Source organism: Delphinus delphis, chromosome 10, assembly GCF_949987515.2.
Source record: "Delphinus delphis chromosome 10, mDelDel1.2, whole genome shotgun sequence".
Lineage (NCBI taxonomy): Eukaryota > Metazoa > Chordata > Mammalia > Artiodactyla > Delphinidae > Delphinus > Delphinus delphis.
This window is the reverse complement of record NC_082692.2, coordinates 70,365,455-70,632,930: the sequence shown is the minus strand read 5'-3', so window position 1 is coordinate 70,632,930 and position 267,476 is coordinate 70,365,455. Positions and strand designations below refer to the sequence as shown.

The 267,476-nt window shown below is 43.2% G+C and overlaps 1 protein-coding gene and 3 long non-coding RNA genes across 4 annotated transcripts; 1 reads left to right on the top strand and 3 right to left on the bottom strand.

Annotated features, from left to right (window-relative positions):
* The first annotated feature begins 26,101 nt into the window (after nt 1-26,101).
* On the top strand, nt 26,102-45,442 carry WNT5A (Wnt family member 5A). The gene is made up of 4 exons (XM_060022703.1): nt 26,102-26,238; nt 27,494-27,744; nt 32,135-32,427; nt 40,587-45,442. Exons 1-4 carry the CDS (start codon nt 26,159-26,161, stop codon nt 41,043-41,045), a joined length of 1,083 nt encoding a protein of 360 aa, XP_059878686.1. The 5' UTR covers nt 26,102-26,158; the 3' UTR covers nt 41,046-45,442.
* On the bottom strand, nt 30,015-32,210 carry LOC138414200 (uncharacterized). Its single transcript, XR_011246646.1, has 3 exons — nt 32,119-32,210; nt 30,821-30,892; nt 30,015-30,086 (listed from the first exon to the last, which is right to left on the bottom strand). It is a non-coding gene; the product is annotated as an uncharacterized lncRNA (long non-coding RNA).
* LOC132432393 (uncharacterized) lies at nt 40,129-87,488 on the bottom strand. The gene is made up of 4 exons (XR_009520890.1): nt 87,390-87,488; nt 86,225-86,391; nt 84,723-84,840; nt 40,129-40,280 (listed from the first exon to the last, which is right to left on the bottom strand). It is a non-coding gene; the product is annotated as an uncharacterized lncRNA (long non-coding RNA).
* Nucleotides 87,489-90,237: 2,749 nt separating this feature from the next.
* On the bottom strand, nt 90,238-188,494 carry LOC132432394 (uncharacterized). Its single transcript, XR_009520891.1, has 3 exons — nt 188,422-188,494; nt 101,753-101,863; nt 90,238-90,390 (listed from the first exon to the last, which is right to left on the bottom strand). It is a non-coding gene; the product is annotated as an uncharacterized lncRNA (long non-coding RNA).
* Between the last annotated feature and the right edge of the window lie 78,982 nt (nt 188,495-267,476).

Sequence of the window (267,476 nt, the reverse complement as noted above, 5' to 3'; positions counted from 1 at the left end):
TCCTGCTGCTTCTCTCCACTTGGTGGCAAAGATGACTCCCAACAGCTTTGAGTATTCTTGGATTTTAGAAGAGAGACACCCCTCTCTTCCAGCATCCATAACAGCCCTCTAGAGGGACTCTTACTGGTCCTTTTTGGATCATACATCCAGCCTTACTGGATATGGGAGATGTAGTTTCCAAAGGGAAAAAAAAAAAGGGCTGTAGTCTAGAAGAAAGACACTGAAAGCTGAGGAGGCTATAACAATAGCCCTGCCATCCCTTGGATACATGCACAAAATCATCCAGAAAAATACACAGACAGGATTGTCCGTGCAAGGGCTCACCAGCCTTTGCAGCTCACCTGTGGATCGCAGTGGAGAATCAGCTCCTGGTTTCGCTAAAAGTTTGAATCATATTCGAGGAAACAAATTATCAATTCTTACCATTATTGCAGTTAAACAGTAATTGATTTATATTGCTAGAAGGTATATGTCATGTAACCTGATATCTTCATTTTACAGATGAGGAAACTGAGGCCCAGCCGGAAGCAACTGATCCAGGCGTAGACGGTAAGTTCACTGCAATCCAAGGCTGTCCCTAGAACTTCCGAAACAGGAATATGTGTCCCTGAAGGCTCTCTGGGGAGGAGAGGATGAGACAGACTCTCTTCCTCCCAGTTGGCCCTTGATGACACAGGGAAAATATCATTTCATTTCTATACTTTATGGACTCAAAGCCACTGGGTGTGAAATTCTCTCACAGTCAGACACATTTGGGGGCAACCTGCAAAGTCATTTGCCCTTTTCATGATGTACCTTTTTATGGAAAAAGAACTTTTGTTGGACAAGAATTTCTTACCTCATAGAACTTCCTGAAGCAGCCAGCTTGCGTTCAAGCCTGGTTATATGAGCCCAGCTGACCAGATGGAGCCTCTGCTCCTATGTGCACAGAAGCAGTCCTTCTGGAAGGAAGAGCACCAGCTCACAAACTGCCGCCCTCAGCTGCAGGTCCACCCATACCTTTAGTTCCGCTGAAGCATATAGACAAGCCTAACGTCTGACCTTGAAAGTCCACCCTGACTGCTTCTTGTGTCTGTGAACTGCTGTTACAAAAGATTGGAGAGACATTCTAATTCTTGGCGTCACTAATTCATAAGAATAATCACACTAATAATAAGTAAACACAGATAAAAGTAATTGAACATTATGGAGTGTTTGCTAGGAGCCAGACCATGGCCCCAGGGACCCATGGGCACCACTCCTTTATTCCTGACAGCAGTCGCATGAGGTAGGTACTGCCGTGATCCACATTTCACAGCGAGGGGAATGGAGGCCCGCAGAGGTGACCAGAAACGGTGCACATTTATCGAGCACACGTACTTGGGGGAGCGTTGTGCTAAATGCTGTACTTACATGAATTCACCCGTCCTGACAGGAATCCCATGAGGTAGGTACTGTCCTCGTGTAGTATGGTATTATTATCATCCTCACTTTACAGACAAGGAGAAAGAGGCCAGAGAGCTTACACACCCCACCCAGCGTCGCCCAGATGGTACGTGGTGGAGCCAGGCTTCGCACCCAGTGCTCAGCAAGCCCTCTGCTTCAGGCCCCGGGTCAGGTGGGTGGAGCATATGGGGCTGAAATTCAGATCCTGCCGGTACCCACCCAGCAGTGCTTCCATATCGCAAGTTCGGTCTCCACCACGACTATCCAGCTCACAGAGGCTTGGAGGAATTGTTTGCTTCATCAGCGCCACTGCTGGCCCATGTGATGGGAGAATGGCAGTGTGGCCCAAAGGAAGTCCAGCCACGTGTGAAAGGAGAGCTGAGACAACGCTTAGCCTGTTGCATTTTAACCTGCTAGCCATGGGCCTCTCTGGTTTCTTCTAAGCTCTCATTGTCCGGGCATCGGCATCTGATTTTCTAGGCATCTTTGGGTTTGCAAGGTGGAGCATCTGGTGACAGGAGACTGGACAGGTGTCCTCAGGTGGGAGAGGACCCTGAGCTCCAGGCTAAGGGGTGTAGACCTAATCCTGTTGGCCTTTGGTTCTCAACTCCAGTTATTTGCATACTGCTTGCCAGATTCTTACTATGTCTTAAGACAATATGTAGTCGAGTTAAGTACCTTATAAAATTAAATAGGCTTACTGTTTTATTTAAATGAATATACTTTAAGAAAAAAAATGCCACCATCATAGATGAGTAAGTGGGATAATTTTCCATACGTAGCCATCGCCAAATATAAGAACAAAAAATAATGAAAATAAGAACGATAAAAGTAAGTATTGAAAACAAAGTTCTGAGTCTGAAGCTTTCTCTTTCTTTGCTGAAGAGGGAAACTGGCAAAGGTTAGAAATGTGTTTGTGGGGCTGAACAGAGAGTTTTTCTTTGTTACTGAATCAGAATGATTGAAAATGGTCAGTGAAGGAATGTTTAACTCTGTGGCTTGGGGATATTTCAGACTGTGCCTGTGGACCCCCTGTAATCATTTCAAGGGTCCACTTTGATCTCTGAATTTTAGGAAACCCTCCTGCAGCAACAAAAATCCAGAGATAGATTTTTAAATAAACTTCATTTTTAATAGGCTTTATTTTTAGAACATTCTTAGATTTACAGAAAAACTGAGCAGATAGTACGGAGAGTTCCCATATAACCTTCCTTCCCACACAGATACAGTTTCCTCTGTTATTAAGATCTTACATTCACATGGTATATTGTCACTAATGGAACAAACATGAATACGTTGTTATTAATAGCCTATGTTCATTTAGATTTCTTTAGTTTTAAGGTAATGTCCTTTCTCTGTTCCAGGAGCTCATCCAGAATCCACATTACGTCTGGTTGTCATGTCCCTGTCGGCTCCACTTGACTGTGAGTTTCTCACACTGTCTTTGTTTTTGATGATCTTGACAGTTATGAGGAGTACGGATCGGGTATATTGTAGGTTGCCCCTCCGCTAGGATGTGTCTGATCTTTTTCTCATGGTCAGACTGGGAATATGGGTTATGGGCAGAAGACCACAGAGGTAGAGTGCCACTTTCATCACATCATATCAAGGGTGCATACTATCGATACGGTTGTTGGCTGTTCGATGTTAACCTTGATTGATCACCTGGCTGAGGTAGTGTTTGTCAGGTTGCTCCACCGTACTTACTTATTCCTCCCACTTTATGATAGATTTTTAAAGTGTAGAGATAAATGATCAGATCTCTGTCTCAGAACATTCTGCCGGAAGTATAGAGGACACCACACTGGCTAGAGAAGTTCCCAAAGTCTTTTGGATCAAAACTGTCTAAATCAACAGTTCATTGATTCGGTCCGTTGTTTGGACCAGTCAGTTTTCTCTTCTATTTGAAAATACCTTTGCCACCTCTAGCCTTGCCTCCCCCTGTTGGATTACTTCAGCATCTGTGGCAGAAGTGATCATTGTGGGCAGAACAGACCCTTTCCCAAGTGCAGGGCAAAGCCAGCATTTCTATGGGTTAAAAACAGATGTTGTCTGTGCCAACACTGTGACTTCACTTAGACAGGACTCAGGAGAGAAACTTTGCATAAATTCAAGACAAAATCTCCATGTCTGCATAACTGCAACTCACTGGATAAGGACATTATGGCTGTTTGAATTTGAGAGGTGAAATACGAGTATTTATTTACGTAAGCATAACTGTTAGAAGTTTTTTCTTTCGCAAGTATCCCCCTCCCCCAGCAAAGAAGAAAAGAACAAAAACATAACACAAGACAATTTGAGCAAAAACAAATACAGACATACACATACATATATATGGCTTCATGCAGTGAACAGTTCAGAGGTAGTGGGTTTCAGGAGTGGCTTGTCCCAGGGGCTCAAATGACTTCTCACTGTCCTTTTCTCAGTTTTGATTCCTTCGTGGTAATCCATTCTTGAACAGTCGCCAGGTTTCAGGTGAGACCCTAGACCCCTAGGGGAGGAGTCATGTGCTGTTCCCCACTAGGGATGGAGCCCACCTCACTCTTGTGGATCGAGAAAGGGGAAAGAATGGACTCTCAAATAAGAAAGGGAAATGGGTGCTGAGAAGGGAAGCATCAAAGGCACACAGCAGTATGACGTACTCACAGCAAAACATCATTGGAGACGGGTTTATTTTACCTGTGAATAGAACCTTGACCCAGAAAGGAGGAACAGGATGTACGTTCAGGTGGAAACATTAGATTGGCGATGAAGACATAGATGAAATCTCTGTTTTATAACTAGTTTGCCACACTTGCTCTATGGTAGCATGCAGTCACATAATTGCATGTACCCTCCGTTTCTGAATCTAACCAACGGGAATAATATGTCTCTTAACTACCTGGCGTGGTATGTGAGAAGATAAAATGAGACAATAAATGAGAAAATGTTTAGAAAAACTATTTTAACAACCGAACTCTCTCCATAATTCTAACAAAGTCCTAGAGTGACTTGTTTCAATTTTTAGAACCTGTTTGCAGAGAAGGAAGTCTTCCTCGTTAGAGGCTCAGCTATAATGTATTCAGGCAAATATATCAAGCAATAGACTTTAGGGTAAAAGCTGTTGAGAAGGAGTTACTGCCATTTGCCACGACATGGATGAATCTCACATAGCATTAGGTGAAAGCACATGGACACAAGAGAACCAACTGTGCGAGTCCATTTATGTAAACCTCAGAAACAGACCGATTTCCTCTATGGGGTTAGAATTCAGGATAATGGCTCGCCTTCAGAGGGTTTGTAACCGGTAAGGGCACAAGAAAAGGTCACTGGGATGCTGGTGATATTCTGATTCTTGGCCTGGAAGTCGGTTACATGGTTATGTTCAGTTTATGAAAATGCATCAGGTGACATACGTATAATCTGTGCACGTTTCCGTCTGTGTATCTCATTGAAAAAGTATCCTAAAACGATGTAATGTCATTAAGCATGAATCCAGTTTCAGATGACGAAGGCTGGAAAACTAGGGCCTGTGGAATGAATTCAGATTTCGGATACTTCTTGTCTGGCCAGTACCGTGTCTTAGGGTTTTTTCCCCCAGGGCAGTAGTGATAGGCTTGGAGTTTGGGAACTTGGGGAGATGTTAGATGTACTTGCCACTTCTCGATTGTCCTCATTTCTCTCTGTAAAGCTACACCTGGCCCACTTCACCCCAGAGTGTTACCAGCCTGACCGCCTGAAGGTATTTGAGTTTGCAAGTTCGGGAAAGGTTAAAATCCTGACTCCATCACAGCCCCAAAAGTGACCCTGGGCTGGTTACTTAGCCTCTCTGTGCCTGTCTTCTAATCCTAAAATTTTTATAATACATTCCCAGAAGGGTTTTTTTTTTTTTTAAATAAGGATCAAATAGGCACTTAACACAATGCCAGCCACGTGACAGATTCTCAAAAAATGGAAACGATAACTATTAGTAGTAGTAACATTGCCATAAATACTAGAATGTTTAATGAAATAAAATCGATGGTCTCTTGTGGACCTCCAGCCGTTGTCTCACAAGAATCGCTGCTGAGCCAGTCCTTGCTCAGATCCCATTTGCCATGTCAGTGTTTTCATCAACCACGTTTAATAACCAGTTACCAGATGTGGATATTGGAGGCCGTAAATTTCCCTGGTGACGGTTGCCAATGGCAGGTAGCTGTGTAATTACCACTTGTATTTCCACAAAACACGTGAACTCAAGTCAACATCGAGCGTTGTAGACAGTAAGACACCAGGGTTTTAAAATGCAGGGAAGAGCTGCCCAACCTGTATGATAAGAAACGGGTGCCTGGTTAGAAAACAGAGAAAGGACTGATACCAGTGTGGCAAAACACCACTGGAAGCCTTTGCACTGGCAGGACCGTTTCCTTTTTCCTTCCCAAGTGCTGCATACATCTGGAAGAAGAATTCAGCGTTTAGGATGAGCCATGGGTTGGTTAGGAATCAGTACCTTCACCTCTGGCCACAATCCACGACCTTGGTTTTCAGTGTCCCTTTGGTAATGGCGTTGCCTTTCTCAGTTTAACATGGTCGCTTGGAAATGATGCCAAGCTGTTCAGCATCCTTCAAACAAGGTAGCTTAATGGGTTCCATGGAAATATCCCATGACAGCAACATACTAGGACTTTTAGAGAGATTGACACCGTGACTCCAATCGGAAATGCTCAAGATACTCCTTTGCAAGGTGTCAGACTTAGACCCCAAACTGTAGTTGAAGATTCTTTGGTTTCTGAGCGTCATGTTTTCAGCTTATGAGAAAGGAAGTTAAAATGGGTCGCAGGGAAAAAAATGTCTTGCCTTTGGATTCCCGCAAAGTGTTTGATTTTTTTAAGAAAGAAGAAACCGGCTAAGCTTTATTGCTACTATTATTTCTTCCCGTGCAGTGTCCGTGCATGAGCAGGCTAGCATTCCTGCAGTGGGCTTAGGTTGAATTTGTGTTTCTAGAAGGAGCTGTCCACATCAGCACAGGACCAAGGCGGGTGAGCAGAAGTCGAGCAGGTTGAGCAGTGATAGGGGACAGAATTGGAATTTCTTAAGATGACCAGTCCCAAGTCTCCTGAACTTCCAGAAATTATAAAGTCATGGGAGAAGAATTTCTCCAAGAGTCTTCTTTGGCTGGCCAAAGAAACTGAAATTCAACAAATTGAAAAGTGATCACAGTGAATTCTTAAAGAACGAGTTCAGAGCATGGCATGGGGCCATTTTTAGAAGTGTAGATGCCCTTCTACCAAGCTAATGAAATGGCCCTATTTTCCTTCTGACAACAACGGTTTCATTGATATATCATGTTGCCCCAAACCAGTCGAAATTGATAACAGAGTAGTTGATTTTAAACTACCTAAGACTCAAGTAGGCAGAAAGAAATAAAAATTTGCTCCAGGTATTTGGAGGGGCAGGGCCTTTTGCAAAATTGGACAAGAGACATCACTAGTAGCACTTTCTTCAGGAGACCAATTTTCTGTGCATGTGTCCTTGCAGTTGTTCCGAAAAGCATGGATTCCTCCTGGTGCACCTGGAAGTCTTGTCTTTTCCTAACCTATGACTCTGGTTCATACAGTGTCACCTACTGTCAAAAGTATCCAGCCGAAAAGAGTAAAAGGCATTTGACTGAAGGACGATAATACAGGCAAATTGGATTCCAGATTTTGTACACCTCCGAGATAGTTTATGTTCATCTTTTTTCAGTCTCAACATAAGAGTAACTTGCAAGATGCCCCCTAAACCTTTTTCTGTGCTACAGCTTATCTCTGAAGAAAACAAAACACGAGCGGGACGGCTTTGTGGAACAATCCTCCCTTTATCCTCCAGAAACGGCACTGGTAGGTATGATTAAATGTAACCGAGCTAGGTAAAATGGATACCACATTTGGAGCAAGGAACCGTATTTTCCTTCAGCCAATATTTTGGAAAAATCTGATGTCAGTTTGGACATTGGTATTAAACCAATCCATACAAATTCAGGCAAATACAGCTGCAGAAGTCTCCTGTAAAAGCCAGTCATTTTGTGCTGAGGGCATCTAACTGGATATTAGCACATGGTGGTAACTAGCCAATCAGTTTGTGCGTTTGATTGGAATTTCAGAAGATAATTGTTTCATTTCCAGGTCTGTCTCTAGCTCACCATTTGACCTTCAACTAATTGCTTAATCTCTCTTAGCTTCAGGTTTTCTATCTTGAAAGTGAGAAGAATAATAACAACCAACTACCTATCTCATCCGGGTATTGAGTGGATTAATGGGGTCATGTTTGTAAGGTCCTGGAAAATTCTCAAGAGAGAGAGTTCTGCCACTTTTCCGTTTCTGCCTGGTAATATTTTAGAGCCATAAATGGGAAGGCTTGCATTTAATGGGGTCGTTATTACAGACGGATGTCCTCCGCTTCCTTATAACTAGAGAATGGACACCTTTTGAAAGCAGAACTTTTCATTATTATGAAATCTCTGATTCTGTTTGGTTGGTGCAACAATCAGGAACTCCTGTGATAAACCAAGCTTTCTCCTCTAGCTAAACAGTCCGTGGAGCTCTGAGGAAAGCACCATAGTTTCATGACCACAAGGAATTACCCAGACTATTTCTGCTTCAGTAATACTTAGATTGACTTTTGGGGTCAAACAGACAGGTTGAGTCCCGTCTCTGCCACTTCCTGGCTGGGTGACCCTAAGCAAATCTCTCCACCTCCCTGTGCTTTAAGGCTGTTGGGAGCATGACCTTTAAGGAAAATGCTTAACACAATGTCCAGCACATGGTAGGCTCCCAGGAACCATTACCTATGTTAATAGTGTGTGTGACCATAACTGCATGTATTCTTCAATGCCACGAAGAATTATAATGAGCATTAGTCCTCGATTAAGCAGAACCTAACTCATCAGAGCTTGTGTTTAACCAGAACCTGGCTCATCACGGCTGTCCAGTAACACCACCCTCGTTTGGTGAGCACTTTAGATTTAGGAAAATGGCAAATGAAAAGGAAACAACTCGGTGTCAGGGATGTATGCAAATTCCTATAGTATATTTTTTTGTCAGTGCTGATCTAGCCCCATCTCCTGACTTTCCGGAGACGATAACTGCAGAGTAGCTCTGAACAGCTGACATTCACTGAGAAGGAACTACATGCCAAGCATTGTGCTAGACACTGTGAGTACATTTGCTCACTTAATTGTCACAACAGCCCAGGGAGGTAGGTACTGTTAGTAACTGTCTTACAGGGGGGAAACCGAGGTTTAGTGAGGCTAAGTTATCCGTCCCTATGGTTATTAAATAGAGGCACCAGGTTTCAATCCTTACTCTGACTCCAGGGCCCTGCTCTAACCCAGAGCCATCCAACAGAAAATAATGCAAGCCATGTATGCAATTTTAAATCTGCTAGCAGCTATATTTTTAAAAAAGTTAAAAAGAAGCAGGAGAAATTAATTTCAATGATATATTTTCTCTAATGCAGTATATCCAAAATATTATCATTGCAACATAGTCGGTTTAGACGCTCTTAATATCTTATAATCTTTTTCTTTTTTCGTGCTGAGGCTTTGACATTCCGTTTATATTTTGCACTTACAGCCCATCTGAATTTGGACGAGCCACATTTCCAAGTGCTCAGCAGCTGCATGTGGTCCGTGACCACTGTACTGGGCGTGTGTAGCTCTCACCCCTGTACCGTCATGCCTGAGTCACTGAAGTCTGTGTCATCCAGGTTTACCAGACTGTATTTCCCGAGGAAGAAACTCAGTAAAATTTCCATTTTTAACAAAGGTAACAAAAAGGTATAGCAGGAGTTTAACATGTTAATTCTTACATTCCCAGTTTGCTAAACCATTCATTTATCCTCAAAGAATAGCTCTTTCCTAGAACATCCTGCTAGCTGAGCTTTTACTTGGTCATATTTAATATGTATATTTATACAAGTTGGTATAAATGAAAAACCATTAAATGAATGACTGAATGAATATATTCACTACCATGGAAAAGGAGGATCTCTTAGGCAGGGAAGATACGTAGGTACCATATGGGCAAGAACCTTATCCAATTTTTGCCCATCTCTGTAGCCCTGCAAAGTGCCAGGCATGAAGGAGACTTGCAAGAAGTCTTTTTTGGGGAGCAAATTGATGAATCCACATGGAGAAATCAGTTACTTCAAACTTGATTCCTAATGGGCATAGGGAATCTAAGTCCCTTCTTTCTCTCCCCTGAGTATCTGGATTTTAAGGCTTAAAGTAATGAATTTAATCTATTTAAACCGTTTATGTTTCCAAATGAAATGGCATCAGAGAGACCACAGAAATCAAGAGTCTACTTGTTTTGCTGTTTGTTTTGTTTTGGTCGCACCGCGTGGCTTGTGGGATCTTAGTTCCCCCGACCAGGGGCTGAACCCTGGCCCTCGGCGGTGAAAGTGTGGAGTCCTAACCACTGGACCACCGGGGAATTCCCGAGGGTCTACTTTTAAAAGACAATTGTTGACTTCCTCACTGATAGTTCCAAATACGTCAAAGGCGGATGTCCTGTAGATGTTACCGTAGGTCGCAGGCTGCACCGTCCGTCTCTCAGCCTCAGAGTATTTTGTCTCTGAGAAAAAACCCTCACATACTCTTTTCCTGGCCTGGACCTCACCGCTTATCCTCCAAGTGCTCCCGAGGTCCTCGGCCGACTCACGTATGGACTCTTCTCCCACGCCACACCATTCATACATTAGTGCTCAGCCCCCATGGCTTCTTCCTGCTCTGACAAGATAGTCTGTCTCAAGAGAACCTGAGGATGGTCTCAGATCAAATCTCCTTTAGTTTCGAGGGGGCTGGTCCAAACCCCAGCAGGGAACAGGTATCTGCCATTTAACCCTAAACCTGAATTTGCCTTTTTAACTTAAATATTAATTTCCCTAAGACAACCCAACACTGTTGTATTGTCAGAACTCTTTGAACTGCAAGTGCTAAAGCCCAGTTCAAACTGATTTCACAAAAGAAAGGTAAAGAGGTTAAGGTGGCCCTCAGGCACGGCTGGATCCAAGGGCTTCGACAAGCCCCATTGTTGTTCTCCATTTCTGGGTTCTGCTTACTTCTGTATTGCCTTTATTTTCAACACTTCCTTATGTCATGGGATGCTTCCCAACCCCTTACCCAGAAACACATTTATAGCCAACCAGGGCTCTTGATCTGCAAGATTCATCTTTAGCCTGGCTATGTGCCCTGGGGCAAGTTGCTTCACTACTCCAAACTTACGTTCCCCTTCTGTAACATCAGGATAATAACAGCCTTCAGGTCAGGCTCCATATTATGTCCATAAAATGCTTAGCACAGACCTGAGTGAGTGTTTTAAGACAGAAGTGGGGGGAAATTCTATTTTCTATGGGGTAGGTAGTCACGATTGTAGGAAAGAGACTGTTTACAAGTTCTCCCAACCTCCAACCAGTGTCATTCGACAGAGGACAGTGTGCATCTGTTCTCTGAGCCTCCTGTAAGACTTCAGTGCTTGGGAGACCTGGCAATGACATGGGTGTAGAGGGTTTGTCTTCTGATGGTGACCCATGGAGTCAGAGTAAACCCCTGTCTCTTGCTGGACCCCCTTGGGACTTGTAGCGTGGCCAGCCAGCACGAGGAGGGATCCCCAACGTTGAACTTGGTCCTTAAGAGGTCACAGACCCAGAGCCCTCACCCAAGCAGCAGTAACAACCAGGATATGTTTAGAAACACATTCGGGGGGCTTCCCCCTCAGCCACACGTTTGAGATTTTATTCTAGAGCCTGTTCGGGTCTAGTGCCTAGTATAAGTGCTCAGTAATTACCTGTTGACTAAAATGAACAAACCAACATGATAACATGACCTGGCACATACAATACTAATGTGATGAATGTATGAATGAATGAATGCGTCGTAAAGCTTGTTAAATGAATAGTTGATGATCTACAGTAGATGAGCCATAAATGTTGGCTGAATGAATGAATGAATGAATGGCCTGTCAGTCATGTCCACGGCTACTGCTTTCCATATGTGTTAAGCTGATCTTTGATTTATTTTCTGTAGCTATAATTCAGTCCCAGCAAACTGACACTCTAAATTTATGACTTGTTTTTATTTCCTGTTGTTGAATTTTGAAATAGATGATGCCGTCACATGGATTGAATTCCGTTTTCAAATAGAAAGAGGTATTTTCAAACATCCTTGAACTGAGCATGCAGAATGAGGGAGGCATGGTGCTTACGTACTCACTAATCTCTGTTATGACACGTCTGCATGACTGAGAGTATCATGCTCCTGGGTTGAGGAAAGGAGGGTTGTCCACAAATGACACATGAGTGGAGCCATCGTGTTCCTGTATATACTCGGTAGATATATGTACGGGCTGGAATAGGTAAGTTTAATCCTTTGCCATTATTCATTTCACTTTCCTGAATTCTGTGCTATTTCCAAGGAGTAACTGCTTTTCTTCTGGGTTAAGTAGAAATCTTTGCTTAAGTCAAAACCACTTACTTTAAATACATTCAGAGACATCAGGATCTTTTGCCCTAGGAGTGTTTCTCATGTTTTTCAAAGTCAATGAATTGTCACTTGACCTTAATGGACACTTATAGATCACTGAATTAAGGATTAAACTAAGTGGAGAAAAGAAGCTTTTATCCAAAATTCTCTGATTTATTGAGACAGATTTGGGAAGTCATAACAGTGTCACTTAATTGAGCATTGATGATTATAGTGCCAATGTATACAAAATGAAAAGGACTTGGGGTTTAATTCTGCTATTTGGAATTATTTGTGGTCCCTTTTAAGGAGGTCGAGAATATTTGCACAGAAGAGAAAAATCTGGTGAGAGTTACTCCAGTTAAAATTCAGTAAGATGTGCAATTGCTATTGTAAGTCAGAACGTTCCTGAAAAGTTAAAAAAAAAAAATTCCTCAGCTTCCTAGATACTTTGTGCACAGGTTGGTATCAGGAATTCCAAATAAAGGACTAAATGGTGAAATGTTGTCCCTTTCATTTAGGTACGTTACTATTATGTATCTCTCTTGCTGAAAAATTTTCTCCATCATTGGCTTGAAGTTAAAAATTGTGTCACATAGCTGAAAATAACAAAAAGAGATGTTCATATTCTTAGGTAGTCTTGAGATGCCAGGATGCACTTTTCTTCTTCAGGCAAAATCCATTTTTAACACTCATCCTGCAGGTAGGCTTTCCAGGTGGTCATGAAAGGAAACTTGTTCATTGCTTCGTATCTGGAAAGGATAGATTTGATCTACGTTGGAATCTTCTTAGAGCCGAATCTGCACATTATCCAGCCCCTTTCTAATGAGATTGTGTTCTTCTGCCAACCAGTTTCACTGCATGCCTAAGTCGGAAATTTTTGAAACCTATTACACTTTTCTAGATTTTTCTTCCAGAGAAAGGAACTTAGCTGAAGAATTTGAAAACCTCCTCTTACATACCCAGAAGTTTGGCCGGGTAATGGGTTGTTTGGGAACAAAAGTAATTACCGAGTGTAGCCAAATCAGATCTGCAAATCCTAATACACAGATATAGGCACGTGACGTTGAAATGTGTGACCAGTAAATAAATAAGACAAAATAAAATTCCAACATTTTCTCCTGTCTCTCAGGAGAGTCTAATAAATGGACTTGGGTTCCCCTGCAAATAGTTAACCTATGTTCTCCTATACCCAGCATCTAGAGGCCCAGTGGCCCACATACAATATGGAATGGGCAACAAGACTGACCATGCCAGCTGCCTTTTAAAAGTAAATGCCAGTTAAGACAAAAATCGCCTTTCCGAAGAAATAGTACGGCAAAAGGGGGAGTAATGGAACGCCATCTTCCTTCAGAAGAAAACAATTTCTCTTATCAGACTCCTTCCACTTAAGGTAAGCCTTGTGTGGGAGAGACCAGGGGGGAAAATGGGGGCACATTTGGGGAACCAGGGAAACATTAAAAAATAGTTTTGCCTTTATTTGTAGGTAAAGTATCTATAAAGTATACTGGTGAAGCTCCTGATATTACAGTCAGAGTACCAAGGTTCAAACCCTTGCTATGGGCATGACCATTCATTCATTCATTCATTCTGAGCGTTTCCTCTGGGCCGGACACTGGAGGTTACACCTCTGAACACGATAGATGAGACCCCTGCCCTCCTGGAGCTTACATTCTAGTGAGGGGAAACAGAAAACAAAGAAATAGGCGTGCCGATGAAATGAGCTCATTTTAGACCAGGATGGAAGAAGAAAATCATGCAGAGAACCACCGGCAGGGGGAGCTGGAGGTCCCTTAGGTTAGGATGTATACACTGAGGTGGTGGCCTGAATGAAGTGAGGGTGCCCAGGCGGGAGGAATAGCTTTCCAGGCACCGGGAACAGCAGGCGCGAAGGATGCATTACGATGTGGCTGTCAGGCAGGTCAACTTGTTTAGACTTTATCTGGTACGGTAGGGAGTCCGTGCAAGACTTCGAGCAGGGGAGTGATATGATCTGAGCTGCACTGGGGAGGGCGAGCCCTCATGTCCCCATCTCTCGTGTCAGGGATAACACAGGAGGAGCAGCAGGCCAAGGCCTTCTCAGAGAACCGGGAATTCGGAGGACATTGTCCAGACAAGGTCAGCATTCCAGGTGAGTTGCTGAGCATGGATGCTTTGACTGCTGACGGTGCTGGTGGAATGCGGGCAGGGAAGTCCTGGCTTCACGGCACGCCAGTGAATGAAATAAGGACAAATCTTTGACAGATCCATCAGACTGAACTGGACTTGAATCAGACTTTCCTGGTGTGGCTTATTCTGGTGGTTTTTGTGTTCGGGGCTTAGTGGAGTGAATCAGAAGCTTTCAGGAAAAGACTCTTTCCACTAAGGTAAGCCTCATGTGGGAGAGGCCAAGGGGAAAAGTGTGGGCACATTTGGGGAATCGGGGAGATACCTTTAAAAAAGTGGTTTTCTCTTTATTTATAGGTAAAGTATGGTGGTTAAGCCTCTGTTATTTAGATGCAGATTACCAGGGTTCAAACTGTTGGGTTTGAATACTAGAACAGCTTGGGTTTATAGAAATTGTGACCTCTTTGAACCCTTTTTTTCTCCATATCGCGCAGATAATAACAGGATCTACCCCATGAAGTAGTAAGGATGAAACAAAGCCATGAATTTAAAGAGTTCAGACAGGAGCTGGTATCTGGCACATAATAAGAGCTCAATAAATGTTACCAGCAATCATTACTATTATTCATTACTCATTATTATCTCGACACTTATCAGCCTCCTCCTTATTGAATTCTACCGTGCAGACCCGGCGGATCATGTATAATTGCCTACCATATTTCTCTCCTCTTCCCACACATCCACCCCTACCCTCCTCAGGCAACTCATTTGTCTCAGGATTTTCCCCGGAGACCCAGGGACAGATATTCCTCATGTTGAAATCAGTGCAGCAGTCTTCTCCACGGGCAGAGGCTGGACCGAAGCCTTCTGTACATTGTCTCAATTGTTGGAGCCTCCCTGATGTGTTCCATCTTACAGGTGAGGAGATGGAGCTCAGAAGGGAAAGTGACCCCTGTAGGTTACTTGGTCAGCAAGAGGCAGAGTGGAGATTCAGACTTAGGTCTGTTTGACCTCGATGTCCCTTAAAACTCAAAAAAACAAAGCATCCATTCAGAACCCCCACCCCCCCACCCCACAAAAAAAGCACCATTGACTATAAAAATAAAGAGGGCTCTAAGTTAGGAGAGCACCGTGATTAGGCCAGTGCTAGGAGAGCCTGAGGTTCTCAAAGAGACTCCTTGAGTCTGCCCAGTGTCCAAAATTGTCCTCCAACCTCAAAGGAGCCTCTGTCCCTTCCTCCCTGCAAGGCCGGTGGCCAGTGGCAACACAATGTGGTGGTATTACTTTGACTGTGGCCATGCGGTGGTGAGGAAGCCCTGACCCCCTTCCGGCCTCTTTGTCCTGTTTAGTGCTCCATCTGTGGGCCCCTCGCCGGCAGCCCGGCTGGTCTTGACTCTGAGGTGGAGAAGTAAACATCTTGGAAATCTTTATTAGTTTATTTCAGAAGATGGAGCCTGTTTGTCCCTGGGGCCCGTCCCTCTTTTATGGCCTCCAGCCCTTCTTGACAAATTCTAGTGACCGGAGAGAAAACCGCTTTCTACAGCGGATCATTAAAACACCACCATAAACCTAGGGCCATAAAATATTATTTGCTGGGCATAAAAGGGGGGTAGATTTTCCCAGAATGACAACCCAGGCCCTGCTTTCTCCCACTGGGAAAGGCGGCACAGGGATGCGATCGTTCATAAATTCCTTATCTTGCACTCTGTTTTGTGAAATAACCCTGTTGGGAGAGCAGCCAAAAATATTGATTTATTTGTTCCACAGACTCAAAAGCATTTTTAATGAGTGGAGTATGGCGATGCCTTGCCAGTGTGTCTGCAGATGACTCAATCTGTGTGCACACACCCAAATGCACACGCGGTTTGCAAAGGGAAACCATGGAGTTCCACAAATTGGAGGTAGGTTAAACGAGAATATTTGAAGGTGGAGGTGAAGAGGCATCCATTTGCCTCCTTCCAACTGTCTGCTCCTCTCACAGCCAAATTAACCAGCACCCATGGTGGGACTGGTTCTTACAACGGAGCCCGACTTTCCAGAGCAGAACCTGGTTGAAGGTTCTCAGTGGATTTCACAGTTGGTCTCCCTTGACATTTTCCCCTGGAAAGAATTCCTTCATCCATTCATGCATTCATTTGGTCGTTCAACAAATACTGTTGAGCACCTACCAAGTGCCAGGCACTGTTCTGAGCACTGGAGTTGCAGCCATGAAAAACACTGTCACAGAGGTTATTGCATCCTCGTGGGGTATAATCTCAGCACACCCAATATTAATTTCATCAGATGAAATTCACAACCCTTTATCTGAACTGCTTGGGGATAGACTGGTTTGTTGGAAATTTTGGAATTTTTTTTGAAAGATAGAATGGGGCATATGATTATTTCGGTGAGGTCTGGGGAAGTACCCGGTAACCCAACATCGTTCATATTTCGTCTGTGAAGAGTACGAACATTCACTCCAACTCGGATAAATTAAGACTATAAATGATCTTGTCATGGGAGGTACAGCTTTGCCACCAAAGGAGCTTAAAAACCTGTTTTCAGAGCTGCTTTTTGTAGAGTAGCAGGTATTCAGTGCCCAGTGCGTGCCTGACCCCTGCTAAGTTCTCCAGAAGCATCACTGTTCATTCTCACTGCACCCCTGATTTTCAAGGTCATCTGTTTCGTTTTCACTGCTCTCCTACCAGGTAGGTCATCATGTTTCTGTTTTTCTTTGTTGTGTGGCGAGGTCATTATATTTCTCTGGGTTTTGTTTGTTTGTATTGTAACAAAATCAATATTTGTGTTGTCATATGTGTGTGTTTAAGAGGATTCTGAGAGGCTAAATGACTTATCTAAGGTTTCACAGCTGGAAAGAGGCAGATTTGGGACTGGAACTCCAGACTGCAGAGTTTACACTCAACCATAACCTAGCACCAGTTCCCACTAGAGGAAAGACAGCAAAACAGGATATGAAACTCTTGGGGCTAACAAAGGCTAACTAACAAAGGCAATTAGAGAGAAGCCGGCAATTATTCTGATAATTCAGAATATAACTTTTTTTTTTTTTTTAAAGGTTTGTGGTTAGGTAGCTAGTGTTTCTGGAGCAAATTCTCAGAATAGGATCTTGTAAGCATTCTACCTCCAGCACTCAGGTGCCCCCCACGTGGGGGGCTTCAGCTCAGCACCCTTTGGGAACTCTATTCTTAGTCACTTTACTTCCTGACACTTATCAGAGCCTCCGTGGGTGAACTGGGTCCGAAGCCATGCTGCGGAGCATTGCTGGGGTGCCAGCCCAGGAGGAGGGTGTGTTCCCCACAGCCCGGAGAATCCAGGCTGCCAGCCGCTGGGCCAAAGAGCTGGAGGGAGGGAACTGCGGAGAGACACTGACTGCCCAGGGGCAGTTTGCCAGGAGGGGACCCTTCTTTGTTTAGACCCTCCTTCCCATGGGCAGATCTAAGGCTAGATTAGAAATTGGAAAATAGCCACTATGTGGTCAAGGCCTAGAGAATGTGAAGGGAGAGGGGATTCAGGTGAATGGGAGCTGTCCCAAGGGCATCTATGATAAAGTTGGGTTCCCCCTTCTTAAGTCTGCATGCGTCCCTGGTGAAAGAAATCGTCCCCGGAGGAAGCCAGGGCTTCTCTTGTAGTTTGTGGGAAGCCCACACTGCCATTCTGGTGTGCCCAGCAAAGGCCAGGACCCTGGAGGGGTACAGGCAGCTGGGACAAGTAAGGGTCAGGAAGGGACTTGCAGAGGGTGGGGCAGCATCGCCCTGGGGTGGTCAGCCAGAGATTGGAGTGGGGGATGGAAAGAACGAAACAGCCACTGCCCCAAGTACCCAGGCCAAGGGTTTTGTGCTTTAAGGTCAAGGGCATGCCAGATGTATGGCAGAAATTGAATCCAGTGTGTGCGGGTGTGTGTGTGTGTGTGCGTGTGTGTGTGTGTGTGTGTGTGTGTGTGTGTGTGTGTGTCTTCCACCTTGGGTTGAGGATGGGGAGGGCTGAGAACAAGAACTGCACTCCAATGTGAACCACTGTTTGTGGGTGGCGCCCCTGGCGTGCGGGAGGTAGGGGTCACACGTCCACCAACCCCGCCCAATCGGGGTCGCCCAAACCACAGGTGTCTGGAAGTGCCTGCACGTTGCGGTGCCCTGCAGAACCTGGTTTTGCCGAACTTCGCAGCCTTTTCACCTGAGGGGACCAGCCAAGATGCAACCCGGCAGGATCACGGGTCGCTTCTGGATGCGTTGGGTCGCAGCCAGATGCTCACTCGCGCACCCCAGCACCCAGATCTCCTACACTGGGGGCGGGGCAGGATGTGTGCGCCTGTCCTCGTCTCCAGCCCCCGGGCTTAGGGACCCTCCCCCAAGGTTAAGAATGGGAAGGAGGTCCTGCTAGAGATCCCGTGTCATGGCGACAGCCTCCTGTGCAGCCCCAGTGCGAGCGGCCTTGGACAGGTGAGCCAAGGGGTCCAGGCTGAAGTTGGGGTTCAGCTTCCATTGGGTAGGCGGTTTTGGAAGGAGAGCAGAGGGCCGGGCGGCGGTCAGGCAGCGGCTGCGGAGTGGACCTCTCTCTCTCTCAGCAGACGCCTGGGGGATGGGGAGCCAAAAGCAGGGGGATCGAGCAGGGAGTGTATCCCGTCCCCCTGCACCCCAGCTCGTGGTACGGCTTTAAAATCCTGCAGAGTTTGTCATAGGTCGGCCTCAGCACGCATGCGCAAAGACAAAGTTGAGTTTTTTCTGTCTCCCCTCCCCTCCCCTCCCCCCCTTTCCAGCAGCCTTTGGTTCTAAAACTTAAAAAAAAAATTTTTTTTTTTTCTCTGAGAACACCAGGGGAAAGAGGAGTCCGGAGAGAGTGAGGGAGAGAGGGAGGCCGGGGGGTGGGTGGGGGGTACGTGGTCCCTGCGGTCGGTCAGTCTGTCTGTGGGGCGCAGGATAGCGTGGAAGGCTGCTGCAAGCTCCGAGGCGCCGCCTCCGCCGCCCGGAGTCCGGTTCCGTGCGGCCGCTGCCGAGCGAGCTCCTCCCGCCGCCGCCGTGCCCCGACCGCCCGCCGCCCGCCTGCTCACTCTCCCGCCCCTTCGTCCCGGCGCCAAACGAGGAGGTGGGGAGCCACGCCGGCCATGGACAGCCGGAGCTGAACAGCCGCCGCGGAGTCCCTCGCCCTCGCCCCTCTCTAGCCCCACGGCCGCGGTGCCCGCGCGCCTCTTCGCCCTGGAAAGGCGGGGAAAAGAGGGGGATTAACCAGAAGAGGGAAAGAAGGGGGTTGGGAGGGGGGAGCCAGTGTCTCCCCTGGGGCAGTCGCGCATCGTCCCCGAACCCACTGGAGGCAGAACTTTCGGGGACAACTTTTACCCAGTTTGCTCCCCCTTTTTACCAAACCCTAAAATGAAAGGACAAAAGTTGGCGCTGACTCTTGCAGCTCGGATGGCGACTTCTGCATTTTCAGCGGCATCTCCCGGAGAAAAACCCATGCGCGCCTGATTGTTCTGTGGCCCCCAAGCTGCAGTGCGTGTGGGTGTGTGTGTGTTTGGGTGTGTGTCTGTGTGTGTACACAGACATCCACACACTCACTCGCGGCCGCAGGATCAGCGCCTGGAAGCAGACGTTTCGGCCACAGACTTGGAGAGGAGGAGCTGGAGATCAGGAGGCGTGAGCCGCCAGGAGTCTGCAGAATCCGTGGTGTGAATGAACTGGGGGCACCTGGGCGCACGGATCGCCTCCCCCACCCCCCCGCCCCGGGCCAGAGTTGAGTTGTGGGGCATTTTTTTCACCCGCTTGTGAAGATTTTTTTTTTATTTGTTGTGAAGTATTTTGCACAATCACGCCCACATTTGGGGTTGGAAAGCCCTAATTACCGCCGTCGCTGATGGACGTTGGAGAGGGAGCGCCTCGCCGCGAAACAGTCGCCTGCGCGCCCTCGCCGGACCCGCGGCTCCCTTGTTGCGCGCTGGCCGGGCCCTGTTCCTGCTGCCGGCAGGCGGACTTCGGCGCCCCTCGGTTCACGGACGCATCCCAGCGCTGCTCCGGCTCAGGCACCCAGACTCGATGCCAGTGACCGCTTGGGCTCCAATCCCCTGAGCCTGCCCGACGCGCCCTGGAGGAGCACGCAGCTCTGCGCCGGATCGTCCCTCCAGGCTTAACCCGGCCGCTCCGCTCAGATTCTTCGGCTGCCCTCGGTCTTGCGGCGACTTCCTCCCCGCGCCCCCTCCCCCTCGCAATGAAGGTAGGTGTTCTGTGCTCCGCCGACGCTCGCCACTTTTTTTTCTTTTGGAAGTTAACTAAATATCCCGCCCCCCCTCCACCTATTCCTATCCCTCCCCCGCCAGTTCTCCTAATGCCTGGAGAGGCTTAGAACTCCCGCGTAGCTGGCAGGGACCCCTACCCTTTCCCTGCCGCGCTACCCCCCCACCCCCGCCCCGCGCACTGCCTCGGCCTCCCAGGAGACCTGGTCCCACCAAACGTTCTGCAAACTTTTTAGACTTTGGAGAAAAAGTGGGGAAGAGACGAGACAGAAACACAGCGGTTCACGGATGAGTTTCCTTTTGCCCTGAGAAACGCGAGTGTAATTTACTCTGTATATCTCAGTAACAGCATAATGATTCAATTCAACAAATATTTACCAAGCGCGGGCACAGAGAAGGTGTGCAGCCAGGGCTCAGAAAGGGGAAGGGGACTCCTTGGTTGAGAGACCGTGAAGCTGGACTAGGGGCCGACTGTGCCGAGCAGCGCACCTCTCGCCCTCTGCAGCCAGAGGCCAGGTTGCAAGCTCAACGCAGCCGGGGACCCAAGCGCTGCAGGCCCTGTGCCTTTAAGAGTGCCTGGCAGGGGGCCAGCGTGCACCCTGGCTCGGGGAACGGGGTCGCGTTATTAGCATTATTAGTTGCCACTGGGTGAGCTCCGCAGTTTGCAGCAGTGATGGGGGCGGGGAGGGCTGGCAGTGGTGGCTCTAATCCTGTCCGCTGGGAGAGCGCGCCCCGGCCCCCTGCGCGGAATCTGCCTTGTCCTTTAGAAACATTTGGGCCTCCGCGTTGGGAGAGCGGGCGGGGGGCAGTTTGTGAACTCTTGTTTGTTTTAATTGTCAGTTGTATGTTAAAGCCGAGTCACACACTCCGAGGGTCACCGAGAGTTCACTTTTACAGAAAGTTAACATTTCTTCCTGCGGTATAACTTGCTATTTTCCGAACAACTTTTCCTCTCTGTCCTCCAAGCTTCGATCCTTATTTTCATTTTTCTTGATCTCTCCCCTTTTCAGTTTTTCTAGAAAATAAGCTTGGAATTGTAATTAAGATGTTTCCTAAAGCAAACAAGCCCCCCCCCCACCAAAAAAAAACCCCGTTTTTAAAACCCCCAAACTTGGGAGACCCTGTGGCCTTGTTTTACTTTCCAATCGCAGCCTGGCATCAGGGTCCCTTCTCCTCCCTCGTCTTTCTTTAAATGGACAGCTTACTGTTTGGAAGTCACTTGGAGCCAGCGGTGGGATCGCACCTCTTCAACCCCTGCCCTCCCGCCAACGTTCAAGGCTGCTCCAGCCAGATGCGGAGATTTTGTTTCTAGACAATCTCTGCCAGGGGAGTTCCGAGGGGCCAAAGCTGAAAGAAAGCGCGCAGGCGATGGGAGGCAGTGGAAATTGTGTGTCCGAGTGTGTGGATCTGTGCCCTGCGTGTTTTGGGGCGGAGTAGAAGGTCAGTTGTTCTCGGGTCTTGGATATACTAGCCTTACTTAGCCAGGCCCGTCTCCACAAAGGAAGACCCTGCCCAGGAGGCCCAGCCAGAGTCCCTTGCTTTTCCCTCCGCTCAGCGGAGCTCCCCGGTGCACAAGGGGTTAGTACGGTGCGCCAGACCTCAGCTAGTCCTGAAGTCTTTTTCTTCCTCGCTGTGCGGTACCGGCTGCCCCCTGTTGGCTGCCTTGAGGTAGGACGTCTTGGAGTCTCGGTTCCTTGGGCCGGCGGGCAGCTGCTCGCCTCTTCCTCCCACCTCTGGCTCTGCAAGCACATCCCTTCAGATCACCAGGTCCCACTCTCCCAGGAGGGGCCCTCGGAGGCCCCCAGAGGCCAAGCTGCACTGGGCGGCTGCGTTAATAAGGAAGGGGCCAAGGGTGCGACGCAGCAAATGGGGCTCGGGCAAGTGGAAGAAGGATTGGTACCGCTTCTCCAGGGCATAGCAAGGAACAGGAGCGTCACCCTAGGAAGTCTCTGGTCTGGCCTTGGCGCTCTCACCAGTTTTCCCTGTGGTCCAGGACAAGTGGTGCTTTCTCTCCCTCTCGGTCTGTTTCTTGTCTATTAAAAAGTGGAGTTGAAACTGCCTCTGAAGAGTGGGGGTTGAAGTGTTCTTTAATTTTCTTTCTCCTTCTGCCGACAAACAGCTCTTCTGGACAGAGTTGAGAGCCTGTGGCTAGAGAGAGCTAGACATCTTGTGTGGGAAGGTGGAAGTGGCATCTGTGTGTGTGTGAGAGAGAGAGAGACAGAGAGACAGAGAGAGAGTTGTCTTGCAGTCTGGAGAGCCTTGTCTGGGGATGGATGAGGTGAGGCAAGGAACAGAACTAGACTTGGCCACCGTTCTTCCCTTGGATATGCCCTGTTACCGGACCTGGTGTCAGTTCTGAGACAGGGCAATCAGAGGCTGCACACCTTCCTTGCACTGATTTGGGCTCAAGGAGCTCCCTCCTCCACCTCCTCTCTCCTCCGCTCCACACAGCCCCCGCCCCCCCCCCCCAGCACGCAGCGCTGTGGACACTTCCCGAGGCACCCTTGGCGGAGCGCTGGCTCCTTGTCTGCTCCCCCAAAGCGGACCTCCTTTCAGCCCATCATCCCCTCCTGCTTCTCACAGCGGCGTTCCCCTGGGCAGGACGCCCCAATTTTGTGGCTGCCACTGATTTTTCTTCTGCAATTTTCGCCGTCTCTTTCCTTGCTTTCAGGAGAGATCGCAGGTGGGGGGGAAAACAAAATTTATCTCCCACAAAGAGCTGGGATTCTTGGGGTTTCCTGTGCTTTTCGCCAGCGCGAGCCCAGGTCAATCTAATTTCTTCCTCCCAGTTTCTCCATCATTTCCGCTCCCAGAGACTGGGGGTGGGGGCTGAGGGTGGAGGTGGCAGGGGATACCCAGATCAAGTGAGGTAGCGCCGTCGGCCGAGGGTCCAGAATCTTCGCCCTCCCTCCGGGGAATTTCGTTTTAGTGGCCTCCGGCCTCGGACTTGGGTGCCGCGCGAGTTTGCGCGTGCGTTCCGAAGCTTTCTGCTGCCCCAAACGTCCTCTGAACTAGTGTGACGGATTTCTCTCTCTCTCTCTCTCTCTCTCTCTCTCTCTCTCTCTCTCTCTCTCTCTCTCAAGAAGGGTTATGGATCTGTTCTGAGGCTGGAAACAAGGGCGTGCGAACGAACGCCCTACCCCCACCTCACCCCTCCCCTGTGCTTGAACCTCTCAAATGCCCGCAACCCTCCTACTTGTCGCACACTAGGAACAGATTCCAAGGATCCTTACAAAGTCGGTTTCCTTGGGCCCTGAAATTGTTCAAAAACTTTTAGTCCGTTCTTTGGTAAACTCAGCTTCTCCCCAGAACTTTTGTTTTACCCTCGGTGTTAACAGTCTCCGGAGAGGTCTTATTCGTACTCTTTTCGGATCAGATCTCTTGGCAAACAGGCAGGGACGTTCACCCTACTGTGAACTGTGTTTGCTGTGGGTTCCTTGTCTTTCAAACTTGTGGGGCCTTTTCTGGGTTGCGCGGGGATTGGAGCGGGAAGAGGACCAAGGTGTTTCCGGCCAAGCACACGGGGTTAAGTGGAGACGCGACTCGCGGGGCTCTCCTGCCGGATCCCCTTTGGGACACCTCCGGCCTACCCCCAGCCTGGCGCTTAGAGACCCGAGTCGCACAAACCAAATGGCCCGCTCCCAGGTGGCCCCCATTCTGTGAACGAGTGGACTCGCCCCGGGGTCGTCGGGCCGAGAGTGGGTTCGGTTTGTGTGGCTTCGCCTCTAACAAAGAGATCCGCAGTAATCCGCCGAATCTGTTACCAATTTCTCCACTGCCCGCTCCCCGCCCCACGCGCCCCGCCCGTCGGGAAGCTCGGAAAGTGCGCGCGGCCCGCAGCGATCTCTGCCGCCTCCTTGGAAGCACGTCGGAGCGTGTGTGTCTGTGGACGAGTGAGTGTGTGAATGTGCGTGAGTGTGTGTATGAATGTGTGCGCGCGCGGTCCTGGCCGCCGCTGGGGAGAGGAGACTTCGCAGCCTGGGCCGCGCGCGAAGGCAGCCCTCGCAACCAACCCCCTCCCCTGGAGGAAACTTGACACTTGGGGCGGGGGTGGGGAGGAAGACGGAGCCTTCTCTCTGCTGGGCTGGGGAAACCCCAGGTTTCTATTCTCCGGGATGCTCCCCGGGCTTTGCGGCGTTTTAGGGACGAGTGGGACACAGGCGCGGAGCCCTGGGTAGCGGGCACTGGGACCACATAAGCATTTCCTCTCGAGGAGCCCCAAGGAGTCTGGGCCAAAAGGGCGGCTGGCAGGGAAAAGCTGTGGCGCGCTCCCGAGCCCCTTCGCGTTTCCACGGCTGCCTAGGTTCCCTCGATCTCTTTTCCGGCGCAGGTTCCAGGCCAGGCCGTTCTGCCGCTTGGAGGAGGCTCACCTTCCCTTTTCCGAGGAAGGGGCTCCCTCGGGGGTTGCGGGTGGCGCAGCGCGGCCGGGTTACCCTTATCAGAGATGTAAAAGGGGATTTTGGAAACCCGCTCCTCCCACCCGCACCCTCCACCGCCTCGCTCCGCCGCCGCCTACAGGTGGAGAAGTCACCAGTGGGGAGGACGGCAGCGGAAGCTTCCAGGGCCGCCCCCTGCCTCCGAAATTCTTCACGACGCGAACCTTCGCCGCCAAGGGCCCTGGCGCCCTGGAATGCAGGGACTCAGCTGAGGCGCGGGAGCATCTCTGGCCCCGCCGGCGGGGGCTCACTCGCACCGGCTCTGGCCTCGCCTTGGACCCTCACCTTTCGGGACTGACCCAACCAAGTCCGAATTGGGCTGGAGGGTGGGGTAGCGCTGTTCCAGGACCAGGCTCACGGTGTCGCGATAGAGAGATGGTCAACTCCAGACCCGGACCAAAGGAAACTGGAGTCCCTCTTGGCTTCCTTTCCCCTTTCTCCGTGGCAGCTGCCAGGAGTGGAGATCGGAGGGGGGCGGTAGGGGGAGTGAGAAAATCAGAATTTGGGGGAGGGTTGCGGGGAGGGCCGAGGGATCCCGTCTCTCGGGACAGCGGGACCCAGACCTCCTTCTTTCCTCTGGGGTATATCCCTTCTCTGGGGTACACTGAGTCCAAGGAGGAGGCCGAAGGCAGGGGAGAGGGCATTGTTTTCCGCTTTCCTTGGTTGGGAGAGCAGCTCGCTCTCCCCCTTATCCCCTGTGCCCCCCCCCATCTCCTTCTCCCCCCTCCAGTCTGGCTGAAGAGCGTTCTAAGGAAACCCGGGCTGCCCTTCCCCCTCTGGAAGTGGCTGGCCCCAAAGCGGGCCGTAAACTGATTATGAAACAGACGATGTTAATTCGGAGCCGCATTTCCCAGCTGGGCACTCGCGCGCGCGCTGCTCCCGGGGGCCTCGCCCCCCACCCCTTGCCCTCCCCCCCCCCCCCGCGTGCTGCCCCCACCCCCCACCCCGGCCACTCCGCCTCCTCCGCAGCCGCCGGCGGCGCGATCCTCTCGCCTTTGCGCTCCTCTCGCCCATGGAATTAATTCCGGCTCCACTTGTTGCTCTGCCCAGGTCGGGGAGCGGACGAGGGTGGCAGCGGGTTCCTGAGTGAATTCCCGAGGAGGGACTCAGCGCAGCGCGAACTAGAGGGGAGCGAGGGGGTGCGGGACGTGAGCAAGCAGGAAGGAGGCAGCGCCTGGCACCGGGGTTTTGACTCAACAGCATTGAGACATGTTTGTAATCGCTGGCGTGCCCCGCGCGCAGGATCCCAGCGAAATCAGATTTCCTGGTGAGGTTGCGTGGGTGGATTAATTTGGAAAAAGAAACTGCCTATATCTTGCCATCAAAAAACTCACGGAGGAGAAGCACAGTCAATCAGCAGTAAACTTAAGAGACCCCGGATGCTTCCGTTGTTTAAACTTGTATGCTTGAAAATTATCTGAGAGGCAATAAACATCTGCTCCTTTCTTCCCTCTCCAGAAGTCGATTGGAATATTAAGCCCAGGAGTTGCTTTGGGGACGGCTGGAAGGGCAATGTCTTCCAAGTTCTTCCTAATGGCTTTGGCCATATTTATCTCCTTCGCCCAGGTCGTAATAGAAGGCAATTCTTGGTGGTAAGTTTTTCTATGTGCATACTCTTTTATTTAAAGATTCGTTTGTATAATGCTGCAGTATTTAAAGCTGAGTCGTGAGTTTGGGTGCATTTATCTAATGCATATATATACATATATATCTCTTATACAGGTATATATATACATATATATGTATCTTTAAATCAAAACATTTTTTAATTTGCTAATGCTTTGAAGCTCATCTTTAGCTCCATAGGGAATCAGAACCTATAAATTCAGACCTTTTTCTATGAGGTCCTTGTTCAGAGGTATGCTTGTAGGACATCATGTAATAAAGGGGAACCGAAATTCACTTCTCTAATAATTGTAAGCCTATCTATAAAATTTACTTTTTGCCACCTCGAGGCAGTAAAAGTGAGTTCCAGCGTTTATCTTCTGTCACTTGAGGTTATTAACCTTCAGGGTCTGAGGTAGGCAGAGTTGTAGGAAGACAGCTAACCTCCAAGTGGGTATTTGGGGCTTGAAATTTGATCAAAAGGAGGTCAACTTGAAGTAGTCGAATGTCCCTAAACGAGGGTTTCTTGCCGGCAGGGGCCTTGAAGATAGACTGCAGTATATCCAGGGGATTATTTTTGACGGCGTTCTGGATATTTTTTCGCTGTAAATGAACAGCATTTTTCTGACTGTCAAACACGACTTCTGTTCACTGGATACCCTGTCTTGGGTCTTTCACAATCACATAAGGAGCCCTTTTAAAATGTCCGGAACGGGCTGAATTTTTCTTCGGTAGGACAAGTATTCTTCAGTACACTTGTCCTACTGTTCTTCCAGCAGTCAAAAGGAACTGCTATCTATCTCCTACCCGTGTCTAATTGTGTCTACTTTCGGCATTCATACATTTTTCAAGGCAGATCGGTCCAGTTTGTGGGGCAAAGTGAGTCATTTTCTTTAATGTCAGAGGCCCGTACCCCAAACTGCCACTTCCCCCTTCTCTGGTGTGGATTTCAGAATTCTGTGAAATTCTGCTTCAGGTATATGGCGGCGAGGGGCAAGGAAGGGAGTGAAAACTCTAAGGGAGGAGCCAGATGGCGGGATGGGGACTACACAATACCTCTGTTTTCTGAGTGGAGTTTAAACAGAGGAGTTTTATGAAGCCCTTCTCATACTTTGTCATGAGGACAAGCAGGAGAGAAAAAGCATCTGTGTGCTTAAAACTATGTATTGCTGACATGTTTTCAGGGGGCCCACCTTGAGAGTTCACGTAAATCTTGAATGCACATCTCCCCCCCTTTTTTAGGTCGCTAGGTATGAATAACCCTGTTCAGATGTCAGAAGTATATATCATAGGAGCACAGCCTCTGTGCAGCCAACTGGCAGGACTTTCTCAAGGACAGAAGAAACTATGCCACTTGTATCAGGACCACATGCAGTACATCGGAGAGGGCGCAAAGACAGGCATCAAAGAATGCCAGTATCAGTTCCGACACCGGAGGTGGAACTGCAGCACCGTGGATAACACCTCAGTCTTCGGCAGGGTCATGCAGATAGGTAGGAAACCATTTAATGTATTTTTAAATATGTAGAAACTTTTCTCCTAGGAGAAGTCTTTAGTGTTACTTACAAGCTTGATATGGAGGGAGTCTTCCAGCAGGCTGGTGGCTTGGGAATTTTGTCATTATGGCTGTGTGCTATGCCTGTCCCCACATCTAATTATAAGTTTTGGACTTCTTGACCCAAATCAGGAGATGGGGGAGGGCATCAAAGACACCTTCATTTTTCTGCACACTTAATTTTTCTAAAAAGCATTTTGTTTAAAATAGTAGTAGCAGAACACTTATTTTGGTCTCTCGAAAGATGAGGAGGAAAGCTGAGTCACTTTAAAGTGGCCCAAGCATCAGACTAAAAACTGTCATCTTTCAGAATGCTGGATGTGTTGGAAGTAAACAAGGTTTCAATTTTCCTAATATAGATATTTCCTAAGGCTATCAAGATGATAGATAGATATATGTTAAAGGCTTTATTTTTAGTCCCAGAAAGAAGTTTAATCAGATGTGATCCAATTTACATTTGCGATGTTGGCCATTGATATAAAGGCACGTGCTTCAGATCTCAGCCTAGAAACTTTAAAAAGTTTTAACGTACGGCTCACGGTCCAATGCTTTATTTTTAAATGTGTTGTTGAACTTGCTATTCCATTCAGGGAGGAGGTGGTGGCGTTAAAACTGGGCTAAAGGCAAAGAATTTGGCACATCAGTTTGCCTCTGGTTTGGTTGAATAGCATAGGCTACAGTCTGACAGATGTGGTCCTGTCTGTGTTTTCTAGTGAATATTTTCGGTCTCTTTTTACTTTTATGCAAACAAGCCTGTGTAATTAATATGACTGCAGTGACTCCTAAAATAAGAAGCAATTTATCAAAGCAATTAACTATTTATACTGACTGAAGATAAAAAGTTGGCTTAATGTCCGTCATGGACGGATAAAACGCTTTTTTAAAAACCCTGAAAAGTGCATTCATTGAGAACAAAAGAGAGTTGTCAGTGGATGTTTGAGCCAAGCGGCTTCATAAACTAAAATAATACAGGACTGGAAGCTGTTCCTCTAATTGAATGGGAAAATGGTCTGCAGCCTCAGCCTGCAGAGTTTCATAGGGCTTTGTCCTTCCTGTTAATGATTAAAATGTGCTAATGTATGTACTGGGCTCTGACTCTAGGAGTTAAGCTTCAGGAACACCGGAGTTTTCCCCGATTATGGGCTGCCTTATGTAGTTAACTGGCAGTGTAGTGAAGATTGAATTCTGCTGCATTTTGATATTGTGAGTGACCCAAGAACTTTTTTTTTGGCTGTATCAGAATGGTGACCTGTCAGCTTTCCCCCGTCACCTTTGCCTTATATGTTCCCCCTATCTATCTGCCTTCCTCTCACACTAAACTATGGGAGTGGCTTTTCACATGTATATGAGTTAGTGAAAATCATACACCTCCGATGGCAACAAGGAAGGAAGACAGCAGTTGCAACTGTTTTTCTGGGTAGTCACTGGAGCACAGCTTTAAGATCCTCTTCCTGCGTAGTCTGTTTTGGGCCAACATGTTCAGAATAAGCTATCATTTGCTAAGTGGATTTGAGTTCTGCTGAAGATTTATTTAAAATGTGGTCCAAGATTCAAAGAGCCTGCTTCCTCAGGGAGCAAGCAGAACCCTTGGTACAAAGGCCTGTATTTAATTGTCCCCTGGAAGTCGACTCTCTGGTCCTCAGCTGTGTGGCACTGTCTAGGTTGAATCGAACTGGGCGGGAGTGGAACCTTGTGGCGGCCTCAGAGGAGGGAGCCCTCCTAGATCCTATTAGCAAGTCACGGAGGCCCTGGGAGCACCCTGCCCAAGGATCCTCAGGTGTCCAAGGTCTCAGAGCAGAAAGCTACTGCTGGGTGGCTTTCGGGTGAACGCAGACAGAGCCTTTAAAAAAAAAAGAGAGAGATGGAGAGAAGAACAATCAGAATAGATTTTTATGGAAGAGAAACATGGACCCCACACCAATAGTGGAAAAGTTACTTAGCTTTCACTTTTCTATGTAGCGGTATGTTGGAAGAGAATGAGCTAAGGGAAAATTTAAAACACCTTTGATGCTAGGTGTGTGGGTGCCCCACTCCAGAGCACTTAGTACAGCAGGGACGTGGAGGCCAGTTCCTGTCCCTGAGAATCTGACCCTGTGATGGGGCCAGTGTCTGACTCAGGCTGCCACCCCCAACCCCTTACCTCCTTTCTCAAGGCCAGTCCAGGCGCTGTACACCGTCGCCTCATAAAGGGCCCACTCTTCATTGTGGAAGCTTTCTCGTTTTTTCATCACGCTAGCCTTTCCTTCCAGCTTTTGTCTCTGTCTCATCTTTGTCTCCATGCTGTGAAAAGATGTATAAGAAAGGCGCCATTTTTAAGGAGGGTGAGAATAGGAGTAGATGCAGATTTCACAGGGAGGGAGCTGTAACTGGACCAGCAGCGTTCCATCCAGGATGACGGTATCCACAGGCTTTAGCCAAAGAGCACTTTCCAAGCTGACGGTTCCCTGCAATGACCAGTTGGCTTAGAGATTTCTACCAGGTTTGTGTTCTGGGGCCAAAAAAGGATACGTTCAAGATAGACTTATGAAAATAGCAGCATTATTGTGTTTTACGTAAAAGCCCTTTTGTGCTCTATATATACAGGAGTGGTTTATTTTCTCTGTCTCCAGAGGATTCTTTTTCTCTCTCTTCCTCAGACTACCTCTTTATTCTACAAGTCTCCCGTCCAGGGACACAGCATTTTCTATATTATCAGCGTTAATCCTCAAATCACTCCCTAGAATCTGTCTGCTCTCCTCATTTCTCTCCACTCCCTTGCTGTTCTCTGCCTTGCCAATTCAGGCTAGGTAGCTGTAACACCCCCCCACGCCTCACCCCCCCCCCCCCCAACAGGAACTTCCTGGATCCTCCTGTCAACCACCGGTACAGTCCTCAAGTTATTCATTTTTTAAAATGTGGGAGGGAAGCTCTGGTAAATCAGAACCATCACTATTCCTGGAAGGGAGATCACAAACGGCTGTGGATTGAAGTGTGGAGCAGAAGTCCAAGAAAAGGGCAGCCTGGGGGACACTTGCCTGGGCAGAGCCGTCTTCCTGCAGGATGGTTGGGGCTGAGTCCTGTTGTCAGCTGTTCTTGTGCTCTCCCCCCTTGTCCACCCCCCCCAAAAGAAAAAGATTGTTAGCAAGCTCTTTAAGTATAGGAGCAACCGTTTCCGGTAAAGAGCTTCTAGTGCCAGAAGGGGCCCTTTTTTTCCCTAGGCATCTAGTTCAATACCCTTAATTTTATAGTTGAGGAAACTAAGGACCCCCTCATCTTGCCCCCCCTTCCACCCCTCCACCCCAGGTCCAGCTTCAGCTGGCCGGGTGTTAACCCTCTCTCTCTCATAGGACAATACTTTAAGTGACTTCTTGTTACATGTGGAAATGTCTCCACATGCAAGTGGAGATGGAGGTAGTCTATGGTTACCTCTTGTTTTGTCCTTACACATAGGGCTCCTATAGAACCGTTTGACAGGGAGACACTCTTTACACGTTTTAGGGAAGGAGAGAACTTCTTTCCTCTAGGCCTGTATATTCTTTACAAGTTTGGGGAAGAAGAACCTTTTTATTTTTGTTCCTCCTTTTTGCTGTTATCCTAACACTTGGAGTCAGAGGCTGCTGGGGAGCTGCAGAAGTGACACTAAGGAACCGTGGGCTGTTTTAAAAGTAGACACTCACCTACGTGAGTGAGAAGTGTCAGCCCGGTCAGCTTGGGGTTTGAGAAGAGGCGAGTTTCATTTAAAACTCTCTAGGGACCGGTTTAGAAACGTCCTCTGGGAAAGTCAGGAGCCTTGTTCTGAGACAGGCTAGATGCTGTGGATGGAGGATGGGCAAGACGGGTTTCAACCACCGAGGCCGCAGGGAGTGGGGAGGGGCTGCTGCAGGGGCTCTAAGCCTTGCAGCTCCCAGGCTCCTGCCCTGTAGGTAACTCAGAATGAAAATAATACCAAACATTAAAATAAGTGTAAGGAAGTCTACCCCAAGTCTACGTTTCCCTCAGTGACTTCTTTCATGGGCATTTTGGAAAATAAGTTTGGAATATTTTCATAAGAGGTGTAGAGAAAACTCAGGCCAGCACTGCTTAGAATCCTGCCTTGGGCTCTTAAGTGTCAGAGCAGAGGTACCAGGGATGCTACTCCTTTGTCATGTGTCGCTTCTACGTGTGTGGGGGGAATGTCTCCCGCCTTCCCCCGGGAGGGAGGGGGCGGAGGCTCAGGGCCTCCTTGTTCCCCAGCCAGGAGCGGGGGCTCGGCGGTGTGCCAGCCGGTCCCCCGCCACCCGCCCTCTGCGGCACTGCCCCGGCCGGGGCTGCGGAGCGCGGGGCGCCCACTCACCCGTCCTCGCCCGCAGGCAGCCGCGAGACGGCCTTCACGTACGCCGTGAGCGCCGCGGGGGTGGTCAACGCCATGAGCCGCGCCTGCCGCGAGGGCGAGCTGTCCACCTGTGGCTGCAGCCGCGCCGCGCGCCCCAAGGACCTGCCGCGGGACTGGCTGTGGGGCGGCTGCGGCGACAACATCGACTACGGCTACCGCTTCGCCAAGGAGTTCGTGGACGCGCGCGAGCGGGAGCGCATCCACGCCAAGGGCTCCTATGAGAGCGCGCGCATCCTCATGAACCTGCACAACAACGAGGCCGGCCGCAGGGTGAGCATCCTCGCCGCCCCGTCCCTCCTGGGGGCGGGCGGTGCTGTGCTCCACTCTCCGTTTCTCTCTCTGTCTCTGCGTCTGGGTCTCCCTCTCTTCCCGTCTCTGCCTCCCGTCCTAGCTTTGCCGGTCTCTCCCCGCCTCTCACTGCTGCTCTCTTTCCACTCTCCCCCCACCCCCTCCCCAAGCAGCTACACACAGGCCTCCCTGGAGAGGGGTGGACACCCCAGAAAGGCCTCCTGGAGGGGAAGCATCCTGCCTTGGCCCCCTCCAGCCAAGGTGCTCCCGACCTGGCCTGAGAAAGAGCTTTCTTTGCCTTTGTAGTTGGTCCACAGTACGGCTGGCCAGGCCAGCTCACCAGTAAAAACGTTCCTGACGTTCGCTGCCCTCCGCCCGGGATCAAGTTTGTGGCTGGGCTTCAATGGAGGACAGGGGAGTTACTTATGCCAGTAGGTGCCCAGCTCATAAGGCCCTCACCCAAGCTTCCAGGGTTACTTACCTTCCCCGCTGCTTTCTTCGTGCCCCTCCTCGTGTCATTAGATAGCAGGCATGATGGATTCAGGGTTTTTCAGATACACAAGTTCTACCAAAACGAGGAGCATTTTTATCAGACTTGAGTTTTATATAGGTCTGACCAACAGGCCCATCGAGGTGCTCTGGAGAGGGGAGAGCCGCTCAGAGGTGTGCAGAGAGATGCTCTGGAGACGTGAGAGAGTGACTCAGAAGTGTGCAGAGAGATGCTCTGGAGAGGAACAGCCACTCAGAAGTGTGCAGAGATGCTCTGGAGAGGGGTGAGCCACTCAGAAGTGTGCACAGAGGGCTTCCCTGGAGGCGCAGTTGTTGAGAGTCCGCCTGCTGATGCAGGGGATGTGGGTTCGTGCCCCGGTCCGGGAAGATCCCACATGCCACGGAGCGGCTGGGCCTGTGAGCCATGGCCACTGAGCCTGCGCGTCTGGAGCCTGTGCTCCGCAACGGGAGAGGCCACAACAGTGAGAGGCCCGCGTAGCGCAAAAAAAGGAAAAAAAAAAAGGGTGTAGAGAGATGCTCTGGAGAGGGGAGAGCCACTCAGAAGTGTGAAGAGAGGGCTTTGGAGAAGGGAGAGAGCTGCTCAGAGGTGTGCAGCGAGATGTTCTGGAGAGGGGAGAGCCACTCCGAGGTGTGCATAGAGATCCTCTGGAGAGGGGAGAGCCACTAACACGTGTGCAGACATATGCTCTGGAGAGGGGAGAGCCACTGAGTAGTGTGCAAAGACGTGATCTGCAGAGGGGACAGACACTCAGAAGTGTGCAGAGAGATGCTCTGGAGAGGGGAGACAGCCAGTCAGAGGTGCGCAGAGAGATGCTGTGGAGAGAGCCAGTCAGAAGTGCGCAGAGAGATGCTCTGGAGAGGGGAGACCCGTGAAGAAGTGTGCAGAGAGGTACTCTGGGAAGGGAGAGAGCCACTGAGTAGTGTGCAAAGACGTGCTCTGGAGAGAGGACAGCCACTCAGAAGTGTGCAGAGAGATGGTCTGGAGAGGGGAGAGAGCCACTCAGAAGTGTGCAGAGAGTTGCTCTTGAGAAGGGAGAGCCACTCAAAGTGTGCAGAGAGGTGCTCTGGAGAGGGAAGAGGCACTCAGAAGTGTGCGGAGAGAAGCTCAGGAGAGGGGAGAGCCACTCAGAGGTATGCAGAGAGATGCTGTGCAAAGGGGAGATAGCCTCTCCGAGGTGTGCAGAGAGATCCTCTGGAGAGGGGAGAGACAGTCAGAAGTGTGCAGAGATGTGCTCTGGAGAGGGGAGAGAGCCACTCCAAAGTGTGCACAGAGGTTCTCTGGAGAGTGGAGAAACCCACTGAGTAGTGTGCAAAGACGTGCTGTGGAGAGAGGACAGCCACTCAGAAGTGTGCAGAGTGATGCTCTGGAGAGGGGAGAGCCACTCACGAGTGTGCAGAGAGATGTTCTGGAGAGGGGAGAGGTACTCAGAAGTGTGCAGAGAGATGCTCTGGAGAGAGGATAGAGCCACTCAGAAGTGTGCAGAGAGGTTCTCTGAAGAGGGGAGAGAGCCACTGAGTAGTGTTCAAAGATGTGCTCTGGAGAGGGTAGAGCAGTTCAGAAGTGTGCAGGGAGATGCGCTGGAGAGGGGAGCGCCACTCACAAGTGTGCAGATAAATGCTCTGGAGAGGGTAGAGCCACTCACAAGTGTGCAAAGACATGCTGGGGAGAGAGGACAGCCACTCAGAAGTGTGCAGAGAGATGCTCTGGAGAGGGGAGAGAGCCACTCCAAAGTGTGCACAGAGGTTCTCTGGAGAGTGGAGACACCCACTGAGTAGTGTGCAAAGACGTGCTATGAAGAGAGGACAGCCACTCAGAAGTGTGCAGGGGCATGCTCTGGAGAGGGGAGAGGTACACAGAAGTGTGCACAGTGATGCTGTTGAGAGGGGAGAGGTACTCAGAAGTGTGCAGAGTGATTCTCTGGAGAGGGGAGAGGCACTAAGAAGTGTGCAGAGAGGTGCTCTGGAGAGGGGAGAGAGCCACTCTAGTGTGCACAGTTCTCTGGAGAGGGGAGAGAGCCACTGAGTAGTGTTCAAAGACGTGCTCTGGAGAGGGGAGAGCTATTCAGAAGTGTGCAGAGAGATGCGCTGGAGAGGGGAGAGAGCCACTCAGAAGTGTGCAGAGAGAGGCTCTGGAGAGGGGAGATAGCCTCTCCGAGGTCTGCAGGGAGATCCTCTGGAGAGGGGAGAGCCACGAACACGTGTACAGAGAGATGCTCTGGAGAGGGGAGAGCCACTCAGAAGTGTCCGGAGAGATGCTCTGGAGAGGGGAGAGAGCCACTCCAAAGTGTGCGCAGAGGTTCTCTGGAGAGTGGAGAGACCCACTGAGTAGTGTGCAAAGACGTGCTATGGAGAGAGGACAACCACTCAGAAGTGTGCAGAGTGATGCTCTGGAGAGGGGAGAGAGCCACTCAGAAGTGTGCAGAGTGATGCTCTGGAGAGGGGAGAGAGCCCCTCAGAATTGTCCGCAGAGATGCTCTGGAAAGGGGAGAGAGCCACTCAAAAGTGAGGAGAGAGGTGCTCTGGAGAGGGAGAGAGCCCCTCAGAAGTGTCTGGAGAGATGATCTGGAAAGGGGAGAGAGCCACTCAGAAGTGTGGAGAGAGGTGCTCTGGAGAGGGAGAGAGCCCCTCAGAAGTGTCCGGAGAGATGATCTGGAAAGGGGAGAGAGCCACTCAGAAGTGTGCAGAGAGATGCGCTGGAGAGGGGAGAGCCACTCGGAAGTGTGTAGAGAGATGCTGTGCAGAGGGGAGAGGCACTAGGAAGTGTGCAGAGAGACTCTCTGGAGAAGGGAGAGAGCTACTCAGAAGTGTGCGGACAGGTGCTCTGGAGAGGGGAGAGGTACTCAGAAGTGTGCAGAGAGTTGCCCTTGAGAGAGGAGAGCCACTCAGAGGTGTGCAGAGAGACTTTCTGGAGAGGCGAGAGAGCCACTGAGTAGTGTGCAAAGACGAGCTCTGGAGAAGGGACAGCCACTCAGAAGTGTGCAGAGAGATGCTCTGGAAGGAGGAGAGGGCCACTGAGAAGTGTGCAGAGAGGTGGTCTGGAGGGGTGACAGAGCCACTGAGCAGTGTGCAAAGTCCTGCTCTGGAGAGGTGACAGCCACTCAGAAGTGTGCACAGAGATGCTCTGGAGACGGGCGAGCCACTTGACCTGTGCAGAGCGATGATCTGGAGAGGGGAGAGCCACTCAGAGGTGTGCAGAGAGATGCTCTGGAGAGGGGAGAGAGCCACTCAGAAGTGAACAGAGACATGCTGTTGAGAGGGGAGTGCCCCTCAGAAGTGTGCAGAGAGATGCTCTGGAGAGGGGTGAGCCACTCAGAATTGTGCAGAGCGGGCTTACCTGGTGGCACAGTGGTTGAGAGTCTGCCTGCTGATGTAGGGGACACGGGTTCGTGCCCCGGTCTGGGAAGATTCCACATGCCGCGGAGCGACTGGGCCCGTGAGCCATGGCCGCTGAGCCTGCGCGTCCTGAGTCTGTGCTCCACAACGGTAGAGGCCGCAATAGTGAGAGGCCCGCGTACCACAAAAAAACAAAACAACAAAAAACAAAATGAAAACAACTGCAAAAAAAATGAAGTGTGGACAGAGATGCTCTGGAGAGGGGAGAGAGCCACTCAGAGGTGCAGAGAGATGCTCTGGAGAGGGGAGAGAGCCACTCAGAAGTGTGCAGAGAGGTGCTCGGGCTAGGGAGGAGAGCCATTGAGGAATGTGCAAAGATGTGCTCTGGAGAGGGGACAGAAACTCAGAAGTTGCAGAGAGATGCTCTGGAGAGGGGAGAGAGGCACTCAGATGTGTGCAGATAGGTGCTCTGGAGAGGGGTGAGCCACTCAGAAGTGTGCAGAGAGGGCTTCCCTGGTGGCGCAGTGGTTGAGAGTCCGCCTGCCGATGCAGGGGACACGGGTTTGTGCCCCGGTCCGGGAAGATCCCACATGCCGCGGAGCGGCTGGGCCCATGAGCCATGGCCGCTGAGCCTGCGCGTCCAGAGCCTGTGCTCCGCAACGGGAGAGGCCGCAACAGGGAGAGGCCCGCGTACCGCAAAAAACTAAAACAAAACAAAAAAACAAAACAAAAACAACACCAAAAAAATGAAGTGTGGACAGAGATGCTCTGGAGAGGGGAGAGCGCCACTCAGAAGTGTGCAGAGATGGCTCACCTGGTGGCGCAGTGGTGGAGAGTCTGCCTTCCGATGCAGGGGACACGGGTTCGTGCCCAGGTCCTGGAAGATCCCACATGCCGCGGAGCGGCTGGGCCCATGAGCCATGGCCGCTGAGCCTTTGCATCCAGAGCCCATGCTCCGCAACGGGAGAGGGTACAACAGTGAGAGGCCCGCGTAGCACAAAAAAAGAAAAAAAAATAAGTGTGCAGAGAGATGCTCTGGAGAGGGCAGTACCACTCAGAATTGTGCAGAGAGATGCTCTGGAAAGGTGAGAGAGCCACTGAGAAATTTGCAGAGAGGTGCTCTGGAGAGGGGAGAGAGCCACTGGGTAGTGTGCAAAGACGTGCTCTGGAGAGGGGACAGCCACTCAGAAGTGTGCAGAGAGATGCTCTGGGGAGGGGAGAGAGCCACTCAGAGGTGTGCAGAGAGATGCTCTGGGGAGGGGAGAGAGCCACTCAGCAGTGTGCAGAGAGGAAATCCTTGCCAGGTAGCCCCAGTCTCCCGGTTTCATTCTTTCCTTCCCCTGATGCGGATGTGAAAGGCTCGCCCACAATCGTTAAAAAAGACCCTTTTTTCCTGTGGTTAAACACATGGCACTTTATGGCTGCTTTATAATGAAGGGGTGAAAACTTTTCCTAACTTTGGCAGCACTGAAAACCAGAGCCATTATTTTTTCACAGAACCCAAGGTAAATGCCAGGAACTTTCTGGTCAGAGATTTCAGTCTTCTGTATTTTGGGGTGAGGAAAAGGGACGATAATCACAGAGTGAAGCTAGAGGCCTGGAAGGAGACTTTGGGCCCCTCATCCACACCCCCTCATTTAAAAACTGGGAAACTGAGGCTGGAGAACCACTTCAAGCCCGTGGGGAGAATTAGTGGATTGACCTGTAAGCCCAGGCGCTTTTTTTTTTTTAATGAAACTAATGCGTCACAGCTCGAGGGTAAAGGGCCATAGTTTTGGGGATTAAAGAAATCTAGGTTAAAATCCCTTTCTGTCTGTTCGTTTCTGAGCCTCCGTTTCCCCATTTGCACATCTGTTAAATGGGCGTTAGCTATCACCTGGGGTTGCTGTAGGACTCACTGGCATCACATAGTAGATTGTACCTTATTACCAATACTTCACCATTTCTGACATCCAATTTCATAAGGTTCAATTGAAGGGCTGAGGTAAGTGCTTGATAAATGATAGCTTAGTTACAGGAAGCAAAGGACTTCGGGAAGCCAAAGATTATCTAGATCATTCCAGCTAACCCATTTCTTCTCAAGTTTGATCTTAACTATTTGGGGGGGGGGGAGCGGTTCTCAGGGAAAGACTAAACTCTGGAGAATTTCACCTGTGGTGCCTTGAGGGGCCAGGTAGTTGCTCCAGGTGAGTGCGGCCCCTCCTTTCCGAGGCCGCCCGTTGCCGTGGTGCTGGCAGTGTGCGTGGACTCACGCCCCACGGCAGCCGACCCGCGCCATGGAGTGGGCATGCCAGTCCCGCTCTCTCTGGGGCCCTAGGACTTTGGTCTTGCCCTCATCAGGGACACATCACCTTACGCTGCATGCCGGGTGCCCAGCTTCTCAGACCAGAAACGCTTCCAGGACAGGTATGGCTGACCCTTCTGTGCCCCACTTTGCCCCTGTTTGGTGCTTTCATCCATCTTTGTGGATTTCTTCGACTTCCCTCATGGAGAGATCCTTAGGGGCTTACAGCAACCAAGAAGAGAAGGTCAAGGGATTTCCAGGTGGAGAGAGGGGATTTTGGAGAGTGGGAAAAGCCCCTTCAATAGAATTTCATTTAACATTTGGATTTTTAACTAGGGGGAGTGTTTTTGGAAATTTTATAATTGGAGCAATGAACTGTGCTTGGATTCTGGTGGGTGAGATTACTGGGAAGACAGTTTTTCTGCGGGGTAGTGGGGGTGGGAGGAGGAAAGTTAGACACTGTACCAGGAAATCATATTAGAATCTCCTTGGGACATTAGCTTTTGATTTTCCTCAAAGGGGAGCGAAGGTTACATAGAAGGGTTTGCAAAACCCTTCTGCAGACTAGCGGGACTGAAACACTTCATATCAAGGGAGTACACTTCAGCTCCCCTTGTAAGAAAGCCCCTTATGCATCCCTGGAGGGAGAAGGTAGCTGTTCTGGGCAGAAGCAGCCTTCTAACTCACTCTGGCCCTCCAGGTTCCTGACAGGCGCTGTGCAGCGTACCAGCGGCACGCCGGCTCTGGAGGGTCACTGGCACAGGAACTGTGGGCAGTCGGCACTATAAATAGGCAGCCGCCACCTCCCAGACTGCTGGGCACACAGCACCGTGAGGCCAGACCCATAGGTGCTGCCACTGCGAGGCCAGGGTGACTGGGCAAGGGCCCAGGACCAGCGTCCAGACGGTCACCCTGCAGACCAGGTTTACTGATTGCATCCTGCCTGCTAAGTACTTTCATGCATCTCCTGATCTTATCCTTGCAACCGTGCTGTGAGGTTGCAACCATCACAGTGCCCTTCCCAAATTGAAAACGGAGGCTCAGAATGGTGAAGCCTGTTGCCTAAATTCAGGGACAGATTAGGACAGAACCCAGGTCCGCCTGGGCCCAAGATGGATGCTTTTTGCCTAGGCAGGGGCAGATAGGGAGTAGGGAGTGTGCGAGAAGCAGGAGTGAGGGTACCTGAGATCCACGCCCGGTTCTCCCACATTCTAGCTGTGCGACCTGTGCGGGCCACTTACCCTCTGTCTGCGTCACTGCCATCATCTAATCCAGGCCACGTTACAACCTCGCTGGGGGCATTAAGTGAGATGAAGAGTGTGAAGGCTCTTACGATAGTGCCTGCCACACAGCAGTAGTGATAGTAAGAGTGAGGAAAGATTTGAACCCTGATCCTACCTGGGCTGGACACCTGCCCAGCCCTGCCACTTACCACCTGGGTGCCCAGGGCCAAGTCATGAGCATGAGCTTGGAGCCCACCTGCCTGGGTTCAAATCCTGCCCCCCCACCCCCGCCCCCGCTCCTTCCCAGTGGTTGGGTCAGTAACTCACCTTGCTGGGTCTCGCTTCCCTTCTCTGTGAGATGCAGATGATAGAGCTCTTCCCTCGTGGGCTGGTGGTGAGGATGAATCCAGGTGACGCAGGTGAGGAACTGATAGCAGCTCTGGGCTGAGTGTTCAAGATGTATGAGTTGCTGCCAATGTTCTTCCCTGCAAAAAAAAAAAAAAAAAAGAGACAAATGGAACCAATTTTTTTCCCCGCTCCCATTCAAACACTGTGGTTGTTTATTATGATGATGTGTAATAATGAGGGGCTAAGAGGCTATTTATTTTGCAGACTTTTTAAAGAAGGCAACACAAGGCTCCTGGTCATGGAGGACGAGGGGGAAGTAGCCCAGGCCCAGGTTGAGCTGGTGACCAGGGCTCCACCCAGCCGGGGAGCTCGGTCACCCGACCCCCGCCCGAGTCTGGGCTCCCGGGTGAGTTCGCCCACTGACTGTCCCCTTCTCCCCACAGACGGTGTACAACCTGGCGGACGTGGCCTGCAAGTGCCACGGGGTGTCAGGCTCGTGCAGCCTCAAGACGTGCTGGCTGCAGTTGGCCGACTTCCGCAAGGTGGGCGACGCCCTGAAGGAGAAGTACGACAGCGCAGCGGCCATGCGGCTCAACAGCCGGGGCAAGCTGGTGCAGGTCAACAGCCGCTTCAACTCGCCCACCACGCAGGACCTGGTCTACATCGACCCCAGCCCCGACTACTGCGTGCGCAACGAGAGCACCGGCTCGCTGGGCACACAGGGCCGCCTGTGCAACAAGACGTCCGAGGGCATGGACGGCTGCGAGCTCATGTGCTGCGGCCGTGGCTACGACCAGTTTAAGACGGTGCAGACCGAGCGCTGCCACTGCAAGTTCCACTGGTGCTGCTACGTCAAGTGCAAGAAGTGCACGGAGATCGTGGACCAGTTCGTGTGCAAGTAGTGGGCACCCCGCCGCCCGCCTGTCACCCAGCCCCACTCCCAGGACCCACTTATTTATAGAAAGTACAGTGATTCTGTTGTTGTTGTTGTCTTTAATACTGTTTATTTTTTGTCCCCAAGAATTGCAACCGGAACCATTTTTTTCTTTCTGTTCCCATCTGAGAACTCTGTGGTTTATTATTAATATTATAATTATTATTTGGCAAAAAGGGGGGGTGGGAACCAAGAAAATATTTATTTTGTGGATCATTGAAAAGTAAGACAAGACTTCTTTTGCTGGTATATAGGATGAGGGGGGAATAATGCACACCTTAAGTTAGATGTGTGCACATCTGGAAGGTCAAGGAAACACTGTTTTCTTTGTCTCAACTATGGGGTCATATGGGACAGGTAGCGTCCAGCTGCAAGAGGGTGGTACAGATCTATGCGTGGCTTAGCTCCTGTGACTAAAAGGAATTCGGTGCTCTGGTGAAAGTTGAAAGGTCTTGAGAAAAAAACAAAACAATGAGACCCACACACCCCCCCGCCCCTTTCCCAGGGGCTGCCAGCCTGAAACATTTCCAAAATGGTATTTAAAGTCCAAGAGCAAAAATCTCATATCCCTTAAAGAAAAAAGGTTTATCACGTGTCGCACTGTTCTCAAACATTCCATCTACAGATGGTCCATTCTACTAGCTACTGAAACTTGGGGAGCAGGGAGGGAAGCCCCAGAAATTAAAAAAAAAAGAGAAAACTTAAAAACTCCTTATATTAAGTAAGTCAGTGATTTGACGCTGTTGTGGGAATTAGGTTATCCACTTGGAAAAGGATCCCCGAGCGATTCTGGGTACTAGACTTTTTGTTTGGAGAAGGGCAAGGGAGGTTGACTTGACTGTAAAGGAAAATATACTGTAATTTTCTTAGGGATACTTGGTTAATAAATGATAACAATGAAACTAATAAATGAATTCCATTCACAGATCCTCAGCCCGAGCTACAAGGTAATTGCCTGCAGTTCAGCACTGCACCAGAGCAGAAAACCTATTTGAGGGGGAAACGTGACATCCGCCCTCCCTACTTGACCCCGCGCCCTGTCCGATTCCTCCATGCCTTGCTGCGCTGTGACGCCGGCCACGTTTCCAAACGGCAGCTCCACTGCGTCCCCTCTGATAGTAGGACAGGAAATGAAACAGAGGAGCTCCGCTTGGGAGACAGTTTGCTACTTAGGGATTTTGGTTTTCCCCTATAACTTTTACTTTGAGGAGCAGTAGTTTTCTATGTTTTAATGACATTACTTGGCGAATGGACTTCACAGAGGTGTGGCAGCGTTTCCCTGTTATGATCCTGTGTTTAGACTCTCCACTCACGCTTTCCTATTACCCTGCAGGTGTACCCCAGAACTGTTCCTAGAGGACTTGAACAGTTGCATTTATAAGGGGGGAAATGTGGTTTAATGGTGCCTGATATCTCAGTCTCTTGTACATAACATACATATATATATATATATATATATACATATATATATATAAATATAGATATAATTATATCTCAGTGCAGCCAGTGATTTAGATCTACAGTTTACTCGGGTCTAGAGCCTTGTCGTCCTCCATTGCAATCCAATTGGGATTTTTGCAGACGGTTTCTGAGTTGAGCTGGGGCTGTGGCCTCCACGCCATCACGCCCTGAGCATCGCGGAGCAGCCTTGTTTCTGAGGAATCCGGAAGGTCTCATACTCATGTGCATTGTTGGTTTGAAGATTTCTTTTATCTTCCCCGCCCCATCCTCCTTTTCTGTACCCTTTCTGGAGAGGGCATTACTTATTCATCACAGACGTGGGAATGAAGAGATAATTCAACACTCAGAAGCATTGTCGGCATTTCCCTTTCCTTCATGCGTTTTGCAGAGTGGAAACTGGTGCCCATTAGACCTGATAGTACCTATTTGAGTCCCTGAGGAAAATCCAGCTCACAACATATATGGCTAGTTTAAAAAGTTTTTTAAACCAGGACACCTCTTTGCAAAGAGTACCGTCAAATGTGTTCTTATCTCAGACTTCTGTTGCTTTAAAAGTTGGGAAAGATACACATCTCCTGCAGCCCTCGTGGGAACGGGTGGCCCTCAGATCACCTCAGCCACCTGCGGCTCTTGTTGCACAAGGATGTTCACTCCCCTGCAGTTGCAGTGAATTGCAAGCAAAAGATCTTGAAAGTAAGAAGCACTAATTAGCTTAAAATGTCACTTTTTTGGTTTTTATTATACAAAAACCATGAAGTAAGTTCTTTTTATTTGCTAAACCAGATTTTGTTCCTTTTTAGTGATTCCTGTTTATGAAGAGAGTTGAGTTTAACAATCCTAGTTTTTAAAGGAAACTATTTAATGTAAAATATTCTACTTGTCATTCAGATATTATGTATATCTTCTATGGCCTTTATTCTATACTTTTCATGTACATATTTCTGTCTCGTGCGATTTGTATATTTCACTGGTTCAGAAAACAAACAAACATCGAAAGGCTTATGCCAAATGGAAGATAGAATATAAAATAAAACGTTACTTGGATATTGGTAAGTGGTTTCAATTGTCCTTCAGATACTTCATGTGGAGAGTTTTTGAGAAAACATGAGGGATAGTTTAGGGGTGACTACATGTCAGAATAACAGAAGAGTGGAGAATTTTACCAAAACCAAACTATTTGGGAGCTTCAAAAGATTTCTATATGTAACGGAACAAAAGGGGAATTCTCTTTTCCTATATATGTTCCTCAGAAAAAGAAATCAAGCAGATGGCTTAAAGCTGGTTATAGGATTGCTCACATTCTTCGAGCATTAGGCATGTAACTTAATTGTTTTAGAGCTTGTTGGTGTTGTAACATCTCAGAGCTAAGAACTGAAAAGGCACATGCTTTTATCCATGACCAGAAGTTTAGTCCAAAAAAAAGTGTATTTGTGTTCACCACTGCAGCTAGCGCGCTGCTCTAGTTCGAAGTTACTGTGTGGATGGAGTGTCTCTTTGCCCCTTGGAAAGCAGGTTTATGAAAAGCAAGCCTCAGTCTGCAGAGAACGAAGGAAACTGAAGGTTCGTTGTGTTAAGTGCAATTAATACAAGCCCTGTGCTTCTTGAAAACGCGCAGCGAAGCCTGGCCCGCGACGCACAGATTGACACGTTAGCCCTTTGCTTTTTTTCTTTCCGGATAACCTTGTAACATATTGAAACCTTTTAAGGATGCCAAGAATGCATTATTCCACAAAAAAACAGTAGACCAACATATAGAGTGTTTAAAATAGCATTTCTGGGCAAATTCAAACGCTTGTGGTTCTAGGACTCACATCTGTTTCAGTTTTTCCTCAGTTGTATATTGACCAGTGTTCTTTATTGCAAAAACATATACGCGATTTAGGAGCGTCAGCATATTTTTTTTCCTTCTCATCCTGGAGTGCATTCAAGAGCTTCCCAATACAGGAAAATTAACAAAAAATTTATATACAGGCAGCGACAAACAGAGCTATGTTCAAAATAGTAATTATGGACTTAAGTACCAGGAAGACTGTTTGAAGCTTTAGTCCAGTGTATCTGTTCAGTTTTTCAAGCTGCTGACCTCCCGAGACCGGCACTGTGTTTCAGTAGCCCATGCAAACCCTTTGCTTGTACGATTTGCCAATACAATTTTCAATTTGTTTTTGCAAGACCTTGTTCAAGCCACCAGAAGTATCAAAGATGACACTGTAGCAGGATAAGTACTCCAAATAAGAGAGTCACTGGCTGACTCACAGAGATCGTTAGCAGAAACAGTCCCCAAAGACTGAGTGACCCGTAATTTAAATAGAGACAACTAGAAAAGGTACTGATAACTTGAAGGGTATATATGATGCAAATACGCACCAAGACATAGGTCTAAGATACTGCATTATCACTGTAAAGTGTACTTCTAAAATATTTATTTTTTTAAGAAAGTATTTGTTAGTCTCCCCTCTCTGTGGAATGGTGAAAGCCAGATGCCATACTTTGAAAGTAAGATGATGAAACGCATTCTTAATACAGGAAACATTCAGCAACGTAGGAATTAAAACTTAGTAAAGGAATCTTCTAATTTACCTGTTCGCACAGACCTTACATTTAACTCTGATGACTGGATAATATTTTATGTTAGTAAAACATCATCTTGTTAGCCAACTTTTAAAAATGGATGTGGAATGATTAAAGGTCGGTACGATTTTTTTTTAAAAACCAAAAATGTATCAATTTTAATCTAGAAGATTTAATTAACATTCTGTCTCAGTATTTCAAAAGCAAAAAAGGAATAAGGAAAATTGCATGCAAAAGACCAATTTTACAAGCAGTGTACCATTTGCTGGGCTAGAAATAAAGATTATTTATTTTTGTTCATATCTTGTACTACTTTTCTATTAAAGTCATTTTATAAAATCAGTGCGGTCACGTGTGTGTTTGGCAGAGATGGTGTCCGTGGCAGTTGAAATTTGATGTGGGCCTAGAGTGTGATTATGGCTTAGCGAATCCAGGAAAAAATGCCCATTTCAGGCATGTAGATGATACTATGGTCAAATCTCAAGGATCTATTGTGTATTTTAATGCTTATCTTTTTTTGCCTGTAGCTGTTTTTCTCCCCATTTCTTATTCGTTCTGCTGCTAATATATGAGAGTTGTGTTGGGAGATTATTATTCAGCGCAGGCATTTAGCACAGCGACATGGGATTGTGAAGAAATACCAGGGCAAGAGAAGAAAGAGTGATTCGAGGAGAGAAAAAAAAAATGTCCTAGGTAAACAGCCTGAATCACCTGGAATATTCTCTGCTGGTTCCCTTTTGGAAATTGCCACGGTTGCCAGCCAGGTGTTTAGATCAGGTTTCTCCACCTCAGCACTTTTGGCTTCTCAGGCTGGATAATTCTTTATTGTGGGGGGCTGTCCTGTGCAATGTTTAGCAGCATCACTAGCCTCTACCCACTAGATGCCAGTAGCTCCCCCATTTGTGACAAGCAAAAGTGTCTCTAGACACTGCACAGTGTACCCCAGGGTGCAGAATCAACCCCAGGTGAGACGCACAGCTCTAGATGGAGGAACTGAGGTTCTGAGCACTTGGGGAACGCAGGCTGACCACGGTGGTGGACTGGTGCTTGCCTGGGGTGACGAATGAACCTGCGAGGTCCCTTGCAAGCTTCCCCACGTAGAGTGTGGAGCTGCAGCATCCTTCACAGGGCAGCCTGGCTCAGTGATGAAGAATACAGGCTCTGGAGCCAGACCGCCTGTGTTCAAATACTGGTATCGCCCTTAGCTCTGTCACCTTGGGAAAGCTGTATAACCTCTCTGAGCACCCAGTTAAAGTGGGAGAGAGTATTACACTGTAGGTTCTCGTAAACATGAGTTACCGTGTTTGGACTGTTTAGCGCGCAGGTTCGAGTACATAGGAAGAGCTCACTATAGGCTAGCTAAGAAGGATGAAGTAAGTCTGAAGACTAAACCCAGGAAGGTGGGCCAGTGTTCTTTAAAATACCCCCCAGCGGCTAGCTCAGTGCTAGGAAGGCCCCCTTAGTGTTTGGGGGAGGCCCTCTGTGTATATAACATTTCCAGATGTGTTTTGTTTGACTGGCAAGCGTTAAAAAGATACTCAAATTAATTGGCAGCACTTAAAAAGATGAGTATTTTCACATTCAAATTGGGATTTCTTGCTTCAAAACAGGAAGAACTGGCCACCTGAGTACATGGCGTCACAGGTCCCCTGTAGCGACACTCAGCTGGATCCCAGCAGCCACTGCGCCTTCCAGACAAGGCCGGCTGTGTCCAGTTAGCCAGCCATTTATGCCACCTAACTGACCCCTGCAGACTCACGCACTTGCCATGGTTGTCACAAGTGTCTTCCCTCTAACTCAGAGTTTCTCAACCTCACCCTGACTGACATTTTGGGCCAAATAATTGTGAGGGGCTATTGTGTGCATCAGACCCTCAGAGGGGCTTACCACGTGCCTCTTGCCTCAGAGACCCTGACCAGAGCCGCTCACACCGGTGGTGACCCCTTGATGCCGATGCCGCCAACACCGTACTAGACTCAGCGCCTCAAGACTCACAGGCTTCATCGCCTTCACTCTCCCTGACAAGCTTATCAGACACGGACGTGAGCATCATGCCCATTTTACAGATGAGGATGCCGAGGCTGGGAGAATTAAGTCACTCACTTTATCAGTTGTCCATTGCTGAATAACACACCACACTCACACCAAAAATCAGTGGCTGAAAACGATCACCATTGTATTTGCTTGGGATCCTGTGGGTAGACGATATGGGCTGGGTTAACTGTGAGGGGCGGCGGACGGATGAGGGGCTGGCTGATCCCACACAGCCTCTCTCTCTCGCACACTTCAATAGCTGGTTCTGGCTGCTGGCGGGGCCTTTCTCTCCATGTGGTCTCTTATCTTTAAGGATAAGGGGTGCCCTGGGCTCTTTCACACTGTGATACCACATCCCACGAAGGTGAGACTGGAAGCCTCAAAGGCCTCTTGAGGCCTGAAATCCAGTTACACTGGAGTTGGCCCTCCACATCCACAGATACAGAATGCTGACATCGGGAATCGAGCGTCCTCGCATTTTGGTATCTGAGGGGGGGTCCTGGAACCAATTCCCATGGACGTGGAGGGATGACTATATATCACTTCCACTGCATGCACTGGCCAAAGCAAGCCCATGGACAGCCCAGATTCAAAGAGATAGAGAAATAGGCACCACCTCTCAATGAGAGGAGTGGCAAAGTCCCATTGCAAAGGAGATCACATTGCAAAGGAGATCTGTACAGACTGGGAGAAGTTGCTGCAGCATCTTCAGATGGTCCCTCCCGTGGGCCAAGATTCCACAGTGTTTGAGTGGCTCTACCTCGCCTCTCTCCTCTGACAGCAGCTGCAATAGGATTCCCTTCTCTCACCCCCAGAAACCCACCTTAAGCATGGGGCAGAGGGTAGGACAAAGAATTTGGAGTCAAGAAAACCTGGTTCCAAGCTTTGCTCTCATTAGCTGTGTGTCCTTCAGCCAGTTACTTAACCCCTCTGAGCTTCATTCAATATTCTCACGTGGCACATGAGGATATGATAACGTTATAGGGTGTTGGTGAGGACTGCTAATCATGGAAGTGAAGAGCATGGCACCGAGTAGGACCTCAAGCAGTGGCAGGGATGATGGTGGTGGTGGCAGCAGTCACCCGCTGGCATGGGGAGAAAACAGCCACATTCCCATCACCAGCTTTTGATGACTCATGAGCCTCCCTGATTCAGCAACTTGCAGGGCGCTCCCTTCAAGGCACTGGGAGGGGACTCCTGAAGGTTCCTGGTCAGGCTCAGGCTGGGGAAGCAGAGGGTGGGGAATCAGAGGATGGGCTCAGCCTCAGCTCAGACATGCCAAGTCCTCCCCCATCCCTGGGAAACTCCGAGGAATGTTTTCCCATGTCTCAGGAGAGACCTGTGACACGAGCAGGGTGGGGACCCACCTCTTCTTTACAGAGCAAGATTTTGAGGCTGAGAAGAGCAGCCCTGAACCCTAGGCACACCCTGCACCGTACCCCACTTCGCTTCCTGCGGGTATCAAGCTGTGCCCCCGTGCGTAAGCCAGTGAGCTTCCTTTGGGCCTCAGGTTCCTGTCTATCAAGTGGAAATAATAAGACCTGTGCAACTGCTCCCATTTACTGCACACATGTCCTGGGTGGTTTTTGTTTTTTTTTTAATGTATTTTTCATTATTTTGTTTGATCTCATGGCATCCAACAAAAAGAAGCGTTACTCTTTTCATTTTCCAGAAGAAACAGAAGCCCCAGAAGACTAAGTGTCTTTTCCGAAACTACAGAGCTGGTAAGAAGCAAAGCCAGGTCCCTCTGATTATAGAGCCCTCATTTTATCCACAAGATGACACTACCTCAGGGTTACTGGAAAGAGAAAAATGGAAGGCTAGAAACACTAGAAACCTAACATTTCATTCCTGACCCAGAGTCACTTGTCCTAGTTTTCGAGCTGAGACCACCTTGGAGTCCCTGGTGAAAGTTCACACACTCTTGCAAGGTTTCCCTCTGCACATGAACCAGGCCTGAGAGACCTAGACTCTGGCTTTATGACCAGCCCAACAGCACTTTCACCATCTGGATAGTGGCCCAACTCTGGCCACCACTTTGCTGTGTGACTTTGGGCAAATCCCTTCCCCTCGGTGGGCCTTATTTCCTGACATGTGCACAATGGTTTGGATGGGGTCACATGACTGAGTTTGGTTTCCTGTTCAGCAGTATCGCGTCCCAGGAAATTGCTGGCATGTGGAGGTGGAGAACAGGCCTCAAACCCTAATACTTGGGAATAAAAGAATGCAAATGAAAACCGGCCTCCGCTGCTTCCGGATACATACAGGGAGAGCATCTCGTTTGCACGTCCTCCTCTACCACGTCCTGGCTCTATGCCCCACCCAGCATGAGGTGGCAACACAGGAAAACTGTGAGTGTCAGAATCAGAAACACCTGCACCATCTTGGGCAAATCTGACCTTTCTGAGCTCTCATTTCCTGGTCTGTGAAAGGGGCAAACCCTATCCACGGTGCAGGGCTGCTGTGAGGATTACCTGGAAAAGGGTTCCCGCAGTGATAGGCACATGGTGACCACTCATTAACCAGAAGCTCTTATGTTATTATCCTAATCTGTAAGCCCGCCTGTCTGCCGGGACCCCTCCCACCCTGGAGAGAGAAGCCTGATCAACTATGTAGCAGCAGATAATCCACGAGTTAACTCCAACGCACTCCTCGGCACGTTGTCCCCTGAGTGTGCTTCCTGGGAGAAGAGACTAAAAGCGGTCAATTCTTCGCAGCCCTCCCAGCCTCCGGCCGTCTTTCTGGAGGGATTTCTGGCATCCTCGAGGTGGATTTCCCTTCCTAGGGCCTCTTCAGACTTTCACGATTCCGGCTGTGCCTGAAGGCTGTCTGCTTTTATTCTCTCCCTCCACCTTCCCCAGACGCTGCTGGGCGCCAGGGCTTCTGCAAGGTGCGGAAAAGAGCGAGACCCTCTCATGCCTCGAGCCGCTCCAAGTTGACCTCGAGGTCGACGGCGAGGTGCAAGTCCAGGCTGAACCAGGAAGGAGACTGCACGGTGATTCCCAGGGAGCCTCCACGCGCCGGCAGGAAAACCACACTCGAGCACGTTCTCAGCGAGCAGTTTAAACCACTTGAATTCGGGTCTCGCAAACCAAGAAACCAGTTCTAAGTGTTTTCACCTCTCCCACTGCTTCCTCCTAAATTTCATTAGGGCTGACAATTTGTATATCCACTTACAGTGTAATGTGATTTAAATGGCTGACCATAACTGTTAGTGATGGAGTTTTCCCGGGGCACAGGGCCCCTCCGCAGCTGGGCGGTAGTTTTAAAGGCCAGGATGCCTCTTGTTAGACGCAGTGTTCATCCTAGGAGGCGGGAGGGACTGCCTCTTGGCCCCCTTCCCTCTTCACCCCACAATCACTTTTGTTCTTGGAGGCCGAGCTATCTTGGAGTTTTCGGCATGCAATGAAACACACTCGACCACAGGCCCCGTGTTGAGCCAGGACGGCTGGAGGAGAAGCCAAGCCCGTTGCCCTGACCGGCTACAGGGTTAGGAGGAATTGACAGTGTGTGTCCTGCTTTGTGGCTTTTCTTTTCGTTTTGGCTTTGTAACTAAAACAGAGCTGATGCCTCAGACATGAGCTGTTCAGTTTTATTTTATCCCTTCTCAGGATTTCACACACATTGTGTATGTGTGTCTGTGCTTGTATATTTGTGTGTGGGGGGGGGGTGGGGGAGACCAGTTATCATATCATGGATTGAATTTGGGTTTGAATCCTTGCCCTGTCTCACTTGGGGACCTCAGGCATCTCCTTTTGCCCCTATGAGTATCGATTTCCTCACCTGGATCATGAAGCTGGTGTTCCTGCCTTGCATAATTAATCAGGTGAAGTATCTAGAACGGCACTGTCCAATACAGGAGCCATTAACCACATTTGGCGATTTAAATTTAATTAAAATAAAATAAAATATCCAGTTCCTCAGTTGCACTGGCTACATCTCACATGCTTAACAACCACACATCCAAAGTGACGCGTAGTTACAGCACTTTCCAGCACTGAGGAAAGTTCTACTGGAAGCACTGGCCTGGAGCTGTGCCTGTACCCCCTAGATGCTCAAGCTGTACCTGCAGGAAGCATTGTGGCCTCCACCACCTTTAAACCACACCAACACCTGCGGTCAACAGGGTGCTGACTTAAATCAGAAAAACACCTTACAGAGATCAGCTTCCCCCAGAATCGAGAACTTGAAACTCACAAATCAGCTGTCTTGTTCTGAGGACCCTGTTTCTCGTATGCATCATGTCCAAATGCGGGAAAATACTCCACAGAGAGGCAGATGCAACACAAGATCAGCAAAGACTGCAAAGTGCAAAATGGAGGCTGTAACACGGCAGGTGCCCAGAGTGCCAATGGTTCTGGACCGTATTAAGTTAAGGTTCTTTTGACCACAATCCCAGAATCCAACTTCAGCTGGAGGAAACAACAGCTCCTTGGAAGATGTTGCCATGTCTCCTGGAAGCCAAGGAAGTCTCGAGCCATAGGGGTGGCTCCGGGGACCTCAGATCAGAAATGCGTGAATTTGCCCTCTGCTGTGCTCTCCAAATTTGACAGAGCTCCCGAATCGGCTAGGATATTCATAAAATACAGATGCTAGGGCCCTCCCTTGGACGTGCAGATTCATCACGCTTGGAGGGAGTCCTGGGAATCTGTTTTTTCTAGGCTCCTTGGATGAGACTAAAACCTATGTTCCAGATCTGCACTCCCAGCTCTCCTGTGTTTCTAGAAACCCTGCTGCCAGGTTGAATGCCATAATCCAGAGCGAGGATCTGATTCGCCCATTCATCTGCCATTGTTCAATCAGCACAGCTGGGGGTGAGGAGGAAGGGCAGCAGAGTTTCTGGGCTCAAGTCCGATTCCTGGGGTCTAAATTCCTGGAACTACCATATAACCCAGCAGTCCCACTTCTGGGTCTTTGTCCAAAAGAATTGGAATCAGGATCTCAGAGAGACATGTGCACTCCCGTATTCAGTGCAGCATTCTTCACAATAGCCAAGATCTGAAAATAGCCTAAATGTCTATCGACAGATGAATGGATAAAGAAAATGTGGTATATACGTACAAGGAAATATTATTCAGCTTCGATTAAAAAAAGGAAATCCTGGGCTTCCCTGGTGGCGCAGTGGTTGAGAGTCCACCTGCCGATGCAGGGGACACGGGTTCGTGCCCTGGTCCAGGAAGATCCCACATGCCGCAGAACGGCTAGGCCCATAAGCCATGGCCGCTGAGCCAGCATATCCGGAGCCTGTGCTCCGCAACGAGAGAGGCCACGACAGTGAGAGGCCCACATAACGCAAAAAAAAAAAAAAAAAAAAAAAAAAAAAAGGAAATCCTGCCATACACAACAACGTAGATGAAACTGGAGGACAGACGTTATGCTAAGTGAAATAAACCAGTCACAGAAGGACAAGATACCACATGATTCCACTTACAGGAGGCATCCACAATCGTCCAACTCCTAGACACAGAGACTAGAATGGTGGTTGCCAGGGGATGATGGGGGGAGGGCGAAATAGGGAGCTGCTGTTCAAACGGGTATAAAGTTTCAGTCACGCAAGAAGAATAAATTCTAGAGACCTGCTGTACAGCATTGTGCCTGCGGTTAACAATACTGTATTGTACACTTAAAAATTTGTTAACAGGTAGATCTCATGTTAAGTTCTCTTACCACAATTTAAAGAAAAAAAGGAGGGAGTTCTGATGAGGTGTTCAGAGAGCACAGACACAGCTCCTACGGGGCCAATGCCGTTTCAGGGCTTTATTTTGTGACGTCTAGGGGTAGTGAGGCATTTTGTCATGCAGTCACAGGTAACCAATTCAAAGAGCTCTATTTTCTTTTGGGGGGAAACAATTTGAAAGCCATTTCTCTTACTATTAAATGTGCTGTTGATTTTGCAACTTTTCAGTGAAAAACTTAGTCCTGAGAACACGTGATTTGAAGGGGTGCTTCACACACCTGACTTGGTGATATCCAAGGGTCTTCATCTCCTTTTTGCCCTCAGACTAAATGCTCTATTTCATAATGGAAATGAATGGGTAAAACTATTCCTGTGTGTGTGTGTTTGTGTGTATGGGAAAAATGTCTGAATAGCAGTGCATCAAAGTGTTCACAGCGGTGAAGTCAGTTTTCAGTTTTATTAATCTTTATATTCTAATATTTCTATGATGAAAATGATTTTTTTGCAATCATTAAAGGTCATTTTTAAATATAAAAATGGACACATGAAATAATGGTTGACATGCGTGTGACTACCCCTGTGAACAGTGTGGAAAACGATCTCTGAGGGCTAACTTCACGCTTGAAGCTAAGCAAAGTTTTGGCTTCCAAGGGTGGAGAACGGCTCAGGAGTCGTAATCGGCGTCACACCGCTCCCTCCACAGGAGGCGATGGGAGAAGGACCCGCTAGGCTAGGTCCTGAGAGTCAGGCTAAGGACTCTGAAGGGGTTTTTCCTTTGTACCCGGGACAGTGCTCAGTGCTGATAATTATGCAAAAGTACAGGAGGAAAAAATGAAGAAAGAATTTAAGTCAGACTCACATGGTGAAGCTTGGAGAGGAGGGAGAATCAGAGGATGTTTACTTGACACAGAGCATTTGGGTTCTTTTAGGTTTCTGACCTGGGGCTGGAAGAGCACGGGACCAAGGACGTGTGGGTGAGCAGTTGTCGCTTTCAGTGGAGGTGACTGAGGCATTGTGCCAAACGGCAGCAGAAGTCAGTCCACTCGGCCGGCAGTCAAGGGAAGTGAAGCCGTGGTGAGCTCGGGGAGGTCCTTCCGTTTGAGGCTGGTGGTAAAGGCGGACGGCATCCCCCCTGGGCTGATGCGTCCTCAGCCGAGGGGTGAGCTTCCCCCTTGGTTTCAACAGAGCTGCTCCCTTTCCATGGACATGTTTTCACAATGACTTGAAGATGCAAATGAGTTGACGGCATCTTCTTCACTTGCTATGTTGCTGGCAAATAAAAACTTTTATTATTATATACTATCCCTATTAATACCAGATGTTTTGCACCTCAAATTCTATTGGGTTTGGTATCAGTGCGGCTACCGTCATCTCCGTTTGGTTGGTACTTGTCTCTTTTAATCCTTTTGTTCAACTGCTCTGTATCTTTAGGTTCTGAGTGTCTCTTTTAAACATCTGGAGTTGGATTTTCTTTACTCTGACGATCTTCACTCTTTGCCTTTTAACCGAAAAGTTAGTTCATTATTTTGATTGTATATATTTTGAGCTTTCTGTTTGTCCTACTTTTTCTTTCTTTTGTTTATCTTCCTTTCTTGCTCTTTGGGGTGATTTGTATTTCCTTTTTCTCATTCCATTTTCTTTTTGTTTCGGAAGCTATATTTCCTATTTTTTTTAAATATGGATACCCTCTATGCTTAAATATTTATATTGAATAAAGTCTAATATTAATCAGTACCTTGATCATCTTCTCAAGCAATGTGAGGTTCCTAGATCATTTCAATTCCAGTTTTTCTTCTCCTAATGTATATGCTCTTATTTGACCAGTGTCCTGGTTACTTAATGCCCTAAAGTAGATACTGCAGTTATTATTTTAAACAGTCAATGTTCATTTAGATTTTCCAACGTATATGCCAAGATCTTGTCTCTTAGACCACCTGTGATCTGTATTGACTTTCCTTAGCGCCAGAAGTGCAGCCTTTAGAAGTTCTTTTAGTGAGTTGATGGGAATTGTCTTAGTTTTTTTTTTATTGAAAATATTTTTATTTAACCATCAATCTTAAATGGACGTTTTCCTGGGTATGAAATGACAATTATTCATCCATCCCTTTGACTCACAAAATATTATGATAACAAAGCTGTGTGCTAGACACCCAGGAATCAGGTACGAGCCAGTGCAAACTCTGTCTCTATTCTTACGGGACTAACCAGATAGTTGGAAAAGCAGACAATCAAACCATTACACAAATAAATATGAAATTGCAATTGGTAACTGATATGAAGGGCTCATGGTGCTCTGAGAGTTTATACTAGGGAGCTTGACCCAATCGGGGGGACCAGGGAAAGTTTCCCTCAAAGAAAGAGAAATTGAGCTGGGAATTACACTGAAGCTTGGTGAATAAGTAGGAGGTACCTTGGGCAAAGGCAGGGCTGGGAAGAGTGGTGTCAGGGGAGAGTAATCCAGGCACAAGAAACAGCAAATGCAAAGGCCCTGTGGTGGACTGGCACCTTTGAGAAGCTGAAAAATGGCCAGTGAGACTGGATGACTAAGAATGGTGGGGACAGTGGCCAACTGGGCTGGGAAGTTCAGCTGGAGATCATGAAGAGCTTGCAAACTGTGTTGACGATGTTGGGCTGTCTACTAAAATGATATCTTTCTATTTATAATTCATAGTAGAGAAGTAGAAGGAAGGAAAGAAGAAAGGCAGCCAGCCAGACATGCCTGATTCCCAAGGATAAGATAAGACCCAGTCTAAAGCACAAGGCACTTGCTATCAAAGTCTTCCTGCTAACAGTTTGTAGCTAGACATATGTCTAAACTCCCTGTCTGGTTTTTTTTTTGCGGTACGCGAGCCTCTCACTGTTGTGGCCTCTCCCGTTGCAGAGCACAGGCTCCGGACGCACAGGCTCAGCGGCCATGGCTCACGGGCCCAGCCGCTCCGCGGCATGTGGGATCTTCCCAGACCGGGGCACGAACCCGTGTCCCCTGCATCGGCAGGCGGACTCTCAACCACCATGCCACCAGGGAAGCCCTGGGGTATTCTTGAGAGAGATATAGCTTGCTAAAGCTCATTTCATCAAAAGGAGAAGGTAGATATAGCTTGCTAAAGCTCATTTTATGAAAAGGAGAAAGGTAGATAATCAACAAATTCTTCTTGACTAATTTTTCAAAATAGTTGGTAAAAAGCATAAGTCAGTGTCAGCAATCTCCCCATTCTCTACACAGGTCCCTGCTCCGTCCCTTCCCAAATACACAGTGGAAAAAGACAGTCTCTTCAGCCAGTGTTGTTGGGAAAACTGGACAGCCCCATGAAATCAATGAAATTAGAACACTCCTTCACACCATACACAAAAATAAACTCAAAATGGCTTAAAGACTTAAATATAAGACATGACACCATGAAATTCTTAGAAGAGAACATAGGCAAAACATTCTCTGACATAAATCACAGCACTGTTTTCTTAGGTCAGTCTCCCAAGGCAATAAGAAAAAAAAGCAAAAATAAACAAATGGAGCCCAATCAAACTTACAAGCTTTGGCACAGCAAAGGAAACCATAAACAAAACAAAGACAACCTGTGGATGGACTGGGAGAAAATATTTGCAAATGATGCAACTGACAAGGGCTTAATTGCCAAAATATACAAACAGCTCATGCAGCTCAATAACAAAAAAAACAAACAACCCAATCAAGAATGGGCAGAAGACCTACATAGACATTTCTCCAAAGAAGATATACTGATGGCCAATAAGCACATGAAAAGATGCTCAATATCACTAATTACGAAAGAAATGCAAATCACAACTACAATGAGGTATCAGCTCACACTGCTCAGAATGGCCATCATCAAAAAGCCTATAAATAACAAATGCTGAGGTGGGGCCAGGGTCTGGGCTGACCCCATAGCTTCCTTGGCAGGTCCAGGTGTGTGACGACAGCTGGTCCTGGTGTCTGACTTCAGTAGGTCTGCACTGGAGGCTTTGTGAGCACAGTGCCTCAGGGACATCTGGGCTGACTGCCTGCATTCCCATGAGGCGGGGCCAAGGGCAGCGCCAGCAACAGTGTACTCTGTGAGTGTTCACGAAGGGTGACAGGTGATACTGCAGAGTGCACTGCCTGGTGGACAGCTCCTGCCAAGGAATACTCGGTGGCTCCTCTCCCAGCAGAAGCACTGCAGTCCCACCTACCTCACACTACAGATCAGAAGGAGATCCGGGGACCTCTACTCCAACAACTGGGGAGCAAACCCTGCCCCAGACAGTGTTGTGACAACCACAGAGCAAAGAAGACACCCCACTCAACATCTAGTGCAGCTTGGGTCACAACAGCAATCACACCACCTATCAAGGTGATAATGGCCAGAACACACTGAGGAAAGATGTGGTAGCTGTCCAGACTCAAGAAAGCCCTCACACCAAAAATATTAGACTCACGCAGCCTCCACATACAAATAGCCTTTCAGGACCACAGTAGATTACTGTTTCTCCTAACTTAATAGAGTCAGAGAAATGAAACAGAGGAACCACTCCCAACTAAAAGAACAAGAGAATTCCCCTGAAAGAAGGAACAATGAAACAGACCTCTCCAGTCTGCCAGATCCCTGGTTCAAAGGAGGTAATAAAAATACTGAAGGAATTAAGAAAGGTTATTGATAGAAATACAGATCACTGTAACAAGGAACTAGAAACTATAAAGAGGAGCCAATTAAAATTAGAAAATTCATTTTCTGAGATGAAAGCCAAGCTACAGGCAATAAATAGCAAAGTAAATAATGCAGAAGAATAAATAAGTGATCTGGAGGATAGAACAATGGAGATCACTCAGTGAAAACAGCAGACAGAAAGACAAATGAAAAAAAAATGAAAGCAATATATGAGACCTATGGGATAATACAAAACGAGCCAATCTATACATAATAGGGATCTGAGAAGGAGAAGAAAGGGAAAAGGGGATTGAAAGTGTATTTGAAGAAAGTATGGCTTTCTTTAAGGGATGAGAGACAAGATGGTGAAGTAGAAGAACTGTGAGCTCACCTGTTCTCATAAGCACACCAAAATCACAACTAATAGCTGAACAACCATCAATAAAAAAGACTGGAACCTACTAAAAACAGTATTCTACATCCAAAGACATAAAGGAGGGGCATGCACATAATGTAATCAAATCCCATACCCCCTGGGTGGATGACCCACAAACTGGAGAATAATTATATCACAGAAGTTCTCCCACAGGAGTGAGAGTTCTGAGCTCCACATCAGGCTCCCCAGCCTGGCAGTCCAGCATTGGGAGGAGGAGCCCCCAGAGCATTTGGCTTTGAAAACCAACGAGGCTTGATTGTAGGAGCTCCACAGGACTGGGGAAAACAGAGACTCCACTCTTGGAGGGCACACACAAGGTCTCATGAGCACCAGGAACCAGAGCAAAAGCAGTGACTTCATAGGAGTCTGGGCCAGACTTACCTGCTATTCTTGGAGGGTCCCCTGGGGAGTCGGGGAAGGGGGGGAGACTGTGCTCACCCTGGGGACATAGACACTGGTGGCAGAGATATCAGGGACTATTCATCTGAGTAAATTTTCACTGGAGATTGATATCTTACTTAGGTCATTAGCACCGAGACCTGGCCCCCACTGACTGTAGGCCCCAGTGCTGGGACGCCTAAGCCCAACAAAATACAGGGTAGGAACACAGCCACACCCATCAATAGACAGGCTGCTTAAAGACTTGCTGAGCCCAGAGCCGCCTCTAGACATGCCCCTTGACACGGCCCTGCCCAACAGAAGGCCAAGACCCAGCTCCACCCACCAGTGGGCAGGCATGAGCCCCTCCCAGCAAGAAGCCTGCACAAGCCTCTAGACCAGCCTCACCCACCAGGGTGCAGACACCAGAGGCAAAAATCTACAGTCCTTCAGCCTGTGAAACTGAGTCCACAAACCCCAGCCAGAACCTACCGTGGGGCTCATCACTGGCCCTTGGATGGCGAGAGGGGAATGTACTGCTGGGATACATAGGACATCCCCTACAGAGGGCCACTTCTCCAAGATCAAGAAACATACCACATACATGAAAATACAACTGGACGTTTACACAAAATGAGATGGCAGAAGAATATGTTCCAGAGGAAGGATTAAGATAAAACCCCAGAAGAACAACTAAGTGAGATGGCGATAAGCAATCTATCTGGGAAAGGCAATCTACACAAGAAAGAGTTCAGAGGAATGATCATAAAGACAATCCAAGAACTCTGGAAAAGAATGGATGCACAAAGCGAGAAGTTACAAGAAGTTTTTAACAAAGAGTTAGAAAATATCAAGAACAACCAATCAGAGTTGAAGAATACAATAAATTAAATGAAAAATACACTAGAAGGAATCAATAGCAGAATAAATGAGGTATAAGAATGGATCAGTGATCTGGAAGACATAGTAGTGGAAATCACTGCCGTGGAACAGAATAAAGAAAAAAGAATGAAGGGGCAGTGAGCTTCCACTGTCACCTGTCCAGTCACTGTGAGTGGTTTCGAGCCATCACTGCCCATCCAGACTCCAAGAGAGGTTGTGAGCCACCTCTGCTCCCATCACATGCTCCAGGGGTGCACCTGAGCTGCCGCTGCTGCTGAGAACCCCAGGATTGGGTATCAGCCACCTTATCTGCACACCCCCACTCAAGGGGATAATGACCAGCACATGCTGAGGAAAGAGGCTATAGGCATCTATACTAAAAACAACCATCACACCAAATATCAATATACTAAACCCAGCCAACCTACACAGTGACACCCTCCCACATGTAAAGAGCCCTAAAAAACCACAGTACGTAATTGTTTCTCCTAAACTCAGAGAGCAAGGGAAATGTAAGTAAAATAAAGACGCAGAGGAACCCACTCCCAGGTAAAAGACCAAGAGAATTCCCCTGAAAGAACAAACAAGGAAACAAATCTCTTTAGTTTAATAGATGCCCATTTCAAAAATGAGATAATGAAAGACCAAAAAAAAAAAAGTGAAAGCAAGATAAAAGACCTATGGGGTAATAAAATGTGGGTCAATCTATGCATAATGGGGATTCCAGAAGGGGAAGAAAGAGAAAAGGGGATCAAAAATGTATCTGAAGAAATCACGGCTGAAAACTTCCCAAACCTAAAGAAGGAAACAGATATCCAGTTTCAGGAAGCACTGAGGGTCCCAAACATGATAAACCCAGACAGACCTACACCAAGATATATTATAATAAAAAAGGCAAAAGTTAAAGAGAGGATTCTAAAGGCAGCAAGTGAAAAAACAAAGAGCTAATTACAAGGGAACCCCTATAAGGCTATCAGCTGATTTCTCTACAGAAAACTTACAAGCCAGGAGGGAGTGGCAAGATATATTCAAAGTCCTGAAAGAGAAAAACCTGCAACCTAGGATACTCTACCCAGCAAGATTATCATTTAGAATAGGAGAAAAAATTTCTCAGACAAGCAAAAACTAAAGGAATACTACTACACCTATCCTAAAGGAAGTATTGAAAGGTCTTCTCTAAATAGAAAAGTATTAAGAATCTATAGGAAAGAGAAAATCACAATTGGAAAGACAATCACTTAAATAAACCAGTACATGGATTTTTTAAGAAAGTAAAAAAATTCTGTGAATGTGATGATAACCACCATGAACAGAAAAAGGATGAACAGGAAGATGTAAAAGAGGACATCAAAATCATAAAATGTGGTGGGGGAGAGAAAGGAAACAGATTTTTTTATCTCGAATGTGTTAGAGCCTGTATAACTATCAGTCTAAGGCAAGTAGATATAGGAAGGGGGTAACATACTTGAAAAACAGGGTAACCACAAATCAAAAATATACAACAGATTCACAAAAAACAAAAAGAAGAGAACATAAGTATAATACAAAAGAAAATCATCAAACCACACACACACACAAAGGAAAGAAAAGAAAAAGGAACAAAGAAGAAATATAAAATCAATGGGAAAACAAAGTTTAAAATGGCAATAAACTCATATATATCAATAATTACCTTAAATGTCAATGGACTAAATGCTCCAATCAAAAGACACAGTGTGGCAGATTGGATTTAAAAAACAAACAAACAAAAAAACAAGTGCCTATGATATGCTACCTACAAAAGACCCACTTTAGGGCAAAGGACACACATAGACTGTAAGTGAGGGGATGGAAAAAGATATTTCAGGCAGACAGAAATGACAAGTAAGCAGGGGTCACAGTACCCATATCAGACGAAATAGACTTTAAAACAAAGGCGATAAAGAAGGACACTCTATAATGATAAAAGGATCAATACAAGAAGAGAATTTTACACTTTTCAACAAATATGCACCTAATATATGAGCACCCAAATACATAAAACAAATACTAACAGACATAAAAGGAGAAATTGACAGAAATACAATAATAGTAGGAAATTTTATCACCCCACTCACATCAATGAACAGATCTTCTAAAGAGAAAATCAATAAAGCAACAGAGATCCTAAATGATACTATAGAACAGTTAGACTTAATTGATATTTTCAGGACATTATATCCCAAAAACCCCAGAATACACATTCTTTCCAAGTGCACATGGAACAGTCTCTAGGATTGACCACATACTAGGGCACAAAACAAGCAACAAATTTTAGAGCATAGAAATTATCTCAAGCCTCTTTTCTGACCACAATGGCATGAAACTAGAAATTAACCACAGAAAAAGAAATGAGGAAAAAAAAGATTACATGGAGATTAAACAACAACAACCAATGGGTCAATGTGGAAAAGAAGAGGAAAATAAAGATATCTTCAGACAAATGACAATGAAAACACAACCATACAAAATCTATGGGAGGCACCAAAATCAGTTGTTAGAGAGAAATTCATAGCAATACAGGCCTTACTCAAAAAACAAGGAAAATCTCAAATAAACAACGAAACCTACCACTTAAAAGAATTAGCAAAAGAAGAACAAACAAAACCTAAAGTCAGCAGAAGGAAGGAAATAAAGATCAGAGAGGAAATACATAAAATAGAGATTAAAAGCACAATAGAGGGGCTTCCCTGGTGGTGCAGTGGTTGAGAGTCCGCCTGCCGATGCAGGGGACACGGGTTCGTGCCCCGGTCTGGAAAGATCCCACATGCCGCAGAGCGGCTGGGCCCGTGAGCCTTGGCCACTAAGCCTGTGCGTCCGGAGTCTGTGCTCCACAATGGGAGAGGCCACAACAGTGAGAGGCACGCATACAGCAAAAAAAAAAAAAAAAAAAAAAAAAAAAAGATAAAAAGAAAAACACAACAGAAAAAGTCAATAAAACCAAGAGCTTGTTATATGAAAGGATAAACAAGATTGCCAAACATCTGGTCAGGCTCATCAAAAAGAAAAGAGAGAACCCACATAGACAAAATAAGAAATGAAAAAGGAGACATAATAGCTGATATCACAGAAATACAAAAAACATAAGGGAATACTATGAACAATTATATGCCAACAAATTCGACAACTTAGAAAAAATGGACAAGTTTCTAGAAACATACAGCCCACCAAAACTGAATCAAGAAAAAACAGATAATTTGAACAGACTGATCACTAGAAGTGAAATAGAATTTGTAATTAAAAAACTCCCTGCAAACAAAAGTCCTGGACCAGATGGCTTCACAGGTTAATTCTACCAAACACACAAAGAACTTATACCAATCCATCTTAAACTCTTCCAAAATATTGAAGAGGAAGGAACGCTCCCAAAGACATTCTATGAAGCCACCATCACCCTGATACCAAAACCAGACAAAGACACCATGAAAAAAGAAAATTAAAGGCCAATATCTTTGATGAACATAGATATAAAAAATTCTCAACAAAATATTAGCAAACTGAATCCAACAATGCATAGAAAAGATCATACACCATGACCAAGTGGGATTCATCCAAAGTTCACAGTGATGGTTTAGCATACACAAATCAATCAATGTGATACACCACATAAACAACAGACAAGACAAAAACCACATGTTTATCTCAATAGACGCAGAAAAAGCATTTGACAAAATTCAACATCTATTCATGATAAAAGATCTTACCAAAGTGGGTATAGAGGGAACATATCACAATATAATAAAAGCTATTTATGACAAACCCACACCTGAATAATACCAAATGGTGAAAAGCTAAAAGACTCCCTGCTAAAATCTGGAAGAAGACAAGGATGCCCACTGTCACCTCTTCTAATCAACATAGTATTGGAAGTCCTAGCCACAGCAATCAGATGAGAAAAAGAAATAAAGTGTATCTAAGTAGGAAAAGAAGAGGTAAAACTGTCATTATATGCAGATGGTATGATACTATATATAGAAAACCCTAAAGACTCCATACAAAAACTACTAGAACTGATAAACAAATTCAGCAAGGTAGCAGGATACAAGATTCACATACAGAAATCGGTTGCATTTTTTGCACTGATAGTGAAATATCAGAAAAGGAATGTAAAAAAATTACCTTTTAAATCGCACCCTAAAAGATTACATAATTAGGAATAAACCTGACCAAGGAGATGAAAGACTTATACACTGAGAACGATAAAACATTAATAAAGAAAACTGAAGATGACTCAAAGAAACGGAAAGATACCCTGTGCTCTTCTGTTTTGTTTGTTTATTTGTTTGTTTGGCTGCATCACACAGCTTGTGGGATCTTAGTTCCCTGACCAGGGATCAAACCAGAGGCCCAGCAGTGGGATCACCAACTCTTAACCACTGAATGGCCAGGGAATCCCCATGCTCTTCAGTTGGAAGAATTAATATTATTAAAATGGCCATAATACCCAAAACAATCTACAGATTTAATATAATCCCTATTAAATTACCCATGACATTTTTCACAAAACTAGAACAAATAATGCTAAAATTAATATGGAAACATGAAAGACCCAGAATTGCCAAAGCAATCCTGAAGAAAAAGAACAAAGCAGGAGGCATAACCCTAACAGACTTCAGATAATATTACAAAGTTATAGTAATTGAAACAGCATGGTATTGGCACAAAAACAAACATATGAGTCAGTGGAACAGAATAGAAAGCCCTGAAATAAACCCACACACTTACAGTCAATGCATCTTCGACAAAGGAGGCAAAGATATACAACGGGAAAAAGAAAGTGGCTGCTAATGGTGTTGGGAAAACTGGACAGCCGCATATAAACCAATGAAGTTAGAACACAACCTCTCACCACACACAAAAATAAACTCAAAATGGCTTAAAGACTTAAACATAAGATATGACAGCATAAAACTCCTAGAAGTGACCATAGGCAAAAGTCTGACATAAATTGTACCAATGTTTTCTTAGGTCAGTCTCCCAAGGCAAAAGATACAAAAACAAACAAATGGGACCTAATCAAACTTACAATCTTTTCGACAGCAAACAAAACCATAAACAACATGAAAAGACAACCTTCGGAATGGGAGAAAATATTTTCAAATGATGAGACTGACAAGGGCTTAATTTCCAAAATATATAAGCAGCTCATACAACTCAAAAAAACAAAAACAGGGCTTCCCTGGTGGCGCAGTGGTTGAGAGTCCGCCTGCCGATGCAGGGGACATGGGTTCGTGCCCCGGTCCGGGAAGATCACACATGCCGCGGAGCGGCTGGGCCCGTGAGCCATGGCCACTGAGCCTGCGCGTCCGGAGCCTGTGCTCCGCAACAGGAGAGGCAACAATAGTGAGAGGCCCGCGTACCGCAAAAAAAAAAAAAAAAAACAACCCAATCAAAAAATGGGCAGAAGGCCTAAACAGACATTCCTCCAAATAAGAGATACAGATGGCCAATATGCACATAAATAGATGCTCAGCAGAGCTATTGAATGTAAGTGAAAACGACAATGACATGAGTTCACACCAGTCAGAATGGCCACCATTAAAAAGTTTACAGGGGCTTCCCTGGTGGCGCAGTGGTTGGGAGTCTGCCTGCTAATGCAGGGGACACGGGTTCGAGCCCTGGTCTGGGAGGATCCCACATGCCGCGGAGCAACTAGGCCCGTGAGCCACAACTACTGAGCCTGCGCGTCTGGAGCCTGTGCTCCGCAGCAAGAGAGGCCGCGATAAGTGAGAGGCCCGCGCACCGCGATGAAGAGTAGCCCCCGCTTGCCACAACTAGAGAAAGCCCTCGCACAGAAATGAAGACCCAGCACAGCCAAAATAAATAAATTTAAAAAAAAAAAAAAAAGTTTACAAATAACAAATGCTGGAGAAGGTGTGCAAAAAAAGGAACCCTCCCACACTGTTGGTGGGAATGTAAGTTGGTGCAGCCACTGTGGAAAACCATACAGAGGTTCCTCTGAAAACTAAAATTAGAATTACCATATGTCCAGCAATCCCATTCCTGGGCATATATCCAGACAAAACTATACTGCAAAAAGATACATGCACCTCTATGTCCATAGAAGCACTGCTTACTTAAAAAGGCCAAGACATGGAATGACTTAAACGTCCATCGACAGGTGAATGGATAAAGATGTGATAAATATACACAATGGAATACTACTCAGCCATAAAGAACAATGACATAATGCCATTTGCAGCAACATGGATGCAACTACAGAGTTGTACAAAGTGAAGTAAGGCAGTAAGAGAATGACAAACACCATATGATATCACTTATATGTGGACTCTAAACTATGGCACAAATAAACCTATCAGTGAAACAAACAGAATCACGGACATAGAACAGACTGTTGGAGGCCAAAGTGAATGGGCTGGGAGAGGAATGGAGTGGGAGGTTGGAGTTAGGAGATGTAAGCTTTTATACATGGAATAGATAAACAACAAGTTCCTACTATACAGCACAGACAACTATACTCAGTATCCTACAATAAACCATAATAGAAAAGAATATATAAAAAGGATTATTATATATATGGATAGGTGAATCAGTTGGCACTACAGAACAAATTAACACAACATTGTAAATCAATGATATTTCAATAAAAATATTGATAAAAAAAGAAGATGAAAAGAAAAGGGGACAGTTTAAGAGACCTCAGGGATGAGAAGCAAGAACTACAATCCTGTAGCCTATGAAATGAAAACCACATTCACAGAAAGATACACAAAATGAAAAGTCAGAGGACTATGTACCAGATGAAGGCACAAGATAAAACACCAGAAGAACAACTAAATAAAGTGGAATAGGCAACCTTCCAGAAAAAGAATTCAGAATAATGATAGTGAAGATGATGCAGGACCTAAGAAAAAGAATGGAGGCAAAGACTGAGAAGATGCAACAAACATTTAACAAAGATCTAGAATAATTAAAGAACAAACAAACAGAGATGAACAATACAATAACTGAAATGAAAAATATACTAGAAGGAATCAATAGCAGAATAACTGAGGGAGAAGAACGGATAAGTGACCTGGAAGACAAAATGGTGGAAATCACTGCTGAACAGAATAAGGAAAAAAAATGAAGAGAAATGAAGACAGCCTAAGAAACATCTGGGACAACATTAAATGCACCAACATTCGCATTACAGGGGTCCCAGAAGGAGAAGAGAGAGAGAAAGGACCCGAGAAAATATTTGAAGAGATTATAGCCAAAAATTTCCCTAACATGGGAAAGGAAATAGCTTCCCAATCCACGAAGTGCAGAGAGTCTCAGGCACGATATACACGGCAAGACACATAGTAATCAAATGGACAAAAATTAAAGACAAAGCAAAATTATTAAAAGCAACAAGGAAAGAACGACAAATAACATACAGGGGAACTCCCATAAGGATAACAGCTGATTTCTCAGCAGAAAATCTACAAGTCAGAAGGGAGTGGCATGATATATTTAAAGTGACTAAAGGGAAGAAGCTACAACCAAGATTACTCTACCTGGCAAGGAACACATTCAGATACTACGGAGAAATTAGAAAGGAAAAAGGAGAAGTTACAACGGACACTGCAGAAATACAAAGCATCCTAAGAGACTACTACAAGCAAAAACTAAGAGAATTCAGCACCACCAAACCAGCTCTACAACAAATGCTAAAAGAACGTCTCTAAGTGGGAAACACAATAGAAGAAAAGGACCTACAAAAACAAACCCAAAACAATTAAGAAAATGGTAATAGGAACATACATACTGATAATTACCTTAAATGTGAATGGACTAAATGCTCCAACCAAAAGACACAGGCTCACTGAATGGATACAAAAACAAGACCCATATGTATGCTGTCTACAAGAGACCCACTTCAGACCTAGAGACACATACAGACTGAAAGTGAGGGGATGGAAAAAGATATTCCATGCAAATTGAAATCAAAAGAAAGCTGGCATAGCAATATTCATATCAGATAAAATAGACTTTAAAATAAAGAATGTTACAAGAGACAAGGAAGGACACTATGTAATGATCAAGGGATCAATCCAAGAAGAAGATATAACAATTATAAATATATATGCACCCAACACAGGAGCACCTCAGTATATAAGGCAACTGCTAACAATTCTAAAAGAGGAAATCGACAGTAACACAATAATAGTGGGGGACTTTAACACATCACTTGCACCAACGGACAGATCATCCAAACAGAAAATTAATAAGGAAACACAAGCTTTAAATGACACAATAGACCAGAGAGATTTAATTGATATTTATAGGACATTTCATCCAAAAACAGCATATTACACTTTTTTCTCAAGTGTGCATGGAACATTCTCCAGGATAGATCACATCTTGGGTCACAAATCAAGCCTCAGCAAATTTAAGAAAACTGAAATTATATCAAGCATCTTTTCTGACCACAATGCTATGAGATTAGAAATGAATTACAAGGAAAAAAACAAAAAAACACAAACACATGGAGACTAAACAATACTTTACTAAATAACCAAGAGATCACTGAAGAAATCAAAGAGGAAATCAAAGAATACCTAGAAACAAATGACAATGAAAACACAACGATTCAAAACCTATGGGATGCAGCAAAAGCACTTCTAAGAGGAAAGCTTATAGCAATACAATCCTACCTCAAGAAACAAGAAAAATCTCAAATAAGCAATCTAACCTTACACCTAAAGGAACTAGAGAAAAATGAACAAACAAAACCCAAAGTTAGCAGAAGGAAAGAAATCGTAAAGATCAGAGCAGAAATAAATGAAACACAAGCAAGAGAAACAATAGCAAAGATCAATAAAACTAAAAGCTGGTTCTTTCAGAAGATAAACAAGATTGATTACCCTTTAGCCAGACTCATGAAGAAAAAGCGGGAGAGGACTCAAATCAATAAAATTAGAAAGGAAAAAGGAGAAGTTACAACGGACACTGCAGAAATACAAAGCATCCTAAGAGACTACTACAAGCAACTCTATGCCAATAAAATGGACAACCTGGAAGAAACTGACAAATTCTTAGAAAGGTATAACCTTCCAAAACTGAACCAGGAAGAAATAGAAAATATAAACAGACCAATCACAAGCACTGAAATTGAAACTGTGATTAAACATCTTCCAACAAACCAAAGTCCAAGACCAAATGGCTTCACAGGTGAATTCTCTCAAACATTTAGAGAAGAGCTAACACCCATCCTTCTCAAACTCTTCCAAAAATTTGCAGAGGAAGGAATACTCCCACACTCATTCTATGACGCCAACATCACCCTGGTACCAAAACCAGACGAAGATGTCACAAAAAAAGAAAACTACAGGCCAATATCACTGATGAACACTGATGCAAAAATCCTCAACAAAATACTAGCAAACACAATCCAAGAACAGCTTAAAAGGATAATACACCATGATAAAGTGGGATTTATCCCAGGGTTGCAAGGATTCTTCAACATATGCAAATCAATCACTGTGATACACCGTTATTAACAAATTGAAGAATAAAAACCATATGATCATCTCAATAGATGCAGAAAAAGCTTTTGACAAAAATCAACACCCATTTATGATAAAAACTCTCCAGAAAGTGGGCATAGAGGGAACCTACATCGACATAATAAAGGCCATATACGACAAACCCACAGCAAACATCATTCTCAGTGGTGAAAAACTGAAAGCATTTCCTCTAAGATCAGGAACAAGACAAGGATGTCCACCCTTGCCACTATTATTCAACATAGTTTTGGAAATCCTAGCCACGGAAATCAGAGAAGAAAAAGAAATAAAAGGAATGCAAATTGGAAAAGAAGAAGTAAAACTGTCACTGTTTGCAGATGACATGATACTATACATTGAGAATCCTAAAGATGCCACCAGAAAACTACTAAAGGTAATCAATGAATGTGGTAAATCTGCAGGATACAAAACTAATGTACAGAAAACTCTTGCATTCCTATACACTAACAACGAAAGACCAGTAAGAGAATTTGAGGAAACAATCCCACTCACCACTGAAACAAAAAGAATAAAATACCTAGGAATAAACCTACCTAAGGAGGTAAATGACATGTGCTCAGAAAACTATAAGACATTGATGAAAGAAAACAAAGATGACACAAACAGATGGAGAGATATACCATGTTCTTGAATTGGAAGACTCAATATTTTGAAAATGACTATATTACCCAAAACAATCTACAGATTCAATGCAATCCCTATCAAATTACCAATGGCTATTTTTTTTTTTTTAACAGAACTAGAACAAAAAGTCTTAAAATTTGCGTGGAGGCACAAAAGTCCCCAAAGAGCCAAAGCAATCTTGAGGGAATAAACGGAGCTGGAGGAATCAGACTCCTTGACTTAAGACTATACTACAAAGCTACAGTAATCAAGACAATATAGTACTGGCACAAAAGCAAAAATATAGATCAATGGAACAGGATAGAAAGCCCAGAGATAAGCCCATGCACCTATGGTCAACTAATCTACGACAAAGGACTCAAGGATATACAATGGAGGAAAGACAGCCTCTTCAACAAGTGATGCTGGGGATGCTGGGAAAGCTGGACACCTAAATGTAAAAGAATGCAATTAGAACACTCCATAACACCATACACAAAAATAAACTCAAAATGGATTTAAAGACCTAAATGTAAGACCAGACACTATAAAACTCTTAGAGGAAAACATAGGAAGAACACTCTTTGACATAAATCACAGCAAGATCTTTCTTGGTCCACCTCCTAGAGTAATGGGAATAAAGACAACATAAACAAATGGGACCTAATGAATCTCAAAAGGTTTTACACAGCAAAGCAAACTACAAACAAGACAAAAAGACAGCCCTCAGAATGGGAGAAAATATTTGCAAATGAATCAACAGACAAAAGATTGATCTCCAAAATATATAAACAGCTCACACAGCTCAATATTAAAAAAACAAACAACCCAATCGAAAAATGGGCAGAAGAGCTAAACAGGCATTTCTCCAAAGAAGACATACAGATGACCAAGAGGCACATGAAAAGTTGTTCAACATCACTAATTATTAGAGAAATGCAAATCAAAACTACAATGAGGTACCACCTCACACCAGTTAGAATGTAGATTGTCAGATGATACCCAAACAAGAAATGCTGGAGAGGGTGTGGTGAAAAGGGAACCCTCCTGCACTGTTGGTGGAATGTAAATTGATACAGCCACTATGGAGAACAGTATGGAGGTTCCTTAAAAAACTAAAAACAGAATTACCATATGACCCAGCAATCCCACTACTGGTCATATACCCAGAGAAAACCATAATTCAAAAAGACACATGCACCCCAATATGCACCACAGCACTATTTACAATAGCCAGGTCACGGAAACAACCTAAATGCCCATCGACAGACAAATGAATAAAGAAGATGTGGAACATACATACAATGGAATATTACTCAGCCATAAAAAGGAACGAAATTGGGTCATTTGTAGACACGTGGATGCATCTAGAGAGTGTCATACAGAGTGAAGGAAGTCAGAAGGAGAAAAACAAATATCGTATATTAACGCATATATGTGGAATATAGAAAAATGTTACAGATGAACCAATTTGCAAGGCAGAAACAGAGATACAGATGTAGAGACCAAACGTATGGACACCAAGGGGGGACAGCGGGGGAGTGGGGGTGGGATGAACTGGGAGATTCGGATTGACATATATACACTAATTAGTATAAAATAGATAACTAATGACCTGCTGTATAAAAAAAATAAAATAAATTTCAAAAAAAAAAGAGACCCCTGGGATAACATCAAACATACTAAGATTCACATTATAGGGGGTCCCAAAATGATAAGAGAGAGAGAAAGGGCCCGTGAAAATATTTGAAGAGAGATTAGCTGAAAACTTCCTTAATGTGTGAAAGGAAAAAGTAGTCCAAGTCCAGGAAATGCAGAGTCCCATACAGGATTAACCCAAGGAGGAACATGGCGAGACACATAGTAATGAAGTTGAAAAAAATAAAAATAAAATAAAAAGACTATATTAGAAGCAATGAGGGAAAAGCAACAAATAACATAAAAGGGAACACCCATAATGCTATCAGCTGATTTTTCAGCAGAAACTCTGCAGGCCAGAAGTGAGTGGCATGATATATTTAAAATGATGAAAGGGAAAAACCTACAACCAAGAATACTGTGCAGCAAGGCTCTCATTCAGATTTGACAGAGAAATCAAAAGCTTTACAGACAAGTGACAGCTAAAAGAATTCAGCAAGACCAAACCATATTTACAACAAATGTTAAAGGCATTTCTCTAGGTGGGGAAAAAAAGGCCACTACTGGTAGCAAGGAAATTACAAAATGGGAAGGCTCATTGGTAAAGGCAAAGATACAGTAAAGGTAGGAAATCATCCACACGCAATCCAGTAGGGAGGTTAAAAGACAAAAGTAACAAGATCATCTATATAAAAAATAAGACGTTAAGGGACACACAAAACAATTAGATGTAAAATATGATATCGAAAACAGTGATTGTGAGAGAAGGCGAGTACGAATGCACAGTATTTAAAATGTATTTGAAAATTAAGAGATCAGCCACTTAAGACAATCACGTATATAGAGAGAATACTATATCAAATCCTCATGGTAACCTCAAACCAAAAATTTTTAATAGATGTACAGACACACGTGAAAAAAGGAATCCAAACACAGCGCTGAAGGACATCTTCAAATCACAAGATAACAAAAGAGGAAAGGGGAAAAAAAACCCTACAAAAAGAAATCCAAAACAATTAACAAAATGGCAATAAGAACATACATATTGATAATTACCTTAAATGTAAACAGATTAATTGCTCCAACCAAAAGACAAAGACTGGCTAGATGGATACAAAAACAGGAAGCGTATATACACTTTCTAAAACAGACCCACTTCAGATAGAGAGACATATACAGACTGAAAGTGACAGGTTGGAAAAAGGTATTCCACACAAATGGAAATCAAAAGAAAGCTAGAGTAGCAATACTTATATCAGAAAACATAGACTTTAAAATAAAGACTGTTACAAGAGACAAAGAAGGACACTACATAATAATCAAGGGATCAATCCAAGATATAAGAATTGTAAATATATGTACCCAACACAGAAGCAACTCAATATAGAAGGCAAATGTTAACAGATATAAAAGAAGAAATTGACAGTAACACAATATTGGGGGATTATAACAACCAACTTATATCAACAGACAGATCGCCAAGACAGAAAATCAATGAGGAAACACAGGTCTTAGATGACACATTAGACCAGATGGACTTAGATAATATTTATAGAGCATTCTGTCTGAAAGCAGCAGAATGCACATTCTTTTCAAGTGCAACATTCTCCAAGATAGATCACGTGCTAGGCCACAAAGAAAGCCTTAGCAAATTTAAGAAAACTGAAATCACATCAAGCACCATTTCCAACCACAACACTATGAGATTAGAAATCAACAACCAGAAAAAAACTGTAGGGGAGATTGGTTCAAGATGGTAGAGTAGAAGGACATGCTCTCACTCCCTCTTTCGACAACACTGGAATCACAACTAACTGCTGAACATTCATCGACAGGAAGACACTGGAACTCACCGAAAAAGATACCCCACATGCAAAGACAAGGAGAAGTTGCAATGAGATGGTAGGAGGGGAGCTATCGCAATAACATGAAACCCAATAACTGCTGGTTGGGTGACTCACAAACTAGAGAATACTTATACCACAGAAGTCCACCCACTGGAGTGAAGGTTCGGAGCCACACGTCAGGCTTCCCAGACTGGGGGTCTGGAAAGGGGAGGAGAAATTCCTAGAGAATCAGACTTTGAAGGCTAGCACGATTTGATTGCAGGACTTCGGCAGGACTGAGTTAAACAGACTCCACTCTTGGAGGGCATACACAAAGTAGTGTGTGCCTCAGGACCCAGGGGAAGGAGCAGTGACCCCATAGGAGACTGAACCAGACCTACCTGCTAGTGTTGGAGGATCTCCTGCAGAGGCAGGGGTAAGATGTGGCTCACCACAGGGACAAGGACACTGGCAGCAGAAGTTCTGGGAAGTACTCTTTGGCGTGAGCCCTCCCAGAGTCTGCCATTAGCTCCACAAAAGAGCCCAGGTAGCCTCCAGTGTTGGGTCGCCTCAGGCCAAACAACCAACAGGGAGGGACCCCAGCCCCACCCATCAGCAGACAAGTGGATTAAAGTTTTACTGAGCTCTGCCCACCAGAGCAACATCCAACTCTACCCACCACCAGTCCCTCCCATCAGGAAACTTGCACAAGCCTCTTAGATAGCCTCATCCACCAGAGGGCAGACAGCAGAAGCAAGAAGAACTACAATCCTGCAGCCTGTGGAACAAAAACCACATTCACAGAAAGACAGACAAGATGAAAAGGCAGAGGGCTATGTACCAGATGAAGGAACAAGATAAAACCCCAGAAAAACAACTAAATGAAATGGAGATAGGCAATTTTCCGGAAAAAGAATTCAGAATGATGATAGTGAAGATGATCCAGGACCTCAGAAAAAGAATGGAGGCAAAGGTTGAGAAGAGGCAAGAAATGTTTAAAAAAGACCTAGAAGAATTAAAGAACAAACAAACAGAGATGAACAATACAAGAACTGAAATAAAAACTACACTAGAAGGAATCAATAGCAGAATAACTGAGGCAGAAGAACGGATAAGTGACCTGGAAACAGAATGGTGGAATTCACTGCTGTGGAACAGAATAAAGAAAAAAGAATGAAAAGAAATGAAGACGGCCTAAGAGACCTCGGGGACAACATTAAATGCAACAACATTCGCATTATAGGGGTCCCAGAAGGAGAAGAGAGAGAGAAAGGACCCGAGAAAATATTTGAAGAGATTATAGTCAAAAACTTCCCTAACATGGGAAAGGAAATAGCCACCCAAGTCCAGGAAGTGCAGCGAGTCCCATACAGGATAAACCCAAGGAGAAACATTCCGAGACACATGGTAAACAAACTGGCAAAAATTAAAGACAAAGAAAAATTATTGAAACCAGCAAGGGAAAAACGACAAATAACATACAAGAGAACTTCCATAAGGTTAACAGCTAATTTCTTGGCAGAAACTCTACAAGCCAGAAGGGAGTGGCATGTTATACTTAAAGTGATGAAAGGGAAGAACCTACAACCAAGATTACTCTACCCAGGAAGGCTCTCATTCAGATTCAACGGAGAAATCAAAAGCTTTACAGACAAGCAAAAATTAAGAGAATTCAGCACCACCAAACCAGCTCTACAACAAATGCTAAAGGAACTTCTCTAAGTGGGAAACACAAGAAAAGGATCTACAAAAACCCAAAACAATTAAGAAAATGGTAATTGGAACATATATATCAATAATTACCTTAAAAATCAATGGATTAAATGCTCCAACCAAAAGACGCAGGCTTGCTGAATGGATACAAAAACAAGACCCATATATATGCTGTCTAAAAGAGACCCATTTCAGACCTAGGGACACATACAGACTGAAAGTGAGGGGATGGAAAAAGATATTCCATGCAAATGGAAATCAATAGAAAGCTGGAGTAGCAATACTCATATCAGACAAAATAGACTGTAAAATAAAGAATGTTACAAGAGACAAGAAAGGACACTATGTAATGATCAATCCAAGAAGAAGATATAACAATTACAAATACATATGCACCCAACATAGGAGCACCTCAATACATAAGGCAACTTCTAACAGCTCTAAAAGAGGAAATCGACAGTAACACAATAGTGGGGGACTTTAACACCTCACTTACACCAATGGACAGATCATCCAAACAAAAAATTAATAAGGAAACATAAGCATTAAATGACACAATAGACCAGAGAGATTTAATTGATATTTATAGGACATTCCATCCAAAAACAGCAGATTACACTTTCTTCTCAAGTGTGCATGGAACATTCTCCAGGATAGATCACATCTTGGGTCACAAATCAAGCCTCAGTAAATTTAAGAAAATTGAAATCATATCATGCATCTTTTCTGACCACAATGCTATGAGATTAGAAATGAATTACAGGGAAAAAACATAAAAAACACAAACGCATGGAGGCTAAACAATACGTTACTAAATAACCAAGATATCACTGAAGAAATCAAAGAGGAAATCAAAAAATACCTAGAGACAAATGACAATGAATACACGACAATGCAAAACCTATGGGATGCAGCAAAAGCAGCCCTAAGAGGGAAGTTTATAGCTATACGAGCCTACCTCAAGAAACAAGAAAAATCTCAAATAAACAAATTAACGTTACACCTAAAGGAACTAGAGAAAGAAGAACAAACAAAACCCAAAGTTAGCAGAAGGAAAGAAGTCATAAAGATCAGAGCAGAAATAAATGAAACACAAAGAAGAGAAACAACAGCACAGATCAATAAAACTAAAAGCTGGTTCTTTGAGAAGATAAACAAATTGATAAACCATTAGCCATACTCATCAAGAAAAAGAGGGAGAGGACTCAATCAACAAAATTAGAAATGAAAAAGGAGAAGTTACAACAGACACCGCAGAAATACAAAGCATCCTAAGAGACTACTACAAGCAACTCTATGCCAATAAAATGGACAACCAGGAAGAAATTGAACATATGAACAGACCAATCACAAGTAATGAAATTGAAACTGGGATTAAACATCTTCCAACAAACCAAAGTCCAGGACCAGATGGCTTTACAGGTGAATTCTATCAAACATTTAGAGAGGAGCTAACACCAATCCTTCTTAAACTCTTCCAAAAAATTGCAGAGGAAGGAAAACTCCCAACCTCATTCTATGAGGCCACCATCACCCTGATACCAAAACCAGACAAAGATAGTACAAAAAAAGAAAATTACAGACCCTTTTCACTGATAAATATAGATGCAAAAATCCTCAACAAAATACTAGCAAACACAATCCAACAACACATTAAAAGGATCATACAACACGATCAAGTGGGATTTATCCCAGAGATGCAAGGATTCTTCAATATATGCAAATCAGTCACTGTGATACACCATATTAACAAATTGAAGAATAAAAATCACATGATCATCTCAATAGATGCAAAAAAAGCTTTTGAAAATTCGACACCCATTTATGATAAAAACTCTCCAGAAAGTGGGCATAGAGGGAACCTACATCGACATAATAAAGGCCATATACGACAAACCCACAGCAAACATCATTCTCAATGGTGAAAAACTGAAAGCATTTCCTCTAAGATCAGGAATAAGACAAGGATGTCCACTCTCGCCACTACTATTCAACATAGTTTTGGAAATCCTAGCCACGGAAATCAGAGAAGAAAAAGAAATAAAAGGAATACAAATTGGAAAAGAAGAAGTAAAACTGTCACTGTTTGCAGATGACATGATACTACACACAGAGAATCCTAAATATCTCACCAGAAAGCTACTAGAGCTAATCAGTGAATTCGGTAAAGTTGCAGGATACAAAATTAATGTACAGAAATCTCTTGCATTCCTATACACTAATGATGAAAAATCTGAAAGAGAAATTAAGGAAACACTCCCATTTACCACTGCAACAAAAAGAATAAAATACCCAGGAATAAACTACCTAGGGAGACAAAAGACCTATACGCAGAAAAGTATAAGACACTGATGAAAGAAATTACAGATGATACCAACAGATGGAGAGATATACCATGTTCTTGGATTGAGAGAATCAATATTGTGAAAATGACTATAATACCCAAAGCAATCTATAGATTCATTGCAATCCCCATCAAATTACCAATGGCATTTTTTACAGAACTCGAACAAAAAGTCTTAAAATTTGTATGGACACACAAAAGATCCCGAATAGCCAAAGCAGTCTTGAGGGAAAAAAACGGAGCTGGAGGAATCAGACTCCCTGACTTCACACTATACTACAGAACTACAGTAGTAAGACAATATGCTACTGGCACAAAAACAGAAATAGAGATCAATGGAACAGGATAGAAAGCCCAGAGATAAACCCATGCACCTATGGTCAACTAATTATGACAAAAGAGGCAAGGATATACAATGGAGAAAAGACAGTCTCTTCAATAAGTGGTGCTGGGAAAACTGGACAGCTACATGTAAAAGAATGAAATCAGAACACGCCCTAACATCATACACAAAAATAAACTCCAAATGGATTAGAGACCTAAATGTAAGACCGGACACTATAAAACTCTTAGAGGAAAACATAGGAAGAACACTCTTTGACATAAATCACAGCAAGATCTTTTTTGACCCACCTCCTAGAGTAATGGAAATAAAAACAAAAATACACAAGTGGGACCTAATCAAACTTAAAAGCTTTTGCACAGAAAAGGAAACCATAAATGAGATGAAAAGACAACCCTCAGAATGGGAGAAAGTATTTGCAAATGAATCATCAGACAAAGCATTAATCTCCGAAATATATAAACAGCTCATGCAGCTCAATATTAAAAAAAAAATAAACAACCCAATCAAAAAATGGTCAGAAGACCTAAATAGACATTTCTCCTAAGAAGACATACTGATAGCCAAGAAGCACATGAAAAGCTGCTCAACATCACTAATTATTATAGAAATGCAAATCAAAACTACCATGAGGTATCACCTCACACCAGTTAGAATGGGCATCATCAGAAAATCTACAAACAAGAAATGCTGGAGGGGGTGTGGTGAAATGGGAACCCTCCTGCACTGCTGGTGGGAATTTAAATTGCTATAGCCACTATGGAGAACAGTATGGAGGTTCCTTAAAGAACTAAAAATAGAATTATCATATCACCCAGCAATTCCACTACTGGGCATATACCCAGAGAAAACCATAATTCAAAAAAACACATGCACCCCAGTGTTCACTGCAGCACTATTTACAATAGCCATGTCATGGAATGAACCTAAATGCCCATTGACAGATGAAAGAAGATGTGGTACACATATACAATGGGATATTACTCAGCCATAAACAGGAACTAAATTGGGTCATTTGTAGAGATGTGGATGCATCTAGAGAGTGTCATACAGAGTGAAGGAAGTCAGAAGGAGGAAAACAAATATTGTATATTAACGCATATACGTGGAACCTAGAAAGTGGTACAGATGAACCGGTTTGCAGAGCAGAAATTGAGACACAGAAGTAGAGAAAAAACATATGGACACCAAGAGGGGAAAGCGGCGGGTGGTGGGGATTGGGGTATGATGAATTGGGAGATTGGGATTGACATGTATACACTGATGTATATAAAATGGATGACTAATAAGAAAAATAAAACTGTAAATAATACAAACACATGGAGGATAAACAATATGCTACTAAGCAACTGAAGGATCACTGAAGAAATCAGAGGAAATCAAAATATACCTAGAGACAAATGATCCAACAAAAGCACGACAATCCAAAATCTATGGGGCACAGCAAAAGTAGTTTTAAGTGGGAAGTTTATAGCAATACACTCTTACCTCAGGAAACAAGAAAAATCTCAAATGAACAACCTAACCTTACACCTAAAGCAACTAGAGAAAAAAGAACAAACAAAACCCAAAGAAAGTAAAGAAATCATAAAGATCAGAGCAGAAATAAGAAAAGATAAACAAAATTGATAAACCTTTAGCCAGAGTCATCAAGAGAACAAAGGGAGAGGGATCAAATCAGTAAAATTAGAAATGAAAAAGGAGTAGTTACAACAGACACCATAGAAATACAAAGGTTCATAAGACACTACTACAAGCAACTATGCAACTATATGCCAATAAAATGGACAACTAGAAGAAATGCACAAATTCTTAGAAGGGTACAATCTCCCAAGAGTGAAACAGGAAGAAATAGAAAATATGAACAGACCAATCACAAGTAATGAAATTGAATCTGTGATTTAAATACTCCCAAGAAAAAGTCCAGGGCCAGATGGCTTCACAGGCAAATTCTATCAAACATTTAGAGAAAACTTAACACTAATCCTTCAGGACATATTCCAAAAAATTGCAGATGAAGAAACACTCCCAATCTTATTCTATGAGGCCACCCTCAGGCTGATAACAAAACCAGACAAAGATACCACAAAAAAGAAAATTACAGGCCAATATCACTGATGAACACAGATGCAAACACCCTCAACAAAATACTAGCAAACCCAATCCAACAATACATTAAAAGGATCATACACCACAATCAAGTGGGATTTATCCCAGGGATGCAAGGACTTTTCAATACATGCAAATCACTCAATGTGATACACCATACTAACAAACTGAAGAATAAAAACCATATGATCATCTCAATAGATGCAGAAAAAGCTTTTCACAAAATTCAACACCCATTTATGATAAAAAACTCTCCAGAAAGTGGGCATAGAGGGAACCTACCTCAACATAATAAAGGCCATGTACAACAAACCCACAGCTAACCTCATGCTCAACAGTGAAACGTTAAAGCATTCCCTCTAAGATCAGGAACAAGGCAAAGATGTCCATTGTCACCACTTTTATTCAACATAGTCTTGGCAGTCCTAGCCACGGCAATCAGAGAAGAAAAAGAACTAAAAGGAATCCAATCACTGTTTGCAGATGACATGATACTATACAAAGAAAATTCTAAAGACACTACCAGGAAACTACTAGAGCTCATCAATGATTTCAGTAAAGTTGTAGGATACAAAATTAACACACAGAAATCTGTTGCATTTCTATACACTAACAATAAAAGGTCAGGAAGGGAAATTAAGGAAACAATTTCATTTATCATCACATCAAAAATAATAAAGTACTTGGAATAAACCTACCCAAGGAGGTAAAAGAACTGTACTCAGAAAACTATAAGACACTGATGAAAGAAATCAAAGATGACGCAAACATTTGGAAAGATATACTGTGTTCTTGGATTGGAAGAATCAATATTGTCAAAATGACTGTACTACCCAAGGCAATCTACAGATTCAGTGCAATCCCTATCAAATTACCAATGGCATTTTTCACAGAACTAGAACAAAAAAATTTTTAACTTGTGTGGAGACAAAAGAGACCCTGAATAGCCAAAGAAATCTTGAGAAAGAAAAACAGAGCTAGAGGAATCAGGTGCCCTGACTTCAGACTATACTATAAAGCTACAGTCATCAAAACCATATGGTACTGGCACAAAAATAGACATATGGATCAATGGAACCAGATAGAAAGCTCAGAAATAAACCCACCCACCTTTGGGCAATTAATCTATGACACAGGAGGCAAGACTATACAATGGAGAAAAGACAGTCTGTTCAATAAATAGTGCTGGGAACACTGAACAGCTACATGTTAAAAAATGAAGTTAGAACATTCTTTAACCCCATACACAAACATAAAAACCTAAATGTAAGACCAGATACTATAAAACTCTTAGAGGAACACTCTTTGACATAAATCGCAGCAATATCTTTTTCAATCCATCTCCTAGAGTAATGGAAATAAAAACAAAGATAAACAAATGGGACCTAATTAAACTCAAATCCTTTTGCACAGCAAAGGAAACCATAAGCAAAATGAAAATACAACCTCAGAATGGGAGAAAATATTTCCAAACGATGAGACTATAAAGGGATTAATCTCTAAAACTTACAAACAGCTCATGCAGCTCAATATCAAAAAAACAAGCAACACAGTAAGAAAATGGGCAGAAGACCTAAATAGACATTTCTCCAAAGAAGACATACAGATGGCCAAGAGACACATGAAAAGATGCTCAACGTCGCTAATTATTAGAGAAATGCAAATCAAAACCACAATGAAGTATCACCTCACACCAGTTAGAATGGGCATCATCAGAAAATCTACAAACAACAAATGCTGGAAAGGGTGTGGAGAAAAGGGAACCCTCCTTACACTGTTGGTGGGAATGTAAATTGATACAGCCACTATGGAGAACAGTATGGAAGTTCCTTAAGAAAGAAATAATAGAGCTACCATATGATCCAGCAATCTCACTCCTGGGCATACGTCCAGAGAAAAACATGGTTCAAAAGGATACATGCACCCCAGTGTTCACTGCAGCACTGTTTACAATAGCCAAGACATGGAAGCAAACTAAATGTCCATTGACAGATGAATGAATAAAGAAGATGTGGTACATATATTCAATGGAATATAATTCAGCCATTAAAAGGAATGAAATAATGTTATTTGCAGCAACATGGATGGACCTGGAAATTCTTATACTAAGTGAAGTAAATCAGACAGAGAAAGACAATTATTATATATTGCTTACATGTGGAATCTAAAAATAATGATACAAATGAACTTATTTACAGAACAGAAACAGACTCACAGACTTAGAAAATGAACTTATGGTTACCAGAGGGGAGAAGGATGGGGTGGGAGGAGGGATAGATTGGGAGATTGGGATTGACATGAACACACTGCTATATTTTAAAAACGTAACCAACAAGGACCTACCTACCATACAGCACAGGGAATTCTGTTCAATACTCTGTAATAACCTAAACAGGAACAGAATTTGAAAAAGAATAGATACCTGTATATGTTTAACTGAATCACTTTGCTGTACACCAGAAACTAACACAACATTGTTAATCAACTACACTCCAATGTAAAATAAAAATTTTAAAAAGTAAAATAAAAACAAGGAATTAAAAAAAAACAAATATATTGCAACAAATTGGACAACCTGTAAGAAATGGACAAGTTTCTAAAACGTACAGCCCACCAAAACTGAATCAAGAAGAAATAGATATTCTGAACAAATTGATCACTAGAAGTGAAATAGAACCTGTAATTTAAAAAACTCCCTGGAAACAAAAGTCCAGGACTGGATGGCTTCACTGGGGAATTCTGCCAAACATGCAAAAAGAATGTATATCAATCCTTCTCAAACTTTTCCGAAAGACTGAAGAGGAGGGAATACCCCCAAAGTCGTTCTATGAAGCCACCATCACCCTGATGCCAAAACCCAACAAAGACAATACCAAAATAGAAAATCACTGACCATATCTTTGATGAATATAGATGCAAAAATTCTCAACAAAACGTTAGCAAACTGAATCCAGCAACACATAAAAAAGATCATACACTATAATCAAGGTGGATTCATCCCAGGGTCACAAGGATCATTCAACATATGCAAATCAATCAATTTGATACACCACACCAACAAATGCAATGACAAAACCACACGATCATCTCAATAGAAGCAGAAAAAGCATCTGACAAAATTCAACATCCATTCATGATAAAAAAAAAAAACCCTCTTACGAAAGTGGGTATACAGGGAACATATCTCAACGTAATAAAAGCTATTTAGGACAACCTTACAGCCAACATAATACTCAACAGTGAAATGTTTAAAATCTTCCTGCTAAAATCTAGAGCAAGACAAGGAAGCCCACCCTCACCACTTCTACTCAACATAGTATTGGAAGTCCTAGTCACAGCAATCAGGTGAGCGAAAGAAAGAAAACGTATCCACATTGGAAGGGAAGAGGTAAATTTGTCATTATGCATAGATAATGTGATACTATGTTAGAAAATCCTAAAGATGCCACACAAAAACTACTAGAACTGAAAATCAGGTTCAGCAATGTAGCAGGATATAAGATTAACATACAGAAATCTGTTGCATTTCTTTATGCTAACAATGAAAGGGAAGGGAAAGTCAAAAACAATCACTTTTAAAATCACATCAAAAAGAATGAAATGCTTAGGAATAAACCTGAAAAAGGAGGTGAAAGACATATGCTGAGAACTATAAAGCATTGATAAAGACAACAGAGGATGATTTAAAGAAATGGAAAGATATCCCATGCTCTTGCTCCACACAATGGAATACTACTCAGCCATAAAAAAGAATGAAATCATGCCATCTGCAGCAACATGGATGGACGAGAGATGATCATACTAGGTGAAGTAAGTCAGAGACAAATTCCATATAATATCACTTTTATGTAGAATCTAAAGTATGATACAAATGAACTTATTTACAAAGCCAAAACAGACTCATAGACATAAAAAACTAACTTATGGTTACCAAAGGGGAAAAGGGTTGGGGAGGGATAAATTAGGGGTTTGGGATTAGCAGGTATAAACTACTATAAATAAAATAGATAAACAACAAGTCCTATTGTATAGCACGGGGAACTATATTCAATATATTGTTATAATCTACAATGGAAAAGAATAGGAAGAAAAAAAATATATATATATATAAATGCATAACTGAATCACTTTACTGTACACCGGACACTAACATAACATTGTAAATCAACTATACTTCAGTTAAAAACACAAAACCAAATAACTACCAACAAGTCCCTCTTCACAGCACCAGATCAGTGTTTTCCATCATCTGAATGCAACTTCAAACTACACAAGTAAACTCAGGTTTGTGACACCCAATCATTTCAGAGAAAATAATTTTTCTTTTCTGCAAGCCAGTGTTGTATAAGTTTTGGTATACTGTAAATCATCATTTTCATGTCCTATAGCAACCAGAGATTTCATAACCACTTGCAACCCTAAAATAGGCGTTTGTTGTTGCCGTTTTTAGCTTTCTGTGAATGGAATTCCTCATTAACACTTATCCTTTTTGGATTTTTTTTTTTTACTTTTAGCTTTTATGTACATTTTTAAGACTATAGTACATACAAATATGAGTGTGATTTATTGCTGTTTTCAGTAGATGGTAATTGAGGTGACGTTAGATGTGGTTTTTTCCTCCTGTTCTATGGGGAAAAGTTTGATGAAGAACCTATGAACATGGGCAGACTGTATGGGCTATTTTATCACGTATAAGAGAGCTGACCTTCAGACTAAGTCCCCCATTAGTCACTCTGCCACCTGGGCCAGTGGAAGGAAACGTGGACACTGGAGCCAACAGACTTGGATTTGAATCCTGACTACACAGCTACTGCTGAGTGATCTGTGTCACCAACAAAGCCTCTGAGTCGTAAGTGTCCTTGTCTATAGAACCAGGTATAATACTATTCAGTAGGATTTAAGATTTAATATGGCACTGCATGTGAAGAACAGGTTACTTGGAACCACTCTTACAAATATTGGCCTTTGCTTCCCCTTTTGCTTATTTGTTCCATAAAGCTGGGCTGTTCAAACCTCCACATTATTTATTCTGCTAGCCAAAAGTTAGAATCACAAACTGCACTTAAACATACGAATATTGCATTTCTTAAAAACAAATGTCTAATTCCAGCTGGTGTCAAACTCAATAGAACATTTGTCCTACATTTTCCCCAGCACCAAAGTTTGCTTCAATACCATCCGCAGCACACAGATATCCCAGGAACCTAAAGAATCCATCTAGAAGCCAATTCCTTTTGTCCCAAACCAAGGAGTTGCAAAAGCAGCTAGAGAAGGAGCTTGAAAGCAGAGGAAAACGTCTTGTCCATGGCACATGATTACCTTTAACAACCAGCTCCTGTTTCAAATTTAGCCTCCTGTGCCCTCAGCTGTAGCTCCCAAATACCAACACACTGGGCGTTAGGATTTCAATAGAAATTTTGTGGAGGCCGCAAACATTTAGTTCACAAAATCTGCACTTACCTGGATCCCCCTGTCTTGCTGTCATCATCACAGCACTTTCAAGACCCTCACTGGAGACTAGGGCTGGGAGGCCAAGTATGGTCCAGGGCACATCTCTCATACTCCAGGAGCTTACAGCCTAGTGGAGAGAAGATTGGGTACTTATTAAATACTTATTAATATCAACAGCTCCCGTTTATTGAGAACTTACTATATGGCACCCTTAGGCACTGCTTTAAATGCAAACCCTGCACCAACTCACTTAATCCCCATGACAACTCTGAGATGATCCCTGGCATTTTACAAATGAGGAAACTGAGTGAGGCACCGAGGGATTAAGAAGCTTACACAGACCTAATCAAATTTATAAGCTTTTGCACAGCAAAGGAAACCATAAATAAAACAAAAAAACAAGCTGTGGAATGGAAGAAAGTATTTGCAAACAATGCAAATGACAAGGGCTTAATTTCCAAAAAATACAAACAGCTCACACAACTCAATAACAAAAAAACAACCCAATCAAAAAATGAGCAGGGGCTTCCCTGGTGGCACAGTGGTTGGGAGTCCACCTGCCGATGCAGGGGACACGGGTTCGTGCCCCGGTCCGGGAGGATACCACGTGACACAGAGCGGCTGGGCCCATAAGCCATGGCCGCTGAGCCTGCGCGTCCAGAGCCTGTGCTCCGCAACGGGAGAGGCCACAACAGTGAGAGGCCCGCGTATTGCAAAAAAAAAAAAAAAAAAGAGCAGAAGACCTAAATAGACTTTTCTCTAAAAAAGACACATAGATCGCCAATAGGTACATGGAAAAGGTGTTCAACATCGTTAATTATTAGAGAAAGGCAAATCACAACTATAAAGATGTATCATCTGTCACTAGTCAGAATGTCCATCATCGAAAAATCTACAAATAATAAATGCTGGATGGGTGTGGAGAAGAAGGAACCCTCCTACACTGTTGTTGGGAATGTAAATTTGTGCAGCCACTATGGAGAACAGAATGGAGTTTCCTTAATAAACTAAGAATACAGTTACCATATGATATAGCAATCCCACTCTTGGGCATATATCCGGAGAAAACTCTAATTTGAAAAGATACATACACCCCAATGCTCATAACTGCACTATTTACAATATTCAAGACATGGAAGCAACCTAAATGTCCATCAACTGATGAATGGATAAAGATGTGGTATATACACAACAGAATACTACTCAGCCTTAAAAAAAGAATGAAATAATGTCATTTTCAGCAACATGCATGGACCTAGAGATTATCATACTAAGTGAAGTAAGTCAGACAGAGAAAGACAGTAATTCCATGTTATCACATAAATGTGGAATCTAAAATATGATACAAATGAACTCATTTACAAAACAGAAACAGACTCACAGACATAGAGAACAAACTTATGGTTACCAAAGGGAAAGGGGGGATAAATTAGGAGTTTGGGATTAACTTTAAAAAAAAAAAGAAGCTTGCACAGTCACAGACTTTGAAAATGATAAAGCGGGATTCAAACCTTGCTCCGTCTGTGGTCTTCTTTCAACACTAAAGAGCATGGAAGTTCAGAGTTCGACTTCTTGGCTTCAGAGCCTGCCTCCAGGGGATGCTGAGAACGTTCCTCCATCGCTCTGAGCCTGGACTTCTTCATCGTTAAACGGGCATGATTGCCACCACGTGGAATTGCTGCAGGAATTAAAGGCCACAGGTGAATGTGCTTGGTGAGTATCAACGTCCTCAGTGAGGACTGCAGACCACGGGGCCTTCTGCCCCCGAGGTAAGCGCTTTGGGAGTTCTAAGAGCAGAAGTACACACTTGGTTGAGGTGATGGCAGGGAAGCCTGGGGTGGTGAGAGGGGGCTTCTGCAGGTGGCGGAGCAGGATGTTTCGCAGCAAGGGAAGTCAGGGAGATCCTCTCCAGCAGAAGAGCTCCCGGGGCGGGGAGGAACGGTGGGAGCAGGGAGCGCCCAGTGGCTGTGGCTCTGCCCAGTGTCAGTGCCCCACGGGGGCGCAGCTCAGAGGGAGAGGCTGGGCTCGGTGGGCCCATACCTGTTGGGCATCTGCGCTAGGGTGATCTGGGTGAGGCTGGTTAGCAACTGGCTCTGGACGGAGGGCAAAGCCCAGGCCCGTGTTCCCTGCAGCCCAGGAGCCAGGAGCTCATTAAAGAGGAGAGAAGGAGCAATTACCTGCAAACTTCAGAAGGCAAAAGACCAGAAGGAGCGGGGCCGGGGGAGGGTGGGTCTCTTCCTGGGGCCCCGGCAGCGGCAGCGTGCCAGGACGCAGAGGGGATGAAAGGAAGATGGAGACAGCTTCCGGGGTCAGGACGGGGTCAGTCAATGAACCAGGTGGCCCGGAAAGCTGCGGAGAGTGGCTTAGGCTTGATATGACCTCTAATGGGGAGCTCTGGGGAATCTGGAGCAAGGGAGGGGCAGGCTTCAAAGGGAGGAAGGGGCTGCTGGTAACTGGATGGGCGGGGCTTGAGCGGGAGGGAAGGAAACCCCAGGGCGGTGCTGTCAGATAGAAATATTATGCCAAATCTCTGTGTAATTTACAATTGTCTGATAGCCCATTAGAAACAGCAAAAGAGGTGAAATTAATTCTGATTATATATTTAACCCAATATACCAGAAAGATTTATCATTTCTACGTGAAATCAACGTAAACATCATTATTGAGATAACTCACATTTCTCTGGTGTTAAGTCTTCGAGGTCGGGAGTGTATCTCAGCCAGGACACAGGGATTCAGACTAGCCGTGTTCCTGGGGTCACAGGTGGCTCGTAGCTGCAGCATGGGACAGCGTGGGTCTAGACCGAGGAAAAGTTGGGGTGAAGTGGACGGCAGATGTGGCCCTTCCCAGGTTTCCGTCCTGTGCCCTTTTTAGCACTGCGACCCGCTGGAGGGCTGTGCTGTCCTTTGACCACGAGCTGTGAGCAAGGAAGTGCCCCTGGCCAGCCTCTTCTCTGCTCTGCAGAGCCCTGGGTCTCTGGTCTCCACTGCATACCCCGAGTTCAACGTTAGCCCTGGATTTCTCAGGGATAGTCCAAGAGAAGAGTTGTTTTGAGAAAATTAACTTCCCTGAAGCGCTCCCATCTTCTGAGGGCTGGGGTGGGCTGAGGAAGCGGGTTTTAAGTCCCTGGTAGCTGCTCAAAGCCCGTTAACGCGGCAGGTGGCGGAGATTTGACTTGGGAGCTACAGCTGAGGGCAGGGGAGGCTAATTTATCAATAAAACGAGCTAGTTGTTACAGGTTACCAGGTGCCATGGATAAGAGGTTTCCTTCTGCTTCCAAGCTCCTCCTCTTAGCCGCTTTGGCATCTCCTTGATTTGGGAGAAAAGGAATTGGCTTCCAGGCGAGTCTTTTACGTTCCTGGGATATTGGTGTGCTGTGGAGGGTATGAAACAAACTTTTGGTGCTGGGCAGCTCTGGGTTTGAGTTTCAGCGTTATGACCCCGAGAGAGCTGGGTCAACTTCCTGCCCCACAGTGTCCTTATCTGCGACGTGGGAACAGGAGTACATATGATTGGAGTGTTTATTCAAAGGATAAAACGGGAGAGAACGTGCGTGAAGCTCTTCACCTGGGACATGAGGGCTCCACAGATGGGAAATGATTTATGGGTCCCAATTACCGTCATGACCATCGCTATTCATGGAGCGGGGCCTGGGCTGAGTTTGTGGTTTGGGTCGGGAGAAGCAACAGGAGAAGCATATGGGGGGATGAGGAGGGGTGCACAGAGGGATGTCTCCTTACACAGCCAGTCTGAAAGGGGGTCTCTGAGGGATGAAGGTGGAGCCAGAGGCCTCCAGATGGATAGGGCCTGAGTGCGGGAGGCCTGGGCGCTCGTCCGGGGCTGGCAGGCGAGCAGCTCTCCAGCCACAACTCTGAACTCTGTCTGGGGGTCATGTTCTTCCCCACAGGTTTCCAGCTCCACCTCCCACATCCAGAGTTACCCAAACATTTTCCAAACCAGCCTGACCCCTTTCTAATGTATTCCAGATGCACTTGCGAGAAATGGGGAAAATGCAGAGCCAAGGGGGAAGTTGCACGTTTAGAGCACCAGGTTGGGCCCAAAGATGCTGCCCAGTGGGTACCCGGCGCCAGGGGATGCGTTGCCTCCGTTCTTCCTCCTCCCGTGTCTCCCCCAGGAGAAGTCTTCCACAGCCCCTTCCCAGAGGCCCCACTCGGAGCTGCCCTTGGCGAGGCGGGGTTTGTCTCGGGCATGCACATTGACCCTCAGACCCATCAGTAGGGCTTGGGGTCACTCATTTTCTGAATATTTATCGAGCACCTACTATGATTTGCTTTGTACTTTTTTTTAATTGAGATAAAATTGACATGTTACCTTGTATTCGTTTCAGGGTACTCTATTGATGATTAATGATTTATAAAAACAGTTTTGATCTCACAAACTCCCTGAAAGGATCTAAAGGACCTCCCAGGGGTCCAGGGATCACACCTTGGGAACAATGTCTTTAAAGGAAAAGTACATATGTTGATGAGAGCTTCAAACAAGGCAACATGACCCAGCTAGGGGACAAGAGAGTAGATTGAAAAGGAGGCCATGGGCAAAGCATGTACAAAGGCCCAGTGGTGAGGGACAGCATGATACCCTAGAGGGACTGAAGGAACTACAAATTCTCTGTCTGGGGTATACCGGGGGCAGCTGCAAGTCACCCCACCCCTCAAATTCCTGTCACTAAAAAGTTATCGAGATGCTGTGACATGCCGAGTAGAGAGCTCATCTCTTCCCTCTTGGAGCTGACAGTCTGGGAGAGGGACAGGATATGCTTATTCCCACCCAGCATTACTGTGATATGTGCAGAGATTGGGGTGCTGGGTTTGATACGTGTGTGTGCAGGAGGGGCACAAATGTCAGATTTGGAAAGTCAAGGTGGCAGGGAGGCTTACGTTCAGTCTTGAAGGGTGAGTAGGGGTGATCCAGGCGTAGGGGGTGGTGTGTCTGTACCAAGCTGAAGGACAGCAGGGCTCAAAGGTCTGGAAGCAAGAGACAGCATGGGCTTTGGTGGGAATGGGAAGGGTGCACCGTGGAGGGGTGGGGAGACTGGGAAGGGCGATGGCCATTCAGTGCAGTGTGCAGACCAGACCAGTCGACTCTGAGCTCTAAACCCACTGCGGTTTGTTGTTAAGATCACAGGCTAAATTCTAAGCCATGACTCCGTATTTTATCTCTTTGGACCGGGTTATAGAGGCTATACTGGTTGGAGTTTAGGAACACAGATTCTGGAGTCTGTCTGCCTGGGCTCAGATCCTAGGTCTGCTATAAACTACCTGTGTCACCTTGGATCAGTCACTCAACCTCTCTGTGACTCAGCTCCTCCGCCCTATAATAGGAATAATGCTAGTACCTACCACATATGATTACTGTAGGGGACCAGTGGTTATATGTACAGTTATAGGACTTAAGTATTATTCTTGACAAATTCCTCACCCCCAGGAGGGATACTCATCCCGACTTACCCACTTCAGGTGACGCTGTGGAAAGCATAGCATCTTAGCATTGGCAGCAGCCCTGGGGGTTTATCTGGTTCAAAGTCCCATGTGGTTCAGGTGATCTCCAGTGTCCCTGTCCCTCTGCCCATCCCGGACAAGGGGCTGTTTGGGCTGTGCTCGTGCATGCCCTGTGATGGAGTTGAGAGAACAGGTGCTCAAGTGGATGCCTTTCATTCCTGGGAAGGAAACCAGAGGGAGAAATGGAGTCAGAAAAGTGCAAACCTAACATCTATACCCCTTTCTTCCACTTTAGGGAAAGTGATGCAAGTGTGTTTCAACCAAAAAAGAGAAAACCTTCCTCTAGATCTCTATCAGTTCTCTAAAGCACATGGCTGAGCGAAAGCCAAGCAAATCAGCCACGACAATGGAATGAACTGGAAGATCAGCTGTAACATAACCCAGCTCCAAAGATGGGAAAAACCACCAGGAGGAAGAAAAATAATGCAATGGGGTGGACAAGCTCTGTTGCTCTAAATGACACTGGTCCTGTGGCTTCAGAGCACACAGCTGTCACTTACGGTGAAGGGTACAGACCCCTCCTAACCCCGCCTGCCTCTGCGCTGGGGTCCGGTCTGGACACAGCCCTTCCATTCCAGTAACACTTGCTTCTGTGGGATCTGAAAAAGCGGGGCCCTCCCAGGCACTGGCCGTGTTGGTCACCCAACTCGCTCTTTTGAGAGCAGGTTCATCCAGTGGTAGATTACGGGATGAGGAGCCAGGCCTTCTCTCACAGGCCTTCTGGGCTGCTGAGACCCCCGGGCAGAGATGCATTCATGTTACCGAACCAAACTTGGGTCTGCTTGCCCGCGTGCAGTCAAGCCAATAAAGCCAAAAAAAGAATTATTTTTTCCAGTCACATCTGGCTTCTTTGACCCCATCAAATAACTTTATTCACACAAACGTCCCTAATTTACAAAGCCTCAGTCATTCATACACATTAGGGGGATATCTACAGTATTCAAGGAACTTCAATATAATGTATCCTACCAGCCCAAGTAAACCAAGTACCAAAAATATTCATATATAAAGTTGTTCACACATAGGTCCTAGATTACCAGCTTCTGTGCAAAAAGAGAAAATAAAGCAAGATAGATTTATTACCTAGCCTTTGAAACTAACCTTGTGCCTGGGTTGAAACTTCCCTTACACCCAAGCTGGTCTTTCAATAAAGTGAAGCTTTATGGTAAGCTGCCAGTACAAGAACAGGTGGCCCACGCTCAAAATCCCCCAACTCCCATACGGGTTTCAGCAAGGCCTTTTTAAAGGCCAGGTGAGGGAGGGGCATCCTAGGGTATGTGCGTGCACAGTTCTTGGATTGGTTCATGGTGAGGTAACAGGGCGGTGTCACAGGGGTTAACATTACCAATCCTTAGGCACCAGTAGGTCTGGGGGCTACGTGCTCATGGTCATCAAGTAGTTAATTTCTTCCATTTGGTGGTGGTTTAGCATCGGATAAACTCAGGAGATGTGCATCAGATACCATTATCTAGGTACTTCAGGGAGGAGCTAAAGCAGAGGACATGGGGGAGGGGTCTGTCCCCGGAAGGCCCCATAGGGTCCTGCTAGGTTATATTCAGTCCTCCGTCAGCCCCGAGATGCAGCTTCTGGTCTCCCTGCACTGAATCACCCACCCACCATGGCTTCTTTCCCTGCTCACCCCCATGGCTTCGTTTCAAAGGACAACCTTGTTATATGATGGAAAGACTGCCTACTGTGCCTTCCTGAGGCTTGTTTTACGACAACACTCAAAGGGGGTGCAGGCAGAAGAGCTTGGCACAGAAGACTGTTGGACGTCTGGAGCCGGACTGCACGGGTGTGAATCCTGCCCTCACCAGTTAAAGCTGAGCAATTGGGGCGAGTGACTTACTACAACACGCTCATCTGAAAAGGGCTTCCCTGGTGGCGCAGTGGTTGGGAGTCCGCCTGCTGATGCGGGGGACGCGGGTTCGTGCCCCGGTCCGGGAGGATCCCGCGTGCCGCGGAGCGGCTGGGCCTGTGGGCCATGGCCACTGAGCCTGCGCGTCCGGAGCCTGTGCTCCGCAACGGGAGAGGCCACAGCAGTGAGAGGCCCGCATACCGCAAAAAAATAAAATAAAAAGTAAGACCTACCCAGTAGGTTGTAAAGAAGGATAAAAGCACTTGGAATAGTAGCTGCTCAGTAGATATTTGTAAGGGTTGCTGTATGTCAGGCAGTGTGCTCAACCCATTATGTGTGTCACTTAGTCTGATGAGGGTGCCGTTGTAATTGTTCCCATTTGCAGGTGTCAGGTCAATTGCCTAAGCTCCCAGAGCTAGGAAGGTCCACACCCAATTCCAAACGCCACGCTCTCACCTGGTTTCCATGTTCCTGCCAACAATAAATGGTTTCCAGTCTTCACTTTGCTACTTTCTGGTTGGGAGACTTTGGTTAAGCTGGTTCCTTCACCTAGGCCCTAATTTCCTCCTGCACTAAAAGATAACACGGGGAGGGCTTCCGTGGTGGCGCAGTGGTTAAGAATCCGTCTGCCAAGTGCAGGGCACACGGGTTCGAGCCTTGGTCCGGGAAGATGCTACATGCCTCAGAGCAACTAAGCCCGTGCGCCACAACTACTGAAGCCCGTGTGCCTAGAGCCCATGCTCTGCAACAAGAGAAGCCACCACAATGAGAAGCCCGCGCACCACAACTAGAGAAAGCCTGCGAGCAGCGACAAAGACACAATGCAGCCAAAAAATATAATAATAATACGAGGACTTCCCTGGTGGTCCAGTGGTAGAGAATCCGCCTTCCAGTGCGGGGCACTGGGGTTTGATCCCTGGTCAGGGAACTAGGATCCCACATGCCGGGGGGCAACTAAGCCTGCGTGCCACAACTACAGAGCCCACGCACCCTGGAGCCAGTGTGCCACAACTAGAGGAGGAGAAAACCCGCCGCCACAGCTAGAGAGAAGTCTGAGCGTCTCAACGAAGATCCTACGCGCCACAACTAAGACCCGATGCAGCCAAAAATCAATCAATCAATCAATCAATCTTTAAAAAAAAAAGGATAATGCAAAGCCTGAGATGTGTAGTGGAGAAGAATGTGACCATGAGGTTGGACTCCTGACTTGGCTTGAGATCGTGACTGGGCTCTGTTGCTCATTCTTGGGGAGAATTTGACCAAGACATCCCAATGTTCCTGCCTCTGTTTTCCCCATCTCTAAGAATGAAGTAATTTGCCCTGATGGCTTCTGAGGCTCCTCCTATATTGGACATTCTGAGCTGCTTCTGGGAAAGCTGAGGTCCAGAGAGGCTAAGAAAACAGCAGAGCACGTAAGTGTCAGACCTTACAAAGCTGCCAGGGGCCTCCACTCACAGACTTGCTGAAAGGTGGCAAGGGAATCACAGGATGAGCCTTCTCTGGGAAGCCGTACCTGACTGAGAGGCCCTTCAAGTGTTGAAGATTGGGGGGTCACTGAATTCAGCCTGCCTGGCACTGAGTCCTGGCTTTGCCTCTTAGTTGCTGTGTATGTGACACTGTTGGATGAGCCACTTACTCTCTCTAAACTTCAGTTTCCCCATAGGTAAAATGGGGTAGTCAAGCCTCCTTCGTAGGGTTGCTGAGGGAGATGAGGTCATTCGTGCGACGTGCTCAGCACTGATCACACCGAGTCTAGCATGTAAAGTGCTGCCTGTGCCCGAGCCAGCTCACGCTCTAGTCTCCTCGAGGTCAGGCACCTGTCTTCCCATACCTGTATCCCCAGGGCCTAGCACAGCCTCTGCCGTGCTCATCAAATGCCTCTGAAATAGGGCATAAGCTCCCTCCTGTTACAGTTGAGGAGTCTGAGACACAGAGAGGGAACGATCTGTGCCCAGACAGCCAGCGGGTGGAAAAAGCAGTACAGGATCCCTAGCTTCTAGATTTGAGCCAATGGTGTACCCATGGCAGTGCACAAAACCTCGGATTTTGTCAAGACAATCACCTGAAGGTGACTTGAAATGTCTTCACGGAGTGCCATGGAGTGGAGGGTGTGGATTTTAATACCTTTGGATCTGTACTGGACCTTGGGAGCTGGTAAACCCTTCTATAAAACTGGTTTTGATCACTTATGTGTAGAATCTAAAATATGGCACAGACGAACTTATCTGTGAAACAGAAACAGACTCACAGACGTAGAGAACAGACTTCTGGTTGCCAAGGGGGAGGGCGGTGGGGGAGTTTGGGATTAGCAGATGCAAACTGTTATACATAGGATGGATAAACAAGGTCCTACTGCATAACATAGGGAACTATATTCAATATCCTGTGATAAACCATGATGGAAAAGAATATGAAAAAAGAAAAGAATGTATGTATATGTATAACTGAATCACTTTGCTGTATAGCAGAAATTACCACAATATTGTAAATCAATTATTCAATAAAATAAACTAAAAAAAACCCCTGATTTGGGGAGGTCCTCACAGCCTGAAAGAATGCAGAGGGGATCTCTGGGGTACAAATTGGGTAATTTTATGCTTGCATACTTACAGGATGGGGCTTGCCAAGGAGATGGGGGGCTGGTGCCAGTGTTGTCTGAGAGGTGACCTTGCTAATGGTTTTTCAGTGACCCAGGCAAGTCCAAAGGCTCACAGAAATCTGTAGAGCCCTCCTGTCTACCTAACTGCCCTGGTATTTCCAAGCTGAGCTCTCCTGATGAAAGCAGGAGGTGGGTTCTCACAGGTCCAGAGCTGCTCCATGTTGAGCAGGAAACGCTTTTCATGAGCCCCGTATAATGAGGTGTGGCGACCTCTTGTAATGAAAACTCGTCCTCCCTCTAGGAATGCCGCTTTGTGTCTAGGGACAGTGGGCAGTGATGGATGTGTATGACTTGAGGAGATAATGAGAGTAAAAAGCAGCTCATACGTGTTTGTCAGATGGCCAAATGCGTGTGCACGGAACATCCCTCTGGTTGGGAGGGGTGGGGCAGACTTAGAGCATCTGGTCGCTGGAAGCCATGGCAGCTCCATGGCCCGTCGGCAGAGAAGCCGCAGATTCACCAATAGGATATTCAGGGTGTCTTTTTTTTTTTTTTTTTTTTTTTTTTTTTTTGCCGTACGCGGGCCTCTCACTGTTGTGGCCTCTCCCGTTGCGGAGCAACAGGCACCGGACGCGCAGGCTCAGCGGCCATGGCTCACGGGCCCAGCCGCGCCGCGGCATGTGGGATCTTCCCGGACCGGGGCACGAACCCGTGTCCCCTGCATCGGCAGGCGGACTCTCAACCACTGCGCCACCAGGGAAGCCCCAGGGTGTCTTTTTAAACACACAGGCTCAGAGAGTGTGTATGTCAGGCCCATCCCCAACGTCTCCCTTGAGTTCCAGACTCTTATCTCCACCCCAATTTGACATTTTTCCTTGAGCATCTTAAAGACAAGTTCTCTAGTTACCCTCCCCGCCCCTTCCCCGCCCCGACTCCTACACACACTATAACTCTCGGTCCTCTCCATCAGCGATGGTACCACCAGCTGCCTAGTTTAAGCCAGACATCCAGTCCCCACCCGTAACTCTTCCCTTTCCCCACCTCCAATCCAGCACTGTTTTGTGGGCTCCACCCCCAAAATATCTATTGACTCTACACAGGATCTGCATTTCTGCACCACCACGTTGGTCTCAGCCCCCTTGGTCTCTCTCCTGGCCTCCCGGAAGAGTCGGCTTCCAGCCCTGCTCCCGTGTGGTCCGAGTGATCCGGTCCTGCCCAAGTCTCGTCTCATCAGCCTCCCAGCCTCCCATTCCCACTTGCCCCAGCACAGGCTGGTTTTCTGAATCTTCACGCCCAGGGTCTTTGTATTTCTACTGCCTGGAAATTTTTTCCCTCATGGCCCTTCGCAAGCTATGTTTTTGTCCTCCTTGGGGGTCTCAATTCGAATCACATTTCTCCAGCAATGCTCTCCCTGACCTTGGCCATCAGTACCTCCACATCTCACTCAGTGATGTGCTCCAGCTGGCTTAGTCAGTAATCATCTTATTTTCCTGTTTAGTCTGTCTTCTGGCACAGCAAACCTTTTCAGTAAAGGGCCAGATAGAAAATATTCTAAGCTCTGTGGCCCTATGGTTTCTGTCACAAAGATTCGACTCTGCAATTTTAGTGTGAAAGAGCACATCTAGACAAAATGTAAGTGAATAGATGTGGCTGTGTTCCAGTCCTTTATCTGTGGACCCTGAAACTTGAAATCCATATAATTTTCACGTGTCACAAAATACTCTTTTGATTCAAAAAATCTTCAAAAAATGTAATAACCTGGACCTTACATATACAGACATTCTTTTTAGCTCCTGCACCTTACAGAAATATTCAGTGGGGCAGCAGGCTATAGTTTGCCAACCTGTTTTAGAATCTAAGCTCCATGAGGCCAGGCTTCTGTCTGTCTTGTCCGTCACAATATCCTAAGTCTATAACAGTTCTTGGCACATAAAAGATTCTCAGTAAATATTTGGGGAATAAAAGAAGGCAGAGGAAGCTATATCTGGAGCTCACTGGGCATATCTCAAACATGTGGCCATCATGTTTCTGAAAACAAGGAATAAAGGAACAAGGATAAAAAGGAAGAACAATCATGAGATAGGCATCTGAAGACCTGTCAACATGAGTCTCTGGACATCACGTCCATCCTTCTAGCCAGGACAACACTCGACCACCCATGATCTGTATTTTCTAGGCCTAGAGATTCTTCCAAGTCAAGCAAGAAACAAACAATCCTCTGAACTGGCAACTCGGCCAGGCTGTCAGAATTCTAACCCACGGAAAGGCCATGGACATTTTGTCCTGGCACTGAGAGTTACCATCTGAATAAATTAATATTTATGTGCTTTTATGAGGAAAATTTTTCTTGATCTTTAACAAGGACAATCAACCTTTCAATCCCACCTGGCCTTTGTATCTCTTTTCATTTTCACCTTGCCCACTGGCTCAGAATAAATATTTCTCTGATTTTTTAAGTAGCATTTGTTCCCACAGCTATAGCTTTGAGACAAAATACTTTTCTTAATAATACTCTAAGAGGGAAAATACTTGGCTCTCTCCTCCATAATTTTTGATGGAACCTGTTTATTGCCTTGTGGTCATTCCATTGGCGGTCATTTGATGCTTTGGACTGCCGAATGAGGCCCCATTTGGGCTGTGTCTCTGGACACCAGTAGAAACATTTGGAAAGTTTAAAGAAAACTCAGACAACCAGTTGCACTTGGGGAAAAATATAACTAGATTCTGTCTCTCACCTCATATCAAAATCCTGGATGAGTTAAAGATTTAAACAAGAAGAAAATATGAATCAACATTTAAAACATAGTTTGGGGGATATGGACACCTCTAAACATGTTACTGAAGGCAGAAACACAAAGACAATTACGTAAGAGTTAAAAAATCTTCAGCACAGACGCCCTCCCCCAAACTCCTAAAGAAAATCTTGAGAAACCACAACCTTATAGAGTTATTTGCTGACAAATGGTTAATTCGTTAAAAAATTTTTCTCTTTACCCGTTTTGGGGAGAGAACATTTAAATTCTACTTTCTTAGCATATTTCAATTACACAATACAGTGTTATCACTACAGTCCCCATCAGACATTAGTTCCTCAGAACTTTCTCATCTTATAACTGAAATTTTGTACCCTTTTAGCAATCTCTCCTATTTCCCCCATTCCCAGCCCCTGGCAACTATTTTCTACTCTCTGTTTCTATGAGTTTGACTTTTTTTTTTTTTTTTAAGATTTCACATATGAATGATACCATGCAGAATCTTTCTTTCTCTGTCTGGTTTATATCACCTAGCGTAATGTCCTGCAGTTTCATCCATGTTGTTGCAAATGACAAGATTTCTGTATTTTTTAAGGTTAAATAATATTCCATACACACACACACACACACACATATATACATATATACATATATATAACATTTTCTTGGTCCATTCATCTGTTGATGGACACTTTGTTTCCATACCTTAGTGACTGTGAATAATGCTGCAATGAACATGGGAGTACAGCTCTCTCTTCAAGATAATGATTTTGTTTCCTTGGGATATAGACCCAGAAGTGGGATTGCTGGGTCATATGGTAGTTCTATTTTAATGTCTTGAGGAACCTCCATGCTGTGTTCCCATAGCGGCTGCACCAGTTTGCATTCTCAACGGCAGCACACAGGGGTTCCTTTTTCTCCACATCCTAGCCAGCATTTGTTATCTTGTCCTTTTGAAAATAGCCATTCTAACCGGGGTAAGGTGATAGCTCATTGCGGTTTTGATTTGCATTTCCTTGATGATTAGTGATGTTGAGCAGGTTTAATTTCTTTAATATATAAAACTAAACATCAAAGGGAAAAAACACCATTGAAAAATGTGTAGAAACTATGTAGAGGTGTATATTTAAGGATGCTGGCAGAAAAAAATGAATGAAGGATATAAGCAGATGACTCACACAATAAGTTCAACGAGTCAACAAATATTTGAAGAACATGTTCAATCTTATTAGTAATTAAAAAAAAAAAACCCACAAGACAATCCTGAGATACCATGTTCTGCCTGTCAAATTGGAAAAGATAAAAAAGAATGATGGTAAGCGTGTGGTCGACTGCTGGTGAGGCAGCATGGCTACATTTATCCAAAGTTCCAAATTCAACAGTTCTACTTCTAGAAATTAAGATTCACACAGTATTTGGAGAGTTTCCTCCATTTTCATTACCACTAGGATGGGGAGCCTGTACCAAGGATGAGAGAGTGTTTTGAGTAGCAAGACATTGGAGACCTTCTCCATGTTCATCACGGGTGTTGCTTAAGCCCATCAACACTCTAGGTTGCCAAATGCCCAGTAGTTTAACCAACTACCTACCAGCGTGTTGACTAAACTGACATGAATTCAGTCCAAATGATGCCTTGTGGGGAGGGGTGTAGGGGTGTATGCCTTGTTTCTATTCCATCAGGTATTCATGCCAGGGACACCACTGTTGCTTCTGTGTTGAATTGGAGTCAAAGCATATGAAACACTTTCTACATTAAAGGGTTAACTATATTTATGATCACCCACTGCTGGATTGTTAAAGGCCTAATGCACCAGGTGTAAATGTGCCTTTCTTCCAGCCTCCTCCGGTGTCAGGACTTTGTAGAAAATACTATCTTCTACTTCAGCGAGCACCCACTGCACACACATGTAAGCTAGACTTCAGTCCTGGAGGGAACACCAGTATCAAAAAGCTTGGAGAATAACATTCCTGCTTGAGGCAATCTAATTAAACTTCTGTCAACTCGAAGTGGCCCCCAATGGACAGATCAAACCTATTTTTAGGTTCCAAGTGTTATAAGAAGAAATATTTAATTAGAATGGGGGATGTTTAAAATAGCTTTCTCTCTTAGCATCGGTGCCTGCTGGCTTGTTTTTCCTGATGTCATTAATCACTAGCGAACGGATGTCAGAATTCACAGCTATAGCTCCCGTCAAAATCTGCCTTCTTTGGGTAGTTTGTCCCATAATTCAAAATGCCATGTCTCTCCAGGATTTGACACTTTCCTGCAGGCCAATGGCACTGAGAGCTTTAGACAATTGAATTTTGAGCTTTTCTTCAGAATAAGAGCCCCAGGCAGGGTATTTCTCCCATGAAGCTCTATGGTTCTTGGCATCAGTGGAGAGATGGTCGTGTTCAGACTGAGGAGTAGAGAATGTTCCGTGGTCCTGGGACCAAGAAGGGCTTGATGATGCCTCGGGACCTACGTGAAGAACTGAGCTATATAGAAAGTGATGGAAGGGAGATAATTCGAGCTCCTTTAGGGTTCAAATCTAATTTTTAGTATTCCTTTATAATTTTTCTGGATCAACAAGTTTTTTAGAAATGGGAGAGAACTAGATTTACTTTGCCAATAACTGTGCTATCTAGAAAGTTATACAGATAAGACTTTATTTTTTAAAAAACACAGGAGTACTTAGTAAATGGCAGGCATTGTTCTCAGTGCTTTATGTGTTTTAAACTCACCTAGTCACCACAACAGCCCTTTGAGGTAGTAGTATTATTATTCCCATTTCACAGATGAGGAAACTGAGGTGCAGAAAGGATAAATAACTTTCCCCAAGCCACTCCCTAGTGGGTGGCAGAACCAGGATTCCAACATAGTCAGTCCGGCTCTGGAGTTGGGTGCTTAGCCATGTCTTCCATTTTATTACTTTATGATTAATAAGGACATTCTTTCTTTATTCCCAATAGATTTTAAGTGGTGCATATCTCCTAGAACTTCACCTGCTGGCTTCCTACAAATTATTGCCCTTCTCCCAAACTCAAAAGCTGTTAGAAAGTCATTATTTGTGAGAGGACAAGGTACTTTTACATGGCACTTGTGGGAGTATAAATTAAATCGGTTTGACCCTTTAGTCCAATGTCTCTACTTCTAGAAATGGATCTAAGGAAATAATCTAAGATGTATATAGAGAAATCTGTTTAAAGTGAACAGACACTTGTTTCTAGTATCATCAGAACCTAGAACAGTTTCTGGCACATAGCGGGCATTTGGCAAAGAATTATTAAGTGACCAAACTGCAAATTACAAGCAAATGAAAAACAAAGATACAAACAAAACCTCAAGGTGCACCCAGAGGATGAAATAATTTTATCTCTCTGACGGTCTTCTATACAGACATTAGAAATCACGTTTGTAGAAGGAATTTCATTAATCGCAGCTTTTACACAACCTAGTAAGTGAATAAATCAAGCACTGAAAGATTAGGGACATTATTTTCTTGGGTTCCTATAGTACAACAACCACTCTTAGCCGGAAAATGGTGTGTTTATAGATTTTTCCCAATTAATAAATCGTTTATTCACTGTAAGAGGTATGTTTAAAATTATTCACATTTTACATTTTATTGTTTTAATGTGTATTTATAGTTTTAAACAATCTGTTGGATTCATTTCAAAACATCACTAGTAGTTACCTGCTGGGCAAGTTGTGAATGGCTGTTATTCTATCCTTTGGATTTGGAATGTGTCTCCCCTTTTCTACAATAAATATATGTACTTTTGTAATCAGAAGAAATAAATGTTTAGAATTTTACCTTCCATGGGGTCAAAAGGAAGGAACAAAGATAACTAAGGACAGAAGAAAAGTGGCGATAGGAAAAATGCCTAAAAGTTCATAGTGGTTGTATTTACCTGGGGGGGATTAAGATTAGCATTTCACTTCTTTTAATTGATATAGGCTTTCCAATTGTATAATAATGAACATATATTATTTAAACAATATAACATTTATTTTTTTAATGGAGAAAGTAGAGTCTGGGTGGGGGAGTTTTAAAATTGGCTGCAGCGTCTGCCACTGGTTAGGGAGTTTCACTTTGGTCTCCACACATGACACTCGCCTCTCCTACCCGCCCCCCCGGCCTTATGATCCTGGCCATCTTGCTGACCAGTTGGGGACTACCGTGCCTCCAGGATTCTGGCATCTGGTAGATGTTCACATGTTTGTTTAATGACTAAACTAAATAGCTGTGGAGTAAATTGTTAACTTAATATTTTAAAATGTGTTCTGTTTGCTTTGTGAGGCGCAGTCTTCTTACCACGTCCCTCACCTCTAATAATCCCGCGTCTCCAGGGTGGGATATCCACTTCCCGGTGCACTTCAGGTTGTTGTGCGTTATGTCCTCTTCATACACCGAGGGGATCGGGAGCATCAGCGGTCCCTGTTCAGAGAGAAGGCTTTGAACCACCTGGAGGATGGAGAACTTGCCTGGGAGAACCCTACCTTCTGAGGGTGTTGAGCCACCTACGCTGGAATGTTTGGTGGCGGGGTTGGGGGTGACAGTTAAGGCTGAAGAATAGTCACAAAGCTCAGAATGGCCACTGGGGGTCAGTCTTATGCATGGGAGGTACGATGGTCCCCAGCCCCCCTCCTCCCCCAGTATCTTCCCAGCTCACAAACTGGTCACTGAGATTCTGCCACAAGAGATACACCTTTCTGGTTTAAGATTTCTGCCAGCGCTAATATTTAAATACTGTCAAACATTTACACTTCAATGTGACTGAAGGTTCTGAAAGCACATTGGGTAGGAAAGTATTGGGGATGGCCTATTGCCTCTTCTTTGTCAGGTTTTGCGTTAGGAGCTTTATAGAGTAACCACAGAATTTATCCTCCAAAGTGGAATGCTTCTGAGAGTGAAAAGAGATGCTCATTTGAGGGATGGGGTGCCAGGGCAACAGGCGAAAAGTGGGAGTGTCTTGCACAACAGGTTTGCATGGTCTCCTCATGTATGGATATATCATGTTTGTAGCAATGAGAAATTATCCTGCCCATTTAGACGAGGGAACTAAGGTTCAGGGAAGTCAAGAAACATGTCCAACGTCCTTGGTTTCAAAGTCTGTGCTCTTTTATCCCCTTAAGGCTCAAGGTCAGTGGGCTCCTGGAAATCAACAGGAAAGGGATGTCACTGCGGGGAGAGCGGGAGAGGACTTGAACAGGATAAGACGAGGAACGACCCAATGGTACTTTGTTAGCTTGGTGATTGCTGCCAGGACCAGCTCTGGACGCAGTCTGGAAGGTATGTGCGGTAAGGCTCATCGTTGAAAAAGTCCCCTGACCCTTTGCTGCTCTGCCTCAAAGGTGCCTCATCATCAGGTGTCAGGCCACCTGTCCCGGAACTGTGTGTCCCTCTCTTGTGCTGTGCATGTGGCCTGCCAGGAGGCCAGAACTCTGCTTCCTTTGTGTTATGTTCCCTCCATGCGGTTGCCTTTCTGTCTCTCAGGTCAAGGGTACGAGTGCAAGGGTCTCTAACGCAGCTTGCATGAGAGTCTAGGATCTCTCTCATGTTGTCAGGTTTTGAAAATTTCCCTGGACTTTGCCTTATGAACGAGGGAAAGAGAGGAACTTATTTCATGTCCTGGAAAGTCTTCTGTCACAGACAGCCAAGGAGGGTTTGAGGCACCCATGTTTCATTGCAGGGTCTGGGATTCCAGGGGAGGAACAAGGGTACTTAGCATTTATCTCATACATTAGGAAAGGCGTTTCTCTGAGAGGGGAACACACTTCCTCCCATGGCATGTAAGTAACCACCTCCCTACATTTCCATGCTAGGGCTCCATCCCAAGTATGGAGAACCGACCAACAAAACCATGTTCACCTGGTGGAACTCCTTCCACAAGTACTGAGGCTGATGCTTCTCAACTCCCTTTTTTTCACGTCTATTCACATATCTTTGGTCTTCATGTCTTGGCCTCCTCCCTAAGAAGTGGTCATCAGAGCTGAGCCTGAACTCTCACCTGGAGACTTTGGGATGCCCCAAGGAGATATTATGACAAGAAGAGACCACCCTGCCACTCACCACCAAAGAGACCGTCATTATGACCCAAGAGCTCCTGACTGCACTGAACCAGACAGCAGCTCCCCGTGTACCTTTTGAGAAAGTTCAAAGCCCTCACAGATACCTCTGTTCTTTTTCTAGGGCTCCCTCCTCAAGGTCACCTCTAGATCTGAGCTCCTTGTTCTTTTGAATTTATTTTGTAAACTGTACTGTCTCACCGTGCTGCATTTTCTCATTATCCCACTCTGTTCTAGGTCAAACCAGGAGTTCACCCATTTCCACCAAAAAACAAAACCAAAACAAAACCCAATTCTAGGTTCTGGGAAAGTGGTAGTGGATGCATCTTTTTTAATCTTTCCAAATTCCTCCATACAAAAAGGACAGCTGGATAGCAAAGCCATAAACCAACGGTCAACATTTACCAAACATCTCAACTGCCTCTCCCAAGCCAAGGTAGTCCTACAAACCCCCAAATGGAAGGAATGAGGATAAACCATCAAGAACCACAAGACTCCCAGGGATCAGCGTCTATGTAGCAGAAACAGAGGGTAGCAACAGGGCCTCTGATGGGCTTGAGAACAGGAGAGCCTGAAAATATCCCACTGGCGACACGGTTGACCAATTCAGAAATGGTAGTTGAACCTGGGGGAGGGCTCGTGCTCACTAATCACAGGTGAGGGCCAGAGCCCCCTAGTAATGTTAAGAGGGGCAGGAACAGCCTAGCCCCTGTGAACTCCAGAAACTGATATACTCAAAAACATCAGTGGCCCCTTAGTGTTTAGAGTGCTAATCCTAGACTTTTTTTTTTTTTTTTAGCTTGACATTCAAACCCTTTGATAGCTTCACCCTAGTGTGCCTTTCCAGTATAATTTCCAACCAGATCTTTTGATTCGCCCTCTATGCCAACTACTCTGTTCTCAGGGGTTCCATTTGCCTTCTCCAATTCCTCGGGTCTTGCATTTCACTCAGCCCTCATGCTATGGCTCGGGTGAATTCTGGATAACATCACTGAAATGTGCAGGCTCAAGACACAGTTGGTGTCTCTCGGTTAACTTTTGGCACAAAATTTTTATAAATACAAATTCCTTTTGGAAGAGAATACTGCTTCTGCCAGACAAAGTTTACTTAGTTCCACAAACAACAGTAGGACACTTATCACTGTAGCTCTTGTTATAACACACGTCTCCCTTGACTTTCTCCTACTTTAAAATAATTTAATCATGTTCTTATTAAAAAATCCATCCCATATTTGGGAAAAGACTAAAAGGCATTTGCTTGATTTCTGAAATAATGATAGGGCATTTCCGTTTGCCCAGGGAGTACCAGCCAAGGTCAAGGTCCACATAAGGTGTGGACCATCACCAGTTCTGAAGATTCCCGGGGGGAAAATGAATGCCCATGTAGGAGGCTTGAGACAGTAAACTTGATGTCCTCCTGGTGACTCTGGCTTTGCCCTGACCCATGGCCCCATGGGATGTGAACAGAACTGCCCTTGTTGAGAGAAGGCATGGATGCAACATTTTCCATTTCTTTCACCAAACATAAGTGTATGATGGGAGGAAGATTTTGATATGCGGAATCCCACCACGTCCTCAGTCAGAGACACAGATGTACCATATGATTTTGAGCGTGGCACCCAGGATTTGGGTCTAGTTCAAGCACGCAGCTCATAAAAGCCCAGACAATAAAAAGTGAAGATGTAAAAGATAAAAGGGTTGCTTTCAGATGCCATAAAATATTGTTTAAAACCCTTCTTAACCATAGCGTTCTAACCTTTACATTTCCATTTTTATGCATGGAAAAAAGGACTGTTCGGTATTTGTACTAACCGAGCCTCAGGAAATGAACATCTTCTGGCCATTAAAAGCAGGTTCTACTAGTTCAGTAATGGCATCTGAATCACTCTCTTTGCGATCCTGGGCTTTGCCGTCACGCATTGGAATGCGTTCATTTCCTTGCGCTCAGGACCTTGCTAATGCTTTAATTCCTGTAGGTAAATCCTGTGGGAAAAAGTAATACTGCATCTGAAACGTCTGACAAAAATACACGCAAGTTTTTTTTTTTAATAACAAGAGATTTGTTGTAGCTGTTTTAAGATAGCAACCATTGTGGAGACCTCTTGAGTACAATTATGGTTAGACTTGAAATATTTAAATGGTTAGACCTTTAAATATTTAGCTAATGCTATTTTCTAGGTATCATTTAAACTAATAGCAAAATAATAATGATAAAAAATCATAGCTTATTATATCATGCATTTTCTATGGATTAAGTCCTGTGCTTTTTAAATCTTCCCAACATGTCTGGGGCAGGTACTGATCGTTAGCTCCATTTTATAGGTAAGGAAAGTGAGACTTAGAGGTAAAATTAACTTGCCTGAGGTCAGACAGTGCCAGAATTTTATTCCAAATCTGTCTGGCTCAGAAGCCCAATTTCTTAATCACTTTTGATGTACTGTATTTTGCCCACTTGAAATTTTTATAAAATGCAAAACACAATTCCTTAAAACCAGAAACTGTGTTTAAAACATAAAACCATCTCCGTTTTGACTCTGAAGTTGGGCAACCACACTGTTCCCTATGTCAAGGCATTGTAGTCACAATAACTAGTTTAATTGCCTGGGTTTTAGATTTTTCATTGGCAAAATTAAGACATTGAGCCAAAAACACCTTTTCCTTCTGACGTTCAGTCATTTGTCTGTTCAGCTAATGTTGATTTGGATTTCTACTATAAGGAAAGACCGGGTGATCTAATCATAATAATGGACTAATGAGGTATGATCCCTAAGTGGAAAGAGCTCAGTTTAATGGAAGAGAAGAATTCACCAACGAACCATCAGAATCCAATGTAGTCTGTGTGTAAAAGGTATGTGTGCATGTGTGTGTGTAAACATACATATAAACACACACAATCATACGTATACATATGTATGCACAGACACACACACACACACACACACACACACACCTATGGGAACAGAGTAGAGGCAGGGACTTAGAAATTGGGTGTTTCACACAAGTGTGACAATAATTCCATGAGGAGAAGGGGCTGAGTCTGTTTTTAGTCCACCGGTGTCTTGGGCCTGGCACATCGGTACATACTTGTTGAATGATGGCATGAATGAAAATGAGACATAATCTGCGTTGTAAAGGATTCATGGAGGCTCACCAGGTGGAGAAGAGGGGGTAGGACACACAGGCCAGGCGGCAGGAACAGCATGTACAAAAGTAAGGAGCACATACAGTTTCATGGTGGGTTGAGCGAGGCCTTGGAAGCTTGGCCCCAGCAGGAGGGTGCATGTGGGGTAGCAGCAGAAAACAAGGTTACAAAAGGTAAATTTTGGCCAGGTTCACGGTGGGTCCAAAGCCATGGGTTTGGGTGAGGTGTGACTCTGCAGAGCTCTTTCAGTGGGGAGAACCTGTAGCTCTGGATGCCTTACTTATTCACAGCTATTGGACCCAAAGTAATGTAATATGACTACTTAGCAAATAAAAGGGTAACAGTGGAAACTCCACTAGGAAAAGATATTGTGGGTGGGCTCCCATTTTCAGGGGAAAAAAAGATATCACCAACTTAAATCAGAGGAGCAGTAAGAATTATTAACATTAAACAATAGGTAGTCAGATTGAACCTGAGTATAGGAACCTGTTTGGAGGCAGGAAGTTCTTGTGCCTGTAAAGGTCTGTCCGTCCACTAGGAGAACCGAGAGTAAGAGTAAAAGTAAGGCATCCTTGGAAATGTGATTTTTCAGCCCCACCCATTAAGAGGTAGGAGCCTATTTCCACATTCCCTGTATTGGGCTGGCTTTATAAATTGTATTGAAATAGTAGTGAGGGAGGCCAATTCTGAGCCCAGGCCTCAAGAGACCGCGCTTGCTTCCATTCACTCTCTTGTAACACTGCTGCCAACGTGTGAACAAGCCTGGGCTGGCCTGCGGGTTGTCACCCCAAACCGAAAGCCAGCCAATCTCTAGAGGCATGGCTGAGGCCATCCTACACCAGCCAGCCCAGCCAGCTCACAAGCTGCACATGAACAAGCTTAGCTGAGTCCAGCCTCACTCAGCAGAACTGTCCAGGCAGCCAGAAGACTCATGAGCAAGAATAGATGGTAGTTGTTTTAAGGTAAAAACAAAGGGACGAAGGGAGGGAGGGAGGGAGGAAGGAAGGAAGGAAGGAAGGAAGGAAGGAGGGAAAGAAGGGAGAGAGGGAAGGAGGGAGGGAGCAAATGTGATAGAAAAGGGTGATGATGAGTTGCCTAGCATCTAGCTCTTACTATGGGTTAAGTCCTGGGTTACCCACTTTACATACCTTATTTCACTTAATTAGTTCTTGGTTATATCACATTTGTTCATAAATGCATCAAATCTCTCTTCAAAGGAGAGTCTGATTCCAAAAACTTCCAACTTGATTTACCAAGCTGCATGCCAGAAGGATTTTATTCAAAGCTTTTGGAATCAGACAAATCTGGGTTTCAATTCCAATTCTCTCTTGCCCTCTGTATAACCTGAGGTAATGTATTTAACACAAACCCCAGTGTCAATTTCTGCATCTGAACAAGTGAGATTAAATAATACTTACGGGGAGACCTTCAAGATGGCGGAAGAGTAAGACGCGGAGATCACCTTCCTTCCCACAAATACATCAGAAATACATCTACACGTGGAACAACTCCTACAGAACACGTACTGAATGATGGCGGAAGACCTCAGACCCCCCAAAAGGCAAGAAACTCCCCACGTACCTGGGTAGGGCAAAAGAAAAAACAGAGACAAAAAAATAGAGACGGGACCTGCAAGAGTGGGAGGGAGCTGTGAAGGAGAAAAGGTTTCCACACGCTAGAAAGCCCCTTCGCGGGCGGAGACTGTGGGTGGCGGAGCGGGGAAGCTTCGGAGCCACGGAGGAGAGCACAGAAACAGGGGTGCGGAGGGCAAAGCGGAGAGATTCCCGCACAGAGGATTGGTGCCGACCAGCACTCACCAGGCCGAGAGGCTTGTCTGCTCACCCGCTGGGGCGGGCGGGGCTGGGAGCTGAGGCTTGGGCTTCGGTCGGAGCGCAGGGAGAGGACTGGGGTTGGCTGCGTGAACACAGTCTGCGGGGGGTTAGTGCACCACTAACTTAGGGAGTCCGGGGAAAAGTCTTGACCTGCCGAAGAGGCAAGAGACCATTGTTTCGGAGTGTGCGAGGAGAGGGGATTCAGAGCACAGCCTAAACGAGCTCCAGAGACAGGCACGAGCCGCGGCTATCAGCGCGGACCCCAGAGACGGGCATGAGACGCTAAGGCTGCTGCTGCCGCCACCAAGAAGCCTGTGTGCGAGCACAGGTCACTATCCACACCTCCCCTCCCGGGAGCCTGTGCAGCCCACCACTGCCAGGGTCCCGTGATTCAGGGACAACTTCCCTGGGAGAACGCACGGCGCGCCTCAGGCTGGTGCAATGTCATGCCAGCCTCTGCTGCCGGAGGCTCACCCCGCATCCGTAACCCTCCCTCCCCCGCGGCCTGAGTGAGCCAGAGCCCCCGAATCAGCTGCTTCTTTAACCCTGTCCTGTCTGAGCGAAGAACAGACGCCCTCAGGCGACCTACACGCAGAGGTGGGTCCAAATCCAAAGCTGAACCAGGGGAGCTGTGCGAACAAAGAAGAGAAAAGGAAATCTCTCCCAGCAGCTTCAGGAGCAGCAGATTAAATCTCCACAATCAACTTGATGTACCCTGCATCTGTGGGATACCTGAATAGACAGTGAATCATCCCAAATTGAGGCAGTGGACTTTGGGAGCAATGATATATATATATTTTTTTCCTTTTTCTCTTTTTGTGAGTGTGTATGTGTATGCTTCTTTATGTGATTTTGTCTGTATAGCTTTGCTTTTACCATTTGTCCTATGGTTCTGTCTGTCCGTATTTTTTTTTTTTAGTATAGTTTTTAGCACTTGTTATCATTGGTGAATCTATTTTTTGGTTTCATTGCTCTCTTTAGTTCTCTTTCTTTTTTTATTACTTTTTAATTTCTTTTATTTTTAATAATTATTTTTTATTTTAATAACATTATTTTTATTCCTTCTTTCTTTTTTTTCTCCCTTTTCTTCTGAGCTGTGTGGCTGACAGGGTCTTGGTGCTCTGGCCGGTTATCAGGCCTGTGCCTCTGAGGTGGGAGAGGAGAGCTTGGGACATTGGTCCTCCAGAGACCTCCTGGCTCCATGTAATATCAAATGGAGAAAGCGCTCCCAGAGATCTCCATCTCAATGCTAACACCCCAGTCCACACAATGACCAGCAAGCTACAGTGCTGGACACCCTATGCCAAACAACTAGCAAGACAGGAACACAAACCCACCCATTAGCAGAGAGGCTGCCTAAAATCATAATAAGGTCACAGACACCCCAACACACACCACCGGACATGGTCCTGCCCACCAGAAAGACAAGATCCAGCCTCATCCACCAGAACACAGGCACTACTCCCCTCCACCAGGAAGCCTACACAACCCACTGGGGGCAGACATCAAAAACAACGAGAACTATGAACCTGCAGCCTGAAAAAAGGAGACCCCAAGCACAGTAAGTTAAGCAAAAGGAGAAGACAGAAAAAAACACAGCAGATGAAGGAGCAAGGCAGAAACCCCCAGACCAAACAAATGAAGAGGAAATAGGCAGGCTACCTGAAAAAGAATTCAGAATAATGATAGTAAAGATGATCCAAAATCTTGGAAATAGAATGGAGAAAATACAAGAAATGTCTACCAAGGACGTAGAAAAACTAAGGAGCAAACAAACAATGATGAAAAACACAATAAATGAAATTAAAAATTCTGTAGAAGAAATCAATAGCAGAATAACTGAGGCAGAAGAACGGATAAGTGACCTGGAAGATAAAATAGTGGAAATAACTACTGCAGAGCAGAATAAAGAAAAAAGAATGCAAAGAATTGAGGACAGTCTCAGAGACTTCTGGGACAACATTAAATGCACCAAAATTCGAATTATAGGGGTCCCAGAAGAAGAAGAGAAAAAGAAAGGGACTGAGAAAATATTTGAAGAGATTATAGTTGAAAACTTCCCTAATGTGGGAAAGGAAATAGTTAATCAAGTCCAGGAAGCACAGAGAGTCCCATACAGGATAAACCCAAGGAGAAAAACGCCAAGACACATATTAATCAAAAATTAAATACGAAGAAAAAATATTAAAAGCAGCAAAGGAAGAACAACAAATAACATACAAGGGAATCCCCATAAGGTTAACAGCTGATCCTTCAGCAGAAACTCTGCAAGCCAGAAGGGAGTGGCAGGACATATTTAAAGTGATGAAAGGGAAGAACTTACAACCAAGATTACTCTACCCAGCAAGGATCTCATTCAGATTCAATGAAGAAATTAAAACCTTTACAGACAAGCAAAAGCTAAGAGTATTCAGCACCACCAAACTAGCTTTACAACAAATGCTAAAGGAGCTTCTCTAGGCAAGAAACACAAGAGAAGGAAAAGACCTACAATAACAAACCCAAAACAATTAAGAAAATGGGAATAGGAACATACATAACGATTATTACCTTAAATGCAAATGGATTAAATGTTCCAACCAAAAGACACAAACTAGCTGAATGCATACAAAAATCAGACCTGTATATATGCTATCTACAAGAAACCCACTTCAGACCAAGGGACACATACAGACTGAAAGTGAGGCGATGGAAAAAGATATTCCATGTAAATGTAAACCAAAGAAAGCTGGAGTAGCAATTCTCAGATCAGATAAAATAGACCTTAAAATAAAGACTATTACAAGAGACAAAGAAGGACAGTACATAATAATCAAGGGATCAATCCAAGAAGAATACATAACCATTGTAAATATTTATGCACCCAACATAGGAGCACCTCAATACATAAGGCAAATGCTAAACAGCCATAAAAGGGGAAATCGACAGTAACACATTCATAGTAGGGGACTTTCACACCCCACTTTCACCAATGGACAGATCAACCAAAATGAAAATAAATAAGGAAACACAAGCTTTAAATGACAAAGTAAACAAGATGGACTTAATTGACATTTGTAAGATATTCCATCCAAAAACAACAGAATACACCTTCTTCTCAAGTGCTGGTGGAACATTCTCCAGGAGAAATCATATCTTGGGTCACAAATCAAGCCTTAGTAAGTTTAAGAAAATTTAAATCGTATCAGGTATCTTTTCCAACCACAATGTTATGAGACTAGATATCAATTACAGGAAAAAAACTAAAATATACAAACACATGGAGGCTAAACAATATGATACTAAATAACCAAGAGACCACTGAAGAAATCAAAGAGGAAATCAAAAGAATACCTAGAAACAAATGACAATGAAAACATGATGGCCCAAAGCATATGGGATGCAGCAAAAGCACTTCTAAGAGGGAAGTTTATAGCAATACAATCCTACCTCAAGAAACAAGAAAAATCTCAAATAAACAACCTAACTTTACACCTAAAGCAATTAGAGAGAGAAGAACAAAAACACCCCAAAGTTAGCAGAAGGAAAGAAATCATAAAGATCAGATCAGAAAAAAATGACAATAGAAATAAATGAAAAAGATATGAAGGAAATGATAGCAAAGATCAATAAAATTGAAAGCCGGTTATTTGAGAAGATAAACAAAATTGATAAACCACTAGCCAGACTCAACACAAAGAAAAGGGAGAAGACTCACATCAACAGAATTAGAAGTGAAAATGGAGAAGTAACAACTGACACTTCAGAAATACAAAGGATCATGAGAGATTACTACAAGCAACTATATGCCAATAAAATGGACAACCTGTAAGAAATGGACAAATTCTTAGAAAAGCACAACCTTCTAAGACTGAACCAGGAAGAAATAGAAAATATGAACAGACCAATCACAAGCACTGAAATTGAAACTGTGATTAAAAATCTTCCAACAGACAAAAGTCCAGGAACAGATGGATTCACAGGCAAATTCTATCAAACATTTAGAGAAGAGCTAACACCTATCCTTCTCAAACTCTTCCAAAATATAGCAGAGGGAGGAACACTCCTAAACTCATTCCACGAGGCCACGATTACCATGATACCAAAACTAAAGATGTCACAAAAAAAGAAAACTACAGGCCAATATCACTGATGAACATAGATGCAAAAATCCTCAACAGAATACTAGCAAACAGAATCCAACAGCACAGTAAAAGGATCATAAACCATAATCAAGTGGGGTTTACCCTAGGAATGCAAGGATTCTTCAATATACACAAATCAATGTGGTACACCATACTAAGAAATTGAAGGATAAAAACCATATGATCATCTCAATAGATGCAGAAAAAGCTTTCGACAAAATTCAACACACAGTTATGATAAAAAACCCTCCAGAAAGTAGGCATAGAGGGAACTTACCTCAACATAATAAAGGCCATATATGACAAACCCACAGCCAACATCGTCCTCAATGGTGAAAAACTGAAAGCATTTCCTCTACGATCAAGAAAAATAGAAGGTTGCCCACTCTCACCACTATTATTCAACATAGTTTTGGAAGTTGTAGCCACAGAAATCAGAGAAGAAAAAGAAATAAAAGGAATCCAAATCGGAAAGAAGAAGTAAAACTGTCACTGTTTGCAGATGACATGATACTATACATAGAGAATCCTAAAGATGCTACCAGAAAACTACTAGAGCTAATCAATGAATTTGGTAAAGTAGCAGGATACAAAATTAATGCACAGAAATCTCTGGCATTCCTATACACTAATGATGAAAAATCTGAAAGTGAAATCAAGAAAACACTCCCATTTACCATTGCAACAAAAAGAATAAAATATCTAGGAATAAACCTACCTAAGGAGACACAAGACCTGTATGCAGAAAACTATAAGACACTGATGAAAGAAATTACAGATGATACCAACAGATGGAGAGACATACCATGTTCTTGGATTGGAAGAATCAGCACTGTGAAAATGACTCTACTACCCAAAGCAATCTACAGATTCAATGCAATTCCTCTCAAACTACCAATGGCATTTTTCACAGAACTAGAACAAAAAATTTTGCAATTTGTATGGAAACACAAAAGACCCCGAATAGCCAAAGCAATCTTGAGAAAGAAAAACAGAGCTGGAGGAATCACACTCCCTGACTTCAGACTGTACTACAAAGCTATAGTAATCAAGACAGTATGGTGCTGGCACAGAAAACAGAAATATAGATCAATGGAACAGGATAGAAAGCCCAGAGATAAACCCACGCACACACGGTCACCTTAACTTTCATAAAGGAGGCAAGAATATACAATGGAGAAAAGAAAGCCTCTTCAATAAGTGGTACTGGAAAAACTGGACAGAGACATGTAAAAGAAGGAAATCAGAACACTTCCTAACACCATACACAAAAATAAACTCAAAATCGATTAAAGTCCTAAATGTAAGGCCAGATACTATAGAACTCTTACGGGAAAATATAGGCAGAAAACTCTATGACATAAATCACAGCAAGATCCTTTTTGACCCACCTCCTAGAGAAATGGAAATAAAAACAAAATAAACAAATGGGATCTAATGAAACTTAAAAGCTTTTGCACAGCAAAGGAAACTACAAACAAGATGAAAGGCAACCCTCAGAATGGGAGAAAATATTTGCAAACGAAGCAATTGACAAAGAATTAATCTCCAAAATATACAAGCAGCTCATGCAGCTCAGTATCAGAAAAAAAAAAAACCCAATCCAAAAATGAACAGAAGACCTAAACAGACATTTCCCCAAAGGAGATATACAGATTGCCAACAAACACATGAAAGGATGTTCAACATCACTAATCATTAGAGAATGCAAATCAAAACTACGAGGTATCACCTCACACCAGTCAGAATGGCCATTATCAAAAAATTACAAACAATAAATGCTGGAGAGGGTGTGGAGAAAAGGGAACACTCTTGCACTGTTGGTGGGAATGTAAATTGATACAGCCACTATGGAGAACAGTATGGAGGTTCCTTAAAAAACTAAAAATAGAACTATCGTACCAGCCAGCAATCTCACTACTGGGCATGTACCCTGAGAAAACCATAATTCAAAGAGTCATGTACCACAATGTTCATTGCAGGTCTATTTACAATAGCCAGGACATGGAAGCAACCTGTGTCCATCGAGAGATGAATGGATAAAGAAGATGTGGCACATATATACAATGGAATACTACTCAGCCATAAAAAGAAACGAAACTGAGTTATGTGTAGTGACGTGGATGGACCTAGAGTCTGTCATACAGAGTGAAGTAAGTCAGAAAGAGAAAAACAAATACCTTATGCTAACGCATATATATGGAATCTAAAAAAAAAAAAAAAAAGGTTCTGAAGAACCATGGGGCAGTACAGGAATAAAGACGCAGACATAGAGAATGGACTTGAAGACATGGGGAGGGGGAAGCGTAAGCTGGGAAGAAGTGTGAGAGTGGCATTGACATATATACACTACCAAATGTAAAATAGCTAGTGGGAAGCCGCTGCATAGCACAGGGAGATCAGCTCAGTGCCCTGTGACCACCTAGAGGGGTGGGATAGGGAGGGTGGGAGGGAGACACAAGAGGGAGGATATATGGGGATATATGTATATGTATAGCTGATTCACTTTGTTATAAAGTAGAAACTAACACACCATTGTAAAGCAATTATACTCCAATAAAGATATTAAAAAAATAATAATACACCTTGGAGTACTATTCAGGCATAATTAAGAAATGGGGGGAGGGTGGAAGAATCGGATGTAAGTGGTCAAACAGTACAAAATTCCAGTTATAAGATAACTGGAATGTATACAACTGAGGATATAATGTTCGACATGATGACTACAGTTAACATTGCTGTATGGTATATTTTTAAAATGTTAAGAGAGTAGATCCTGAAAGTTCTCATCACAGGGAAAAAATTTTTTTTGGTATTTGTATGAGATGATGCATGTTAACTAAACTTACTGTGGTAATCATTTTCACAGTATAAGTCAGTCAAGTCAATATATGCTGTATACCTTAAATTTACACAGTGCTGCATGTTAATTATACCTCAATAACATGGAAAGGAAAAAATTAATACCCTCTTATTGCATGAGGATTAAATGAGTTCTTAATCCAAGTGCCTCTCATGGTGCCTGCAAGTACCAGTGACCAGCAGTGACAGTCACCTTATCATTGCTGCCTGTGAATTTGAACAAGGTATGCATTGAGGGAAAGAATATTTTATAGCAGAGGTTCTCACCCAGTTTCTAGCTTGCACCCTCATGACCTCACAACCTCGGGCGTGACACACTCACTCCGTGGGCACTTCCCGGCTTATGTTAATTTCTTGTACTTCATTTTTCTCTCAGTTAAGGTATATATCAGAGAGTGAAAGTGACATCATAGGCACAACCTTTAACTCACTCTCAACTATAAATTAAGACTGGATGATTGCAAATTTGAATAGCTTATTACCTACAAATTACTGGCAACAACGTGACATCTGTCAGGACCGAGCAGAAGTTGTGTCTCATGCATCTGCAAGTTTAATCGGAGCGCTCAGATACCCGCCCCGCTCCCCCTCCGCTCTCTGGACTGTGAGCGTCACTCAGGCAAAGGCGATGTGGGATCCTTGTGTGTTCTTGGCACACAGCTCACTGTCTGGCGCATAAGTAGTAATCAATAAGTATTTGCTGAGTGAACAACTGTACTCTCCCACCCCAAGGGAGCGACAGAGCAAAGGTTTTCCCCCCGCTCCCCCATCCCCACCCAGTAAATCAGTGAGCCCTCCAGAATTGCAAGGGAGGAATTGGACAGAATGTCAGGTCTTAAAAGATAAACAGCAGCTTCCTGTCAGCAGCTGGACTATCTTTTTGGCTTTATCAGCCCAATAAGAGTGAAAAAAAGGAGTCTTGTTACCCAAGTGGACCACTACCAATGGTCTAAAGCTAAAAGGGGAGTTAGCATCTTTTCAAGTTCATGTCTAAATTTCTCTTGAATTTGAAGTCCTGGGATCTGCTTTCCTTATTGAAAAATCTCCTGGTTAAAGAGGAGAGCAACAAGCTCTAAATGAGGTAAGTAGATAAATACATAGAATATTAGATGGTGGTGAATATTAAGCCAAAACAAAAGCAGGGAGCAGGGCTTGGCAGTATTGAGGGGAGTGCGAATTTGTGTAAGAGGCAGATTCATTAATAAAGGAAGTGGGTGAGGCGCTGAGCCAGATGTCTAGTGCAGAGTGTCCTGGACACAGGGAACAGAGGTGCCAAATCAGCAAGGAGAGCTCTGAGGTCTGGGTCAGAGTGAGCCAGGCAAGCCCAGCAGGAGATGATGTCGGGGAGGTGATGGGCTGTCAGGTCATGGGGGGCCTGGGGGGCCATGGCAAGTCTATTGGCTTTTGCTTTCCATGAGATGGGAGAGTTTTGAGCAGAGTGCTCCAGTCTGAGTTAGGCTTTGACAGAATCACTCTGGCTGCTCTGTTGACAACAAATTGAAGGAGGACAAAGGTGAAAGTGGAGAGACCTGTTAAGAGGCCAGCAGGTGAGGGATGATGGTGACTTGGAAGATGGTGAGAAGTGGATGGATTCCAGATGAATTTTGAAAGTAGAGCTGACGGCTTTGCTGGTAGCTCAGATGTGGGGCAGGACAGGGAAGCCCCTTTTGCATATCCATCCTCTCAAGGCTAGGCCTGTGATGTGTGGAGGGGTGGCATGATATCATGGGGTAAGAGATAGATGCCTAAGCATTTTCACAAATCCCGTAACCAATGGACTTGACTCAATCTTCCTTTCTGAAACCATTTCCAAGTTTGGTACTATCTGTAGCTTTCCTTGGGGTGCAGCCTTCAATCACAAAGTCACAGATGGTCAGCTGGGAGGCAACTCTGAGATCAAATAAGCCAGTGGTTCCGATGGTGTCTGGGGATCCCTGATGTTTAGCCAAGGGATTTCAGATGATACATAGTAATGGATGTTACTGCATCACATTTGGAGAAAGCAATTTCCTTTTCAGTCCTATTTCCATTATATATCGAGAAGCAATCTCAGCTTGGTGGTAAATCTTAAAGTGCTTCTTGAACACCTCTTTTTAACTACGGGAGACAAGACCTTTGGCTCAGAGCTATAGCAGGCAACAGAATCTCACTGGAATTGAACAACATGGTTTTGAATGCACTGAGTGTATTTATTTTTTTCAAAAGTATATTTACTGTGGACTCACATTCTTTTTTTTTTTTTGGACTCAAAGGACAGAAAATGGCTCTAACATTTGATTCATATAATTCCTAAGAGCATTAGGATGATTGCAGATATTTTCTTGTGTGTTCAATTTTAAAAACCCATATTTATTGAAATGTACATTCACCTACAGCAAAGCACTCATAAGTATACAGCTTGATGATTTTTCAAAAAGTGAGCACACACATGTAACCACTGCTCAGATTAAAACATACAGTATTAGAAGTATCTCAGGAGTCCCTTTCTCTGTAACTCTCTCCCCAACCCTCAACAAAGGAGAACACTATCTTTACACGGGCCTCTCACTGTTGTGGCCTCTCCCGTGGCGGAACACAGGCTCCGGACGCGCAGGCTCAGCGGCCATGGCTCACGGGCCCAGCCGCTCCGCGGCATGTGGGATCCTCCCGGACCGGAGCACGAACCCGCGTCCCCTGCATCGGCAGGCGGACTCTCAACCACTGCGCCACCAGGGAAGCCCCCAGGAGAGCACTATCTTGACTTCTAATACCTTAGATAAGCTTTGCCAGTTTTGAAATTTATGTAACTGAAATCATTCAGTATCACTTCTTTTGTGTTTGGCTTCTTTTGTGTCATACTGCATACCGGAGTTTCATCTGTGTTGTTTACGTAACACTAATTGATTCTTTTTTCTTTGCTATGTGTTAGTCCATGTATTAATACATCACAATTTACTTAGCCATTCTATTATGGATGGCCTCTGTTTCCAGTTTTTGGTTAGTAGTTCTAGGTGGCTATGAACATTCTTTTGCATATCTATGCTTTTCTATTAGGTACACAGTGTTCAGTCATTCTTGTAGGTGTGTAGTTAAATCTCATTGTGGTTTTGATTAAGATTTGCATTACTCTGGTGATTAATGGAACGGAGTATCCATTTTTTCTGTTTCTTGGTCATTTGGATATTCTGTTTTTGAAGTACCTGGTCAAGACTTTTGCCCATTTTTCTATTGAGGTGTCAGTCTTTTTTTAAAAATTGACTTGTAAGAGTTCTTTATGTATTCTGTATACAAGGTCTTTTTTAGGTAATGGCATTGTAAATGCTTTCTTTCACTCTGTGGCTTTATTTTCGATGCTGTGGTCCAACTTATCAATGTTTTTCTTTTTGGTTGGTGCTTTGTTTTGTTTTTTTGGTCTTATTTAAGAAATCTTTGCCTACCCTAAGGTTATAAAGATATTGTCTTATGTTATCTTGTACAAGAAGCTTTATTGTTTTACCTTTCAAGTTCATGTGTATACTCTGTGGGATCGATTTCAGTGTATGGTGTAAGGCAGGGATCAGAATTTGTGTTTGTTTCCCCATTGGATGCATAATTGATTCAGCATAGTAATATTTAAAGAAACATCATTTTTCCCTACTACTTTGCAGAGTCTTTTGTTGTGAATCAAGTGCCTGTATGTTTCCAGGTTCGTTTCTGGGCTTTCTAGTGTGTCCCATTGATCTACTATCTAACCTTGAGCCAATATTGCATTATTATTATTATTTATTATCATTATTATTATTTTTTGCGATACGCGGGCCTCTCACCGCTGTGGCCTCTCCCGTTGCGGAGCACAGGCTCCAGACGCGCAGGCTCAGCAGCCATGGCTCACGGGCCTAGCCGCTCTGCGGCATGTGGGATCCTCCCGGACCGGGGCACGAACCCGTGTCCCCTGCATTGGCAGGCGGACTCTCAACCACTGTGCCACCAGGGAAGCCCCAATATTACATTATTTCAGTGACTATTGATGTTGAATATCTTTTCATGTACATTACTGGCCACTTGTATATCTTCTTTGGAGAAATCTCTATGCAAATACTTTGCCCATTTTTAATTAGGTTATTTTTCTTTTTATTGTTTAGTTGTAAGAGTCCTTTATAATATTCTGAAGGCTAGATTCTTACCAGACATTTGATTTCAAATATTTTCTTCCATTCTGTAGTTTGTCTTTTCACCTTTCTGATAATGTCCTTTGATGCATAAAAATTTTTGTTTTTGATGAAGTCCAATATGTCTATTTTTTCTTTTATTGTTCGTCCTTTTGGTGTTGTATTTAAGGAACTTGCCTAATATGTGGTCATAAAGACTTACACCTATGTTTCCTTCTAAGAGTGTTATACTTTAGCTTTTACATTTTGATATTTGATCCGTTTTGAGTTGATTTCTTTATGTTGTATGAGGTATGGGTACACATTCATTCTTTTGTATATGGATATTCAGTTGTCCCAACACCAATAGCTGAAAGACTATTTTTTCCCCACTGAATGGCCTTGACACCCCTGTTGCAAATCAGTTGATTACAGTTGTATGGGTTTATTTCTGGACTTTCAATTCCATTTCATTGGTCCATATGTCTATCCTCATGCCAGTACTACACTGTTTTGATTAGTGTAGCTTTGTAATAACTTTGAAATTGGGAAGTGTGAGGCCTCCAACTTTGTTCTTCTTTTTCAAGCTTATTTTGGCTATTTGGGGTCCCTTGCATTTCCATATGGATTTTAAGATCAGCTTATCCATTTCTGCAAAAGAGACAGAATTTTGAGAAGGATTGCATTGAGTCTGTAAATCAATTTGGAGAGTATTGCAATATTAACAATATTAAATATTTTAATCCATGAACACAGATGTCTTTCCCTTTATTTAGATCTTTAATTTCTTTGAAAAATATTTTGTAGTGTTCAGTGTACAAGTTTTCTACTCCTTGGCTAAATTTACTCCTAAGCATTTAATTCTTGTTGATGTTATTATAAATGGAATTGTTTTCTTAATTTTGTTTTCTCCTTTCTGACTTCTAACTGACAGAATCGTAAGGTCATAAGTTTGTGTTGTTTTAAGCCACTAAGTTTGTGGCAATTTGTTACAGCAACAAGAGAAAACTAATACACTCTATATTACTCCAATTCTTTGATATTTGTTTTGATGTGCTTTATGGCCCAACAAAAGGTCAATTTTAGTAAATGTTCCATGTGTAGTTGAAAAAAATATGCATTCTATATTGTTAAGGCTTGAACAACATGAGTTGGAACTGCATGGGTCCACTTATATGTGGATTTTTCAATAAATATGGACTATAGTACTACACCATCCATGGTTGGTTGAATCGGCAGATGTGGAACCTTCAGTACAGAGGGTTTACTGTAAATTTATATGTGGATTTTCAACTGTGGGAGCAGGTTCTGTGCCTCAACCTCCATGTTGTTCAAGGATCAACTATATATATGTATGTATATATATGCAATCATATAAGTGTTAGACACTTAGGTTGTTTCCATATCTTGGCCATTACTCTCCACATTATTTTGTCATTGGTGTACCTATTTTAGTTCTACACATATTTTACATAGCAAAATAAATTAATATTATTTGGTGCAGTTAATATTACCCACATATTTGTACTTTCTATTGTCTTCATTCTTTTCTTCATTTCCGTGCTTCCATTTGATCTCATTTTCTTCTGCCCCAAAGAATTTTCTGCAGTATTTCTTTTAATGCATTTCTGTTGAACATGAATGCTCTCATGTTTTGTTTGTTTGAAAATGTCTTTATTTCATGTACAGTTTGAAGGATATTTTCAATAATCCTTGAGTTCTAAGTTGACAATTCTTTGCTTTCAGCACATTGAAGATGTCATTTCATTGTTCCTTGGCTTCCATCATTTTTGTTTAAAAGTCAGCTTCCATCATTTCTGTTGTTCTTTTGTTGGTAATATATTTCTTTTCTTTGGCTGATTTCAAGTTTTGTCTTTGTCTTTAAGTAGTTTCACTATGATATGCCTATTTGTGATTTTCTTTATCTTGTTTGAAACTGTAAAGATTTAAAAATCTTTAGCTTGATGTCTTTGGTAAATTTGGGAAAATTTTCAGCTATCGTCTATTCAAGTATCACATCTGCTCAATAGTCTCTTGTCTCTCCTTCAGTATCTCCAAATACATACATGTTAGAATTTTTCACCAAGTCCCATATCTTTTGGGTTTTTTTTCTGCTTTCCATTCTCAGTCTGAATATTTTCTGCTGTCATATATTCCAGTTTACAGATTCTCTTTCCTGCATTGTCTAATCTGCCAATAAACCCCATCTGGTGAATTCTTATTTTTGGTTAGTGCATATTTCAATTCCAGAGTTGCATTTTTCATTTTACAAAGATTATAGTTCTCTTGAAATTCTCCATCTTGTCACCAACTTTATTGAGCTTATCAACTGTGGATATTTTGAAGTCTGTACCTGATAACTCCAATATCTTACTCACATATGGATCTGCTTTTTTTCTTTGTTTTTAGTAATTTGTTTATGTCTCCTGGCATGCCTGATAATTTTTGGTAAATGCTGGACATACTCTGTGACAAACTGTAGAGCCAATTTGAAATTCTGGATTATGTTACCTTCTTCCAGAGAAAACTACATTTTCTTTTGCTTCTGTCAGGCCTTTTGAGTACTGGTAGGTCAACTTTTCTTATCTGGGTTTGAATGAGCTCAAAATTGGGTTTTAGTCTTTGTGAGGGTTGAGCTATTTCTGCTTTACTCTCACTTCAAATGTGTAGCCCTTTCATGGTTCCAGTTGGAAGTCTGAAGTGTTTACCAGGGCCCTTCTCTTTGGTGGACCCCAAACATAAATTTTTATCGTGAGACTGGCTGTAGACTTTTGAGCCTCTGGGTCCTATGAAGTTTACAAATCAGCAAATGCCTGGAGGAAAACAGTGCTTTAAATACTGGACTTATTTCAATGTTCTCTCCTTGTCTCCTGGCTCTTGGCTCTTGAGGTCCTAGCTGCCTTAGTATCTCCCCAATGTCTTCAAACAGAAGTTCTTTGTTTTCAGTTTTACATTTTATATATTTTATCCAGATTTTTAAGTTGTTCTTGGCAAAGGGATTGGTCTGAAGCAAACTAGTCTGTCATGGCTAAAAGCAGGAGTTCATTGTACTTATTTTTGTCATTACCTTCTATTTTAAGACCAGTGATTCTGGCTTTCCTTTTATATTAGCGAAATAATTTCCTTTCTAAATAAATGTATTTATTATGAGAAATGTACAAGTTGTAGCAAAACGCAACGAATAGTATAATGAATACTCGTGTCCCTCCCCAGCGCGTAACCATATTCAAATAAAGAAGAGTTGACTTAAATGAAAGATGTAAATAGCAATACTGATGGTGCTTGGGGATGGTAAAAATGGCGGTGATGGGGTTCAAAAAAGTTGTTTTATATAGAGAGAAATGGAAACTCACAAATGTCATTGTCTTGCCTAAAATTACACAGAATATGCATGGTAGAGCTGATATGGTGATTCAGGTCTCTTGGTGCCCAGAGTAATCCTTTATCTGCTCTAACATAGTTCCTAGGGGCACTTCTCCCTCCCTGACTGGCTCTCAGAGATTTTATTTTTGTAGTTTATTTTCCATTTTGGCCTAAATTCTTCCATGTGTATCCTAAGCCTATTTTTTTTTTTTTTTTTTTTTTTGTGTTATGTGGGCCTCTCACTGTCGTGGCCTGTCTCATTGCGGAGCACAGGCTCCGGACGTGCTGGCTCAGCGGCCATGGCTTATGGGCCTAGCCGCTCCGCGGCATGTGGGATCTTCCCGGACCGGGGCACAAACCCGTGTCCCCTGCATCGGCAGGTGGACTCTCAACCACTGCGCCACCAGGGAAGCCCCTAAGCCTATTTTTATAATTGTCTTTTAGTTATTGGATTGTTAAAAAAAAAAAAGAAAGTATGTCTAGGCCTAACCCATGAGTGTATTTCTGTGTGTGTGGGGGGGGTGTGTGTAGGTGGGTGTGTATGTATGTTTCAAATTCCCATCAGTTTTTGCTAGCAGTTTCCATATAATGTTTGAGTCCATGAAATTCAGGGTGATTGATCCTTCTAAATGTTCTGCTCCTTTTAAAACTGCATGCAAAAGAATGACCAGTTCTGTGGAATTTATTGTTACTAAATCTCCTCTCTATTTGCTTAATTGTATTATTTGCCTGGGGGATGCTGTTTAAATGTGGAGCCAAGTTAGCTAAATGAACCATGATCCTGGTGCAAGAAAATAATGATGTGTCTCTTTTGCTAAATAACAGTCTCCCCCTTCATCTCCAGATGCTTGGAACCACACCCTCATTTTTCAGAGGCAAGAGAGGGTGGTGCCAGGCTTGGTCCTGGCTATCAAGGGCATTGGCCAGGGAACGGGCAGACCACTGCAGTGGGAAGTGGAGCTTGGACCTGGAGAGTGAGCGGACACCAAGGACACTGAGTGACTGGAGACGGGATCTTCCGCCTTCCCTCTGCTCCTGGATTTAGGCCAGGTCTCAGCCCTGCCCAACCAAGCAGCTCAAAACCAAAGCTATCGGTTAGCCATTTAGTTGAGAAAATTATCAAGGTTGGACAAGGTTTGAGGCGATCATCTGTTTCCTTTTTATCTTAAAAGGTCACTGGGACTCAGTACTTAACGTTTCTATATAAGTGTTTTTTCAATCATGTCATGATAGAACCCTTCACAGACTACCTTTCTCAGCTTTTTGACCTTCCCTCTTGGGGCCCTCTGAGGTCAAATGAGAGCATGGGATGCAGCAAAGACCACTCTACTAATATTTACCAAGTGTCCACGTGTGTCAGGCACTAGTCTAGGCTCTGGGGACATGGCAGTGGACAAAATAATGAGGCCTGCCTTTGTAGAGTTGACATTCAGGGTCAGGTGGGATAAGAAAAGACAAATCAAATATATGGATGGCATTGTGAATGGAAAGTGTTATGGAAAAAAATGAAACGGAGATAAGGAGGGCTGGGTGGGGGTAGGGTGGTCAGGGAAGGCCTCCCTGAAGAGGAGAAGGGGATGAACCTTGTGGTTTGGGCTGGAGGGAGAGGTTACAAGTGGCTGCTAAACTGATGGTCTTGAATGCTAGTGGGTGTCAGAAGTGTGGTAACAAAAGGCTCCCAGGCCCCAGCCCCCGAGATTCTGACTCATTAGGTCTAAGACAAGGCCTGGCAATCTGCTTTCTAGAAAGCCCCTATGCAATTCTGACACAAGGGTTGTAAACGAATTTTTTAAAAATGTATATTACTTTGAACTTTCTGTACTTTGAAAGCCTAAAAAAGGAATTATTCTGAGGACAAGCCGTTTTCACATTCCAGAAAGAATTTTCCTGTAGACTGCCATCTTGTTGGCAAACACAATCCCCCGTGCAAGAAAGAGGGCAGTGGGCAATTACTGAGTGCCTGCTGTGTGCTGGGCACGTTCCCCATTCACCTTCTCGTCTTAACCCTCTGACACTGTCTGGGGCTCAGTGGCGAATAAACAGAGAGGCTGCTGCTCAGGGCTTCAAAGGAGTCGACTCCACGTTTAGTGCTCAGCCCGCTTCACTCGGAGTTTTGGGTGTGGAGAAGCGCGTGGGTGGGTCTGCTCAGTCACCCTCCTCTCCAGGGCTAGCACCTTCACCTCTCTGAGCCCAGCCTCTGCCAAGGCTAGCTAGACCCTTGGTGAAAAATTTTCCCAAGAAAAGTTTCTGGAACAACTGCTGGGTGTTAGGCGTTTTGAACAACTGCTGACTTCCTGAATTAAAAGGGACCTCGGGTATCATGTAGCTGCTCAGGAGTAGATAAAATGTGCTGCGTCTGCTACCAGCCTTCTCCCCTTACCTCTGTACCCAGGGGACCATCCGTAACGGATGGCGGCATCCTTTCTTAAAGAACCTAGATGTGGGCTTCCCTGGTGGCGCAGTGGTTGAGAGTCCGCCTGCCGATGCAGGGGACACGGGTTCGTGCCCCGGTCAGGGAAGATCCCACATGCCGCGGAGCGGCTGGGCCCGTGAGCCATGGCCGCTGAGCCTGCACATCCGGAGCCTGTGCTCCGCGACGGGAGAGGCCACAACAGTGAGGGGCCCGCGTACCGCAAAAAAAAAAAAAGAACCTAGATGCAACCTCAGAGCCCTCTTAACTCAATGCGCTAGTTAATAGCTACTGATTCATTCAGTGTGGCCCACAGAGAAGAAACCTATTTGCCATCTATTACGTGGACCATTCCTTCTTAACACATCAGAAAGCCAGGGCTCAGTTTATCAAAGACACACAGTAAGTTAGTAGCAGAGCTGGATCTCATACCAGACCGCTGCTTTTCTTTTTTTTTTACTAGCCACTTCAGTGGTTTAGGAATCTCATCCTTCAGACTCAGGTGTGTAAGATATATAGCTATAAACAACTATCGACCATGCTCAGCTTCTGAATCAAGCCATTTCTGCCTCGTGGCAGGAACATAGCATCCGATGCTGCCTTTGGAGCTGTGCCAAATTCTGGGTGACAGCAGAGGGCCAAGTCATGAGTGCCTGTATGGTCCCACCTTGGTCCCAGCTCTCTGTGCTGGCATCTACTGGTGCTCTCCCATCCTCTGGTTTTCAGTCATCACCCTTCTGCTGGCATGCTGGTGCCCAAGTATGTGTCCCTCATCTCATCTGATCATTGGCCTGGAACTCAGAGCTGCTGCTAAGTCATTCAGGATTGCCGTCGGCAAGGTCCCTTCACATCCAACTCTCTCTCCTTCAGCCACTGGTCCTGTGTCCTTGTTACTCTCCAAGGATGTGGCATATTTCTGTTTGTGTGTCCTTCTGGGAGGGAAGGTATTCTGTGAGGTCGTCTTAGGCTTGATTTGCCCAGCCCATCAAGAAGACACATTTTCTCTGGCATCCTGCTGTTTTGGGCGGGGGAACTCCACTCAGCATCTGTGGCCCAAGATTCATCTATGCTCAGACACTATACATCAGCCTGGGGGACCTGAGGTCTTTCTCCCTCTGCTGGCACTCAGCCTAGGATGGTCTTGGGTCCCCTTTCTAATGGTGCGCAGATAGCCAGGTATCCCCGTGTCCACGTTCAGGCTTGCCATCTACCTCCTGAGGCCTTTTCTCTTGCCAAACAGACTCATCCCTCTTCTCCCACATCTATTGTTATCAAGGAGTCCTCTCTGAGCTCATTTCCCCACACCAGGGAGAACTAAAGACATAGGTTTTCAGACTTCCAAAGCCAGGAAGAGATTCTTATTTTTTCTCTGCTGCGTTTATCTTGTCCTGAGGCAATGAACTCAGGCAGCCTTACCTGAATGGAGAAAAGGCCAAGGGGACAGCAGGGAGGAAAAGAAAGGAACATCGCACTGTTTCAGAGCATTATCTTATCACATCAAGTTGCCTCACAAGTCTAGATTTCAGAAATTGCCTATTGACTTCTACTTTGAAGTTGGCAAACTATGGCCAGTGGGCCAAAACTGGCCTGCTGTCTCTTTTTGAATGGCCTGCAAACTAAGAATCGTTTTTATATTTTAAATCGTTACAATCAAAATTGTCATGAGGTAACTATAGAATATCCTCTATTTGCTTCTTGGCCCATAAATTCAAAAATAGTAATTACCCAACTTTCTAAGAAAAGCTTACGGACCCTGGTTTAGAGCACTGAGTGGAAGGGGGAATATTTTCTCTCAGTTCTCTGTGGCTACAGGGGAAAGGGATTCCTGGTTTACATTTTCTTATCCACATTCCAACTCTTTAAAATAAAATAGCATTCACTGCTCTGCCCTCACCAGCTGATCTCAGTTCCAGGTCGGTTGAAAAGGAAAAATGTTCGGAAAAGTCGATGCGGGAGAATCTCCCTAATAAAAATCCCCTTCAGCACAACCATTGCCCTTAGTGATCCCCGGGAGCAGACGTTGTCTCCGGGGAGCTGCTTTCGACTAGCAGTTACATGTGGAAAATCTACTGTGGATGTGAAGTTTCCTGCCCGTAAGCCTGTATTTTGGCATTGTCCCATGGAATACATTGGGAAACAAATGTAATTCCTACAATTTGGTTCTCCCGACAGGAAAATATGTCACTTGAGTCAAAGAATAATATATGTTGCTATATATTTTTAATAAAATGAACAAATTGTTTCTGAGTATTCGGAAGACTTAATTTTTCATTTGCTAGTTAATTTTGAAACCATTACAGTTCTGTGTATTACTCCCTACAAAGACATGAAATGAACCATCATATTTTCTGCTGTGGTCTGAAAGTTGAACAAGTTAATGTTTCACCCATATGAGCTTCTTTCCCTTCACATTTGCTCTATCATTAACTTCCATTTTTGAGCTGGCAATAAAAATTATATCACGATCAAATTCAAGGAAAGGTTTTGTGTAAGCCAGGTCTAACACAGATATTTATTACTGGGCTAGAGGCTCAGGAGTCAGATTGATTTTGATAATTTGTTCACAATTTATGCTGTGACTAGTTTAGATTTTAGACCACACAAACACATGCTCTCATGTCGACCCATTGCCATAGTGATGGGCACATCAACTACCCTCTGAGAGTTGGGTTTTGCTGACATTTATAAGCTGAGACCTTTGAGCAAATCTTTGCCCTGAGCTGTGAAAATTCATCTTCTTAGCTTTGGTTAAGCTGCTGGTCATACCAATGTGATTATTTCTACTTATTGTAGAGTTAGTAGTGATGATAATAATGAAGGTTATCCTTTATATGTGGTCAAGCCTTTACATATATTCTCTCTTGATCCTTGGACACCCTGTAGACTAAGAACATAAATACCCCTTCTATTTTAAAAGAAAGGAATGCAAGACCCAGAGAGGGAAAATGGATCAGTGGAGGCCACACAGCTGAAGCCACCAGTTCCTCTGCCTTCTAGCTTTAAACCACCACCACCCCCCCTTCATGGATCATACTATCTCTTCTTTTGTTTTGATGGTCAACATTTGAGGAGACCAGATGACCCCCATCACCGTTAGGTAGCCTGAGTGTGTTTAAGGTGCCTGATAATAGACTTTAGAATAGACTTAAGCATTTTGGTCCTGAATTTAGAAGCAATTTTACTTTTTTTGAGGTTTTGGTCAAACCATTTGAGGCAAAATAGAACTTCTTTGTTCAAAGGAAATAGTTATTTTAAAGTCTTGTAAAATAGACCCATAATGCTTTTTGGGACTCAACTCTGGCCCAAAACGTTTTAATAAATTAAATGTAAGCGGATTAAAAACAGACAGATTGTCTTTTCATGAAATACACCCAGGTCAGACCCAGAAGGAGAAGCACTCACAGAAACGCATTGAGGGTTTCGTGGACTCTGGCGCGCACACATCTTGGCCTTGCTTCTCTTTCTGATAATGGAAGGGAGATGAAATCTGGTCTTATTCCTGAGTCTATTTCTTTGTGCCTTTCCAGTATGCATCTGTGAATAGGGCTGTGTTTAACCCTTACTCTATTGAATGGTGTTATCCCTGGCTTCAACGGGTAGCCATTTAATCAGGCACGGGGGGAGGGGGTGATGGTGTGTAACTTGGCTGTGTCCATTATCTTTGCTATTCCAACCTAAAGGATGCACATGTAACATCAATAACAGGGCAGTGATGGGGAAGTTTTGGTGGGTTGTAAGTACAGTGGCTAAGAGTGTGGGATTTAGAGTCAAATGGATTGGGGTTAGTCCCAACCCTCCCACTCACCCTGTTACATAAGTAAGCTAGGTAATCTTTTTCAATCATAGTTTCATCAGCTGTAAAATGGAAATAATCATAGAGCCTATCTGTTATTATTAAGTGGGGTGATCTATGTTAAGTGTGTATTTAGCTGGGTGTATAGCACGTAGTAGGGACCTGACAGATATTCAGTGTCTTCATTATGGTGGATGTTGGTTGCTTTTTCTCCTTTGCCTCCATAGCCCTTTCCTTACTAATAGCACTTGATTTTCCTTTGGGGAGCTCCTCTTCCCTAACCTCATGGAGTCATGCTGGGATTGTCAATTTAGGGGACCTTCCAGCAACAGAGAAGGGAGTGGGAAGGCGGCCTAAAATAGATCAATAAATTGTCTCTCCTGGGATTTGACACGGGAGCCAAGAGAGTCAAGAACTGAAAGTGGCTGAAGTTTTAAATGGTTTCTGCTGCCCAGGGAGCGAAAGAATATCTATCTATCTATCTATCTATCTATCTATCTATCTATCAATCATCTATCTTTCTATTATCTATCTATCTATCTATCCATCTAACTTTTAAAGTTAAGTAGTGCCATTGTTACCCAAGCTATGAATTAATTATATTGCTGAATTAATTTCTAACTGATAAATTTCACCATCATTGTTATCGTCCCATGCCTTAGATAAACAACTAGATAGCCAAAAGGCACATGAAAAGATGCTCAACATCACTGATTATTAGAGAAATGCAAGTCAAAACTACAATGAGGTATCACCTCACACCAGTCAGAATGGCCATCACTAAAATGTCTACAAATAATAAACGCTGGAGAGGGTGTGGAGAAAAGGGAACCCGCCTACACTGTTGATGGAAATGTAAATTGGTGCAGCCACTAGGGAGAACAGTATAGAGGTTCCTTAAAAAGCTAAAAATAGAACTACCATACGACCCAGCAATCCCACTCATGGGCATATATCTGGAGAAACCGAGAATTCAAAAAGATACAGGCACCCCTATGTTCATACCAGCACTATTCACAATAGCCAAGACATGGAAGCAACCTAAATGTCCATCAACAGATGAATGGATAAAGAAGATGTGGTGTATGCATACAATAGACTATTAGCCATAAAAGAGAATGAAATAATGCCATTTGCCACAACATGGATGGACCTACAGATTTTCATACTAAGTGAAGCAAGTCAGACAGAGAAAGACAAATATTGGGTTGGCCAAAAAGTTCGTTTGTGTTTTTCCATTTTGGCCAACCCAGTATCATGTGATACTGCTTATATGTAAAATCTAAAAAAAAAAAAAATGATACGAATGAACTTATATACAAAACAGAAATATACACACAGACATCAAAAACAAACTTATGGTTACCATGGGGAAAAGGGGGGTGGATAAGGGATAAATTAGGAGTTTGAGATTAACATATACACACTACTGTATATAAAATAGATAACCAACTAGGACCTATTGTATAGCACAGGGAACTGTACTCGATATTTTGTATTATCCTATAAGGGAGAAGAATCTGAAAAAGAATACGTATATAAAATAGATAACCAACTAGGACCTATTGTATAGCACAGGGAACTGTACTCGATATTTTGTATTATCCTATAAGGGAGAAGAATCTGAAAAAGAATATCTATCTATCTATATATATTTCTATATATATATATCTTTGCTGTACACCTGAAAATAGCACAACATTGTAAATCAACTATACTTCAATAAAAAAAAGATTCATAGCAGGCAACACACAAAAAAAATAAAATTACAAATCTGAAACATAGTTTAAGGGAAAAAAAAGAGAGAGCACCATAAAAGAAAACAAAAGTTATCCATAAGCCTTTAACCTGGGGACATCCTCTCTTAACATGTTTATAAATGTACTTGTCTTCACACATTCTGTATGTTTTTGTATATTTCCTTGAAATTATTTTTTTTATGAACACCCATAAACCTTTGAAGATGATGTCAGAGAGAACAGTGTGTGGGAAAGTCTTTAGGGTCAAGGTAAGGAGCTATTTGTGGAACTTCTGGATGACCCAGTGACAGAATTCTCATAGTCGATATTTGTGTAGGAACTGAATCTTGGACTCTTGAGTATGGCTCTGATGGTCACCTGGGTTCATGCCCAAGAGTTCCACTTCTTCAATCCAAGTGGTTATCTGGTTGGCCATCTCCAGTTTTGGGGAACTCTGCCTACCAGATGGATAAGTGATAGCTTAGGGGACAGGTGGGCCAAGGGTGAGGTGCTGAGCACACCGAGAGCCAGAAGATAGTGGACTGTCACCAGGGCCACCTCCTCTTGGCTGGATACTGGACATGTTTTCTACACAGGCGAGTCACATTGGACACAGGAGTTATGTCCTAAGGGAAGCGAGTAAGGTAAAAATCTAAAGTAGCCATCGTTACCCTCCATGCTGGACAGATGATTGTTTCTTTGGTAGAACACTGAATGAAGTACTGGCTTGCCTTTAGAGACTGGTCTTTAAGAACTATAGGTCCAATGTTAGAATCATCCTCACTTTGATGATTCCTTGCCTCCCCAATTCCTCCCCTTTCCTTTATAAAGGTGTAAAGCCTAGACCAGACATGCAAGGAGCAACCTCACACCTTTTGTCTTGTACTTACTCAGGGTGTATACACACTGGCATGCCAGCAGAAACCATGAGTTGCTTTTTTTTCCCTTTTTTTCTTTTTTAAGTTTTAAAAAGAATGGTAAAAATAAAGCAAAAAGAAAAAACACCTATGTTCTGCTGAGCAATCGTAGTTGAAGTCTCTGAAGCTGAGTGTTTATGTGTGCAACTCCCCTGGGCTATGCTTAGAGATGTGGAATTTTAGATCTAAACTGCAGACTCAGAGCCGCCAGCCTCAGAGGCTGTAACCATAATAAGACAAGTGTGTTAAGTGGTCCCCACCAGTAGGAGTGAATTGACTTGCAGAACTGGCTTCAACCAGTAACGCTTCCATCCCATCCCTCCATGTAGGGGGTTCTTCAGTTCTTGTACAAATCTCAGGGCACTTCTTTCCAGAGAGCAACAAACCCAGTTTTATCAGACATCTATTTGGTTGTATTTAAAAGAAAATTGTGTCATAAAGGAGGCCTCTCATCTTTATCCTTGGACCATGGATTTAATAGACTCCTTGTGCAGCACTTGTGAAAGTGATGGATAGTACATTAGTCAAGTGGCCATTTACATTAGAGTCATCATTGCACTATTGATGCAGCCCTTTAATGGAAATTAAAACTAGCCTAAATCTCTATCATTTTGAAGTGTTTTAAAAGAGAATTTCATCAAACTGATAAAAATTATTGTTAGCAATTATAAACTATTTACATGAAAAGCATTTAGCAAGATACATCGACCGTGACTTCTAGAGGTGAAATCACAGCACACGTTAGGAGAGAGGCTGTGATTTTGAGAGCTAGTGCCGTGCAGTGACTAAAGTACCTTGGAGCTGGACTGCCAGGATTCAGAGCCCTGGCAGAGCACTAGCAAACGTGGCTCAGCTGTTTGCTAACCTCGTGACCCCAAACAAGTCATTGTGTGTCTCTGAGCCTCGGTTTTCTCATTTATAAAGTGGGGTTTATAATGGGGTAAGTTCATGAGTTTGTGATGAAGATGAAATAAAATATTACGCAAAGCACCGACCTACCATAAGCACTCAAAAAATAGCACCTGTTTATTCCAGTTGGCATCGCTGTGGTGGTGGTGGTGCTTTGTTAAAAACTATAAAGGATGTGGAATCTGTAATAGAAATGAATTGCTTTGGTCTCTTTAATTTGTGTGATAAGAAAATATTTCTTTTACTAAATATCATTCTCTGGATTTCAGAAACTCACTTTTATCAACTTCAACAGTCAAGTAAACACTTTCTGAGATCACCTATGTGTCAGGAGCTGAGCTAGGCTCTGTGAGGTGCTTCATGGGACCCCAGTATGCTTCCAGAGTAATTGGGGATGATGGTGAGTACCCAGCATGCTTTCTGATGTGTCACGTTGTAGGGCAATGGCTCCAATAACCAGTGTTTGGCAGCCCAGAGGAGGGAGCAGTGGCCAGGGCTGGTGTGGTCAGGGGAGAGTTTGCTGATAAAAGAATCTTGGTCTTGAAAGATTTCTAGACTTCATACAGGTGGAGAGGAATAATGAAGGCATTCCAGATAGGAAATTACCAGATGCAGGTGGGCATGGGCAAGGTTTGGGTGTAGGCAAGAAGTAAATTTAGTGGCACATGTAAATGTGTTCCATGAGAATGTATAGCTGCAGGCATGGATAGATCTACATATTCTAAAGAGTCCACCAGGCTCCAGTTTCTGTCCTCTCTAACTCTGGCTCTCTGATAGAGGTCACTTCTCACAAGGAATTGCCTTTCCAGGTGGCAAAATACTGATAGCTGCAGAAGCACTGCCTTCATTCTTTCTGGTTCCAGCGGAGTTGGGGAGAGACTTTGGTCTTTATCCCAACAATGCAGACCAAGGTCTGATTGGGTCTCACCGACTTTGATTGGATCTTGTGCCTATCCCTGAGCCACCCACTCTGGCAGGGGAATAAGATATGATTGTCCCAGGTAATAGTTGGTTGACCTAAGTTGGGGAAGGGTGGATCCCCCAGTGCAAAATGGACCTGATGCTGCCAGTAGCAGAACAGCACAGGATTCCTGTGGAGGATTCCTATGGAGAATCCTTCTTTTCATCTCTCAGGTTTATTCTCTGGAATTTGATACCTGATTTACAACAACCTGAAAATCGGGAAATCTACGACATACCTTGAAGATACTGAGTTTAATTCTCTGTACCCTTTTACATTAAAAAATGAACAATTGGAAGTATTTGTCTTGGTGAAAATGAATAATACTGGATTTACTTCATGGCAAATCATAGGCCCCTTCGTCCCCTAAGAGTACTTTGTTTTTTTATAATATGAGGGACAGGATATGACTGAACAGGCCACAGTTGCTGCTTTAAAGTTTTGTCAGGACTGCAGCTAACTTAGTTTCTCTGGTCTCCTTGGCTCTTTGAGTCGTTTTGGAATTGGCTGCCTGCGTTTTGATGACACGTGGCTTCCTCAAAGTTGAGGAAATAAGAGTCAGGGTTTTCAGAAGGCCAGCATTAATGAGAAGGATTGAACTGCATTTTAAAACCAGTCCTTTTATACCAATGAAAATTCTCCTCGTTGTCTCCTCCTTGGAAAGGCTTTCTCCAGTTTCTTATTGCATGAGAAGTTCTCACAATGACCCCACGCAAGGTGGGTTGGGATTCCTCTTTCACTGTATCCAGCCCTTTTCTGACTGAAGACATCCGTGATAATGAGAACAGCAATGAACATGGTTGAAGTGAGAACTATTATCTATTCCGCACTTGCTATGTTAAGAGTTTTATATCTATTATTTAATTTAATCATAACAATAACCCTGTTTCACCCTGGTATCTCAGATAATGAATCAATGAGTGGATAAATTATCCCTCACATCTAACAATTCCTTGGGGAGGCAGTAGACGCAGTGGTGAAGAGCACGGGTGTTGCATTTCCTGCCAGCTTGGTTCAAAATTTTCTTTACCATGTATAGCATGAATCAATGGGGGCAAATATTTAAATTCTGTGTCCCAAGTTTCCTCAGGTGCAAATATTAACTTCTTTATGAGTTGGTTGTGATGCTTGACTAAGAAAGTTTGCGTAAGGGTTTACTGAGTTCTCAATAAGTGATAACTATTATTCATTAGTCCCTCTGTGCTCCAGACTAGACTTTTATACAGTCAGTTCTGCTATGATGCTTGTCTTATAAATTCCCATTTATTTCAATGAGATATTAAAATATTAGGGAACAATTTGAGCATAACACGAGTATTACATTTGGGTATGCAGAATTTTGTCCAGAAGAAACACCTGGTGAACTCCGGAGACTGCAACCCAGCTGAACAAAGACATGTAGGAATACACGAAACGCACACCCCTCAAACACCCACCGTCCGCCTCAGGTCACCACGGGTGTTACGGGCCACATCAGCCCCATCTACTGCTCCAACTTGCCGTCTGATTTCAGATAATCTCCTTCTGCCACTGCCCAAGACCTCACAGGCTGCAACCCTTCCCATGCCCACTTCCATGAGGGAACATCAGGACTTTTTCAAGGTAAACTGCCGTATTTATTACAGTACTATGTATTTCTCAACGTTTAACACGTGTAAAAAGGTGCCGCCATTTTTATGAGGTTCCTATCTTTTTAAAAACTGCATCCCTGATGAAGATTTTGAATGTTGTGCTTCAACACCTTTTCCCCTCATAAGTCCTGTGGAAAACTCTGACCCTGTTTCTAAAAGGGGGGGGGGGGTTGCAGTTAAGTCGGGGGTCTTGTGCCAGTAAGGTTTGATTCGGATCATTGGCGTCCAAGCCCCAAACGCTAATGGTTTAACTTCAGAACAGGTGTGCTGTGCGGAGTACGGCCAGACCGTCGCCAGCTGGATCCTTCCCTGCTTTCTCGGAGAAGCTAAATGGAAGCTATGGTTGGCATAGTCTGGAATGTACTGACCTTTCTTCACAGGAAATTGCCAGAAGTAAAGCTTGCCAGCACTTTCGTTTCTCTCTTTTCATCTTCTTTTCATCTCTTGTGTGCTTGAATCCCTGAAGATGGGCATGTGATACCATCTTTCTGCTTGAACTGGCAGCTGCTTCTGGTAGCAACAATGCTTCACATTGGCATAGTGCTTTAAGATTTTTTTTCAATGTACTTTTACAATTAATTAGTCTACTTTATAATTTTAAGTGTCTGGAGAGGTTGGTAAGACTGTCTTCTTTTCATTACGGAACGTGTGGGAATAGCACATAAATATGTATGGCCATCTTCCATTTCATGCCATGGCAGACATTAGTCATTCCTAAATTTCTTTTCTTGCTGAGCTTGGATTCTTCTTGAGCCAGTACTCCACAGAGCTCCTAGCAATGGGTTGGCGATAGGAAATGATTTGTCTAGACTTTTGAGCTCCTTAGGGCAGAATGTATCTCTAGTCTCCATCACAGCATGCATGAACAAATGTTTAATGGGGTGGACTGAGTGACTGAGGAAACAGGCAAGGCAGGTTAGGTGATGTTCTCGTGGTAGGGGTGCCTATATTTTACAATGCACGTTAGGCAGTGGGATATTAAGGATGTGCTGTTAAAAAAGAAACAGACTCACAGATATGGAGAACAAACTAGCGCTTACCAGTGGGGAGAGGGCAGGGGGAGGGGCTAGATAGCAGTAGGGGATTAAGAGGTGCGAACTATTATGCATGAAACACATAAGCTACAAGGATGTATTGTACAACGCAGGGGATGTAGTCAGTATTTTTTAGTAACTATAAATGGAATATAACCTTTAAAAATTGTGAATCACTATGTTGTACACCTGTGACATATAATATTGTACATCAACTATACTCCAATTTAAAAAAAAAAAAAAAAAAAGAATGTGCTGTTAGCTGTAACACCCTCAGGCAGCTAATTCCCTAATCAGGAAGTCAGACCCAGGGTTAGCGAGTCAATATTTTGATCAGAAAGCCTACTTGGCTTTCTCTAGCTCTTCTCTCCATACCATGGGCTCTGGGGGTTTGCAGAAAGAATGCTAGAAATGGGTTTTCCTTGGTGAAATGAGTGGCTTGTCCATTAACGCGGTGAGTGTTAGAAATGGGCTCTCACTGGTGAAACTAGTGTATTTAATATATGTGGATTGGTTGAAATATACTAGGGACAACTTCTCATCCTCGCATTAAACAAGTTGTGAAAACCCATCTGTGGCCTGTTCGTTTGGGGCTAGACTCTGAAGCATGACATTAAATGAGCCTACGCTCAGCCACTGGGGCACATATTTCTGTTTGTCTGAGGCAGACCATACAGGTCACACAAACCTGACTGTAGATTATCGGAATGTCTGCTTCAAGTCAACCTTTCACACAAGCTATGGCCACTGCTGCTGAGAACTCAGAGAGCTGGGGTCTCATCAATTTTCCAGTGCAGGCTGTGTGAACTGTTTGGTGCCTCCCTGCCAATTAACGTCCGTTTATAAAAGGTCCTCCAGTGGGGCAGATTTAGGCTGAAACTCATTTTCAGTAGGAAGGTTGTGGGGTAGAGCTAACCCTCACTCACATTTACTCAATATAAGTTATGTACCAAAAAAAAAAAAAAACCCTAATATTTTATCATGATTAGCTTAGGCTATTCAGAACTCCAAAGTTACACAGAAAATTAGGTCAAATCTGGAACAACCACCCACATCAGTGCTCTTTCCCTAGAAATGTAGGATTTTGTTTTTCCTAGGGCCACCATGTATGGTTGTGCAGGTGGTGCACTGCACAAGTGTTCCATCTCTAAGAAATACCGTTTATATCACAAATATTGGCTACTAGGATATTTATTACATGCGTTTTCTGGAAGGTATCAATAGAATGCTATGTTCCCCCAAAATGTGGTGATTATTTGATTATGACAACTTTTAGACAAGTGGAAGTAAAGAATGTTGAGGGAAGGGGTGCCTGCTTCTAATATCCGCTAGTGGAGTACTAAGGGGTTGATCTCTTAGCATTGCATTTAATCTTTCCCACAGGTGAAGCATCAGGAGGTCTCTCATCCTCCCTCAGGCCTGGCACCAAATGGGAACTCTATAATTAGGGGAGTGAATAAGCAATTAAGAGAGAGAGGAGTTTCACATTCCTAAACATACTGAAAGGCCGTTCTTTATAAATAAAGAACTGAGATAACAAGGATATAAATCTTGTGAGGGCTGTGGTATTGGCTGTGTAGTTAAGAAAATACGTGACGAAAGAGGAGGAGAAATGAAGGGCCTTAATATGCTTGAACCAAGAGGATCTTCCAACCCCTCAGCTTTCCTAGCAAAGGAAGTGTCTCTCCGCCAAGTCCCACTAAGTTCCTTCCCTCACCACGTTTCCACCTCTGCCTTTCTCACAGCCTGAAGTTGCTGTGTTCATTGGTCCCTTCACTAGAGTGTGCATTCTGTGAGAGCAGGGGTTTTGAACTAGTTTGTTCAGTGTTGTATCCGTAGCACCTAGGAGAGTGTCCAGTCCTCCATAAATAGCTGTGGGATAAGGGAATGCAGATCGCAGACTTCCAGCCTCTAGACCTGTGAGAAATAATTTTCTATTGTTTATAAGCCACTTGGTCTGTGGGATTTTGTTAAGGCAGCCAGCATGGACACTATCTAAGACACTACCTAAGTTTCAGTTTCACAGATGCTGAGCTAGAGGGTCATCTGGGGGTTGCTGAGCATCGTTTGAGGCCTTTGTTGCTGATGTCGGAACCAGACTGATTGCTCCTCTGGACCAGCACTAGGTTTTTATGCCTAGAAGCCATTGCTCCTGCTTGGTACCCTAAGACCAAGCTTTGCCCTCACAAACTCACCATCTTTCTACCAGGAAGGCGTAGGAATAGGGGCAGGAAGAGAGAAATCTAACAAGAACCATTCGGCAGCTACAAGATTTAGGGAATTGAGGCCACGAAAGACGAACTGTATCTCAAGCATTTGGTGCTCACTCAGCCTTCCCCTTTGCGGTATCTTGCTGCCAGGAGAGACTCAGTCACACAGAATCTCTCAGCAGAGCACCTCAGAAGAGTATACATCGGCCTCCCAAACTTTAAGGCCCCAAGTCCAGCACCTTGCTGCTAGCTTCCTGCCATGATGGGCCATGGTGCTGTCTTCACAGAGCAAAGGGTGGGGTAACACCCCTGGAGGGCTTTGGTGTATGAACTCTTGAACTTGAAAGCTGCACTTCACTTAGAGATGAAAGGAAGGTGTGTCGATCAGCTGTGAGCCTGTGAGTTTCCTGCAGGGACCTTAGGATGTACAGGGATTGCTGGGAAGCAGCTTGGGAGAAGCCCCTGCTACACATGGCAGTCGAAAGGGTCCCTGAAAATAAGGCTGCACGTGGGCACCTGGGGGAAAGTTCTGGTATCCACATTCTTGTTCTCTCTCTGCCTGCCTCTTCCCATTTGGTGCTCACATGCCTTGAGTGCTTGGCTTCCTGATTAAGTGGATAGTCTAGCTTCTCAGCAAGATGAGAGGACACCTAAGGGCATACTATAGAGCTCCTAGCTCACCATGGTGCATATATTAATATCTGCACTCTGCAGGGGCTTAATAAATGCCCATGGACCACAGATGACAGCTTACTACATCTGGAGACAGATGAACTTTAACAAATATATACACCCGTGTAATCTATACTCCAATCAAGATACAGAATAGTTCCATAACCCCAGAAATTTTCCTCATCCTTCTGTGTAGTCAGTCCTCCATCTAGAGGCGTCCACTGCTCTGATTTCTATCCCATAGATAAGTCTGACCTGTTCTCGAGCTTTGCATAGGCAGAATCCTACCACATGTACTCTTCTGTGTCTCCCTCTTTGGCAGAAAATCCTATTTTTGAAATCTATACCATCGTTACATGATTTGGAGTTATATCCTTTTCTTGATGAGTAGCGTTTCATTGTATGAATATACAACAGTTCATTCTTTCTGTTGATTGACGCACAGTAGAGTTGCTTCTAGGTTTTGACTTCTTTGAATGAAGCCTCTTTGTGAATTGGTGTGCACGACTTTTTGTGGACATATTTTCCTTTCTCTCAGGTAACTATTCAGGAGTAGAATTTCTGGGTCAGATGACGAGTGGATGTTTACCTTTATAAGCAACGCCCAAACCGTTTTCCAAAGTTGTCTCATCCTTTTATGGCGCCATCAGCAGTTACAGCTGCTCCACACTGTTGCCAAGAGTGAGCATTGTCAATTTAAAACATTTAGCCATTCTGGAGTAGGCTGTGCTAGCTCACTGTGGTTTTAATTTGAATTTCTTTAATGACGAAGAGTAAGGATTTATGTCCTAATTGGCCATTTGCATATCTACTTTGGGAATTATATATTTAAATTTTTTACTCATTTTTATTGGATTATTAATGTTATCATTATTGAAATGTATGTGCTCTCTATATGTTTTGGATGCAAATACATATTATATATATATAATATTTCCCTCGGTATGTAGTCTATTTTTTACTACTGATAAATTTTAAAGAGCAGATGTTTTTAATTTTTATGAACTCCACTTTAACAGTTTTTCCTGTAATCCATACTCGTGTTATCCAATCAAATCATCTTTTTTTAAAAAATATTTTCAAAGGTTATTTTTTTTTACATCTTTATTGGAGTATAATTGCTTTACAATGGTGTGTTAGTTTCTGCTTTATAACAAAGTGAATCAGTTATACATATACATATGTTCCCATATCTCTTCCCTCTTGCGTCTCCCTCCCTCCCACCCTCCCTATCCCACCCCTCTGGGTGGTCACAAAGCAGCGAGTTGATCTCCCTGTGCTATGCGGCTGATTCCCACTAGCTATCTGTTTTAGGTTTGGTAGTGTATATATGTCCATGCCACTCTCTGACTTTGTCACAGCCTACCCTTCACCCTCTCCATATCCTCAAGTCATTCTCTAGTAGGTCTGTGTCTTTATTCCTGTGTTACCTCTAAGTTCTTCATGACATTTTTTTTCCCTTAGGTTCCATATATATGTGTTACCATACAGTATTTTTCTTTCTCTTTCTGACTTACTTCACTCCATATGACAGACTCTAGGTCCATCCACCTCACTACAAATAACTCAATTTCGTTTCTTTTTATGGCTGAGTAATATTCCATTGTATATATGTGCCACATCTACTGTATCCATTCATCTGACGATGGACACTTAGGTTGTTTCCATCTTCTGGCCATTGTAAATAGAGCTGCAATGAACATTTTGGTACATGACTCTTTTTGAATTATGGTTTTCTCAGGGTATATGCCCAGTAGTGGGATTGCTGGGTCATATGGTAGTTCTGTTTGTAGATTTTTAAGGAACCTCCATACTGTTCTCCACAGTGGCTGTATCAATTTACATTCCCACCAACAGTGCGAGAAGGTTCCCTTTTCTCCACACCCTCTCCAGCATCTACTGTTTCTAGATTTTTTGATGATGGCCATTCTAACCAGTGTGAGATGATATCTCATTGTAATTTTGATTTGCATTTCTATAATAATTAATGATGTTGAGCGTTCTTTCATGTGTTTGTTGGCACTCTGTATATCTTCTTTGGAGAAAGGTCTATTTAGGTCTTCTGCCCATTTTTGGATTGGGTTGCTTGTTTTTATGTTATTGAGTTGCATGAGCTGCTTGTAAATTTTGGAGATTAATCCTTTGTCAGTTGCTTCATTTGCAAATATTTTCTCCCATTCTGAGGGTTGTCTTTTGGACTTGTTTATGGTTTCCTTTGCTGTGAAAAAGCTTTGAAGTTTCATTAGATCCCATTTGTTTATTTTTGTTTTTGTTTCCATTTCTCTAGGAGGTGGGTCAAAAAGGATCTTGCTGTGATTTATGTCAAAGAGTGTTCTGCCTATGTTTCCTCTAAGGGTTTGATAGTTTTGGTCTTACATTTAGGTCTTTCATCCATTTTGAGTTTATTTTTGTGTATGGTGTTAGGGAGTGTTCTAATCTCATACTTTTACATATACCTGTCCAGTTTTCCCAGCACCACTTATTGAAGAGGCTGTCCTTTCTCCACTGTACATTTCTGCCTCCTTTATCAAAGATAAGGTGACCATATGTGCGAGGGTTTATCTCTGGGCTTTCTATCCTGTTCCATTGATCTATATTTCTGTTTTTGTGCCAGTACCATATTGTCTTGATTACTGTAGCTTTGTAGTATAGTCTGAAGTCAGGGTACCTGATTCCTCCAGCTCCGTTTTTCATTCTCAATATTGCTTTGGCTATTCAGGGTCTTTTGTGTTTCCATACAAATTGTGAAATTTTTCGTTCTAGTTCTGTGAAAAATGCCAGTGGTAGTTTGATAGGGATTGCCTTGAATCTGTAGATTGCTATGGGTAGTAGACTCATTTTCACAATGTTGATTCTTCCTATCCAAGAACATGGTATAGCTCTCCATCTGTTTGTACCGTCTTTAATTTCTTTCATCAGTGTTTTATAATTTTCTGCATACAGGTCTTTTGTCCCCTTAGGTAGGTTTATTCCTAGATATTTTATTCTTTGTGTTGCAGTGGTAAATGGGAGTGTTTCTTGATTTCACTTTCACATTTTTCATCAGTAGTGTATAGGAATGCCAGAGATTTCTGTGCATTAATTTTGTATCCTGCTACTTTACCAAATTCATTGATTAGCTCTAGTAGTTTTCTGGTAGCCTCTTTAGGATTCTCTGTGTATAGTGTCATGTCATCTGCAAACAGTGATGGCTTTACTTCTTCTTTTCCGATTTGGATTCCTTTTATTTCCTTTTCTTCTCTGATTACTGTGGCTAAAACTTCCAAAACAATGTTGAATAAGAGTGGTGAGAGTGGGCACCATTGTCTTGTTCCTGATCTTAGTGGAAATGCTTTCAGTTTTTCACCATTGAGGACGATGTTGGCTGTGGGTTTGTCATATATGGCCTTTATTATGTTGAGGAAAGTTCCCTCTATGCCTACTTTCTGGAGGGTTTTTATCATAAATGGGTGTTGAATTTTGTCAAAAGCTTTTTCTGCATCTATTGAGATGACCATATGGTTTTTCTCCTTCAATTTGTTAATATGGTGTATCACATTGATTGATTTGCATATATTGAAGAATCCTTGCATTCCTGGAATAAACTCCACCTGATCACGGTGTATGATCCTCTTAATGTGCTGTTGGATTCTGTTTGCTAGTATTTTGTTAAGGATTTTTGCATCTATCTTCAGTGCAAGATATCAGTGATATTGGCCTGTAGTCTTCTTTCCTTGTGACATCCGTGTCTGGTTTTGGTATCAGGGTGATTGTGGCCTTGAAGAATGAGGGAGTTTTCCTCCCTCTGCTATATTTTGGAAGAGTTTTAGAAGGATACGTGTTAGCTCTTCTCTAAATGTTTGATAGAATTCGCTTGTGAAGCCATCTGGTCCTGGGCCTTTGTTTGTTGGAAGATTTTTAATCACAGTTTCCATTTCAGTGCTTGTGATTGGTCTGTTCATATTTTCTATTTCTTCCTGAGTCAGTCTTGAAACATTGTACTTTTCTAAGAATTTGTCCATTTCTTCCAGGTTGTCCATTTTATTGGCATAGGGTTGCCTGTAGTAATCTCTCATGATCTTTAGTATTTCTGCAGTGTCAGTTGTTATTTCTCCTTTTTCATTTCTAATTCTATTGATCTGAGTCTTCTCCCATTTTTTCTTGATGAGTCTGGCTAATGGTTTATCAATTTTGTTTATCTTCTCAAAGAACCAGCTTTTATTTTTATTGATCTTTGCTATCATTTCCTTCATTTCTTTTTCATTTCTTTCTGATCTGATCTTTATGATTTCTTTCCTTCTGCTAACTTTGGGGGTTTTTTGTTCTTCTTTCACTAATTGCTTTAGGTGCAAGGTTAGGTTGTTTATTCAAGATGTTACCTGTTTCTTAAGGTAGGATTGTATTGCTATAAACTTCCCTCTTAGAACTGCTTTCGCTGCATCCCATAGGTTTTGGGTCGTCGTGTCTCCATTGTCATTTGTTTGTATGTATTTTCTGATTTCCTCTTTGATTTCTCCAGTGATCACTTCATTATTAAGTAGTGTATTGTTTAGCCTCCATGTGTTTGTATTTTTTACAGATCTTTTCCTGTAGTTGATATCTAGTCTCATAGCATTGTGGTTGGAAAAGATACTTGAAACAATTTCAATTTTCTTAAATTTACCAAGGCCTGATTTGTGACCCAAGATATGATCTATCCTGGAGAATGTTCCATGAGCACTTGAGAAAAATGTGTATTCTATTGTTTTTCGATGGAATGTCCTATAAATATCAATTAAATCCATCTTGTTTATTGTATCATTTAAAACTTGTGTTTCCTTATTTATTATCATTGTGGATGATCTGTCCTTTGGTGAAAGTGGGGTGTGAAAGTCCCCTACTATGAATGTGTTACTGTCGATTTCCCCTTTTATGGCTGTTAGCATTTGCCTTATGTATTGAGGTACTCCTATGTTGGGTGCATAAATATTTACAATTATTATATCTTCTTCTTGGATCGATCCCTTGGTCATTATGTAGTGCCCTTCTTTGTCTCCTGTAATAGTCTTTATTTTAAAGTCTATTTTGTCTGATATGAGAATTGCTACTCCAGCTTTCTTTTGGTTTCCATTTGCATGGAATATCTTTTTCCATCCCCTTACTTTCAGTCTGTATGTGTCTTTAGGTCTGAAGTGGGTCTCTTGTAGACAGCATATATATGGGTCTTGCTTTTGTATCCATTCAGCCAGTCTGTGTCTTTTGGTGGGAGCATTTAGTCCATTTACATTTAAGGTAATTATCGATATGTATGTTCCTATTCCCATTTTCATAATTGTTTTGGGTTTGTTATTGTAGGTCTTTTCCTTCTCTTGTGTTTCTTGCCTAGAGAAGATCCTTTAGCATTTGTTGTAAAGCTGGTTTTGTAGTGCTAAACTCTCTCAGCTTTTGCTTGTCTGTAAAGGTTTTAATTTCTCCATCAAATCTGAATGAGATCCTTGCTGGGTAGAGTAATCTTGGTTGTAGGTTTTCCTCCTTCATCACTTTAAATATGTCCTGCCACTCCCTTCTGGCTTGCAGAGTTCCTGCTGAAAGATCAGCTGTTAACCTTATGGGGATTCCCTTGTGTGTTATTTGTTGTTTTTCCCTTGCTGCTTTTAATATGTTTTCTTTGTATTTAATTTTTGACAGCTTGATTAATATGTGTCTTGGCGTGTTTCTCCTTGGATTTATCCTGTATGGGAATCTCTGCGCTTCCTGGACTTGATTAACTATTTCCTTTCCCATATTAGGGAAGTTTTCGACTATAATCTCTTCAAATATTTTCTCAGTCCATTTCTTTTCCTCTTCTTCTGGAACCCCTATGATTCAAATATTGGTGTGTTTAATGTCATCCCAGATGTCTCTGAGACTGTCCTCAGTTCTTTTCATTCTTTTTTCTTTATTCTGCTCTGCAGTAGTTATTTCCACTATTTTATCTTCCAGGTCACTTATCCATTCTTCTGCCTCAGTTATTCTGCTATTGATCCCTTCTAGAGTATTTTGAATTTCATTTATTGTGTTGTTCATCATTGCTTGTTTCATCTTTAGTTCTTCTAGGTCCTTGTTAAATGTTTCTTGCATTTTGTCTATTCTATTTCCAAGATTTTGAATCATCTTTACTATCATTATTCTGAATTCTTTTTCAGGTAGACTGCCTATTTCCTCTTCATTTGTTAGGTCTGGCGGGTTTTTATCTTGCTCCTTCATCTGCTGTGTGTTTTTCTGTCTTCTCATTTTGCTTATCTTACTGTGTTTGGGGTCTCCTTTTTGCAGGCTGCAGGTTCGTAGTTCCCACTGATTTTGGTGTCTGTCCCCAGTGGCTAAACTTGGTTCAGTGGGTTGTGTAGGCTTCCTGGTGGAGGGGACTAGTGCCTGTGTTCTGGTGAATGAAGCTGGATCTTGTCTTTCTGGTGGGCAGATCCACGTCTGGTGGTGTGTTTTGGGGTGTCTGTGGACTTACTATGATTTTAGGCAGCCTCTCTGCTAATGGGTGGGGTTGTGTTCCTGTCTTGCTAGTTGTTTGGCATAGGGTGTCCAGCACTGTAGTTTGCTGGTCGTTGAGTGAAGCTGGGTGTTGGTGTTGAGATGGAGATCCCTGGGAGATTTTCATCGTTTGATATTACGTGGAGCTGGGAGGTCTCTTGTGGACCAGTGTCCTGAAGTTGGCTCTCCCACCTCAGAGGCACAGCACTGACTCCTGGCTGCAGCACCAAGAGCCTTTCATCCACACAGCTCAGAATAAAAGGGAGAAAAAGTAGAAGGAAGGAAGGAAGGAAGGAAAGAAAGAAAGGAAGGAAGGAAGGAAGGAAGGGGATAAAAGAAAAGAAAATAAATTAAGATAAAATAAAATAAAGTTATTAAAATAAAAAATAATTATTAAGAAAAAAAAATTTTTAAGTAAAAAAAAAAAACGGATGGATAGAATCCTAGGATAAATGGTGAAAGCAAAGCTATACAGACAAAATCTCACACAGAGGCATACACATACATGCTCACAAAAAGAGGAAAAGGGGAAAAAATAATAAATCTTGCTCTCAAAGTCCACCTCCTCAATTTGGGATGATTCGTTGCCTATTCAGGTATTCCTCAGTTGCAGGGTGCATCAAGTTGATTGTGGAGATTTAATCCGCTGCTCCTTAGGTTGCTGGGAGAGATTTCCCTTTCTCTTCTTTGTTCGCACAGCTCCCGGGGCTCAGCTTTGGATTTGGCCCCGCCTCTGCGTGTAGGTCCCTGGAGGGCGTCTGTTCTTCGCTCAGACAGGACGGGGTTAAAGGAGCCGCTGATTGGGGGATCTGGCTCACTCAGGCCGGGGGAAAGGAGGGGCATGATGCGGGTTGAGCCTGCGGTGGCAGAAGCTGGCGTGATGTTGCACCAGCCTGAGGTGCGCCGTGCGTTCTCCCAGGGAAGTTGTCCCTGGATCCCAGGACCCTGGCAGTGGCAGGCTGCACAGGCTCCCCGGAAGGGAGGTGTGGAGAGTGACCTGTGCTCGCAGACAGGGTTCTTGGTGGCGGCAGCAGCAGCCTTAGCATCTCATGCCTGTCTCTGGGGTCCGAGATTTTACCCGCGGCTTGCGCCCGTCTCTGGAGCTCCTTTAAGCAGTGCTCTTAATCCCCTCTCCTCGCGCACCAGAAAACAAAGAGGGAGGAAAAGTCTCTTGCCTCTTCGGCAGCTCCAGACTTTTTCCTGGACTCCCTCACGGCTAGCCGTGGTGCACTAACCCCCTGCAGGCTGTGTTCACGCCGCCAACCCCAGTACTCTCCCTGCGCTCCGACCAAAGCCCGAGCCTCAGCTCCCAGCCCCGCCCGCCCTTGCGGGTGAGCAGACAAGCCTCTCGGGCTGGTGAGTACCAGTCGGCACTGATACTCTGTGCGGGAATCTCTCCGCTTTGCCCTCCGCACCCCTGTGGCTGCGCTGTCCTCCGTGGCTCTGAAGCTTTACCCCTGTGCCACCCGCAGTCTCCGCCTGCGAAGGGGCTTCCTAGCGTATGGAAACCTTTCCTCCTTCATGGCTCCCTCCCACTGGTGCAGGTTCAGTCCCTATTCTTTTGTCTCTGTTTATTCTTTTTTATTTTGCCCTACCCAGGTACGTGGGGAGTTTCTTGCCTTTTGGGAGGTCTGAGGTCTTCTGCCTGCGTTCAGTAGGTGTTCTGTAGGAGTTATTCCACGTGTAGATGTATTTCTGATGTATCTGTGGGGAGGAAGGTGATCTCCGCGTCTTACGCTTCCACCATCTTCCCCGCCCTCTCCAATCAAATAATGTTTACCTAGCCCAAACTTATGAAAATCGTTTCCTAAATTAAGTTTTATAATTTTAGCTTCCATTAAGTCTATGAGCCATTTTGACTTAATCTTTGTTCATGGTATGATGTAGAAGTAGATGTTCATTGTTTTAAAATAAAAATATCATTATGTCAGCACTATTTGTTGAAAAGACCACCCTTTACCCAGTCATTCACCCTGACTCTTCTGCTGTAAATCAACTGACCATATACATGTGTGTCTATTGCTGTACTAGTTCCATGTTGATAGCTATGCCCTTATTGCATTGTTTTGATTCCTTCTACTTGTTAGTAAGACTTTAAATCAGGAAGTATTAACTGTCCAACTTTGTTCCTCTTTATCAAAGTAGTTTTGGCTTCTTTTAAATTTTAGAATTGGCCTGTCAATTTCTACAAGAAAAAGCATACTGGGATTTAGATTGGTATTACATTGAATCAACTGATGTATCTGGGGGATAAATGACATCTTAACACTGTCAAGGCTTTCAGTCTATGAACACAGCACCTCTCCACTTAGTTAGCTGTTTTAAAAATTGTTGTGAGATGTATGTTTTAGTTTTCAGCATGCCAGTTTTGCTCATCTTTTATTAAATTTATTCGCAAATGTTTTGCACTTTGTAAATGGATAGGGTTTCTTTTCTCCTTCAAAAAGTAAACTTTTTAAGAAAATTGAAATCATATCAAGCATCTCTTTGTACCACAGCACTATGAGACTAGATATCAATTACAGGAAAAAAAACTGTAAAAAATACAAACACATGGAGGCTAAACAATACACTACTAAACAACCAAGAGATCACTGAAGAAATCAAAGAGGAAATCAAGAAATACTTAGAAATGTGTCACAATGAAAACACTATGACCCCAAACCTTTGGGATGCAGCAAAAGCAGTTCTAAAAGGGAAGTATATAGCAATACAATCCTACCTCAAGAAACAAGAAAAATCTCAAATAAACAACCTAACCTTACACCTAAAGCAATTAGAGAAAGAAGAACAAAAAAACCCCAAAGTTAGCAGAAGGAAAGAAATCATAAAGATCAGAGCAGAAATAAATGAAAAAGAAACAAAGGAAACAGTAGCAAAGATCAGTAAAACTAAAATCTGGTTCTTTGAGAAGATAAACAAAATTGATAAACCATTAGCCAGATGATCAGGAAGGGAGAAGACCCAAACAAACAGAATTAGAAATGAAAAAGGAGAAGTAACAATGACACTGCAGAAATACAAAGGATCAGGAGAGATTACTACAAGCAACTGTATGCCAATAAAATGGACAACCTGGAAGAAATGGACAAATTCTTAGAAAAGTACAATGTTTCAAGACTGAACCAGGAAGAAATAGAAAATATGAACAGGCCAGTCACAAGTACTGAAATTGAAACTGTGACTAAAAATCTTCTGACAAACAGAAATCCAAGACCAGATGGCTTCAGAGGTGAACTCTTCCAAACATTTAAGGAAGAGCTAACACCTACCCTTCTCAAACTCTTCCCAAAAATTGCAGAGGAAGGAAAATTCCCAAACTCATTCTATGAGGCCACCATCACCATGATACCAAAACCAGAAAAGATGTCACAAAAAAAGAAAATTACAGGCTAATATAACTGATGAATATAGATGCAAAAATCCTCAACAAAATACTAGCAAAAGAGTCCAACAGCATATTAAAAGGATAATACACCACGATCATTTGGGATTTATCCCAGGAATGCAAGGGTTCTTCAATACAGGCAAATCAATCAATGTGACACACCATACTAACAAACTGAAGGATAAAAACCATATGATAATCTAAATAGATGCAGAAAAAGCTTTTGATAAAATTCAACACCCATTTATGATAAAAACTCTCCAGAAAGTGGGCAAAGAGGGAATCTACCTCAACAAACTAAAGGTCATATATGACAAACCCACAGTCAACATTGTCCTCAATGGTGAAAAACTGAAAGCATTTCCACTAAGATCAGGAACAAGACAATGGTGCCCACTCTCACCACTATTATCCAACATAGTTTTGGAAGTTTTAGCCACAGTAATCAGAGAAGAAAAAGAAATAAAAGGAATCCAAATGGGAAAAGAAGAAGTAAAACTGTCACTGTTTGCAGATGACATGATATTATACATAGAAAATCCTAAAGATGCCACCAGAAAACTACTAGAGCTAATTAATGAATTTGGTAAAGTAGCAGGATACAAAATTAATGCACAGAAATCTCTTGCATTCCTATACACTAACAATGAATAATCTGAAAGAGAAATCAAGAAACACTCCCATGTAGCACTGCAACAAAAAGAATAAAATACCTAGGAATAAATCTACCTAAGGAGACAAAAGACCTGTATGCAGAAAACTATAAGATACTGATGAAAGAAATCAAAGATGATACAAACAGAAGGAAAGATATACCATGTTCTTGGATTGGAAGAATCGGTATTGTGAAAAGGACTATACTACACAAAGCAATCTACAGAGTCAATGCAATTCCTCTCAAACTACCAATGGCATTTTTCACAGAACTAGAACAAAAAAATTCACAATTTGTATGGAAACACAAAAGACCCAGAATAGCCAAAGCAATCTTGTGAAAGAAAAACGGAGCTGGTGGAATCAGACTCCCTGACTTCAGACTATGCTACAAAGCTACAGTAATCAAGACAGTATGGTACTGGCACAAAAACAGAAATATAGATCAATGGAACAGGATAGAAAGCCCAGAGATACACCCACGCACATATGGTCACCTTATCTTTGACAAAGGAGGCCAGAATATACAATGGAGAAAAGACAGCCTCTTCAATAAGTCATGCTGGGAAAACTGGACAGCTACATGTAAAAGAATGAAATCAGAACACTTCCTAACACCACACACAAAAATAAACTCAAATGGATTAAAGACCTAAATGTAAGGTCAGACACTATAAAACTCTTAGAGGAAAACATAGGCAGAATGCTCTATGACATAAATCACAGCAAGATCCTTTTTGATCCACCTCCTACAATAATGGAAATAAAAACACAAATAAACAAATGGGATCTAATGAAACTTAAAAGCTTTTGCACAGCAAAGGAAACTATAAACAACATGAAAAGACAACCCTCAGAATGGGAGAAAATATTTGCAAATGAAGCAACTGTCAAAGGATTAATCTCCAAAATATACAAGCAGCTCATGCAGCTCAATATCAAAAAAACAAACAACCTAATCCAAAAATGGGCACAAGACCTAAATAGACATTTCGCCAAAGAAGACATACAGATGGCCAACAAACACATCGATAGATGCTCAACATCACTAATCATTAGAGAAATGCAAATCAAAATCACAATGAGGTATCACCTCACAGTGGTCAGGATGGCCATCATCAAAAGGTCTACAAACAATAAATGCTCGAGAGGGTGTGGGGAAAAGGGAACCCTCTTGCACTGTTGGTGGGAATGTAGATTGATACAGCCAGTATGGAGAACAGTATGGAGGTTCCTTGAAAAACTAGAAATAGAATTACCATATGACCCAGGAATCCCACTGCTGGACATATACCCTGAGAAAACCATAATTCAAAACGAGTCATGTACCAGAACGTTCATTGCAGCACCATTTACAATAGCCAGGACATGGAAGCAACCTAGATGTCCATCAACAGATGAATGGATAAAGAAGTTGTGGCATATATATATAATGGAATATTACTCAGCCCTAAAAAGGAAGAAAATTGAGTTATTCGTAATGAGGTGGATGGACCTAGTGTCTGTCATACAGAGTGAAGTCAGTCACAAAGAGAAAACAAATACCGTATGCTAACACACATATATGGAATCTGAAAAAATGGTACTGATGAACCTAGTGGCAGGGCCGGAATGAAGACACAGATGTAGAAAACAGACCTGAGGACACAGGGCAGGAAGGGGAAGCTGGGACAAAGTGAGAGAGTAGCACTGACATATATACACTACTAGATGTAAAGTGGATGGCTAGTGGGAAGCTGCTGCATAGCGCAGGGAGATCAGCCCGATGCTTTGTGACGATCTACAGGGGTGGGATAGGGAGGGTGGGAGGGAGGCTCAAGAGGGAGGGGATATGGGGATATATGTACACATATAGCTGATTCACTTTGTTGTACAGCAGAAAGTAACACCGCATTGTAAAGCAATTATTCTCCAATGAAGATATATTTATAAAAAAGTAATCTTTTTATTTTAGAATAGTTTTCGATTTACAGGAAAGTTGGAAGGATAGTACAAAGATGCCATGTATATCCCTCACCCAGTTTTCCCATATATTAACATCTTATATGACTGTTACGCATTTGTCATAACTCGGAAACCATCACTGGTACATTACTATTAACTAAACTCCAACTTTTTTCAGATGTCACCAGTTTTTCCACTAATGTCCCATTTCAGTTCCAGGATTCCATCCAAGAGACCACATTACATTTAGTCATCATGTCTCCTTAGACTCTTCTGGTTATGGCACTTTCTCAGACTTCTCTTGTTTTTATGACCCTGACAATTTGGCGGGGGGTGGGGGGGGGTTGGTCAGGTATTCTGTAGAATTCCCTTCATTTGGGATTTGTTTGATGCCATGCTTACGACTGGATTTGAATTGGGAGAGAAAACCACAGAGGTAACGTGTCCTTCTCATTCCCCCAACCACTCCCCATTGGATTATGTCAGTTTTTGAGCTGGGAGGAGGTTGGGCTGTCGTTTTGCTTTATCTTTGAATTCAACTCCAGCAAGACCCTTGAACCCTATTTTTTTCCCCTCCTGTATTGATGCTTTCTTGGCAGAACTTGAGGGTGTGGAAGAGGGGTGAGCTTTGTTGGGATGAATCATTTGTTTTTGCATTTGGATTTAGTCCTGCTGGTCCAGGCTTTCATCTGAGGTTTGCCTGATTTCTTATCTGCACAAATTATCTCTGTTTATGGTTGAAGCCCACTCCTGTCCATCTGTATCCAAACTGAAGCTGAGGTTCTACTCACTTTATAATGGTCTTTTTTCTCTCTGTAATTCAGTTATTCAAGGCTCTAACTGCTCTTTACTAGCTCATTATGATTTTTATTTTGTCTGGTGTCTTGTTGTTAACACAAGATAAATGGTCCATCAGATCCTTCTACATCCTAAGGAGCAAAAGTTGTCTATGTTTGGGTATTTTCTTTACCTTGTTTATTCTTTATGGATTTTTTTCCTCCTTTCTTTCTTTTGTTGAATTGCGTGATTTCTTTTCTTTCCAACTCTTATTCCTCCACTGGTTTGCAAGTTATGTGCTTCTTTTATATTTTTTTAAGAGTCAACACAATATTTTTAACATGGTTGCTTAACTTCAAATCACAGTATATGTAATGTTTTAACTCTCATTATGCCCTCTTTATTGACAGATTATTGTGATAGCATGCTTTTTTCTCATAATTCATACACCCACTCCTTGCTTTAGATTTTCCCAATTTGTTCACATTACTTCTCTCATCCCGTCCTCTCCTAGAGAGTTTCAGATTCCTTCTCTCTTGTCATCCATTCTTTAATGGTTCTTTCAGAAGGGACTTCAAGTGGTAAATTCCTGTAGACTTTGTGTGAAACTATATTTATTTTATTCTATGCTCCCACTCTGGAATGGTAATTTAGCTGACAGGAAAATTCTAGGCTTACTATTTATTTTTCCTATTTTTGGTATATTCTTCAATCTTCTTCTGACCTAGACTGTTGTTTTTGAGAAGTTTCCTGCCCTTTAAAGTGCCATATTTTGGTTCATAATATAGAACCTTCTGCCCACCTGCTTCTAAAATTTTTCGCATTGTCTTTTGTGTCCTGTAGATTTAATGTGAAGTATCTCGATGCAGATTAACTTTTATTTAGGTTTTTACTATTTGTGTATTTCAATGTCTGCTGTCACATAATTTATTAAATGGGTTCATGACAATAGACATGTAGATGCTCCTCTTTTATTATACCAGAAGTGCTCCAGCAAATGTTCTGGTATGGTGTCCTTGTACTTGAGTGAATATCATATTGTTTTAGTCACCAAGGCTTTATGATGCATTTCAATATCAAGGAGTTTGATAAAGCTCTGCTATAGCATTACTCTCCTTTTAAAAAATATTTTCCTTTCAATTTTCACTGATTATTCTTCAAACTAATTCTAGAACAATTTCATCAAGTCCCAAAGTAGTGAGATGGTATGTATTTTACAGACTAGTTTTCAAGAAAATTGATATAATATTATGTCTTCCTATCTAAGGACATCTGTGGTATATCTCTTGATTTATTTGTCTTTATTTTGTATAATTTTATTATCCAGTATAATTTTATTATCTTATTTGGGTAGGTCCTGAATATGTCTTATTTATTTCTAAGTATCTTATGTTTTTAAGTTATTTTTCAAATCTGATGTTCTTAAAATAGGGTATTATATAAAATTTTATTTACTCTTGCATATGTATTTTGATCCAGAGTAACTTATTTAATTCTCTTTCTGACTCCATTAGTTTTTTTTTTTTTTTTTAACTGATTCTCTTGGATTTTCTGGGCTAAAAACATAACCCACAAGAAATAATAGCTATGTTCTCCCTTTCTAAAACTTTTACTTTTTATGTAATGTTATCATCCAATTTCATGGCTATATTGTAAAGAATGTTAAATAATAGTAATGATATTACTAACCTGTTCTTAATTTCATTGGGAATTAGAGCATTTCATCAAAGAGCACAGTACTGCTGGTTGATTTAAGAAATTTAAAACACACATATTTAAAAAGTATCTGGCTTCATTTTAGAGTCTTTCTAAAGTTGAGAAAAAGACACCATAATATTATTAAATGCTCTTTCAATTGTAAAATATGTCATATATACAAAAGTTTATAAAATGTATTTACAGTTTAAAGAAAAATAATCACATAAGCCCCAAGTACTGACTACCCACATTAATTAAACACACACACACACACACACACACACACACACACACACACACGCACACACTTCCACTACCTTCCAAACTCTATTTTGATACTTCCCTAATTTCATCTCCCTCCCTCCCTCTACCTAGGATAACCAATATTCAAAATTTTTTCCCATTTCTTTTCTTCTCTTTATGGTTGTGTCACTATTTACAAGCCCTTAAACAATGAATCCATTAATCTGCCTGAACTTGAACTTGATGTAAATGGATTATATTGTTTGCATGCTTTTGTAACTTCCTCTAGTTTATTCGTCTGGACTGTTATATACTACTCATTGTAGAAATGTACCACAACTTAGCTATCCATTCTAGCGTGGATGGACATTTGAATTGTTTCCAGTTTTTCACTTTTATGAACGATCTTGCCATATCATTTTGTATATGTTCCCTGGCACACATGTGTAAGTTTTCTGTTAGAGAGTTTCTTGCAAGAGTTTTCCAACCCGATATTGGAATTGCTGGGTCTTGGTGCTGGTGCACTGTCACTTTACTGGAGTAATGCCAAAATATTTTTCTAAGTGCTCCAATCCATATTCCATTAACAATGTAATGAGAATCTCCATAGCTCCACATTCTTGCCTACATCTAGTACTGTCAGATTTTTTTGATTATTCCCAGTTCAAAATTATATCTCCATGTAGTTTTAATTCACATTTATCTAATTACCAGTTGAGATCAACTTTGAAGAGGCATATGGTCTGTTTATTTCCTCCCTATTAAATGTCTATTTGTGATTTTTTTTTTCTGTTGAGTTATGACTTTTTATAAGAAAATCTTATCCTTGATACTAATCCTCTGTTGGTTATGGGTTGCAAAATTTTCTCCCAGTTTGCTGTTTTTTATGAAAAAAGTTTTTTTTAACAATTTTAAAATTGTCAAAACTTCCAATTATTTCCTTTATTGTTTGTGCTTATGTCTTATTTAAAAATGCTTTCCTTACAGAAGTAATAAGGTTATTCTTCTATATTGATTTCTAAAAATATTTAGAGATGGAATATTTTCGACTTTTGTCACTAAGGATCTTATTTGCAGTGGTCTTGTTATAGGTTCACTTGACTGGGTTGAATTTCATGGAAAGTTTCTTTTGCGTTTCCTAGGATAATCATGTGGGATTTTTTTTTCTAATTTGTTAATATGAAGAATTGCATTAATCTATTTTCTATATTAAATCAATATTACATTTCTTGACCAAACCCAAATTGGTAATGTTATTTTATTGTTTTTATGTATTGCTGAATTTGGTTTGCCAATATTTTATTTACACTTTTTTCATTTATGCTCACGAGTGACACTGGACTGTTATACTGTCCTTGTCTTGTTTGGAATCAAGGTTAGGTTGGCCTAATAAAATAATTCTCTGGAAGAGTTTATGTAAATTCGGAATTATCTGTTCCTGTTTGGTGGAACATGCCTATAAAGCCACCTGAGACCAGTGTTTTCTTTTTGTAACATTTCAAGCTTTTGATATTATTTTTAAAACAGTTATAGGATTATTCTTACATTCTCTTCTTTCTTGAGAGTCAATTTTAATAGTTTGTTTTTCTAGGGATTTATCCATTCTACAAAATTTATAAGTTTATTAGCATAAGGTTGTCCATAATAACCTGTTATTCACTAATAATCTCTGCAGGATCTGCAGTTATATCTTTTCTTTCGCTCCTAATATTGCTTATTTGCATATTATCTCTGATTTGAATGATTTTTTTAATCTCTGCTAGTATTGATGATAATTTTCTATTGATATTAGTCTTTTCAAAGAATCAATGTCTGGGTTTGTTGATCTGTACTCTTGTGTATTTGTTTTCTGTTTTATTAATTTTTGCTTTTAACCTTATTATTGCTTTCCTTCTCTTTTCTTTGTTTTTATTCTGTATTTTCCTCCCTAAATCTGTCTGTTGAATGCTTAGTTCATTAATTTGGAGACCTTCTTGTTTTCTAATGGAGTACTGACAGTATAATTCCCCTGTAATACTATTTTAGAGCTTCCCACATAAGTATTTTCTGATTTCATTATTATTTTTCTTTGACACATTAGTTCTTTTTTTTCTTAATTTCCAAATATGTGCAGTTTTTCTGTTTATCTTTTCTGCTGCACATTTTCTCACTTCCGTGCATATAGGTCAGAGAATGCAGCACAGATGACACCAAGTTTCTGAACTTCCTGAGGCTAGCTTTATGGTATAATCCATGGCCAGATTTTGTGCTTGAAAGGAGTGTGTATTCTCCAGTTGCTGGGCTCAGTGTTCTATGTAACCCACTAAATCAGGATTGTTAACTGTCCTTTACAATTTTTAATGGTTTCTTGGTTTGCTTGATCTGACAGTTATTGAGAGAGGTGTGTTAAAGCAATTTCTGTTATATAGATAGATTTACCTAGTTCCTGCAGGTCTGTTACTTTTTGGTTTTATATACAGAATATAATTGAACTTTTAAAATTCCAACTCTGCCTGGTAGTTTTTGTCTTTTATCTGTAGACATTAATCCATTTATATTCATTGTGAATGTTGATCTATTTAAATTTATTTCTTCTATCTTGTCATGTGCTTTGCGTTTGTCCTACTTCTTCTGATTCTTCTCTTTTCCTTCTTTTGGATTTCATTTTTCTATTTAATTTTTCTCTGCTATTTACTTCTTTGATGGACATAGATTCCATGCTTATTCTTTTAGTAGTATACTGGTAGTTTTAATAAGCATACTTAGTTTAGCAAAGTCCAAATTGAATTAACATAGTTCCCATCCTCCTGAACAATCCACAAAGCTTAGGATAATCTCACTCCCAGATCACTGTCCTTCCAACTGTTATTGTCCATTATTATTGTCTCAGCTGGAGTTCTTTTACTATTATAAGCCAGCATTTTTATTTCAGCTATTATTTTGCTTTGCCACATCCCATTTGGTTTTATTTTTATTATTGCTTTATACAATCATTCACTTAGTCCACTTATTTACCAATGTATTTGCTTATTCTTTCTACTTACGTCAGATTTTCATCTGGACTAATTTTTTTTTCTATCTAATATATATCCTTTAGAAATTGAGTCTTAAGGACATTTTATAGCTTACTAATTTGTGGATAAATACTCAGTTTTTGTCCGTGTCTGTGTTTGATCACCATTGTTGAAAGAGTCTCACTGAGCTCTAGGTTGACAGTAACTTTTCTCAGCCTTCTTCTCTCAGATTCCACTCCTCTGGGCTCCCTTGTAGTTAAGAAACCAGCAGCCCTTCTAAAGGCTGTTTCCTGGTAGGCAATCTGTGTCTTATCATTGCCTGCTTTAAAGAGCGATTCATTTTCTTTGGTTTTCATCAGTTTCACTATGATGCCTCTATGTTAAATCCTAAATCTGAAAATTGGTAACATTATCTCTTTGATAGTACTGCTCCCTTATTTTGTCTTTTACCACCTTCCAGAACTTGGATTAGATTTGTGTTAAACCTTCTCCCACCACCTTCTCTATGTCTTAACCTCTTGGGTGTATCATCCATCTTTTCATCTTCTCACCACATTTGGAATGCACTCTGCCTTCCGTTTTACTAATTCCCTCTACAGCTCTGAGGCTCTGGCTCCAATGTGAACTCATGCTGCTACCTTTAATTGTTGAGTCATCATGGGCCTCTTAAACATTCTCTAGAGGAAGAGCAGGTTTTTCCATTTTAGACCTAGAGACAATAGATTTACTAAGAGAAACATAGACTCTGCTTTGTAATACAGTTACAGCCTCGATGGATCAGTTACCACACCATTTCATGCTTATGCTACTTTCCTAATAGACTCCCGAGTATTGCTAGCCAATGCTTTGGTAGGTGATGCCAAGATCCCCGCTGAGTTACTACCAACATCTGTATCCATATGTGGCCACATCAGCGGATGAAATCAACCATTACAGGCTTCATGCTTCCAGCAAAGAATATAATTTTATCATAATATTGGTATCAGTTCCACACTCCACCTGATTTGACCACTAGAAAATGATTTTCCCCCAAGGGAAAGAGGTGAGGTGTTTGGCCCAGAAGGCATGTTCATCTCTGTTCCTTCTTCCTGTCCATCTTTGTCAGATGCTGGAGGTCTTCTTCAGGCTGCTGTCCTTGGCACATTACCCTTTTGGTGCTAAAAGGTATTCATCAGAACCTACTGAGAGGTTTGTGCTACCATGAAATTTGTAAACCAAGTAGATTATCGTAAGTGATTTGCTGGTTTGTTTTGTAACTGCCAGAAAAGACACGAAGCAGCAGTAGAGCTCTGCAGACGCTTGTCCCATTTTTCTTCTTTTGCTGTGTTTGGTGGAGCATTTGCTTTCACGGAACAGACGGCTTGGGGTAGACATTCTGAAGCAACTGGTGAAGTCATCCGCAGAGGAAAATACTCTAAAGTGGTTGGGACTTTGGAGGTCTTTAGAGAGGACAGGTACCCGCTCAGGGTCACTCAGCCAGTCAGGGATAGGCTTATCACTCCCAGTGAGGACTCCTGTGATGCGCTTGATTCTTCAGGCTCAAGCCTTCTGGAGCAGTACTGATTCTGGGCAGGACTGATTTTGTTCTCAAATGGTCACTGTGGCTTTGGCTGGCATGATCCACTTTCCTGTCTCCATCCCTCCCCTAACAGCAATGAAGCAGCCCTAGCTAAGTGGAGGGTCGTGTTCCTGTGGCCTCAGTGATTGGCTAAGGAATGGCACATAATCCAACCAGAAACACACTGTGATGTTTTTGGGGAATGTCAGAAAAGACATCCTCTTTTCCATTGGACTAGAACCTACAAGGATAAAAGCAGAAACTGAAGTGGCCGTCTTGCTTCCATGAGGGTAAAATCCTTGTGAAAATGGAGCCAACACGGAGGGAGGAGGGAAGATAAATAGAGACAACAGATACTGGTGATGCTTTCTGTGTACCTGGATTCAGGCACACCTGAAGTCACCTTTCCTCTGGTCTTTTCAGTTTTACAACTCAGTCAAACCATGCCTTAGTCCTGATATGTTTTGATCAAGCCATCTCTAGATTCTAATCAAGGGACCACATGACCCCAGTTCTTAGAAACTTTGTCAAGGATTAACTGCTGTAATGGTTCATTTTATATGTCAACTTGACTGGACTTGGGGATGCTCATATAGCCGGTAAACATTGTTTCTGGGTGTGTCTGTGAGGGTGTTTCTGGAAGAGATTAGCATCTGAATCAGTGGACTGAATAAGGAAGATGACCCTCACCAATGCAGGTGGGCATGATTCAATCTGTTAAAGGCCTGACTAAAACAAAAAGGCAGAGGAAAAGCAAATGTGTTCTCTTTGTTTGCACTGGAATATCTGTTTTTTTCCTGCCCTTGGACATCTGTGCTCCTGATTCTCAAGCCTTTGAACTCAGATTGGGACTTGCACGATCAGCCCCCTGATTCTCAAGCCTTTTGACTTGGACTGAATTACACCACCAGCATTCCTGGTTCTCCAGCTGGCAGACAGCATATCCTGGCCCTTCTCAGCCTCCTAATCATGGGAGCCAATTCCTAACATAAATCTCCTCTTATCTATTTCTATCTCTGTCTCTGTCTCTATCCCTCTACATTTACATCTACATCTACATCTACACCTATAACTACATCTATACATCTATATATCCTATTGGTTATGTTTCTCTGGAGAGCTCTGATAGCACAACTGCTTAACTTTTATCTAACAATAGTATTAGCCTTAGGTGATCTACAGACTTGGTGATCTACTCAAACACTGTCCTGGTTCGAAGATGATCCCCAGGCCTGTTTTGAGTGTATCACTTGCTTGTGAATTAATTGGAGAAAATGATTCAAACAAAAAATGAAGGGTATATTTTGAGTAGCAAGAGGCGGTTTACATTCCCTAAGTGCTATTATTCTTGGTCAGTATTAAAATACTCTTTCTGGCAGGAAGTCAGAAGGCTTTGGGGTGAATATAAACTGTGATAGCCCTGTGGATCCACTCATCCCAGCAAAGACTCTAATTTTACCTTAAATAAGAGAAAGAGAAAGTTAGTAATTACTTGGAAGATTGTCCTTAACAAATACTATGGAAACTATATGGGTCTCATTATTGATGGAGCATGCCAGAGTTCTGGGAACAAAGTAAAGACTTAATTGCTGACAGGAAGATGACTGTGAGCTGATCCCAGCTAGGTGTTTGCAAGGAAAGCTCTGGACCTAACTTGGAGATAGGATGGGGTCTCGCTCCAATTCTCTGGCTCTTGACCCCAGTATTAATGACACCGAGCTGGAATAATTCTCTGCCCTGTGGATCTTAGGATGTTCAACATCATCTGCAGCTTCTACTCACAAGAGACCAGTAGCATCCCCTGCCTTGGTTCTGACAAGCAAAAATATCTCCAAAGATCAAGTGTCTCCTGGAGGGCAACCACCCACACTGAGAACCACTGTTGCACCCAACACTCTCCTGCCTTTGCCCTCCAACTGAAGCAAGACAGCAAACCAGGCCTGTACTGGAAATGACTAGTGGATACTGACAAACATCCAGGCACAACCTGTGCTAAATATTTATAAAGGGACTGTGCTATTCATCAGAAAGAACATGGCGGGGGGGGGGGGACCTTCAAGATGGTGGAGGAGTGAGGTGTGGAGATCACCTTCCTCCCCATAGATACATCAAAAATACATCTACATGTGGAATAACTCCTACAGAACACCTACTAAACACTGGCAGAAGACCTCAGACCTCCCAAAAGGCAAGAAAATCCCCACATACCTGGGTAGGGCGAAAGAAAAAAGAAAAAACAGAGACAAAAGAATAGGGACGGGACCTGCACCAGTGGGAGGGAGCTGTGAAGGAGGAAAGGTTTCTACACACTAGAAGCCCCTTCGCTGGTGGAGACTGTGGGTGGGTGGGGAAGGAGAGCAAAGCAACAGGGGTGCAGAGGGCAAAGCAGAGAGATTCCCACACAGAGGATCGGTGCCGACCAGCACTCACTGGACTGAGAAGCTTGTCTGCTCACCCGCTGGGGCAGGTGGGGGCTGGGAGCTGAGGCTCAGGCTTCGGAGGTCGGAGTGCAGGGAGAGGACTGGGGTTGGCTGCGTGAACACAGCCTGAAGGGGGCTAGTGCGCCACAGCGCCGGGAAAAAGTCTGGAACTGCCTAAGAGGCAAGAGACCATTGTTTTGGGGTGCGTGAGAAGAGGAGATTCCTTCCCTGTCTGCCCACAGAAGGCAGAAAATCATCTAAACGAGCTCCAGAGATGGACGCAAGCTGAGGCTATCAGTGCGGACCCCAGAGATGGGCATGAAATGCAAAGGCTGCTGCTGCAGCCACCAAGAATCCTGTGTGCAACACCTCCCCTCCTGGGAGCCTGTGCAGCCCACCACTGCCAGGGTCCCATGATCCAAGGACAGTTTCCCAGGGAGAACACATGGCACGCCTCAGGCTGGTGCAATGACACGCCAGCCTCTGCCGCCACAGGCTCACCCCACGTTCTGTACCCCTCCCTCCCCCCGGGCCTGAATGAGCCAGAGCCCCCTAATCAGCCGATCCTTTAATCCCCTCCTGTCTAGGTGAAGAACAGATGCCAGAGGGCAACCTACACACACAGGCGCAGAGGCGGGGCCAAATCCAAAGTTGAACACCAGTAGCTGTGTGAACAAAGAAGAGGAAGGGAAATCTCTTCGTGCAGCCTCAGGAGCAGCAGATTAAATCTCAACAATCAACTTGATGTACCCTGCATCTGTGGAATACCTGAAGAGACAATGATTCATCCCAAAATTGAGGCTGTGGACTTTGGGAGCAACTGCAGACTTGGGGTTTGCTGTATGCGACTGACTAGATTCTGATTTATATGTTTATCATAGTTTCCTTTTTAGCGCTTGTTGTCATTGGTGGATTTGTTTATTGGTTTTCTTGCTCTCTCTTTTTTTTAAAATTACTTTTTAAATTTTTTATTTTAATAATACATTTAAAATTTTTTTTATTTTAATAACTTTATTTTGCTTTTTCATTCATTCTTTTTTTTTTTCTCCCTTTTCTTCTGAACCATGTGACTGACAGGGTCTTGGAGTTCTGGCCAGGTGTCAGGCCTGAGCCTCGGAGGTGGGAGGGCCAAGTTCAGTACACTGGACCACCAGAGACCTCCTGGCCCCATGTAATATCAATCAGTGAGACCTCTCCCAGAGATCTCCGTCTCAACACTAAGACCCAGCTCCACTCAACAACCAGAAAAGTCCAGTGCTGGACACCCATGCCAAACAACTAGCAAGACAGGAACACAACTCCACCCATTAGCAGAGAGGCTGCCTAAAATCATAATAAGGTCACAGACACCCCAAAACACACCACTGGACTCCGTTCTGCCCACCAGAGAAACAAGATCCAGCCACATCCGTGAGAACACAGGCACCATTCCCCTCCACCAGGAAGCCTACACAACCCACTGAACCAACCTTACCCACTGGGAGCAGAAGCCAAAAACAACAGGAACTATAAACATGTAGCCTGCAAAAAGGAGACCCCAAACACAGTAACAAGCAAAACGAGAAGACAGAGAACTATGCAGCAGATGAAGGAGCAAGGAAAAAACGCACCAGACCAAACAAATGAGGAGGAAATAGGTAGCCTACCTGAAAAAGAATTCAGAGTAATGATAGTAAAGATGATCCAAAATCTTGGAAATAGAATGGAGAAAATACAAGAAATGTCTAACAAACGACATAAAAGAACTAAAGAACAAACAAACAATGGTGAAGAGCACAACAAATGAAATTAAAAATTCTCTAGAAGGAATCAATAGCAGAATAAACTGAGGCAGAAGAACGGATAAGTGACCTGGAAGATAAAATAGTGGAAATAACTACTGCAGAGCAGAATAAAGAAAAAAGAATGCAAAGAACTGAGGACAGTCTCAGAGACATCTGGGACAACAGTAAACACACCAACATGCGAATTATAGGGGTCCCCGAAGGAGAAAAAGAAAAGGACTGAGAAAATACTTGAAGAGATTATAGTTGAAAACTTCCCTAATATGGGAAAGGAAGTAGTTAATCAAGTCCAGGAAGTGCAGAGTCCCATACAGGATAAATCCAAGGAGAAACACGCCAAGACATATATTAATCAAACTATCAAAAATTAAATACAAACAAAAAATATTAAAAGCAGCAAGGGAAAAGCAATAAATAACATACAAGGGATTCCCCATAAGGTTAACAGCTGATCTTTCAGCAGACACTCTGCAAGCCATAAGGGAGTGGCAGGACATATTTAAAGTGATGAAAGGGAAAACCCTACAACCAAGATTACTCTACCCAGCAAGGATCTCATTCAGATTCGACAGAGAAATTAAAACCTTTACAGACAAGCAAAAGCTAAGAGAATTCAGCACGACCAAACCAGCTTTACAACAAATGCTAAAGGAACTTCTCTAGGCAAGAAACACAAGAGAAGGAAAAGACCTACAATAACAAACCCAAAACAATTAAGAAGATGGGCATAGGAACATGCATATAGATAATTAGCTTAAAGGTAAACGGATTAAATGCTCCAACCAAAGAAACAAACTAGCTAAATGCATACAAAAATAAGACCCGTATATATGCTGTCTACAAGAGACCAACTTCAGACCTAGGGACACATACAGACTGAAAGTGAAGGGATGGAAAAAGATATTCCATGCAAATGGAAATCAAAAGAAAGCTGGAGTAGCAAATCTCATATAAGACAAAAGAGACTTTAAAATAAAGACTATTATAAGGGAGAAAGAAGGACACTATATAATGATCAAGGGATCAATCCAAGAAGCAGATATAACACTTGTAAATATTTATGCACCTAACATAGGAGCACCTCAATAAATAAGGCAAATGCTAACAGCCATAAAATAGGGAAATTGACAGTAACACGATCATAGTAGGTGACTTTCACACCCCACTTTCACCAATGGACAGATCATCCAAAACGAAAATAAATAAGGAAACACAAGCTTTAAATGACACAGTAAATAAGATGGACTTAATTGATATTTATAGGACATTCCATCCAAAAACAACAGAATACACTTTCTTCTCAAGTGCTCATGGAACATTCTACAGGAGAAATCATATTTTGGCTCACAAATCAAGTCTTGGAAGGTTTAAGAAAATTGAAATCATACCAAGTATCTTTTCCAACCACAATGTTATGACACTAGATATCAATTACAGGAAAAAAACTGTAAAATATACAAACACATGGAGGTTAAACAATATGTTACTAAATAACCAAGAGACCACTGAAGAAATCAAAGAGGAAATCAAAAAATACCGAGAAACAAAAGACAATGAAAAAAGGATGGCCCAAAAGCTATGGGATGCAGCAAAAGCACTTCTAAGAGGGAAGTTTATAGCAATACAATCCTACCTAAAGAAACAAGAAAAATCTCACATAAACAACCTAACCTTACACCTAAAGCAATTAGAGAAAGAAGAACAGAAAAACCACAAAGTTAGCAGAAGGAAAGAAATCATAAAGATCAGATCAGAAAAAAATGAAAATAGAAATGAAGGAAACGATAGCAAAGATCAATAAAAGTAAAAGTTGGTTCTCTGAGAAGATAAACAAAACTGATAAACCACTAGTCAGACTCATCAAGAAAAAAAGGGAGAAGACTCAAATCAACAGAATTAGAAATGAAAATGGAGAAGTAACAACTGACACTGCAGAAATATAAAGGATCATGAGAGATTACTACAAGCAACGATACGCCAATAAAATGGACAACCTGGAAGAAATGGACAAATTCTTAGAAAACCACAACCTTCTGAGGCTGAACCAGGAGGAAACAGAAAATATAAACAGACCAATCACAAGCACTAGAATTAAATCCGTGATAAAAAAAATCTTCCAACAAACAAAACGCTATGACCAGGTGGACTCACAGGAAAATTCTATCAAACATTTAGAGAAGAGCTAACACCTATTCTTCTCAAACTCTTACAAAATATAGCAGAGGGAGGAACACTCCCAAACTCATTCTACAAAGCCACCATGACCCTGATACCAACACCAGACAAAGATGTCACAAAAAAGGAAACTACAGGCCAATATCACTGATCAACATAGATGCGAAAATCCTCAACAAAATACTAGCAAACAGAATCCAGCAGCACATTAAAAAGATCATACACCATGATCAAGTGGGGTTTATCCCAGGAATGCAAGGATTCTTCAATACAAGTAAATCAATCAATGTGATACACCATATTAACAAACTGAAGGATAAAAACCATATGATCATCTCAATAGATGCAGGAAAAACTTTTGACAAAATTCAACACACAGTTATAATAAAAACCTTCCAGAAAGTAGGCATAGAGGGAACTTACCTCAACATAATAAAGGCCATATATGACAAACCCACAGCCAACATCGTCCTCAATGGTGAAAAACTGAAAGCATTTCCACTAAGATCAGGAAGAAGACAAGGTTGCCCACTCTCACCACTATTATTCAACATAGTTTTACAAGTTTTAGCCACAGCAATCAGAGAAGAAAAAGAAATAAAAGGAATCCAAATCAGAAAAGAAGTAAAGCTGTCATTGTTTGCAGATGACATGATACTATACATAGAGAATCCTAAAGACTACAGAAAGCTACTAGAGGTAATCAATGAATTTGGTAAAGTAGCAGGATACAAAATTAATGCACAGAAATCTCTTGCACTCCTATACACTAATGATGAAAAATCTGAAAGAGAAATTAAGGAAACACTCCCATGTACCACTGCAACAAAAAGAATAAAATACCTAGGAATAAACCTTCCTAAGGAGACAAAAGACCTGTATGCAGAAAAGTATAAGACACTGATGAAAGAAATTAAAGATGATACAAACAGATGGAGAGATATACCATGTTCTTGGATTGGAAGAATCAACATTGTGAAAGGGACTATACTACCCAAAGCAATCTACAGATTCAATGCAATCCCTCTCAAACTACCAATGGCATTTTTCACAGAACTAGAACAAAAAAATTCACAATTTGTATGGAAACACAAAAGATCCTGAAGATTCAAAGCAATCTTGTGAAAGAAAAACAGAGCTGCAGGAATCAGGCTCCCAGATGTTAGACTATACTACAAAGCTACAGTAATGAAGACAGTACGGTACCAGCACAAAAACAGAAATATAGATCAATGGAACAGGAGAGAAGGCCCAGAGATAAGCCCATGCACATATGGTCACCCTATCTTTGATAAAGAAGGCAAGAATATGCACTGGAGAAAAGACAGCCTCTTCAATGAGTGGTATTGGCAAAATTGGACAGTTACATGTCAAAGAATGAAATCAGAACACTCCCTAATACCATACACAATAATAAACTCAAAATGGATGAAAGACCTAAATGTAAGGCCAGACACTATAAATCTCTTAGAGGAAAACAGGGAGAACACTCTATGACATAAATCACAGCAAGATCCTTTTTGACCCACCTCCTAGAGAAATGGAAACAAAAACAAAATAAACAAATGGGATCTAATGAAACTTAAAAGCTTTTGCACAGCAAAGGAAACCATAAACAAGGAAAAGACAACCCTCAGAATGGGAGAAAACATTTGCAAACAAAGAAACTGACAAAACATTAATCTCCAAAATATGCAAGCAGCTCATGCAGCTCAACATCAAAAAAACAAACAGCCCAATCCAAAAATGGGCAGAAGACCTAAATAGACCTTTCTCCAAAGAAGATATACAGGTTGCCAACAAACACATGAAAGGATGCTTAACATCACTAATCATTACAGAAACGCAAATCAAAACTACAATGAGGTATCACCTCACACCAGTCAGAATGGCCATCATCAAAATGTGTACAAACAATAAATGCTGGAGAGGGTGTGGAGAAAAGGGAACTCTCTTGCACTGTTGGTGGGAATGTAAATTGATACAGCCACTATGGAGAACAGTATGGAGGTCCCTTAAAAAACTAAAAATAGAACTACCATATGACCCAGCAATCCCACTACTGGGAATATACCCTGAGAAAACCGTAATTCAAAAAGAGTCCTGTACCCCAATGTTCATTGCAGCACTATTTACAATAGCCAAGACATGGAAGCAACCTAAGTGTCCATCAACAGATGAATGGTTAAAGAAGATGTGGCACATATATACAATGGAATATTACTCAGCCATATAAAGAAACGAAACTGAGTTATTTGTAGTGAGGTGGATGGAACGAGAGTCTGCCATACAGAGTGAAGTAAGTCAGAAAGAGGAAAACAAATACCATATGCTAACGCATATATACGGAATCTAAAAAAAAAAAGCTTCTGAAGAACGATGGGGCAGGACAGGAATAAAGATGCAGACGTAGGGAATGGACTTGAAGACATGGGGAGAGGAAGGGTAAGCTGGGAAGAAGTGAGAGAGTGGCATGGACATATATACACTATCAAATGTGAAATAGATAGCTAGTGGGAAGCAGCCACATAGCACAGGGAGATCAGCTCGGTGATTTGTGACCACCTAGAGGGGTGGGATAGGGAGGGTGGGAGGGAGACACAAGAGGGAGGTGATATGGGTATATATGTATACGTATAGTTGACTTACTTTGTTATACAGCAGAAACTAATACAACAATGTAAAGCAATTATACTCCAATGAAGATGTTAAAAAGAAAATTACTACAAACTTAAAAAAAAAAAAAAAAGAAAAGAAAGAACATGTGCTTGAGAAACAGGCAGAAGTGAGTTCAAATCCTAAAATATTCCCAGCTGGGGCATGTTGTATGCTTATTTAATTTTAGTGAGTTACAGTTTCCTCATCTGTAAAATGAGAATGACAATCCCCTAATCAAAATGGTGGTTTGGATTGAGGTGAGAGGTGTTAAGTGTTCAGATGTTAAGTGTTTAGATTTGTTAGTTGTTAAGCATTTAAAATGCCTTTAGAATCAGAGGTGGCACATAGTAAGCACTCAATAAATGGCAGGTATGTTAATTTTGGCTACTGTGCCCAGTGTTTGGGAGTAGGTGTGGGAGTGGTAAGGGGGGGGTTTTAGTATGTTGGAGAGGGTGAGAAAGAAATACAAAGGAGTAGTAAACATGCTTCTCGTCCATCAGCATTTATAATCTCACTAGGGAGGTAAGATTAACGCATTAGAAAATTAGAAAATGTTTGTTACAGTAATAAGACAATCCTTGGTGACATCTGAAGAGGAGAAATGAAAGACTTGGGAGGGAGGGATGTATGTAGTGCCTTTAGTTAGCCTCTCATTGGGAAACACAGAACAGCCGCCCCTGGGACCAGGCTCAGGCAGGCACCCTGCCATCACTGGCAGGGAAGGGATTTGGGCTCCAGCCTCAAGATGCACCTTGAAGTGATGGAGGCCGTGTGCAGCTGTCTCTGACTTTCCTCAAAGTAACCGATGACTGGCCCCTCCCTCCCAAATCCTATGGATTTGTTTTATGTTTTCCTCAACGGATCCAGGGTGAGCGTGACGTCGGCACATAAATCTCTATCAAGTAGGAGAGCCAGTGGGAGCACGGGTCAGGAACGAGAAAGCCCCAACACACATGCGAAGGGTGGCCGGTTCACATAACCCCCACTTGGGGCAGCCCAAGGCCAAGGGGGCCACCTCCCGGTGGCCACTCCCCAGGCCCTGGTCTCCAGGGTCAGCAGGTCACCAGCCCCGACAGAGGCAGCACCTCCAGCTGCTGTTCAAAAAAGAGAAAAAGCCCTGTCAGGTGCTGCTGCAGCTCGCTCATCTGTCTGAGTCCTCTGGTACTGACTCAGTTTCCTAGATATTTCTGGAATTGATGCCCTAGCAGGGCAGTGTTCAGGCAAACTGTGAGGTTGGCATGCCTCCCACCAGCATTACTCCTCAGCTTCTCGCTGCCAAAATCTGACAGCTGTCCACCCTTTACCACCCTAAACACTTAAACAAAAAAGAGAGAAATTCAGTTGAAGTGGTCTGTGTAGAGATACAGCCCTGAACTACCAACAAATACTGGTGGTTGGAAACAGAGTAAATAGCTCAGAAGTTCGAGAACTTGGAAAACAATGTTAATAAACTGGTCCTATGACCCCTACCTTTCTGCATGGATCACGCCTCCCCTCCTTCAAGTTACAGTTCACTCTCCCATCACCAGGTAGGCCCACCTGGACCACCTGTTTATAACAGTGAAACTGAGCCCCTGATGGCTCTTAGACTGCTCTGTTTTTTCCCACGGCACTTGTCACCTTCTAATGCTCCACATAACTTATTATCATCATGCTTATTGCTGACGGCCTGTCTTCTGTCTCTAGAATGTAAGCTCCATGAGTCAGGGGTTTAATCTATTTTGTTCACTTATGTATCCCAAATACCTGGACCAGTGCCTGACACATGGAAGCCACTAGCAAATATTTACTGAATGTGTGAAGAAATGAATGTGTGAACAAATAAGTGGGCGAAGAATGCTTGCTGAAAGGTGTAGTTTAGAATGGAGGGTTCAGGCTTAGCTCTCCTCTCTCTCCTCAAAAGGTTGAAAAATTTTGAATAATCAGAGCCAGCAGATTTGGAAATGATATTCCTGGAAGATGGCAAGCACCCCAGCACTGGGGACATTCACATGGTGAGGTAGAAGGAGAACAATTCCAAACCCCAGATGCCCAGCCGGTCTCTAAGCCCTTTAAAGCCCCATCCACCTCGGTGGACGGATCAAGACTTTCGTTGCTTAAGCAGGTGCTTTCCCCTGTTCCAGAGAGAGATGGCAGCTCTGTAAGTTTCCAAAACCAGGCCAAGGCAAGGTTGGCAATGTTGTGGGCCTGGAAGGTCTTTTCATGAGATCCATGACCTTGAAGAGTTGGAGGAATGCACCAGAGCATGTGTTGCTTTAAGTCTTATTCTTGTAAGTAGCAGAATACCCAAATCATACCAGTATAAGAAAAAAAAAAAAAAAGGAATTTTCACAAAAAAAGGAATTGTAATAGAGTGGGACAAGTGGAGTAGAAGGACCTTGAGCTCACCTGCTCTCACAAGCACACCAAAATCACAACTCACTGCTGAACAACCATTGATAAAAGAGACTGGAGCCTTCTAAAAAAGATATTCTACATCCAAAGACATAAAAAGGAAACCACAGTGAGATGGTAGGAAAGGTGCACTCACAATATAATCAAATCCCATGCCCCCTGGGTGGGCGACCCACAAACTGGAGAACAATTATATTGCAGAAATTCTCCCACAGAAGTGAGAGCTCCGAGTCGCACACAATCTCCCCAGTCTGGAGGAGGAGCCCCCAAAACATTTGGCTTTGAAGGCCAGTGGGGCTTAATTACAACAGCTCTACAGGACTGGTGGAAACAGAGACTCAACTCTTGGAGGGCGCACACAAGGTCTCATGCATTACGGGACCCAGGGAAAAAGCAGTGACTCCATAGGAGCCTGAGGCAGACCTACCTGCTAGTCTCGGAGGGTCTCTGGGGAGGCGTGGGCGGCAGGGCGGCTGTGGCTCGCTGTGGGGACTAGGACACTGGTGGCGACGTACCAGGGAGTAATCATCGGCGTGAGCTCTCCCGGAGGTCACCGTTTTGGCACCAAGACCTGGCCCCACCCAACAGCCTGCAGGCTCCAGTGCTGGGACGCCTCAGGCCAAACAACCAACATGGTGGGAACACAGCCCCATGCATCAGCAGACAGGCTGCCTAAAGACTTGCTGAGCCCACAGCCACCTCTAAACATGCCCCTTGACATGGCCCTGCCCACCAGAGGGCCAGGACCCAGCTCCACCCACCAAAGGGCAGACACCAGAAGAAAATCACCATCCAGCAGCCTGCGGAATTGAGTCCACAAACACAGACCAGAACCTACCCGGGGACCAGCTGGTCCCTGGCCCTTGAGTGATGAGAGGGGAGTGTACTGCTGGGACACATAGGACATCCCCTACAGAGGGCCACTTCTCCAAGGTCAAGAAACATAACTAACTTTCTACATACATAAAAATACTAATAAACATTTAGACAAAATGAGATGGCAGAGGAATATGTTTCAGATGAAGGAACAAGATAAAACCCCAGAAGAACAACTAAGTGATGTGGAGCTAGACAATCTACCCGAGAAAGAGTTCAGAGTAGTGATTGTAAAGATGATCCAAGAACTCAGGAAAAGAATAGATGCACAGAGCGAGAAGTTACTTGTAACACTCTAGGAGTATCTGATTGAATCCAGGGGTTTAAATGATATCACTTGACTTATACCACTCTGAACAAATCTCTGTGGTCAGGGGAAGGGAGGGAGAGCCAACTGGTCATGTGCTCTATCCGAGATCCAGGGATGGAGGCAGTGTCCCTGGATGCCAATAAATTAAGAGTAGAAGAGAAGCGGATCCTCAAGTGAAAATGAGAATATTATCATAGGAAGGAAGAGTGGATGCCTGGGAGGAAAAACAACAAACGACTATGCCAGTAGTGTAAAATGAAACTCATGTAGAGCAGGCAGACAGAATGGTTCCACCTCGAAAGCCAACTCCAGTTGACTATCAGTGGTTCTCTGGAATGCCATGTTGAGAAATAGTCTGAGACCAAGCCAAGGAAGAAAAAGTGTCATGACTGATTAGAAATATCTGCTATGTGCTCAGAAAACCGTTGGGTACCAGATATCTGTTCTCATTTATTTAGGCATTAGCCAGCGAAACCGATTACAAATTAAAACATGCAGAGAGTGACAATTATGCTAGGTCATGCCAGTTTTAGGACTTGCAATGAGTTTATTTATTAAAGTCCTTGTTGCTTTATGTTTCACACAGTCAGGACAAGGAGTGGGACTCTAACGAACAAGACCACTCATCACCACTGAAGTCAACCTGCGATTCTGAAACAAGCTGATGTTTAACCTTACCTTTTTCATTGGTGGCATCACCAAGACTATCTATGATGTGACACTGACCAGGACTTGCCAAGTAGCATTTGGTCAGTAATCACTTGCTTGGTTTTTTTTCCCCTTGCTCAACAAATCTTGATCAAGCCCCTATCTGTGATAGGCCCTACGCTAGGTACCACATAAACAGTAGTGATCAAAGCAGAGATCAAAGCCCTTGTCCTCACTGAGTTTATGCTTCATTGAGAGCAGCCCTGATGGCTTACAGCTCCTTACAATGTCTCTTTTTACTCCTGATTTGTCATCTTCAAAGAAACCATATTCAGGTATATTCCATTCCAGCCCAATGAACCTATCACCAGAACTTCCGCCTAAAAATGTCACCACTCCTACACTTGGCAGAGAACATCAGGTGGTTAAGGCACACCTGTTCCCCCAGTATCCACAGGGCCATCAGTTCCAAGAAGATGCTTCTCAACAAAGCCACCTCATGGAAGCTGAACGATAATGTCGTAGACATGATCTCACTCAACACTGCCATCAATCCCAATGGGCAGGTGCTATTATTAACAACATCACTGTCTTGCCAATAAGAAAGCTGAGGCTCAGGGAAGTTAAGTGACTTTCCAGACACCACACAAGTAGCAGAATGATGGAGCTGGATTCAAATCTATGTTTGCTCATTCCAAGGACTAGGCTCCTAACCACTAGGCAGTACTGCCAGGCCATGAGCTCCTGGGCATAGAGCTAGTATGGTTTGATTATACATATGACCCCAGTGGCCCCATGGAAGGAGGAGGAGGGACTTAAGTGTGGAGTAATTAATGACTGCATTTATTTGTCTCCTCTTTGAATTAGTCAGCTCGGGCTGCTATAACAAAATACCAGATTAGGTGGCTTAAACAACAAAAATTTGTTTTCCCACAGTTCCAGAGACTGGAAGTCCATGATCAAGGTGCTGGCAAAGTTGGTTTCTGGAGAAAGCTGTCTTCCTAGTTTGTAGACTGCTGCCTTCTTATTGAGGTGTCAGATGGCCTTTCCTCTGTGCATGCATGCAGAGAGATGCATAGAGAGAGAAAGAGAGAGAGAGAGAGAAAATGCTCTGGTGTCGCTTCCTATAAGGACACTAATCCTATCAGATAAAGGTCCTAGCCTTATGACTTCATTTAACCTTAATTATTTTCTTAGAGGTCCCATCCCCAAATATGGCCACTTGGGGGTTAGGGCTTCAACATGTAAATTTGGGGGGATGTAAATATTCAGTCCATGACACTCCAAAGGTGTCTCATAGGTTATTAAGAGAAGATCATTATGCATACTGGGTGTCACCAGTGGTGGGGCATTAACTTTGCTAATAACCTTACAGAAGATCAAGGCATTTTGTGGCATAAATAAGCCATTAATGAATTATAGGTAGTTAATAATCTAATGCTGTTTGTATTTAAGTGGATAGGGCCCAAGCCCTGGGTCCATTATTATGCCTTTCCCTTTTCTCATGCTGGATACAATACCCAGAGATAATAATTATCGTGTATCCCACGGCCTTCTCGCACAGTCCTAATTGCATATAATTTTCTTCTTTTTAATAAAGGTAACTCCTGATGAGTTTAACTGAATGGGATTTAATTTTTACATCTTTGTAAGAACTTCTGTAAAAAGAACCAGGCCAGAAAAGTTCATTTTGCCATTTTCTGCTCTTTTGTTGAGATTCTGTGTGTGTGTGTGTGTGTGTGTGTGTGTGTCTGTGTCTGTGTACAAAAGTGTGTCACTGTATTTATGGGACCCTTTGGAATTGAGCTAGGTTTTCATAGGTTTAGCGGACTATTGGAAAATTTTCCTTTTCTAATTCCTCATGTAGGTGTCTTTCTGCCAAATGGATTGTTGTGGGTCTATGGAATTAGGGGTGTGGTTACCTCCTCACTGAGTTTTATAATCTCCCAGAGCTTCCCATCCAAGTACAACATCCATAGTTTTCATGGAGGCAGCAACCTCACCTAGAGGTGCCTAAGCTCTTACGGATGGGCCAGCACCAGTCATGAGGAGTCAGCCCAGTGGGTCTGCATCACAGAGATTTAGGAATTTAGGGATGAAATTAAAATTTTGTAAGCATTATATTTCAGAACTGAAAGAATATAAAAGCCCTGTAGGAAAGAGATTCTCTAGTTTCTTCCCTGACCAGGAATGTCTGGCAAAGTAGATTTTGGAGGGGCCGTCTGTAAATGTTTCATCACAGCAGAGTTGAAGATCATTACCCCGATAGACGGTCATGAGTTCTGAGAGAGGATAACACTTCTCTTCTGGGTGAGCCCATATTTTCCATACCTCTGAGGTCCCGGTGTCATGAAGGGAGAGGCCATCTAATGATGAAATTTCCTAGGGAGTGGGCCATCATAGGTCTAGATGCCACGTGGTCAATTCCCATTTGGCTTTATAAGGAAGGAGCAACAGCTGAAGGGGAGTCTAATTAAGATCCCTTGACTGGGGTCCTGTCCTTGACACCCCGCCACACACACACACACATATTGCATAAAATGGAACAAAGAGATGTGAGAGGGGATTCTAAGTGATAAAAATCCAAGTCCAACCAAACTAAACAAATGAGGGTTTTATAACTGAAAGTTAGGAAAGTAATTGAAAAGTTCACGATCAAGGCTAGAAGTGCTTTAGATAAAGCTGAATCAACCTGCCCATACGGAGCTGTTATGAGTCCATATCCCTCCAGCTCCTGGCTCTGCCCTCCTTTGTGTTGCCATCAGTGTTTGGTAGGCTTTTCCCACATGGAAGCAAGATGTATATCAACCACTCTGGGCCTCATTCTACCAACTCAGCAACCCGAACAGAAAAAGAAATCCTCTCTCCCAATAATCCCAGCAAACATCTCAAGGCTCACTCTCGTTAAGTGGACTTGGGTCTTCTTTTCACTCATGGAAGTGAGGGATGGCATCAGCCCTATTTAATCCACATGGCCTGAGAGAGGAGGGGAAGCGCCATTCCTTTTTTTCTTTTTTAAACTTTTGGGGTTGCTTGTGAATAGTCTAAACCTGTGGTTTCCAAAGCAGATTGCATGCCAGCCATTTCTTTTGATGATGGGAAGAGAATATTAAAGTGTCTCCTTGTATCTATTTTTTTATCTCCTCGAAGTTAGAAGAAAATGAGACTTCATTACTATTTATTATTTATTTATTTATTTTTGAATTTTATTTATTTTTTATACAGCAGGTTCTTATTAGTTACCTATTTTATACATATTAGTGTATACATGTCGATCCCAATCTCCCAATTCATCCCCCCCTCCCCAGCCCCTACTGGGAAATACAATTTCATAAATGGAAATTTGGGTGTTGTACCCAGAAAAAGGGGGAATAAAAAAAGTCTTCTGATACCTATGTCCAAATGCTTTCAAATGGGATACCAGGGTCAAAGTAGAATTTTAAGCAACCTCAATATTTGAAGATTAAAATTGGTAAAATATTATATCTGGGATAAATATTTGCATGGCAGAATGATTCCTTACCCTTAAATAGAATTGCCCCGGTAGAACACTAAAGTGTCTGCTTATAGATCTGTGGACTTCAAGGTTAGGGCTGATGAGGGGACAAAAAGTACAGCGAAAGCATTAAGAGACGCTGAAATAATGCAAGTTTGTGAGAAAAAAGTGTGTTTAGTCAATGAATGAGAAAGCAGAGTGTTACTTACTAGGGTCAAGCTTACATGCATTAAAAAAAAATCCTCCCTTGAGACTTCAGCAATTTTTATAATTATAGTATAAAAGCTAAATATTTTAGTTGAGGGGGAAAAATGAGTTGAGTTTTCCAGCTGCATGTTTGCTCAGATAGTCAGGGACAGTAGGAGAGAGGGTTGATAAAAGCTCAGATCAACAGTGTTATCTCTCAGGCCTGGGAAGCTACTAGTGGCTGGTTGGGTGGTTCCACTCACAGATGATCCATCTATAGTAGCACCTGAAACGGGGCACTGCCCCTAGCTGCTCCTGCCTTGCGACGGTATCATGTAAAGGAACACATCCGAAATCAGGACGTGGACACCACCTGGGGGGTGAAGTTGCTTCATTTCACTATTTTTGAAATTGTCACCAGAAATCCAAACATATGACATTGAAGATTTCTTTTTTAAAAAGCTACAAGAATCGATTCCTGGATGTTGGCTAGCTCTTCCTTCATGGGGCTGGAGGTCACTAGTCAATGCAATATAAGAACGTGATTGATTGCAATGGTATCATATATAATTATAATAAAAGATGTGTTACTGATACCCTGATACTGTAAGAGCTATTTTTATCTTGTTCTTCCCTTATTTTTCATCTGTATCAGTGTGGTTTATGTAAACCTGACACATTTGTGTATGTGAAACAGATGCAGGGTAAAGTGCAGTTGTGTCTGTTTGAACCATATTTTTTTAATCATAGACATGATTTATGAAAATGTTCTTTGCGTATGAGTTTTTTCTTTCTCTCTCAAACAAAACGCACAGTGATTGTAAATCTAACATTCAATTTTTTCTGGTACTTAGAGAGCTAGAAGAAGTAAAGTTTTAAAGTTGTTTTGCCTAATCTGTCTTCATTAGGTGTTGTAAGAGAAACAGTATGAGTTTCTGTAGATGCAAATTAGAATTCGAGAAAAGAACTTGCTCTCCAAATGCATGGTAAGGCCCCTCAACCACACAGAGCCACATGCCCTAAAACACTCTCCACTGCTGAGGGACTGGGTGCTGCTTCCTCAGCAGGCTCTCAGTGAATGGCAGAGAGAAAGGACCTTTCCCAACCTCCACCTCCAATGGAGTAACTCACACAGTGAGTTTCCCCGAGAGAGATTATTGAATCCAAGTGTTCCTTACCACTGCAAATGGCCCGTCAACGGTCTGATTTCTTAGACCTACAACCTAGAAGTCTTCTCCTTCACCCTCATGTCCAATCCATGACCAGTCCATGACCATGGGTTGCATTAAGTTTATCTCCTTAATGCTTTCAGAATCTATCTACTTCTCTACACTACATACCATAGACTAAACCATCATCACCTTCCTCCTGGACGCAGAATAATCAACTAATCTCCTGAAATCCACTCTTGCCCTCCTTGGTTCGAACATTTTCTTCTACAGCCAGACCTCGGCAAGACCTATAGCTGGAGGAGAGTGCTATCTGCGAGGAGCTGCAGCCTTCAGTAGAATGAATGAATGAATAAATATCCCAATCTCTCTCTCCCCTCATGTTTCCATATCCTCCAGCACCTTCCACTGACTAAACCCAACTCAAAGGTAGAGAGCAGGAAGGCCCAGGGGATGAACTTTGCCGAGGTCAACCTTCCTGGGGTAGAGAGCAGGATGGAGAACAGCAGAGAGGGCATCTGGAGGCACACAGAAATTACCCCACACACAGCTCCTCCGCCTAAGATCCTTCCAATGGCACCCCACAGTGCTTAGGCCCGATGCCTGCCATCCCATCTCAAACAGTGAGAAGTCGAAGTCTTGGAATTAAAGAAAAAGGAATTGGTGTTTTCTCACTTTTCCTAGCTATAAGAAGAAGCTGATGCCAAGACCTGTTTTATGAGAAGATTTTCTGAGATTAGCACATTGTTCAAATGGATGCTGTTAAATTAATGTTATTTAAAGAGCTTGTAGGTGGTCTCTTCAGTCTTATTTATGTAGCTACTTTCTCGTAACTTCCCCCACATTTCTTCCATTATGGCCTGTGCAAAATGCAAATGTCACACCAGTCCCATGGAATGATCCTGATTCTGAGTTTCTTTCCATCAATGGAGTTGGCCTGTCCCTGGGATTCACGCAAAGATGAATCAAGTCTGTTCACACAAAACAGACATGGGTAATAGTCTGGTCTAGCATATTTTCTTAGCCTTTACAAAAAGGTAGATGTTTGCAATACTAGTTCTAAATTAATGAGTGCATTTACTATGCAAAAGCAGACTTCACTTTAAACACATGCTTTGAAAGAAAATAATGATCTCTGTTTCTGTCATCTATTTTATGCCATGGCTTTGTTCTTTGTCTTCTTTTTACCCTCCTTTCCTGCCCTTTCTTTTTTTTTTTTTAATTTTCTACTTAAAAACAATTTTTTTTATTGGAGTATAATTGCTTTACAATGTTGTGTTAGTTTCTGTTGTACAACCAAGTGAATCAGCTATAAGTATACATCTATCCCCTCCCTCTTGGACCTCCCTCCCACACTGCCCCCATCCCATCCATCTAGGTCATCACAGAGCACCGAGCCGAGCTCCCTGCTCTATACAGCCAGTTCCCACTAGCTATCTGTTTTACACATGGTAGTGTATATATGTCAATCCTAATCTCCCAATTCATCACCTCCCTCCCCCGACTGTGTCCACATGTCCATTTTCTACGTCTGAGTCTCTATTCCTGCCCTGCAAATAGGTTCATCTATACCACATACATGTGGTAGATTCCACATACATGTGTTAATATACGGTATTTGTTTTTCTCTTTCTGACTTACTTCACTCTGTATGACAGACTCTGGTCCATCCACATCTCTACAAATGACCCAACTTTGTTCCTTTTCATGGCTGAGTAATATTCCATTGTATATATGTGCCACATCTTCTTTATCCATTCATCTGTTGATGGACATTTAGGTTGCTTCCATGTCCTAGCCATTGTAAATAGTGCTGCTATGAACGTTGGGGTGCATGTATCTTTTTGAATTACAGTTTTCTCAGGGTATATGCCCAGTAGTGGGACTGCTGGGTCATATGGTAGCTCTATTTCTAGTTTTATGAGGAACCTCCATACTGTTCTCCATACTGGCTGTATCAATTTATATTCCCACCAACAGTGCAAGAGGGTTACTGACAAGGGATTAATCTCCAAGTATACAAACAGCCATGAAGCTCAATATCCATCATCGGATGAGTGGATAAAGAAGATGTGGCCCATATATACACTGGAATATTACTCAGCCATGAAAAGGAACGAAATTGAGCTATTTGTAGTGAGGTGGATAGACCTAGAGTCTGTCATACAGAGTGAAGTAAGTCAGAAAGAGAGAGACAAATACCGTATGTTAACACATATATATGGAATTTAAGGGAAAAAAATGTCATGAAGAACCTAGGGGTAAAACAGGAATAAAGACACAGACCTACTAGAGAATGGACTTGAGGATATGGGGAGGGGGAAGGGTAAGCTGTGACAAAGCGAGAGAGTGGCATGGACATATATACACTACCAAACATAAAATAGCTAGCTAGTGGGAAGCAGCCGCATAGCACAGGGAGATCAGCTCGGTGCTCTGTGACCACCTAGAGGGGTGGGATAGGGAGGGTGGGAGGGAGGGAGACGCAAGAGGGAAGAGATATGGGAACATATGTGTATATATAACTGATTCATTTTGTTGTAAAGCAGAAACTAAAACACCATTTAAAGCAATTATACTCCAATAAAGGTGTTAAAAAAATTTTTTTTAAATACTCAAGGGAAAAAAAAAAAGGGGCAGAAGACCTAAATAGACATTTCTCCAAAGAAGACATACAGATGGCCAAGAGGCACGTGAAAAGATGTTCAACCTCACTAATTAGTAGAGAAATGGAGATCAAACTACAATGAGGTATCACTTCACACCAGTCAGAATGGCCATCATCAAAAAATCTACAAACAATAAATGCTGGAGAGGGTGTGGAGAAAAGAGAACCCTGACCTTTCTTCTTGCCTCTCTCCTCCCTTCTTTCTTTTATTCTTTAACATAGTCTCCCCTTTACTAGAATTTTTCATCTTTTACTAAGAATATCTTATTTTCCGTTAAATTTTTTTTTAATATAGAGAAGTACAATGAAAATAAATTACCCATAGTTCCAGGCCTTGGAATTAACTACTATTAACATGTAGCATATCTGCTTCCAGTCTTTTTTTCTACAGTGGGATGTTAGGAGAGAACCCTTTCTGTCTTGTTTAGCGAAGAGTCCAGTAGTATTTAATGCCTGTTGATTGGGGGTCACTGTGGGCAACGGGCAGAAAGAGTTGCATTTTAGTATCTCAGAATATTTAGAAAAAATTTATTGGATCATCTCTGTGGGACATGCAAACTAGGTAGCTGAGGATGTTTTGCAACCTTTTAGCCCCTCACTGGAGGCTATAAAAGGGTGAGAAAGTTGAAAAGCTGCATTGAAAATTGAAGAAGCTGAGAGGTGGAAATCGGGAGACGAATCCTTTGGAGACAGCTGTGAGCGTGCTGTGCTTCTCACCTCACCCACAGCCTCCACCCGCTGTGAGCGCGCGGTGTTCCTTCCTCTTAACCCCAAGGCACACGAGTGAGGTTTCAAGGTCACCCTTCAAGGAGTTGCACAGACTTCCTGGAGACTCTGGGGCCATGCAGGCCTGGGCTCCACATGGCCGTGGCGGGCTACTGCCCGGTAGGCATGGGGAAGGGTGACTGCTCGCGCATAGCCCTCACTTCCAAATGTTTCCTTTGGACCAGATGTAGGCCACACAGGAAGAGTCCCAGTCCGCGGGATGTCGGGGAGACTCCGCATGGGGTGGACCTCACCAGGGGCTAAGGGGAAAGTGTGGAACAGCCAGTGGGGAGACCTTGGTCTGCATAAAGGAACTGGGGAGGAGAGATCTCCAGTGATGGAGGAAAAGTCAGACCAACCGGACTCCCCGCTGCCAACCCAAAATGCCTGGCCTTAAGCATCAGCTGTGGCCAGAGAAAACCATCGTCAGGTTGCACTATAGTGTTGATCCCCAGGACCTTTCCTGCCTTTTAACTCTCCCAGGCCTGGAGGAGTCAGAAATCCAGTGACTGGGGCCAGGAAGATATGGGAAAGACAGGGAAATAAAGAAAGATCCTTGTGCGTCTTCCCCCCATTAGAGGTCGCAGCCTGAGGCAGCCTGAGTTTGCGAGAGGCGAAGCTTTAACTTGAATTTTGACCTTTATATGACACTGTACATTATTTATCAAATTGACACAATTTCTGAGACTGTAACTAACAAGAGGGCGTTTTGTGGCCTCAGGCAGACCAGAAATTTTATGGGACCCTCTCTAGACTTTTTCCAAGAGGTGGGAAAGAACTGGCCCCAAAACGTGGATTCGAATGGGCAAATGAGGAAAAAAATAGAGTTGTATGTTGCCATCTAATTGAGCTGCAAGTCTTTATGAATATACTGACTTGTAGATATAGCACATATCTACCCGTCTTTAAAAATTACAGAAATTATATGCGAATTTGCCACCCTCAAACAAAATTAAACATTGTTCTTAAAGCCAAAGCCCCCTTTGATTTTCCCCTCCTTCTTCACTGCCCCGCCCCAACCCGTGCTGTGAGAGGATACCTTATATTCCTATAAAGCATTTAACTATGTAAAGTTTTCTTCTTTCTTTTCTCCCATCTCCTGTCATTTGATCCATATGGCAATTCCTTGCAGTTACTAGGAGCAGAGTGGAGTGTGAACCCCATTTTACGGAGGGGAAGGCTGAGGCTCCTGGACGTTACAGATGTGTCCATGTGCTCACGTCTGCTTGGTGGTGGCAAGGGCTCTTGCCTCAGGCTGCATGGCAATTGTAAGGATGGATTTGTTAAGCAGCCCATTCCCCAAGGACATCAAGGTTTGTCTTCTCTTTCCTTCCTTCCTCCCTGTAACTCACCCTTTGGAAAGGAATCTTTGTTTGCAAGCTTTGTATGCTGACCCTCACTGCTGCCCCTGCATGCCTTCTCTGTTAATGGAAGGCCTGGCATCCCTACACGTTAGTCATGCCCAATTCATTTTACTGGATTGGGTCAGCCAAGCCAGCATTTACTCAGGCCCAATGCCATCGGGCAGAGTCTTCTACAGCATCAACAGCAACGGCCAATCAGGAGGCTTACTTAGTTCAAGTTCATTGCCTTTTGGCATTGGTGCCCGATGCCTTTGGGATAGGTCCATGACATTCCTTTATAAGGTACAATGACCATCTCTTGGGTAGCTTGGGAGTCCCACAGATTCACATGAGGCCCCGTGGTGGCATTTCATTTGGCACTTAAGGCTGGAAGCCACCCCTGGGCTTCTCTCAGGATTTGGAATCATCACTTTGTAGCTCAGAGTGGGAAATGCCTCATTAAACAGCCAACCCCACATGGTTCTTTACAAGAGGAAGGCTGTAAAATGCACGCGGGGAGGATCCAGGGGAAATTTGTTCAGATTGTTACCTTCCTTTCTTGCCTTTTAAAATTCAAGTTAAAACTCTAATCCATTGAGGAAATGTAGCATCTATAGTTAGGGTCATCATAAAACATCATGTAAACCAATGTACCACCTGGGACTCTCTGGGGGAAAATGAGAACAGGGGTCACCCTAGCTCTAGTGTCCCACCCAGGCCACCCTTTGTCTGAATTCATTCACCTCATCCATATGCCCAATTTATTTTTTAAAACTCTAAATTTGAATTTCCCCTTCACTGAATAGCCATGTTATTTAACTGATGGATTTGTGAATGGAGTGTCATAGGGCTGGCAGAATACTGTCGCCATTACGAGCAAAGCTTTGGAATCAGACCTGAGTCTGAATTTCGGATTAACTACTTTCTGTAAGTGAGACCTGGGCCACGATTATTAATTACTGGCTGCTGATGGGCCTCAGTGTTTTACCTGTACAGGGGCTCGCAGGGTGAGCGCCGGAGCAGCAGCTTCGACATCACTGAGGAATCTGTTAGACATGCCCGTTTTTTAGCACCCTACCCCCAGCTCAACTGAATCAAAAACTCCGGAGGTGTGGCCAGCGTGTTGGAATAACCCCTCTAGGTGAGTCTAATTCTGCCGAAGTTTGAGACCCCCCTGCTCTGCATAGTAAAGTGATGGTCTTTCCTTAATTGGGTTGAAGTTTACGACTTAACAAGGGGACAAGCTGTGCTGGTCAGCGCTCTGCCCTGACACCTCTGCCCCACGGCACATGAGATGGTAGAGACGCGTGTCAGTGGGTGAGCACATGAAAGGGAAGGGTGCTTTATCGATATCTTTGTGTCCTTACTGTGTTGACATCTGTATAAGTGGCTAGGAGATAGTCTCCCTGGTCCTGCGGGAGCTCTGATGGGGAAAGGCAGCCAGTGCAACGATGCTCAGTGAGCGTGGAAGGTGCTCGGTGAGGTGGAGCCCCTGAGGGACACGGGCAGGCACTGCGGCAAACCTTCACATCCACATTCAGGTCTCAAAATAACCCTGGCGTTGTCTGAATCAGGCCGAAGGCTTCTGGCCCCTCACACGCTGCTCATCTTGCCAACATCTGGGGGACGTATCTTGCTTTCTTTGTTCTCGGTCTCTCTGAACTTGGTCTGGTGGTGGTATTGGCAGGGTCTTCTCTTTAGGAGAAGGGTAGGGAGAGAATTCTCCAGTCGGCCCGACGCTTCAAGTGTGTCAAACCTTTCCTCCGGCCCTGCGCACATCGTTTCCGCATGACCACAGCCCTCTCTGTCAGCAGGGCGACCCCTCCAGCCATCCCGAGCAGAGGTCTTTCGACTCCTCTGCAAAGGCGTGTCTCCAGGAGGGCAGGGGAGCCTGGAAATGTCTGCTGAGAGTAACGGCGCTCTGTCTTGAAGGCGCTGGAACCGGGGCCTCCCGGGTGGCCACAGAACCTACAGTCTCCCAGGTAAACCGTGAGAGCGCAGAGGTATGAACGCATCAGGAGACGCTGACAAGGCGAACGTCAGCCTTCCAGAGCCTCTGCGAGTCCAGCCCAGGTTGTGATTAGAGGCAGCTTCCTGGCTGGCCTGCGGCAAACACCAGATCTCTGCTCCATGCAGATCAAAAACCAGTCGTGGGGAGTCAAGCCTTTCCACTGGGGTCACCTCCTGCCTCATCCAAACAACTTCACATTCCGGAAAAGAAAAGGCACACTCTCCGGAAACCTTCCCCTGACGCCATCAAGACCCAAAAAGCAGACTGAGAAAAGCAAGAGGGCTGTCTGGGCCCTGACATTCGAACAGATTTCCCTTTAGAAGCGCTGAACCCCCGAGTGAGGCAGCAGATACAAACACACAGGCACGTGGTACCTTCCGATGATAAAAGCCGGGTTCTTGCTTGTTTCTCCCTGTGTTGTTCTTAAGCTTTGGTCACACAGGCCTCTCTGATGGGTCTTCCAGATGTACTGGGATTCCATTTTAATTGTTTCTCATGTATTAATATCGCTAATTTTGTTGTGAGAGGAACGGACGATGATGGTGACCCTTAAAAGAGAACTCACAAAGCAGGGATTGGTTCATTTACGTCTCCACTCAAGCAGGGTCCATTTCACGTTGGAGATTCGGGGGAGAGAGGTATGTACATTCTGAAAAAACTGAATCCAAATAATGTGAGCCCCACCCATTTTACATGAGGGTGCTCAGTGCCAGCCCCCTGTTCCGTGGGGGGAGCCAGGCGGTGGTGACGGCAATGGTGGTGGAGAAATACTCTCCAAATGCAATTCATTAACAGAGTTACTGCTAGTCCAGAAGGAGTAAGGGTCCCTGAACTGCATTCGAGGACCTTCTGATTCCCTAGATCTCCTTCTCTCTCGCTAACCGGTGCTCCTGACATCCTAGATGGGGCATGATAGTGTTCATTTTTCTACTAGAAAGAAATAGGACAGAGTTTTAACTACAAGTGGGACAATGTGATCAAGAGCAGATTAAGGCATATTTGATTAATACAGCATCTTCCCCACAGTGACCTTGACCAATGAAGAACACACCAGGCCCTGCAGGCTAGGGGAAGAGCATCTAAGCGCTCAGGATTTCATCATCACAACTTAGACTTTACTGCTCATCTCTGGACTGGTATTAAACGCTCACCTCTGAGCTGAGTGTTCCAAGGGATTCCGACTTAAATACACTGTGGTCATTCTGCCTTGTTGGTCTCCCTTGGAGAGAGACATTCACAGTTAACTCACATAAAGTCTGGACTCTGAGGAAGCAGGAGCAGTGCACACACGAAGTGCAGGAGGATGGTAGGACTTCGACTACAGGATAGGAGGAAAAGGCCTGGGAGGCAGAGGTCACAGCTCAAGCACAGGTCTGGAGGTGGGAGGAGGTGCCTGGGCCGAAGGATGTTAGGAGGCCCGCAGGGGGGGCCAACGTGGCAGGTTGGGAAGTTGATATTTTATTGACTTTGCAATGGGGAGCCTTAGAAGGTTCCTGAGCCTGCAAATGATAAGATCAGATCTGTGTTTTGGGAAAGAAAACCAGTGTAAAGTGTGGAAGGTGAACTGACACAAAGAGAGGCAGGGAGCAGGTGGGCTGTTCAGAGTGCCTGTATTACTCTGGGCAAAATTACCTTGACAGCACTCGAGGCAGCAAGGGATTGCACAAGCTGATGCGGGGCCACGGCGGGGCAGGAGGCTTTGGTTGAGGTGACGAATAAGCTGCTGATGTCCGTGCCATGGTCTAGAACCTCTACTTGTCCATCTCAAGCCATGATTTGTGAGGAACGGTTCCTGAGGGCCTTTGGAGCCCTAGCAGGCCTTCCCCATAAACTCCCCTTGAAGGCCGTGGGCAGCTGAGACATCTCAGGGATGAAGCAATATTGTACAATAGGATTTTTCACCTGGGTCCAACCCGAGGTCTGGTACCTTCTGTGGGAGGGTGGCACTGAAAACTTTGGAGATCTAGCTTCTAATTACATCAAGGAGGAGATTCTGAGCTGTTCTGATTCGTACTCGGAGTCGTGGGCCCCGCCCAAAGGGGAGCAGGCTGCTGTGAGAGCTACGTTCTGACCAAGGTGGGTTTTGATGAGTAATTAGAGAAGCTCTTCATTCATTACATTACTGAATACTTCTGCCTTGCTTGCCGTTTGATAAACATAAATTCCTTTCATCCCCCCTCTAACATTTTATCACTAATTTACTGAGGACGAAACAGGCTTATCGGAGTTTCTGAAACTCCTTTTACTTTGTTTTACTTCCAAATTTTGCTAAAAATAAATCCATTGGTATTCTATTAGTATTTGCCATTCAGTTTGTCTCTCTTTGTAATGTGAGCTATTCTTTTCTTCTCTCTCTCTTTCTCTCTCTCTCTCTCTCTCTCTCTGACAGCTGTTAGGATCTTCTCCTTGTCTTAGGGTGAGTCCTTTATCGTTCACTGATTTGTATACCCTGTGGATCCTTTCAGCTAGAACCTCACGTCATTCAATTCTGTTCACATCACTTGTTTGCCTTCATCAGATACCTTGTTCTCATTGTCCTGCAGGTTTATGACTTTGGATCTTTCACTGCCATTTTGAAAGGGTTTGGTTGGGAAGGAGGGCATGGAAATAAATGAGCGTGTGCTTAGGTCCTTGTGTTTAAAAGAGCCATTTTAAGTATTTTGAGCTACTTTAAGTGTTTTTATAAAACTCCATCAGAAGTTGATGCTCAACATTGCTAATTATTAGAGAAATGCAAATCAACACTACAACGAGTTATCACCTCACGTTAGTCAGAATGGCCATCATCAAAATGTCTACAAACAATAAATGCTGGAGATGGTGTGGAGAAAAGGGAACCCTCCAACACTGTTGGTGGGAATGTAAATTGATACAGCCACTATGGAGAACAGTATGGAGGTTCCTTAAAAAACTAAAAATAGAGTTTCCATATGGTCCAGCAATCCCATTCCTGGGCATATATCCAGAGAAAACCATAATTCAGAAAGATACATGCATCCCAATGTTCATTGCAGCACTACTTACAATAGCCAAGACATGGAGCAACCTAAATTTCCCTCGACAGAGGAAAGGATAAACAAGATGTGGTATATATATATATATATATACACAACGGAATATTACTCAGGCATAAAAAGAATGAAATAATGCCATTTGCAGCAACATGGATGGACCTAGACATTATCATACTAAGCGAAGTCAGACCGAAAAAGATAAATATCATATGACGTTGCTTATATGTGGAACTTAAAAAAATGATACAAATGAACTTATTTACATAACAGAAACAGACTCATAGAAATTGAAAACAAACTTACAGTTACCAAAAAGGCAACATGGGGGGAGGGATAAATTAGGAGTTTGGGGTTAACATATACACACTACTATGTATAAAATAGATAATCAACGAGGACCTATTGTATAGCACAGGGAACTCTACTCAATATTCTGTAATAACTTACATGGGAAAAGAATCTGAAAAAGAATGGGAAAAAAAAAAAAGAAAACAAGTTGTTGGCTGTCCAACCTAATACCAAGTAGGCTATTGGAAATACTAGGCTAATTAGCATCATCCAGTGTCTAGAATAATGCCTGGAACCTAGTAAGTGCTCAATTAATACTTGGAGAATACATATTATAGAAATTTGATGCTGTTCTTTAATTGCTCTAATAATGTGTGTGTGTGAGAGACAGAGAGACAGAGAGAGACAGAGAGAGAGAGAGAGAGAGAGAGGGAGGGAGGGAGGGAGGGAGGGACTGGGGTAGTGAGTATGGCGAGAAAGCATGGACTTACAATTCAAGGACACCTAGGTTCCAATCTTGACCCTACCATAAGCCAAGTAAGTTCTATGACCTCCCTGAGGCTCACCTTTCTCCTCCATAAGGTTAGAATAATAACACCACACGCAGAATTACTGTGAAGGTTAGACATCATGATAATGACAATTTTAATACTAATTAACAGCTACTAGTTCTCACACCTTGGCATGCACTTCACATGCATTCTCTTAAATATTCCACACAACAGCCCTATGAAGTGGGTGATGTTCATGTCTCATCTTACAGATGAGGAAAGGAGACTTAGAGGGGTGAGGTTACTCACCCAAAGTGACCCAGTACACAGTGGGGAAAGCAGGCAAAATTCACGTCCAAGTGTACGGTATTTACAACAGAGCCATATAAATGATGGCTATTATCACTGTGTTCAGTAAAAGTGAGAAACAATGTCCTTATCGATTAACAATGTATGGTGTGTTTTTGGTTCACAGAATCTATCAAAACAAGATAGCAGTAGAGAAGGATTAACAAAAAGGATCCATTGGTGGTAAGAAGTGAAGGGGCTCCTTGAAGAGGCTATGCATACACGTAATGTCTTTTAGCATTAACATTCTGAGATTCAAAGTTCCTTCCACTCCCCAGCAGTTTTCACACTGTGTAGAAACCCAACTCAAACTGGTTTAGGACAAAAAGAAGGATTTACTGGCTCATACACCTGAAGTACAGGAATTTCTAGCTTCAAGCCTTCTGCCTAGAGCTGGATCCAAGTGCTCAAAAGATATCTTTAGGACTCAGACTTTCTCTCACCTCTGTTTTGCTCCCGTTGATTCCATTTTCAGACAAGATGGCTGCTGGCGGCTTCAGGCTTACCTCAGCTCCTGTGGAAACAAGGCCTCTTTTCAATAATTCTCACAAAAATTTTGGAGTTGAATCTCTCCCTGCCTCTGATGATCCCACGCCTAGAGCCTTGGTTGGAAGTCTGTCTACATGAAATCACGTAAAATTGAAAGAGAAAGCAAGATGGTTTCCCCAAGAACAATCAAACTGCTGAATCAAGGAGATGGGGAAAGTAGTCGAAACAGAAAGATGCTCCCATGTGGGGCTCTGGGGCATCCCTTGGAGGGCTCTGAGAGGTTGAAGCAGGATGGAGAGGACTCAGTGGGACCCAGAGCCCCAAGTTAAGGACCACTGGCTCATACAACTTCCCGTGGGGAGTGGGGGGCACTATTCATGTTGTAGAGGCTGTGTGAACGGCCCACTTGCCCAAGCCCCATTTCAACTAGAGCAAATCCAGCCTGATCAAACCCGTTGCCTAGACTTGTTATTGGTCAGTCTCTGGGCTGTGCTCTCTGTAACTGATGCAGGAAGCCCAGTTGCTCTTCTCCATCTCCTCGGGGTAGTCAAGAAAGGCATAGTGAATGTTTGATGAGTGAATAAGTAAGTGTGTGAGTGAGTGAACACACTGGGTACGGGGTGGTCGCAGACGCTACGGAGACGAATCCCAGGTTCTCTGTTCCACATTTTCACCGCTCATGGTGCCTCTTGGCTCTGGCAACCACCATATGTGTGACCATCTGTTTAATGGCAGTTTGTATGGCTGGACCCAGCCCCCCACGAGGACAGAGATTGTATCAGCGTTTTCACTGTTACAACCATATAATGTTCAATCAACACTTGTTGATTTTGGCTCACTCTACAAAGTTGACGATGCTTTTTTAAATTCCACAAATGTGTATCAGTTGGAGAAATATTCTAACGTTACAGAAAAGGCTAAGCATCCTCTGACCAATCCCTAATCGCACATATTTCCCTTCTGGCCAAGTGACGACGGCAACCACAATGACATACATCCTTTTAGCTTTTTGTTTGTTTGTAAGTGAGGTTTACTTACACATAGATTTATGGAAATACATGGTATTGTTTTGAGACTTGTACCCAGTTCCACCCAGTTTCCTGCAGCAGTTACATCTTATATAACAATACTACAATATCAAAACCAGGAAATGACATTGGCACAAAGCAGGTATATAGTTCTATGCCATTTTATCACATGTAGATTTGTGTGTCCGCAACCACCAAGATATGGAATTATTTCTTCAATAAATTATTCTAATTATTCCATCAACTACTCCTTTATAGTCATACCTCCTCTCCCCCTCTACTGTTCCCTAACCCCTTCCAACCACTAATCTTTTCTCCATATCTATAATTCTGTCATTTTGAGACAGAATTATTAAATGGAATTATAAATTATATAAATGGAATCATATAGTATTTGACCCTCTGAGATTGTTTTTTCACTCAATATAGTGCCTTTGAAATTAAGTTTTTTTTTTTTTTTAACATAAATGACACCACGTTGCACATTTGCTTTTTAACTGGACGATGTGTCCCAGACGTTTCCCTTTCAGGATATTCCAATATAACTAATCCTTTCTAACTGTCATATGATAGCCCATAGAGCAGTTTCATCATACTTTCATAATTCCCCTATTGATTGTTGCCTATGAGTTCTTTCCCCTCCCTTTGAGAGGCTGCTTACAGGGCGACAGCTTTCCCAGGCTCCTTCGCAGAGAGGCCCGCATCCATGAGCTGTACTTAGTCAGAGCCAGGAAAGCAGATACTGGGGAGAGGGTGCCCCAAAAAGAGTCCACAGGGGAGCCTCAAATCTTTAAGCAAAGCACATGAACAAGTTCTTATGGTTCTTGAGTCTCCTGCTTAACTCCCTTGCTAGGAGGTAACTTGTCTTCCTATCACCTAGAAACATGAATGAAGCTGGTGTGGGGGGAGGAGAAAAATGAATGTTTTTCCAGTTTCCCACTGCTGTTAGTGGGTAAATCCCATGGCAGTGATTTCTACCCCCAGTGCTCCAGAAAGATTCCCTAAACACACACACACACACAAAGAGTCATAGGAACAGGTGACAGAATGCCAATGCCTTCCTTTGGCTCCTCTGCAAGTAATAAGACCATCTCTCATGATGAGTGGGTGGAAAGGCATCCCACAGGCACATAATGAAGTGTTGATTCTGAGGGGCCTCGGGTGTAAGAGGGTGTCAGTGAGACTCTGGGAATCCTCCTGTGAGCCCCACTGAGCCAACACGAGTTACAAGCTCTCAGCTCTGTCCTGATGGAACCCGATCACGGTTTCCAGGCCAGAAAACCTTGGCAAGCCCCAAGCCCCAAACTCTGGTACCCGGGCAAACCTGATCTGTGAAGACTCAAATTCCTTCTCTGCCTCCCCGCGCCTTCTCTTGCCATGCTTTGAACCTTTTGTACAAAATCGTGGGCCTGTTATTCCTGTCTGAGAGGCTCCGAACTTTACTTAAAGTTTTTTTATTCTTTGGGAGAAAAAAAATGGGGCTCACGTGAATAGACTGAACCAGGAATCTAAACTGAAAGCAGAGGCCATGTAAACAAAACCCTTTTATGTGGCGGCTCCAAATGAGTTTACTTTAACAAAAACAGGACAAGTAAATAAGTGAGGTTTACAAATACAAACTGCAAAGTTGCTGAAGTGAGATAAGTGGTCTAAGGCCCTTCTGTTTAAATTCTATGGCCTGGCATTTCTCCTTTTGAGTTTCTATCAGGGAATCTGGGGTGGAGAGAATGTTCTGTACAAGAGAAAGGAATTTCCCATAGAGGGGCCAACCAGTGATCTGATGAGGGGACCTCCTGCAGGGGCCTGCCAGGGTTGGGCTCTCCTCTGTCCCAGCGCATGGCGAGACAGCTGGCTGGTGACAGCACCTGAATGCCCCCACCCCACGGAAGGGACTCTCCAAAACATCGTGTTCTGCCAACGTGACCACGGAGAGCAATGTCGTGGTGGAGGTGGGTAGGGACGACAAGAAAAATTCCATCAGATGTCATTGTTACTGGAGGGAAATTTCCTTCTTTTATCCACCAAGAAGCATAGGGTGTGCCCAGCAGGTGGAATTCATTATGAACACTAGCGTCCTTGCCAGCAGGATTGGTGACCTGGCATTCAACCACTCTCCCAGGGAAAAAAATCTAAACATGGCATGAGGTTTCATCTGGGCTGTTCTGAGACAGTCAGTTGGATCCAGAGTTGGGGGTAGGGGTCAAACCAGTACAAGGACTGTGGGAAGAAGGCAAAGAACAGAGGTGGGGGGCTGGGAAGATGACCCGCGTGCCGTGGTGCGCTAGTAAACGTTTAACAACCGGCTCTTGGGGTTGGGGGTGGAGAGCCCTGATTTGTGACGTTTCTGGATTTCCATGGCGTAAATACATCCAGCAAGAGCAATTTCAAGTTATCAGTGGGAAGTCGCTTGGCTCACAAAATTCTTGAAAATGTAACAATCAATTCTCCCTAGCTGGTATGAGCTGGCTCCGGCGGAGCAGCCCGTGCACGGTGCAGGAAGTGGACATCAAAAGACTGGGGTGGGGGCACAGGGGGAGACTAATGTCTGAACCATCTTCCCAATGATTTAGGGCGCCCTATGTTTCTTTTTTTTTTTGTATAATACTTAGAATGTTTGTTCAATGTCTGCCTGCCCTTTTAGAATCAATGGCTTGACTGCCTCTCTCTGGGTTATTGATGTATTCTACGCCTAGCACATAAGAGGGGCTCAAAACATTTTTTGATGGGTCCAAAGGTCTGATGAATGCTATAATTAATAGTAAGAGTACCTACCATGCGCAAGGCACTGGACTAAGTCCTTGACAGGAAGTGTCTATCAATCTTCGCAGGGGGCTTCTCAAATTATGATAGGTACATCACATGGAGAGTTGATTACATATAAGGTTACCTAGGCTGCACCCCAGATCTTCGTTTAAACAGGCTTCCCCGCTGGATTCTATAGAAACTCAAATTTCAGAACCACTTCCTGGTGCGGCAGATCTTATTATTCCCATTTTATAGATGAGGCAACAGAGGCTGGTAAGGTTCAGTAACTTCCCCGAGGTTGTGCATTAGATAACTGGTCTAAGGCACAGAGTTAGGTCTGCCGGATTCAGAACGAACCAGCAGGCCAGGTGGGCTCCTCCCGTACAGCAAAACTGAACACCTTGATAAATGAATGAATGAGTGAAGGACAGATCTCGCCCCTGGATGCTCACTGTGGAATTCAAAAGGCAACAGTCAATGCAGAGGAAGCCAACAGGGGTCAATTATACTAATTCTGGGGAGAGGTGATGAAGCTTAGAGTAAAGATGGTGACTATAGAAAGTAAGACATTGTGGTAATGAGTCAATGCTTACCTACGCATCAAGTTCTGTGTGAGGTCTGCATCACTGCTCCATTTAACCTGTATAACAACTCAACAGGAGAAATGCTGTCACCCATGCTTTACAGTGTGTGATTCAGAAAGAATAACTCATTGAGTTCACCATTAGGAAGCAGAACAGGTGAAGCTGGAACTCTAGTTTCCTGAGTCTGTGCTCCTTGGCTTCTGATAAATCGGGATTCAAACGTATGCACTGTGACTAAAGGGGAAGGTCATAGCCACCCTGAGGGAGGTTGGCAGCACATCGTAGGGAGTGGGCTTCCTGCCAGTTCTAGTGAGGGGACCTTCAGCGACCACTGGGAGAAACACAGTGGAGGATACCGGGTGCCATGAGGACTGGAAAACGTGAGCCTGTGTCTGTCCGGTTCCTGGAAAATGTCACTGAAGCTGGGGCATCCCCAGCACTTGTGTGGACAGATGCCAACTACTAGTGGCATGATTTTCCTCTGGCTCTTCAGGAACCTAGGTCCTGCACTTTGTCTTATTTCATGGCCATGTACAGGTCAAAGGAAGCTTGGAGCATCTCCTCCTGGAACTGAGGCAGTTTCCTTGGAGATAAAAGTCATCAGTCGTGGTTAAAACTTCAAAATAAAAAGATAGTGACTTCTGAAGTATGTTCTGTGTCATTTTTTCCTCCTCCTTCTTCTTCATCTTCCCCACTCATAGTTTCGCACAGAGCTAATGACAAAGGGATGCAAATAAAAGTCTCGTTGGCTAGAAGAGGCACATATTTGCGTGGCGGGGAGGACTGAGTTGGAGAGTTTGCCTTCTGCCGGGAAGACAGCCCTTCTGGGAATCATTCTTCTCTAGTCCAAGGGTTTGGAACCAACACGACACAGTATAATTAATAAGCACATTGGTGTCTGCATATAGGCTTTCCTTAAAGAATGTCTAGGATTCTTTGGGTGGGAAGAAGACAGGACAGCAGGCTGAGGGTGAAGAGGAAGGGGCATCAACCTAATGATTTTGCCAAGGCCGTGCTTTTTATTAACCTGCTCTGGTCATGTTCTTTCCTAAAGCATAGGAGTGGGGGTAAAATGGGCAGTTTTCCTATATCACCACTGGGATTATAAACCGGTGTAGTCTCTCTGGAGGGCACACTGGTAAAATGTCACAATCTTTGATGAGTGCCTACTGTTGACTACCATAAACCACTAGGGTTTTGGAGTCATTTGTTACTGCAGCGTAATTTACCCCATCCTGACTGAAACAGTAGATAATGATTGACATTTAGGCAAAAGGTATTTGCATCCTACAGCAGGACCCTATGTGGCTCTAAAATTAGGAGACAGTTGCACATTTACTGATGTGTAAGGTTCTCCAAAATATATTTTCAAGTAGAAAATCCATGCATGACATGGTCCCCCTTTGGTAAATCTAGACAAGTGGACTGTAGGTGCCTCCTGCATCTAAACATGGACCACACGACTCCCCTCCCCTCCCTTGGCATCTTGTCTCAGTGCTGTTCCCAGGGCCCCGATTCTCACGTGGATTGCTTCATGATTTTAGTTTCTCAGCGGCTCTCATCTGCACAACACCATAAACACTCAGGGAGCCAAAGCCTCTAAACGTCCGACCTTCACTCTCTACCTCACGACATACATCACGTGTGGAGCTCCCAGCGCCAGCAGCAACTCATCAGGCACTGAGAGGTGTGGAAAGTGCTTTATGTGTTTGGGAAGGCAGCTCCCCAACTCCCCGTGTGGCTTCTTTTACTCTGCCACTCACCACGGCACGTGGTTGCCCAGGGTTTCTGAAAAGACGTATTGCACGTTTTATCCCTTCACACAACTCTTTCTATCTCACGTTGTCCCTGAATACCACTACTGCCACTTAGAAAGTGAAACCTTAACTCAATCTTTGGCATCCTCACCCCTTCCCAATGGTACTGACTGCTGATGTCACTGGCGTCTGGTTTTACAGTGACTTTCCCAGCTCTCTTGGCATCTTGTAGGCAAAAAGTGTGATGGCTCATATCAGCATTTGCTTGTGCAGCTAAGCATCTATGTATGAATAAACGTGGGTCTTCTTGGCCTTAGAAAGACGTAAAATAATACTAATTTAATGCTAAAACTGCTACTACTAAGAATAGTAATCGTTGAGCTATTTCTGTTGAGTGTTGACGGTGCTGGGCCCCATGCTAAGCACTTCGTGTCATAATCAAATTCAGCCCTCGCTGTATGTGTCTCTTTGAAGGAACATGACGACAACCTGCACTGGGCAGGTGAGGATGCTGAATGTTAGGAGGTGAAGTAAATGAGCCAAGGTCACTTAGTCTGGAAGGGGTGATGCTGAGATTGCGATCCAGATATCTCAGACTCCAGGTCCACTCTTGGTCCATGGCTGGTTAATGGTGAGGCACATGCTTTGGGGCAGCCCTCACTCCCCATCATGAGCTCCCACTGGATCTGGGTCAGTAGAGGGAATGGGAGAGAAGGAGTTAAGAAATCAGTCAACAAGGCATCCAACTTCAGCATGGCTCCCCCTTGGAACCTCCCAAAGTGAGATGGAACAGAGCCTGCCTGGCTGCCCGTGAGCTGCCTCTCCAATCAATCAACTGATCAAACACATCTTCTGCCTATGCCTACCAGGTATTCTGCATTATTACGCAAGGTGGTTTCCAAATGGATCACATAGGACCCATTCTTCCCCTCCAGCATAAGCTGTTTCCTTCTCCCACAGTGCTATCAAAAATGAAATGGGGAAAAAACGCCAGTAACCTAACAGCCCTGCACACAATTGGTCTTGTTTCTCTTCGGCCTGAAGTTTCTACCTCTCAGGAGCCAATGTGGAAAGAGCAGAGATCATGGTTTTAGATAATCCCACCTTCTTTCTAGCTTTGGAAACTTCACTACAAGGCCACTTCTGCAGCCCAATTGGAGCAGTCTAGTCTCCATCCTACCAGTGAAGTTGGAAAAGTAGTTTCCTTCTCTTAGAACCAGGCTCAGACACCTGGGCCGTCAGGGCCCTTTATAACCGGGCCTGTGTACAGCTCTCACCGTTGGCACCATCTTGTAACTATTCTCTCTGTTGGACTTCTTTCAGTTCCATCAACATACTGTAATCTCCCCAACCTCTGAGGCTCTGACTGTATCATTTCCCCACCTGGAGCAGTTTCTTCCCATGTCAAAACTGTACCCCGCACCTCACCCCTTTATTGGGTAACAGGAAGTCATCCTTTAGGACTGAGATACAGCGCACTTCCTACAGGAACTCTGGACTGGCTACAACCTTCTCAAATACCCTTGCCTAGAGCAAATGCACTCCCAACTCATCTTCCCAATTCCTCTGTACATTTTACTAAAATTATAGGGCTTACCACACTGTTTGACTATTTGACCCTCTTCTGATGCTCCCTGACCTTTTTATTCTTACAAGTGTATCTGTAAAAATTTGTTTGCGAAAAGAGCCTCTACTTGAGAGGAAGTCTTTCCTATAACACCACTGAGGAGTTAACTACCTGGCCTTTCCTATAAGGCCCCTCGATTGAGGGCAAACTGCAGTGGTTTCTATCATATGTGCGAACTGAACAGAGAAATATGTTAAAATAAAGGGCATAACTTGGGTTCCTGGGATGTGGCTTGCTTTTTTTGTTTGTTTCCCACCCCCTGAATTATATGTGTACTTCAAAAAAGCTTTCTCACTTGTCTGAAAAAACAAAACAAAACAAAACCGAGAGTGACAGAGAGGACAGATTCCATGTCTCTCTTATTCACTGTGTCTACATAGCATCTTCAGTGACCAACAGTGACAGCACGTGTAGAAGGGACGAGTTCAGCTGTACGGGGAGCTCAGCCATCCTCAGCGTCATAGGCAGATGTTTCAGTTCTGTGATCTTACCTATGATCATTCTTCTGCAGGGGATATTTCTGCCCCTACCAGCCACAGCAAAAATCCCTAAGCTGGTTATCACTAGGCTTGTATTCTCCAGTGCTGAGTTTTCCTCCCCATTCCTGCTGATGGAAACTCGTCCTTTTCTCCCGAGTCTTCCCTCCACTCCTATACCAACTCTGCCCAGCGCCCATACCTCCAACAGCCTCCCTCGGGGCCGCATTTCCTGCTGTCATTTGAAAGCATCGTTTTTGGCAAAAGCAAGGCTCCTTCTGGCCGTCCTCAGATTCCCATCACTCCGAAGCTCGCCTTGCATATGTTACAGACACACAGAGTCATCAAACACATCCCTGTCCCCTGCCCCAATCTCTCACGAGTCCAGGCCACTGATGAACCGATGGACCACCCAGAACCCTTCCGCACAGTCTTGCCGCCGTCCCTATTCCATCGGGAAGGATGACACAAAGAAGGCATTGTGCCAATCTTTGTCTGAGTAGGTCCCTCCCACCCTAATGCTGCTGTCGTCGTAAGGACCGGCTAAGAGATGTTTATATTAATTCAAATGCTTGTTGAGGGTGGGGTGTAAAACCAAACAACATACACTATGGAAGAGTTGCAGGTGTGCTGTGGGAAGAGGATTCATTGTGCTGTGTACAGCCTTGCTCCCGTGGCGACCACGTGTGCTGCCCTCCTTGGACATGGCTGGATTTGGTTTGATTTGTTGTGTTGGGTTTTTCAGAGTGTGAGCCTCTTCTGGAAAGGTCAGCGTGGTCAGCGTCCATCCCTCTGTCTGTCTTTGGCCTCTGTTTCTCTCTCTGCCTCTCTCCCCCTCTCTCTCTGTCTGTCTCCCCTTCCTGACCACCAACCTCCCCCGCTCTGTCTCTCTCTGTCTCTCTCTCTCTCTCGCACACACACACTTATTTTTAAGGACAGTTTCAGCCTCTTAGGGGAGACATAAAGCACCCTATACAACGAGGATGTTGCATCTACAAAGAGCCTGCTGGGCCCTCTGTGCTGTACTAGAGAATTAATTGAGTCCAAGTGGACAAATATTTGAGTTAAATCATGGGCTGGGGTGTTTTGGCAGAGTCATCTGAGGAGTGCACAAGATTCTCCTCGGTTGGCACATGACAGCTGGAGTGTGGCAGCGGGAGCTGGGGACACTTCTGGGCAAATCTGCTCACTCCTGACACAGGCTGTTCCACTCAACGTGCACACTAAGGCTTGCTCCCTGCCCAGTGACCCTGCACCTGCCCATCCCAACAATGGGCACCCAATCTCATTGATGAGTCTGTGCTCCGCGTGCCCGCTTGTCCTGGGTGTAGCTGTCTGCGGCGTGCGCTCTGCACCTGGAGGGCTTGGTGCGTGTGTGAGTGTGCCTGGGTGTGCTCGTGTCCACACGCTAGTGTGTAACTGAAGTGCTCTGGACTGAATAGCTCTGCACCATGGCAGGTCTCACCCTAGCCAAGTGTAAAAATCTGTCCTTGGCCGAACTCTCTCTCCTTTAACTGGGATGTGCCCTTCAAACTTGGTGAGAGTAGGAAAGAGCCCCAGTGTCCCCAGGGCAGGGGTGTGGATCTGCAGGTCTTGTTTCCTCCACCTCCAGAAAGGGATCTGCCCTGCCACCTTCAGCCTCCAGCCTCTTGCGGGGCTATAGCGGCCTTCGAAGAGTCGGTCCCCTTGTCCCAAAGTGTCCATGTGCCGAAGCCTAACAGCCTTAGCCTCTGGGGGCTGGGTGATAGGGGACCTCCCCCGACAATGGCCCACTATTCCCTCCAAAGCCCCCAGGAAGGCAAGCACAAGCAGAGCAAAGGCAGCCCCTCCGTAGGAAGATGAAAGCCCCTCACTCGTCACCCCGACGGCACCTCCTGCATTCACACTAAAGTCACACCAGGAGGCTCTGTTCTTTGATGAAGCCAGTGGCACAGAAGACATTGTACAGGGCTCACAGAGGCACACTGAGGACCGAGACCCCTCTAACATGAGAGCCTGGGAATAGGAAAACATTGGAAACTGGGAAGGCCCTTTCGGTAGCTTGCCTTCTCAGAATAAGTCCTCAGGACCACGGTAAACATTTGGGTGCCTCTTTCTGAGAAAGAAAGCTGTGTTGCTTCATCCACACAGTGACGGATTTAGCCCTCAGCCTTGCAGGGGATACAAAAGGAGCCCAGCTAACCTTCACAGTCGGCCTCCTTGGGGCCCCTGCCCCATCTCCATCTCTCTGTCTCCTGTTCCCGGAGGCTAAACTCTACTGAGTTCAGGACCTTAGTTCTGAGAAGTCTGTGTCTTCTGCTTTCATCTGGACACACCTCTTTTCCTCCCTCCCTCCTGAGTCCAGTGTGCAAAGCCAGGTCTCTGGGGAAGGTGGGAGGGAACAGTCTTTGTATACCTTAGTCCCATCCAGATAAACACCATTAGCATCGTTTTGTAAATGGGGTCCTTTCAGCATCTCCAAAGGCAGGTATCATGCTTCATCTCTGCTGGAAGTGCTGATTTTTTTTTTTTAAATGATACTGCTGAGGTACGTTCCCCCATGCCCACTTTCTGGAGAGGTTTTTTTTTGTTGCTGTTGCTTTAATCATAATGGATGTTGAATTTTATCAAAGGCTTTTTTCAAAATATACAAACAGCTCATACAGCTCAATATCAAAAAAAACCAAACAACCCAATCAAAAAATGGGAAGAAGATCTAAAAAGACATTTCTCCAAAGAAGACATGCAGATGGCCAACAGGCACAGGAAAAGTTGCTCAACATAGCTAATTATTAGAGAAATGTTAATCAAAACTACCATGAGGCATCACCTCACACCAGTCAGAATGGCCAACATCAAAAACTCTACAAATACTAAACGCTGGAGAGGGTGTGGAGAAAAGGGAACCCTCCTACACTGTTGGTGGGAATGTAAATTGGTGCAGCCACTATGGAAAACAGTATGGAGGTTCCTCAAAAAACTAAAAATAGAACTACCACATGAGGGCTTCCCTGGTGGCAGAGTGGTTAAGAATCCGTCTGCCAATGCAGGGGACACGGGTTCAAGCCCTGGAAGATGCCATATGCTGCGGAGCAACTAAGACCGTGTGCCACAACTACTGAGCCTACGAGCCACAACTACTGAAGCCCACGCACCTAGAGCCTGTGCTCTGCAACGAGAGAAGCCACCACAATGAGAAGCCCGCGCACCACAATGAAGAGTAGCCCCTGCTCACTGCAACTAGAGAAAGCCCGTGCACAGCAATGAAGACCCATCGCAGCCAAAAAATAAAATAAATAAATAAACTTATAAAAAATAAAAAAGAACTACCACATGATCCTGCAATCTCACTCTTGGTCATATATCTGGAGAAAAACATAATTCGAAGAGATACACGCACCCCAATGTTCATAGCAGCACGACTTACAATAGCCAAGACATGAAAGCAACCTAAAGGTCCACCGACAGATGAATGCATAAATTGGTGCATATATACAATGGAATACTACTCAGCCATAAAAAAGAATGCAACAATGCCATTTGCAGCAACATGGATAGACCTAGAGATTATCATACTAAGTGAAATAAGCCAGACAGAGAAAGACAAATATCATGGGATATCACTTATATTTGGAATCTAAAAAAAGGATACAAATGAACTTATTTACAAAACAGAAAAAGATTCACAGACATAGAAAACAAACTTATCGGGACTCCCCTGGTGGTCCAGTGGCTGGGACTCCACGCTCCCAATTCAAGGGGTCCAGGTTCGATCCCTGGTCAGGGAACTAGATCCCACATGCCGCAACTAAGAGTTCACGTGCCGTAACTAAAGACCCCACATGCCACAACTAAAGGTCCCGCATGCTGCGACTGAAAGATCCTGCACGCAGCAACGAAGATCCTGTGTGCCGCTACTAAGACCCAGAGTAGGTAGGCAGGTAGATATAGATAGATAGATAGATAGATAGATAGATAGATAAAATCTATGGTTACCAAAGCAGAGGAGGGGGAGGGATAAATTATGAGTTTGGGATTAACATATACACACTACTATATATAAAATAGATAACCAAAAAGGACCTACTGTATAGCACAGGGTACTATACTCAATATCTTGTATAACCTATAATAGAGAATATAGAAAATGAATATATATGTTTATATATATGTATAACTGAGTCACTTTGCTGTACACCTGAAACGAACACATTATAAATCAACCATATTTCAATACAAAATTTCAAAAATAAATAAAATCCTCCACCAAAAGGAAGGAAAAATAATGATACTGCTGGACTCAGTCTCTTGGATTCCTAGCAGTCACTAAACTTCCTCTATTCCAACCAATCCAAAATAACCCAGTGTGGTTTACAAACCAGCCAAGGAGCGCTTGAAATGCAGATCTCCAGGCTCCACACAAAGATTTTGATTCTGCATGTCTGGCAGGGTCTGGGAATCTCAAATCCCTTAGGTCCTGCAGGGATTCCTGTGCAAGCGGTCACCAGATCCCGCGGGGTGGGTCATAAAAACCATGACATCATGAAAATCATAATGTCGCTCTTCAAGGACTGCCGTGAGCAGTAAATGATGTAATGTGTATTAAACCCTTAGCACGGTAACTAGCACCTAGTCAATGCTAAAGGCATGGCAGAGGCTGCATCAGTAACATTACTATATCGACGAGCAGATCTTTTCATTACTTCCTCTCAGCCCTAGATCACCATAATTTGAAAACCCACTCCCTCTTGTTCATAGCATTCCTTTATTTTCTTCTGCTTCTGTAGGTTCCCTTACTGTTACCTCCTTCTTAAAATAGCCTTGCTACCTGTTATTTTTGATTGGGTTGCCTGTACATCTCTCTGCTCCATCTCTAAAAGGTTGATCACAGCTGTACCTTCATTGAGCCCTTTCTAGAACAGCGGTTGGCTCTCCGATGACATTTTCATTAGGGGCACAGGCTTGTGTAATAGACACAGAACTATGAGCCAGATAACCCCTCAGCCTCCCTCACCTGAGGCCAGGACTATGCCCCTGACTCAAGCCAAAGATTGATCTTCACATTGCCCGGGCATCTACTGCTATGCTCCAATCCCCATTGCCGGCAGTGTGTGACTGTGTCCACAGCTACGTAAATTAGGACGCAAACGGGAAGAGCTTAAGAGACTTGATGACATCTCCAAATTCCAAAGCACCCCCTGCCTCAATCTGTTGGCTTCTAGGGGGAGTTGTTGGTTTCTCCATCTAAGGAAGGTGCCTGACAGCTGCTGTGGGTGGTCCCACTGTCCAGGCCAACAGCTGGTTGGGAAGCGCGCTCTCTCACCCTCCTCAGCTTCCACACATGGGTGCCCAGTTGATGGGGACATTCATGCCCACACACTCTCCCTCATTTAGTTTCTCTGTCCTTTGTTAGTGGCACCCGCACTCTTTCTTTCCCTGAAATGCCAACATCGGTCCCAGGGTTCAGCCTTTCCGGTAGAATGTTGTTTGCCCATTCAGACAGATCCACTTTAGGGAAAGGGGTTTTTCTCAGAGCTCAGACTAACTCTCTAGGACTCTGTATTGAATTCGGAGACCAAAGAGTCCAAAAAGCGGGGCTGATTCTCCTTGCTTTGCTCTCGTGGTTACAAGTAAACCTCCACGTTCCAGCCTCCTACCTCTGCCTTTCACTTTCCGTTTCATTATTGTCTTCATAGCCTGTTACCATCTGAAATGATCATGCTCGTTTATTTGTATACTTGTTTAGTGCCTCTCTCGCCTCACGAAGCTCTGAGCTCCAAGAGAAGTTTTACCTTGTCTTTTATTGCGTTTTACTGCACAGAACTGGACAGGACACATGACAGGCACTTATTTGTTCTTTAACTTATTAGTTTTGAATAAATGGATGAAGCAAGAGAGCAGGATTAGACATCTATCAGTTCCCTGGCAGATGCCATGTTTAATATCTTGACTAATATCCTAATATCCCTTTCCTACAGGGATTTTATGCAAACAACATCCCAGAATGAGCTGTGAGGATACCAGAGTCTTCCCAGGTAGATATACCAACTTCTCCCTAACAGAAAGAAGAGTGTGCTCGGGGCAGAGCGGGTGTGATTGGAGGAACACCAAGAAATATATCTGATCTCCAGGATAACTTCCCAAACTTTCTGGAAAGGGGAAATCCTTTCAATTCAGACTGAGAGAAAACCTTATCAGGAAGAAACTCTACAGACTCCAATTTCCACTGGGGTACAGGAGACGGAGAGCAGGTTTGACAGTGGGATGTCCTGGAGAGCGAGATTTTCAGAGCTCATGAATGGAAGAGGAATACAAGACAGAGGCTGGAAAAGTGCCCCCAGTGTGGGGAGGTCTCCCCGGACTTCACATGCAGCCTGTGTGACAGCACCGTCCCTTGCACGAGCTTGCTGACTGAAGTCTGAATTTACATTCCAAGCAAGAGGCCCAGAATCAGACCCTGGCTTGGATCCAGAAGCCAGTTTGGGCACAGGCTGTGACTGTGGGAAATGGGGCAAAGGGGAATCTTGGACATTGGCCTGGAGAACCCGAGGGATGGTGCTGGGATACGTTCCAGGGGTGGGTGCAGCCTAGGAACTACCTCGACACAGAAGGGTCAACCGTGGAGGCGGGGGCTCCATTCTAAGAGATGGCGCCCAGTGGTGGGGGGAGCAAGGAGGAGGCTTCCCCAAGGCCTGGGACGCAGGGGTCAGTTTATGGGGCGCCCGTGGCTTCGCTTGTGGGTGCAGAGGGAGCCGTTAAAAGCACTGAGCTGATCTGGACAAATAAAGATTCCTTTCTGAGGCTCCTTGTGTGTTCTTTGCCCCCAGCAAGACCACTTCCCCCGGGGGGGCCTCCTCCTCGTGCCATGGCGACCAGTGCAGAGTTCTGAGCACAGAAAGCGCTTGCTGTTGAGCTGGGCACCCCACAGGCTCCATGCTCCTTCTCCCCAGATTCGTCCTCGGCCCCAGGGGCCATCCGTGACACATTCCCAGGTGCTGAGATAAGCGGCCTGAACACAGGGTTGTGAAAACTCCAAGGTGGTGTCAGCCGGCAAAGGGGGCTGCGTTTGCTGGTGCGCACAGCCCGAGATCCGCGTTTTACAAGACCGAGCTGCGCCGAGAGGGGCCTCCGTGTTTTTCCTATTTCGCCTCTCCCACACTCGCCGCGGCCTGGTGGGCGGCTTTCACTTTAAAGTTAGAAAACATTCCAGCCCTTGCCCGTTAGTGTGACTCCTGATACGCCTCATAAACTATTCATAAAACAAAATGATTCCAGCCCGAGTTGCTTCCCTGTCTTCCTCCTCGTTGAGGTTTATTTTCCACCCGCCCCCCGCCCTTGTGCCCCCTCCACCTTCCTGGTTAATTAACGAGGCCGTGCAGCCTGATGTGGGCAATGTGGACACAGCTCCACACGCCTTCACATCAACCCGCGGTCCTCCTCTGCACCTTGGTCCTCTGTCTCGTCTCCTCCCATGTGACTTCTGTCCTTCCGTGCAACCTCTGGCTCACCCCTCGCCTCCTGTTCTTCAAGGGCATCTGAGATGCTTTTTAGCAAGGCTGCCCTTTGCTCTGTCCCTTTGCCCCAGACACATAGGGCCTGGGAAGGCCTGAGAAGGCAGCTGGCTGTGGCCACAGGGTGCCCCAGGCTCCCCCTCTGCCCATGGATACAGAGAAAGGCCACTGGTGACGACTCCTGGGACTAGAAATAAAGATTGCGGTTGGTGCATTGTCCCTTTAACCGACTGTGGCTTGGTGAATGCGGGGCTTTGCAGCAGACCTGGGCTCAAAGCCTGGCTTGACTTCCTTGCTGGATGGCCTTCCTAAGCCTTAGCTTCCCATCCATCCATCCACTCATCCATCCATCGAATAAGTAATGACCACCTACGATGGGCCTTGTTTTAGGCACTGAGGACTTGGAGGAGATTAAGCTGATGAGTTTCTGTCCTCATGGAACTAACATCCTAATGAACTAAGAATAATAAGAAAACCTACCTCACAGATAGTAAGTGTAAAGTATCTGTTAGGCTGAGCCATATGAAATTGCCTTTTTTGTAGGTCAAAGCTATTTGGGTAGCAACCATTTTCTATGAATGAAGCCAAAAGTAAAGTTTCAGCACATAGTGGGTCCTCAGTGAAGGGGTAGGAAATGAACATCTCATGCATATGGGGGTTATGTACTCCTCAGTGAGAACAAAACTGTCTTCCCAATGTCTCGTTCGTTCGATGAAAAATGCAGTTGAAATCAGGTATTATTCACAGCTCATGTTTTTTTATTAAGTGTTATGAGCCCATGAAGTCTTGAGAAGCAGCTGACAGGAAGTAGCTTGTTGAGTTTTGCTGTGTTTTGATGCTCCCGTCCCCCAGACCATATGACCAATATTTCAAAATATGCTGATCCTTTTCTTGAGTAAATCAGCAGAGCTTAAAACAGACTTCGCACTATTCAAAGCATCCGTAGGGGAAGGGCGGGGGAGGAGGAAGACCCTGTGTTAAACATTTATGTCTCACTGCTGAATCGCAAACATTACCCATCTCTACTAAAACCTCTCCAAATGGTTGAAACAAATTTCATACAATGAGTCTATGTTTTCCCCTCCAGAAAATATACAAAAGCAGGTGTCTAGACTTCCTGGTGTGTAAAAAACTCTGTTTTTAATGTTTACTTGTTTTCAGGTGCAGTTAGGATTGCAGGATTGTTAAGAAAACATTGACGAAGCTTCCCAGGGATTCATGTTGCTGTGGTATTTGGCTTTCCAGGACTTTAAGACAGTCACCAACTGCTACTCCTATGATTCAGTGATTAAGAGCATGGGCCCTACAGGCTCTGCAGCCAGAAGACCTGGCTTTGAATCTCGACTCACGTTTTCTCACATTTTCTTCCTTGGGAAAGTTCTCTTTACATCTGAGCCCCAATTTCTTCATTTGTAAATTGAACATAATGATGGTACCCACTGCTGGAGTGGCTTTGGAAAACAAGTGGGAGGGTGCCTGCAAAGTACTTATTAAAGTGATGGGCATATATTGAGCAACCAACTATTGATATCATCAACAACAGTGCTAGGATCAGTGATACTAAACTTATTACTTTTGCAGCATCCACACCTCTCATCAAGACTCAAAAGGTGTGTAATAGATACAGAATATTTCCAGCACCCTGGATGGTTCCACTGGGCCCATTTCCCAATCAGTACTCTTCCTAGTAACCACTCTTTTAGTTTTTATCACCACTGATCAATTTTGCTTGAACTTGAACTTCTTACAAATGGAGCAATCCAATAGGTACTCTCTTGTGTCTGGCTTTTGCTCAACATCACCCGTTTTGTTATGTAAAATAGTAATTTGTTCTTTTTTTTTTTTATTGCTGTGCAGTACTATGTTGTATGAACGTATGACAAAATTTATTCTCCTGTTGGTGGTCATTTAAGCTGTTTCCAGTGTGGGGCAATTATGAATAAAGCAGCTGTGAATATTCTGGTACATGATTTTGGTGGACATATACTTTTATTTCTCTTTGATAATATACCTAGGAATAGAACTGTTGAGCCATAGGTTAGATTTAGGTTTAGTAGGAATTGCTAAATATTTTTTTCTAAAATAGCTTATCAGTTTATGCTTTCATCAGTGCTGTATGGGTCTTACTTGTTCCCTGTCATCGTCAACATTTGGTATTGTCAGGCTTTTATTTTTAGCCATTCTGGTAGGCTGGTAATATCCAGCAGGAGTTTTATTTTGCATTTTCCTGAACAGAAATGACGTTGGGCTTCTTTTCATATGCTTTATTGGCCATTTGGATGTCATTTTCTGGGAAGTCCCTGTTCAACTCTTGCCCATTTTTCCTTATTGTGCTCTCTGACTTTTTCTTATTGATTTGTAGGAGTTATTCTACATGCTAAACGTAAGTCCTCTTTTAGATTTCTATATTTTGTATTTATTTCCCAGTTTTTTCACCATCTTGTTGGTATTTTTGATGAACATTCTTAATTTCAGTGAAATCCAGTGTATCAATGTTTTTATTTTACAATTAGTGCTTTTTGTGACCAGTTTAAGAAATCTTTGTCTAACAATTTAATCTTTCATTACTTTCTGTCTTGCTGCCTTCCATAGTCATCACAGCTAGAATAAAAGATAATTTTTTCAAACTTTATGGATTCTAACATAGGCCCAGGCCCTTTGGAGGCCCCTATGGCTAATGATTAGAAAGAATTACATTGAGAGAAGATGAGAGAGAGAGAGAGAGAGAGCGCCGTATCCATAAACAGAGTGAAATACGAGTGTATTAACCCAGACTCTGTCAGTTGTATGTGATGGGACTTGCATACAACTTTTTAAACAAACAGGGTATTAGTTTAGGTGGCCATACTGTACTAGGGGCAGGGATGGAGCAGGCTGGCCTCAGAGACTATTGGAGTCAAGGATTCAGATGACCTAGAACTGTCTGATCTTTTTTCTTCACTCTGCATGTTGACTTCCTCCTTCAGACAATTAGAGGAAGGAGGGATGGAAAGATATGGTGCTTATTTTCCTGTGTTAACAAAGCATCCTAACAGCTCTATGAACAGGGAGAAAATCCTGGGAACTATCTCTAGCCTGACTTGGGTCATGTGACAACTGAAAAACCAATCATTGCAGTTGGAATGATGGTGTGATATGATCGGTTCAGCCTGGGTTGTGACCCCACCTCTGTTGGCAAGGAGGTAGGTTCTGTTCCCAGAGGAAGAGGCACTGGGCAGCATGAAGTGATAGCCATTGGTGGAGCTTTCAAGAAAGAGAAGCCTAGCCCAGGCCCTGAAATGTTGAACTATCCCACTTTGCTTTTAATGGACCAGTGACTTGGGTTTTTGAGCAGAGTTTTACATTTCCCTTGGATGACCAGTCCATCCCTCCATCTGTCCACCCAACCAACCAGTTATATCCTGGTTGATTCTTCAAATTATTTGTGGCTTAATACATAAACACATACAAGGAACTAATTATAAAATAAAAGCAAAAATAGGGAATCAGGTCCAGGAAAAATCTGAAGAGATAAACGATGATTGTTAAGTGTATAGAAGACTGAACTCATCAAGGACAAGAAAGGTACCTTTTCATCTTAATTCCTAGCCAGAGCCTGGTGTCCTGTGGAAACTGAGAATTTATTTCTAAGTGAAAAAATTAAAATAACTATAATCTGTCAAAAGCCTCCTCCATCCTAGGTATTTTGCATATATCATTTTTCATAATATTATTTCCAATATTTTATTTAGGGAACTTTTCAAATGTGAGGGAATTTTAAAAACATACTATAGTGATCAACATATTGTCACTGCTTAAGATAAATAACTGGTAAGAGAGGTCGTGCTTAACTTTGTTTATGTTATACATGTCATTTTTAATCATTGTAATAATTTGTTGTGTGGTAGAGACTATTATTCCCATTTCACATATGGGGAAATAGAGACTCAGCAAAAAAAAAAAGTTCACATCACTGTAAGTTGCATAAGGGGGACTTGAACCCAGGTTTCTTCAACTCCTGACCATGCACTCTCCATATGGAATATTGCCTCTCATTGAATATGACCAAACATAGATTCCACCCCTGGCCAGTGCTCCTTTTGCCACATCTGCCACCTGGCTCCAAGCCTGAATTCCTTTTCCCTCTCTTACTCCACACTCATCTTCTCAGAAGAGAAATGTGGGTCCTGGAATGTTCTGGAGCTTAGAAAAGGCCACCACATGTAAATTGGTGCAGGCATTATGGAAAACAGTATGGAGGTTCCTCACAAAACTAAAAACAGAGTTGCCACATGATCCAGCAATCCCACTCCTGGGCATATGTCCAGACAAAACTAGAATTCAAAAAGATACATGCAACCCTATGTTCACAGCAGCACTATTTCAACAGCCAAGACAAGGAAATAACCCAAATGTCCATTGACAGATGAATGCATAAAGAAGATGTGGTACATATATACAATGGAAGACTACTCAGCCATAAAAAAGAATGAAATAATGCCATTTACAGCAACATGGATGCAACTAGAGATTATCATCCTAAGTGAAGCAAGTCAGAAAGAGAAAGACAAATATCATATGATATCACTTATATGTGGAATCTAAAATACAACACAAATGAACCTATCTACAAAAGAGAAACAGACCCACAGATACAGAGAACAGACTTGTGGTTGCCAGGGGGAGGGGGGTGGGAGGAATGGATTGGGAGTTTGGGATTAGCAGATGCAAACCATTATATGTAGAACGGATAAACAACAAGGCCCTACTGTATAGCACAGGGAATTATATTCAATATCCTGTGATAAACCATAATGGAAAAGAATACATATATATATAAGTGAATCACTTTGTTGTACAGCGGAAATTAACACAATATTGTAAATCAGCTATACATCAATAAAATTTTTTTTAAAAAGCCACCATGCCAATCTTTTATCAGCAGCATCATCATGACCTCAAGCTGATTTGAACCCAAAGGCAATTTCTCTGTCTCCCCTAGTGCCTATCACACAGCAGGTCCTCCTAAATGTTTGTATGCTGAAAGGAACAAATCTGGCTCCAGACAGGACCACTGGTAATCTCCACCGCGTGTTTGATGACTTCCTGCAGTGTCTCAGGCACCATGGTACATGCCCCATTATCTGAATCTTCATTCAGGCCTTTATTTAAACGTCATTTCTTTGAATAGCCCTCACTTCACCATCATCACTCGATTCTTTCATCTCTCCTTATTTTTGTCACAACTTGAAATATTATATATATTTTTGTCTACTGGTTTATGTCTCCCTCCTCAATCCCCCTACTCCCCCCTACACACAAAGTAAGTACCAGAGCAGAAACTCCATCTGTCTATCCCAAATGCCTGGAGAAGTATCCAGAAATAATAGGTGCTCAATAAATATTTGCTGATCAGTTGGATTGTTTAGATTTCCTCTAAACCTGTAATGTGGAACCTGAAGTCCTTTACTAAGCATTTATTATATGCTAGGTACTGTGCATTTACTGCATGCTACCTATTAACCCAATTTAGATAAATTTCCTTATCTAATTTGTAGCTCATGATAACCGTATGAAGATAGGAATTATGCTTCACATTTTATATTTGAGGAAAATGAGACACAGAGAGGATAAGTAATGTGGTCAAAGTCACATAGTTAGGAAGTAGCAGAGATGGGGGCATAAGACAGGCCTGTCTGCTCCCCACAGACATGGACTTTGGCTTCTGTTCCTGAAAGCTCTTTGTCTTGTGAGCCACATGGGGCCAGCTGAATACCAAGGGAGGTTCCCACTGCACAGTTTGAGGGCTGCCTTCTTTCCTGATGTGTGGGGAGAAGACGGTTAAAGAAGAGTTCCCAATGTGATCATTCTAGGACATCCTGTAAGAGGTCCAAACCACAGGAATAGAATAAGAAAGAGAGCAAAGGCAAGGACACTAAGTAAGCCAAAGGATGGACTTTGGGAAATCTTCCCAGGTACCATTTGAAGGGAGAAACTTTGCGGGAGCTGGATAGCTGGGGCTTGACTTCACCATTTTGCTCCTGTGAACTTGGGCCAGGAACCCTACACTTCTAAGCTTCAGGTTCCTCATCTATACAATGCAGCATAATAATCCCCGCTACATGATAATCACTCAATAGCAGTCCTTATTTTCAGTGTTAATATGCTATTTTTGCTATTGCTATGATCAACAATATACCTACCAATATTAATAAGGAGCATTGGATAAGAGACAAAATTAAATTCTCATCTTGGCCCTGGGACTTTATGCCAACACTTAACCTCTCAAAGCCTAAGAGGCTTTGTCTGAAATCTGGGCTAATCGGCACCCGCTGTGTAGGCCAACCTTGCAGGACTTTGCGTTAGAAGGAGCTGAAGGTATTTAGATGAGGGCAGAGGGTGATAGACATGGAAAGTTTGTTCTTTCTACTGTAGTTGATGTGTAAGACGGGGAGAAGGCACGGGAGGGCAGGGCCCAGCAACCCTTTACCTTGTCAGACATGCCCTCGGCTGCTTTGAGACCTGTCGGGATCTGTCGCCATGGGAAGGGTCCTGTGTGTCAGGGAGCACTGCATGAGAGGACTGACTTTAATTTTATGATCAACGGTAGAACCAGCTGGTTCTGAGAGGCTGCCTGCTGGATGTAGATTATTTTTGTTCTGGAAGTCCCAGGCCTGGATTGATAAGGCAAATGACAGATAAGCCTTTGGATGAATTCTGAAAGAGCTTCTCACTGAGAAGATGCCGTGGAGTACAGCCGGCACCAATGGTACAGAATTTTTCTTTAACATCCAGCGTACCTCATGTTCAAAATAGTAATTGAAATGTATGCTGTTTATTACACACGCATATGTTTGTAATCAAGGTACAACTCTAGTGGATGAGAAGCAAAAAGCTATAATTTGCCGCTTAGCATCATAGCTGTTGTACATTCATTTAAATAGCTTTATTTATCTTCTTCTCCATAAAGAACCTTCCATATTGCAAATTTATTGAATGGTTAATGGCCTAAAAGTATGGGGTTCATTAAGGAGCAACGTATTTATTGCAGTGTTAATTAAATAAAAGCATTGTAATCTTTCCAAATTGAACAATTATGTTCATTTAAACATTTTAAACAGAAAAATCTTTTATATACTAATTGAGTTGCATAATGAAAAGCATGTGTAATGGAAATTTAAATCAAAACAAATATTGAAATAATTTGAACAATTTTTTTTTAACAATATAAAATGTCTACTACCATCGCTATTAGAGACACTCTAACGGCCAGCTCACTCTCAGAACTCGTGACCTCTGAGCAGAGTATACGGTTTCAGAGCCCATCGGCCACCCTCACATACGAGCTGGCCAACCCTTCGACATCAAAGTTCTGGTTGGCTACCAGCCGCAGCCCCTGACACTCTGGCTGTTAGCCTGGATCCTGACAGGCTGGCTTGAGGCCTGTAGGCTGAGCTGACAGCCTTTTTTGCAGAGTCTGATGAATGGTTTCTGGCAACAGACAGCTATGCTCTGACTGCCTATGAGAGCAGTACCCCATCTAAAAAATGTACACTGTCTCTCCCAGCCTGCCTGGGGTTGGGGCTTCAGAAATGCCTGGTGCTGCTGAATTTTTTTTTTTTTTTTTTTTTTTTTTTACACCCAAGAGGGGTCTTTATTTGCTCTTGCAATTCCCACTCTCTCCCCATCTCTGTCCGGCTGTGAGGGGTTGGTGACGAAAATGGTGCCCTCGTCAGCATTAAAGGGATTAGCTTGACCCGGGCGCTCCAGTAAAGATTTTTCGCTGCCTATATTTTGTGGCTCTATCCCATGCTTCAGTTATTTAGGGCTAAATCTTAAAGCAACATTGAGACGGTAGGAAGGGGTGTGGAGAGAGAAAAACAGGCACATTTTTCAACTAGATGCTCATTTCCTGGTTCCACAGAAGGATTTATGTGGGATCCTTGGTTTGCCCACGTCTTATTCTCCTGTTTTGAAATGGTCTTTACTTTAGCTAGACTCCATTAATGCTATGACTTGGATACATGGCAAAATGCAGGAGGGTTGCCTTCCATTTTCTGACACCTAGAGTTGCCAGGATTATCAAGAGGCTTAAGAATAAGTCACCATACTAAAACCTTCAATTATGAAAAGGTAGAAACAGCAAGTTGCTTTGGAAGCAAATTCCTGCTTGCCTTATCCTTAGGATAAAGTTTAGAAACAGTAATATCTAATAATAATCCTCATACTGATGAAATATATTAATAAAAAAGGCTTATGGCAGCATGAACGAGAAAAACACATACTCTGATTAGGCATGTGCTTCAGGCACATTTCCCGTCTATCCCATTCATGAAAACTTGCCCAGAGTGTCACTCAAGCTGAAAAGATTTAAGTGGATCCCGAAAGAATGGAGAAAAATTCATAAGGTCAGCTCGCTATGGCCAAGGTTATAGTGGTGAGGTTGATTAAAGACAGGTGAGTACCCAATATGGAAGGTCTATCCCTGGCTGGGTCAAAACTTGGATAAGAGTCTCAACGTTGGATTTTGTTCCTTAAGAGAATCTAGTCACTGGCCTAGACTTTAAGGATGGAAAGAAAGAAGCCATTCAAAGAAGAGCCATGTAAGCCTGCTCCCTCATGCTCCCTTTTCAAGTAAGGGTCAGCCAGGTTCTAACTTCTGGTTTAATCTTGGGGAGGGAGTGGGGTCTGTGTCAGTGATCGGTGGGGGCACCGCCACCTTAAAATAGGTGTGTATCCTTTGACTACCTTCTCTATGCTTCCACAGACCAACTGCTGATGCTTCAAGCTCCTTTTGTACTTAGGCCCTTTTCATATATTTTGGTCATATTCCTAACAATCATTGAAAAAAACAGTTGTGCAGAAAGTGGTAGAGAACCAACTCCAGGCTGAGGATGGTTTAGAGAAAAGGTCCTGAGATATTTAATCAGAGTCTGACCCATATTTTATTCCCAGTACCATCCCCATTTCAGCTATGAGGTTATGTGTGGAATTTGCAGAGAAAGCTCTCAGGGGCTGGAGGGATTTTTGAGGAGTAAAACTATTGACAATAATAATAACAATAACAACTTACCTAAGGTCAGATAGCTCGTAAATGGCAGAACTGGGATTTGTGCTTTGGTAGTTTAGCTCCAAAGTTCACAGTCTTAACTACTATTCTATACTAGTTCTATATCCTGCTAGTTATTTGAACACCAGCTCTGTTCTGAAGTTATTATCATTGATGATGCTAATGATGATATAAACAGCTCCTTACGGACCTACAGTGTGTCACACTCGACACATTCTGGCACACATTATCTCACGGTGGTCTCAAAACAATCCAGGAAGGTGGATATTTGTGTCGCTTTTTAATGAATGGGCACACTTAGGCTTGGGGAAATTACTGGATTTATTCCCAGGTTATATAAGCTGTAAGTGGTAGGTTCAAGCCTGGGTCTGAGATTCACAATGTGTGTAATTTTCCCCCTACCATGCCTACTGCCCCTCCTCTCCTTTAAAAGGGAAAATTGACTGATTTAGTAAAAATGAAACCAACCCACACTGGGAAAGTTCATTGGTCACAGTTACATAAGAGGAGGTGTTTTCCATCCAAACAGAATGGGGGTCTGAACCATCTGCATTCAGGATTTCCAGAGCAAGGGCAGCCCTCCATTGATGAGAATAATTGGAATATGGCCACATGGTTTTGAGAAATAATACGCATGTTGCTTCCTTATGACTGAAGCCATGTTCAGTATGCACATCACTATTCCTCCAGCTCTGGGGCAGAGTGAGAAACACCTCCTCTAAGGCCAAGGATATCCATTCACTCAGTCACTCAACACATTTCCTTGAACTCTCATTAAGTGAGGCATTGCTCAGGGTGCTGTTGACACCATGGTGATCAAGACAGGAAAAAATGGCAACTGGCCTCTTGGGGCTCATGTTCTAGTTGGGGGAACAGACTCTAAACCAACCAATATAGAAAAGGGCCATAAAGAAAACTAAAGTAAAAGGACACTAGCCACTTCCAGTGAAACCACTCCAGTGCAGGATACATTTCCTCTCTTTCACCCTCAACATTTCCATCTCAAAGACAGGAGTAGTAATCCCTGCTTAGTTTGAGTGCTGTATATCATCTTTGTGCCAGGCAACGTGCCGGGTGCTGGGGATAAAACAGACACGATCCTGAGTAGCTGGACTTACAGCTTTGAGTGAAAATAATAATAAATGAGTAGTAGAGAAAAATAATTATAGAATGTGTTCAATCTATGGAATAGGGGGCAGCAAACTTCTCCTGTAAAGGGCCAGGGAGTAAATATTTTTGACTTTGGAGGCCATATGGTCTCTGTCGCAACCACTCAGCTCTGCCACTGTCGGGTGAAAGCAACCACAGACTATGTATAATAGGCATGGCTGTGTTCCAATAAAGCTTTGTTTACAAAAGCAGGTGGCCCACCAGGTTTGACCCTCAGGCCATGATTTGCTGACCCTACTCTAGGAGATAGCAAGGTGGGCACTACTCAAGGCAGTCTCCAGGGAGGTCTTCTCTGTGGAGGTTGCCATTTAAATGGAGCGCTAAGAGTGAAGCTGGTCATGAGAGAGAACATTCCAGGCAGAGGAACAGCAAACACAAAGATGCTGAGGTGGGAAAGGGAGAAAGGTCTAGAGAGTGACTAAAGGCTGAGCAACAGGTGTACCACAGGTGTGAGAGGAAGAGAGGTGTGAAGTGACTGAAGAGACATGCAAGGACCCAAGAACAGGCCCTGCATCAAAGACAGAGACCTCTCATCTGTCTACGTAGATTGGGAGATGGGGTATGAACATCCCCTTCTAGAGCGGGGGTCGCACACGACCCAAAGAAGCCAGTCTGTCTGTCTGTGGTGGGAGGGGCATCTCCTTTACTTTTTGAGAGGGGGATGATGGGGAAGAGGAGGCCCAGGGTCAACTACATGCACTTGATTTCGCCGATAAACCCTTGCAAAACCCCAGTCGGTGTTTTGGCCCAGTTTCCTTTCAACAACGGCTATTATTTAGAGCTGATAATTGTGCACAGCTAATTATTACCCAGGATAGGGAAACCTCTGTAGTTCACAAGTTCAGCTCAGATAAGCAGTTTAATAGTTGGTTGCTTAACCTTCCCTCATGAGTCAACATGATACCTTCCCACCTTCCCTAGAGGCCAGGGCCTGAGCTGCAAATCCCCCGGCGTCTGGACATTGATGTGGCCACTGGAGTTTCACCGCATAGCTCTAGTACGTTTTCCACTGAGTCGTTACCATGAGTGCTTCTCTAAGACGCCGCATCATTTGGTCCTCTCCCTGCCACCCTCACGCACACACCCCTCCCTCTGAGCTTGCTCTTCCACCGGTAGCTTCATGCTGTAGGGAAATGTTTCTAACCACTGGATCACTTGCAGGGAAGTTTTCAGAGCAACACAAAAGGTTTCAGAGCTTCTGAGAACTTCAGTTTTCCCCTGGATACCGCCAAGATCTTCCTTTCCTGCCTTTATGGGATTTCAGGGGGTAGTGAAGATGCATTCAGCAAACATTTTCCAGCCTCACGTGTCCCATGATCATGACATCTGTCTTCTGTTGCCTGGGTATATTTTTTCTGGATTGGATAAAATTTTGAACAAAGATTCCTGCTTTTATTTCCGGAAATTTTGTGCGTCACTGTAAATCATATGTAATTATGTGTATAAGAACTAAAAAAGAAATATTTGGGTTGGAACTCTGAAGCTTTGATTTGGCTACTTTAACCAGTTAGATCCAATTGAACGGAGTCATTTTCAATATCCCCCTAAAGGTAGTTAAGTAATAGTAATGGGGCTTTCCCAAGGGGATCTAGTGAGAGAGTCAGTTCATTAAGAAAACAAACTCATTACCTTTGGTGAATGGATTGGTCCACGACAGGATGACGCAAAAAACTTTCATTTTTGATACAACAGCAGAAGTAGCTGCTGTGTGTGTGTTGGGGGGGGTGCACAGGGGGATATTTTCATTTGAGTCATCTTTTTAAACTGTTTGCAAGGAGACATCCCACAAAACAGGCAGGTGATGTTGAGGGGCAACTAGATCCAGGCTGGCAGGAGGGCAAGTTTTCCTAAAAGGCACGACCCATCACCTGTTTTCTGCCACTGACAAGATTAGTTATCAGCTCCACGCTCTGTATGCAGTGGTTGAAACTATCTCAGTGCATGTGGAATCCGAGCATGTACAGAACATTTCTTCCTGAAGCCTCTTGGTTAGAAGTATTGGTTGCTAGCAACGTAAACTGGTTTGGGCTAATTGAAACCTTGGGGAATTTATTTGGAGGCTCCTGGGGACTCACAGAGAGAAGACTGGGAAGCTGTAAAGGTGGGCAGGCACCAAGGGCTGGTGGGAGGGCCAGGAAGATGCGAGCAGGAATGGAAGCAAAGCCACAGCCAGGTCAGCCTGCTCGAACAGGGCTGCTAGCCTGGGTCTTGACCTCCCGCCCTTGAGTTCTGAGACCAAGGTTCAAGGACCCAGGAGACAGACCTGCCCTGTCTATGTTGGAACTGAGAAAGGTGGGGCTGGCTCTTGCAGACGTTGACTTCCACGGAGGAAGGTGGTACTGGAATTTCACTCACTTCTGCGTACCATGGTGGGGCCATGGGGTGAAGATACTTCCTGGTAGGACATTAGGGTAATTTGTAAATCAGGGAGAAAACAGATGGTGAGTAAGCAGGCAGAGAGAGAGAGAGAGACAGACAGAGAGAGGCAGACAGAGAGAGGCAGAAGGAGAGAGAGAGGGAGGCCTTCTGTACAGTCTTTTCTATTAAGGGAAAAACTAATAGGTAGAAGCTGTCTTGACTCAACACCTCCCATCTCTACCAGGATAGATTCCAAATTCCAAGTTTCATAATTCCTTTGTCATTCAGTGGTTTTCTATTCTACCTTTGTCATAGTGGCAGCTGGAATTAGGAGATAGAAAGGAGAGACTGGGGGACACAGACAACAATGGTTTGGTCACATTAAACCCACAAAAGGTAATGTATTTCAGGCTAATATAACTACTGTTTTCACACTTATTTTTTCTCATGGATCTCTGGTTCATACACATAAATGAAATCACTCATTCATTCACTTGTTATTTTCTGTGAAAGATTTGCTGAACACTTACTCTGTAAAAGGAAATCTTCTAATGTTCTTGAAAAGGGGGTCACTAAGGATCCATGAGCTCACGTCCTACATGGGACGTCAGACCTCCAATCACTGTACTAAAAGACAGAGTGGAAGAAATGGCAAAAGAAGTAAAAGGAAGGAGAGATCCTGCCCAGTTGTAGAGAAGCAAGGAAGGCTGCCCAGAGGAGGTAGCATCTGAGCCAGGCTTTGGAAGATACATAAAACACACCCTTAAAGCTAAGGAGTCCAGACATAATACCGATGCTGCTGTGATGGAGAGATAAGCATGGGTAGGCGTGTGTGCACGCACAGGTTCACATGTGTATTCAGAGAGAGTGACAGTCAAAACTCTAAACTGGTACAGCAAGGCACTTTGGGCACTGACCAGCTAGAACTTTCACTGGCCAGTCCAGAACGCCAATGTGTAACGACAAAGCACCAGCCTTGCCTATGAGAATAGCAGTGGGATCCCCCTTGTACATGCTCAGCTTAGTCAAATCGAACCGTGACCACCCAGGTCAATTCTGGACATCATTTCCTTCAATTGGGTTATGCCTAGGATGGTCACGAGTTGGGAAATAGGAATCTGGTGTTTCCTTTTTCTGTCCTGGTTCGCTAGTGTATCTCCTAGCACAAGCATCTGCCTATTTAAAAATAGGGCAATTCTGCTATTTAAAAATCTGTATCGTTTGAACAACATGGCCCTTAAATTCAAATAAACTACTTGCTGGGGTGCCCCACTGAAGGAACGGACATTTCTTTCCTTACTGGTGGACAGATTGGCTGCATTTCCCTCACTGACAGAGGTATGTCTATGTATACTTCAGGATGTACAGGGAAAGGTCAAGTCTTGTCAAGTTTTGCCTTGTGACTTTAGAACTAAGCCCCCCTGATGTAAGCTTTACTGTACATGGTCACACACAGGCATGCAGGTAGAATAACAAGAGGTCATGAGTATGTACAAAGGAACAATCTCCAACTTATGTCCCCCACTGGTTGTGAGCCACTCTGGACACTGGCTTCAGCTGAGTGGAATCACACGGTGTTTTCCTTTTGTCTTCTTATTCCTTACCCCCTGGAACTACACATTCACTTCTACCCAGACCTTCCTCCTTCTGTGACTCCACAATACCTTGCCATGTTGGTGGTGGACAAAAAGGAGAAGTTGATCTTCTATAGTTTTCCTTCAGGGCTGAGTTCACAGCTTGCCTCACTTTTACACCTTATAGCTGCCTTCTCAAACTCCACATCCCATCAACTGAATGGGGTATTCCCAACCACCCTGATTGCATACTGACATCAGTAAAAGAAATTTAAAATGTTGGTCAAGACCCCCAACATATGTACATTTTTTTGATTGTAAGTGTGTGCATTTCTTTTTTCATTGCTAAGTGGAGTCAAGTGGTAAGAGCTTAGACTCAGAGCTGGGATTTGAGTCCTGGTTCCAACCTTTACTGGCTGTGATCACAAGCAAACTAAAAAAACACTTCTGTGTCCCAGGTTCCTCAATGATGAAAAGTGTAGAATTATAGTACCTACCTAATAGGATTGTTATACGGATTAAATAAATCACTATGTATTAAGTGCCTGGTACAAAGCCAGTGCTGACAATTAGCTCTTGTTTCTATTATTTTAAGTCATGGTGGGGTTCATTGCCAAAGACTGGGAAATAGGGGAGTCATTTGTGCCAGAGGTTTGGGACAGCATGTTTCTGGTATTGTTGTGACAAGGAGAAATTCACTCCAAAGAAGCCACAGTGAATTTTCTCATGGAGACCTTGTGATGCATGGAGGTTAAGTGCTGGCACTCTCCACCCACCAGACTTTGTGAGGATATAGACTGGGAACCCAAACAACCCTGGCCATTTTTCCTGGAAAAATGTATTTCACACTCTGCCCAATCAGACTACCAAGGAAGACATAGTGTAACCTCAACTATGATCCTACCTGGGAAGTTGTTTCTAGAGACCCAGATCAGGGTGGAGGAAGTAAAGAAAGTAAGACCTTCTGTATGAGTTGGCAGTGGTCAGATCTGGGTTCTCAGGCCTGGCCAGAGACCCTGGCTTGAGGTGAGCATGACCTGGACAGAGGGATAGGAACCTCTGAGGACTGTTATTTGGATCAAGTGAGAGACAGTCGATGAAAGTGCCAAGCACAGAGCTGGGGATGGTAATCTGACTCCATAACCCTGTACAGCACCTGGGAATGGGCATTAGACAGTCTGTGGATTCACTGACATTGTAAGCAACTTATTTGTATGCTTGGGTTGTGTATCTCAAAAATGGTTAAGATCCATTGTTATGAAAAACTGCAAATTTAAGGTAGGGTTCTCTTTCAAGGCATGCTTTTTAAACCATAAAGACTAGAATTTGTTTCTTTATTCTTAAATTATAAAATACCTTGGAATATTTTCAACAAGCAGTGAAATTTTAAATTTTGCATGGAAACACAAAAGACACTGAATAGCCAAAGTAATCTTGAGAAAAAAAAATGGAGCTGGAGCAATCAGTCTCCCTGACTTCAGACTATACTACAAAGTTACAATAATCAAAACAGTATGGTACTGGCACAAAAACAGAAATATAGATCAATGGAACAGGATAGAAAGCCCAGAAATAAACCCACACACATATGGTCAATTAATCTATGACAAAGGAGGCAAGAATATACAATGGAGAAAAGTCTATCCAATATGTGGCACTGGGAAAACTGGACAGCTACATATAAAAGAATGAAAGTAGAACATTCTCTAACACCATACACAAAAATAAACTCAAAATGCATTAAATGTAATAAACTCAAAATGCATTAAATGTCCTAAATGTAAGGCCGGATACTATAAAACTCTTAGAGGAAATCATAGGCAGAACACTCTCTGACATAAATTGCAGCTATATCTTGTGGGATCCAACTCCTAGAGCAATGAAAATAAAAACAAAAATAAACAAATGGGATCTAATGAAACTTAAAAGCTTTTGCACAGCAAAGGAAACCATAAACAAGATGAAAAGACAACCCTCAGAATGGGAGAAAATATTTGCAAACTAAGCTACTGACAAAGGATTAATCTCCAAAATATACAAACAACTCATGCAGCTCAATAACAAAAAAACAAACAACCCAATCAAAAAATGGGGAGAAGATCTAAAAAGCCATTTCTCCAAAGAAGACATACAGATGGCCAAAAGGCACATGAAAGATGCTAAACGTTGCTAAATATTAGAGAAATGCAAATCAAAACTGCAGTGAAGTATCACCTCACACCTGTCAGAATGGCCAACATCTAGAAGTCTACAAACAGGGCTTCCCTGGTGGCACAGTGGTTGAAAATCCGCCTGCCAATTCAGGGGACAGGGGTTCAAGCCCTGGTCCGGGAGGATACCACATGCCACGGAGCAACTCAGTCCGAGCACCGCAGCTGCTGAGCCTGAGCTCTAGAGCCCACAAGCCACAACTATTGAAGCCCGAGCGCCTAGAGCCTGTGCTCTGCAACAACAGAAGCCACCGCAATGAGAAGCCCTCGCACCTCAACAAAGAGTAACCCCTGCTCGCCGCAACTAGAGAAAGCCCCCACACAGCAATAAAGACCCAACACAGCCAAAAATTTAAAAAAAAAAATTAAAAAAAAAAAGCCTACAAACAATAAGTGCCGGAGAGGGTGTGGAGAAAAAGGAAGCCTCCTACACTGTTGGTGGGAATGTAAATTGGTACAGCCACTAGGGAGAACAGTATGGAGGTTCCTTAAAAAAGTAAAAATAGAATTACCATATGATCCAGCAATCCCACTTCTGGGCATATATCTGGAGAAAACCATAATTTGAAAAGATACACGCACCCCAATGTTCATAGCAGCACTATTTATGATAGCCAAAACATGGAAACAACCTAAATGTCCATTGACAGATGAATGGATAAAGAAGATGTGGTACATATATACAATGAAATACTACTCAGCCATAAAAAAGAATGAAGTAATGCCATTTGCAGCAACATGGGTGGACCTAGAGATGATCATACTAAGTGAAATAAGCCAGACAGAGAAAGACAAATACCATATGATATCACTTATATGTGGACTCTAAAAAAATGATACAAATGAACTTATTTACAAAACAGAAATAGACTCACAGACATAGAAAACAAACTTATGGTTACCAAAGGGTGGGGGGAAGGGATAAATTAGGAGTTGGGGATTAAAATATACACACTACTATATATATTGACAAAATAGATAACCAACAAGGACCTACTGTATAGCACAGGGAACTATACTCAATATCTTATAATAACCTATAATGGAAGAGAATATAAAAAAAGAATATATATAATCTTACATATATATATATATATATGTATAGTTGAATCACTTTGCTGTATACCTGAAACTAACACATTGTAAATCAACTATATTGCAATAAAAATTTTAAAAACCCCAAAACTCCCCAGAGTCCCACATTTTTTTTTGCTAAAAAGTGATACAAGAAAAAAATGTACATATTTTAGAAATTAAATAGTGTCATCCCAATATTGTTCAGCATATCATACACCAGTCTTCAATCTAGGTGCAAGATAGTATGTTTTTCTGGCATAGAAAAAAATGTGTCAGTTCTTTCACTGCAATTTCTTCTGGAATTCAGCTTTAAAAGACAAGCATTTATCTTACTGAACTATTAACACCATATATCTCCAAATGTCTTCCTTTATCTACCTGCCTTTAACAGTCATAGTTATCACCCCACGAACACATACATATCACAAGCTGAGCTGCTAAATACAGTGAGAGAAAAATGTCTGGGAGTTATAGGGTATTTTATCTGAACGCTTTCCCTATTGCTTGTTGAGCATTTCTTACTATCTGGTGATTATATTTAGTGGTCGTCTAAAATGACAGATCACTAGAATTGTAGTAATTGCCTACACAAGAAAAAAATTAGAAATCATTAGGAGGTTTCAAATTTCATTTGTATCCATGTAACTGAATGAAGTCACACAGAAACAGAGACTAATTGTATGTCCTTTGCCCCGCAGTGTGAACACAGCTCTGGTTTCCAAATAGAAAATTCCTGCTTCAGAAGCAAGTCAATGGTTTGATACATATTTGATTCAGAAGCTCAGCTTGAACCTCAAAGGGATTGAGTGTACCAAATAATTTTGATTTACCCAATATGCCTCCAGGTCACCCCAGGGACAAGCAGTGTCCCTCCCAGGGGAGGCTGACCACCAGGATTTCCAAGTGCAGCTCTCATTTCTCTTTGTGAAAAATCTGGCTTGCCTGTGTTTGCCACATAGTATTTTTATTCTGAAATGCAAATTCACACTATTTCAAATCCAGGTGAATACTCAGCACATCGAATCGCTGGTTTCAAAGCCAGGCATAGAGTAGCGACCTATCAAGTGACGACGTTTTTTAGATGTATTGGGTCCTGAAAAGGTGTTTGAAACAAGAATCAAATTAAAAAATGAGTGGTTACATATGTGTAACCGACCCTGTTGCAAGCCATTAAAGTGGAATGTGTCGAGGACGCCATTTCCCTCAATTCCAGAGACTCTTTCTCTGTGAGCTTGAACGGAGGCTGGGCCATTTTCCTGGCTGTTCAGGTAGGGTATTGCCTGCTCTGTTTGAATTGGGGGCAGGACTCACCTTGGGATCTCAGTCCAGGGTTCCCATTTGTGAGAAACATGATTGCAGTGGTAATGATTTGACTGCTGAAATATTGCTTTTCAAACACAAGCCCTCCCTCCCCCCCCCCTTTTTTAAATAAAAAAACAGAGTCTGTATCTATCGTATCTGAACCAGCAGTAGTCCTAACAGCCATCTCTCTCCTCTAAGGGAGAAATGAGCTATCAGTGTTTCTCAGGCTTGAGCATTCTCCCACCTGTCCTCAATTTAATGCACAAATGAAAGCACATAAATCTTCGTGACGTTTTGGCGTAAAGCACCTACTTCAGATGTGATTCCTTTAGGAAACTCTGAACCTAGGTGCTTGGTTTTTGCATAAACTTTGCAAAATGAGAATTGTAACACGACTGTCTGTACACATACACACGCACCTCCCCCCAAAGGTGGTTGCATATGAAATGTGGAGAGCCGAAGGGATGTGGGTGAGGGTAGGAGAATAACATGTGTGCAAACTTAATATATCTTTTCCTCACCTTAAGTTAGACCCAGACAGTTAAATTATAATTACAGCCCCATCTGGAGGGGGAGAAAGTACAGTTCGTGAGAGCTCCAAACCTTTCAGCCATGGGTACTTTGTCAGGTAAAATAAACACACGTCCCGTTTTCAGCCTGGGGTCAAACTCAACAAAAGCCATGAAAGATGGGACACTCGTCAAGAACCAGGTTGTGAAATGGTCAGGATGACAGCAACAACAGGAAGAAGGAATAAAATGGTCGGTTACTTCTCTCAAACCAGATGGCTCAAGGAGTCTGCTCAAGGCTTACCTTAAAGGGAAACAAATCCTCAGCTAAACTCGTGGTGGCTTGGTGCTGCGGCCAAGTGTGGTGGGTAGAGTGGGAAGGAGTCCTTCTCTGGCCAGAGAAATTGGTCCCAAGAAAGGCAACGACGCAGGCTGGGCCTTGGCCATCCGTGGAGTATTTTAAGCGAATCATCTCTCTGGTTACAAAGTGGTGAAGCTGTAAAACTAGAAACACTTGGTGACTGTGTTCCCTGACCAATGAAATAAGCTCATCTTGTTGGCTAAGAGAATGCAGGTGATGCGGGGGGGTGGGGGGTGGTGCGGGGGTGGGGGTGGAGAGAGAGAGAGAGAGAGAGAGAAAGGGTCCTGAGTGCATTTGAGTCCCTGGTTGCTATCATTCTCAAAGCCAATTCATGCTACCTTTTCCACAGTCTGGTTCCACAGACCAGTAATTTCTCTCTTTTTGCTTCATGTAGCCCTGAGTTTCTGTCACTTGCTATCAAAGGGGCTCAGTCTGATACATCAGTCATAAAATGAAATTTATAAAAGGTTTACTTTTGTTTGATCTAATGGAATTGATGCTAATAATAACAATTGATAACATTTATTTAGGACTTACTATGTGCCATGCCCTATCCTAAGAATGTTCTGTATATAGTTTCTTTCATTTAATCCTCACAACCCCATGAGACAGGAGCAATTATTGTTCCCGTTTTACAGATAAGAAAATTGAGGCACAGAAAGGTAAAGAGACTTGTCCAAAATCTCACAGCTAAACCCAGGCCCCAGAGCCCAGTCTTTTAATGACCCCTTATTCTTCCTGTATGTGAATCATGATGGTAGACAGCACCATCACTCCCACCAAGCTGTGATTCTGATAAATGTTCTTGGGTGAGAAAGTAGAGTTAAAGCCAATGTGTTTAGAGTTTATGCCTAAGTCTATAAACGATTTTATTCACGCCACAGCCAAAACAGAGTGACAATTGCTGATCTCCTCTGATGGTTACATTTCAAATTATTGTAGCCCTTTATTTCCCCATAATTTTTCCTTTGTTTCCTTGAAACTTGCATCTTAGGGGAATGTGTTGTACAAGTGAGGACCATATGGCATATATATTGCAAGAAGAGCAAAAATATATGCATGAATGAATGAAATTGATAACCCTTGGATCCTTAGGGGCTCTCTCAGTGGTCCTCAGATTGGAGGGGGCATCAAAGCCACCTGGAGAGCTTGGTAAAGCCCAGATTGCTGTTTCTGATTTGGTTTCTGATTTGATGGGTCCGAACAAGAGAACGTGCATTTCTAACAAGTTCACAGGTGATGCTCATGTTCTGGTCTCGGTGCCTCCCTTTGAACCATTGCAGCCAACTGGTTTGTAAGCACCTGTGAAGCATTCAGTCAATTCAGTAAATTGAATCAACCAATTTGATGATTTAGTTACACAGCTGATAGATTAGCCTGAGAGCCCTATGTTCCAAAATGGCCAAATCACGGTGAGCATGTTTCAGGGGCACTGAGATTAATAAAATGGCACACAAAACTATTCCAAAGTTTTTACAAGAAGAAAATATTAAACTACAATCTTTTTATTTAATAACTTCTTATACAAAAATTACTTGAGGTGGTGTGTTATTATTTGTTGTCTAGAAACATCACAGCTCTTCATCACTATAATTTGTTGCCAAGCGGTAAGAGCACGCCCCAATAAGTGATTACGTGCTTGCTTTCACCTGCAACTCATCACAAGCATCCAATGAGGAATGATCTCAATGTCATCATCATTTATGTCAGCAGATGTTTGTCATGCAAATGAGTTTTGGGGAGCTGGGCTGATGTCATTTTACTCTCTTAATTTTAATTATTTTCTTTAAATGGACCAAAAGATGGGTTTGCTCCACAAAGAGGAATTATGATTCATTTTGTTTTTGGGTCACAAATATATTCTTTGGTGGTATCGGGTAAACTGTAGACACTTATTTTCATATGCAAGATTTCAGTTTAAAAAAATGAAATATTTCTTAGAGTCATAAAATATACTTACAAGTTAGTCTAACTGAACAAAATAGAAGGGAAGCCAAGAAATATCTTAAGAAAAGTTTGCTTTTTTAAAGAAATAATAATTATCACTTTTTGTTTATGAGAGAGATTGGCCTGCAGTTTTCTTTTCTCATAGAAGTTTTGTCATTTTTTGGTGTCAGGGTTATGCTGACCTCATAAAATGAGTTTAAAATTTTTCCCTTTCTTTAAGCTCTGAAAGACTTTATGTAAAATTGCTATTATTTCTTCTTAAATGTTTAGAAGACTTCACCTATGAAACCATTTGAGATGAGTTTTCTTTGTGGGAAGGTTTTTAGTTAAAGATTTCATTTTTTTTTTTTTTTTTTTTAAAGAGTAGCCAGGGTGGCCCTTTATTTTATTTATTTATTTTTGGCTGTGTTGGGTCTTTGTTTCTGTGCGAGGGCTTTCTCTAGTTGTGGCAAGTGGGAGCCACTCTTCATTGCGGTGCGCGGGCCTCTCACTATCGCGGCCTCTCTTGTTGCGGAGCACAGGCTCCAGACGCTCAGGCTCAGTAGTTGTGGCTCACAGGCCTAGCTGCTCCACAGCATGTGGGATCCTCCCAGACCAGGGCTCGAACCCGTGTCCCCTGCATTAGCAGGCAGATTCTCAACCACTGCGCCACCAGGGAAGCCCAAGATTTCATTTTTTAAACAAATTTCTTATTTCTTCTTGTGTTTGTTTTAATAAGTTGTCTTTTACAAAGGATTTATCCATTTCATCTAAGTTTAATTTATTGCATAAAGATATTCATTATTTAATTTATTAATTTATTGCAGAAAGATATTCAACATAACCCATTGTGATTCTTTTTAAAATTTTTCAATTTAAAAAAAATTTATTTTGTTTAATTTATTGCATAAAAATATTCAACATAACACATTGTGATTCTATTTAACTTTTTTTAATTTTTAATTTTTTAAAAATTTATTTTGTTTTCTCCATTGTGATTCATTTAATGTCTATATAATCTACAGTGATATGGCCTGTTAAAATCATGATATTGGTAATTTATGTTCTCTCTCTTCTTTTTTTCTTGATCAGTTTTGCTAAGGGTTTGTCAATTTATTCATCTTTTCAAAGAATCAACTTTTGGCTTTGTTACCTTTCCCCATTGTATTTCTGCTGTCTATTTCTTTGCTTTCTATGCTAACCTGTATCATTTCCTTTCTTTTACTTTCTTTAAGTTTAATTTGCTAATCTATAGTTTATAAAGTGGAAGTTTAAATATTTTTTCTCCTCTTTCTCCTCTTCTCAAATATGTATTTAAAGCTACAAATTTGCCTCCAAAATTGCTTGAGCTGCATCCCACACATTTTGATACGTCATGTCTCATTTTTTGTTCGGTTCAAAATATTTTATATTTTCCACTTAATTACTTCTTCAACTCATAGGTTATGTAGAAGTGGGTTGTTTAAGTTCCAAGCATTTCATTTTCTAGTTATTTTTCTATTATTGATTTCTACTTTGATTCCACTGAGTTGAAAAACATACTCCTTTAAAATTTGTTGAGGTTTGCTTATTGGTCTAGCACATGGTCTCTTTTGGTAAATGTTCCACATATACTTTTAAAAAAATCTGTATTCAGTAACTATGGAGTGTAGAATTCTAGATATGTTCGATTAGTCATGTTAGTAAGAAATTAGTTCTTCAGAGTATAAAATGAAGTACTTTCCAAAGTTTAAGGGGTAAGAGAACCACATTTACTAAGTGCTTTACTCCTGGAATTTTGACATTTAACCCCTCAGCAATGAATTGTGAGTATTTGTCTCACTTCCATCTGACTACTCAGCATCTCTATCTGGATGTGTAAGGAGTATTTCAAATTAATGTGTCCTGAAAGGAACTCCTGATTTCCCCCTTCAAATCTGTTCCTTTTTCCATCCCTTCATCGCAGTAAGTGCACCCCAGTGCTCATGCTGAAAATATTAGAAGTTGCCCCCGATTTCTCTCTTTTCCTCATATTCACATCTTTTCCACCTGGAGGTTCTGTTCCCTCTATTTTAAAATATGTCCTAATCTGACTGCTTCTCACATCCCCCCTACTACTTCTCTGGTCTAAGACCCTGCCATTTCTTTCAAGGGTATTACTGTAGTAACTTCCTAATGGATCTGTCTGGTTTTCCCCATCTCGAGACCCTGCCATCTCCTGCAACAGGGCACACAGATTTTGTCTCTCTCATAACAATTAGAGTCATTTTAAAAAAGCAGATCGAATCATTTCCTTGTTAAGAAACAAACAAAATTCAAAGGCTTTCTCTCATACTTAGAATATATTATAAAAACCTTACTATGATCTATGAGGCCCTTGGTGACCTGGCCCTCCCCGCTCTTGAATCTCATTTCCTACCACTCTCCCCCTTGCCCACTGCTCCAGCTACAACCACCCTCTCATTATGATTGGAAAGCGTCTAGTTCCTTCTTGCCTCCGCGTCCTAGAACTTGCTGATCCCTCTGCCTAGAAAGCTCTTCCTCCAGATCCTTACATAACCCACCCTTTCATTTCATCTTGATTCACGTGAAACCTCCTCAGAGAGGCGGTCATGACCACCCTATTTAAGACCCCATCCTACCTCCACTGTGCTATCACTTGTTCTCCACTTCTCCTGAATAAAATGTCTTCATAGTACTGGCCGATACCTCAAATTACTCATGAATCCATTCACTAATTGTGTTTATCTGTCTTCTGCACTGGAATATGGGTTCCATGAAGTCAGCACCCACGTGGTCTGGTTTATTGCTGAATCCCAACCAGGTAAACCAGTGCCTGGAACACAGAAAACACTCAGTAAATATCTCTTGGTTGAATGGATGTATAGATGGATGCAGAGTGGATGAATGTTTAACTGAACAAAAATAATTGTTTTACATCCATTTATATGAACCAATTAAGTTCATCCTTTCTAGGCAGTACTAGGTTGTTTTCATTTTAATTAGAAGGTTGGTTTACACATTATGAAAGGTTAAGCTTCTCAAAATAATCTGTGGATTCTAATGTCACTAATTTGGGTTGGAGCTGTCACCAGTTAGTTGGAGTTGGTTTTCTTTGAGAATGCAGAAACTCCATGCACAGACACAGGGCATTGAACAACCATAAAGAATCACTTCATGCAGTAACTTTATACTGTGGTCATTCGTTGAAAATTTGCTAGTCAAGCTGAGGATCAGGTCCCTACTCTGACTTGCATTCTAAACATCTGTTCCCAGCAACGTCAGGATAGGTTATGCTGATGATTCTCAAACTTTGCTTCTAACAATTGCTGGTGTTAGAGGTAGACCTAAGAAATGCCTAAGAAATGACTACCTCTAAAATGCTACATTGGTGGTCTTCTTCCAACACAGAGGATTAAATGATATTGCTAAATAGACTTTTCTTAACTACTGTGCTGTGCATTCCCCCTCTCCCAGAATTTTCCTTTTAAAATCTGTGGTGCTGCCTATCCCACTAACAGATTCAATAGTAGCAAAGGAATTTGCTGGAAGAACTCTGAAGTGACCAGGCACATGCGTTTTGACTACCTGATGTTTCTGAGGATGCTTGTTCAGGTCCTGGGAAGGCAGCCATGGATAAGATCAAGTCCCTGCCCTTGCAGAGATGGCTTCAATCTTGTTTGAGAAAAAGTTTAAAAAAGAAGATAATATTTAGGGTTGAGTTGTTAAATCTCATATCCTTACATAGCCAGTTTTAGCTAGAAAAATTGTTCCTAGGTCATGTGCTGGAAAAAACGATATCAGTGTTTCCTGGGGTTCTCCAGAGAGAACATAACTTCCAGATGTTCTTTCACTGAGCGTGTTGGGGAGCACTCATGTTAGAAAAGGGGGTCCCCTAAGCCCTGGGCTCCATTCTGAGCCTGGTGGTTGGGATCCATGATGTCTACCCTGCTGTGGATATTTTAGCTACAAATTCCACCAACCCCCTGTTGCATATATTTGTTTACTCAGCCTGTAATAAATAGCTTCGTATACGGAGATTCCATCTGAACACAAACAGTCCCAGTCTTTAGAAGACTCTCCAGCAAAGCTCTGCGAGTGCGTGTGTGTTTCGGGGTAATCATCTCCAGGCAACCCCGGTCGGTCATAGAAGTTGTCATTGCTGTCATCTTCCTGTGAAATTCTTCATCCTTTTGAATGCTCATAAATGGGCATTTTCATGCAGAGTACATCATTTTGAATTGAATTTCAGTAACTCCTCCAGTGGCCGCCTGCCAGCCTGACAGTGTCCGTCCTTGTGAAACTAGCCTCATGAGTGTGTTTGGAAGCACACTGGCTTTGGTTTTAGCAACAGACGAGGCTGAGTCCAGAAAATATTTTGTGATATTTATTTTTATAGCATGAATGAGCAAAACATTCAAGAAAGTGCTGATGGGTCTCTAATTCTCAAACTCCAGCTTAGAAAATAGAAATTTGAATTTCCTATTCCACCTCCCAACCCCACCCCATTCTCCCTTTTTTTCCAGTGGGGGCTGATCTTGCTGGCTTTGGCAGAAGCAGGGATGTGTTGAAATGTTGTAAATTACAGTTAATGTGATATGATTCTGTTTATCCTTGTCCAACACTGTTGAACCTACCAATTTTTCCCTTCTTGGCTTCCCATGAATTAAGGCAACAAGAGAATAGCCAGTTGGAAGACTGGACAATTTTCTTTTTCAGTCAGAGTAAAAGACAGGCACAGCTGATGAATGCTGGCCCTAAAGAAAAGGTTTTGTGCCTTGACAAGACGTTCAGAAAAAGCCCAAGATACTGTCCTATTTACTTCTGAAGAAAAAAAAGATTATGTTCTGGGGTGTAAGTAATAGAAAGCCTGATTCAGTTTCCTAAAGGAGATTCACACCAACAATGTTTAAATGGAAAATGTCAAGAACTTCATAACTAAGAACTGAATATTAAAGAGACAGCTGCCAACTTTCGGTTTCTCATTCAGAACTGGAAAGGTCGCCTCAAGCATATAGTCTGAGAGAGTCTTATTGTCCTGTCCTGACTCATTTAAGAGCACCGTATCTTCAGAGGCAAGCCTCTCGGACACAAGGGACTCAGGCACTCTGGTTGTCACGGTGCAAAATGACCAGGGCAACTAAGTTGTTCACTGGATTTGCTGGGAAAATGTGGCATCTGTCAGACTTCTATTGGAAGTCAAAAAATCAACAGGATTTTGTCTTCACGTAAGTTGAAGTTTTAAGAAGAGGATGTATCAGGGCTGTGGAGTTCTTTGGGGAGGAATTTTTAAAATCTACACATGTGGTTAGAACGAATAATCATGAATAATTGGGAAAAAAAAAAAGGTCCAAATCGATCATTTTCTGGTCTGGTTTGCTTTTAATATTGCATAACCCAATTTAGGTTTGGTTAGATGAACAAGACTGCATAGCAATGGCTTTAAAGAACAGTAGAGAACAGTTTAAGGGAAAATCCGTTTTATCCCACAGTTAACTATAGGCTTTAAAAAAAATGCATAAAGGGTGATTAGGACAGCATGATGTGAACTTAAAAAAGAGGTTGATGATGAACACTTTAGAGTTTTCTAAAACAGAGACAGATGCTGTTTTGTGTGTGTGGAGAGAGATATGACCCCTTGACAATTCCCCTGTACCCTACATGCAAACTTTCAGTGATGAACCTGATAACTCAGATTCTTTACATTTGTCTAGCACATTGCACATTTGTATATATTCATTTAACAGTCAGAGAACTTAAACGATTTGCCAGATACCATTCTAAGCACTTTCCAAATATCAAGCCAGCTAAACCCTCATGACTAACCCGTGAGTTAGACCCTCATATTTTGTCCTTTTCACATGGGGAACTAGAAGCATCTGGAGGTGAGATAACTTCATTCATCCATTTAACTTTTCACTGACTCACCACACACTTATATCAAGCCCTCATGAAGTACAGACACTGTCCCAGAAGCTAGAGGCACAAGAGGACTTGGCATAGACCCCACTTTCAAGGCATTTTTGGAATGGTCGAGAAGACAGACATCTAAATAAGAACCCACAATAGAAAATGGTAAGTAGAGTGATAAAACTACGTATAAATAGCCCTCTCTCACACAGCATTATCTCATTGCACTCAGACACCAATCCTATGGTGTATTCATTTCTTCAGCTAATACCCACTGAGTGTCAATCCTTGGAGAGGTACAGTGCCCACTGTTATGAGATTAGATTCAATGAGGCTGACATTCATTAAAACTATCACAAACTATGGGTGAGATGGTGCAACTACGGTAAGCGGTTTTAAAAAGTGACACAGAGCTAGAGGAGTGAACAGTGAGGGGATTTGACCTCATCGAGGAAGTCAGGAGAGGCTTCTCGAGGACGTAGCCCCATAAGGACGAAGCGGAATTAAGCAGGTAAGATGGGGAAAGTACTCCAGCAAAGGGCAGCAGGATGGCGTGTGGAGAATTGGACGAACTCACTGAAAGGAAGTCAGGAGAATGCAGTGCGATATGAGCAAGGAGAGGTCAGACCCAGAAGGTCCTTACAGACCATGTGGGGAGGAAGGCCATCCTCACCATGACACTGAGAAGCTACCGGAGTGTGTAGCACCTGGTGGGTCATGGTGCTGATAGGCATTTCTTAAGATGACTTTGGCTGCTTTGTAGGGAATACATTATAATGGGCCCAGAGGTGGAAGGTGAAAGATTTCCAGGAGGGAGATACTAGAGGGGTGATTTCCAGGAGGGAGATACTAGAGGGGTGGCTGTGGAGACACACAGAAAGGCAACGATCAAGAGCTACTTCAGGGGTTAAGCTGACAGGATTGCATGTGGTGGATATGGGAATGATTCAAGGGTGCCCCCTTTTACAGATGGAAAAACAATGGTCAGAGAGAGGATGGGTAACTCTCCCAAGGACTCACGGCGGGTAAGAGAAGCCATCTTCCTTAGAGCTCTTTGAGGGCTGAGCCAGCACTTTTACCCTCTGTTTTAGGAGAACAAAGAAGGAACCAGAAACCTTGGTTGAGGAAACTGAACATAATTCTAAGAAGGAAGGAAAATTTGATCTGGGTTTTGCAGAATGTGTGGGGCACAGGAAATAGTGACATTTTGGACAGAGGAAGTTGTATAAAAGTGAGCAAGATGAGAGGACTTTGCAGGGTGAAGGAAACTCTATATCTTGAGTGCGCTGGTAGTTAAAAGAGTTCATACATTCATCAAAACTCACCGAACTGCATTTAAAATGGGTCCATTTTAATGAGCATACCTGGTGCCCAGATCTTTATCTCTAGTACCTTCGCCCACCAAAAAGAACTAGGGCTCCTCAAAGAAATGGTTGCTTCTGGGGCTGGAACAGGTTTGTACAAGATGAGCCTGGAACATTTTGTGGAGCCAGAAAATAAATAAGAAAACATTGTAAGAAATATAAATATGAATAAAGAAAAGAATAATAATTTTACAAAAAGACAAGCATTATCACAAGGAAGTGATAGCCAACTCGAAGGGGCTCCCATTGGCCAGATCTGGGAAAACTGGGGTACCAAAAAGACAGTAATAAATTATAAATCATTGAGGAAAAACAAGAAATTATGAGTCTATACTAATAATAGATACATAAATAGGGGAGGAGAGGAGATCTTCCTTCTTCTATAAACGGAGGCTGAATGTCGACTGGTAAATGTGGAGGGAGTGCTGCACACTTGGAAAACTATCATTTTGGAAAATTATCGTTTTGCATCCACCATAATAAATGGATAATAATATTATTAATAATAATATAAATATTAATATAAAACATGATATAGTATTATAAAACATTATAATATGTTCTAAACCCCAGCTAAATCCATGGGGATAGTTTAATGAGGAGCAGGATATTTGAGTGATCTCAGAGAATCATCCCATAAATTGCCTATTAGTTGCAAGGGACAAAGTAGTAACTAAACAGTGGAGAAACTGGGTAACGTCACCATCACCAGTGGGGAGGATGGCCACTGTATGTCTCCAGATGTAATATTCATATCCGTACTTCCAGTTGTGGAATTGAAACAGGATTAAAGCAGAGGATACCAAAAGGTAAGTCTCAGATGAAGAGGGAAAAAATGGCCAGTGGATTTATTAAAAAAAAAGAAAGAAACTCACCCTATCAATCAGGAAAACGGAATCAAAGCAAAGCAGTATTGATTTTATCAGACTGATATTATTTAAATGATCGATGCTTTGCCAAGGGCATTAGAGAAGTAGAAATTTTCATACTGTCTGCATGCATATGTAAACTTGCCACATACTTTTAGAGGTTAATTTAGTGTTATTTATCTATGTTAAATATCCTTTCCTTTAGATTGAGCAATCTCAGATCTAAGACTTGATCCTAGAATACTCCACTAATCATATGCAGAAGAATCTTTGTTCCAGTGATGCTTAGGATAGAAAGCAATTAACAACTGCGTATCGTAACAACTGGTTATCCTTTTCTGCATCTCAAATTACTGTAAATGTAGCAGCCTATTTCTGCGGATCTGGAATCGAGGCACAGCTTAGCTGGGGCCTCTGTTTCAGGGCCTCTCATGAGCTGCAGTTAAGGTGTTGGCCAGGACTGGAGGCTCATCTGAGACTCCAGTGGAGAAGGATCCACTTCCAAACTCACATCGTTGCTGTCAGGATTCCATTAATCGTGGGCTGTTGGTCAGACGCTGCCCTTAGTTCCTTGCCATGTGAGCCTCTCTATAAGCCAGCCAGAGACAGAATCCGCTAGCAAGAGGCAAGTCACACTCCCTTGAAGCTAATCACAGAAGTGACATCTCATCCCCTTTGCTTTATTCTTTTGATTAGAAGCGAATCATAAGCCAGCCCACGATGAAGGGGAGGCAATTACACAGGGGCACAAATACCAGGGGGTAGAGATCACTGGGGACCATCTTAGAGCCGCCAGCCATGGCGACCCAAATGTATCATTTATGGTATCACCACACATGGGAAGCATCTCAGCAGTTAATAAAGAATGATGTGGACATGTGTGTGCACGGACTTGGAGCCTCTTCTCAAACCTATTGTTAAGTGAATAAAGCAAGCAAGGTTATTCTGCAAACAAATGTGACACCATTTGTATAGAAATAGAATATTTTTCCAAAATTAAACATGTTTATGTCTATATATATATATATGCATTCAAATACAAAGGAAAAGACTTGGGCAGAGACACATCCAACCCATTGATGGTGGCTACCACTGGAAAGAGATGTGGGTTCGGGGTGGAGGTGGGGAATAATGATCAACTTTCTCATTTTATTCATCATACTTATTCTTTTTTTTTTTTTTTTTACAGTGGGAATATATTTGTGTATTGTACATTTGTTTTTAAAATAGGACTTGGACTGGGAAACCAGGGCTGTGTCCAAGAGTGTTCGCTTTGAAAGTGTAGCATGTTATCCATAAATATGTCCCAACAGTGCCTTTTCATTGTCCACATTTTAAAGGTTTGCTTCGTTTTCCAACCCAGTTTTTTCTCAAATGTTTGTGACTATGCTTGGAACAAGGAGGCTGTAAGGGCTCTGTTGTCCCAGACCCAGGAGCTGCTCTGGAAACACACAAGTAGGGCTGCAGGGAGCTGGCAGCTGGATCCTATCGAATGCTCATCTTTCTCAGACACAAAAGAAGAACCACAGTAGCCACCCAGAGTGGAGCCTGGTGCTGCAGGGCACTTCTGGGAGGCCACAGGAAGGGATGTGGGACGAATAGGCCCTTTTGTGGTGTGTCTTTTTGTTGGTTGCATGACCCACTTTATAATCAAAAGATGAACCCAGGCTCTCGTGGCTGGAGGTGCAGTTCAAGACCAGCGCTTGCTGGTGACGCTGGGCCAGCTGCCTCATCGCTCTGTACCCCAGTGGCCTCATCTATAAAATGGTGATGGTGACCACATTGCTGTCTCAGGCTTCCTGTAGGGTTTAAAGGAGCTGATACATCTGAGGCACTTGGCTTAGCGCCCAGAACATATTAAGCACTCCAGGAGGTGAGCAGCTACTGCTGTTGTTGAGGTTCTTTAGTGTTACCCACAAAAGTTGGCATTTACTAAACCCTTACCAGTTTCCTGATCCTGGCTCTGTGATAAGTGCTTTAGATACATGATCCCATTGAATTTGCTCACTCTTCCAGAGTGGAAGCTACTCTTAATAATCTTCCCATTTCACGGACGGGAACTCTGAGGCTCAGAGAAGTTAAGTTAGCTCTCCAAGTTCATAAACTAGGAAGCGATGGTGCTGAGATTTGAACTCAGGTTTGTCTGTCTCTGAAGCTACCACTCTTAACAACAATACTCACTTGCTTCCTGGGCCTTAACACCACGTTATTTTGCTCTCAGGCTGTGAGGAAGGTGGCATCAGGCTTTAGAGGACTTGGCAATGGACCAGAGCACCCAGGAGAGGACTAGACCGTAGTCTCTGCTGTAAAGACACTACAAAAATGGATGAATAAACAGTCAGTGAGGGAAAGTGTCTGCAACTTCCTCAGAAACCACCGACCAAGGAGACCGAAAAATAAATAGGTGAAGATAAATTGGATTTGACATATATTTAACATGCTTGATGTGCATGTTATATAAATCCTTGTACTCAACAGAGTACCCCCATTCTTGTCACACGCATGGGATATTTACAAAACTTAACCAAGATTTCCATTTTATCTGTTGGTGGACCTAGAGGCACTGCCACAAAAGTACAAGACTTCTGGGAGAACCATTTAAAAAGAACTTTCTAGAAAGCCTGTTGCCTTAATTCCATGTGAGCCTCCAGACATGTTCACATACACATGCCTCACTTCATTTGAATGAATAAAGAAAATACCATCTTCATTTTACCTGTAAGGCAACCAAGGGTCAGACAATAACCTACCAAAGGTGCATCATTTGTAAAGCACGGAGCTGAGAAGGAAAGCACAGGGGCTTTCTTGTTCTCAGGGACAGCAACGTCTGCCCTCCAAGGTGCTATGCCTGTTCAGGACTCCAAGGTTCAATGAGAGTTTCATGGAAAAAATGTTTCTTGAGGTAAGTTTTCCAGATACCCTTCTTTTCTTCCAACTTGTTTTCTGAAATAAAGCTTCAGACTAAGGATGAAAGCCTGAAAATCAGAAAGACAGACAATGACAAGGGTTGGCAGGCACATGCGGAAACTGAAACCTTTTTACATTGTTGGTGGTAATGGTGCAGCCATTTTGGAAAACAGTTTGGCAGTCCCTCAAAATGTTAAAGTTACCATATGACCCAGAAATTCCACTCCAGGTACCCAAGAGAAATGAAAACACACAACTGTGCAAACACTTGTACATGAATGTTCACAGTAGCATTATTCATAATAGTCAAAAAAAGAAACAACCCAAATGTCCAACAACTGATAAATGGAGAAACAGAAGGAGGTACATCCATACAATGGATGAAAAGGAACGAAGTACTGATACGTGCTACAAAGTAGATGAACTTGCAAGTATTATGCTAAGTAAAAGAAGCCAGTCGTAAAAGGTCACATATTGTACAATAATATTTCTGTGAAATGTCCAGAACAGGCAAATCCATAGAGACTGAAAGTAGATTCGTGGGTATCTAGGGTCTGGGGATGGGTGGCACGGGCATGACTGCTCATGTGTACTGTGTATGGGGTTTCTTTGCGGCGTAATGGAAATCTTCTAAAATTACATTATGATGATGGTTGGACAACCATGAGTGAACTAAAAAGTACTGAATTATTCATTTAAGAAGGGTAAATTTTATGGTATGTGAACCACATCTTAATAAAACTGTTAGAAAAAAAAAAGAATGCAAGCCTGACTGCCAAGATGCCCTGATTTTGAAAACTAAATGAACCAACACCTGACATTTGCTATTTCTCACGTGTAAGTGTGCATAACTGGGGGAGATGACTTCCAGTGGAGAAATCAGTAAAGACTACAGAATGAGGCATTTGAGCCCGAAAGGTTGGGAGCCTTCAACTGTGCCTTAAGAGATGAAATAGACTCGGCATATGTAGGAAGGTTACTGGTCTAGATGAAAGGAACAGTGTGAGTGAAGCTCCAGAGCTGAAAAGGCAGAATCAGGAAACACTGACCAACATTGTTTGAATTAAACAAAGAAAACCTACTGTATTTTTTTAACCATACTAACAAATACAGATATAAATAATTTTTGGATAACTGTTATATTGGAAGTGAAAAGAAAAAATACAGAACAGTTCATCGAGGTTCACTTTATAAGATATGCTGGTCGGCAACCTTTATTCTTGCAAGCAAAATCTATTGATCATGGATGGCTTCCGTTAAGAAATTAAACATGGATCTGGAGATGCTAGTAACACTTTTTTTTAAACATTAACTGAAAATTTAATGCTAGCACACCCATTTTCAGCAATCATCTGGTCTCTCTCTTTGGTTGGATGGCTGGTACACGGTGGTCACAAGCCAGCCAGACTCAGACTAATAAAATGGCAGGTAGTGTTTCTAGTAGTAGACATTCACGCTCTCAGAGGAGAACCTCCACACGGCCGGTAGCCGGAACGATGACTGTCTTAGAGCCTTCGGTGGAGATGACTCATTTCAAGCCCAGGGCAAACCAGACATCCTTTTATAGAGAGATAGATTAAACAGCTTTCCAGATCCCCTCTTCTCTACAAACATGTATCAGCAAGCCTAATGTCCTATACGTTTTCTGCTTTTGGTTCTCTGCTCAAAAATCGTGTGGGTCTCTATGTTGATTCACTAAAGGCAGCGATGAGGAATATATCTCATATTCTCATTGAATTCCTACCTCTACATAAGAGACGAATAAATTAAGGCATTCATTAAAGTAGGAATTAAGTAAGGACGAGTCCCGCTCTTTCAGAGACTGAATCCAGAGAGAAAACACAGATAGAGCCACCAGTTGAAAAGAAATTGGAAGGTAGTTGAAGAGATAATGAATGATAGTAAACCTCCAACCTGCAATCCTTGAGGTCTCGTGGGGGCTCCAGGCAGAAGGTCACGTGGGTGTTCCAGGAGTGCAGGCAAAGGTGGAGCGAGGAGCAGTGGGACACGTAGGCGGAGGCTGAGAACAAAAGAATACGGCCTCTTCCAATCAGTCTTTGTAGGAGCAGAGGTGTATGTGAGCACATGTGTTGGTGTGTGTGTAGGTGTAGGACGTGTGCGTGTGTGTGTGTGGAGGGACACACGGACACCATAATATCCTTTGTATTGCTTAGGGTTTCTAAGAAGCATGATGTGGCTGGAGATTCTGCTGCTGCTGCTGCGTCTGTGACCAACATCACAACTGCCTCTCCTGCCACTAACAGTGATAACTTCCACTAATGGGCCACCCAAGCCCGGTGCCTCCCACACATCATCTCTGAGCATCCTCACAGCCACCAGCCGATGCTGGCTGTAAAAACCCAATTCACAACTAAGAAACATGAGATCCCTGGTCTCCCACAGCCATGGGTTGGAATTCACCCAGCGATGCCAGACACCAAAACCCGACTCCATCCAGGGCACCGGGACATGGTGACAGAAGGGTTTACTGAGTTCTTTGATAGTGGAGAAGTGAAGGGGACCCTCAGCTGGGAAAGGCTTGAAGAGGGCATACTAGGATGGGAAATCTGCAGTGAAGTAATTTTGTTTTATTTATTCCATGCTTGGGTTCCATAGCTCGGCCAGTGGCTTTTGAGAGTTCCTTCTTTCACGGTAGCTGAACTGCCCAGAGTACATGATAGGGAAAGAGGAAGCAGGGAGGCAAGTCCTCCTCAACCTCCCAAATGAGAGAAAGATGGTTTTTCCTGACACACACAGACAGGCACCTGGGGCTATCTGGGGATGGAGCCCCCAGGCAGGCTGATTTGAAATGCTTCCAAGCAGATATCATGCTCCCCCCCCTGTGGGGCAGGAGCTGAACCTGAGTGTGGGAAGGGGATGAGAGGGCTGGAACTCGGGCTGTTCTCCCATCCCCCAGGCCCGAGACTGTTTGTTTAACCCCTCAGGGGTGCTGTGTGCCTTCCTTGTCGAGGTGGTTTGTGGCTTAGTGAAGCGATATTTATAGAGTGCTCTGTGATTCTTGGGCGAACATTCGTTTTATAAATGAATGATCAAATTTATTAGCAATGAGTAACTAATCTGTCTACATTTATTTTGTTGATAATACAAATTTACAAGGTTTTAATTGCCAGTTTTAAAACCCCCAAAACCCATATATAAATACATCGATAATAAAATATCTTCTCACTGTGCGCTTGACTTCTGTAGTTACGTCAGGGCTTATGAGGAGGGTCTGAAGGAGGTTACAGATGTAATCACAAACCTTGCCTAAAAGGATTCAGGGCCAGAAACAGTCTAATTCAAACCTAGTTGGTGGTAATTTCATGAGTTTTAATTGAAATGCTCCTACTGATAATAATTATTAATAATTTTCTTTATAGTGCTTATTAATGTTAATAATCATCTTTTATTTCTACTGTTATCTCATGTAATGCCCCATGACCTTGCTGCTCTGAGTGTGGCCCCCAGACAGCAGCATCGTGTCACCTGGTAGCTTGTCAGAAATGCAGGATCTCAGGCCTCATCCCAGACTTACCAAGTCTGGACTCACATCATAACAAGATCCCAGGCAATTTGTGTGCACATCTAAGTTTGCTGTCTGCTACATCCTGAGGTGGATATAGCCTCTCCCGTTTCATAGTCAAAGAAACTGAGCTTCAGAGGAGTTTAGTGCACTGCCCACAGTCCCAGGGTCAAGCTGGATTTGAATCTGGCCCGTTGTAGTCAAAGTGCTCAGCCATGAGCCAGATGCTGCAGGTGTGCAGAGGCCACACAAGCGTCCAGAAGCGTGGACTTGTGAGGACAGTGATGACGGTTCTGGGCCCCTAAAGTAGTGACTTCACTGGGCTCTGGTCCATGGGTTGTATTCTCAGCTCTTTGTACCTTCATCCTTTAGACCTGGTGTGGGGGAAGCTTGTGATGTCCAGTCTCTGTGCCATGCACCTCAGAGAGACCAAGAGACTTCTCCAGGTTGGGACCAAGGGTGGTCTCACATAACACGTTCCTTCAGTGGTAGAAATGACAGTTGACTTATTGCTTAAGAAAAATAACCTATTTTAGAACAGTGATTTGAATCCCAGAAAGTCAGAGAGTGTCTGAGGCCAAAGTGGAGTGGTATATTCATTAACAGCAATTTAACAAATACAGACAGCTCTCCGTATCCACAGATGCGGGACCCACGCATACGGAGGGCAGACTCTGGGATTTCAGCATCCATGGACTTTGGTATCCAGGACAGGTCCTGGAAGCAATCCCTCATGGATACAAGGGGTGACTGTATTTAATGAGTGTTTACTATGTGTCAGAAATTATCCTGAACGCTATGAATAGAGTGAGGCACAAAGAGGAACAAGTTTAACGAGTAAGATGATTTCAGCCAGGCCTGGATACAAAAGGAAGTCAAATAACTTCTCTGCCTTCAAGTTTGAGCTGATGGATGCAAATGTCAACTAGAGCAAGACTCATGCAAATTACCCAAAGTACTTGCACTGTCTCACTATTTCCCTTTATTATGGTGGCCATAACTTAATCTGCTGTCACCCTGAATGCATCTACTTTATCTAAGACAAGAGGTCTCCATTTGTTGGGCTGAGCACCTTTGATGTTGGCCAGGCTCAGAATCTAAGCATGAAGAGAAAGAACAGATATTGGGGTACATGGAGCCTGGCCTATTGGGCATCTCCCCTGCAAGGTACTCTTCTAGCATTGTATTCAGCAACTCCCAGACTCAGTTTGCCCAGCTGGCAAGTAGGTAGGTAAATATCCTCTTTACTGATGCAAAAAATATACGACTTGGGTGACCAGAAAATATACGGGTGTTTTAGGAAGTCAATTGGTCGGTATTCCTGCACAGACCTCTGCTTTCTGAAATCTCTGGCAGAACTTTTTTAAAAATAATCCTCTCCTTCTGTACTTTATTGAAGTCATTCAGAGTACCTTCTGAGACCAGGGCCTTCCAAATTTATGATCTGTCATCTGGAACTTTCCCCTAAGGGCAAAGTTCCTCAGCAAGGAACACCCTTCACTGAGTGCCATTTTCAAAGAGTTGCATGGGGCTGGAGGAAGAAAGTCACTCTCCCAGTGGAACCACAGACAATGGGATTTACACAGGCCAAACCTCATCCAAAGCTCTGAAAACTGCCCCTGGAGGTTGTCTGAGGAGGGGGGCAGGCAGACAAAGACCCTTCACAATTGCCCTTTGTTTCTAATTTTATTAGAAATTATTTTAGGATTATTGAATGAATAGGCATTTAGGGATATAGTTTCATCTTTCTGGGTGTCCCCTTATTAGATTCCTGGAGACTAAACCAAACCCAGGCCACCCAAAGAACAAAACGTGGATGCCTGGGTCACTTCCTGGATCTGCACTTTCACAGACTTAAAACAGTCACTAGTCACAGTTGCTGGATTCGAAAATGGGCAAGTCAAGCGGGATCCCTGCCCTCAAAGTGTCTTGGATAAGACAGTTGATGGACAGTGAGGATGACCAGTGCCCCACAGTTCAAACATGGATATCCGGTCTACCCTTGTGTACAGGGGTTCATTCTGCATGTACATGGATTTCCTGGAAAAGGGAGTTATTGGGACAAGGTAGATGCCACAAAAGGTGTCTAAGAATATGGTTTAGAATTTCTCACCACAAAGAAAGAATTGTGTGTGTGTCTTTTTTTTCTCTAGCAGTGACAAGACATTGTCCCTACTCCCAGTAGAGCTTATATCACATTAGGTAAGAGAAGTGGCATAAAAACAAAAAATAACATTGTGAAATGTGATAATTTCTAGGAAATGACCATGATACTGTTTTCATGGATGTTTCCCTTTTTACTGAAAGTTGCAACTTCCGTGTATGTAAAATTCCCAATAAGTCCAAGTCTTCAGAGAAAGAATAAGCTCAGAGGAATAGGGGCATCAGTTTGACAGAAAAGAAGGTAGTTGAGTGAGTGATCCAGGAAGATCTCTTTGAAGAGGTGGCAGTTTGGTTGTGACCTGAAGAATCAGGTCTTAGTCAGGAGGGTCATGGGCAGCAGACTCACAGGTCGACAACAAAATGTGTGAAGGCCTTAAATGGGGCCAAGACCTGGATGTTTTCCAAGACTTGAAAGAAGGTCAGTGAAGCTGCAGTGCATTGCAGGGACAGAGAGGAGAACGAACTGAGCTGGTTTTGGAAAGGAAGGGAAGGGTTAGATCACGCAGGTTATGTGGCCCTTCAGTGAGACATTGACATGATTTGTTTTAAGTTTTAACAGCAGCCCTCTGGTGGTTGTATGGGTGGCAGAGCTTAGGGAGCACTTCAAAAGCTCCTGAAAGGGTTGAGACCAAAGATGGCCCAGGTCCATAATGATGGAGCTGAAGAGAAGTAATTCTGGGCATTAGAGTTCATAGAGTTTCTTGAGTGGTTAGATATTAGTGGGTTTTTCAAGGATGTTACCAGGTTTTTAGCTTGAGGTCTTGAGTGGCTATGCGGATCAATTTACTAAGGTTATCTAAGATTGCAGGAGGACCTCGTTTTGAGGGGGGAGAGGCAAAATAATAACTGAGGAACCATCACCCTGGAGGTATGACTATGCAGAAAAGCTGCCCTCACCAAGATGTTACTGTTGCTCTGTTTTGGGTCATCAGGAAAATTCCACCCCAAGTGATTATTGATGCCTGCCATGACCACAGGTGGGGAAGTTATGGCACAGTTTTTAGATATTTGCCATTCCTGCCTTACCAGTTATAGGACAATGTCCAGCTCACAGGGCTCAGTCTGTTGGCAGATCTGTGTTGAAGCCCTTGCCAGGTACTGTTCTAGACACTGTCAAGGCATGTTGAATGACTAATTGACAAGAACCAATTGCAATGTTTTCCTTCAAGTTTTCATGCAAGCATCCTCAATGGAGAAAAAAGGATTTTGTTTCTTTTAGAGTAGTGAATGTCTCCTCTTCTTAGATGGTACACAGATGTCCTCAGGTGGGAAGTCTAGGGTTTACTCTAGAATCTGAAGTTTTATACACATGGCAACTTCTAGTTGAATGGGACAGCCATGAAAATTTGCAACAAGAGGATAAATATTCTATCCACAATTTTTTTTCACCATTTTAATATATGACTAAAAAAAAAAGTCTTGATTTTTACACTTTGAAGGTCTTAGCTGTGGACTACTAAGGGTATGGCTCTTTTGATGAGAACGGGACCTCAATTCCAGAGTTCGTTTCAAATAACATCGGGTCCAAGGCCAAGTGCCTTGTGTCACTGGCTGGTCAAACCAAACTGAGAGTGCCCATTACAGAAAGACCTTTATTGCATTTTATCTCTTTAAAGCAGCAACCCTTCTTGGCAGCTGGAGCTGCCTTCTCTGGATCCAGGTAGTGGTTGTAAAGGAGGCTCAGGTTTCTGGTCAATCGGAACACAGGTGGGGCTGGCCTGTGGACACCAGCAGCCTCCTGGCCTGGGCTAAATAGGGGTTTAGTGGACCTCCTTGGGAACTGTCAGGGAAAAAAAAAATCCACTCTTGGAGTAGGAAGAAATAAATTCAGAATCAAGGAAGGGAGAGGCAGCTTATAGTAATAGTCTCTTATCTCTGTACCGTGCGCTGCGGCTCACAAAATATATACATTATTCTATTTGGTTCCCCCTCCAAGAAATATTGTGTGTTATATAATGTTATCCTCATTTTACAGTTTTGGAGACCCAGGCTTACAAAAAGAAAGTGACTTGACCAAAGCCACAGACTAAGAAACAGGACTTAAATTCAGGTCTGACTTCAAGTCTAACCTTCAAGGGCAAGCTTTAAGGAAAGTAGAAGGAACAAAAATTTATTGCATTTTACGTTGTGCCAGCACAGTGCAGTCCTGGGGTTCAGAGAAGAATTAAATATTGCTTACAACTTCACTTGTCATAGCTGATGTTACTTAAGGCATGATGTTTAAAACAAACAAACAAACAAATAAATATAAACCAGTGTCACAGGGATTGAAATGGATACTGGAATTAACACGTGGCCTCTTTCCCATTTAGTGAAAATGCGAGAATGATTTAGAACAGGGGTCAGCAAACTACAGCCCACGGGCCCAATCTGGCCTCCTGCCTGTTTTTATAAATCACAGCTTATTGGAACACAGTCACGCCCATTCGTTTGTAGTGTCTACAGCTGCTTTCGTGCTTCAGTGTCAGAACTGAGTAGTTGCAACAGAGACCCAAGCAGCCTAAAAAGTTTACTATCTGGCCCTTCACAGAAGAAAAACTGCTGACCCCTGATTTAGAAAACATCTCATCTTGACTTGAATCGTGGACTCATTCTTTAAAGGCCTTTTAAAATAGGAATTACAGTGAGGGGTAGATTACATACTGGCTAAAAATATAAATTTAGTATTTAAAGTACTTGGATAAGATCTCTGGATGTCCTCTGAACATGAAGTGAGGGCTATCTGGGGCACCACATACACGTTTGAGGACAGCGTAAGAGAGAAGTTATCTACAAGGTATCTACTAGTGTCACCTGCCATGGATGGAACAAGGGAGCAAGGTTGTTGCTATAGACTGTTTATGTCCCCGACGAAATCCATAGTTTGAAATCCTAATCCCCCGTGTGATGGTGTTTGGAGGCAAGGCCTTTGGGAGGTGATTAGGTCACAAGAGAGGAGCCTGCATGAATGGGATCAGTGCCCTTATAAAAGAGACCCCAGAGAGCTCCCTCTGCCATGTGAGGACACAGTGAGAAGACTGCCGTCAATGAACCAACAAGTGGGCTCTCACCAGACACTAAAATCTGCAATAGTTTGACCTTGGACTTCCCAGCCTCCAGAACTTTGAGAAATAAATGTTTGTTGTTTGATCCACACAGTCTATGGTATCTTGTTACAGCAGCCCGGAGAGACCAAGACAGGAGCGTGTCATTCAGGCCTGGTTAACCGTATAGAAACAACCCGTGTATATTGGTTCTTACCTTTCTTTCTCACATCCCAGGCCAGTGTGGGGGAAGCACTATGCTCCACGGAGTGATGCACGGACCTAGTCGCTTTCATCGTGTGGCTCTACCATCCTCCAGGGCCTCAGAGACCTCGACTGGGTCCTATGCAGGCAGCCAGCAGGAAGCAGAGGAGAAAACGTGGGGAACAGAGCAGGAGATTTTAGGGGGCATTTTTGGAAGTGACACACATCCCTCTGCCCACATTCTGTGAAATTGGGAAATGCACTTTAGAAGCATACCAAAGATGAAGGAAAGAGGGATATTGTGAAGAACCAACCAGATTCTGCCTAATGATCTACGGGGATCAGATAAAGTGTTTTAAGTTGACAAGCTCCTGGGCTACAGAGTCTCCATCCTTTCTCCTTTCCTCCCTCCCTGCTTTTCCTCCTTCCCTCCCTACTTCCCTCCCTTTTTGTTTGTTTATAGTCTTACGTGTATAGCGCAGTCCTTGGTCATGATGTCTACAAAAGAAATGTAAAGAACTAGTCCTTGTCCTGTGATCCGTGTTTCTCATTCCACCTAAATTGATAAAGGGAAAAATTAGAAACCAATAAATGCAGGAATCCTGCTCCCACCACAGCAACAGTGATGGAAGGGGGAGCTTGGACACCAGGCTCGAGAGCAGAAAGGATTGGGAACATTTGGCTTATGCATGTGTGAGTTTAAAGCGGTATTTAATTAAAAAGTTGCAAGCTCATGAAACAAAGGCTTTTGTTTGGCTCTCCCTCGTATAATCCCAGTTTCTAGGAAACAATAACTTGTGATTTATGGGTTCCCTTTTTACAGAAGTATGGAAGTTATATGTAGCTCATGTTCAAATGAGAAAAAAAATTCCATGATGGTAACTTATTATCTGTCTGGCTAAAAAAGGACAAAGGACAAATCCTGGAACATCTTTCTTTGCCATTTCATATTTATGACACATCCTGTTGGTAAAACGTTATTCTCAAGGCAGGCTCTGGAGTTTATTATTTTTGTCTTCTCATTCTTCATGACTGCATCATTTTTTAAAAATGCCAGGCCAGATGGAGGCTTTCTTCCTTTTGGGTCAGGGGTGGAGAAGAGACTGTGTGAAACTGTGGATCGTGGATCCTATAGCGTGCGACTCACTTTTAAGAGGAAGAGGGTTGTGTCACAATTCATGGGCTTTGCATGACCTTGTTGGAGTTTATGCTGAGGAATGCTCCAGTTGGGAGGATAGATTGTTGTAGAGGTACTCTGAGCTCCTCGGAGAGTCACTTTACCACTTTGTGGCTATTTCACCATCTGAAATTATTTTTAGTGACGTTAGTCACTGTGTATTGTCTGCATCTCCTTCAATGAACCTGTGTGAGCCTCTGATAGCCTGGCTCATCCACTGATGCCTCCCCAGTGCCTAAAATAGAGCTTGGCACATCATACGCCATCTGTCATATTAGGGGAGAGGGAGAAGGAATGAATGAAGGAGTGAGGGCATAGCGGTAGGGGATAGATGACAGGCACTTCCTATCTACCTACACCACCATGTCTAGAGTTGAAGAGGGATGTACCCTAAGACTTCATGCCTCCCCTTGGCCAAGACCAGTCACCTCCCATTGATTGGGGTCCATGGATTTGTCTGCACTAATCACTCTGGAAAATTTCCACCAGTGACAAAATGGTGTTCCATTGACTGAAACACTGGTGAGGGGAAGCATCAGTAAATTCCTAATTTGTCTCTCGGAGAGAAAGTACCTTGGTTGTTTGTTTAGAGGCCTTTATTACTGTAATCCAATTCTAGTCTAAGGACATTGGGTCTCTTTCTTGGAGTGCTGTGGGGAAGGAAATATTTTCAGAAAAATATTTGTTCTTCCAGATTTCACTTACGAGATTTCCTTCTTAATAGGAACCAAATCAATAAGATGCCTGAGAACAAACATTTCACTACTCTCCCAGCTGCTTCTAAGGATATTAATTCATCCCGGCACTGAGCTGGTTTCTGGGACTCAGACATGGAATGAAAATCTTTTCTTGTTCCTGGGAGTTGGTGAGGCTCTGCTTGGCCTCCCTGTGCTCACTCCTAGATGTGGGTTACCAGCTCAATCCATGGCAGGAGGCCTCCTGGTTGGAGGAATTTCAACACATACCAGCTGTAGGACCTTGGGCGGAATTCTTAACCTATGATGTCAGTTTTCTCATCTAGAAAATGAGGATAATGGTAGCTTTGAACCTTGTAGGTTGCTGAGAGAATTAGGTAAGGTAGTGCTCTGTGAAGGGCTTAGCATAACATGCAGCACACAGTAGGAGACTTGCCCATGTTATTTACTGTTGCCATATTTATTATGACTCCAGCTACATGAGGAATCCCAAGGATGGCTGGCTTTTATACAGACTGTTTTAGAAGAAGTTGAAGTATCACATCGTAGGATGAACTAGATAAACTAGGGTATCTTCAACCCATAGAGTCTATGTCTCTCTGGTTTTTCTGTCTCACTTTAGTCACAAGTTAACTAAAAATTATGCAACTTAAAAATTCCTTTTCCTGGAAAGTCTGAACAGTCATGACTTCTTACATCTATTACACCAAATGGCCTTACTGCAAATCTCAGCAATTTAGAGTGTCATCATGGTCTAAAAGGAGGACAACAGATCTAGTGCATGGCAGCTGACGCCCCACAGCACAGAGCAGACGTTACTAATGAATCAGGGCACCAGTTCTGCCAAGCCTAGACTCAGTCATGCATCTGAGCACATCACTCCAGACTCTCTCTCAGCTGACTAGATAACGACACGTGTTTCCTTCCTAAGGAAGGAGGCCATGAGAAGTACAGGCTCTGGTTCTGGTTGAACCACTTACCAGCTATAGGGCATTTAACTTCATTTTTCTATATTATAAAGCTTATGTTTTACTAAAGCTCAAATAAACATTTTTGCATCCTCCTTACATTGGGAGAGTGACACGAGGGGACAAAGTTTTATAGCAACTTAACTCACAAGGAAGTGGCCTTTAAGCTCCAGAGAGAACTGGCTCAGCATCCACCTCATGACTTACATGTCTGTTCTTCAGACCCCCAAAATGTTTGTGACTTCCAGGGCAGGTCTCTTGTTCACAATCACATTTGTCTCAAAACTGCTGCTTCCACTTATTGTTACCTCATGTCCGCTGCCCCATGTGGGGTACACTGACTGGCTAAGGATCCTTCCTAGCCTTTTTTCTAGACGTACACTCTCCTCCCACAGCACATGACCTTTGTGAATATAGTAAGTTTGGGCAGATGGAGGTGGGTTTGGATGTTGGCCATTCCTGTTCTAGAAATCCATTTGGCTACTTTATGGCTACCATTTATGTATTTTTTCTATCCTTCCATCCCCTCTCCTCCTTTTCCCTCCTTCCTTCACTTCTTTTTTAAAAACTCACTGCACCACCTCTCCAAGTTCTCTGGCCCCTTCACATATCCTTTGTGCCTTCTCTTCTCTCCACTTAACTGTCTCAGTCCTTTCTTGGGCACAACTACAAAAGTCAGGATCTTCCCATTTGAAATTCAGTCCTACTTCAGACCTGCCCCCTTTCTCCAGATCCTGACTTAAGCTCTATCTTCTCATACCCAAGTAATACCTCATGGTACTTGGTAGTAACAGCCCCTTCTCTAAGAAGAATTTTGGTAACAGTTATTAAAATTATGTACACGTGTCCTGGTGTGTGCTTACATGTTTCCTTCTAATATCCTATCCATTCTCCCATTCTTCCTATTAATAAGGACCGTGAGTTTTAGCTTGCTCATTACCACCTGGTAAAAAACAAACAAACAGAAAAACAACCTGCTTCCTCTAGTTTACCTTGTAGCTATTGGCAGCCAAGCAACTAAACTGGGATTTATACAGCAGTATTGTGTGGGATTTGTAGGAAGTCTCCAAGAAAGGGAGAAAAGGTCTCTTTAATGCTCTTTAGAATGCTAATGAGATGGTTAGAACTCCAGAAGCCCTCTTGTACCATGAGGACAAGGGCCCACCCTAGGAATGATGGAATATTGCCTGATGACTTTGTCTAGGTGCCTAGACTCTCTAGCTTCCAATTTCTTATCTATTTGAAAATAAAACGTCCTTCTTTTTAAGCTCCTTTTAGTCAAGCTTCACTGTTATATTAGAACACAATTCATTGTTTTTAAAGCTTATGTCTTCATGCCTCTCTCAAAGTTTACTCCAAAGCGTCTATGAGAGGCATCCCTCCTACACACACTCTTTTTTATTTCTAAGGCTGAATGGGGGAAGCTCTATCATAACAGACAGATGGGTTGAATGTGAGCCCCTTGCTTTCAAATGGTAGAACAGAGGTGCTCTGGTAGGGCACAGGGACATGGATGCCATTGAGACTCGTCTACCCTGAGCTAAACTGCTGACCCAGGCCAAATAGATTCAGACGGCTTCCAGAAGACAGTAGCAGGCAGGGCATTCCAGCACTAATGTCAACCTTATAAAGAAGACAAATGAATGTGGTACCAGGGAAGGCAGTGAACCCCCTTACTCCCGTGATGGGCTCCTGGGGAAGCCACAGACAGTTTTGCAGTTCAAATGACAGACGCCACCCAAAAGTGGAGGAGTTCACATCAACTGAAGTGCACATTTAAGAATAATCAAAACATAAAACAGATGTCAATATCAAAATACTGAGTGTGTAGACCCCAAATTAAAGTCAAACATGAAAAATAAGTTGAACTAAAACATGCATTCTTTTCTTGTTCAAACATTTTACCACTGTTTGAAATGGGAAGAGGTTAGGAAAATCTAACAAATTACCAATATTGTGGTAGAGTTACCGCCACCTGGAGCCACACAGGAGTTTGCCATTGGCTCTTTCATCTCAGAGAAATTTTGACCATTGAATGCCTCACAAGAGCTGTAGTTAATTGATTTTTGTATTCATCTTTGGAAGATGAGGACTCAGAAGACTTCTGGATTTGTTAAATCTAGACATGTCATTTTGTGAGAGTCTTTGTGTGTTTATATGAATAGGCATATGTTCTTATTTTTAAATTTGATAAATAATGATATATATTGATCATAATGGGAAATATTACTGCAGTCTGAATAATGCAAATGCTACCTTTATTTTCTAGCACCCCCTAAACGCCAAATATACCATGCCCTCAACCACAAATAATTTCTACACCTCTCAGAAAATAATTTTTCCTGATTAAAATAATCAGATATGTTCATTTAAAGATTTTCAAACAGTACAGAGAAATGAAGAAGAAAGTAGAAATTACCCTAAATCCCATTAAACACAGATAACTACTGTTCACACATGGTGACCATTTTCCTCAGATGTGTGTTACCTAATAGTGTTGGTTTATCTTTTGTTCTAATCTCTATGAGGGCAGGAACTTTTCCTATCTTATTTACTGCTGCTTACCACATTGCCTAGGTGAGTGTCTGGCATAGAATAGGTATTCAGAATATTTGATTTCGAATTTATAATTTCCCATTAACATGTTCCTTTTTGCTTAACATATTGTAGACATCTTTTCAAGTCAATCAATGTAAATCTATAACATAATTTTTTAAAGGCATGCATTTTATTGGACATAGAATACTGTTTTGCTGTTTGTGCCACACGTGTGCATGTGTGTGTCTGATTATCTTCTCAGAACATATTGCCGTTAAGTGAAGTTATTTGGTCAAAGGCTATACACATTCACAGGTTTGACAAAGATTACCAAAGGGCTCTCCAGGAAGTATATACGAAGTTTCACACTCATCAATTCGAAAAAAAGGATCATTACCCACCATCCTCCCCTAAGCTGGATGGTGACCTATCTTTGCCAATCTTATGGCTAAAAATGTTATCGCAATGTTGGTTTGATTTGTATTAATGTAATTATTTGTGAGCATGAACATCTTTTCATGTACTTATTGGTTCTTAGTAGTCTAAATTTGTGTTCAATTTCTATTTCTCATTACTAGTTTTGAGTATTGAGCAGTCTCGCTTTTGGTCATGGACTAGACTAGCTACTGATTTATCTGTTTTACTGGGTTTTCAAAGAACCAGTTCTTGGATTTAGCAAGTCCCTCGTTTTCTTTTTCTGTTTTCTACTATATCAATCTCTATTTTACCTTTATGACTTCCTCTCTTCTGCTTCCTTATTTATTTTTGTAGTGTTTTTGCTGTATTTTTTGAGGATAACGTTCATCTTACTATTTCTACATTTTCATTTTAATAACAAATGTGTGCGAGGGTGACTCTTTACCTTGTTAATTTTTGCTATATCCTAGAGATTTTTGGGTGAAATATTCTCATTTAGTTTTCCATGTTTTGCATTTGTGGTTTTGATGTTCTCTTTAACATTAGAGATGTTGTAGAGATTTTTTAAAAATTGTCATTTGTTGGGCAGGGAGTTTGTTGGTAGTGTTTGTTGTTTTTTTAAAAAGAGATTTATTTATTATTTATTTTTGGCTGTGTCGGGTCTTGGTTGTGGCATATGGGATCTTTCACTGTGGCGCCGGCTCTTCCTTGTGGCGCGCAGGCTTCTTTCTTTTTTTTTCCTTTTTTTTTTTTTTTTTTTTGGCGGTACGCGGGCCTCTCACTGTTGTGGCCTCTCCCGTTGCGGAGCACAGGCTCAGCGGCCATGGCTCACGGGCCCAGCCGCTCCGCGGCATGCGGGATCTTCCCGGACCGGGGCACGAACCCGTGTCCCCTGCATCGGCAGGCGGACTCTCAACCACTGCGCCACCAGGGAAGCCCCAGGCTTCTTTCTAGTTGTGGCGATGGGTTTTCTCTTCCCTCCTTGTGGCACTTCTCTAGCGCGTCCGCTCTGTAGTTTGCGGCACGCAGGCGCTCTAGTTGTGGCGTGTGGGCTCAGTACTTGTGGTGTGCGGGCTTAGTTGCCCCACGGCATATGGGATCCTAGTTCCCTGACCAGGGATCAAATCCGCGTCTCCTGCATTGTAAGGCAGATTCTTTACCACTGGACCACTAGGCAAGTCCCAATGTTTGTTCTTTTATATATTTTGTGTCATGTTGCATGTGATTAAAGGGTTCAGCCTATACTATTTATATATATATATATATATATATATATATATATATATATATATATAGGAATAATTTTGGAAGTAGTTTGGAACATTTTTGTAAATGCCTCTTGAATTCACTAATATATATTCTCGGTTGTAAGACATAAAACAGATATTTACTTAACTGATTAGACAATTTAAAGCCCTTCTGCCTTATTGATTTGTTTTCTATTTGTCCTAATGAGGACTAGAAACATTTATCAAGTCACCCTCCCTATTATGCTTCTCAGGATTTCTTCTTAGAGCTCCAGTAGTTCTCACTCTGTATATTGTGGTGCCTTGGAGGTTATTTCTTTGACTTTTATATTTTGATACATGGTCTGTCTCGTTCCTCTTCATGACCTCTCTGGAGTTAGAAAAGCATGCAATGGCTAATTTTATATGATTGGGTCATCTTTCCATACAAATGAGGAAACTGAGAATCAGAAACTTTAAGTAACTGGTACAAGTGCGAGGTCACACAGCAGGTGAATGGACAAGCCTGGTGTGTCTGTCCCCAAAGCCCATGGCCTTAACCTGCTGCTATCATTATGTTCTGGTATCTAATTCTGTGAGAAACCTACCTGGTCTCTTTTATTTTCTTAAGTAACTTGCTTATTCTACATAGATGCTTGCAGAATGGTTTCTTCATCATTGTAGTACAATAATTTTACTGAATTTTTTCTCAGCATTGGTTGATGTTTACCGATTTTTCCAGGCTCTGTGACCCCTTTCAGTGTGTAGACTCAAGTCTTCCTTATCCAAATATTTGTTTTATTGTAGTAGAACTCTTACTTTTCTTTATGATCATGAATTATCCATTTTTCAGATTATAAGTATATAACATATTATCATATATACTTAATATACAGAATACACATATCTATATATACTGCCTTTCCCTCCACACCTACCATTCTTGCTTTTAACATTTTTAGTTTGTCGTGATAGGCTACCTTTCCTGTACTTCCCAAATCCTGTTTCCTGTGGCAATGGTTCTGCTCCCTGCTTTGATCATTGCAGTTTTATGTCTTAAAGCATTGCTTTTCTCCTCAATTTCTTTCCTAAGTTCTGCTAAATCCCTATTCCTTGTATCATGCTTTCTTACCATATTTTGGGCACTTTTTTTCATCCATGTACTTTAAAATTTATTTGAGAATTCAGTAAAAGTTGTCATGTTTGTTTGTTTTCAACTGAAATTCTTCTAAAATGAAGCCCTCCTCTTTCCCTCTTTTCCATACCTGTTCAGTCTCTCTCTCAACCTTTCCTTCTTGTGGTGGGGGAAGGGAAGACTGGGGATAGAACTTTCATGTTGGAAACATGCCAATTTTTCTTGCTTTTTTTTTTTTTTTCTTGTTCACTTTTTAAAAGGCAGGTAGTCTGTCTTCCTGTTTGCCAGAAAAATAATGTTTACCCCAAATGTGTGAACTCTTATATAATGAGATTCGGCGTGAGATGTTGATAATCTCTCAGCTTCCCAGGAAAGGCAGCCAAGGCCGTTGGTCATTTTGCTTCTGTTTGATTAATCTCCGGTTTTGTTGGAACTTCTACACCAGAAAACCCCTCACTGAAGAAGCAGTGGATTCCATCCCAAAGGGAAGGTATCCTTCAGATTTCAATTTTTCCCATCTGTGGTGTGAGCACACTCCTTTACAGAGGTAAAGTTACAGAGAAGCCCTGTATCTAGCAAGCATTCGATTTGGTGTGGCTACAGGCATGTTCCTCCTTTGAATCCACCTCTTTTGCTGCCAGGCCTTTGTTGAAACACTTGCTGCTGGGATATTATTACTTCCTTGCCTTCTGCCATCCGCTAGACTAGAGAAAACTATTACTAAGTTTATCTGCCCCACGTCCACTCCTGTGGTCTCAGAATACTGTTTATGGAGAGAAGAACGGTGGCTCTGGAAGGCACACTGAGGAACTTACTCTGGGGTCTCCAGTGTCCCCGGATCCAATACTTCTCTAGCTTGAGACATTGGTATTTTTGAGAATCCCCTTGCTTGTTTTCAACCATTCTGTTCATTTCTTCCAGAAAAAAACTCTATTTAGATTTCCAGGATCTTCTTTACATTTGGTCCCAATAGTTTCACATCTAAATATGTCTGTATATTTAAAGTGTCATAAAGTTTAGTTCATCATGTCATTCATCATGAGGAGATTATTTTTCCTACTAGTGTCAATAATAATTGTTTCTTTTAATTAATTTTTGTTCAGCTTGGAAAGGGGAAGTTTGTGACTTCCTAGGCTTCCTGTACCTTTGGACCCATCTCTTTCAGAATCTTCCTCCCCCTCTGTAACATTAAACTATTTCAGCTTTTTAATATTATACATTTATCCTTTGCCTGTTTTATAGTTTAGTCATGTGTGTGTTTGACCAGTGCTTCTCAAACAGGAAATAGTTAAGGACAAGTTGTTTTTCAGTTTCCAATCTGTTATAGACCCTTACCTTTATAAAACATAATCAGTACTGAAAATGAATTAAAAATGAGACATAAAAGGCAAACTTGAATTTTTGTTATCAGATTCAACACACATGATATTACTCGCTGTACAAGTTTCTAAATGCTTGCTCTCGGTTTTTCTTCTTATCCATTGTGGAGGGTCACAAACAACCCCCAGGCCAGGCACAGTCCATGCAGCCCCCTCTGAGTAGCTTCACGGTAAGCCCTTCAGGAGTAGGGGCAGGGTCTCGTTAACCTGTGTGTCCTCCTTAATGCCCACCTAGCACTATGCCCCCAGAATACCATCTACTGAGAAATAACTGTTGACTATATGAGTAAGACAATAATACTCCAAGTAGTAATTGGAGTATTTTGGCCTCTTGAGGTTAAAACTCTCAGGTTGATTCCTGACCGTCACAACTTCCTTCTGCATTGGAAAGATGCAGGTGCTGTTATTTGGATTTATAGTCAAGGCTCAGAGGAGAATGGCTCTACACACAGGAGGACTTTTTATCCATGCTGTTTTATTTGACCCAAGGTACTTTCCCTCATATGCTGTTTCATGTCTCTATAGGGAGTACAAATCATGGTGTGAAAGACGAGGCAGGATATTAACCGGACTGGTGCCTGGACCAGGTGTGAGCATTCTGTCTTCTGTCCATCACTTTATTTATCATCCTTCTCTTGAGGACTTTGTGATGACCCTCTGATTCCCAGTCACACCAACAGACTCTCTGCTTGAGAAGCATGTTATGACGAAATGCCTATTAGGATTAATACTGGCCCTGAACTAAGAAATAATGGTCAAGCTTATATATTCTAATGTATTCCTCTCTAGGGCACAGATTTACCAAGTTGGAGAGAATGGTTGAGGAACTAGCCCTAGTTAGGATGGAAGCTGAGAGTCAAACACTATCAGTGGGGAAATCACAGTGAGTAGAATGAGTAAAATGTGTCTTACCTACTGGCCAAATGGAGGCCAGCTCTAGTCCCAAGTGTCAGAGGTGTGCCGAGAGAAGAACTGCCTCCTGGGGACATGCAGAGATGGATAAGCAACGGCCCGCTCTGGACTGGTGGGGAAGAAAACAAAGAAAAGCTCTTGGTAGGGTAAGGCAACATGGGTAAAGGCCATAGCAGACTTGTGCCTAAAGTGCTAAGATGATGCAGCAGAAGAAGAGAGTAATTTTTAAGGGCAAAGGGTCACTTCCCAGATTACTGAAATACACTGTCACCCTAAATTGTAGGCGTGTCCTCTAAATATTTTATCTACTGACCTCCCTTGACTATTTAACATCGTCCTTTGCCTTCCCAGGTGGCCATCTCGTTCTGCATGCATTTTTCTCCTATTTTGTATGATTACATTTACAGTTTCTTTGTCTATGTCTAATGCTACCTTTGGATCAAAATCATTGCTGGTGTGTTGCTCTTGCAGAAGAGTAGCATCTGGCAAGCCATAGGCCTTCCATCACTGGTTTGCCCTTGTTTCTGGTTTTCTGGATGCCGCTATCTGGGGAAAGGCTGTCAGTGATGATAACTGCAAAGCATCATGGTGAGCTCCTGTTACTACAGAGATGGGAAGCAAAGCCATAAACAGGCAGAGGGATAATTGGGCCCAAGGATAAAAAGTGATCAAGTTGTCCAGAAACAGTACAGAAGCACAGAAGTTGCCAGCTTAAAAATATTGTTACGGTTTTTCTTTCCTTTGAGACAGGAAAGGGACTTTACCTCATGAGAAACTTCAGGTGGATCTTTTCAAAACTCTATAACCTGGCATATTGTTTGATAAATATTTGTTGATTTAATGAATGAACCTGAAGAAGCTGTTCTCATGTATGTCAACACTGGCTCGAGGGAGAGCTTGGGCTGGTTGGATTCAGTGAGCTTGGATAGTTTAGAATGAGTTGCTGCACTGGCACCAGGCTTGGGGAGAAGTGTAACCAATCTGAAGTCATTTGAAAGCACAACTAGATTCAGGGTTATCAGGGTAGCTCAGACTGTATTTGAGTGAGGTTTCATTTCATAGCTAGACATGTGAGTTACCACCAGTGGTTCTTCACTGGGGGCAATCTTCCTCCCCACGGAACACTTGGCAGTGTCTGGAGACATTTTTGGTTGTCACTGCTGGGAGGAAGAGGGTGAGGCTACTGGCATCTAGTGGGTAAAAGCCAGGGAGGCTGCCAAACATCCTACAACGCGTGGGACAGCCCCCGTGACGAAGCATTACCTGAGAGTTTGAGAAAACCTGCTATAGACAGATTTCCTAATTTAAAGGGCAGCTCTAGAGAAGTTATTCCTAGAGGCTTTCCTTTGACAGTTATCAGCTCAAAGACCCTTTGGACTCAATTACCTATGTGGTCAGATGACCCGTGGACCTTTGAAATATATCTTGTTGCTGTACATGCAGATTTGCAGGACACAGATTATAAGCCCCTCCTCCATAAACAAAGCAGGCTCAGGCCAAGTTCTTTATGTCCCCTGCCCTAATGCTGCTAACTGCTTAGATGTTGCTGAGCCTGGGACATTGTCACAATGTAAAGCATTTGAGACTGGGCGGGTAATGAGAGCCGTGATCTGATTGGTCCCTACTCTGGAAGGTGTGGAGGTAAGGCAGACAGTGAGAGGGCAGCAGGTACATTGTATGAGAAGCCTGTCCACTTCAACAGTGCTTAGCTCCCCTCCCCGCCCACCTTGCTGCCTTTTGACAAGGGATTACTACCCAGGATTACTACCCAGAGCTGCACTGCAGCTCCAGGCCACTGAGGTTTCACTTTTGACAACTTGCAGAATTCCTGACCTGGCAGATCAGCAGGACAAGGGCCCTGGGAGCTAGAAGGTGATTTTCATAAGGAGATCTGGTGCTTTCCACAACCATCTCTGGGATGTGTGCTTCAGTTCTGCCCTGACCGAACCAATTCACAACACAGCAAGCAAAAGACAGCTTTTAACAACTGCTGTACCTGTTCTGAGCAATGCCAAAGATATCACCAATACGTATTTCAACCAGTGTGCTTGTGTCAGTTGCATAGACTTGGGTGATGTGAAGTCATCCCCAGGAAGTATATACTCTTCAGTTTACACCCTGGATCTGTGAGAGGTGCAGAACCTTTTAGCAGTCCAGCTCAGCAGACACTGATGGGGCTTCTGCCACACGAACCAGCCTAGTGGGCAGAACAAAGCATGGCAGAATGCACAATGCACAGGAAGGGCACTCTGCTCAGCTGGGGCAGGCAGAGGAGGTGGGAGAAGAGGTACCTGCAAAGAGCCCGAGTGTAGACTGAAGGGGTGAGAGAAGGGAAGTTCTCCAATGGAGTGAAGCGTGGGAGCCATTCAGATGAGAAGGCATTTTGCCATTGTCGGTGAAGAGTGGAAAGCCCTCGTTGGCTCTGCTCTTCCCTTTAGCTTCTTGTATATCTGTACCTTTCCTCTTTCCCTTCCTCCCTTCTTTTTTGCTTCACCTTCTCATCTCCTTTCTTCTTGGTGGCTACCACTGCTTGGAATTATGAGATGTCTGCACCAGCAAGCCCCATGCTGCCTCCGTTCTACTTCTCGGTAATGGAAGGGCCATGGACTTAAATCCTAGATCATCAAATGTATACAGTACCTGCAAAGTAACAGACACAATCCAGTGAAATAACTTTCAATTAAACAGGACAGCTTCTCCAAGTAAAGGAAAGACACGTGCATTAATATTATTATCAACATTGTAACACAAAGTGCCTATCATGGATCAGGCCCTAAAGGAGACATTTTATAGACATTATCTTTCATTGTCATGCCACTCTTTAAGACAGGCCTGATTATTTCCATTTAACAATGAGTTACTGAAGCTAAGAGATTAGGCACAAGAAAGAAAGAAAGAGATATTGGCCCTGAAATATCTGGAATGGAATATTTGATTTGTAATAGAATTAAGATAAAAAACTTTAATATATTTATTTGCAGCTTTGAGGGTGATTGTCATAAAGAAAGAGAAATTTTTGATAATAATTAAAATATAATTACAACCCCATAAATCACATATTTTGCATATAAAAGCTTGGTATATCTCATCCATCTCATTGCTTAAGAAACTATATTATAGTCCATGAGGGGAAAGGAGACAAGAGATAAGAAAGAGTCATAAAACAGAAGATCCAAAGATTGCAGAAGCTGTGGCAGATGGATGAATTTCTTCCTGTGGAATTTTCCAGTATAACCAAGTGATCTTGGGTCCCATAGTCAGTGTTTGCTTTTGAAATTGGACTTGGATGAGTTGGAAACTCCTTACATGGTCTCCATCAGCTACTCCTATTGTTATTAATTACCCTTATTATTAATTATTATTAACTGTGCGATTTGAGGGATGTTACTGAAGTTTCTGAGCCTTGTTTCCTTATTATGAAGAAATATAGATAAAAACAATGACAACTTTATAGATTTGAGGTAAAGACTAGATATGAATGGACATAAAAATGCTTAGCATAGTGGCTGGCATTGAGTAAGCTCTCAATATATATAGATATTATTACTGAAGTTTGCCTATAATGGCTTGCCCATGCCAAGAGAAATATATCTTCTCTCTCCATGCAGTGAGTTCTTTCATTTCTTTCAGAAAGGTAAAATCATACAATTCCAAGTTATACTTAGCTATAGATTTAAAATTTCTCCCCTCCAAGCAAATTCAAATCAATGCCTGATATTTTAAAAAAAGCAATTATTCTGATAATTAATATCACTGCCTGCCTTTTTATGTCCGTCGCCCTTGACACCTACCATGCCTCCTCCCATTTCCACAGGTTTGCTGTGGTTTTCTGATTATTCAGATATAAAAGTATTTTATTGTTGTTGTTTGTTTTGTTGGCATGGAATTCTTTTTTTTCCAAATAAAGTCTTATGCAGCGGCCTAATATATAAAATAGACCAATGTAGATCTGCTCTCTTTGAAATAGGATAAGTGCCTGCTCGTACTTCACCCCCATTTTGCTTATTTATGTCTCTGCATTCCAGGGGAACCCTGAGATGTTTCCAAAGGAACCTTAGGATTTCACTGAATGTATCTTCAGAACCACTCATCCATATGGATGACATCACAGTTTTAGTTCTCTCCTTCCCAGGAGGTTTGTAGAAACAGTCCTGGCTTAGCTGAGGGTAGAGGGAGGAAGTGGAGACGGATGAACTTCCATGTGGTCCCCTAGTACCCACATGTAATGCATGAGAGAAGGTTCCCTGGTCTGGATCACACTGTATCAGAACTCCAAACATCTCTGTGGAACCAGAGCATGTAATTCAGTCACCCACATGCCTCCAAATATTTTAATACTTTGGTAATTTGACATCACCCCAATGGTCCAGCCATACAACCCCCCTTAACAAACACAGAACACATTTTCCATCACCATGCCTTTGTACTCAACGTTTCCTCCTCCTGGAATAATACCCATCCTTCCATTTCTGCCTGGCTCTCTGACACCCCTCCTCCAAAGCCTTCTCCACGAGCTCCTCCCCAATTCCTAGGGCCAGAATACATCTCTTTTGTGCATTTGTTCATTTTTGCCTCCCCCACATTCTTCTATCTCCCTCACATTCTCATCTTGCCTGGGGCACTGTCTTATACAGAACACACGGGGGAAATGCTCACTGCATCAAACTGAATGCATACTGTGTTGATCAGGTCTTGGGTCAGCCGCCTGTGTTTTCCACTTGGAATCACTTCATTAACACTCCCTGCAAAGTCCAACCAGGGAAGGATCATTTCCAAAGAAAAGCCAAACCTTTTCATTTCTAATTTCCTTCCCTTTGGGTGTCAAATGGAAACTGGGCAAGATATATCATCCAGTTCACTCCTTCAACAGCCTTACTTTTCCTCTTGATCCCGAACTTCAGCTGGAGTCTGTAAAACTTCTTCTTTGAGTGAGACCATTTTCTTCTTGGTTCTCAGTAATTGTAATAAACTATTAACCACCTGTTTGTTCCCTGAAAATCAAGCTAGCTGGTTTGGGTGACTCTTATCTATTCACAATCCAGCAGAGTTTTTAAACCCAAGATTTCCTGTGCAAATACATTGTTTTGGATATTTCAAAGCCTCTTGCCTGAGTGATTGCAGAACTGCTGTTTTAATCAGGGGCAGTGCTTATAGAAACTATTTTAGAGGGACAAATTATATCTACAAACATTTATTGGGAAGTATACTGTATACAATGCTGAGTATTAAGACAAATACAAAAAGAAATACCATGTTCTAATTAGGGAGACAGAAACCCTGTCCTCAAGTAGCTAATCAAGTACAAGGCAAAAAATGCTGGCACATGACTAACTAGAAACATTCTTCTGTTGTTTATAACCAGCTTGTGTTAGGAATTTATGGCATCTTACAAAGAAACATATAATATGGGAAAAAAATGAAACAAAGAAAACACGAGTATGAAAGATCAGGGAAATGGAAAACAAGGTTAACTAGTGCCAAAATGGAGGCCAATTTACAGAATATACCCCCTGGAAACTGCAGAAAAGCAACAGCCATCTCTGTTGTGTGCACAAAGATATTCCCAGCGAATTGCACAGTACATGGCACATAGTAGATAGTCAATAAACAAAGGATACAATGGGCACGTCTTCTGTTTTAGGTTTTTTGGTAGCATCTCTATTAACTATACCAAAACCACTTTTGGAGAATCCAAAATTTGAGACCACCTTCTCTGGACCAGACTACATTGAAAAGTTTCAAGCTGGAGACCCTGCTGCCATATCTTTCAATCTGGGATGAATGTGTCTTGTTTGAAGAAAGAGGCTGGAGGAATATGTTTTATAGTCTTATTGCACTGGTCTAGTGGCTATGACCTTTCTAAAGCATTTCTCTTGGAATGCATAATTAATACATTTTACTTTGATAGATAGGGTTTTCTCTCCATGTTTATGGCTTTCTTCTTCCCAACTGAAGACACCTAGAGAACAGGAAACAGATAGTCTCCATCTTTGCAAATGTCCCTTGTCCTTGAGCATATAGCGCAATACCTTGAATGTAGTAGCCATCTAATCATGACTTAAAATTTTTTTTATTTTGAAAGAGGATTGGTTCAAGATGGCGGAGTAGAAGGACATGCGCTCACTCCCTCTTGCGAGAGCACCGGAATCACAATTAACTGCTGAGCAATCGACAGGAAGACACTGGAACTCACCAAAAAAGATACCGCACATCCAAAGACAAAGGAGAAGCCACAATGAAACGGTAGGGGCGGCACAATCACAATAAAATCAAATCCCATAACTGCTGGGTGGGTGACACGCAAACTGGAGAACACTTATACCACAGAAGTCCATCCATCAGAGTGAAGGTTCTGAGCCCTACATCAGGCTTCCGAACCTGGGGGTCCGGCAACGGGAGGAGGAATTCCTAGAGAATCAGACTTTGAAGGCTAGCGGGATTTGATTGCAGGACTTCGACAGGATTGGGGGAAACAGAGACTCCACTCTTGGAGGGCACACACAAAGCAGTGTGCGCACCGGGACCCAGGGAAAGGCACACTGACTCCATAGGAGACTGAACCAGACCTACCTGCTAGTGTTGGAGGTTCTGCAGAGGTGGGGGGTGGCTGTGGCTCATCGTGGGGACAAGGACACTGGCAGCAGAAGTTCTGGGAAGTAGTCCTAGGCATAAGACCCCCCCCAGAGTCCACCATTAGCCCTACCAAAGAGCCCAGGTAGGCTCCAGTGTTGGGTCGCCTCAGGCCAAACACAACCAACAGGGAGGGAACCCAGCCCCACCCATCAGCAAACAAGCTGATTAAAGTTTTACTGAGCTCTGCCCACCAGACCAACACCCAGCTCTACCCACCACCAGTCCCTCCCATCAGGAAACTTGCACAAGCCTCTTAGATAGCCTCATCCACCAGAGGGCAGACAGCAGAAGCAAGAAGAACTACAATCCTGCAGCCTGTGGAACAAAAATCACATTCACAGAAAGATAGGCAATGTGAAAAGGCAGAGGGCTATGTACCAGATGAAGGAACAAGATAAAACTCCAGAAAAACAACTAAATGAAATGGAGATAGGCAACCTTCCAGAATAAGAATTGAGAATAACGAGAGTGAACGTGATCCAGGACCTCAGAAAAAGAATAAGGCAAAGATCGAGAAGATGCAAGAAATGTTTAACAAAGACCTAGAAGAATTAAAGAACAAACAAACAGAGATGAACAATACAGTAACTGGAATGAAAAATACACTAGAAGGAATCAATAGCAGAATAACTGAGGCAGAACAACAGATTACTGACCTGTAAGACAGAATGGTGGAATTCACTGCCACAGAACAGAATAGAGAAAAAAGAACGAAAAGAAATGAAGACAGCCTAAGAGATCTATGGGACAACGTTAAACGTGACAACATTTGCATTATAGGGGTCCCAGAAGGAGAAGAGAGAGAGAAAGGACCCGAGAAAATATTTGAAGAGATTATAGTCGAAAACTTCCCTAACATGGGAAAGGAAATAGCCACCCAAGCTCAGGAAGCACAGAGAGACCCAGACAGGATAAACCCAAGGAGAAACATGCTGAGACACATAGTAATCAAATTGACAAAAATTAAACACAAAGAAAAATTATTGAAAGCAACAAGGGCAAAATGACAAATAACATACAAGGGAACTCCCATAAGGTTAACAGCTGATTTCTCAGCAGAAACTCTACAAGCCAGAAGGGAGTGGCAATGATATATTTAAAGTGATGAAAGGGAAGAACCTACAACCCAGCTTAGTCTACCAGGCAAGGATCTCATTCAGATTCGACAGAGAAATCAAAAGCTTTACAGATAAGCAAAAGCTAAGAGAATTCAGCACCACCAAACCAGCTCTACAACAAATGCTAAAGGAACTTCTCTAAGTGGGAAACACAGAGAAGAAAAGAACCTACAAAAACAAACCCAAAACAATTAAGAAAATGGTAATAGGAACATACATATTGATAATTACCTTAAATGTGAATGGATTAAATGCTCCAACCAAAAGACACAGGTTTGCTGAATGGAGACAAAAACAAGACCCATATATATGCTGTCTACAAGAGACCCACTTCAGACCTAGGGATACATACAGACTGAAAGTGAGGGGATGGAAAAAGATATTCCATGCAAATGGAATTCCAAAGAAAGCTGGCGTAGCAATAATCATACCAGATAAAATAGACTTTAAAATAAAGAATGTTACAAGAGACAAGGAAGGATACTACATACTGATTGGGGATCAATCCAAGAAGAAGATATAACAATTACAAATATATATGCACCCAACATAGGAGCACCTCAATACATAAGGCAACTGCTAACAGCTAAAAAAAGAGGAAATTGACAGTAACACAATAATAGTGGGGGACTTTAACCCCTCACTTACACCAATGGACAGATCATCCAAACAGAAAATTAATAAGGACACACAAGCTTTAAATGACATAATAGACCAGATAGATTTAATTGATATTTATAGGACATTCCATCCAAAAACAGCAGATTACACTTTCTTCTCAAGTGTGCATGGAACATTCTCCAGGATAGATCACATCTTGGGTCACAAATCAAGCCTCAGTAAATTTAAGAAAATTGAAATCATATCAAGTATCTTTTCTGACCACAACACTATGAATTAGAAATGAATTACAGGGAAAAAAATGTAAAAAACACAAACACATGGAGGCCAAACAATACATTAATAAATAACAAAGAGATCACTGAAGAAATCAAAGAGGAAACCAAAAATACCTAGACACAAATGACAACGAAAACACAATGATCCAAAACCTATGGGATGCAACAAAAGCAGTTCTAAGAGGGAAGTTTATAGCAATACAAGCCTACCTCAAGAAACAAGAAAAATCTCAAATAAACAATCTAACCTTACACCTAAAGGAACTGGAGACAGAAGAACAATCAAAACCCAAAGTTAGGGCTTCCCTGGTGGCACAGTGGTTGAGAATCTGCCTGCTAATGCAGGGGACACGGGTTCGAGCCCTGGTCTGGGAGGATCCCACATGCCGCGGAGCAACTAGGCCCGTGAGCCGCAACTACTGAGCCTGCGTGTCTGGAGCCCGTGCTACACAACAAGAGAGGCCGCGATAGTGAGAGGCCCACGCACCGCGATGAAGAGCAGCCCCCACTTGCCACAACTAGAGAAAACCCTCGCATAGAAACGAAGACCCAACACAGCAAAAAAAAAACCCCAAAAAACCACAACAAAAAAAAAACCCAAAGTTAGTAGAAGAAATCATAAAGATGAGAGCAGAAATAAATGAAATAGAAACAAAGAAAACAGTAGGACAGATCAATAAAACTAAAAGCTGGTTCTTTGAGAAGATAAACAAAATTAATAAACCATTAGCCAGACTCATGAAGAAAAAGAGGGAGAGGACTCAAATCAATAAGATTAAAAATGAAAAAGGAGAAGTTACAACAGACACCACAGAAATACAAAGCATCCTAAGAGACTACTACAAGCAACTCTATGCCAATAAAATGGACAACCTGGAAGAAATGGACAAATTCTTAGAAAGGTATAAACTTCCAAGACTGAACCAGAAAGAAATAGAAAATATGAACAGATCAATCACAAGTAATGAAATTGAAACTGTGATTAAAAATCTTCCAACAAACAAAAGTCCAGGACCAGTTGGCTTCACAGGTGAATTCTATCATACATTTAGAGAAGAGCTAACACCGCCCTTCTCAAACTCTTCCAAAAAATTGCAGAGGAAGGAACATTCCCAAACTCATTCTACGAGGCCACCATCACCCTGAGACCAAAACCAGACAAAGATACTACAAAAAAGGAAAATTACAGACCAATATCACTGATGAATATGGATGCAAAAATCCTCAACAAAATACTAGCAAACACAATCCAACAACACATTAAAAGGATCATACACCATGATCAAGTGGGATTTATCCCAGGGATGCAAGGATTCTTCAAAATATGCAAGTCAATCAATGTGATACACCATATTAACACACTGAAGTATAAAAACCATATGGTCATCTCAATAGATGCAGAAAAAGCTTCTGACAAAATTCAACACCTATTTATGATAAAAACTCTCCAGAAAGTGGGCATAGAGGGAACCTATCTCAACATAATAAAGGCCATATACGACAAACCCACAGCAAACATCATTCTCAATGGTGAAAAACTGAAAGCATTTCCTCTAAGATCAGGAACAAGACAAGGATGTCCACTCTCACTGCTTTATTCAACATAGTTTTGGAAGTCCTAGCCATGGCAATCAGAGAAGAAAAAGAAATAAAAGGAATACAAATTGGAAAGGAAGTAAAACTGTCAGTGTTTGCAGATGACATAATACTATACACAGAGAATCTTAAAGATGCCACCAGAAAACTACTAGAGCTAATCAATGAATTTGGTAAAGTAGCAGGATACAAAATTAATGCACAGAAATCTCTTGCACTCCTATGCACTAATGATGAAAAATCTGAAAGAGAAACTAAGGAAACACTCCTATTTACCATTGCAACAAAAAGAATAAAACACCTAGAAATAAACTTACCTAGGGAGACAAAAGACCTGTATGCAGAAAACTATAAGACACTGATGAAAGAAATTAAAGATGATAAAAACGACTGAGAGATAGACCATGTTCTTGGATTGGAAGAATCAATATTGTGAAAATGACTATACTACCCAAAGCAATCTACAGATTCAATGCAACCCCTATCAAATTTCCAATGGCATTTTTTACAGAACTAGAACAAAAAAATCTTAAAATCTGTATGGAGACACAAAAGAGCCCGAATAGCCAAAGCAGTCTTGAGGGAAAAAACCAGAGCTGGAGGAATTAGACTCTGTGACTTCAGACTATACTACAAAGCTACAGTAATCAAGACAATATGGTACTGGCACAAAAACAGAAATATAGATCAATGGAACAGAATAGAAAGCCCAGAGGTAAACCCACACACCTATGGTCAACTAATCTATGGCAAAGGAGGCAAGGATATACAATGGAGAAAAGACAGTCTCTTCAATAAGTGGTGCTGGGAAAACTGGACAGCTACATGTAAAAGAATGAAATTAGAACACTCTCTAACACCATACACAAAAATAAACTCAAAATGGACTAAAGACCTAAATGTAAGACCGGACACTATAAAACTCTTAGAGGAAAACATAGGAAGAACTGTCTTTGACATAAGTCACAGCAAGATCCTTTTTGATCCACCTCCTAGAGTAATGGAAATAAAAACAAAAATAAACAAATGGGACCTAATGAAACTTAAAAGCTTTTGCACAGCAAAGGAAACCATAAAGAAGATGAAAAGACAACCCTCAGAATCGGAGAAAATATTTGCAAACGAAGCAAT

Excerpts from the sequence above, each read along its gene's own strand:
- WNT5A (XM_060022703.1), top strand. The coding sequence starts at position 26,159 with ATGTCTTCCAAGTTCTTCCTAATGGCTTTGGCCATATTTATCTCCTTC. Across the intron at positions 27,745-32,134 it reads CGGCAGGGTCATGCAGATAG|GCAGCCGCGAGACGGCCTTC; the intron begins GTAGGAAACCAT and ends CCTCGCCCGCAG. Across the intron at positions 32,428-40,586 it reads ACAACGAGGCCGGCCGCAGG|ACGGTGTACAACCTGGCGGA; the intron begins GTGAGCATCCTC and ends TTCTCCCCACAG.